General features: G+C 40.1%; 1 protein-coding gene across 3 annotated transcripts; it reads right to left on the bottom strand.

The window, feature by feature from the left end:
• Positions 1 to 11,424: 11,424 nt before the first annotated feature.
• On the bottom strand, positions 11,425 to 135,878 carry PLCH1 (phospholipase C eta 1). Of its 3 annotated transcripts, XM_063442572.1 has the most exons (23): positions 135,690 to 135,878; positions 123,135 to 123,281; positions 116,001 to 116,244; positions 108,627 to 108,756; positions 104,581 to 104,751; positions 95,853 to 95,946; positions 65,286 to 65,489; positions 62,965 to 63,085; positions 61,379 to 61,550; positions 58,828 to 58,935; positions 55,102 to 55,263; positions 49,284 to 49,349; positions 44,597 to 44,679; positions 39,283 to 39,380; positions 35,341 to 35,520; positions 34,642 to 34,749; positions 30,264 to 30,388; positions 24,062 to 24,146; positions 20,847 to 20,993; positions 20,620 to 20,699; positions 17,631 to 17,690; positions 16,870 to 17,227; positions 11,425 to 13,898 (listed from the first exon to the last, which is right to left on the bottom strand). In XM_063442572.1, the coding sequence occupies exons 1-23, from the start codon at positions 135,769 to 135,771 to the stop codon at positions 11,962 to 11,964; spliced, it is 4,962 nt and encodes a 1,653-aa protein (XP_063298642.1). In that variant the 5' UTR covers positions 135,772 to 135,878; the 3' UTR covers positions 11,425 to 11,961. The 3 variants fall into 3 exon arrangements, with proteins under 3 accessions (XP_063298642.1, XP_063298640.1, XP_063298641.1); XM_063442571.1 differs by lacking the exons at positions 116,001 to 116,244; positions 123,135 to 123,281; positions 135,690 to 135,878 and adding exons at positions 14,202 to 14,224; positions 40,032 to 40,112 and having other exon boundaries at positions 13,769 to 13,898; positions 108,627 to 108,750; XM_063442570.1 differs by lacking the exons at positions 17,631 to 17,690; positions 116,001 to 116,244; positions 123,135 to 123,281; positions 135,690 to 135,878 and adding an exon at positions 40,032 to 40,112 and having other exon boundaries at positions 108,627 to 108,750.
• Between the last annotated feature and the right edge of the window lie 134,556 nt (positions 135,879 to 270,434).

The raw sequence follows: 270,434 nt of genomic DNA on the forward strand, positions 1-270,434 counted from the left end.
AGACACCGATCTCAGATGTCCCACCTGGAATCTGTTGAAGCCACTCACCCAACTTGGAAGTCACAGCCCTGAGGGCTCCTATTACAACTAGGACTACTACTGCCTTCACTTTCCACATCCTTTCTAGCTCTTCTTTCAGTCCTTTGTATTTCTCCACCTTCTCATGTTCCTTCTTCCTGAAGTTATAGTCACAGGGTATTGCCGCTCCACCACGACTGCAGTCTTCCGTTCCTTGTCAACCACCACGATGTTGGGTTGGTTGGCCAGCACTTGCTTGTCTGTCTGGATCTTGAAGTCCCACAGGATCTTAGCCCTATCAGTCTCAACTACCCTTTATGGTATCTCCCATCTGGACTTAGAAAGGTCCAATCCATATTCTGTGCAGATGTTTCTGTACACAATCACAGCTCATTTAGTACTAATATACATTATAGGTATAGAGAACTCATTCAGGTGCGTGCATAGCCATGTGTGTGCATAGCACATTTTATTAGGTTGTTCATGCTGGAGTTATGTTATCTACATATTTATATGAGAAACATTTATTGAATATCTATTCATTAGGAAAATTTATTTTTCAACAAACTAAAATGTTATTCCACTTTTTTAGTTGAAGCTGATTTTAAGAAGCAAATGCAATAACTACTTTTTGGAAAAAAAGTTTCTGTAAGCAAACTTGAAGATTTTTTCACCTTTGCACATACGTACGGTAACTTTAAAAAAATGCAGGTAAGGATCTAAATGGGATAGAAAAATGTGTACCTGCAGAGGATGTACCTAGGTACACCTATAACACATGCCTGGTTTATAGTTGTACCCAGGTACATGGTTTCATTTGCAGGTAACAGGCCGATTTCAAGATCACAACCTGACTATGTCACTCACCTTTTTAACATCAGGCCTGTGGTGGATTGTATCTCTTCTAGTCAATGGCATTCCACACGTTAACTCTGTTTTCTTGGCCTCATAAAATAATATCTAAAACAGCGATAGATAAATCAGGTAATGCAATCCAAATATAAATCAGACTAATATTGATATTGCAGAGGTATAACTTTTGCATTATGAATAGGGTGAGCAAGGAAACAGGCAATAGATGCCTGGGGGGCCCCTGGTTTGGGTACATATTTTTATTTTTTTTAATTTTTTTTTATTTCTATTACATTCAAAACTGAATTCACTGAAAAAATATGTTTGGAAGTTAGTTTCAAATGATATTCTAACAAGATAGATTCATGGAATTTTATTATACCAAGCTCTTATTTGATTATCTGCCCAAAAAAACAAGTGTTTCACAGTTTTGTCATGCATAGATGCTTGGAATCCCATATAAAAAGGCTACAGAGAGCATTTGGTGTTCGCCGTCAATAAAAATCTGTAAATAACCCCATCCCCTGTGTTCCATTTTGAAGGAAACACAAAGGTTAGTTGAAAATATATAAGTTGTATTTTAGAATGGCGAAAGATTCTATCGAACAGTTTTAAAAACAGGCAATATAAAAGTTTCCCAGAAACCTTTATGTGATGCCACCACTTTAAGTTCACGCTGGATTTTTTTTAAATATTAAATATAATTTTGCCTACACATTTACTAGCAATACAGCTAGCACAATATAGAAATTGATTGTTCAATTCCCTTACGCATGATGGGTTCACTTGAAGGCTGTCAATCAAAATCTTTCCCATCAAATTAAGGAATCTGCAGTTAACAATAAAAAGTGGAAACTCTGTTTATTTCATTTTAGCACAATTTCAGTGTTAATGTTAGGGATACATTTTGATGCAGGTGCTTGGAAGGCCTGTTGTATTGGTACATACAAGTGAAAAAAAAAAAAAATCCATTTCTAAGGAGCTGAGGAATGAAAGCTGAGGAATGAAAATGAGATTAAGCAACACCGTTAAAAAAAAAAAAAAAAAAAGCAAGAAGAAAGGATGAACTCCCTCGAGCTACCTGTTTTTGGAATTTCAACTATGGTCTGATTTTGCTGGCAGGTTTAAATGGTCTTCAACAGTGATGCTTCCAAGGGAGATAGCTAAGCTGACAAGGCAATTTAAGGTGCATTGCAAATTATCTCCATGCTATGCCAATGTCACGTAACCTACTTTAAATCGAAGCCTTTACATTCAAATAATTATCGCACTTCAACCGAAGTCTACAAAATTCATTTACACTCCAAGTGACTATTATAAGCTGCATGTGACTTGGAAATTGATAAATTATGAACACCAGTCGATCTCTTGTAAATAGAAACAGATTGGATTTTGAAGGCTAGATGTTGGCTGACACAATGAAATCTCCGATGTTAATGGGAATACGTTCTATCAGTTCTTAGCTAAGCTTGCTTGAGACACAGATAATGATTCAGTGATGATTGAATCACTGCGTGAAGGTATTTTTCACGTAGTGGGTTTGATACTTTTAATAATAAATAGGCTTAAACATATGCATGGACATGGCAGGACAAATGTGATTTGGTATGACCTGTCCTCTTTTAGACCATATCGGTAATTCCTGTCTGTAAAGCTAGCGTACACACGTTCTTCAGATTAGGTTCCAGAATAAGATGATATAATTTAAAAACTAAATAAATTGTGTTTGATTTTTACATTTTAGACTAATAATAAATAAATGTGGTTATAATGCCATTCGGTAGTCTTCAAATAACTTTCAGAATCACATAATATGTTGTTGATACAGTTGATTAAATAAAGGATATACAGTACAGTCAATGGTACAGAATAATATTACATAAAGTGTACTTCTACATAATATAAAAAGGAAACTACAGGGTGGAAGCAACCCCATTTTAAGTATTCTATAGAAAGCAGAAATAAATACAAACACAATAAAATGTAAATGAAAAATACATTTATAAAATCATCTAATAGCTAACTAAACAGTGGTACAGGCAGGATTTTTGATATTGTATGCAAAAATCTTTGTTCTTCAGAAGAAGACATACATGATGTCACCTAGGGATAGACAGGAGGAAGGAACAAAAACATTATTCGAGGCTCTACAGCCTCAGTGCAGCCATTTCTATTCATCTGCCCCAATACCTCCACTTTTCACAAAATATCTTTCTGGTTGAAATACATATATCATAGTTCAGCCAATATTCCGCACCACAGTCAATCACTGTCCTCCTATTATCGCTATAGTATATCAAACTATACTAAGGGGAAGGGAGCAGGTAATAAGAGGATAGTAATAGCTACGGGCTGAATTCTGGTAGGATATTTGTATTTTTTTTTATTAATTTTGTATAGCAGCTTCCTATCAGCCTCAAAAATATTCAAAAATATTTCCATTTAAACACATAAGATAACATATGGATTGTAATAATCTATTGTATCTTTCCAGTTTTTCATCCCAAATACAGTGTGGGACAGCATTCAGGTACAGTTGCAATAAAAAGTATGTGAACCCTTTGGAATGATATGGATTTCTGCACAAATTGGTCATAAAATGTGATCTGATCATCATCTAAGTCACAACAATAGACAATCAGTCTGCTTAAACTAATAACACACAAAGAATGAAATGTTGCCATGTTTTTATTGAACACACCATGCAAACATTCACAGTACAGGTGGAAAAAGTATGTGAACCCTTGGATTTAATAACTGGTTGAACCTCCTTTGGCAGCAATAACTTCAACCAAATGTTTCCTGTAGTTGCAGATCAGACGTGCACAACAGTCAGGAGTAATTATTGACCATTCCTCTTTACAGAACTGTTTCAGTTCAGCTATATTCTTGGGATGTCTGGTGTGAATCGCTTTCTTGAGGTCAGGCCACAGCATCTCAATCGGGTTGAGGTCAGGACTCTGACTGGGCCACTTCAGAAGGCGTATTTTCTTCTGTTTAAGCCCTTCTGTTGTTGATTTACTTCTATGCTTTGAGTCATTGTCCTGTTGCCACACCCATCTTCTGTTGAGCTTCAGCTGGTAGACAGATGGCCTTAGGTTCTCCTGCAAAATGTCTTGATAAACTTGGGAATTCATTTTTCCTTCGATGATAGCAATCCGTCCAGGCCCTGACGCAGCAAAGCAGCCCCAAACCATGATGCCCCCACCACCATACTTCACAGTTGAGATGAGGTGTTGATGTTGGTGTGCTGTGCCTCTTTTTCGCCACACATAGTGTTGTGTGTTTCTTCCAAACAACTCAACTTTGGTTTCATCTGTCCACAGAATATTTTGCCAGTACTGCTGTGGAACATCCAGGTGCTCTTGTGCAAACTGTAAACGTGCAGCAATGTTTTGTTTGGACAGCAGTGGCTTCCTCTGTGGTATCCTCCCATGAAATCCATTCTTGTTTAGTGTTGTATGTATTGTAGATTCGCTAACAAGGATGTTAGCATTCGCCAGTGACTTTTGTAAGTCTTTAGCTGACACTCTAGGATTCTTCTTTACCTCATTGAGCAGTCTGCGCTGTGCTCTTGCAGTCATCTTTACAGGACGGCCACTCCTAGGGAGAGTAGCAGCAGTGCTGAACTTTCTCCATTTATAGACAATTTGTCTTACCGTGGACTGATGAACAGCAAGGCTTTTGGAGATACTTTTATAACCCTTTCCAGCTTTATGCAAGTCAACAATTTGTGCGAGGCATCATTCACAGCAGGCAATGCTTCTTGTGAAAAGCAAACCCAGAACTGGTGTGTGTTTTTTATAGGGCAGGGCAGCTGTAACCAACACCTCCAATCTCATCTCATTGATTGGACTCCAGTTGGCTGACATCTCACTCCAATTAGCTCTTGGAGATGTCATTAGTCTAGGGGTTCACATACTTTTTCCACCCGTACTGTAAATGTTTACATGGTGTGATCAATAAAAACATGGCAACATTTCATTCGTTGTGTGTTATTAGTTTAAGCAGACTGTGCGTGTCTATTGTTGTGACTTAGATGATGATCAGATCACGTTTTATGACCAATTTGTGCAGAAATCCAAATCATTCCAAAGGGTTCACATACTTTTTCTTGCAATTGTATATAACTTGTTTGTTAGTAGTTATATTTTTGTTGTTGTTGTTGTAGGCATGTATTATATTCTTGGAAGATTCATCATGGGTAATTTTACGAAGTAACAATGACTAAAAATAGTGGAAATATATTTTCCAAGTGGCAGGTCAAATAATTTGATGCAAAGAGCTTACAAGAAAATCCCAGATTAATTGGCCGCCACGTTCACCCCACTTTTCAGCTCCCTATTACTTCCTTTTGGGATATCTGAAGAAGCAGGTGCACATGAACAAACCACATACACTTGATCAGCTCAAGCAGAATATTAGAGTGCTAGAGCCTGAAACATTAACTAATGTAATGAACAATGCAATTTAACCCCTTAAGGACACATGACATATGTGACATGTCATGATTCCCTTTTATTCCAGAAGTTTGGTCCTTAAGGGGTTAAAAGAGCCTGACTTTTCGAGGCAGCAAATGGAGCTCATTTAAAAGATGTCATCGTCTGTACCTAGTCAAACAACTCTCCGTATGTTAAACATTCATTGTATATAATAAATTGAAATGTGTTCATTAACAAAAAATAAATCAAATATTGACTCTTCAAACCATACTCTGATACTGGCCCACCCTATACTTTTATATTTATTCATTTTACTGAATTAATAAAGTATCCACTTCCCATTCAATTGTCATCTTGACAGCCTCAAGAATATAAATGGTTAATGCTTTGGTATATTTATTTAGCTTCCTTAAATCTAGATGGAAAAGTGCTTTTTGAGGGGAAAGGAATATCTCTTCGTCAATAAATTCTGACATACATCTAAATGTGTTTTTCCAGCATGTATTCAAATTACCATAAAACCACCATCTTTTTAACATATATAATTCCTCTCTATCACATCTCCAGCAAATATTCTTATATTGGGTTTTTATTTTATTCATAGTCTGGGGTACGACGATACTTGAACAAAATGTAGCTGCATGGTCGAGTTGCCACAAAAAAGTCTGATTAAAATATGCCCGACAACACCCTGACTCACAGCTTCTGGCACACTGTAATTTGGAGTCACAAGACCAAAATAGAGTTTTATGGTCTCAACCATAAGCGCTTTGTTTGGAGATGGGTCAACAAGGCCTATTGTGAAAAGAATACCTTCCCCATTGTGAAGCATGGTGGTGGCTCAGTGATGTTTTGGCGAGGTGTGATCTCTGAAGGCAGAAAATTGATGGCAAGATGAATGCAGAATGTTATAAAAAAATACTGGCAAACAATTTGCATTCTTCTGCACAAAGGCTGTGCAATGGACGCTCTTGGACTTTCCAGCATGACAATGACCATAAGCACAAGGCCAAGTTGACTCTCAAGTGGTTAAAACAGAAAAAGGTGAAGATTATTGAGTGGCCATTACAGTCTCCTGATCTTAATATCATCGAGCCACTCTGGAGAGATCTGAAACGTGCAGTTCATGCAAGACGACCAAAGACTTTGCATGACCTGGAGGCATTTTGCCAAGACGAATGGACAGCTATACTACCTGCAAGAATTAGGGGCCTCATAGACAACTATTACAAAAGACTGCATGCGGTCATTGATGCTAAAGGGGGCAATACACAGTATTAAGAACTAAGGGTATGCAGACTTTTGAACAGGGGTCCTTTAATTATTTTCTTTGTTGCCATGTTTTGATTTATGATTGTGCCATTCTATTATCACCTACAGTTGAATGTAAATCCCCAAAAATATAAACAAAATGTGTTTGCCTGCTCACTCATGTTTTCCTTAAAAATGGCACATGTATTAACATTTTTCAAGAGTATGCAAACTTGAGTACAACTGTATATACAATTCTTTATTATCCTTTTATTATTTTTATGCAACATCTTTGTCTATACAGAGAGGGAGGAGAATTATTTTATTCATTGCCTTCCAAAACTGCTTTAAAACATAACGCTGGGGTTTTTCTTATATTTTTCGTTTCTTTTATCAGGGAATAATCAGATAGATATAGGTCTTGTCTTCTCTTTGAGGATATTTTATTTCTGTATATTTTTCCACTTTAATATATACATAAATGCCTTTTGTTTATTCATATAAACTTATCTTTATCCACAAACAGTCAAGGGGTAAATCCTCCAGCAGTGAAATCAACAAACAGGATCCAGTCAGCTGTTAAGACGCTTATCTTCTGTATTCCTCGCCGTTAACGTGGTATTATCCAAATCTAAATAATTTGCTTCTGTTTATTTCCTTTCTTTGGGTGTATCAAACTATCATCTGTATTTGTCATACAGTTCTAATATTTTTTTTTTAAACAGATTATAGTGTAGTCCAACTTAGTCTTTGAATCATAATATTTCACAGAGGAGGAAAGAAAATTCCCATTGATCTACCTAGACCTAGCGCCCAGTGTCCAATCCAATCTTCATTTTGTTTTTCATATTATAATAAAAAGTTATTAACAAGAGGTCATATTCATCTAATATTAACCCCCATAATGTGGTTACTGCGTACTTTGCCATCCTGCAAAAAGTCCTGAGTGTGTGCAATGCATTGTGGATTGCTGGGGACGTAGCGACGGTGAGCAGGCGGAGAATGGAGATGGAAATTGTGTGGAGATTGTAGGAGACAGCAGCGGTGAAATAAAATGGAAAAACAGAACCTCTCTCTCTCTCTCTCTCTCTCAAGGATAATCTCATATTTAAGAATTTAATTAGCCAAAAATAATAGAATGCATTTAAGAAGCCCAGGTCTTCACTACAGCATAAATTATCACGGAAGTCAAAGTGCATTTCATGTTTTGGGCCAAAATAGCAAAAATAGCCAGCGGTCTCGGAAATAGTTTTCAGGTTGCCTATTTTGTCCTAAACTATGAAATTCACATTGAATTACGGACAATTTACTGTACAAGTATACATCATTGCCTCTTCCCTTTCCTTTACAAATATCTGCACACTCTGCAATGCAAATCATTTTCTATCTTTAAAGAAGACAATTTTCTATACTAGCATTAGTATTGCTTTAAAAGTATATGGTCTAGCTGTTATTTTTCTGTGTGTAACTGTGCTATACCTTGGAATGTAAACCAATGGGAAACCAAGTAACAACCACGACTTTCCATTTAAAACCCTGACATTAAGTAGGGTAGTTATACAGAGTCTATTTTTTTTTTTTTTTTTTGTCTGCCATGTAATGATGAAAAGCAGACAGAAAGTAATTGAATTAAATATTTCCTTCTGCAGCCGGCAGTATCGGTAAGCAGGTCATTGCACTAATTTCTGCTAATAGTTCCACTCCCCTGTGCTGCTTGTTCTAGATATAAGCCTGCTATATCACATTCAAAATGTATTTCATCTTGCGCTTAATTGCTTGATTAGAAAGATATAAAATACATGACATAGAATGCATACAGTATAAACTGTTTTGAGCACAAAACACATATTGAATGCAAAAATATGATTTTCTCTTGTTCTTACTCTCTGAACTAGTTGAGCATTTTAAATTGGTATTGTATTGCAGGCTTGAAAGTTCATCGCTGTGCTTTGATGTGATTACGGAACTGCAACTGGAGCGCATTTAATCTGTGCGTAACTGCTGAAGCTTAATTTATTTCCGTTCATTGAAAATGGGCTAATGTTTGAAATCAAAATAAGCTTTACAAAATTATAAAAGCCAAATAATTTTATAGACTCAAATATTGTCCGGCATTTCATTTAACCAGCCACTCACATATAGTCTGTTCTGTATACAAACATAGTTTTGTTCATGCTTATCACACAGCTGCAGCGAGAGAACATTTTAGAATGTATTTAAAGCAAATCTGTAATTTAAGTTTTACATACACATCTTAAATGCATATTTTTTATTACTTTTTTTATTGCTAGTGAAAACTACTTTTTTACCGTTTCATTTGGAATGCCCTACTGAGTATTTTATTACTTGTCCCTCCCCCACTAATTAACCTAAAAATTAAGAGATAAAATTACCTGGAATTCAGCGATGGGCGAAACTCTAAGCACTTCCGTATATCGCTTCCTATCTGACGATCATGATCCAATTAAATGCTTCTCATAGAGCTAGCAAAGGGAGAATCTTATTACATCTGTTGCCAGTGCACTGTGCGCACTGATTGATGACAGAAGTGGATTTTGCCCAAAATTGACATTAGGCCTGGAACAGAGTTATGGACTGCCTAAGTCATGTGTACCGGGGATGCAACTAGATCCCACAAAATTTAAAATATCCTTGTATGTGCACCGGTGCAAACACAAATGTCACACATACAGACTCCTACCACCACAACCTCTTCTAAAAGCAGAAGTGCTCGTGGGGGTTGGAATAATCCTTTAACTAGTTTACCTTATAAGCATTCTTTCTGGAGAAAGTCTAAGGTTCACTTAGTATGTTAATTTACTTCAAGTGTTTATGTCCCCTATTGCTAGTTTAACTTAACCACACCACCCAACATTTCAACTGGACAAAGAGGGACACTTTTAGAGATGTTAGTGGGAGTGTGACCAGGGGAGGGCTATTCTGATAAATTGGAGATGACTTACTTATTATAATTTATGCAACTAAAATGGCAATTCTACTTTAATTTCAATGGTCCAATGTCAGAAAGAAACTATATGACATGGATTTAACATAGTAAATACAATTGTCTGTATAGAACATTTGGTGCCCATTAATCAGTCATGCTCACAATGTCCATTTTGCACTGTTTACCCATCTGAAATACAACTGATCATACACATGGCCACCAGAGTCAGTTCCCATGTTCCCCATCTTAAATTAGAGGAAATGTGACATTTATATCCTCTCCCCCACATTTCTTTGCTTAAATCAAGAGTTGCACCCATATCAGGCTCAGAAATGAGAAGGATCTGGCAAGTAGCCCAAAAAAACAAACAGTTTTTTAAAGTGTGAAAAAGGGTGTTTGGGGTGTTCCTTTGAAGTTGTTTGAAAAAGGAAGATTTGTTATTCACAAAATACAAAATCTTGGCAGGTATGAAATCAAATCCACTTGCTCAAAAGGTTAAGGTAGATTTAGGTGACCATTGTTTTCACGTACTCTGATGCTAATCATACCATTTGAATCACAGTTAATAGTTGAAAATAGGCTTGCAAGTTCAGATTTACTCAGAACCTCAATGAATCCAAATGCCATGAGCACATAAACTGATCAAATAATTAAAAGGGATGACTTTTAGTTTTTATCAGCTTGAGAGAGAAAATCTAGCTGTCAATTAATACAATTCAAGGCATACTCCAGAAGCATTTCAATGCTGAAGTACTTTGTGTGTGAAGAGTTTGTCATCTTTTTTTTTTTTCATTTTACAAAAAGTGCAGAATTCTAAACAAATAGAAAAAGCATGGTAGGGTTTGCAAAGAATGCATACATGCGATTTGTTGCTTTTCCAAGCTGTTTTTAGATATACTCCAAATAAATATTTTTTTAAGTGTAATTATATACATGCATGTTTAATTTTGTATATATTTACTAAACAGTGATTTATATTGGGGTTTTTTAGGGGGTGTGTGGCAGGGGGAGTAGAGTTTCCCTTTATCAATGTCAACTGCAGTGGCTAAGGCCAGTAAGGTATTATCATGCATGAAAAATGGCATTCAGTCGCGGAATGAGAATTTCATGTTGCCTCTTTATAAATCACTGGTAAGACCACATATTGAATATGCTGTGCAATTTTGGGCACCTGTTCTAAAGAAGGATATTGTGGCACTAGAAAAAGTGCAGAGGCGGGCTACAAAATGAATAAAAGGAATGGAACATATCAGCTATGAAGAAACAAATTAACAAATTTAAACCTATTTAGTTTAGAAAAACGTTACCTGAGAGGGGATATGATAACATTATACAAATATATTCGGGGCCAATACAAACCATTGTGTGGAAATCTATTCACAAACCGGACTTTACATAGGACAAGAGGTCATGCATTTAGACTGGAAGAAAGAAGATTTCGTCTAAGGCAAAGGAAAGGTTTTTTTTACTGTAAGAACAATAAGGATGTGGAATTCTCTGCCTGAAGAAGTGGTTTTATCAGAGTCCATACATATATTCAAACAGCTACTAGATGCATACTTGCAAAAACAGAATATTCAAGGATATACTCTTTCAATGTAGGGTAATAACTGCTTGATCCAAGGAAAAATCTGACTGCCATTCTGGGGTGAAGAAGGAATTTTTTTCCTAGTTTGTTGCAAAATTGGAGGTGCTTCAAACTGGGGGGGTTTTGCCTTCTTTTGGATCAACAGCAAAAAATAAATGTGAGGAAGGCTGAACTTAATGGACGCAAGTCTCTTTTTTTAGCTATGTAACTATGTAACACAAATATTGCAAGAAATCTTTTTATGTATAAGTGAACCTGATGATATTCTATTATTTTATTCAAACATGTTGTATACTTTATATTGTGACGCCACAATAGATAAATAATAAAAAGAAATAGAGACATATATTTTTTATTGCAATGATCTTTTTTTTTTTGCCGTCTGTGCAAATTTACTATATTGTTTTGTTATAATGTACATGCACATTACATTTAATAGACTATGAGCTTCCAGGATGACTGCATGCACATAGCTCCCTGCTTTTCCCCAAATAAAATTTATAATTAAAAATGATGCATTTATATTAAAAAGTACAAGAATATATTTACAAAGTTGTTAACATTAAGAGTAGCCCTGACCCTTTGAATGCCGGAGAGGGGTACAGCAGTTTACAATATAATAAATTGCACACCACGCTGGCACTCAAGGGGTGAAACCCAAGGAAGACTAACCTATTTAACTAAAAACTGTTAAAAACCATTTTTTTAAAAAACAAAATGTTGTTATTTCACCCTTTGAAATCCACGTGGAGGCCCCGGCACTCAATGGGTTAAAAAAGGCCAAATGAGTACTTTCTAATAATATATTTCAAATGAAATAAAACATCTTGTAAACAACATTAAATTGGAGACCCTATATATATTTACAATCTCAGTAGGAAATAAATTTCTGGTTCATCAATATTGCTTGGATCAGTCGGATAATTGAAACGATCTATACAAAAGGTATCATTATATCTATAGGTTTGAGAATTACATGCACCTTCTGGTATGCCTCTTCCTTCAAGCCTTTCATTATTAAGGTTGCTGTAGTAACTGGCTATATAAGATCCGGTTGAATGTCTGTTTACAGGCTGAGAAGAAGTAGGTGGTTTGTTTCGAAAAACAACTTCATTTAGATTAGAGGTGCTGTGTTTCATTTTATTGGCCTCCTGTCGTTCCTTGGCACGGTTAGCAATGTTCCTGACCCTGCTCTGACTTCTAGAAGACAGCTTCCGAGATAGAGGCTTAGGAATGTCCACTTCTTCATGTTCATGACACTGTGGCTTACTAAAGTCTTCTTGGTCAAAAGACATCAGTTTACGCAACTGTTCTGTCAATGCATCCGAGGATTGATGTCTACTCTTTGCCAGAGATGCATTTTCTTCTACAATGCCTGAAGACAGAAAACCTTTGTTAATTCTCTTGTATTTGCTCTCAAAATTACAGGAGATATCCTCTGAGGTCAGATCCCCAAGACTCTTTGACTTGCATGAATTAGATTGCTTGTTTCCGTGGAGTGCTAGAGATTTGGAATTGTTAAATGTGGAACTGGAACTGGAGTTCTGTACAATGACTTTTTGAGGGACATATTGCAGATGGTGTTTGTGGTATAGAGATTCTAGATTTTGATGTGACTTACAAAACTCTTGCCGTTTAACGGTCATATGAGGATTACTAATTGTGTTATCTGTAGGTCTGTGGGCATCAGTGTGTGACATATGATTTTGGAATAACTTCTTTGCATTTTTCTCTGTGTTCCATGTCTGGTTTAAACACAAATTAGTAGATTGCAGCCGTATGTCTTTTTCTTGAGTGATATGAGGATTTGTTGGAATATCTTGAGTTCCATTATGTATGGAACTATTCTTACTGGTGTTTACATGTGTTCCTGTAGGGATATTTTGAGTATAATTGCTATGAGTAAATGAATCCATGTTCACTAGCCCTTCAAAATGTGCTTGCTCAGTTTTTGTTGACTTTGGTTGTAATTCAGGATAGGTTGATACATATGGTGAGCTGCTGATATTAGGTTCTGATTGTCTAACTCGATTGGCAACATTTGCATCCATCAATTTGCAATTGGCATCAAGAGATAAGTCTTCTTCATGAATGATTGTATAGACTGAATATTCAGATGTCTCTGGGCTGGAGAATATCGTAGTGTCAGCTGTTGAGAATAAGGACTTTTCAACATTATTTAAACTTGAAACACACTTTTTAGGTGTGTACAGGCAAGCTGTGAAAATGTCAGAATATCCACTAAACTTAGTGTGGCTATTTGGCTCTTGTAAGCTTGAGACACAAGTCAAAGTAGTTTTGTCATCGGTGACTTCAAACTGCCTGATTAATTCAGACATTGAACTGCCAAGTTCACTCCGATCTACAGATGGTACTTCACTAATTATATTAGAAATATCATTTTCGGACATGGCTTCAGTTGAATGTAAATTATTGATGTCTGTGCACATGGTACTTGATAAATCATTAATAGAAACCGTTTCAAACTTTGTGTCATAATCTTTAACCATATTTTCTCTAGGAATGTCAAATGTGGAGCCGGTTTGTTTTAGGTGGTCATCGTTATCTTCTAATTCACTTGTAAAAGTATCATCAAACTCCCTGATATCATCACTTTGCAGCACACAGTCTAAATGTAAACTTTTCCATTTTTTATGTACAATGTGCTCATGTGGTGTGACTTTATTCTGGCATGGATTTTTAGAAGTACATGCAAAAAAAGGTGAAATTTGATTTCCAGGTATTGATATATCCACATCTTCAGTTAGCAGTTTCCCCGAGCCTCTAATGTCCATTCCTCCTATTATACCAAAACACAAAAAAAAACAAATCAAATACTCTGAATGTCTGGCAAATAAAAGACCATACTTTGTAATTTTGATTTCACACAGACAAATGAAAAATGGAAATTTTGCTTAAGTGGCAGAAAAACACCGTTATGATTTTGTGCACAGTGTAAACAACTTTCAATATGAAATGAATTTATGACCAACGGCGATCACATGATCGACATTTCCTTTAAATGTCTATTACATCCAACATGTGATGTAATAACTGCTGAAAGTATTGGTAATATGATACCATACTGAATACATTCCATTACCTTATGTAGTTTCCTAGTCAGATCTGTACTATAAAACATAACAAGATATCTCTGTTAAAATGAGAGAACATCTTAAGACAATACAGTTCTTTTGCATAAAAATAATATGTAATGCAATAAGAAAACATGACCAATACATAAGACCAGTATATATCACACACACATGGGGAAAACCAGAGGGCTTGCAGCAGCTAAAGAGACTTGATCAGCAGCTCTTAAAAACCAACATGTCATATACCCCTACAGAATACATACAAAGCAAAGTATGGGCATATTTTGGGTTATATCTACTAAATTATTTTTAATGGATCCCAAAAATAACCTGGTAGTTCATATAAATAATGGCATATACTTATATATGATTTATTTATATTAAATACACTACAATGTTCAGAAAAAGAAACCTTGTGATACCTAAAATTGTGAATAGGACTGTTCACTATCTCATTTTGAAGATCAACCAAATGTCACTTTTCATTTTATTTCCTATGCAATACTATAATTGAAACGGCAGTGGTACATTGTACATTCATCATAGTCAGAAACCCATTACGATAACAAATTTAATTTTTTTTTTACAAAATAACTATTTGTTAAACTTAAGTGCTTGATATTAAAGGGGCACTATAGTCCCCAAAACAACTTTAGCTTAAAAGGACACTATAGTCACCATAACAACTACAGTTTGACCCCTTAAGGACACATGACGGATATATTTCGTCATGATTCCCTTTTATTCCAGAAGTTGTGGGTTAATGTAGTGTTTCTGGTGAGTATAGTCAGACTCTGCAGGCTTTTTACTGTAAGCACTGCCTTTTCAGAGAAAAGGAGGTGTTTACATTAGTGCCTAGGAACACCTCTCGTGGTAACTCTTCAGCAATGATGATGCTTAACTTTCGCCATAGAGATGCATTGATTCAATACATCTCTATGAGGAGATGCTAAATGGCCATGCTGGTGTTTGGCTCTGCCTCCTTGACAATCTCTGCCAATCCAATGCTTTTCCTATGGCATAATTTGCGTCCCCACGCAACCATGGAAAAAAGGTTATTTTCTTACCTTTTAAGGGGGACAATGGAGGGGCAAGCCACCTAAATGGAGGTTTTAACACTATAAGGTCAGAAATACATTGATCCTGGCCCTATAGTGTTCCTTTATTTAACCCCTTAAGGACCAGACTTCTGGAATAAAAGGGAATCATGACGTGTCAGGCACGTCATGTGTCCTTAAGGGGTTAAGCAGATTTGGTGTATAGATCTTGCCCTTGCAGCCTCTCTCTGACATTTAAGAGTTAAAGCGGCACTGTCACAGTTTGTGGGCTTTGCATAATTTGCAAAGAACCCAGATAGTGACTTCAAAGCTGGTGGTCCACTGGTCAGGTGGGCAGGGAAATGTAAGATTTACTTACCTGAACTTGTTCCTCAGGGGAAACACCATCTTCTCACAGCCTCTCCTCTTCCACTCCTGGAGCTTGAGCCCAAAGAGCCAACGTCACTGCTGTACTCTCAGGCATGCACAAGAGTGCAGCATTGAGGTCTATGGAGCATCCTGCGAGACCGTGGGATCCTTCAAAGACACAGCTAATATCTCTGTAGCGGTCACTCGTAATGGCTCTCAGTTGTCCCTACTTTGTCTCAGTATATGGTTTAACTGGGTTGTAATTTAATAGATAAAATAAATAATAATGTAATATTGAGTTTGTGGTGGAGGGAGGTGACAATGCCACTTTAAATCACTTTGTTTATAAAGCCCTAATCACACCTCCCTGCATGTGACTTGCTCAGCCTTCCTTAACACTTCATGAAGGAACCTAGATATTTTATGTTCCTTTATTACACAGTCTGTTTAATCTAGAACGTCTTATCTCTTACTCTTGTAATAGCCTTTTAGACCCCGCAGGAGCCTTATCTATGTGATTAAAGTTCAATTTACAGAGCAGGAGGTGAAAACGTATAAAATAGGTTAACATTTTATTGAAAATGAAACCATTTGGTTCACGTAGGCTGTGTCAGAAACAGCCAGGGGAGGGGTAGCTAGGAGTGCATGAACAGAAACAAAAGTGATTTAACTCCTAAATGGCAGTGAATTGAGCAGTGCTCTGTACACCCAAACTGCTTCATTAAGCTGAACCTGTTTTGATGCCTATAGTACCTCTTTAAGTTTCCATTACTCTTTAAAGCAATACACTTCCACTGGTATTTTTGTAGTCTGCAATTCTTAACCCTCAGGCTACCCAGTCATATCACATAGTGTCAGGAAAACCATGGGGTAAACATCTAAGAACAGAGCATTCATTAAAACAGTCAACTGGTTCTGTCTGGTATTACTCAGAACTTAGTCCCAAAATTAATGTTTTTTTCACAGCCCCGAATAAAACATGCATTACAGAATAATGTGTAATTAAAACAAATTTTCTGTGAAAACCTATGGCATAAGGGTTTCTTGGTGAAACAGGGTAAATTTGCATTGAAAAAAATTATAATGTCAAATTAGTTGAATTGGTAAATTTTTCCAACTCTTCTATTTTACATTTATCTAGTCACTCTTCAAGGCTTACAGTTTAACAGTTTACTGAAATATTACATATAGAACTTTTTTTTTTTTTTTATTAAACCTTCTACAATGTTCACACATAATATCATACAGGATGAATTGTAAGCATTATTACCTGAAGATATGTCATGTTGTTTGGTATCTTTGGAAGTGTCTGATGTGGAGGGTTCAAAAGGTCCAAGAAGAAGCTTGTCAACTGGCATCGACACAGGGCGAGCCTGTAGGCTCCTGGAGGTTCTCCTTATTACAGCCTCTTTTTCTTTAGTGCCAGATATCTCACAACAAATGTCTTTACTCTCTGTAGATTCTTGAAACACCATCTTGGTTTTCTTTCTGCCTTTTGCTGGCGCACTGGCAGTGCGTCGTAAGATGCGCTCACTGATTGATCGTTTACGTATATGACCATTGCTCTCGACTGAGCCGTGTTTCGAATTCTTATTGAAGAACCCTTTAAGCCCAATAAATTGCCTGTTCTGTAAAAAGCATAATAGAGAATTTTACAAGTCTGGTAGATAGTTTTATAAGCACAATATGTTTTATATTAATTATGGATGTAAGAAGGAAACACAAGAGCTACCTGGGCAAAGAATTGTGAATAAAACTTGACCTAATGACAAACTCATGCATATATGAAGAGCTTCAAGTCATTACGTCATGACCATTATAACTCTGGCTTCATGCATTTCCTAATTGGTGGTGACACTGATCTACACAATGCATGACAGTGACAGATTACAATGTGGAACTACAATAGTAAACATATGGGATGTATGTGTCCACGCAGAGCTCAGAAATCAAAGCTTGAGTGATGGGCAATGATATTTTGATGTCATGCTGTAGGTAATTGGCACTCAGATACAAAACCATGATGTCTACCTTTGTGGCTCCTAGAAAGTGCAATATAGTATAACTTGGATTGAGGATTAAAGGACTCCACTGAAATGGAAAGAAATGTTAATTTTTAGCATATTTATTCAACGTTGCGCCAACATACATCGTTATTAAACCAATATGTGCAAAAAGTACATAAATAGCGCAAAAAGAAAAAAAAAACTAAGTGTGTACAGAAACATAAAATAATATACAATTGTAATTCACCAGAAAAGAAGTGTGTTCCTCTACGAAAAAATACTAAGAATAACTTGAAATAAGTGGCAGTGCTTGTATGTGTGTTATCGTCTAAAAGGCAAAATAGTTGGTAATAAGAAAAAAAAAATTAAGAAAAACAATATGGAGCTCCTCCATATTTCTTTTTTCTTTGCCTTCAGTAATTTTCACTACACTATGGCGTATGGTTGCTATGGATCTGTATTTTCAGCTTGCGTCATTAGTCATGCTTACGTATGTCATCTCGCACGCTTACAGCATGACGTACTTATATTAACTGGATACTTTGATTCATGGGGGAGTCAATTTAGAAAGAAGTTATATCATTTATTTCATAATTACATATTTTATAATTGATATTTGTTATTTCGAATCCACACATTTGACACTGAGAGACATTCGGTGCAAACACTTATGTGTTCCAAATAAACTCAGTACATTAAATCACATCCGACACTGACAAATGTTTTATGATGAGAATGAGGCTCGGATTTGTATTCCATAGAAGGATCCATATGGCAATAAAGCAACACGTGATCAGAACAATGACGACAAGATCGGGACTGGAGGTCAGGTGACAAGGAAGGGAGCTAAAGGAAATCAAGCAGGCTCTGCAGAAAACACTAACCTCCTCACTTCTGTAACTAATTACCATAATGAAGCATGAATGTATTCATATGTGCCGATTTTATTGTGACACTGAGGAAGCCTCATTGTCAAGAGGTTAAACATTTATATGGCTTTGTTATTTTAAGAAAGTTTTGGAGCTTATGACCTGTGCCACACCCTTTGTATGCAGGAGGCTTTTTGACTTTGTGCCAACCATTTACAGCCATTAGGCACTTTCCGGCTGATCCCCTTGTCTAGCTCAGAATCAAGTGAGTTTGAGTCTCAGTCTTACCATATTTATTATATATAAAGGTTGCACTATTGTTGTTTTGTTTTTTGTTTTCTTTTTCTATGCTTAATATTGGAATACCCTGGTTGCCACTAATAGATTCTTTAGGTTGCTGCCTGACCCTATAATGTCCCACATGCGCATACACTGAGTGTCTAGTTTTACTGGCTCCTTACTTTTGAGTGTAAATAACTGATATTTTTCACACACTGAATTTAGTAATAGTGTTTTTTTAATAGCATACATAGTTATTAAGCAGATGGTTTAATGTCAATTTTCTTTCATAAATTTTAGTTCCTGCTGCATAACAGTTGTTCAAATGTTATTTTTCAGCAATACTTAATCTCATGGATAAATGCTATACATTTAATGTGTTTATATATAGAAACACACACACACAGTCTCCTGCTATCTTTACCTATAACAGCACTATTTGCAGATGTATACAATCAATATTTTCAGAATAACCTCATACTTTGGAAAATAAAAAATAACCAGTAAGTTCAATCAACATAGTGTTAATTACAGCAATGTAATGCCTTTGTATTAAACGCCATAGTGCCAGCCAGTAAGCTTGTCCCAGTTAATATTGGAGGATAAAATAAAGAAACACACAAACTATATATATATATATATATATATATATATATATATATATATATATATATACACACATGCACACACACACACACACACACACACACACACACATATATATATATATATATATATATACATACATACATACACACACACATTTACAAATATACATGAGATAACTTGAATTTGCATAATAAATCTGTGGCAACTAGAAGAAACACTTGTGGATTTAATATGACCAGCTGAAACTAGCCGTACTATATTATTTTTAGAAATATAGAAACATAGAATGTGACGGCAGATAAGAACCATTCGGCCCATCTAATCTGCCCAATTTGCTTAATACTTTCATTAGTCCCTGGCCTTATCTTATAGTTAGGTTAGCCTTATGCCTATCCCACGCATGCTTAAACTCCTTTACTGTGTTAACCTCTACCACTTCAGCTGGAAGGCTATTCCATGCATCCACTACCCTCTCAGTAAGGTACTACCCTCTCATCTATAAACCACTGAATGTAAATATTGTCAATGCCTATACTTGATACACACAGCTAGAAAAAGGATTAAAGGGACACTAAGTACCACAGCCACTACAATATTATTGTAATGGTTGTGGTGATATGATGAAATAAGTCCTTAGGGGCACCCTAAATAATTAACAAAAAAAAGTATTAAAATAAAATTTGAGCAGTTTGACAAAAAAAACTGACAAAAACAAAACAGAACATTGTGGTACTAAAAACAGTCTATTTGCTGCTACCCAGGGAAGCAATTTGCATTAGCCTTCCAAAGCGGTCCGTCCCTGGATGCTAATGATAACCAGCGACTAGTGGGCTGGGACACCCCAGTGCTCACAGCCGGTCACTGCTCTCCAAGGTTTTACAACTCTGCATGGATAATGTGGAAAACGTCTGCATTATCAAAGTGGCAGCAGAGAACCTGTACTTAATGCACTAGTGAAGCCAGACTCTCAAACTCCTTCAAAATGCTTTAACGAGAAACACGTGGATGACACCGACAGTCTTCTTGCAACATAACCACTACAATGAGCTCTGGTGCATAGTGCTTAGTGCATGCCCTTGAGGCGCCCACACATTCCTCTGCCCCGTAAGAAAAACAAACCACCTATAAATACAGGCTGGCACATATCTATCTATATTGTGATACATACTTGCATTGTTCGATTTGAAGCTGAATTGAGCATACATCATGCCTAACAATATGACTGTGAAACATTGCAAAACAGAAATGTTTACTTACTTTGCCATATATTTCATTTATTGTGATATGGACAAATATGGAAGCTTCAGTGAGACCTTCCAAGTAGACGTGGCGATACCCTATTAGAATGGAAGACAGGCTTTAGCAAGGCACATAAATGGCATTCAGCTGGCTATTCATGACTATGATGTTGAGTTAGACTAAGAGATACCCATACAACAATAAAATAAAGGCAATTCATTAAAACTGGTACAGAGGGTGCTTACCAGGCATAAGACTGCTAAAAGCCACAGTTCTTTGGCCTACAAAATCCCGTCCAATTGGATCATGGTCCCAAACCAAAAACCGCACCAACGCAATTTCTGGCATATGAACGGTAAAGGTGAGAGTTTCCTCCCACACAGGATTGAAACCTGAAAAAGGCCAGCAAATATATATTGAGAACAAAAGAACACTGTATATGAACATCTTTAAATGCATTTCTCATGACACTCTGAACATAGAAATTGCCCATCAATGCTCAATTAGCTGAAATAAACATGCTACTTGCCCATGGCTTGCAGAATACAGTATGCATAGGCTACAGAAATAACTGTGCAAGCTACAGTACACCGGTCATTCACCAGCCATTGCATACATTGACATAAATTATTTTTTGGTAATACTCAGAATGGTTTGAATATAAATTGTTCTTGCCAAGTGCTACACCAGACCAGAGTCTCATTTTTGTAACAGATTACCAAGAACTGTTTGGCGTTAAATATGAAAGCTTAATTTACTACTAGATCTTATTAATTTGCTTCATAGAAACGTTAATTTTTAATTTCCCTACCTATATGGCAATGGAGTGGCCTAATGTGAGAAGATGAAAATATGGCGATTAGGAGATAAGATTGACCAGGGAAATGTATGTTCTTGTTAATTAAGCTCACTGTCCACTTTCTAGTGTACCATTATCTGTGTAAAAATCCAGCTATTGGTATGACGGATCTGGTCTAATTCATTCCATTGCACCTGCTGTAATGAATAGCAAGACATGATTACTGCATGACTGCAGGTGGACAAGCTGTAATTTGGAAATCCAATATGGTATGGGCTGCTGTAATGAGCTCCGAAGTCGGGAATATATGGTTGAAAAAACATGCGGAGGAGTTAGAAGAAATGCTATTACAGATAAAAGTAATTTCTAATAATGCACTTCTTTTGTGTTTTATTAAAATGTTACATTTTGGAAACTTGTACATGCTTTCACTATATCTTGTTAGTAGATTAATAGAACAAAACATTGCTTAAATTAAAATGCCTGGATTTCAGGTCACATTAAACCTTTACAAAATTACTCTTTTGTTAAAACATAAATCTCCTTTTGCTGAAAATTACATATATTATCTTGTTCATTTTAATTAGTAGGAAGTCAGCATCCTGTGTCTAATGTTTTCATCCCCAAATTACACCTAGTACTGTTTTATTTGAATGTGGAAGAAAGTGAATTAGTAGATGATTGTTAAAGGGGCACTCCAAACACAGTGGTGCAGTGGTTATGTTTCTGATAGTCACCGGACCCTTTTCAAAAGAAAAAAGAAAACAGACTATCCCTGATCCCTAGAGACTGCCCCCTCCTCATCCGCATTTATAATCAATGACAATTTTATCCAACCAAGGACCGCTGTGATTGGCTGAAGGTGCTGGGGAGTGGGCCAGTTTGATTTAAAACCATAGTTTGATTTAAAACCATAGGATGCCACTCAGATACTGAAATGATTGTGTTGTCTTTAGACAACACAGCCATTTCAGTATCTGAGTGACATCCTTTTCCTCTCTTTATAGGACTCTAAAGGGTCCCATTTAAAACAAAACAAAAAAAAACACACACACAATAGTATGTATATGACATTTGTTCATTTGGCAAATATGTATAGTTGCAATCTTTCACATTTGGTTCAAGTATGCCATTTTTATAAAACACTATTTGGTCATATTGTGCTTGCACAGCATCTGAATTAAATGTGTTCTAGAACAGAGATGTTAAACAAGGTGAACATATTCAACCTGTTGGCTAGAGTTCAGTGAGAATTTGTGGAGACTTCGTTCCACGCTTCCCACTGCTGGGATGAAGGCTGGAGAACACTGCACTGCGTAGCAGTACTGACCGTCATAAGCTTCCGAAGGGAGAGGGAGTAAGGGAACCATGGACCAGTGCATCCTTGGTGCTTAGCGATGGAGTGACATAATGGAGCCTTTCCCCACTCATTTCTCACTGTATTTATGTTCCCTCCTGGTGTGCATTGTATGGCACTATGATATGAGTCATGTCATAAGGCAGAATTTCTTAAAATCCTCCCACAGATCGATATGTAGGAATAGAGAGTAAAAATCAAGTGAGCTAATGCTAATTACTCACTCATCTTCCACTAAACTACCAGGGGATGAAGGGATGAGCCACAACAAAAGGTAGAAAAGAGCCCCTTTCTTTGCTACCTTTTGTTGTGCCTCATCCCTTCATCCCCTGGTAGTTTAGTGGAAGAATAAACCATTTTGAACACAGAGAATTATAAAAATGGTTAGGTTAAAATAAAGACAGTGGCTAAAAGGTAAGGGGGTCAGGATAGGGGGGGACTAACAAAGTGATCTCAGACAAAAGACATGAAACAAAGGAGAATGCAGAGATATGAGGAGAAAGATGAAGTGACTGCAAAACAGAAGTAGGCAAACATAATATGAGATGGGTGAGAAAAAACAGGCAGACCAGTGAAACACCAAAGGGAGCCTGAGAGAGAGTGGTATAACAGTGAGTTTGAGATTACAACATAAAACACAGACTTTAGAGAGAGCTGAAAGAGATAAATGGGAAAGGGAGAAACAAAGATAAAGAGGTGGAAATGTTAAGTGATAAAGTACAAAAATTGACTAAGAGAGAGAAAGGGATAAAATATAGAACGATGCAGAGACAAATAGAAAACGATATAGGCAGACGGAGAGATACATGCAATGTTAAAAAGCTGGTAACAAAGAAAAGAAGATTAACATGGAAAACAATAAGAGAGACACTCAGAGATGAAATCGACCATAGCAGAGAAAGAATCAGAGATAGAATGTTTAAATTATATAAAATGATGTACTATTAAAAACACATATGTATAAATGATTTTGCTCTCCATTCACATGATGATCAAAGACTCAGCCTACCACATCACGTTAACACAGTTCTAGATTGTTTTTTCAATTCATTGTAACATGGTAAATAAAATCACTGGGCACACATGTAAATCTCTAGACATATAAACACTTTTTTAAAAAATTGTTAACTTTAACAGTTAACAACAAGCATTAAAAAAGTTAATTTGTAACAAAAGTCCCAAAAAGGTCATAGTAGAGATAACAAACTATGTATTAGTATTACCTAATAGAGCTGAAATTAACTAAACTTTGTAAAAATGTCATTATGTAGGCATTGTGTTGATTAACACAGGTAGCAACTAACCATTGTCATCAACAACTCGTGTTTGTTCCTTACAGCAATCCACAGGCAGTCCAATGATTTCCACTTCCACAAAAGGGTCAATAATCTGTCATTGAAGAAATGGCTTAAATTTATCAAAGCACTTAACTGAAACAAACTGGAATATCATGAAGGCAACGTATGGTGTATCACGGAAGACTGAGACATACATAATTTGGAATACATACTGATGAGAGAAAAACGAAAAAGCGATTTTTTTAACACTGTGAACAGGAATCAATTTTTCTCACTGTGCCATTTTTCAACATAACACGGTCCAACAAGTTTTAGTCTGTATTTATTTCTAATTGTTTTCTTTTATTGACTAAAATGAACTATGTTTACTCAATTCAAATTTTCTATTAATTAATCAGAGAACAAACGAATGGAATGTAACACAGTGTACAATTATTTACAAAGAAAGGTGACCTTGGTGGATAATACCGCCACAAAAAAAAAGAAAAGGAGAATCACTCAGTGGAGCACTGAATTCAGTATCTTACCCCTAATATTATTGGGGAGACCATAAATCACTTGTAGATATAGTAGGTCTATATAAAAAAGATCAAAACATATAATGGTGCAGTATGCCAATGCACTTATGAAAAAAAGAATAAAGGAGGGAGTGTATATTTAACTCACATATTAAAGAGCCTGGAGATAGGCTCAAATCACGACAGCCTGTGGTATATAGGGTTATACCAAACCTCCTCCAGATAGACAGCTCACAAATATAGGGATATATGTGGAAAAAACACAAAATATCCTAGTGCAGATATGTATGTACAGGCGAACACTCAAGAGAAGCAGTGCATGAAAGGTGCTCACCTGAATAGGAGCCTGTTGTACTAGGCTCTATGTATATGAACCTCTGTGCCTTTAAGGGAGGCACTAGCCCTCTTTTATCAGGATCCAGGAAGCAGTAGGAGATCCACACAGATGATATATATATAAAGTAACAATTTATTTAGATTTACAAAAAAAGATAATTAAAAACCATAATAGGGATATACCAGTATAAAAATCAATGTGCAGATCTTCCTTGGTAGGCCAAGACGCGTTTCGCCGGTCGGGCTTTCTCAATCGGATAAAATTGCTTCCTGGATGGGCGGCACTTAAATTACTGGATCGTCCGCTTGATTGGTGTATGCTTACGTTCGGCGGCCAATCATGCCGCGTGTCGTACAGAGGTGTGTCTCTCACAGCTGTTCACTTATCAGTCCTGATTGAGAAAGCCTGACTGGCGAAACGCGTCTCGGACTACCAAGGAAGATCTGCACATTGATTTTTATACTGGTATATCCCTATTATGGTTTTTAATGATCTTTTTTTGTAAATCTAAATAAATTGTTACTTTATATATATACCATCTGTGTGGATCTCCTACTGCTTCCTGGATCCTGATACAAGAGGGCTAGTGCCTCCCTTAAAGGCACAGAGGTTCATATACATAGAGCCTAGTACAACAGGCTCCTATTCAGGTGAGCACCTTTCATGCACTACTGCTCTTGAGTGTTCACCTGTACATACATATCTGCACTAGGATATTTTGTGTTTTTTCCACATATATCCCTATATTTGTGAGCTGTCTATCTGGAGGAGGTTTGGTATAACTATATATACCACAGGCTGTCGTGATTTGAGCCTATCTCCATATGTGAGTTGAATATACACTCCCTCCTTTATTCTTTTTTTCATAAGTGCATTGGCATACTGCACCATTATATGTTTTGATCTTTTTTATATAGACATACTATATCTACAAGTGATTTATGGTCTCCCCAATAATATTAGGGTTAAGATACTGAATTCAGCGCTCCACTGAGTGATTCTCCTTTTCTTTTTTGTGGCGGTATTATCCACCAAGGTCACCTTTCTTTGTATCTACTTGTGTAGGATTGGGATATCTGCACGTGTGTTGAGCTGCTTTTTGTTATATATTACTGTTAAAGCGCCTTTCTTAAACACAGTTTCTTTGTTTTTTTCTCTACAATTATTTACATTTTAGCTATTTGTTGCTTCTTTCATAGGCAAAGTAAAGACGAAGTAAAAAGAAAAGTGTCCCTGGATAAATGAACATGTATGGTTTAAGATATGCTTTGTTGTATAGGGAGAGGTATTAGCAGTAGAAAGAGGGAATTACTCATGCCATTGTACAGAACACTGGTGAGACCTCACTTGGAGTATTGTACACAGTACTGGAGACCATATCTCCAGAAGGATATTGATACTTTGGAAAGCATTCAGAGAAGGGCTACTAAACTGGTTCATGGATTGCAGGATAAAACTTACCAGAAAAGATTAAAGGAACTTAACATGTATAGCTTGGAGGAAAGACGAGACGGGGGGATATGATAGAAACATTAAAATACATAAAGGGAATCAACACAGTAAAGAACTTTATTTAAAAGAAGAAAAATTACCACAACAAAAGGACATAGTCTTAAATTAAAGGGCAAATTTTTTTAAATAATTTACTGAAGTATTATTTGACAGGGAGAGTAGTAGACACATGGAATAGCCTTCCAGCTGAAGTGGTAGAGGTTAACACAGCGAGGGGGTTTAAGCATGCGTGGGATAGACATAAGGCTATCGTAACTATAAGATAAGGCCAGGGACTAATGAAAGTATTTAGAAAATTGGGCAGACTAGATGGGCCGAATGGTTCTTATCTGCTGTCACATTCTATGTTTCTATGTTTCTATATAATTGCTTGCTTTTCTGAGCAGCTCCACGCAAGCTGTCCAGGTCTATGACAGTCACTGACTGCAACCTACTGTGAGTTACTAGTTTTTATTTGGAATATAAAAGGGGACCCCTCACAGTTTAGAATAGAGTTTTGCACATATGATCAATGTAATGGTTAAACCAGCCACTACATAGTATATACCTATAAACAACTCATAGTGCATCATGCACAAATTTATTCCTCAAGTATTTTGTTAAGTGACATTTCTAATATTCGATTCATTGTACATTGATCAATATTGCATTTCTTATTGTATATATTTTAATATATTTTTATCATAGTCAATTACATTTGTTGCACTTAATATCTAATTATCACATAGCAATAGAGCTTTGAAGGTTGTTGTTGTTTTTAACTTATTTTGTTTTCTGGATCGTTCTTATACTGAATGTTGCAGAGGTTTAGCTATGCATTGGATACATACAGGGCCGGACTGGCCCACCGGGATACCGGGAAATTTCCCGGTGGGCCGCGGCACCTGGGGGGCTGGAGATGGAGAGGGAGCCCTGCTCCCTATATTTTAATAAAATCGCGGCCGCCGGCCGCATGTCGGTGCTGCCGGGTGGCCGGTCCGGCGGCACACTCAGAGGTGATTACTCACCTTGCGGCCGGCGGCACCATCTCCTGTGCTGACAGCTGTCAGTATCAGTGAGTGTGCCGGGCGGCCGGCTAACCAGTCCGGCGGCACACTCACTGATACTGACAGCAGCATAGCTGTCAGCACAGGAGGACTGAGGGAGGGGGCGGAGCTAACTACCAAGCTCCCTCGCGGTTCCCAGAATTCCCAGCTCAGCCACATCATAGAGTAATCACTACTCTATGATGTGTCCATGCTGGGAATTATGGGAACCGCGAGGGAGCTTGGTAGTTAGCTCCGCCCCCTCCCTCAGTCCTCCTGTAACAAGGTCAGCAGTCACACAGAAGGGGAAGGGAGGGAGACAAATAGAGGGGAAGGAGGGGGGCAAATAGAGGGGAAGGAGGGGGGCAAATAGAGGGGAAGGGGGGCAAATAGAGGGGAAGGAGGGGGGGCAAATAGAGGGGAAGGAAGGGGGCAAATAGAGGGGAAGGGGGGCAAATAGAGGGGAAGGGGGGCAAATAGAGGGGAAGGAGGGGGGCAAATAGAGGGGAAGGAGGGGGACAAATAGAGGGGAAGGAGGGGGACAAATAGAGGGGAAGGAGGGGGACAAATAGAGGGGAAGGAGGGGGGCAAATAGAGGGGAAGGAGGGGGGCAAATAGAGGGGAAGGAGGGGGGCAAATAGAGGGGAAGGAGGGGGGCAAATAGAGGGGAAGGAGGGGGAGACAAATAGAGGGGAAGGGGGGGAGACAAATAGAGGGGAAGGAGGGGGACAAATAGAGGGGGAGGGGGGAGACAAATAGAGGGGAAGGGGGAGACAAATAGAGGGGAAGGAGGGTCAAATAGAGGGGAAGGGGGGAGACAAATAGAGGGGAAGGGTGGGACAAATAGAGGGGAAGGAGGGGGGCAAATAGAGGGGAAGGAGGGGGAGACAAATAGAGGGGAAGGAGGGGGAGACAAATAGAGGGGAAGGAGGGGGAGACAAATAGAGGGGAAGGAGGGGAACAAATAGAGGGGAAGGGGGAGACAAATAAAGGGGATGGGGGGAGACAAATAGAGGGGAAGGGGGAGACAAATAGAGGGGAAGGAGGGTCAAATAGAGGGGAAGGGGGAGACAAATAGAGGGGAAGGGGGGAGACAAATAGAGGGGAAAGGGGGAGGCAAATAGAGGGGAAAGGGGGGCAAATAGAGGGGAAGGGGGAAGACAAATAGAGGGGGAGGGGGGAGACAAATAGAGGGGGAGGGGGGAGACAAATAGAGGGGGAGGGGAGACAAATAGAGGGGAAAGGGGAGACAAATAGAGGGGAAGGGGGAGACAAATAGAGGGGAAGGAGGGTCAAATAGAGGGGAAGGGGGAGACAAATAGAGGGAATGGGGGGAGACAAATAGAGGGGAAGGGGGAAACAAATAGAGGGGAAGGGGGGAGACAAATAGAGGGGTAATAGAAACACAGGGGAGGGGGTGACACACAGACTGAGGGGTAATAGAGAGACATAGGGCAAGGGGGGACACATAGACAGATTGGGTAATATAGAGACAGGGGATTGGGGGGACAAAGAGAGGGGTAATAGAGAGACACCAGGGAAGGGGGGACAAAGAGAGGGGTAATAGAGAGACACCAGGGAAGGGGGGACAAAGAGAGGGGTAATAGAGAGACACAGGAGAAGGGGGGACACATAGACAGATGGGGTAATAGAGAGACACAGGGGATGGGGGTACAAAGAGACAGAGGGGTAAGAGAGAGACACAGGGAGGAGATGGGGAAGAGAGACACACAGAAGGTTTTTTGGGGGGACAAAGAGACATACAGTAGGGAAGGGGAACAAAGTGACACAAGATTTGTGGGAGGCAACGCTGGGCTGGGGAAAAAGAGAGAGAGTGGCTGGGAGAAGAGAAAGAGGCACACAGAGTCTGGAGTTAGAAAGAGACACACAGATGAGATTTGGAAGGGGAGAAAGAGACAAAGTGGCTGGGGCTAAGAACAACACAAAAGGAGCTGGGGGAAAGAGAAATACAGAGGCTGGAGAACAGTAAAAAGAAACACCCAGGGACTGGGATGAAGTAAAAGATGGGTCGCTGTAAGAGGAAAAAAAGGAGACAATTGGAGACAAGATACATTAAACGAGGTAAAGGTAATAGTCGTAAATGTATCTGATCCCGACAGTAATACACACACACACATATATATATATATATATGCATGTATATTGATGTGTGTATTAGTAACATATAATTATGCCTATAATATTTACACATATAGTAATATACATTTATATATGCATAATACACACATAAATGTCATATATATATATATATATATATATATATATATATATATATATATATATATATATATAAATAAATGTAATGAGCACGTATTGGCCCTGTCTTGTTGCTAGTTGCATACTCATGCACAATAACATATTCAAAGTGAAGAGCGCACCCATAGAACTTCAAAATTAACCAGATCACTTCATCTTTTTAGTTGTGCAACTGCAGACATTCAGCATTTCAGTACCATTACTAAAATGTCCTTAATAGGCCAAAGTAGTTGTACTGAAACATTGATTATATGCAAATGTACGTCTACTTAAAATAAAGGCGCTCTTTTGTTTATTTTGAAGCCCTATATGCGTTCCTTCGTTGGAGTAAGAGTTTTCAATTTCAAGTTATTTTTTCACCCTCTATATCAGCACACTATTCTGGCGCGACGCATTATTGGGCTGGCATAGAATTTTTTTCCAGGGCTGATTTTAGTTCCCAGTCCGGCCCTGGATACATATCTATTTTTTATTCTATAATCTGTAAAGAGTGTTTTTGTTTTTTTTGCAGAGAGCCTTTCATTCCACGCATTTATTACCTCTCCCCTGTCCCCAAGCATTGAATCTGGAGGTTTTGGGAGCTGCTGACCGCTGACTACTTTCAGTATGAGCTGCTTTTTAGGGCTGGCAGGAAGAGGGTCACCAGAAAATGGATTAAACACACCTATTATAAAATGAAAACAAGAAATTGTAATATGTTAGCAATCCAAAAAAAAAGATAATTAAGATTAATGAACAAACTGAATATTGTTTTGTAACAATATAATTCAAGCACCGTATTCATCCTTAATCAAGAACATTGCCAAACAAATTTCATATTAAGGAAGAATACATAATAATTAGACATGCATTAGACATCACATCCTGTCAAATAAAGATTGAAAAACAAATCACTTCAATACCACGTTGAACAATATATTTTATCAATCATATTTATCCTCTCAATGTCATTCTTTCAAGATATTTAGATTCTAATTTCCCAACAATTAGATTTCTGTTCAACTGTCATGATACAAATTATATTAAAAACACATTAATATAAGTAAGGTTTTGTCCTTGACTAAAAAATGGGCATATTGACTGATGTGTACATCTTGTTAGAGGACATTACACGGGACAGAGAGGTCACTTTCCAGATAAATATTGGTTTAGGAAAATGTCATATTACCAACTAATAGTGCTGTGCCCTCTAAAGCTATTTAATTAACTGTTGTAGTATGATTAGTGCAGAAATTAAAGCATATATATTTCTATGAGTTTCATTAAGCCACATAGTCAAATAAAAAATATAACCTAAAAATGTTTTGCTCTGCATCAAATGCTAATCACTAAAATCATTATTGAATGAAACCTGTAATACATTAACAGAGAAGTAAAATTCAACACATGCAATGGAAGTTTATATTCTCATCCTGGAATCATTTGATTCTGATCCAGGTAGAACTCTCAACCCTTCGTAACCGGCAGGGCAGGAGCAAGGATCCATTTTGCCGCCCCCTCATGTCATTTTGCCGCCCCCTCATGTCACTCACTCACTGACAGCCACATACTGGCAGACACACACACTCACTGACATACATACAGAAACTCACTAACAGACACACACACACGACACTGACAGACATACGCTCACTCACTGACACGCACACACAGAAACTCAAAGACAGACACTTACTGACAGACATACACTCACTCAGACAGACACACACACTCACACACAGACACGCATTGGCAGACAGACACACCACACATACATACACACACACAGACACTCACTGACAGACATACACTCACTCACTGACAGACACACACAGACACTCACTCACTGACAGACACACAGGCAGATACATACACTCACTCACTGACAGACACACACACACAGTCAAACACACACACACAGAGAAGCACACACACACAGAGAAGCACACACACACTCACTGACAGACACAGACACACACACACACACTCACTGATAGTCAAACACTCACCTTCCTGGGGTCCAGTGTGGGGCAGCTCCTCACTCCTCCTGCCCGCTGTTTAGTAAGCCGGGGCCGGAATGACGTCATATACCGGCTTCACAGAGGGCGTGCAAAGTAGGAGTGAGAAGCTGCAAGAACAGCCTCGCTCCCTGCCTGGCTTCTCCTTCCCAGTCTCCTCCGGATGGTCACTGGCATTTGTTGGCAGAGCAGGTACCTGCTCTGCCTTACCTAGCACAGCTACGGGGGTGCCCCCTCCTGTAACATGGCTCCTCTCAGTGCCCCCTCCTTTGGGGTTTGAGAGGTTTGCCTTGACAAGGCAGGTGGGCAAAACACTCTCATGGCCATTGGAGAAACTAAATAACCTCCATTTGTTTAAATATACATAAGGATGCAGGTAACTTTTTTCTTTGGTTTTTACTGTATGTATTGGGGCTGATGTGTACTATGGTCGTTGCTGCTGCCCAGGAGTGATGGGAGTGAGCGCAGAATTATTATTTTTTGTATTTGTATTCACTTTTGTATCACACAGCTAGGTTACAATGCTGCCGCCCATCCCATGTGCCCATGTGTTCCCTATTAGAAGTTAATAAGCATAAGTGTATATAAAAAAATACCCCCTTTCTGTCTCATTAGAGATATCTTTACTGGAAGTTCAAGGAAGCAAGGTGAAAGGTTAGTGTAGGACCCACCTGAGAGGTTTGCTTTCACGTTGCAGGTGGGCTTAAGTCTCTCATGGCCATTGGAGAAACTAAATAACCTCCATTTGTTTAAATATGCATGGGGATTAAGGAGATAGTGCAGGTAACTTTTTTATTTGGGTTTTACTGTATGTATTGGGGCTGATGTGTACTATGGAGATATGAGAATGGGTCTGTTTAATAATTAAGTCATATGTGCTTGTATAGTAGAATGAGATATTAAAGTATTTTATACATAGGCCTTACATTTCAAATCTCAAAATTATTCAAAACAGAAATGCATTTGTAAATAATGTAATGCGCCATGCTTTCAGTGTTTTAAGGGTGTTGGTGGTTTATTTCCCTATGACTGTTTGTTTATACTTTTTGGAAAATCTTTAGTTGGTAAAGATTGTCAAAAAACAATAACTCATTGGAGGTCATAGTTGAAACCTCTCAGAAGCTACAAACGCCACTACCTTAACTGCTTAGCCAGAGTAAAAAAAAAGAAAAAAAATGTTGATCATACCCACCAACAAAACGAGAATTTAGGTGTAAGGTGTAGTAAGAAAAATAAAGTACTATCTGGCTAATCTTGCAAAAATGCATGCAAATAACACCAACATGACATGCAGTCATTATCCTGTTAGAATGCAAATAAATAATTGGCAATCTACTGTTTATAAACTGGGGATATATCATATGCGCCAGTGTTAGGCCTTGCACACCCACTAGCCATGCCTGACATGCTCTTAGCTACAACTCTGAAACAAAACACAAATATCTAGAATAAAAACATTATCCATGTTCTGACCCCATGAAGATAGTGTGGAAAGTCACTGGTTGTTGGGGGGGGGTGGAATCTAGGGATCATTGTGTATATCTGACTTCCTATTCAGCTGCTACTGTACTGCAGATTCCAGTGAATACAGAAAATTGCTCCATCTCTGCAGCGAGCTGTGCAGCCTGCCGGCACCCGTTGCCATGGCGCCTTGTGCGACTGCACAGGTTGCACACCACAAAGGCCAGCCCTGCCTATTTTCCCAAAGAGATGCTGACTGATCAATGAGAAAACCACTCCTCCAAGAGAAGAAGCTAATTGGAGGGTGGCTGAGGATGATAGTGGCTTCAGTGATGTCAGAGGGCAGAGGAATAGTGTGCTGTAACTCCTGGCAGCAGACAGCACACTTCTTCCTGATGGGATGCAGCAGGGACATAACATGATGGTTGCGGTCACGAGTTACAGCACACTATAACTACTACACCACCAAGAAAAATGTGTGTGTTTCTAACAGTGTGTGTTTGTCTGTCAGCATGTATATGTGTGTGTGACAGATAGAGTGTGTATTACTGACAGTGTATGTATGTCTGTCAGCATGTGTATGTGCCTGGCAGTGTATTTTGGTGTCTGTGTGAGTGTGTATATATGTCTCTGACATTGTGTACCCGTGTCTGTCTTAGAACATGTGTCTATGTGGGACAGCAGTAGATATCTGTGTATTTTTCCCCCCAGCAATTGTATCAGTGAGTGTGTTTGGAATATCTGTGTATATACATGTGTGTGCGTGAACGTATGTATATGTCTGCATGTATCAGAGTGTGTATATAAGTTCATGATCAGTGTATACATGTGTGCATGTATCAGAATGTGTATGTCCAAAGAAGCAACATGGCTGCAATGAGAGTGATATGGTATGGGCAACGTCATGGCAATGTAACAACACATAATTATACAATACATATTTATTGTTTTACAACAATGGTTCCTTGTTACTTTTGGTAAATTGCATTTCTGTCCAACCAAAATTTTTGTTAATATTTCTATTTAATAATGTGCTACCTACGCATACTGAAACGAAAGATGCATTTAAACATTACTTCCCAGGACACCTAAATGACTCAAATTCTGCTTCGTAAGGAATGGGTTAATGTTGTATGTTCAGGAACATTTTTCTGGATCTAATTCATTAAGTGTTGTCTCTTAATATCAATCATGATCAATCCGTTTCAGAGCCATAAAAACTTCAACACCAACATCAATAAGCATATACGGGTCAGTAAATGTTTAGTATTAAGTAGAATACCTTGATATGCTATTGTAAACTTTGCTATGTAAAGAACATAGTATAAACAACAAGAACAAAACTGTCAACAACCTAGTATTGCATTAAATCAATACTTCACAGAACCAGAATATGACATTAACATTTTCATACATTTCTAACACAAATGTCACGCAAGTGTGTGAAGGCAAGAAATACCTTTGCACATCTGTTGAGGTTTAAGGACATATCCACAGTTTCCATTAACCTTGAATTTTGCACGATTTAGCTCCATCATGCGCCCCTCTGTCTGATAGTTTAATGCCACTGCAAATATAGAGGAAACAGAAAGAAACAAGTGTTATACCCGGAGGCCTTACAAACTCCACAATTACATTCAGGATATGTGGCTTAATATCTGTTCCATCCTTAGTGGGTTGGGAGAAACAGAGACGTTTTTAATTACTCACTAATTGTCTAACGTAGGCAGACAGATATAGGCAGGGGAGCTCCTGAAAAATATGTATATGCATGGGGTCTCACTAGCTAATTATACATCTAGATGCATCTGTATAGCAAGTGCATCATTATACATTTGTGTTATTATGCATTTCCCTAGCAGACTGAAGTCACAGAGGAAGAACAGATAATGGTCCCAAATAATGGTCAGCCCAGTTTGCCTCACTTCAACATCTATAAGTCTACATTAATTGTATCGGATTATAGAGGTCTATAGAGATCTACATTGCCTTAGTTTTAAAAAAACATATTATACACTTGTAGTACTTACCCAACTGGATACCCGCGTTCCAATAAGGCACAGGATTAAAATTACTGGAATCTATCCTGGAATTTCTGAGTTTACAATAACCTCTACTTAAAAAAAGGTCCATATTTTAATATATTTGTAATACTTACCCAACTGGATACCCGCGTTCCAATAGGGCACAGGATTAAAATTACTGGAATCTATCCTATATGCAGATGGATAAATCCTGGTGAGCTGTTTCTGGTTGTATAACATAAACTGTTCTGATTTCTGTTGAACCACCTGATGTGCTCTGGTTTCACTAAAGGATAACACGTTCCCTGTAGACCCTGAAAATAAGTATCAGAAAAAGGCATTCAAAAAAGAAGGGGCTACAGCTAAATTTGTTAACAAAAGAGTGTCTGAAGCTTCTACAGATGTTAATATAATGATGGCCAATTGCTGGCTCGCTGAACATCAGAGGGAAGTACTCTAGTACTCATAGAATGCCTCCCAGACACTAAACAAAATAGTCAGTGAGACAGGGCATACTGGTAACTTTAGTTTGCATTTGTTAGCATTTGCATAATAGTAACTTTTAGTTTGCATTTCTGATGTCATGTAGTACACCTAGTACCTTTTATTTTATTTATTTTTAAGGAGAGCTCATACATACTTCAAAGCTGCAAGAACAATATGTTGGAAAAAGTAGTACAGACGATAATAGGCATTTGTTATTCTCCATAAAATGACCTTTAAATGAAATGCACAGCATGTTAACCTATCCCGTATCCATATATAGATTGTGCACAACTAAGAAAGAATCCTTATTCACCCACAGTAACCTTTTCTTCAAAAGATAAGAGGTGAAGGAGAGGATTGGCATAAAAACCAAAAAAAGTAAGAATAATGAAAGGCACAAGATAGGCTCATAAAAAGTAGAAGTCCCGGAAATATATCCCAGCATGTATTCTACTTACTTTTCTCTGCAACATCATAGTTTTAACAGTAATTATAAAATAATTTGGCTTGCCTATGATTTAGGACAGTTAAGTCTAAAATGTTTAATGCCACCCATTTTGTTACAGCAGGATTTTACAGGTTTATTATTCCAGACTCATTTTAGAGTAGTGTCGGACTGATCTACAAGGAGCGCACAGGGTAAGACCCATTAGTTGGTTCTTATAATAATGGTCTGTGCTTTACTTTTCTTTTTCTTTAATATGTGGTCAGTGGTATTATTTTTAGAGCGTGTATATTTGACAATACTGATCAGAGTTGCCTAATTATTAGTTTTTCTAAAATAAACCAAAAACAAAATAAGAATGCACAAAAGCATATTAGTTGGCATGGGTAGTTCCTACTGAAGATACAAACAAGTGTTAGCTCACTCGTGCCATTACAGAGGGAACCTAGAAGTACCTTTGATTGACCCCATACAAAGGGGCCATCCAGTATATAAATACAAGATTCCATAGCAGAAGAGTTACAGGAACGTCATAGAACGTTAATAAAATAAAGAATTACATTGTAAAATATATACTCTGCTTACAAATGCTTTTATGTTTCTAGCCAAACTGGTGTAATATAATTGGATTAAAGTAAATCCTCATTTTTGTGTATTTATTATTTCTAGAAAATGGCAGGATTATTTAACACATGTTGACCTGATTACATGTGCATGCTATTATGTAATTCCCTAGTAATTTGATGTCAAAGAGGTACAGCAATTCTCCAGATAATAACCACACCAATCTGCTACACGCAAACATTTGATTTAGCGGATATCATTTTCTGTAATCGAGTGCGGATGTGTATATGTGTGTGTGTATTAATGGTACAACAGAGTAAAACACCCCAAGCAAGAATGTATGGTAAACGACAGAGAACATACCGTCTTGGGAGATGATCAACAGGATGTACAAATTGTTAGTACTACTAATAGTGTAGGATAATAGCAAATATTCCCATCGCCACTGAAAGGGGAACATAAGGGAGGGTGGGGATCAAGATGATGGTATTTTTGCAATGAAGAAGCAGCGTCAGTAGTTCCTACGCAACAAGTCTGTGTGGGTGCCTAAATATTTTACTACCTTCACTACTCTTGTTTTCGGAATCCATTCCAGCGTGCTAGAAAGACCTTGGGGTTTGGTACATTTATAAGGTGATCCGTGAGTGACTTTTTATACCTCTTGGTGGGGGAGGGCGTATCGTGTAAGAGACCGGAATGAAGAAGGGCAGTGATATTTTTATATGTCTGCCCAGACTGGACTTGAATAGTAGGCAATACCACCACTTAGAGAAGATCACCCTGATGTGGGGTTCTATATATTTATATATAAAAACTTTATTTGGCAACTATATTTTCCTAGATTAAAAGGAAAAAAAAATATCTCAAGCAGCTGTCCAGTTTCCACAATTGTACGATAGAAAGAGGACGTTTTGCATAGTATAATATTCAGAATTATTCAATAAATTATTTACTAAAGTGAGAATTCAAGGTGAACTGAAAGTGAATTTCCGATTTAAGGTTCTCAAGATATGTTTCCAGTTTGGCTACTTTGACCTTAAATTTGAAATTCACTTTGAATTCACCTTGAATTCTCATTTAGTGAATAACCTTGTACGCATCTTTTACATCCCCTCATCCTCCATATCTCCTCTACTTCTGCATCAGTGCTCGGCATATGTGCAGCCCCAGATGCAATGTCCTATTCACAACCATAAGTGTCATTAGTGAAGAATATTGTGCCATCAGTGATGCAAATTGTGGCACTGTCAAACCCCCATGCCAGTTGCACCTTCCTTCGCTGCTGGCATATTATTCCAATTATGCCACTGTTGGGAAATATATTGTTGATTAATAAAATGTAGAAGATATTTCGTTTTTATCTATCAACACATAATTTATCCCAGTAGGTTTTCCTTATTTCCTTGGTTATGGGAAATAAAGTGTTTATTTTTGATGATTTATTGTAGACACAATTTCTCTTTGCTGTCAATATCAGTATTTTCATTCTGTTGTTTATGTGTTCAAACAGATAAAATATATTGTGTCACAACAATGAACACTTGTAGATATTTACGAATATTCAGTATTATAATGTGTTTCACTGCTTCCAAGTACGGAACAGAAAAGACTAAGACAAATTGCTTTTGTGCAAGCCTTTTTTTAAGTACTATAATGACTGCCAACACAAAATAAAAAGACATTTGTGTTGCCTAAAAAGATAAGCTGCATTGTTTGGATCTATGACAGTAAAACATGCAATTATGCTAAAAGCTCAAAGCCGAGGCTGTAACAACAGCAAAGCTGCTTCTCTTGTTGTACAAAATACATTTTTAAGTATAAATCAGTCTAGATAAATGTAAATATAACATTGAAATAAAACAGCCAATCTCTGTGCGAACATGCAGGAGAATGTAAGCAGCAATAACCCTTCCAGATCCTCATTAAAGCAAAATCATTTTTCTAATCCAGGCGAGCAGAAGCTACATTGTATTTAACTTATTCTGTGATTTTTCTCATATCAACTAAGCAACATTTTACTAATGTTTGCTGGGCAATAATTTGTGTATCTCAAGGGGATATGCCCAACTATTTGTTTCCCTAAGATCTGAATGTCTGTCAGAGCAAATTTATTTAAATTTTGCCGGGTGGTACCTGTACCATCTCCCTATTTTAAAACCCCAAGTGTGACAAGATGTGAGGAAAATGAATTTTATTCCCATATCCTTTGTTAAGTTTTAATCTAATTAAAGCATGATGGCATATGTTAAATATAAGTGCTACCACCACCTTCTAAGAAGCAAGCCAGTGGTGCCCCCAACACTTTTAGTGTTTTTTTCCACGGGTACAATGACAGCAAAGTGCTCAGCTTGTAGCCATAATACCCTGCAATATGCCAATATGTGGGTATAAGTATTGTCTTTCAGTGCTATTTTCTGTAAAAAAAAAAAAAAACATTTTTAGACTTACCAAAGCCAACATCCAACCAAACTCACATGTACCCAAATTCTCCGGGCAATATTTACCTTTGCTTGGTTTGTATTGTAGGCATTTTTTTTAAAAAAAATTCTCTGATAGAAAGACCTTTGAGTTCAACTCTTACCATCATCCATAATGTCTTGAGCAGCCACAGAATTTGTGTAGACGACCAGATCAGACAACGCTCTGCATAATTTCATGGTTTTCCTTCTCCGGCCAAGTCTGTTGATGTAATGGTGATTCATATTTTAAAGACTTATGAACGACAATAAAAACAATGACTATTTCAAAATAGGTTAATGTCAATGCGGAGCAAAAACTAAAGAATTTGACAAAAATGTGCTTAACATCTAAGAGATTCATGAAAATTCACAAAAAGTGTTGTCTCTCAATCCTTTGGGATGTATAAAGAGGCGCAATACTTACAATTCTCAACTCTAATCTACTGGAAACTTGATAAGTATTTAGTGCATTAGCCTGATATTAGAATCTATAGAAATGTAATGGTTAAACGTGATATCCTGCATATACTTATCAACTAGAACACATAATCTTTAAACCAATCTCTTCAGCTGTCTGAGCATTATGGAATATATAGTTCACAAACATCTGCAGTTCCAAGGTAAGTCATTACTGCTACACACATTAGTAAAGACTAGATTGGAAAGGGTGGTTTTCTCTAATGAAGAAGTACGTATAGTACTGGTCTATCATATCCCAATGATAAGTTCAACATTGCACGGAACCATAATGTGCACCTTCACTAAGAATCCGTATTCTAAAAATGTAGACCATATATAAGGTGTAGCTTTATAGATATTATTTTTTCTGAATGTCTGGCATCTAAAAAAGAAAATCAAATTTCTTTCTTACCTGTAATGAGCATTTTCAAAATCTTCTTCTCCACCAATCCAAGCACAAGTAAGCAAGATGCCATATGTGGCTTGGCTCCACCTATAGGAAGCATGAGGCAATGTCTTCATTTACCCTGCCCACCCCCTTCATATCCAATATTTCTTAAAAAGTAAGGAAATTAGGTGTACAAGAATAGGAATAACAGTGCACAAACAAGGACTGATAGAAAATGAATTGTGAACAAAACCGTACCAAGCCCGGTTTCCAATAATTCCAATGCTTGTTAACTCTATATATAATTACATTAAAACTATTATTCATTTTCTAACAGCCAACAGAGACAATAGAGAGTGAGTAAGGAAGCAGCTGTCTGGAAGAAGGTAACGTTATATTAATTTTCAATATTAATAGATTTGTTTTTGTTGAAATGGATGGATTGTTTTGTTTTTTTAATGTATGGATGATAATGCAAATGATATAGTAACTGAAAGACTTCTTCAAATAGATAACTGAATAAAGACTGTAACATGACATCAAGGCATATTAACTGAAGGACGTCCTCAAATGGATAACTGAATGGTGACTGAAATGTGAAATCAGGGCATAGAACCTGACCACATGGATTTTAACTTAGATGAATTAAAGGGACACTATAGTCACCAGAACAATTACAGGCCTTTCCATGTAAACACTGCCTTTTCTGTATGCATTGTTCCATAGGGACACCTCCAGTGGCAGTCACTCAGACAGCCAAAAGAGGTGCTTCCTAGGTCAATGCTGAAAATGTGGAGCACAGACGTTCAGCATCTTCACGCTCTGCATGGAGGCACTGGACTTTCCCCATAGAGATGAATTAATTTGATGCATCTTTATGAGGAGATGCTGATTGACCAACGTGGCATTTGGCTCCCCCCACCCCATCTCCTTGGCTGAGATCATCAGAATTTACATTCTAAGCCAATTCAATGTTTTCCTATGGCGGCGGGGCCTGCACCGGCAAAACCGTGTGGTGCCGGAATAAAGGTAACATTTTACCCTATTTAAGGGGGGTAGTGCCTAAATAGTGTTTTTAACACTATAGGGTCAGGATAAGTATACCATTTGTATACCTGACCCTATAGTTTTCCTTTAATTATACAGCTTGGTTTAGATTCAGTCTTAATATTATGTAACTCCTGTGAAAATATATGTTTTCATTTATTTTTATCGGTTATTAGTACAGATAATGGGCCCTGGAATAAAACGACCTTCGAACACTGAACTATAATAATAAAAAAAGATCTAATATGAATACAATACTCCGTGTTTCCTCTACACTATAAACACTGCTTATATACTATCACAAATTCGGATAATCTTTTGCAATAGAAAAATGAAAATGACTGTCCATTGCTAAATTACTATGCTGCTAATACAGTTCTTGAGCAGGGTAGCAAGGTCTTCTCATAACTAGCAAAAAAACTAAACAATGAAGGTTAATAAATACTAGAAACGGAATTGTTACAGTGCAGATGCTGAAGCTCAGCATAATGCATCCGCTTTTATTTCCAGCACAGTTCAAAAGCTCGAACACTACAGAGAGGACTAAAATTAAATCTCGATTCCCATATTAATGCCTACTTTCTAATAAGATTTCGCTGCTTCACGGCTTTAGAGTTGATACCGATTAAGCCTTATCTATCTCAGTTTATGCTAAATTATTCTGTGGAAGCGAGATATGAGCACTTAGATTTCCCAAATTAGTGAGAAAAAAATTATGTGACGCAATGTTTTATTGTGCATAGTACTGTAACAAAGACTTCATGTCTCCTGTGTATGCTTGTGTAGCTGTTGGAATGATAAAGTTCAGATTCACAAAGGTTAATTCATAAGACCAAATATAGTATAGAATAGACAGAAAGAAGATGAGATATTGGACATGATCAAGAGGGTTTGTGCTCCGATCTTACTAGTAATCCATAATTACTTGAGGGGAAATGAAACCTTAAACATAAGCTACATATAATAACCTTTATAAAATATGCAAACTCCTGCCACAAGCTTTTTAGATATTCGCAACATTAAACCTTTAAATCAGTGTGAGGGGAAAATATCAACATTTGACAACTTGGGTCTGACCTAGGACACCAGTCTAAACACACAAAGGTGTCATTTGATATGATAACTTAATTTGAAAAGTATTGTTTAAATATAAACACGTAACTAATAAGTATGAATGTACCCTCAGTTAATTAATCTCTTTATGAAGTGTGCAAGAAAAGCAAAACCATGCCCTTGTTTAAGTAATAGTGATTAGCTATGCCAGAACTGGGCAAGGGTTCACAACAAAGAGAACAGTGGCAAAGAGGAATTGCACATTTAAAGGTCAAACATCACTTATGTTTATAGTTTAAATTACTATTACTGGAGCTCTTACTTGTGTCTGCATTGGTGGTGACGAAAAAATATTCAGTGTTAGAAAATTAGGGGATATGTCCATTATAAATATATAAATTAGAATGTATTCCTTGTTCCATTACATCTATATATTTAGTAAAATGTCATAGCACCTTTTTTTATAGCTAATTAGGAAACTGTAAAGGTTGTTAATAAATTCTTAACATTCTTCTGTTGTGGTTATTAGAATAGAAATTTGTAATTCTTTATGCCTCATTATGCTTTCTATGCAAATTAATCTCCTGACAAGTTACAAGTCAAAGCGGTTATAAAGGCAGCAGAAAAAAAGGATGTTTTGCATAAAACTTGCAAATTATGATGCATGGAAAAAATTATAACTTTTGACATCTAATAATGTAAAACAAAAAAAAAACTTTTAAGGTTCATATAGCTTTTAATATCTACCAAATATTACAATAATCTAAAAAAATACTGTAAGAAAAAACTCATTTTAGAGCAAAAGTGAAACAGCTATTGTTAATAGCTCGAATGTATTTAACTCGTTAAGGAACACACTGAAATATTTGCAGATGTCACACACTAGTACCCAAATACCAAAGTAAGACTTTCTGTTTTCAAATAGGATCTTGAAAAACCAAAATTAGTATGGTGACCAAGACCGTCAGTGTCCTCAATAAATTAATATTTGAAGAAAAAACTTTTAAGGTTCACCAAGCGTCATAAATACTACAATGACCTGCAGTGGTTATGGTGCTAAAGTGCCCTGGCACCCCACAATGTTAGTATTCATTTTAGAAAGGTTTGACTTCTTACCTGGGATGTACCGAGTGCTGCTACCTCCCTCTATTACAGCCTTCCAAAAGCTGGTAACTCTTTGAGTAAATCTCAGAGTGCAGGACTTTGCTTATTGGCAGAAAGCATGCCAGGATGACGCACAGGAGAGCTAACAGGAGCAGAAGGTTCCAGCTCTCTGAAGGCTGTAGTGGAGGCATGGAGTCGCACCTGGCAGACAGGAGATAAAAAGTCAAACCATACTAAAACTGTTTGGCTACTTACAAGGGGGGCGTCAGGGCATTCCTGTGACTGTAGCCACTACAGTGGACTTTAATGGTTAGTGTTTCTATTACTTTTAATCACTATACATTAATATACCTATGTAAAACTTTAAGTGTTTATATGATGAGTATCAAGACTGCATGCTCAGCAATAATATTGTTTTTAAGCCATGTAATATTACCATTCTGTTTGTGATATGGTATATGATGTGATTTGGAATATGATATCGTATATGATGTGATATGGTATGCAGTGTGATATGGTAATGATATGGTATATTATGTGATATGGGATAGGATTTGATATAATATGGGATATGATATATGATATAATACAAGTTGATAAGGCAAGGCTGAATATGGGTTTGATATATAAGCCAGGTTACATTAAAGTCAGAGATATAAAAAATGAGCTTTACAGAACAAGGACAATAATGTTTAATTCAGACAACTTTCTCCAAGAAGTGGGTAGTTTACACCCACGACTTAAACCTGCCTTACATGGTTACTTTATAACATCATCCATAGAAACATTATATCTGAGCTTAAAATATTATAACAGTGTTAATTTCCACCAATAAAATATAATACCCTTTCCTGGATTATACAACATGAATACGCAGTGCTAGAAAATATAATGGTGGAGATGGAGTGGTTTAGCAACAAATCTGCTCTTCTACAAATTACCTTAATGAATTGGCAATGAAAGTTACTTAACAAATTAATAATCTAAAGAACGGCAAAATATGATTCAGGTTTTAGAGGTGAGACTAAAGTCAGGAATCTTTTAAATATACCGTATTTTTCCATGTATAAGACTATGTTTTTTTCTAAATTTGTTTAGTCTAAAATTGGGGGTCATCTTATACACGGAATGTCATTGCAGGGGTAAAGAAAAAAACTTGTGCGCGGGCCTAAGCCAGGATGGCGACAGGGTGTGGGGGTGCATGCTTGGGGCAGGGTGTGTGGGGCAGGCTGTGGGGGTGCATGCTGTGGGCAGGCTGTGTGGAAGAAGGCTGTGGGGGGGCAGGGTGTGGAGGGCAGAGTGCGGTGGTGCATGCTTGGTGCAGACTTGAGGTGATGCCTAGCATATGTTAAAGCAAGACGTCAGCCTTCTTGTCTAGTTCTCACCTGTGCATCTGTCCCACTTCCCTTGGAGATAACTCTTCATCTTCATCCGTACTGCAAGATTTTGACCTGGATTTTGCAGTTTTCTGGGGGTTAAAAAGAAACATATACTCATTTAGTGATTTCAATCATTTATACCAAAAGATATATTAGTAAATATTATCTTTGTTGTTTTTTTGGGTGTTGAGGAAAGTTATGTGTAGATTTCTTTTTTAAGTCTCTAATCATAAATACATTATTTAATGACAAAAATATCTTCCTTGATCCTGACAGACAGTTAATACATTTTAATATTATTATTATTATTATAATTTATAAAGCGCCAACAAGTTCGGTAGCGCTGTACAATGGGTGAACGAACAGACACGTATTTTTAACCATATGAGTTGGACGCACAGGAACAGAGGGGTTGAGGGTCCTGCTCAATGAGCTTACATGCTAGAGGGAGTGGGGTATAGTGACACAAAAGGTGAGAGTAGGGTAGAAAAGTAGGTTGCTAGGATAGTATTCATTGAGGGCCTAGTGTTTTGTTTTTATGACAGTTGCAGGAGCGGAATCAGGGTGTGGGGAGGGAAAGCTGTTCACAGTTTAATTGATATGTTTTCCTAAAGTAAGTAAGTTTTCAAAGATTTTTTTTGAAGGAGTGGAGACTGGGTGAAAGTCTTAAAGTGGGGAAGGGCGTTCCATAGGAACGGTGCAGCCCTAGAGAAGTCTTTAAGGTGAGCACAGTGGCGGATCCAGTGGTTGTGGGGGGGGGGAGCGGGACAATTGCGCCCCCCCCCAACCCCACCCCCCATGCTCAGAGAGCTGATGCTCCAACCTGCAGGGCCGGGGCTATCCAAGCACCGGCCCTGCTGTGTGCCTTCACGGACTGGAGGGGAGATCAGAGATCTCCCTCAACAGTCTGCTGGCACGGGAGGGAGAGGACACCCAGGAGCTCAAGCTTGCAGCTCCGCCGGGTCTCCTCTCGCGAGCACGGAGCGTTGCAGGCTAGAGTTCACTCCCCACTAGAACCGCCAGGGATTCACCACGAGGACCACCGAAGCTTTAGAAACGATATCCCTCCTCCCTTGGCAAAGATAAGAAGGGGGGGGGGGGTACTATTTATAAGAGCAATTCCTGATTAAAACAAATAAGTGTTTTTTGTTTTTTTATTTAAAAAAAATATGCTTTATGTCCCTCCTCCTTGGGAAAAGTTAAGAAGGGAGGGGGAATATAAAGCATATTTTTTTAATTAAAAAAAACAAACACTTATTTTTAATCAGCTCTCTCCTCCAACTACTGACACACTGCCCCACCACACACACTACCCCCACTGCACCCCCATACAGACACTACCCCCCACTGTACCCCCATACACACACTTCTCAAACTGCACACACTTCTCCCCCATACACACACTGCCAACCCATACCACACTGCTCCCACTGTACCCCATACACACACTGTCTCGCTGTACACCCATGTACACAGTTTCCCACTTCTCCCCATACACACTGCCCAAACTGCACCCCTGTACACACACTTCTCCTCCCCACACACACACACACTGCACCCCCATACACACAGTGATCCCCCACACAAACACTGCACCCCCCATACACACACTGCCCCTACTTAACTCCCAATCACACATCCCCCACCTTCACCCCCATACAAATACTGCCCCCACTTCACCCCCATACACATACTGCCCCCAGTGCACTCCCATACACATACTGCCTCCACTGCACTCCCATACACATACAGCCCCCACTTCACCCTCATACACACAGTGTTCCCACTGTACTCCATATATACACTGCACTCCCATGCACACACTACACCCCCTCACACAAACACACACTGCCCCTCCTACACACAGTGCTACCACTGCACCCCCCTACACACACTATCCCACATACATACACACACACCTACCTGCCTAGAGACCCTATCCCAATACTACAGCCCTATCCTGGCAGACCCCAGGTAAATTGTCAAACTGTTCTTAAACGGTTTGACTATTTACTCTGGGAGGGCACCACAGAACTCCTGGCACCATAACCACTATATGGAGCTGTAGTGGTTACTGTGCCTGGATTGTTTCTTTAAATAATCTATGAGTGTCCCTCCCGAGATAAGGCTCTGGATCGGCCAGTGGGTGAGCATCAGAGGTAGGAGTATGAACAGAGGTTAGACGTAGGTCTCCAGCAGAGCGTAGGGGCCAAGATGGGACATATTTGTGTAATAGTGAGCATAAGTAGGTCGGAGCAGCATTGTGTAGAGATTTGTAAACAAGTATCAGGATCTTAAATTGAGTTCTGTATCTTACAGGAAGCCAATGCAGGGACTGACAAAGGGGGAGGTGTGGGATGTGCGGGCGAATAGGAAGATGAGCCTCGCCGCGGCATTCATTATACACTAACAGGGCAAGATAGGAACACGTAAGACCACTGAGAAGCGGATTACAGTAGTCAAGGCGAGAGAGGACAGCGGCATGGACAAGCACCTTTGTCCTATCAGGCGTTAAATAGGGTTGGATGCGAGCAATATTTTTGAGACGAAAGCGGCAGGATTTGGTGTTTGATTTGACATGAGGGGTGAAGGAGAGGTCGGAGTCAAAGAGAACACCCAGGCAGCGAGCCTTATAGGTAGAGCGAATAGTAGTGCCATTGACTTGGAGGGACACAGACAAGGGAGCAGTAACACTTGAGGGAGGAAAGACCAGAAGTTGTGTTTAGACAGATTCAGTTTAAGGAAATGAGCAGCCATCCAGTTAAATTGAAGTTACAGAATAATTGCATTAAAATACCAAAATATACAATGTATTTCTTTAATGGCAAGTTTGTAAGCTGGTGAAAAACAAATATTCATTGCAGGGTTTTGAATTCTGAATGCATGCCCATGTATACACATTGCTAGATTCATTACTGCAGCAGATCTTATGAAGGTTCCAGCAATATCAAATGAATATGAATGGAAATGAACAAAATTTAGCGATCCTGACTTATCATTTAAAGGAACAATTCAGGATGTACTATATAGCGAATGCCTTAAACATTTGCAAATAAAAGATTTAAAAAAAAATTATTTCAAAAGAATATTCACTTTTGAATTTCAAGTGTTTTGCCTTACCTGATGCATATCACATTTAAAGTCAGAGATTTTAAAGTCATGCACTTCAGAACATTGCAGCAATTCCATTCATTAGATAAGGAGAAGAATGGAATTGTTATTTAAAGGAATACTATAGTGTCAGGAATATACACATGTATCCCTGGCACTAAAGTACTAAATGCCCCAAGGCCTCCCCCCCCTTGCCTATTTCCAGTCCTGCGTGGGTCTTGATCCAGCTGGCCCCAGCCAGCTCCAGCTCCTTGACTGAGATTAAAAATAAAATGCACTCAATGAAACACACATTGAGAAGTGAGGATAGGGGGAAATCTAGAAAGTGAATGGGGATACTATCCCTAATGTTTAAACAGTATGCTCGCCAAGTAACTCTCTAGATACAGTTGTAAAACATAGGTTAGCTCTCCATGCTTGGCTTTAACAGTTGGTCTAACTGTGTACAATAAGCATCTTTTTGATGGATACACATGTTAAAAATTAGTATATATTAGCTTACACAGATCTACTGTTCAATATATAACCAACAGAAGAGGGTGGCAGGAATAAGGAAAAGCAGAGTAGCTGGAACTTAACAAATGTCACAAAAACCCAAAGAAAAAAAAAGAGGGCAGGGCTTTTGTGTTGTCACCATACACAAGCAAATAGATTTTTCCGTTTAGGAGAAATTTTGATTTTTTTGTTTTGATTTTTTTTTTTTTTATAGTGACAACGCATACTCTTACTATCAGCATATAAATAGCAAAGACCAAGGACATATGAAGTCCCAACAGGTGGACCAAGTGCAGGTGTCATAACAGGTACAAATACTTGAACTATCAAAAGTGTTTATGGAAGGATCAAGATGCATCCACCCAACATATTTGCAATGTATAAGGTCCATGAGGAAGACCAACAGGAAAAATCAACAGTTCCTCTAAGAGGGAAGGCATGAAGGATCTTCAGTGAATAGAGGTGAAAAATAGCTACTTTCAACAAACCGGAAAAAAATAATAATGAAGATGCCCAGTATACATTTCTTATGAAACAAACAATACATTTTAAATTTGAAATACTGTCAGAATCACCCCAAAGTAGCACAGTCAGCCTTTATTCACATATTGTTTGACATCAATATGTTATGAACAAAGAGAATGGAACAATGTACAGAGTTTGAAGACATTGTCAAACATTCTCAACCTCCGCATCAAAAGGACTGCTCACAATGGCTCGCTGAGCCAGTGAATCAATTTAAAATTCCTTCAGTCACAAATATGACCAGCTGAGTCCTGCATACATGAAGTTAATAACAGGTTGCACAGGACCGTTAGGCTTATTGCTGGTATCCATCCAAAGGACCGATTATTCAGAAAGGAAAATGTGTTAATGTAACATGGTCACTGTATTATAGAAAGAGCAAACACTTCTGTAAATGAGGCCATGCATATTATTATGAAAGATAATTAAAACAACAATTTAAAAATTTACATTTAATTCACTAGGGAAATTCACAACAAAGAAATCATAGACAATTTTGGAAAATTAACATTTAAAAATACTCTTCGTAAATGGGAAATGAGGACAATCCTACATATCTTACCTTGTGTTTAGTAATGTTACCCATCGATGATCTTTTGGATTTCCCTCGATCTTTTGTGTCTGAACTCTGTAGAAAAAAAGAAAATGCAATAATGATATAATAATAAAGATCTATATTATTATATAATAACAAAATACATTTATACAACTGAATTTTAAGTTTATGTAAACATATGTCAACTGGTAAAATTAAGCACAGCAAAACAGTAGCACAATACAATTAATACTTTAATTAAAAAAACAGCCAACATAAAAAAAAAAGAATGCCTTAATGTAATAGATACGGGGCAAATTATTGTCAAATTGCGTTCAAGTAGTCCGATATAAAACGTGGTTATCCTGGTGCCCTCCTCCTCACATGCCACTTAGCTAATATGCCCACAACACTATCACTGCCCCCCAATGCTGGACACACTGCTAGAAGTCCAACTCCAATGGAACAGAGTGCCCACAGAATCTACTACACTTAACTCCATGGAAGACTGAACATAGCGATATTGTAAATTACTACAATTAAATCTAAAACCTAGGAACAAAAATTGACATTTAAAGTAATTTCAGGTTAAAAAAAAAAAAGTACAGTCAAATGTCATAGACAAGTATTTCTCAAATAAAAACACACAGACTACAGAGAATGAGATAAATGGAATGTCGAATGACAAACAATTCATAAAAAAGAACATGTTTATCTATAATCACATAATTATGACTAAAGGTGAAATGCAAAACAGCAAATAACCTGGTTTTCGCATAACTATTTGTTGGTTTAAACAGCAACTAATTTGCCAATGGCACTAAAAGCCAAGCAAATAATGTACAGGCAGATGCTGTCTTTATCAAGCCATCTGAATTTTACTGCAACAAAGCCTCCCCCAGGACATTTAGTCAAAGGCAGACAGAATTTATTTACAATGCCAAAAAAGAAAGTCAGTTCATTTATATCTAGAAGAATCAGAGCAAATACAGTGAACCATTTCAGTACCAGACCATAACAAGAAAACAAAAAGAAAAAACTGAATTTTATAGCATTTTTGCTAAAATGCAAAATGGTCTGTGAGCTTACAATCTAAAGAAGGTAGACAAAACGTGGCATAAGAGAAATTGAAATTGAGAGTAGTGGAATGCGAGTGGTAAGAGTTTGTTTACTACACAGAAATGGAGGCGATTTAAGAAATGATTTCAGAGAGAATGAGATTCTCGGTAACGGGGGTAGGTCCACAACATCTGGAGTGACAATCAGCAGTGTACAGAAAGAGTGGGACGGAGACTCGGAGCTGCAGATAGTGTCACGTATTTGGTTTTCTGTTGAGGTGGCTAAACAAAACATGAAGAATGAAAGCAAATGTATTGAAAAGAGGTGTTATAATAGTATTAGTGTTAAATGGAATGAACATCAATTAAAAGGTTACGTTTCCTCAGCAAAATAGAATTTAACTTATACATTCCCCCCTCCCCCCCAAACATCAGATTTTGTCTTGTTTGGTCAATGAAAGTAATATACACTAAAAAAAAATGTACGTAACCAGTACAATAACATGACTTGCCATATGTTCTTTCTTTTGCTAAATAACCCTGAATAGCTAAACTATTTTACCTTCCCTTCACCTGATGGATGGACAACTACGCTTGTTATAGAATAAACGTTTACCAACCCATGAATGTCCTCTTGTTATTTATATAGCATTTCAGTGTTGTGCTAAGAGCAAAGGGTACAAATAATAAGAGGACAGTGATTGGCTATGGGGTGAGTGAGTGATGCCAGCAGATCAGCTCACGAGTACGAATTCAAAATTCATCTAAAACAGAAGCTGCACTTTAAATAGAAGGAACGTGGTAAAATGTATTTTTCAGCAAAAACTATTAGATTTGAATGTGAAGAAATATTTACAATTCATATCAGATGCAGATCTGCCAAATGCACGTGTGTAATGTTGGTGCCAGGAGTATGACTAAAGTGTCCTTTTAATATTTGTATGCACAAACATGGAGTATCACTCACACCTGGATTGATGATTTATTGCAGGTGGGACACATTAACATATAAAAATGTCTGAGAAAGACTAGTATCAAGTTACAGCTGGCCAGTGTATATTGCCATCACCTAGTTCCAGAAGCCAGTGCCCAGCGTATCCTGCATTCCAACTACTGCCATACAGGGTGACAAGCAACATCCATATATTTAAAGGGACGCTATAGGCACAAAATAACTTCGGCTTAATAAAGTCGTTTTGGTAGATCATGCTCCTGCAGTCTCATGGCTAAATTCTCTGCCATTTAGGAGTTAAATCACTTTGCTTAGGCAACCAAGTCATACCTCCCTGAATGTGACTTTCAAAGCCTTCGTAAACACTTCCTGAAAAGAGACGTATAATGTTTAAACTTCCTTTATTGCACATTCTGTTTAATTTAGAATTATTTATTTCCTGTTAATAGCCTGCTCTGTGAATAGCCTACTAGACCCTGCAGGAGCCATCTGTGTGTGATTAAACTTTAATTTACATAACAAATAGTAAAATAAATAAAGATTAAAAAATGAAACCATTTTTTTTCATGCAGGCTGTGTCAGTTACAGCCAGGGGATGAGTGGCTAGGGCTGCATAAACAGAAACAAAAGTGATTTAACTCCTAAATGGCAGAGAATTGAGTTGTGAGACAGCATAGTCTATACACTAACACATGCTAAAGTTGTTTTAATGCCTAAATATATACATTTCATATTATACAATTTGAAAAGATTGGAAATGTCAATACTTTTACTCAAAAATAATATTAAATTGGATATTGTGTTGAATATTTTCAAGAGTTTTAGGGAACATTTGCCATACATATATAGTAAACATTTGTGTGTTTTTTTGCAAATGTTAGATAGCATTTACCCATTCCCAAATCCAGGATCACTGGTATAATTACCAATTCCCATTACTCAAATGCAAAGAAGATAAGACAGAGATTAACAACTTTATAAATTACATGGCAGGCCTTTTGACTCAAATGAGTTTAGATCCTGCTATAAATCTGAGAGTCCCAGTTCAACAGCAAGTCTACTTGGGGGGTGCTTGCTCATGGAGACAAGATCATCTGCCACATGTTCAAAGGAGTTGAATAAATTGATAACTTGTCCTGGGAGCCATAATTACATGGTGTTTACCGAATTACAAATTAATGAGGAATCATAAGTGTAAACATATTATTACTGTAGTATGAGAATGGCAGGTTCTGGGGAATGATTTATTCCAAAACAGACTCTCACTGCAGTCTGTGAAATGTTTAACTAAAAAATACACATTGCCAAGGTCAAACCTCCCCATTTCTTAAGTAACCACTCATTTAAAAAGAAGAGACAGCCAGAGGGTCTTTGCAATTAACTACTTTGTGACTGTACGCCCCTTAATGCCATGGCTTGACGCGTAATCCCACTGTGCTCCACCAAGTTACCACATGATGCATTCACTGGATATTGGACTCCTTGCTAGTAAGGGTGATCAAATCTAGGCATCGCAACATATATATTTATATATTATTTTTTTTTAAATTAGGGATTCTTACGGACTGACTAAAGATAACTCTTGTTTGAAAGGACTTCCAATTGGAGAATAAACATTAAACTCCGCTGGACTAAAATTTCTCCAGATTTTATTCAGCAACCAAAAAAAAACATAAATTAAATAATTCTGGGAGACAGGAGGAAAAACACTAATAGTTTAATAACAGACCACAACGGACATATTTCCAGTGAGATGGTACTTTCTTAACATCTTCTTATGGAATGCAGACTATAATTACAAACTAGGTCAGTGCATTGCTATACTATAATCTTTTTCTTGTTTTACATTTTTTTTGCTCCATTATTTTACAAAAATGTTTCATAATGTGCGTACTGGTCTTATAACTTCCATCTCCCAGCTCCCACCTCCCCCCCTGTTCCCGCAAAAAAAAAAAAAAAAAAAAAGTACTTCATGAAAAAAACCATCATGCCAGACACTGAGACAGCTTGCTTAAAATCATTAGTAAGATATGATTGTTTTGCTTCCAAGAATATGTAATTAAAGGTAAACAGGAATATATCAGAAACAAAACATGTTATGTTACAACTGTATACACAAAACATCAAAACCTATAGAGTCCTTTAAGCATAACAAATATTTTATTCATTGACTGAGTAAAGTTTGGATAAGAACCAAGACATAACTAATGATATGACAAGGATGGCACTTGGGGCACAAGTTTAAATCTACTAAATCAGTGCAGGAAATGGAGATATATGTTACATATATATTGATTTACACTTTGCAAACATTACGTTATGGTAAACATAATTTGTCATATTATTATAAAGAAGACACTATTCATAGAAGAACTATAAAATAAATACAATGATTACAATTCTAATTAGTACATAGATAGGAAGAAGTTGCAAGGAAAGTTCCCATCTCTTTCTATGTATTCAAAACTTTGTTCTTAACAGTTTTTGCCCAGGAGACTGGAAATCCTCTGGATCCCAAGTGGTCATTGCATCCAGGTTTTAAAATGTTATGAAACCATATTCTGCTACAGTTCAACATTTGTATCAATGTATTTCACTTTAATGTGAGACATTTCAACAAGTTCATTAAAATGTTAAGTTACTACTTTTTATTTATGAGCTGGCTTCATCACAGACTGACGTACCTCTGGTGTGGGAATTATGACATATATAGCCAAACTGACCTTTCAAGGATGCTAAAGTTTGTGACGACCAGTTCTTGTCCAATATATGAAATTATTGATTGACATGTGTTATGACAAGTGGGGTTGTGTGCATGGATAATTGTGTGTTTACCTGCAAGAAGAAAATTCCATAATAATAGGTACACAGACAGCTGTATCTTTTGTATGATACATCAGGGGGTAACATACCTAAATCTTTGCTCTAGGTGTTTTATGTAGGTTTATAAATCTTCACTAATATGTTATGCTCTCTAATCAACACTCTGAAAACAGATGAAATGCAGGCAAAATCTAAGACACAGGCTCCTGGAAAATGGGCCATAGCCTTGGTATATGAGACGTTTAACATTACCTGTAATACACTCCTCCAGCATTACAATCAAGTGCATGTGATAGTTGTGGCAGCAATGGTCATATCCAGATAGCCAAAGGAATATCCAAACACACCATAGACTTTGCTAATGTTCTATACCAATCTTCAATAGTTTTGTGATGAAGTGGAGTGAGAATTATTGCTTTTATATGTTTTTTTTTAATGGAAATATATTAATTACCCTTCTGGCCACTAGATCATACACTGATCAGAGAGATCTGACTAGCCATCAGGCAAATTGGGCCAACACCCAGTCAAGTCTGACTGGAAGAATCAAAGGCTCTCCAAAACTATCCCATATAGGGGGCAGTGTTCTGCTCCTCAGGCAGTGGGGAGATCCAAAATCTCCCTCACCAGCCTGCCGAATCTATACAAGGAGATCTCAGTCTGCATCTCTAAGGTGCAGACACACAACTTGTTCACACACACATTTTACCATGGCAAAGCAGTCATACTTTCAGAACCAGCTGGAGAGAGTAATACAAGCAAGGAGCCTAGACCTGCAAGAGGTATGTATGTCTGATGATATAACAGAACATTTGCAATAAAAGTTGCATCTCCTAATTAAATTATTTTTTGCATTACGATCAGTTTCTTTAAGTTATTTGGTTAATCCTTTGACAGCTATATAAGTTCATCTCACACCTTGAACCACAACACAAAGCATTAAAAAAAACTATTCACAATTCCATAAAAGTTTGACCCAGAAAATGATATTAGTTAAAACTGCTTTGTCTACCTGTTTCAGATTCACATTCAAGCCTTCATGTGTTGCTTTCAACAATGCTCTAACGGTGAAGCTGTCAGGGTCCTCCTTGTCTCTGATCTGTGATTCCTTTAGTAAAGATTCCAATTTTTTCCTAATGAATGATTCCACCTGGTGTTCGGTTGTACCATTACTCTGTGAAGGAATAATATAGAGCTCATTAGCATGCTGATTCAGTGCTTCAGGCTTGTTTATGATATCCTATTTAGCTATGTCCAAACATTGTGTTCCACAGCAGATTCTGCTACAAATATATCAATGTAACAGACCACACAAAGACACGATTGCTCATACACACAACCAACAACATCTGGCATCGAATGGGCATATGTCCAGCACGATAAGCTAAAATAGACGCAAAAACAAGTGAATTATTCATTCCCTACATGTAGGTTTCAGAACTTTTGTCCTTTTGAAATTGTCATAAAAATTTAACTGTATATAAAGATAAACAAAATCATATTTAACACATTAGAGCCATGAATAATACTCATAAAATAAGTAAAATTGCACAGAAAAGCTTTTGCATCTATTACCGTGAGATTATATATATATATTTATTCATTATAGCCTGGTATATACAAAACATAATAATCAGTGCAATCCTTACCATAACATATCTTTAAACATCCAAACAGTATAAATAATAAAGCAAAAGCAGAGCAGAAATTGTAAAATAAAAATTAGAAAAACCAACAAATTAAAATGTTTTGGAATGAACTCCTGTGGGATATAATAAGTGACTGTTTTGTTTGTTTCTCAGTTTGCCCGGGGAAATTTAGCTCATAGTGAATGTTACTGTGCTTGTTACCTGGCACACATATCAACAAAAAATTCCTAGTAGTGATGTCACGAACATCAAATTTTCCGTTCGCAAACGGCGAACGCGAACTTCCGCAAATGTTTGCGAACGGGCAAACCGGGCGAACCGCCATAGACTTCAATAGGCAGGCGAATTTAAAACCCACAGGGACTCTTTCTGGTAAACAATAGTGATGGGAAAGTTGTTTCAAGGAGACTAACACCTGGACTGTAGCATGCAGGAGGGGGATCCATGGCAAAACTCCCATGGAAAATTACATAGTTGATGCAGAGTCTGGTTTTTATCCATAAAGGGCATAAATCACCTAACATTCCTAAATTGTTTGGAATGATGTGCTTTAAAACATCAGGTATGATGTTGTATTGATCAGGTAGTGTAAGGGTTACGCCCGCTTCACAGTGACAGACCAAACTCCCCGTTTAACGCACCGCAAACAACCGCAAACAGTCCATTTGCACAACCGCAAACTCCCCATTTGCACAAGGTTGGATACCAAGCTAGCCATGTCCCGTTCCTTGTCCTCACTGATGTCATTGAATGTTTCTTCCTCCACCCAGCCACGTACAACACCAAGGGTCCCCGAAAGGTGACAACAAGCCCCCTGGGACGCCTGCTGTGTTTGGTCTTCCACCTCCTCAAAGCCACCTTCCTCCTCTGACTCCTCTTCTTCAGACTCCTCTCTCTGCGTTGCCTCTCACAAAGGTTTGGAATGCCTCAGACTCCACCAGCTTGTTTGGTAAAAGCTGGCGGGCTAAGAGTTCAGACAAGCCAGCTGTCAGATGTCAAAAGGCCTCTGAGGCACACGCAGAGAGACGAGAGGCACCGGACCGGACCCGCGAGACGGACTGACCGGGCCCAGCAGCCGAAAATACCGGGGCCGACCCAGAGCCCTGTCGGACTACAAACCCCTCACAGGATGCTACAGCCCCTTCTGCAGGTACGAGACCGGACCGGCATCCTTACCAAGCACTGCAGTGCTGCTCCATGCGCCAGCCTCAGACCCAGGCCCCGAAACGGGCATAGGATGACTGGGCAGTACCATGACTTTGGAGGGCCAGCACCGGGCTTTATGGACTCTAGCCCACCAGGAGGCTACAGGACTCACCCACCGAATAGCATTGGCAACAATACCCGGCAATCTATGGCTCCTGAATAGCATTGGCAACAATACCCGGCAATCTATGGCTCCTGAATAGCACTGGCAACAATACCCGGCAATCTATGGCTCCTGAATAGCAGTCGCAGAGATACAGCACCCACGGACTGGTGATACTTAAGGTGCAGCTAAAGCCACTTAGTCTATAGACAGTCATAACAGTTGACCTTTCCACATCATATACATGTCGCAATGCATAGTCTCTGAGAGCGGTTGATCACGATTCATATTAGGATGTCTTCCATGTTTTAGTGCAAACTAGTCTAACTACTAATATAGTTGAAACATGCTACTTTTATTCATGCCAGACAACCTACTGTCCCCCCCGGCCCCCACCCCTGAGCGGCGGGTGGGGGGCCTAAATTAAAATTACCCCCCCCCATCAAAGGTGACTAGGGGTCCCCAAGCCCCTTGTCACCCACACCCCCACCCAAATAAAAAAGCCCCTACCTACCCCCCTCACCCTAAAAAATAGTGAGGGGGGAATAAAATTACTACCCTGTAAAGTAAAATTCAACTTACCATTCGACGTCTTCTTTTTTTTCTAAAATCTTCATTTTTCAGCCCCAAAAAAGGCCAAATAAAAAGCCATCATACCCGTCGAACTTAAAAATAAAATAAAAAACCCGAGCGCAAAAAAAAATTCCCGACGAAAAAGAAAAAACCCAACGCTCAAAAAATGAATCCATCTTCACCCATGGAGGGCTCCGCGCAGACTGAGCTCTGCAGGGCGGGGGAAGGCCAAAGGGACTTTCACCTACCCACACAAAGATGGCGGCGCCCTGAATATAGATCGGGGCAGAAAATACAGATTAATAAATAGGTAATCTGGGGGTGCTTAGGGGCATTTGGGGGTGACTAAGGAGTCAATTGGATGTAGTGGAGGCGGGAGGGGGGTTAAAAAAAAAAAACGGGACTCGGCATGACAGTGCCGCTTTAAATTCAAGGATGTTCTTAAATTATCTAAATGTAGATATATATACTCACGCACTGCTTAATATAACGTATTCACTATGACGTAAGCTTAAGCCTGTTTAAATTCAAAGATGTTCTTAAATTGTCTAAGCCTGTCTAAACACTACCAAGTTGTTGAATCTGACTGACAAACCTTATAATAATTTAACATATAAAATGTGCACGTATTAACATATACCCTATTGTTACAATTGTTACTTAAAAAGCATGAGGAATGCCGTTGCGGTACCACATGCTCATTTGTTATACCTCCATGCACTACAAAAATAAAGAATAAAAAAAATAAAAAAAATAAAAAAATTTAAAATGTCGGATGAATCTAAAATGTATGCTGTCCAGGAGATGGGAGGGTCTGGGAGGGAGGGTCTGCTGCTGATTGGCTGGAATGTGTCTGCTGACTGTGAGGTACAGGGTCAAAGTTTACTCAATGATGATGAATAGGGGGCGGACCGAACATCGCATATGTTCGCCATCCGTGGCGAACGCGAACACGCTATGTTCGCCAGGAACTATTCGCCAGCGAACCGTTCGGGACATCTCTAATTCCTAGTAGGAGACAAATACTTTTTGCAAATCTGTTATGGAAGCTATCTGTATATACACCTTGATTACTCTAGCAGGGAAAGTGTTAACATATAACCATTCGTTGATTTTCCGATCTGTTCTGAAGATATTCATTTCTAATTACGTGCCAGACATACAGAACACAATGCAAAATTCACTGTTTACAACTCCTTTAACTTACAAAGCAATGGCTTAGTTTACATTCCTCTTCTATTTCATCAGCACTGTCTTCATCTGAGACTTCTCCTTCATCGGCATCCTCCGCCAAGTCATATGGCAATTTCTTTCCCTAAAATATATTCAATAAAATGTAAAATGCCTATCTAGAAACAAAAAATTCATGGGGGTATTTTTGATTTATTTATTTTTTTAATATGTGAAATACTGAAAATCTATACATGCAGAATATTACTATTAAAGGCAAACAGCCTAACAGCAAACAGATGTGGATAATACGGTTTACGGAGTGATGGGGCTTTAAAATATTTTCCTATAAAGAATGGGATATTTGCATTTTTGTTGTGCATGCTAACCAATATAATTCACAGGGATTTTGTAATGTCATATGGGCACCCTCCATCACTAATACTTAGAGAGGTCATATCCTGGCCCTGTTCGTATTAGGACCAGAGAATTGGGAATCATCTAGCTCTTCCCTTTCATGGGTATCCTCTGACCCAGTATGATATTACCCTCCAACCAGTTGCACATGGGGAAGGGTCATGTGCCAGGCTCCTACTCGTGTTATGTCTTCCTGCACCTCACAACGCCAGGCTTCTCCAGAGGACCTGAATATATATTTTTTAAATATAACTATACGTGCATGAATGAGCTTATCACTTCTTTCGTAATACCTGCTGGCATCTCAAGGGTCTCATTATTTATCTATTTTACAGATTTGTATAGAGGAGAACAGAACATTGAACTGTGAGTCTGAAAATGTGAATTAGACTGAGATGAGTGTAAGTACCTTCCCTAGAACCTACCTAATCCACAAACAGATTCTGATAGTACACCTTCCACAAAAAGTCAACTTCCTATTCCTTAAAATCAGAGTTGAATTTACATTTTAGGTGCCTGTGGGTATAGCATTATAAGGAATCCTACCCTTTCGCCTTCCCCCTCCCACCCAAGTGGGGGAAACAGAGTAAATATATATATATATATATATATATATATATATATATATACACACATTTACAAATGCATATGTATATATTTATGTAGATATGTACATATTTCTGCCTCTAATGTATTGTTTTTTAATCTCTGAGTATCTGAGTGTATGCAGCTATGTAAAAGCACACAGGATTAAAAGCACGGTAGTGGTTAGGGCAAAGGGGTGTTTAAAGTGAGGGAGGGTTTAATGTCAGACTTCATGTGGTCCATGGTAAAAGAATGAATCATTTGGAGTCCAAATACAGAATCCATGGGTTATAGTCCAAGTGCTTAAGCAGTTTATCAACGTATTCATTATCACCTTGCTTATAATAAACAGCTAATAAGGACTGATTTGTAAACCATTGGCTTGAATTTTGAGGGATAATTTTCTTAATAGCATATATCCATAAGAGAAATGGTGTGTAAAGAAATATTAATTAACAGACATTTTTCAAGTCTGCTTAGAATGCTTGCATTGAGATTAAAGAAATAAAAAGTATGCTTCGTAACTAGGCCGTCATGGCATAGTCAAATTAGATTTAATTGGTCTGCAGTGTATCTCTCAGCCCGCTGGCCTTTACATCAAAATCAGAATTATTCATTTCAATAATTCTTTTCAAGTAACCAAGTCATGCACTCACATAAATCTATCGCCAAAAGCATGTGGTTTTCTTATTGCGTATAAAAATAGAAACAAAAAGAAAACATAAAAAGATGTATTTGTAGAAGCAGAATTCTCAAATAGTTTAAAGACACTTCAGGTAAACCCCATTTGTAGTAAATAGCACTTAAAAATATGCACAAACAATGTAACTAAAAATAAAGTGGCCTTAAATGTTTTGCATTTTCTGCAATTTCCCAGGTTTTGCAGTGCCTATAGCAAGTTACGTCCAAACTAGGATGTGGCTCAATCAGAATAGGATGGTCCCATTATTTTTAATCTGTCCTGAGAATATTTTATACTACTGCCCAACATCAGTCCCATTTCTAACATAAATCGAATCCAACTGCAGCCTAAGCTGAAAGCAGCTTAATGACATCTCCATTGTCAATGTTTGGCTCTAGCTGTAGATGTGGAGTCTAATAGGCCCATTTGAAGAGCTGTATTCCTTCCACAAATGCATGTATCTATATAAATGGTCACATTTCCACAATAAATGCACACATTCCAACATAAATACCTGTAAGGACACCCATGAGTACAGAGATTTTCCCCCGTACACTAATACATGCACACTCATTTCAACATATCAATGCTTGCCCACACACAAACTTACAACATGCGCACACACTCACTCTACATATGCTGCTCTTTAAACAAGCACACACGTCAATATTTGCTCAGTAAGCCAGGAAGTTCGGGTCCACCTGACTTATCAAGAATCCCCCGGATAGCTGTTTCTACCTTATACCAACTTCCCACCTGCAAATTGAATATAAGCCCAGGTGCTGGACAAACCACTGTGAAGAACCACAGGTCAACCATCTTGCATGTCCACCCTTGATGCTCGATTATTTTATTTGTTTATGCATGAGAAATGCACAGCTCTTGTTGGTGCCAGTTACATTACCTTCACAAGTATTTTTCCCTTCAGATTCTGGGGACTGGGAAGTTGCTTGGCTTCTCCTAGTGGAATTGAAGATAGATCTAGTTTATCTCCAAATATTTCTTTGAGATACTGCGCAATCTTTCTCTGTTGCTGAATGTTGCAGTGGTTTTCAATGGACAATATCACAGGAAATCTGCAGTAGAGAGAGAGATAATGAACATCAATGTATTTCTTCCTCTGTAAACATACAAATATGTATATTTCAGCAAAATACACTATTTCTATCAGGTAAAATTACACACAAAATATAATTGGGCAATATCTGCCTTTACTAATTGGGCATGTCTCATACCATCAACCTCTATAGTGCTGCTGGTACCATGAGTAAAATAAGAAAAATTAGGCATCCTGTAAAGCTACAACGTGTTTTTTAAGTTAAAGGGACACTGTAGGCACCCAGACCACTTCAGCTCACTGAAGTTTGGGTGCTGTGACCCTAATGCACTTAGTGCTGCAATTTGAAACATTGTAGTCCCAGAGAACTGCAATGTTTACATTGCAGGTCTAAGTCTGCCCTCAGTGGCTGTCCGCGATAGGATGGGCGCGAGGGACCTATTTACCCTATAGTGCCAGGAAAATGGGTTTGGTTTCCTGGCACTATAGGATCCCTTTAAAGCACTTTCAGTGAAACTACTGCATATTAGACATGACATAAATTGAGGTGGACTGTGATATGTTTTGCAAGTTTACTCATTCAATAAGTATGGAAAATGTCTTAATTTTTTTTCAACTTGGCTAAGCTGGGCTAAATATTGACGCTTGTTTTTCAATCCACAGCCATTCATTGGTTATAAAATAAAGATCTGATACATGCAAGTCAAAAAGAATTGCAAGCATATCATATAAACAACTTGATTTCCAGGTTATGACTTGAGATGTGTCCAGCGGTCTGGCTGATACAGGGTATTTTTGAGTGAGTATTATTATTATAGTGGTTATGGTGTAAAGAGTCATTGGGTGAAGCCAGGACCCTCCTAGAGAAAATTCATTGGCAACCAATTTTGTTCTTATAATAAAGGTAAGATAGTAAGTAATATGTTTTGTGTGTTTATATTTTTACACTACTCACAAAATCAGTCTTTTCTTACAAAATCGTGTTAAGGGCACTTATTTAACCTAATTATTGTTATATGAGTACAATGCATTTGTGTATGTTATATCGGAGTGCATCTTATGTCAGGGTTGAATGGTACAATTTAACAGGACAATCACAATACATATTTCAATCCTATTGCAAACTGCATTCTGTTTATACTTGCATGACATTTTAATTGATATCTAAAGTCCTTACGCTATAAACATATCTGTCCACCTGATTGCAAAGAATGTACAGCTGTTTTACCAAGCAGGAATTACAGCTTCCATTAAATCCCAAAAGAAGTAGCTAATGAACCGGGGACATGGAACGGACTACAGCATCTTTAGGCAATTCATTCATCCTATAATTACACAACATTTTTATCAAAGCACAGGATTTTTATTAGAGCCTATACTGGGAGTTTTGCTTGAGTTTCCCTTTAAAATGGCAAAACATTAGCATAACTTACTCATTTTTTACAAAGGCATGTTTGTTGATGGCTTCCACAACATCCTTAAAGGGAATCTTGGAGGTGAGCGTGTATCCATGGTGTACAACTGGCTCACCATCAGGCCCATCCCAGCAATCAACTATTAAAACAAATTTTAAAAAAAGTTATACATTGGGATACTTTGCTACATGATCTAAAATGCATAATAAGTATAATACTGGGCTATATATATATATATATGGCATATAGTTCTATATAAATCACCAGAAATCATTCGGTACTATAAAGAAAAGAAAAAAAGACAGTAAAATGATATTTAAGAAAATAAATAAACTGTAAAAAAGCATGTACCCATTGATATATCTGAACCGAATGCGAGATGTGTATCAAGGGTTTGACACTAACAAAGCTCAATTGAGGGATCTCAAAATAGCAGACGTCAATAAATAAAATGACAATCTGTAAGCAGATCAAAACATCAAAGGCTAGGAAGGCAAAGTTCCAAAAGTGGAGCCATGGAAGGATAATTCAACAGGTTTTCATACTGATTTCTTCAATTTTAGTATTTTGCTCCAGAATTGGCCTTGATAAATAGCCATCAACGTTTTAAAATGGAAGCAATTACCCTGGAAGCCAGGAGAATTTTTGTTCCGATTATTCCACTTTTAGAACCCTGACCTATAATGGCTCTTTACACATAGTTCCTGTTGTATTGTCACAAAGAGTGGCAGGCAAATATTTCATACAATGCTACAATACTGTCATAAAGCACAGGTCACCGGATGAGCATGACAGTATGTGGATACACAGACATTGCAGGAGAATGTCTTCAGTTACTGTTGAAATAAAGTATAATATGATCTGCTTCATTTGACATAAAAGCGTCCAATTTATTTTAGCACAATTACCCCCAAATTGCAAAATGAAACATTAGGAGGTGTGAAACAGCGGTTATTTGATGGTGCCTTGAATGATTGTCTCAGTTCATTGTACTAAATCATAATGCAATGTGTTCTCCTTAATTGCATTATTTATCACATCCCACTGTTACCACTAGAAGCCTTAATTGCTACTAAATTGAACCATTTTTGCCAATGAGATTCATTTCTGCACCTGAAAGCTTTATTATTTCCAGGCAGAGAAACAATAAGGCAAAGAATGGAAATAACAATAAGTTTAAATGCGAAGTCATTAGTAATATTAAAAAATGCAAGAGGCCTATAATAAGCCAACCCCATTAAATTTACAGAAACCAGTTGCAGTAACTCACAGTCAGACATTTCATTAGCTGCATAGGAACAATAGATGCTGTACATGTATTTTTTATAAGGATCTTTTTTTTGCCAACCTCTGTAGTCTCTACTCTATTTTCAATGGATATGGTCCTATTATGTGGGGTATTGAAGAAAAACTAACTAAAACATAATCTTGTTCAATTTTTTGTTTTGTTATGTTCCATATTTTATCTTACCCTTAAAGGATCACTATAGTGCCAGGAAAACAAACTATATCCCAGCAGACCCCAGGTAAGTTGTCAAACTGTTCTTAAATGGTTTGACTACTTACTCTGGGATGGGATCCTGGCACGACTGGCACCATAACTACCATACTGAGCTGTAGTGGTTATTGTGCCTGGATTATTTATTTAAATAATCTACAAGTGCCCCTCCCGAGATCAGGCTCTGGATCCACCACTGACCCCTTATGAATGAAACTTGGAGATTTGGTTCAGTGAAAACTGAAATTCCACAGAATCTCTACCGATTTGGTGTCCTTTTAAATCAATCGCTCTAATTCAGAATCAATCGAATTGGCTGATTTGTTTTGCAGTGGCTACTGCTAGAAGCTACTGCCTCTTAACACGAACATTGAATCATTCATTTACAGTTCAAGAGTTGCTCTTTTTAGTGAAAGGGACACTACAGGTACACTTCTTCCTTCATTTGAGGGTTACCACCGCAAATTTTCAGATTGATTCAAACATTTTCAAATCAAACACAAATTTCAAATTGAAACATAAGATGTTTGACCATGTTTTGTTTTTCTGAAACAAAACAGTTTGAAAATTCAAACAGTATCAGATCTGAAGAACTGAAAATGTTGTACAAGTGTCTATGAGGAAGTACCATTAAGCATAAAATGTGCAGGGTTACTAGCTGTCATGTGCTCACCCAGTTGATGTTTAAATTGGAATACTACAATACAACACAACTCAGTCTTATTGTTAACCTGGAAGTAACATTATGCCACATGACTCATCTATAATACTTATTTTGACCCCTGCCTATTGTTCTATTTTAAAATCATATTCCATACAAGCAAAAGGGTCATGAACATACCTTCAATGCATCGGCAGCCATCTTGCAACACCCAGGCATACATATCCACCTTAGACTGAGAAAGCAGCTGGTCCCCTGTTAAGTAGGTGTTATGAGACGAAGCAATGTAGTAGTTGCTGAGGGGTTGATCCATGTCCTGGTAGATCTCACAGTGCAAAGGGTTGAATATGTCACCTGCAGGACTTCTCATGAAACTGGTAAAACCTGTACATATGGAGATATAAAATAGCTGTCATGACAGTAATGTGTTTTTACACTACAATAAACATGTTTAGGAATCAGTCTGTGTAAATAAGATACATCGGTCTTGTTCTAAATTACATTTTAGTTGCAATAACCGTTATTAGTAAGTTACCTAAAATTTATCAGAACGTCCCTGCCCCATGGCCACCTCCCTACACACTCCTATAATGAAAGTGTCTCTCTCTGTCCTTTTGAAATGTTGGGAGGTATGTAAAATGGGCATTTGAAATGCACTTCTGTCTGTTTCCACTATGGTAAAATGAAATGTCAAAGTCAAGTATGAACGTTTAGCTGCAGCCAAAGGACAAACAGCAGACTAGAAAATAAGACAGAAAGTCAGCTCCAGACCATTCAATGTCTTTCAAAACAAGAAAGATGTGATTTATTGTCTAGTATTGTTAAATATATATATAAGCATCATGCTGCCCACTGTTTTAATCCCGGGACAAAAATAGTGCCACTAAGCCCGATGTATCACTATGAACGGTTTTACAGATTGTGAATCCTTGAGTGTAGGCATTTCAGCAACACACTTGCACCCCGATTTAGAACACGTAGCTATATAAAAAAAATGAAATTGTGACTTTGATTCTATCTGCCTACTTTACTTTTGTTTTGTTTTGATGTAAAATAGATATAATAGTTGCAAAACATGGATGCCCTACACCGATTTTTCTCAGTACCAAAAATATTGCAAAAGTATTGTAACTCCCAGAAACAATCTTTTGCAGGTAAGAGTTTTTGTAAAAAAAAATTGAGGTCTAAGACATAGCGGGCAGTATTACAAACAATTTCAGCCCGACGTTTGTGCCTTCTTTTTTGCTGCTTTTAAAGAAATAGAACATGTAGCTCAAGTTTATTCATATTTCAGGACTATATCGTATCTCTCCACTTGGAAAACCAGATAAACATATTTCATAGTGGGCACTGTAACAATGATTTGTCCTAAATTTTTGCATTCTGCATAAAAGTCATGGATATATGAGAATAATACTCCACAGATTTCTCAGGGGAAATTAATCGCAAAATACACTACTACATATTACAAACCTAAATTACATACATAAACTATTTTCAAGTCTGAATAGCATGTAAACTCTGTGCTACATCTGTGTGGTATTTAATAAAATAAAACACAAAATGCAAGTTACGCAAGCTCCTATGAAATAATTATTTGGTCATTTGAGTCTATTTTCATATACACAGAAATCCATATAATATACAAAGGGTCTTGTTTTGATTATCTAGATTCAGTTCAATTACAGAGGATCTGATATTTAGAGTAAAACCAGAGAACGGATTGGGGCCTGCAGATTTTGCTGAAACAAATTATGCTATATTATAAATATCTTTAGTAGAAGAAAAAAACAAAAGAAAGATAAAATACGTGTGCCACTCGTGTGAAATGCCAAAGTATCACTGTAGATGCAAGTCATTGTGCAATTCTTTTCTGATCCAACATTGATCTGGTTGGAGTAACTCCCTCACAACATTAGCCCATAACTGACAAGATGTAAGGTCAATCTGTTGAAGTGAGAAACTTCTCTCTCGCTGAAAGTACTAATTAGAGGTGACCTAGTTTACAATCAATGCAAGCGATGCATTGTAAAAATAAGGTACTTTCAGTACAGCAAGCAATTGGCGTTCTATTGACCAGAGAAGCAGGCATGATGCACTTTGAGATATGGCACAAATGCTTTACCATATACCACGTGTACTGGTAAGGCATCTTCAACTAGCACTCTTAAAAAAAGCAACCATAAAAAAAAAAAAAAAAAAGAAAAATTTGAATAGAGGGATAAAAATGACGTTTCTTCATTTGATTTTTCTTTTTTTTATATATATGAAAATGCTCCATGTACTATGGATACTGTGTTCAAATAAGGTTGTTAATTCTATGTTAAAAAAAAAAAAAAAAAGCCAACATATTGAGAACTCCTGGCAATCACATATTTAACACCTGTAATTCTGTATGATCAAATAGTGAAACACAAACCGTTATCAAGTTGGATTCATTAACACTAACTTTTTTGACATTAAATATAAAATAAATAAATAGAAAATTGTATATATCACCTTGCATTTGTGCATACATATCAAATATACAATTTAAAAAAAAAAAAAATCAGTCGTCCCGGTTTTTTACGCTGGAGCAAACTTAGATGTAGCATCTAAAATGTGACCTATTTTTATTCTCGTACTGATGGATACAAATTGGAATGTTAAATAAAGTTAGTTTCAAAATTAATGCACCATCTGTGACCTGGTTTTTACAACCTTAGGGCTTTTGTAACTACTGCAGCACTCAAAGAAAATAAGACAATCATTTCCAAATCATTAGCTAATATAAATAAAGTTTGAGAGTACAAAAAAAATATAAAAAAACTAAAGTTGCTAATAAGACATACAGGGATAAGCAAGCCTTGGTTGGTTCAGGCTCTGCAAAACTCCCACAATGCTCTGTTAGCAAGAAGTAAATAGCAGGAATGTCAACAATTGTCCTTCATGATAAAGACGGTAGATAACTGTTCCGGTGTTAAGAAACTATTTTTTTTTAAATAGAAAAAGCTTTATTTAATAAAATACACAGGCAAAGTACAAATCAAACTCTAAAACAACAATATATTACTGTTAGGATATAGTACAGATCTACATAGAGCCTCTGAGGCTATAATGACGTAAATATCAACAATAGTCACAGTGTAACCAATGTAGAAAAGTGACTTTTTGTTACTTTAATTATTATTACTGCATATTGTTTTATTTTTGCAGAATTGCAAATCACTTATTAATTTTTCTAGTTTATGAGTGAGCACCTGTCAGTGTGCAGTGCCTAAAGATGATAGAGCTGTCCTAAATATAAAAGTTTTTCCTATTTTTATGCAACTCTTCTTTTTTTTTTTTTTATTCCAAAGGTTTTTATTAAGCGTGCATGGACATTTTACAAACATGTTTAAATACTAAATACATATTTTAACTTATAGTGCCACGACAGCAACAACAAGCCTGGTAATACAAACAGTTGATTCTGTACATGGATTCTGCACATTTTAAAGTATTCAGTGAACAGGTTAAACAAACATATCTAGGTCAGATTGCTAATAAGAGATGGGTGTCTATTGTAGATTGACATGTGAAGATTGAACATACAGTTAATGATCAAGCTTTTTATGTTGTGAGGCAAGCTGGGTTATACAAAGTAGGTTTAGCTTTTGCATGGGAGTGAGTAATGGGTGGCTGTTGCATTTTTTACTCAATAAACATGTACAGGGTATTTAGGAAGAGTGGACAACATTGCGGGAGCATATTGCATACTCGCTACAGCGTAGGGAGTCGTACATGTGAAGTGCCCAGTTAAGGTTGCGAGCGTGTACCATTATACGTTGTATAATATTGAGTAAAAGGGGTGACACAAAGGACTAACTCGGTATGTTGGATTACAGCTGTATACATTGAGCTATTCATATGCGGGAGAGCGGGTACAGGGCTGAAGTAGCTCGTGTGATAGTTAATTTCTGTGAGCCAGATAGAGTAAAATAATAATAATAGTAAGAAAAAAAAAAAGAAAAAATAGAATAAATAAGAATGTGAGTAAATAAGGTAATAATGTTGGGGGGGAGGGGGGGGAATAATTAAATGAGGAAAACTAGCTGCTTAACCCCTTAAGGACCAAACTTCTGGAATAAAAGGGAATCATGACATGCCACACATGTCCTGTGTCCTTAAGGGGTTAAAAGTGTGTCTCGTGCCTCCCCTCATGCCTCTGTTCCCAGATAAGACTTAGAAGTAGCGTAGAGCCTCTATATGGCCATGCTCGGTGCAACAGTAACTAGCACCCGGGTGCGCCAACATATGCAGTGTCGCCCTAAGGTCTTAAGAGCAATGTCGATGTAGGCAGTGAACATAGTTATTTAACATTCGCGAAGCTCGGGTAATAGTTGCAGCATGTCTATGTGAGAGTTAAGTCTGATAAAGTTTGTAATTATTTCCGTATGTTGAGAGGCAGTCGTTCTGTGCATAGGGGCAGGAGTTTATAGTTAGCCCATGCAGAGGCTCTCTACTTCGGCGTAAGACCACCGTTTAGCTTTGCATGTGTGCGCTGGTGTATGGAGCTGCATTTGAAGCTGTGGTCGGATGTCTATCTGTCTGTGGAGCAAGCGGACAGTTTTGCACTCTGTCGTTTACTGCTAGCAGTCATCTGAATCTGTGGGCTGTTTGACCGGCCCTTAATTATGCGACTCGTTAATGTAGTAATATGCTAACAAGAAAAGCTTATGGTAGTAAATTAAAAACATGTTGTGAAGTCCTTGCTGCCTGGTCAGATCAAGCTATATTACCTTACATGTTTACGGCAAAAAAGAGCATATAAACAAACACATTACATTACGTGCGTTATTACCGCCTAGTCAATTATAATTCTGACTTGTGGTATTAGAGAATGCTTATGATTTGAGGGCTACTAACAGTAGTGTAGAAGCTTAACTGAACAACCCAGTGTTCCCTACATTCTTTAAGTACATGGATAATGATGCTAACTAACTATAGAGTAGATGCAAACGTAGAGATGAAAAATGTAAAATGTGAACTGTAAACTGCAGGGTGGCCATGTTAGTGTACATGGCCATCTGAGGGAAGTCTCTCATGGCGCTGCTACCACACTGGCCCCGGGTCGCCAGGCCTCCTTCTGTCTTCCCCATGCCGATCTCCGCTCACCGGTCGGGCCCCCCCGTGGCACCGTGGGCACTCAGGAGTACAAACTGCCCGCCAGACCCCACCACAAAGTCCACCGGTCGTCCGCTCCCTGCACCTCCCCAGCTCCACGTGAGTCCCTTGAAGTGTGCGTTCCAATGTCTCACCCAGTGCTGGCCACACATTTGGGGCCGGTGCCCATCCCCCACGACCACCGGTCCGTCGGGAGGATAGCGCAGTCCCACCCCACAGGGCTCACGGCTTCAGGGACAGATCTCTCCGGGGACCCCACAAACCCAGAGGCTCGGGCGCCCACTTCTCCAGCGGTCAGTGACACAGCACGGAGGAGCCATCCAGCGCTCGGCTTTACCAGGGCCCGTATGAGCCACCCATGTCAGACCCCTTTGGTGTTTCTCTGTCTGGAGTGATTCTTCGGGCGGGCTCCTTTCCGGTAGCCTGTGTCCGTTCAGGTGGTCGACTTGGACCCCGCGCAGTTTCCTTCCGCCCCGGTGTGTGCCACTACCATGTGGCTGGGGGGGGAGGGGGAGGGGAGCGCAGCCGGGCCGTCATCCGCAACGGTGTTGCCCCCATGTAGGCATTATAGCTGGTATACTATTATCTCTGGGCTGCTGGTCAGTTATCTGTGCATCTTCAGGGGCTGCCATCGTCCAGGCTTATGATGGTGAGTAGGCCGCTGCGTTATTTTCGGTGTTCCCGGCCCAAGACTGGCCTCAGTTTGGTATCCCCATGAAGCTTGGGTGTTTCTCGTTAATTATATGTCGATAATTTCTGCTTTGGGGTGGTCTGAGTGTGGATTTATCGGTCTCAGGCCAGGAGCCATGGTGTTCTGCTGCCTTCCAGCTCGGCGGCCCGGCCCCGCCCCCAAGAAACTATTTTAAATGGACATCAGCCAGGAAGACGGTAGGATAACCTAGAGTTTTGACTTCTTAAAGGACTGGAGGCTAGGGGAGAGTCTGATGGCACGTTCGTTCATTTAGCATTAACACAAATTAATTTGTCTCCCATGTTTCAATTAGTGTAGGACCTAGCGATATTGGGGTACTGTGGTGTAGTGGTGGGCTTAAAGGACTGGAGGCTAGGGGAGAGTCTGATGGCACGTTCGTTCATTTAGCATTAACACAAATTAATTTGTCTCCCATGTTTCAATGAGTGTAGGACCTAGCGATATTGGGGTACTGTGGTGTAGTGGTGGGCTTAAATGAAGTGGTCTGGGTGCCAGGTCCGGCTAGGATTAACCCTTTCTTCTATAAACATAGCAGTTTCAGAGAAACTGCTATGTTTATAATAGGGTTAATGCAGCCTCTAGTGGCTGTCTCATGACAGCCGCTACAGGCGCTTCCGCGCTGCTCACTGTGATTTACAGTGAGAAGATGCCAGCGTCCATAGGAAAGCATTGAGAATGCTTTCCTATGAGACTGGCTGAATGCGCGCACGGCTCTTGCCGCGCATGCGCATTCAGCCGATGACGGCGATATGGAGGAGGAGAGGAGAGTTCCCCACCGGGCGCTGGAGAAACAGGTACATTTAACCCCTTCCACCCCCTAGAGCCCGGCGGGAGGGGGGCCTTGAGGGTGGGGGCACCCTCAGGGCACTATAGTGCCAGGAAAACGAGTATGTTTTCCTGGTACTATAGTGGTCCTTTAACACGATATTGCCATATAGTGGAACTGAATCTTCATATGCGTTTGCTGTGATTTTAAGTAGACTTAGAATTAAAAAATGCATTATTGGGCGTGCACTGTTCCTTAATCTGTAATTGATAAAATTGGTCTGACCCAAAATTAACCTGAACTGGCCTTAAATATTTGGCAAGAACAGTTGTTGCAAATTCAGCCTACAATAAATTGTTTCTCATGCTCACATTTTAGGTGAGTCACAAAAAAATTATTATTATAGAGTAGAAGAGTGATTAGAAGCTTTTGCGATACTACCAAGCTCCACTAAATGAGACAATGTGAATCTGTTTTAAGTGATGTTGGACATTTACATTAAATGAAACCAGAAGCAAAATGTAAGATATATATATATATATATATATAACAAATTGTAACTGCATTAATCGAAGATCCCTCCAGATCATTGCAAATAGATGGATTGTATAAATACATTGTGCCAAACCAAACCCCTCAAGGGAGATTACAACCAAAAATGGCATATATAACACAGGCAAACACATTAGAAACCCTGGGATCCCTAATGTTTAAATGTCACAGTGATGTGAAACATTCTAGTCTCTTTTCCAAAAAGCTATATGACAACATGTACAAAAAATGTGTGAGTACACCAATTAATAAAAACAGGACATTCTATATGAAGTACCAACATGCCAAATAATATTAATATCTATATATTTTTGCGATTGCAGTCATGGTTAGCATCGAGTGCAGTGGTAGCTTTATTAGAACTCCAGAGCAAGATTCAGCTGGTATCGCTCAAAATAGTTGTTCGATTAGAAGCATTTTTTCCTATACGTGTTGTGCAATTGGTACTAAGGCATTCTAAAAGAAAACAAGAATACGTTGCTTACTTTTATCACCCTATTCGATCTAAATAATTTAGTCCTTAGAAATAGGACCCTTTGATCCTAAATTCATTATATTTTATTTTCCTTTGAAAAGTGGCACAGAACAGGCATTTTATAAATAAAGAATAATAATGTAGAATTTTTATTTCCTACTGCAGCCTTTAACAAAACTTATTCAGTTGCACCCAAAACAACTAACTCCAAAACAACTGAATGAGCAAATTGTACAAAGTGCGAGTGTACAATTTGTAATGTTCCTTACTCTATCAAGACGGTTTTAACTTACTACACTAAATTGTCATTGCATATATTCCCTAAAGGACACTGTTTTTCCTGTTTTATCCTACCCCCTATTGAACAAGATAGACTCAGTGTTTGGTGATTGAGCTGCCTTTGGACTAAATCAGTAACATACAAGCACAGAATTCTTTCTGTTTTTATTGATTGGTGCCGGGATTTGAACTTGCGATTCTACTGATGATACTGATGTGGGATTATTTAAAAAACCTTATTGCACTTGTATTCAATTATTGCACTAACTCCATTTTAACTTTATACTGTGACAATCCTCCATTTTGTCCTCCTAACCTGACTTCTTCAATCCTCCATTTTGTCCTCATAACCTAACTTGTTCATTTTAAAACTACCTTACATGACAGAATTTCCCAGCGCATCTAATACAATAGAACAAAGACTGTATTTTCTATAAAGACATGATTAACACAGGAATTGCTGACTTTTCCTTAGATTTGCAACATAGTATAGTTTGAAGGCCATGAGAACACAGTAGTAATGAAATGTTCTATTCATAAGAGACCTTGCACCTGGCCACGAGGCCTGAGATCACCGACCGTGTAAAATGACGCTCAAGACCCCTTGTCCCCCACCCGTGTCCAGAACAATCCCACCTCTTGGTGGGTGGACACGGGACTAACCACTTAGTTGTTTGGACCAATTAATAATATTGATAGGAGGACACTGATCACGACACTTAACAATTAATCCAATTAATGATGTTTATTTGCTGATATTCTAATAATTAATGATGACGTAAAATGTCTCTTAAAAGGACCTGCGCGTCCGCTTTTTAATCACTTGCCAATAAATTTTCTCGAAGTTATTTTTACCTGAACCTTGTGTGTCAGACTTAATTACTTCAGCGTATATACGCAATTTATTTTATTAATTTGGACAGGAACAGATAGACATTTAAACATTTTGGTTTACTGCTAAAAAGTACCATAACAACTTGGCGCCCAACGTGGGGCACCGGGCTATGTCTGGCCGGTGAGCCGTCCTAAGGAAGACGCTGTTGGACGGAGGAATCCAGGGGGAAGGAAAGGAGATTGATCACCTCCAGGTACACGGTAGAGACTTCTGCAGAGCCACCGGTATGTTCCGGCCCCTTTGATTGACCCGTCCACGTGTCTGTGACTGCTTCCCGGGAGGACATCAAAGACAGGTAATATCTTGCCCGGTGTCTCGTTACTCATTTGTTTACCTGCATTATAGTCTATCTGTTGCCTGGGTGTGTTTGAATTGTGTTTGAATTGTTTGCCTGTTTCCCCATTTTGAGATAAAGGGGGGGTGGACCTGCAGGGGATTTGCCTGGGGTTCTGTCTTGCTTGTTTTCCCCTTTTTGGGATAAAGGGGGGTGGACCTAAGGGGATTTGCCTGGGTCTTCTGTATATCTGTCTATCTGTTTGTATTTTGCCCCTTTTGGGATAAAGGGGGGTGGACCTGAGGGGATTTGCCTGGGTCTTCTGTTACCTGTTTTACTCCTTTTAGGAACCACGGTGCTGTGGTTGTAGGGAAAAAGGGGGGTTGACCTGTGGATGCATTCCTGGGGGTCTTCTTTGCCTGTTTACCTCTTTTAGGAGCCTCGTGGCTGTGGCTGTAAGGAAAAAGGGGATTGTTGGAACTGTGGATTTTGTGTAGACTCATAATTTCCTGTGATCCTTCTGGTGACACTCTGAGAGCTTAGCTAGCCTCAGTGTGCACGTGGTAACCCACAGTTTCGAGTACTGGGGCTAGTGGAATTCCAAGTTTGGTAACCACTGTCCCGAGTACCGAGGCGGGGGGGATTCCAGTTTTGGTAAACCTCAGCTTCGGCTGGGGGGATTCCAGTTTTTCTTTTGGTAACCACCGCCCTGAGCGCTGGGGCTGGTGGAATTCCAGTTCTTCTGTTTATTTGTGGTAGTGAGACTTATAAGTGGGTCTTATAGGGGCACTACGGGGTTGTTGATTTTATTTGAACTGTGATGCATACACTGTATTTCAACTGTATTGTTGTCTTGTTTGTTTAATGAGGAGTCTCATGTACTCCTGTGTCTGTCTCTAAGGATTTTTCCTTGCCTTTCATCTTTTCTACACTCTCTATATTATTATACTATCCACTCCCATTCCTCTTAAAAGAGAAGTGATTGGTCACACACTTCTCACCTCGCTCCAATCCGTGTCTACCACCCCGGGTAGGCGGATTCAGTGACTAGTCTACGTTTTGGGAAGACGCACCTGAGAAAGTTCCACGATTCTCGGGTGGCAGTCGAGCATTGTAGACGTTCCTGTTCAATTTTCCTTCTCTCTCTCTCTATATCTAGGACGCTGGTATAGGGGTAAAGGGACTATGGGACAGGATTTAGATAAGCCCAGCAAGGGCTGGTTAGCATGTGATTTGGTAGAGAACAGAGAGGGTGAAGAGATGGTTAAAGGTGTTGAAAAGATTGCAAAAGTATGTAAAATTGCTGTACCGACATGTGGGAGATTGCAACCAGAAAGTTGGCGCAAGTTACTAGCAGAAATGAAAGGCAAGCTTACAGATAATGGTTTATTAAAGACTGCTGAAGCATGGTACAGAGTAGCGAAGGCTATTCAGTTAGAAGGTTGGGTTGAGGAAGAAGTAAATCACAAAGGTGTGAAATTGTTTGTGTATCATAAGAATTGTGTTGCTGGGGTTTTCCCAAGCCCCAAGGTTCAGTCAGCCATAGGTGATAGCCCGCTGACTATGTTCCCCACTCCCGATCCTCCCGAATCCCATCCCATCACCTCCCCTGTCTGCCCGGTCCTGAATTCTGATGGATCTTTCTTTACCCCTTCCCTTTCCCTAACGGCCTCATCATCCTCAGCCATCCCCACGCTCCCTTCCATGCCTAATCCTAACATCTCATCTGCCGCCTCCTCCCTGCAATCCCTCTCTATGGTTAATCCCCTTCCATCAGCACCCGTCCAGCTAACTACCCCTCCCTCCCATGCTACGACTCCTCTTTCTGCATCCATCCCTACTAATCCTGTCCTGTCTCCTCCGATAACCAGCTCCGCCCCAGTCCAATATCCTACCTCCTTAACCGTACCTGCCCACCCTACTCTTTTGCCCTCCCCTGCCTGGCCCTACCCCTTCCCATATCCCATGGCCCTGCCCTACCCCGGTTACCCTCCCTTTCCCCAAGCCACTCCCCAGGTTCCGGTCATGCCCAGTCCGGCCCAATCTGCCCCGGAAGTGCCCATATCAAATATGGCCGCCGCTTCTTCCCTTAATCCTGAAGCAACTCCTTTCCCCGCCTCCAATATGGCGGCTCCCAGTTCAGCCCTGATGCCAGTAATTCCCGGCGACTACCTGTCCCCAGGTTACGACTCGCTAGCCACCCCTGCATCTGGGGCTCATTCCCAGCCACCGACCCTTTCACCTCACGCGGGACCTGCACCGCGTAGAAGAGTCAATATCATAGAGTTCGATGATGACGAGATGGACAGGGTGTCCCATGTCTCATCGGAACTTGCTGCGGGAGCCCCAACTCATCGTTCTATCGATGATCCCTTCGGCCACAAGGGTCGGGGAGAACAGGCCCCTCCTAAATATGTAGCTTTTAACCCCACTCAAGCTAGTGCTCTGATGAAATCACTCCCGGACCCAGAAAAGCAGCCTATGCCCTTCTACCGAGGGATAGTTCAAATTCAGAAGACTTATTCAGCCGCATGGCGTGATTTATTGAGCATTTGTGCTATTAAAGCAGGGGATGCATATTGGCCAAGTATGGCCCGACACCTCAGTACAGATCAGCTCAACAGTGATGTTGATTACCCCTCTGGAGTAACTTTTTGCACCCAATTGAAAGAATGGGCTAAGGACAAACTTGCAGATCAGGCTGCTGGCCTTACTGATGTTATTCAAGATAAAGGAGAATCAGTGGAAAGGTTTCATGCAAGACTGTATCAAATGTTTACAGATTTGGGGTTTGATCTTACTGACAAGATTCATTCACAAATGCTGTCAGGTGCGTTTGTCCAAGGTGTTAAGGACTCTATACGCAAGGGAATCATTGCTGCACGCCCTGAATATAAGGTTGTTCCCCTGGACACCCTACTTTTAGTTGCTAGAGGTTTGGAATCCGCCCAGACCCCAAGAAGATCCACTTCAGCGCCTCTCATGGTATCCCGCTCCACCCCAGTCCCAAAAGGTACTAGACCGGAGGAGGGGGGACATTGTTTTAATTGTGGAGCCAAGGGGCACTTTAGAAGTGACTGCCCAGAACCTAAAAAGGAGCCCAGAAAGCCCTCCAAACCTGCCCCAGCTCCCAAAGCCACCAAACAGGTTCCGATAATTGAGGAACCAGATGATTAGGAAATTGGCAAGCCTGTGTCTGCAACCCCTGTCATGGCAGTGTCTACAGGGGATAAGGGGGGGCCACTTGCCACAGTGACTTTGCCCATTGAAGGCCACCCTACCACATTTCTAGTTGACACAGGTGCAGCCCGTAGTGTTCTGCGAGAACAAGACCTGCCAGACCCATCCTTTCTGTCAAATATTGACGTCTCTTGTGTTGGAGTGGATGGCCAGCCAAGACATAGCCCTTTAACAACTCCATTACGAGTTGGCTCTAGCCTGCTTGCTCGCTTTGTGGTATCCTCCACATGCCCAATTAACCTATTAGGTGCTGATGTTCTCTCACGCCTGCAAGCATCCATCACCTTTACCCCGGATGGGCAGGTAGAAATGTCCACACCTCTATCTGAATCAGACACCTCAGCCTTGTGCTCCTTGCCTCTAATGCTGCATTTAGAAAAGCCCCGTGAGAAAGCAGCAGAATTAAGGTCCAATTTCCCAGAGGCGTTAAAGATACAGGTGCCCGCCAAGTTATGGTCCTCAGGCCCAGAGGACATAGGTCACCTAAATGTTCCCCCTGTGGTGGTAAAGCTCATTCCAGGAGCTAAATTACCAAGAAAACCACAATATCCATTAAAACCAGCACAGGCCGCTGCCATTTCTACCCACATCAAGGCACTCTTGGAGAAGGGTGCCCTGGTGAAATGTAAATCTGAATGCAACACCCCATTATTCCCTGTGAAAAAGAAAACTCCCAAAGGTGAGCCAGAGAAGTACAGGATGGTTCAGGATCTCCGTGCTGTTAATGAAGCTACCGTCCTGGACACCCCTCTTGTACCAAACCCCCATACTCTGCTCTCTGGAGTCCCACCATCTGCAAAATTTTTCACAGTCATTGACCTAGCAAATGCTTTCTTCAGTGTCCCACTGGACCCATCCTGCCAATACCTGTTTGCTTTCACCCATGAGATGCAACAGTATACCTGGACTGTCATGCCCCAAGGGGCACAAAATTCACCAAGTCAATTTGCAAAGGCCATGGCCACCATCCTTGACCCATGGCAAGCCGAGCACCCAGAAGTTGTTCTGCTTCAGTATGTGGATGATTTGCTGCTCTGTGGAGATGATATGCCCACTACTGAAAAGTGCTCAATTAGCCTGCTTTGTTATTTGGCAGAACAAGGATGCAAAGCTTCGCTCATCAAGCTACAGTTCTGCCAACCCTCAGTCATTTTCCTTGGACATTGCCTATCTCAAGGTTCCAGACATCTTACCCGGGACCGGGTGAGAGCCGTACTGGATATTCCAACTCCAAGGACTTCAAAATCCCTCCATGCCTTCCTAGGCCTCATTTCCTACTGCAGAGCATGGATCCCAGAAGCCTCCCTGCTCATGCAGCCTCTCTATGACGCACTTAAGTCTGACCCTTTTTGTTTGCCTAATGAAGCTCTGGACAATTTCAATGCTCTTAAACGTGCCATTGCTTCTGCTCCTGCCTTGGGCCTACCTGACTACTCAAAACCTTTCAAATTATTTGTCTCTGAAAGACAAGGCCACGCAACAGGAGTTCTCACCCAAACTAATGACTTAAGAGGCCGCCAAAGGCCTATTGGATATTTCTCATGTCAACTGGACATTGTGGCCAGAGGGACTCCTTCCTGTCTCAGGGCTGTCTTTGCTGCAAGAGAGCTCATAGAAAGAACCTCAGACCTGGTCCTTGGCCACCCTCTGGTTGTTTTGGCCCCTCATGACATCTCTGCCATCATCAACCAAGTCCAGCTTAAGCACGTGTCTCCAGCCAGACACCTACGCCTCCAGTGCCATCTTCTTCTACCTGACAATATTTCCATCCAAAGATGTCAAGTTCTTAATCCATCCACTCTTCTTCCACTCCCTGAGGGGGGTATCTATTATGGATTTATCACAGATGAAACCTACATTTACCTGCTTTGTGGATGTATCAAGAAAGTCATGCATCCACATTTGACATTTTATGAAGATGAGAAGCCTCTCTGTGAAGGCCCAGATTACGCCTTCTGCACCATGTGGTACAAACCAGACATTGCTCCCGAACCTTGCTATGAAGATGAGCTTTACCACTGGACTGATGTGAAGCTCACTGCTCAAGATTTCTATTGTGACTCTGAAGGCAATAGCATGGTCTTAATCCAACTACCTCAACAACTTAACTACCTCTACCGCCATTGGGATACTGCTATCCCACATATTCCTGTTACCAAATTGAAGACAAGGTCATGGAATGACCTTGGGCCCATGGCAAAGCTATGGGCCACCATGGATGAAGAACAGCTACAGGAAAATGGTATTGTCAAATACCCAACAACTGACCTTCTGGAAGCATGGCCACGCCACTTCCTAGAAAAGGAATTTCAAGATCTGGTCATAGTGAATGATTATGACCCCGAAACACCTCATGACTGTTTTGAACAGATGAAAATGGAGACAGTGCACCTACCAACTGTGCATGAGAATCCATTACAAGATCCAGATTTTACCCTGTTTGTGGACGGCTCAAGATATGCTGATGAAGAAGGAAGATATCATACAGGATATGCCGTAACCACAACAGACGAAGTTATCAAATCATCATCTTTACCGCCAGCAATGTCTGCGCAAGAAGCTGAATTACAGGCTCTGACTTCAGCATGCAAAATTTCCGAAGGAAAACGTGCCAACATCTATACAGATTCAAGATATGCTCTGGGTGTGGCACATGACTTCGGCCTAATTTGGAAGACAAGAGGATTTCTTACCACCGCCGGTACACCAGTCAAACATAGTACTGCAATTAAGGAGCTAATGGATGCCCTCCTACTCCCTGAAGAAGTGGCCGTTTTGAAGGTAAAGGCCCATGGGAAATTGGATACAGATGAAGCAAAGGGCAACCATTTGGCTGATCAGGCTGCTAAGCTAGCAGCCAGGGATCTGCAGGAAGTGGATGAAGAAGTGTCCGGACAAGAAGAAGAAGAAGAAGAAGAAGTCCCTATTTTTGCTCTGCAAACTCTTCCTACTGATTTGCGAATTTTGCGAGAACAGCAAGCTGCAGTCACTCCTGAAGAAACCCAAAAATGGAAAAATAAAGGAGCTGTCCAAAAGGACGGAGTATATTACAACAACTTCAAATTTTGCCTTCCAAAAAATTTATATCCAGCAGTTGTCCAATGGGCACATGGGCCTGCACACCTGTCAAAAGAATTGATGGCCGCCCTCATACAGAAGTATTATGAAGCACCCGGAATCACAACATTGATCAGCAGCTTCTGTAAGGCCTGTGTTATTTGTGCAAAATGCAATCCAGGAAGACCAATCAAGGTGCCTGCAAAACACCTGGCAAAGCCCATGTACCCCTTCCAGCGAATTCAAATTGACCACATCCAAATGCCCAAGAGTGGGCCCCATGAGTATGCACTAGTCATAGTGGACATGTTCTCAGGGTGGCCAGAGGCCTACCCAGTGGCCAATATCACTGCAAAGACAACCGCAAGACGCCTACTTACAGAGATAGTATGTAGATTTGGACTCCCAGAAGTCATTGAAAGTGATCAAGGCCCAGCCTTCACAGCAACAGTGACTAAAGAAATCTGGACTGCTCTAGGTGTGACCCTAGCCTTCCACACCCCTTACCACCCACAAAGTAGTGGTAAAGTAGAGCGCATGAATGGCACTCTAAAAGCCAGAATGTTAAAAATGTCGCAAGAAACAAAGATGCCCTGGCCAGAAAGCCTGTCAATAGCTTTATTTAGTGTTAGGCACACACCTAGAGGGAAGCATTCACTGTCCCCATATGAAATTCTATTCGGGACAGCACCCAGACTAGGTTGTTATTATCCGCAGCAGTTACAGCTCCAATCAGATGTTTTAGTAGATTATGTAACTGAACTTGCAAGTGCCTTGAACAAAATACATGCCCAAGTTTTCTCTTCAATTCCAGATCCCGATTTGGATACAGGTACCCATAACCTGCTTCCCGGAGATTGGGTTCTGGTCAAGAAGTTTGTGCGGAAAAATACCCTGGAACCAAGATTTGACGGTCCATTCCAAGTCCTCCTGATTACCGCAACCTCCGTCAAACTGGCCGGCAGGCCAAATTGGATCCACGCTTCCCACTGCAAGAAATCTCCAGCCCCTGAGGAAGCAGATACCGCACAAGCATGTACCTCTGGTACACCTTCTCCTTAATCAGCCTTATAAAGGCCCAACAAGTAGCCATCACCAAAGATATTAGTGGGTATACCTTCTGGTACAATTCATCATGCACCCATGTGGCTACTTACACCTTTGACTATTGTGACATTGTAGAATGCCCGTTCCCCACATCACAAATCCAGAGTATTTACAGAGATATCCCTCATTCAAAAGACCCATATGTTTGTGTAGTTGACAAACAATGGGGGCACAATTGTAATCATTGGGGGGCGGCGGGATGGAATGCCGGGCCTGCCTGGGGTTACAAACCAAAAAGTGCCTTATCTAAAGTAGATGAACAAGGTAGATCCCTTCTCCAGAGAATGACTTTGAGAAAGCCTGGGGGAGGTACACCAATGAAATTAATCCTTAACATTGAGCATCCAAGCCCAACGGATGCAGACCAGTATGTGATGGGAATGTATTGGAAAAAGGGTTCCTACCGTAAATTAGGGCATTTCTTCCTAAAAGATATGTGCAACTCTTCCGAGTGGCAAGGGGCCACCCATATGGTCCCTAACCCATTAAAACCTCATATCCAGACCTTTCAAGACATGATGGCCATTGCTAACCCCACCTTTGAAGATACCATGGCCGCTGAAACAGGTTTTAATGATGTAAATTTATGGTTAGAATGGATGAAATATAATGCTAATAAGCATAATAAGACTGCATGCTATGTGTGTGGTGGTGCCCGGCCTCACCTGGGTACCGTACCTCTAATCCTGCCAGTAGATATAGAGGAATGTGTTTTAAGCCTCTTTGCCTATCACTATGATTTTAACAGGTCCATATGTAGTGCATGGACAAAGGAGTATCCTCTCCTAACCAAGGATGTCAAACCCCCAGACGGTATTACCGTGTATAAAGGTAATTACACTTGTTATGCTAATTATGATGGAATTGGTAGATTCTTGGGTAACTTCTCTAAGGGGTATTGTGCTACCTACAGGAGTGTCTCTATGGACTTGTTGCAGTTTCACACCAGGTCATTAGGGGACATCTACTGGTTGTGTGGGGATTTACAGCTGAGATCCAGAATGGACAAGGAGTGGTGGGGGGAGTGTACTTTGGCTAAAGCTATTATGCCTATACATATTATCTCTGACACACACCTCGTCACCCATGAGTCCAGGCACACTAAGGTTAAGCGTGACGCCCCAGTGAAAGGAAGTTTTGATCCTCATGTTTATATTGATGCTATTGGGGTGCCTAGGGGGGTACCCAATGAATTTAAAGCAAGAGATGAAGTTGCTGCAGGATTTGAATCACTTTTTGCCATAGTTACCACAAACAAGAATTTAAATTGGATCAATTACATTTATTATAACCAACAGCGGTTTGTTAATTATACCAGAGACGCCCTCCAGGGGTTGGCCGAACAGTTGCAGGCCACATCCCAAATGGCTTTCCAGAATAGAATGGCCCTAGATATGATCTTAGCCGAAAAAGGAGGGGTTTGTAAAATTTTACCTGACACCTTGACCTGTTGTACCTATATCCCAGAAAACACAGGCCCTAATGGTAAAGTTACATTAGCCATAGAAAAATTAAATGACCTGTCTATAGAGTTAAAAAGGAATTCTGGGATACAAGATCCCTGGGACAGATGGTTTGGTTGGATGACAGGATGGCAAAAGGCTTTAATGCATATTGGTATGGCTATACTAATTTTTCTTTTTATCTTTGCTCTTCTCTTTTGTTGTATCCTCCCATGTCTGAGAAAATCCCTCCTGAAGACTGTTGACCAAGCGGCACCCACTTTCACCCATCTCGAAGTTGATGACCAAGAGCTCCAAGACATCAACTCACCCTGTCTGCCGCTGCAAACAATCCCTTTTGTTGATAAAGTGCAGGAATTCTAGGAAGGGACTAACTTAGGGACAGCATCTGTCAGTGAATGGTAAAGGCCCCGTGTTGGAGAAGTGGTGGGTTAGCTGCCATGGGATACCCATGGGTGTGAAGTGTTCGAGAGCCATACTGACGGATGAGTTAGCCTATCAGGGTCAGAACTAGGGACAGCCTTGCACTTTGCATTAACACCTAGCTAGTGGCCACGGGGTTTCTGTGCCTTTGGGTTAACATGTCTTCCTGGTACTAACTTAATAAAGTTTTATCTCTTAGAATCTAACATTTCATAGGGGGGACTGATGTGGGATTATTTAAAAAACCTTATTGCACTTGTATTCAATTATTGCACTAACTCCATTTTAACTTTATACTGTGACAATCCTCCATTTTGTCCTCCTAACCTGACTTCTTCAATCCTCCATTTTGTCCTCATAACCTAACTTGTTCATTTTAAAACTACCTTACATGACAGAATTTCCCAGCGCATCTAATACAATAGAACAAAGACTGTATTTTCTATAAAGACATGATTAACACAGGAATTGCTGACTTTTCCTTAGATTTGCAACATAGTATAGTTTGAAGGCCATGAGAACACAGTAGTAATGAAATGTTCTATTCATAAGAGACCTTGCACCTGGCCACGAGGCCTGAGATCACCGACCGTGTAAAATGACGCTCAAGACCCCTTGTCCCCCACCCGTGTCCAGAACAATCCCACCTCTTGGTGGGTGGACACGGGACTAACCACTTAGTTGTTTGGACCAATTAATAATATTGATAGGAGGACACTGATCACGACACTTAACAATTAATCCAATTAATGATGTTTATTTGCTGATATTCTAATAATTAATGATGACGTAAAATGTCTCTTAAAAGGACCTGCGCGTCCGCTTTTTAATCACTTGCCAATAAATTTTCTCGAAGTTATTTTAACCTGAACCTTGTGTGTCAGACTTAATTACTTCAGCGTATATACGCAATTTATTTTATTAATTTGGACAGGAACAGATAGACATTTAAACATTTTGGTTTACTGCTAAAAAGTACCATAACAATACATTAGCCCACTGAGCTATCTCAACAGCCTTTAAGATGTATTTCACTTCATAAGACGTTTGCAAGTCAAGTGTGATGACAAAAAATATATACTTTCCGTGTATATTACGGAAGAACCCATGGCAATAGATGTGCAAATGATTGCTACTAAAAACTTGCAGAATAATTGTAATTGGTTAACTCAAGACAAGGTGCTGCAGCAATTAAAGAAAGTTAATATAAATAAAGCTCCAGGGCCTGATGGTATCCATCCACGTGTACTTAACCCCTTAAGGACACATGACATGTGTGACATGTCATGATTCCCTTTTATTCCAGAAGTTTGGTCCTTAAGGGGTTAAGGAACTAAGTGTAGAAATAAGTGAACCTCTGTTTTTAATCTTTCAAGATTCTTTTCTTTCAGGAAGTGTTCCAAAGGAGTAGAGGAAGGCAGATGTAGTTCCTATTTTCAAAAAGGGTTCAAAATCCTTGCCTGGAAATTATAGACCTGTGAGCTTAACTTCTGTGGCTGGTAAAATATTTGAAAGGTTATTAAGGGATAATATTCAAGAATTCCTTGAGAAGAACATGGTTATCAGCAAAAATCAGCACGGTTTTATGAAGCACAGGTCATGTCAAACTAACTTGATTGCGTTCTACGAAGAAGTAAGTAGAAGTATAGATCAGGGTGTTGCAGTGGATGTGATCTATTTGGATTTTGCCAAGGCATTTGATACAGTTCCACACAATAGATTAGTGTTCAAACTCAAGGAAATCGATCTAGATGAAAATGCTTGTTCTTTGGTAGAACATAGGCTTAAAAACAGAGTACAAAGAGTTGTCATTAATGGTAATTTTCAAGCTGGACAGAGGTGGCAAGTGGTGTCCCTCGGGGGTCTGTTCTGGGACCCCTTCTATTTAACATGTTTATAAATGATCTTGAAGACAGCATTGAAAGTCATGTTTCAGTGTTTGCAGATGACACAAAACTTTGTAAAATAATACAATGTGAGCAAGATATTACTTTACTGCAGAAGGATTTAGATAGACTGGGGGACTGGGCACTCACATGGATTTTTCGAAATGTAATTTTGAAAAATGCAAAGTTATGCACTTCGGCGTAAAGAATACACAAGCAACGTATACCCTTAACCCCTTAAGGACAGAGCTTCAGAAGCTTGACTTACGCTTAATGACACAAGCAATTTTTGCATTTTCTTGCTGTTTGCGTTCAACTGCAATTTGCATCTCTCTCATTTATTGCACCGACACATATTATATACTGTTTTTTAAAGGACAGAAAGGGCTTTAATTTGATATAACATATAAATATATAAATGCTTACTTATTATAAAAAAAAATACAGAAAAATGCAAAAAAAATGAAAAATATTGTTTTTTTTACAGTTTTTGCAATCATAATGTGTGCATAATTAGTGCAGGTTAAGGAAAGTAATTAAAAATAAATTCATTTATTTGTTCTGATTTACAGAATATATAATGTGTCTGGGATTTTCAGTTTTTTTTGGTAGTTACAGGTCACAAAGCACAAGGAGTAAAATACAATTTTAATATGGAGCGATTTTAGAATTTGGTATGTTTGTCTTGTAAGCCTAATAGCCATAAAATAAAACAAAATTGCCACACAAAAGTATATATTTATATAAAGTAGACATCACAGGCTATTTACCTAAGGTTGTTTTGACACTTTCTTTGTAGCCATTTTACCGCCAACCCCTGCTAAATATTGGAGTAAAATTGTGTTTTGGGGGGGTTTTCGCACACAAACGTATAACAAAGAACTTCTCATGTGTATTTTGTAAAGTTGTTGTGTGCTATTCCTGTACAAAGTTTTATTATGTGTTCAGTTACTTCTGCTGAGTACAACGGTACCCCCATTGTATGTCTTTGGCACTATTTTGTGAAGCTACAGTGCCATATAGGAGACCTGTCCTTTTCAGTATTCACAGTAGAATTTTGAGAGACGGATATAATGAGCCTATGCTTCCATTTGGGGTATTATAACAGTTTGACTGTTCAAAAACCCCCACAAAGGCCTACCATTTGTAAAAGTAGACACTCCAGGGTATCTCATAAGGTGCATATTGTGCCTTAACATGCCCCCATTTTTTTACCATTACATGCCAAAGTATGTGGTAAAAAATAATTTTGTGCATTTTTTACATACGGATTGCATTTTTGCTGGGCATTTTGTATATTTCATATGTGCCACTAAGTTCAAACCCCCCAAATTATGCTCAGCTAAGTCTTCTGAGTAAAAGGACACCCCCATTGTATGTCTATGGCACTATTTCGTGAAGCTACAGTGCCATACAGGAGACCTGTCCTTTTCAGTATTCACAGTAGAATTTTGAGAGACGGATTTAATGAGCCTATGCTTCCATTTGGGGTATTATAACAGTTTGACTGTTCAAAAAAAACCCACAAAGGCCTACCATTTGTAAAAGTAGACACTCCAGGGTATCTCATAAGGTGCATATTGTGCCTTAGCATGCCCCCATTTTTTCACCAATATATGCCAAAGTATGTGGTAAAAAATAATTTTGTGCATTTTTTGACATATGGATTGCATTTTTGCTGGGCATTTTGTATATTTCATATGTGCCACTAAGTTCAAAACCTTCAAATTATGCTCAGCTAAGTCTTCTGAGTAAAAAGACATCCCCAATGAATGTCTTTGGCACTATTTTGTGAAGCTACAGTGGCATATTGGAGACCAAGCCATATCAGTTTTTACAGAACTTTGAATTTTGACGCTGGACCTATGTGCAATTTCCAAGCATCTTCGTAAGTTTTAAATTCAAACTACCCCACAAAGGCCTACCATTTCTTAAAGTAGACACCCCAGGGTATTTCAAAAGGCATATTTTGAACCTTAGCGTGTGATAATTTTTCCGCTAGCTTGTACCAGGTGTAGTGGTAATAAGCGTTTTTTCTGCCTTTTTGACACACAAAGTGAGTTTGCACAGTATATTTTGCAAACCTTATGTGTACCACCACTCTATAATACTTTATATGTTGCTCAGCTATGTCGGCTGAGTACAAAAATACCCCCGTATGTACCTTTGCCAGGTATATGTGGACATCGGAGGGGCACATTTGGGACACAGCCATTCCATTTATTTTCAAACTTTACATTTTTACGCTGTGCCCATGTCCCATTTTAGAGTATTTTACCAGGCTATATAATCCAAATACTCCATAAAGCCATACCATTTTTTTAAAGAAGACATCCCAGGGTACTTCAAAAGGCATATTTTGAAAATTAGTGTGGGATCATTTTTCCGCTAGCTTGTACCAGGTGTAGTGGTAATAAGCGTTTTTTCTGCCTTTTTGACACACAAAGTGAGTTTGCACAGTATATTTTGCAAACCTTATGTGTACCACCACTCTATAATACTTTATATGTTGCTCAGCTATGTCGGCTGAGTACAAAAATACCCCCGTATGTACCTTTGCCAGGTATATGTGGACATCGGAGGGGCACATTTGGGACACAGCCATTCCATTTTTTTTCAAACTTTAAATTTTTACGCTGTGCCCATGTCCCATTTTAGAGTATTTTACCAGGCTATATAATCCAAATACCCCATAAAGCCATACCATTTCTTAAAGAAGACATCCCAGGGTATTTCAAAAGGCATATTTTGAACCTTAGCGTGGGATCATTTTTCCGCTAGCTTGTACCAGGTGTAGTGGTAATGAGCGTTATTAAATGTATTTTTTTACTTTTTAAAACTTTTTTTACTTTTTAAAACTATTTTTTAAACTTTTGTTTTGCTTATTCATTTTTTTAAAGTTTCCTAAACTTTCGTAAAACTTTTTTTTACAGATTTAACATTTTTCTAAGCTTTTTCTTTTGCCGTTAACCCCTAACTAGCAGTAAGCAGCACTAACAGTAAATTCCCAATTTTCCCATAACTCCCACCCACCCCAGCTAGCAAAATATTTAATTATACAATATTTAAATTAGTTAATTAAATTAATTTAACCCCTGAGGGTTAAAAAATAAATAAAAGTTAATCGTCAGGGGTTAAAAAAAATTAGATCACAGTATAATACTGTGATCTGTATTTTGATCACTGTAGGCAGTGATAGACTGGCAGGCAAGGGGTTAATTTTATTTGGACTGGGTAAAGGGTTTATTTTTTTTTATTTTTTACTTAAACGTTATTAAAACTTTTTTTTTACTTAATTTTTTAACTTTTTAAAGCTTATTTTAAAACTTTTTTTAACGTTAACCCCTAGTTAGCGTAATACTAAATCCCCCAATTCCCCACTAACTTCCACCCTCCCCAGCTAGCTAAATTTATAATTTTAAAATATTAAAATTAATTAATAAAATAAATTTAACCCCTGAGGGTTAAAAAAAAAAAGAATTAACCCTCAGGGGTTAAAAAAAAAAATCAGATCATATTAAAATGTAATCCCTGCCAATTGATCACTGTAGTCAGTGATCAATTGGCAGGGAAGGGGTTAATTTTTTATTAATATGGGTAAAGGGGGGTGGGATTTTAATTTAACTTTTTTTTTTTTTAACACCAGGGGGCAGGATCACTGAAGATCTGTCTCCCTGCACTTCACACTGAACCCGGAAGTGCAGGGAGGCGGAGGTGAGTATACAGAGCACATGTGCCCGCTCTGACATGCTGTCAGAGCGGGCACATGAGCTGGGACAGCCCGATCCGGTGCTCCCGGTCTGCCTCTAATGCAGAGGCAGACCGGAGCACCATTAACCCTACGATCGCCGCGATTGCGGCGATCTGGGGTTAATTTTACCGCGTGACGGACGAGGTCCGTCACCCGTCGTTAAGGGCATCCCCAGGGTGACGGACCTCGTCCGTCACCCGTCGTGAAGGGGTTAATGGAAGCGAATTAGGGATAACAACACACGAAAAGGACTTGGGAATTGTTATAGACAACAAACTATGCAACAATGTGCAATGTCAATCAGCAGTGGCCAAGGCCAGTAAGGTATTGTCATGCATGAAAAAGGGCATTCATTCTCGGGACCAGAATATCATTTTGCCTCTTTATAAATCACTGGCAAGACCACACATTGAATATGCTGTGCAATTTTGGGCACCTGTTCTAAAGAAGGATATTATGGCACTAGAAAAAGTGCAGAGGCAGGCTACAAAATGAATAAAAGGAATGGAACATATGAGCTATGAAGAAAGGTTAACAAATTTAAACCTATTTAGTTTAGAAAAACGTTGCCTAAGAGGGGATATGATAACATTATACAAATATATTCGGGGCCAATACAAACCATTGTGTGGAAATCTATTCACAAACCGGACTCTACATAGGACACGAGGCCATGCGTTTAGACTGGAAGAAACAAGATTTCGTCTAAGCCAAAGGAAAGATTTTTTTACTGTAAGAACAATCAGGATGTGTAATCGTCTGCCTGAAGAAGTGGTTTTTATCAGAGTCCATACAGATGTTCAAACAGCTACTAGATGCATACTTGCAAAAACAGAATATTCAAGGATATAATCTTTCAATGTAGGGTAATAACTGCTTGATCCAAGGATAAATCTGACTGCCATTCTGGGGTCAAGAAGGATTTTTTTTTCCTAGCTTGTTGCAAAATTGTGCTTCAAACTGTTTTTTTGCCTTCTTCTGGAACAACAGCAAAAAACAAATGTGAGGAAGGCTGAACTTGATGGATGCAAGTCTCTTTTCAGCTATGTAACTATGTAACTATGTAACTTCCATTGACTTTTCAAACAAAGCCAACATTTCTAGATTTTATGAGGCCCCTATGTAATATGCTGAAATCCCATTGAGCCTTTCAAGGAGTAAAGTACTCTATATAAGTTGTTGTTAGCAGTGAAAGTTTAGCTGCTACTACGTTGCAATGCAAAAAGGAAGAGGACTCAATTCTTGCTTTATGTGAAGGGCTGTTTAATATGCAATGTTTTTTGAGCTCTGAGAGATGATGATGATGATGATGCATTCAGTAATTACAATAAATATATTTACTACATATACATTCCTCCCAGACAAAATATTTGAATAAAAAAAACAATTTTAAGGAGTACAATATCTTCTGAAGCCCTTTTTTGGTATTATATATTTGTGCAGTAAATTAAAATATATATACCAAAATACTACACACCTAAGGCTGTAATTTATTGGTATAATAATATTGAATAATTTTCTACCATACAGCTAGATATAACCAGTCAGAATCTAGATCTATCATATTATTACTGGAGGAAGTACAGAACATTAGACACATTAGATAAGTAGGTCAGAATGACATGTATTCCATGTGACATATTGTGTATACTTAATTTAAAACATTCAAGAAGAATGATTGACGGGTTCTACAGAATGTAGAGAATTGCCAAATTAATGGAAGATGATGCTCATCTTAGCGGATGATATGACATGAAATCCAATGTAGTAATGTAAACAAAGATTAAAACAAAGAAAATCATACTGATTCACCGTGATTCTCAGTAGTTGGAGAGTATGCTTATTTACAATTTTTCATTTAGATTTATCTCGGTATCAAAAAGACGGGATATGGGGCGGGGCCTGACCGGGGAGCTGAGCAGACACGCTTTCTGCGAGCTCCCGAGCCTGAGCCCGATTTTCGGCAACAAACTACAGAAACCTTACCCGAATCTGATCCTCCAACACAGAAACCGGCACTATGCAAGCTGGGGCACTGACTGACACCTTCCGAACCGGTAAATAAGCTAAGATTCGGGGCCGGGAACTTGGGGCCTACAAAGCATGGTGGACGGGAGAGACGGCCGCTCTACCGACCCGCCAAAACAAGTGGCACCCGCAGCATCGGGCCTCTCAACTCCCCCCCCCAGGACCAGAGGGGGTCATCCTGGTCCACACCAGCGTGTACCCGAAGCCTAAATTAAGCGCAAGGGGTAAGAACAGCAAAGAGCAAGCCTCGAGCACTCACAACTGGGAGCAGCAAGGAGAAGTCAGACGGAGCGTGTCCAAAATGGCCGCCCGCCATGAATCACAGAGGGGAACCACGAGCGAGGATGTGCAGCCCTCCTCTATAGAGGCCCTCGACAGACTCTGCTTGGCCTTCTTCAAACTACAGCGCAGCAGGGGCATGCCCAGCCTTCAAGCGGCACGGGCGGTAGCCCTGTGGATTCGACCGCTGACCCGCCGACGCTATTATGGCGCTCCACTGCAGGTACTCCAAGCGGGCGTTCGCCCACACAAGCACGGACAAGCGACTAGGACTGAGACAACCCACCCCAACTTGGGCACCCCAACTTCCTCACACGCCTGCGGTAGGGTGCAAGCCGTACCACCCGAAAGCCCCAAGCACACCCCCGACCAGATGACCAACAGGCGGCTACCTGGGACAGAAACGGCACAACAAGCGCCGCCGGCATCACCCACCCGCCACACGGCCATTATCGCTAAAACGGACCCACAGGGAAGAGGCGCTCAGTCACCAACCATGCAACTAACTGGCAACCACCTCATACCGCAGCAGGGACCGAAGATGCCACAGCGGACCAGCACCTCCCCAGCACAAAGCCACTCTCCCTGGCTATCCGGACACTACACGTCGGGCATAGGCTGAACTGTCTCCACAACCGGTCAGCCACATGGACTAGAGCCATATAAGCTCCCCAGTACCTTACCACCGGTGGCACTCTCTCATACTTTCCTTATATGATTGCCTTTTTTCCTCATGTTTCTTTTTTGAATTACATACTGCTTAATTTGACATACTACTGTTGCCTAGACTGCATTTAATCCTTAATCTCTGCTACTGTTAAATATAGCTTGTCTAGCTAGGCATATTTGGCCACTAATATGTGGAATACCATGGCACACATGTATAGTTTTTAGGTTTAGCCATAACAAAAGATTTACAGTTAGATGTATATACCTAGCCTGTTCGCCACTGTATCAATCTGTGTGTATTAACCTATAACATAAAAAAGCGCAAGTACTACCATCAACAGGTACACCTGTATTAGCTGAATGTTGCCACTAGCGTTGTACTACATTGCCTGTACTACCTATATTGTCTCTAATCTAATTCACGCATGAACCAAACCTGTTTGCATGATATACTCACATTACAACTGATGCTTTAACGTTAAACTCAGCCTGATAAAATATAAAAATTGTGCAAGCTAATCGTATACCCCGCATGTTAAGCGTGGGAATTTCCTGAGGATTGCTTTTGGGGCACCTCAAGCTTACCTGTCTTATTTAAGTGCACTACAAAAATAAAGAATTTCAAAAAAGACGGGATATAGTAAACTAAACTACACTGATTTGATTGAGAAAACTTTTATAAGTACAAGGAGCCCATTGTGAATGTGCTTTTCTTACCATATTAGCCTTTGAATTTATGCCAGAGGCATTTGGGTACACCGATTAAAATCATACACCACCTGCCACCAAATGATGAGCATGGCATTTATTTATTTAGCATTTGTAATGGAGTTACAATCCACAGATACTATAATGGCCAGTGTCTAGATGTCTTGCATTTAATTTGATGACCGACTTCCAGCTAAAAGGTTCTATGCAATATTTCCCTTGGGAACAGTACAAGAAATAAAATAAATAGTCATATATAATACAGAATAATTGTACAGGAGAATATAAGTGTACTGTTAATAACTTCACATTAAAATAATCAAGTGAAATGATTTTCATATTGGGTACAGTCTGTCACCTAAAACTTAACAGACGTTGGGTAATGCAACAATGACGAACTGGACTGCTGCAGGAAATGTTTAACTGAGTTCACCAATTAATTAATGCATGGGTTGACAGACGTTCTCCAGTTTAAACTGGGAATGTTTAAACAATGAATTAAAAGGACACTCGTGACCCCTTGCTGAAATGCTTTATAAGTGAAGAGTGTTCTTTTTTTATTTCACAAAAAGCGCAGATATCAATAGAAATTGGCACTTTTATAAAAATAAAAATAAATAACCTTATTACACTCCCTGCCTGTCCTTCAGACAACCAGTCCTGTTACTTCTTGGTTTCTTAACTCAGTGGAGCCAAACTGTAAAACATTTGTTCAGAGCATCTGCTTTACAAAGACTTCTAATTGAGCTGCCATGGGTTGTCTGTTATTGGACAGCAACAGAAAATCTGGGTCAGGTTAGGCAAGAGGAGGGCTTTAAAATGCTTCAGATAAAGGATCTGCAGCATTTGAAACCTGTTTTGAGATATACCATCAATTAAACATTTTTTTTTTGTATTTGGGTAGTGCAGCACCCTTTTTTTTTTTTTATTCTTTTTTTTTGTAGTGCATAAGCTGATAACAGGTTGTTGCGAGGTACCCCAAAGGCATTCCTCCAACGCTGGAAAGACATTTGAAACATATAGGTACATGTAAAATCAAGCACATTTTTATAATTAGAGAGTTTAAGTAGTTAGCAGTAGATGATCTAACAGCTGATTCTGTCTCATATCTGAAGTCAATATCACTGGTGCAGCACCCTTTTTAACTATTGAGAATAAAACAGTAATTAGCTTTGTTTTATTAGTTTTAGCAGACTATTTGTCAATCATTCTTACGGAGTAGAATATTAGATTATATTTTTATGAATAATTAACCATTTACCATACATGACAATTATTTAAAAAGCGAGAGGAATAACTAGTAAACAAACATAGGACAACCACATGCATAAATAAATTGATGTTCAGCGTAACTTAAAAATACAAATTACATAAATTGAAAGTGATACTAGAGTCACCAAAACAACTATAGCTTAATGAAGCAGTTTGGGTGTATAGATCACGCCCTTGAAGTCTCACTGCTCAATTTTCTGCCACAATTCTACACCAAAACGGCTTCATTAAGCGGACGTTGTTTTGGTCAATATAGTGTCCCTTTAAGTTTCACAAAATATTTAAAATGTTTGTAACAGGTTTTATACTTTTTAAGCAAATACACCATTCTAGTACTATAGCAGATTTAAAAAGCTGTAAAATCTAATTGTCCTAGCAGTGTTGGCACTATACGACAGAGAAGCAATGTTTTAAATTACCTATATAATTAATCTTCTGTTATTTTATGTTATTTTTACTTGCCTACAATTGTCTATAACTATGCATAGCGTTCAAATAGCATTTGCAGATCCAAACCACGGTGGCTACTTTTGCAGTCGATACCAACTGACAACGTCAGAAGACAGTAAAGAGTGACCCGCACACATGACCATAGCATGTCTTGGATAGCAGTTTAGACACACTGTTTAACTTAAGCGACCACCTAAACTAATCACGCTAGCATATTTAACTGACTAGCGATCTGTACCCACACTACATACACGATAGACTAGAGCAGCATAAGGATACTCGACCAACTGCCTAAGGCAGATATAGAACGCACTATGTCATCGAGATACAGCTTGATATACGCAGCTAACTGTTAAGCATCAATTACTCTTTTTTATTTCACTTTACGTCCGTTACCAGAGCCTGCATTACTATTATTCAAGTGTTATACTATTATCTATAATGAAGCCTGTTTCTTTCACTTAAAAAAGAAAAAAGTGCAACTGTCTCTCATGCCAGGACGCTGTTTACGAATTTTTGAACGCATTACGCTAGTAGATGCTGTTGTGGCGCTACCAGCCTGTATGTTATTTCTGTGTTGCACACTAAAATAAAGAATTTAAAAAAAAAAAAAAGCTGTAAAATACAGTAATAGAGGAAGGTTTTCACAATCCTTCTGAATGCGCTGATCTAAGTGCAGCTCTGGCAGGTAAATTAATATCTGAGAGGTGTGAAGTCCTAAGCTTCAGTAGAAATGAAGGAATGTGGTTGGAAGTTAATTTAGATTAATTAGTGCAAGACTAAATCTAGCCCATGTATAGACTTTTAAAAAAACAAGTTAACGTAGAATTCAGGTAATCCCAAAAGGTTACTAGGTTTTTTATTGCATCTGTGCACTTAATAGAAATTGCGTGGTTTATATATGCCTTATAAGCATCACATATGCAGATACATATCAATTAAATATGTTGTCTGTTAAACCACAAGTCAGCATTTTAGATGCATTTGCTTATTTTTCTAATTAAAAGTTTCCTAATCTCACTAAAGAAAGGAAGTACAGGTTCTTTTTCTTCAAAGTACAATTTGAGGAAAAAATATAATTCAATGGGAGAATCCACCCACTGGGCAACAACATATTGTCATATAATATAATAATAACAATATCAATAATGATAATAGAATTCTAATACTATAATAATAATATAATGATTTTACAAGTAAGTATACATTTCTTGCGGTGAAACATGAATGAAAAAAAGAAAAAAAAAAAGAAACATGCAAAAAAAAAAAAAGACAAACCACAGGGAAAATGAAAGGTACTTTCAAAGGTCCCTTACCTTCAATTCCCAGCACATTTTGCTCCTTGTTTTCCCCTGAAACTTCAAACTTCTGAATAATGTCAAGGCACTGCTCTGTTGTCACGTTAGTCATCTGTGTACAGAAAATGACAGCGTTGGTGTAAGTTCTCCTTGCTGCAGTGCAGGGAGTGTTAATGAAATTGAAAGTCTAGGCTCATGGCTATGACAGAACTCCCTTTGATATGGCTCTACGTGCAGTGAACTATAAAAATCTGTCAGCAAAACAGTTACAAGTATTGAATTTTTTCTATCTCTTCATAAAATGTAACTTTTCGTCGACAAAGTACACAGTCAATAGAGCATAAACCAAGTACCAGCATGAGTACTTGGGGACACGTTGGAAAGAAATAGAAAATTCACCACTGTGTTACCAGCTAAGACATCTATTTGCCAGATAAATCAGCCATAGATTGCTACACATTTGCACACAAAAATATAAGGTCAAAAGATGAAAAAAAAAAATGTGCTGTACTAACATTCAGAACTATAAAAGCGTCCAAAATATTTTGTGAAATTATTCTCCTGTTCTGAGGTAATACTAATCTACACTCCACTCCAAAAAGGACAACCAACACATCTTCCAAATGTATATTAACCCCTTAAGACCGCAGCCAAATGTACAAGTTGTGATCCAAAAAAACGTAAACAAAACCTGGCATTTGCGCTACATGTCTGTCCAACCATAATTCACCTCTTTCATATTAAATGCACCCCCCATTATTATATATCATTTTATTCAGGGGAAACGGGGCTTTCGTTTAACATCAAATATTTTGGTATGGAACATAATTTAATATGAAAAAACTATTTTAAAAATGGGAGAAAATAAGAATTTTTTAAATTTTTTTAGTTCTACGTGACATTCTAACTGTGAATGTCATAATACTGTTTGCTTTTACTGCAATACAATACACATATTTGTATTCAGCGATGTCTCGCGTGTAAAACAGTACCCCCTATGTACAGGTTTTATGGTGTTTTGGGAAGTTACAGGGTCAAATATAGCGTGTTACATATTTCAGTTTTTTTACATTGAAATTCGCCAGATTGGTTACGTTGCCTTTGAGACCATATGGTAGCCCAGAAATAAGAATTACCCCCATGATGGCATACCATTTGCAAAAGTAGACAACCTAAGGTATTGCAAATTGAGTATGTCCAGTCTTTTTTAGTAGCCACTTGGTCACAAACACTGGCCAAAGTTAGTGTTAATATTTGAAAATGCAAAAAACTAATTTGAACGCAAATTTTGGCCAGTGTTTGTGACTAAGTGGCTACTAAAAAAACTGAACATACCCTATTTTCAATACCCTGGGTTGTCTACTATTGCAAATGGTATGCCATCATGGGGATAATTTTCATTCCTGGGCTACCATACGGTCTCAAAGGCAACCTGGCGAATTTTAATGTGAAAAAACTGAAACGCAAACCTTATATTTGACTCTGTAACTTTTGAAAACACCATAAAACCTGTACATGAGGGGTACTGTTATACTCAGGAGACTTCGCTGAACACAAATATTAGTGTTTCAAAACAGTAAAACGTATCACAACAATTATATCGTCAGTGTAAGTGCCATTTGTGTGTGAAAAATTCAAAAAATGTCACTGTCACTGACGATATCGTCGTTGTAATATATTTTACTGTTTTGAAACACTAATGTTTGTGTTCAGCGAAGTCTTCCGAGTAAAACAGTACCCCCCATGTACAGGTTTCATGGTGTCTTGGAAAGTTACAGAGTTAAATATAGTGCTAGACAATGTAATTCCCTGAACTTTTGGCCTGGGTTGGCAGGCAGGTCCTGCAAATTGTAATTAATAAAATGACCTAATTATGTAAAATTATTACATAAATATATGCGTAGAATTATTATATATATATGTGTGTATATATATATGTGTGTATATATATGTATATAATTTTTTTTAATTATTTTTATTTATATATAGGTATATACATAGTGATATATACGTATATACTTATGTATATAGATATATATATTATTTCGTTCTACATGTATTTTGATATCAATATATATATATTAATTTTAAAATACAGTTAGAACGAAATTACGCATGTTTATATATTTTTTATCTATTTTTTTAAAATTATTTTTAAATTATTTTTTTATTTATTTTTTTAACGTATTTATATATTTATTTATTTTTTATTATATATAAATATATATATAATGCAAATTATATATATATTTAATCAATATCATTGTACGTGTATTTTGATATTAATATATATATATAATTATGTATATATTAATATTAAAATACACGTAGACAGTGTATGCATATTTATGTGTATGTGTGTATATGTGTGTGTATATATATACTTAGATCATATATATAATAAATATATATATGATCTAAGTATATATAATTTATTTTTACACTGTTTTAACATTTTTTATTTTTTTTTCAGACAGCAGGGGGAGTACCTGTCATTACAGGCACTCCCCCTGCTGGCAATGCCTTGGACGGCTATGCCGTCCATGTGATCGCGGGGTCCTCGCAAGGACCTCGCGATCACATGGCCCTGGGCGGCTGAAGAGGACGCAGGGGGACTCCCTGGGCTCCCAGGTAAGTCCCCCATACCGCGATCGCCGGCGTGGGATCGCCGGCGACCGGGTAAGTACATAAGATCGCAGGACGTACTATGCCGCCCTGCGGCTTTTAGAGCCGCCAAAATAAGGACGGCATAGTACGTCCTGCGGTCTTAAGGGGTTAAAGAGACACTGTTGGAAAGAATGTTGAGACTGCATGGTATTTCTCTGTTAGATATCAGAGTGTGCAGGCATCATGGGACGATGGGTCATCCTAATATGGAAGCGCAGTGGAGATTTTTCACTAACCTCCACTGCATTATTCACCTCAGTAGTAATTGACATTACAATCCAATGTGTAGCCCATGGAGCAGCACAGCTTAGTGGAATAGGGCCTTGACAGAGCTAGGAGGCAGGCATTCAGAATTATGGTGTTTGGATTGGCTAGTAATCTGGGAGGTGCAGGCTGATACATATAGGGCAGCCATCTTATAACTTTTACCATTCTAATGCTTTCTCGCAGACCTTGTTGTCAGCACTGCTGGTGTGGCTTCAGGCCTGGGAGAATTATTCTTCTCATGCAGATTCATCAAAAGGTCTGTGTTTACAGCCATACTGGAGGGAATCAAAAGAGCAACCCAGGAGAAGGGAGCTGACTGGGTTCAGGAGCAGCTGGAATCACTGACAGCAGGTCTGAGCAGGCCTAATGGGTCTAGGCAGAAAATCTGAGCAGGCCTAATGGGTCTTGGCAGCAAAAGAATCACAGCAAGGCCCCAGGAAATCAGGGGTGCTGTTCAGGACTACAGGATAATAGTGACAGGGAGATCCAGTGATCATCATGGCAAGGAGCTGGAACAGGAATCCTTTTGCAGCAGGCCTGTGGCTCAGAACCTGGGGGTGTAGAGGTGTCTGGGTATACCCTGCATTTGCTCATCCGAGCAGTTTGGTATGGTAGGTTTCGGGATGGTCTGTGGCTCAGAACCTGGGGGTGTAGTGGTATCTCGGTATACCCCTACATTGGTTCATTTGGACAAGTTGGTATGGTAGGTTTCGAGCTGGCCTGTGGTTTAGAACCTGGTGGTATCTCGGTATACCCATACATTGGATTATTCTGGCAAGTTGTTTGCACTTTATTATGTTTCATGATGTTATTTATTTGTTATATTGTTATGGTGTTATGTTGTTAATATTGGGGTCATTTATATACTGTGTTATAGGGTTTGTTTGACAATGACCTTTAAATAAAAATTGACATTATATTATAGTAAAAGCTGTGGACAGAATTTTACCCAACATATTGGTGTCCGTACATTATTGGGTATCTATGGGGGTTTGTTAATTCTTAATGCCCAAGGGTACAACTATGAGCCTGTCATGGTCCAGGCTCATCCAGGACACATATTTCATTGGAGGTCAGAGTATGAGACATTGTTTCTTTTTCTTCTGTTGCCTCTCTCTAAGCGTGCAGAGCTTATGACAAAGACTGACAGGGAGTCAAGATGGAAGCGTTCAGTTCTGGGATATTGGTATATACAGCAGAGGGAGTTATATCTATCTATTTATCTATCTGGATTAACATTGCATAAACAAGGTACACTCAGGGAGTTGTTTTTTTACAGATACGGGAAAATACCTGCTGAGAGAGTTGTCAAAATAGAATTTTGAGAGATCTATTTTGAATGCAAAAGTCTGTACGGGCTTCAGGACACCATTTATAGGCTTTGAAATGTTCATGATTTAATTTATTTACACCAGCTTCCCTTACTGCTCCAGCGTCCCCTTAATTAACAGTACTGTAATGTTTCATTTTCATTGTTCTCATTACTGGTTTTCCAATAACATACCAAGGTCATACATGGTTCCCATTGTACCTCCAGAAGAACTTTCCTGGGCTAAAATCAATTATTATTGTAACATTTATACAGTCCCAAATCATCCAGGAAATCCTTTCAAGGAAAACTGCAAGCACCATAACCACTACAATCTGCTGTAGTTATGGTGCCAGGAGTTCCTTGGTGCCATGCAATGGTAAAATGTCAAACTGTTTTAGTACAGTTTCACAGCTTACCTAGAATCTGCAGGTTGCCCACGCTGCATCCGTTCTTCTCCAGCAGAAGAAGCTAGATGGCACATAAGAGTATAGCGGAGGGCTGCCCAAAAGGTAGATCCTCAGATGCTGTTGAACTATAACTCCCATGATGCATCACAAAGCATCATGGAAGCTTTAGTTTTAAAACATCTTGGGATCTATCATCTGGGCACCGCCTGGCATAGCAGGACTGCGATTACTGGCTGAGAGTGCCAGCTGAGTGTTATCATGCCATGATTCCAGTCCTTCATCAGTCATTTTGTTCTTAAGTGACATTCAAATTGTCCTTCTGTGAACCAGATGCAGTGTTTGCAGTACAGGCATCTAGGGACCCATGCTAACGAAGTTTGTGATATTACCATGGGAAGGCAGTAGGGCACTCCTGTCACCATAACCCCTAACACAGGCTATAGTAGCTATGGTGCTTGGGGTGTTGCACAGTCACATAATCACACAGCTAATTTACAAAAGGACTAGAAAAATATACCGATCAATTACTGATGTTAGAAATGTATAACTTCAAAATGTAAAAATCTCAACTTAAACTGAGGTTGCTATATCCCCATGCTTTACTTGACACACATGTAGTCATGTTGATTGGCAGCACTTGAAAATGTTACCCTTTAGTAAGTAGTATTCATATGCTGTTGCATTTCATATTTATTTCTACCTTCATTTACTACTTGCAACGTTCGACGTCTAGATACCACAGGGCAGCACTATGTACATGTCCCCCATCAATAAGTATAAGTGCATGGTCCCCTAGAAAGAATGGTGGATATGTCTTCACTAATTAGATCACATCTCTCAATACTGCCAACACTGGAGCAACAAACAGAGTACATTTTCAAAAACACTTACTATTCCACTATGCAGATAAAACCACTACCTAGAAACCAAAAACAGGTAACAAAGCATTCTAGAGATACATTAAATCACTCCACACAGCAATATCTGACTATGGTACAGACAATACATAACGTCTTGAATGCAAAATGCTTGTTCCATTGATTAATTGTAAACCTATATTCTTACAAACCTTTAATAATTCATAACAATTTAGCCTCAAACATTGAACATATGGATAGTGTGATAGTGTAGCCAGATTGTGAGAAATTTTTATTTTGTTAAAAAAAAAAAAAAGTAAAAAAATTAAAGCAAGCTTTCAGTGGGCACATTTTGGTTTCAACTTAATGATAAACTGGCTAATGATGTTACCATAAAGCGGTGACTTTGCCCTACTTGTCTATCATTATCTGGCTAATAAGCTTGCACATTGCACAGGGTGTTAGCAGGCAAGGGTTTTTTTTTTTTTTTATTTTTTTTTTTTTTTTTTTTTTTTATTTTTTTTATTTTTATTTTTATCACCACTATAACTTAAAAAGTAGTCACACATCACAGTTTTGCTTCATCTCTTTTAATGTTTAAGCCAGAGAGTGCCAGAGGAAAATTTTATGCAATATGCAGGTCACCCCTTTAATGCTCAAACACATTCTAAAGCAGCGCTGTATAGCTTTCTGGTTCTTAAAGGATTGAAAAACTGGGTTATTTTCTAATGTGTGTGAATTTATTCTTAGAGCAAAACATTTTTTGTGGTATTCTGTGGGAATTGCAATTTGTCCCTGTAGCTGGTTTTAATGCAAAAGGAGGTAAATTCCAAAATTCCATGGCAACTAGATTTCAATGTATATCAATAAAACATTATAATGTTCATTTTAACTATTAGAGCAAGCGGACAATCTAGAATCTCACCATGATAAAGACATAGCCACATGATATCATGCATGGGGTCACTTAACTAGTGATTAAGTGTGCTGCATCATATGGCAAACAGGAGCACAGAAGCAGTGCAATGCTCTGATAATAACAGGTCAGTAACAGACATTTTAGCTACTTTAGTAGCCCTCTGTCATGCCCCACTTCTCTTATTCATAGCTTTTCTGTTTGCAAGTCTCTACTCTCCTTGATCCCCATATCCTTTTTTCATTGTTTCTCTACTCACGTCACCCACCTCGGTTCCTAGGACTTTTTACTTATCTCTCTAAACCTTCTCTTACAGTTTTTCTTAAAATTCTGGACTATGCCCTCATCCAGTCTCCCAACTTCTGTCTTCTGCTCGTTCCCCCATTCTGTGTCCTCAGTCATTATATATATATATGCCTCCTCAAACCCTCACTGTTTTTCTCTGCCTGTGCTCAAGGCACAAGGTAATTAAGGGTTAAATCAATATTGGTGGTTAGGGCAGACTCGCTTCATTCTTTCCTCTGGTTTCATGCAGCTGTACAAATCAAAGTAATGACCTGTTGTAATATCACATCCCAATAGTAAAGTAATTAGGATGTTCTGGGCCCTAACATGGGGATCAGGATCAGTGAGAGTTGTCTCCAAACCTGCTGCCAAGCAAATACTGCTTGCACATTAGCCGGACAGGCCGGACAGGGCTATACAGCCCTTAATGACACTGACCCTCTACACAAACACATATATAGAGCTATGGGAATCAGACCTTAACATTAATATTCCCATTCCAATTTGGTTACAAGCTATGCAAACGACAAGGAAAGCGTAAGATGTTCATGAGATGGTACTTAGTGCCGACCAGGTTAGCAACCATGTACCCGGGGGTCTCACAAATGTGTTGGGCATGCGAGCTCCAAAGAGGAAATATGCGACACATATTCTGGGATTGCCCACTGCTGAAAGGCTTCTGGCAGACAATGACAAAATCCATACGAATAATAACGAATCACAAGATACCATTCACACCAGAGTGTTATCTACTTCACCTATCACCTGAGCTGCTATCAGACAGTAATATCCATGTCATTATACACATCTTAACAGCAGCAAAAACCAGCATAGCTAGCCATTGGAAAAGCAAACATATCCCTTCTCCCTTACTGGTTTGGAACAGAGTCGAAACCATAGCGGACTATGAACAGATGGCATATAGAATGAAAGGACAAGTAGACATTTACACCAAGAAATGGGTAAGTTGGCAAACCCTTAGCATAGCAGTGAAAACATCTTAAGTGCACACTTTAGAGTCAGACATGGTACCTCGCACGAGATTACATGTGGGTAACCTGAAAACCGCTAAGGACGAGCAGTACAAGTACGCACACAACACTTCTCCCTTTCCGCTCAGCGAGTATCACGGGCAACAAGACTATACATTTATGCTTTTTCTAGTTCCCCAGTTTAACAACCCCCGGCCCCTCCCTCATCACATAAAATTGTTACAGCCCTCATGGACATGGCCCAGTACCTGCCCAACATCAACACAAGACTAAAGTCTTAGTAATGATAGTTCAATTTAACAGACAATACAATGCTACTAAACACAATGATAATATGACAATATGACAAGGTTATATTGGCTAACATTGTACGCTGCATAACTTGCTGTATGAATGATCTATATGTGATGAAGGTGCATGGTACTATGTTATGTTACGAGAATGTGTATACTTCCCCCCTCCCTGTTTTCCTTTTGTATCCCACTACGGTTATTTTCAATATAAACAAAAAACAACAATAAAGATCAAACATTGGAAAAAGAAGCTGGACAGGGTAGACTTTGGATCTCTTTCACAAATCTATGGAATCACGCAGGTTAGAAATTGCAGAGGAGAAAGAAACAAAATTGTAATTACGCACAACTGAATCCATACCCAATATTATGGAGCTTTTTTTAAATATTATTTTATATGTTTTATTTATATTTACATTTCAGACAACAAGACCTTTTTGGTTTTTATAGCCATCTAGTTAAAGACATGATAAAAGTCGAAATGCATGACACCGTATGACATCATACCCTTTGTGTAGCCTTGCTGATTAATGTCTTTTGACCACATATTACTTATTTCCCATAATTAAACCTGAGACTCAGATACTGAACCTGGAATCCAGTCCACAGATCTATCTCAGCAACAAATGTATATTCACATCTCTTCACATTTTTTGTTTAATTTGTTGTAGAGCTATATTGTAATGATTTATTAATCTGCCATCATAATGTACTAAAACGCAAAATATAACAACAATTTGTATATCAAACCTTTTGCTCCACTTTCAGGAACTGAGCAAGTTCATCCACTGTCAAGTGATCTTTCTTGTCGCTGTAGCTTAAAAGCAGTAAGTACAGATCTCTACGCAATGACATCATCTTATAAAACACTGAGAATTCTTCGAACGTTAGAGTTCCCTGGTTTTCATCAGTGTCTGCTTCCTGTAATACAATTGTTGCATAGTATTAACAATTTGAGAAAACTAATGCAAATAACTATCAAGAACACATCAAAGTATAATTGCTCTGAAATATAGTACACATTATTCATTAAACAATAACAAAACAGGCAGGAAACATACGTGCAAATATGTTATTAAAATATCTTTAACACCACTGTACCGATTTATTAAGACTATTATTAACAAGGCCTCAACATATTGTGAACTTATAATAAAGTGTTACCAAAACCTATAGGTAATTTGTTTTCAATAAAAATTTTATTGGATTTTCAACAACAACAAAAAATATGAGAGAAAAAAAAAAAGAAATGTACATGAGTACTATTTGTCAGGTAGCAGATTAGCACAATGTTGTACTAAACATAAGCAAATCACATGAACACAAGCCTGTGAAGTATACTGGCATGCATTTAAGTTTTGCAGGCCATGAAGACCCAGGAGTAACTGCAAACAAAAGGTACTAGTGGGAAAGTTAGCTAGAGAAGCATGAAGAAAAAGAGAGAAGAAAAGAAAGAGAAGAAGCATAAGGAAGACAAGATAAACATATAGGTAGTTTTAATGAAATCAAGTACAATGTGACATTGCCTCCAATGTATAAACAATTAATAAGTGGGTAACTTCACTTATGTGAGCAGGGAGTAAAAATCAAAGTAGGGACCTGGCAATCAGGCATTATCCCTGGTGGAATGGGATTGTAACAGATAGATATGGTATACAGCCCCTATGCCTTACAACATATAGCTAATGATCTTGTAGGGTTGCTCCAACCAGAAAACAGTATTTTCATAAAACACTGGTTTTGGTTAGAGAAACCCTTTCTGATATGGTCTGACACCCCCAAATTTTGTTTTAAAAATAAAGAAAACAAAAAAAAATCCTCACCTCCCTTCCATCGCTGAGTCCAAGTTCTCTCTGTAACCCAATCTTTGCCTGACAACACTACCCCTTGGTGGAAAAAGAGGATGGGCAGGGAGGATGAAGGGGCAGGGACATACCCCAGAAGGCTGTCTTGTGACAATTTTGCACAGAATTGACTGATGCCAGCCCTTTGTTCTGGGTTGGCTAATGATGCTGCAGTGTGTAGTTACGCCTCCGGCAGCTAAGACGTCAATCGCTGTATGTGCAGTGTTTCAGAGAGGAATGTCTCCAGGTTCAAATCGCAGAATAAAGAAAAGTAATAAAGACTGAACGCAATTTTCAGTTCAGAAACAGTCTGTCACAAACAATACACCCTATATTGTAAATAAATGGAAAATGTACAAAATAAAAGAAAAACGTGAGCAACAGCACAAAATTCTCTCTGATGTTGGTAAATGGCAACAGGGCTGGAAGGAGTTAGATATCAAATAAGCCTAAGGGAGATCAATGAGGTTTTATAGATTGGAACACTACGGTTTTATGCAAAAAAAAAAAAGGCCAACTGTGGAACTGAACATCCTTTCAGCAACGCATGGGTGCATAATGGCCAAATCTAGCAATGGGTTGGAAACAATGCATGTTATGTAATCTTGGAAGTAGGCCTGAAGGACAGCATTAGAAATAGATTCTGAGATTCCCCATATTCTTACATTGTTTCATCTCAAACAATCCTTGAGTTCAGCAATTTTCAGCTGTAAGTATGAGAAATTATCAGCTACCAATATGTGCCAATCTACAAATAAGTTAGACAAGTCCACAATTCCTCTTAGCCTGCATTTTGTTGGTGTGTTCACCGATCTCGTTGATTGCTTTGGCGAGAACCCATCATTTGGCTTTATCTGGCTGCAGAGGTTTACGCGAGTCTTACATGATCATTTTCACCTTATTGCCATGAAGACAACAGCATCCAAAAGCGCTCTCACAGATATCAGAGAGTCTAAAAACCTGACTACACATTGCTCATAATTCTGAGCTAGAATGGTTTGTCAATCAATAGCCTACATCTCCTTGGATCTATAAGTCATTGTTTGTGATAATAGAGCGAGCTCCATTTTAGTCTCCAATATGAAAAGTTACGAGATTCTGAAGACATTTTAGTTGTGCACCAAGATACAACTAAGCTGTCATCTTTGGGCATGCACCCATTGTAACAAAGGGGGTGTCCAAAGGGTTTAATTATTAAAGCAACTCTGTCACTTTGCAGGTAGTTCTCTTGAATTAATCCTTTTGTTTTGTTCCTCTATTTCTTTTTGGTTTTATATTTTTATGAAATTCACGTTAGTACTTTTTTAGATGTACATAAGAAGACATACGAACTACTTTTTCTCACGGTGGGCATGATCTTTGCAATTTTTGGCAAAAGCAAAGTCCCATTTCAGTTGCTAACCTAATTTACCCACAATCCATAAGTCAAAAGAATCCTAGAGCATGGCGAATTGCAGACATCATTGACCGAAGAGAACAAAATGGAGGTGCCCATATATTGAGATCCGGAAGAGTCAATAAATATAAATAAAGGCAAGTGGCAATGGGGAGAGTATAATCTATAAGATATGAAGAGAATAAGAAAAGGACAACTGAAAGAAAAAAATATGACAGGGCCGCTTTAAGTTCTACAGATGAAAGCACCAGTTTGTTTATTCACAGTGAGGCAAGGCAGATTTTTAGCCATATGATTTGGTGGTGGGCTTTGAATATTAATTTTTTTCCCAGGTGACATCATCTTCATATATGACAGTTTTTGTTTTTCTCTTCTCTTCTTTTTTTTTTTTTTTAAGCAGACGCATAAGAGAAGATGGTGTTCCCGAGCTTTTCCATTGATATGTGGCACTGTATTAAATGGTCCCAAAGTGCGAATATGAAAATTAATGTGCTCATTACTCTTCAAATTACTCAACAAAATAGCAACAATTCCTGTTTTGGTAAGCTGAATTTCTTTTGTTATGATGTTAATTTGTACACGGCTGATGATTTATTTATTAATTTGTTCTTTCTAATCACAAATCCTATGAGAGTTCTTAGTTTGAATTTCTACATAATTGCTTTATTTATTTATTTATTTTTTTACTGTGTACAACAAAAAAACTGTTTCAATAATTTAAATAGTGTGATGCAAAAGAACAAAAAAAAACGAGAGTGCAGTGTGTGAGATGTGTGGATAATTAGGTATGAGAAAAGGAATACAAGATTAAGAATAAAAAATGGACAAGGGAAGCTGGTTGAGGAACGCAACTGATGCAAACCACACGTGTTTTAAGGAAGAAACCATAATGGTCCTTGTAAATACATTTAGGTCTACTACTACTATGGCTAAGTACCACATTTTTTACAGGTAAGAAAAATCAAATACTGTTAGACAACGTCCAAAATGCCTAAAAATAGGAGGAGTATTTATCAGACAGACATCGCATAGAACTTATAAAGATGTCTTGTGGCTGTTTCAGTTTGTTTCTTGAGATAGTGATACTCAAGTAATCACTGTCTGTGCTTCAAGCAGCTGCCTAAGAGGATTTACATAGGATTTACCAAACAGAAGTTTTCTAATATATCATTCTTTTTATGTAGGTCTTGTCAACTGGCCCATTCACAAGACTGGCTTACAGTCCAAATATCTAGAGTATTATCACTAAAATACTTGGATGAGGCATTGTAGCAGTGATGGGAAGAGACAACGTTAAATAAGTTTAGCATGCCATTATTATACACAAAAGTGTTCAGATGAATAAATATGTATACACGTTTATGAAATGTGGGAAAAAGAAAACAGTCTAGATCAGCAGTGGTAATAAACCTTGACACCCCAGATTTGCTCAGCAGGTCCTTATGCTCAAGGTTAGCCATCACTGGTCCAATTTGAATATGTATTAAAAACTAAGCAGTTAAATAGAAGTGAAAATGTACAGTATAAAAAAAATATAATGGGGAAAATACACGAACCTGAAACATCTGTCTGACTTTCCTTCGAGGCAGGTTGACATTAAGCTTATGCATCAGCTGGTAGATTTCTTCTATATTCAGCAATCCATCCCCGTTCTTGTCAGCTTCTTCAAATGTCTGTTTCACCCATGTATAGATTCATTAAAGAAGCAATAAAAATGAAGGAACGTGCCAATAATTGGCAGGTAGCACAAAAAAAAAAAAGAAAATGCCATCCAATGAATAAAAATAGCGGTCTATATTTACAGCACATAGTGTGTTCAGAATCCAAAATAATTATCTTGTTAAAAAAATATAATTAAATAAAGCAAAGGGCATCAATTCAGGGCACAGATCAAATAACAGAGCCACCAACTAGGAAATTTTAATATTACTAACTTCTCAAATTATTTAAACAAATTAACTATTTTAATGCTATATTGATTTTTTTTTCATGTGATATATGTAGCAACGAAGTGATTATCACATTAGAAACCATTGAGCAATCCCCAAAGACATATGATACACGTTATGATCATTACTTAATACATTCTACAAAGAGAGCTTTTCTCTACATGGGTTACACCAGGGTTGCCAAAAATGTAGATCTCAGAATGTTTTAAAACTACAACTTATATAATGTTTTTTTCATTCTAAATGCAAACAAAGCATCATTGGAGTTGTAGTTCCTACCTTTTGGGTACCATGGGTTACACTATACTAAAGAGTGATGACAGACCAATTTAAAAAGTTTCTTAAAAGACACAAACCTTGAAGAAAATAATTAAGCTACAGTGTACACACAATTTTAAAGGGACACTTTAGTCACCAGAACCAAGACAGCTTGTAGTGGTTCTGGTGTCAATAGCCTGTCACAGTAGGCTTTTCAGAGAAAAGGTACTGTTTATATTGCTGCCTAGTAACAACTCTACTGTCAGTCACTCAGAAGACCACTAGAGGTACTTTCTATCTCAGTGCTGCACAGTGTACAGCACTTATATTCAGTGTCTCCACTGAACGTTTTCCATAGAGATGGATTTATTCAATGCAACTCTATGAGGAGATGCTGATTGGCGCAGCAGAGAGTATTGCCATGCATGCACAATAGCCTCCCAATGCTGTCCTATGGGAAGGCATTGGTTTGTCTAATATCATCAAGACTCATCAAAATTTATTATGAAACAGGCATTCTAGCATTCATCCACATCATATCGTTATAATTTTCATAAGAAGTAAATGATGATAAATAAATAAAAGACAGTGTTTATAGAAAACTAAATTAAGCAGCCAGTCAGTAAGAGATCAGATACACAGCACAGAACAATATCTTCTCAGTTTATGGGATATACACAGTTTTTGATGTTCTTTTAATAGATAGCGTTTTTAAGTTTATTTAGATTTATGTATTCTTTTAATTAAAAAAAAAACAGTCTTAATCCCTAGAGAGCGCAGGTAACTTTTTCTTTTCTTTGGTTTTTACTATATATTGGGGAGAGAGCGCAGGTAACTTTTTCTTTTTTTTGGTTTTTACTATATGTTGGGGAGAGAGCGCAGGTAACTTTCTTTTCTTTGGTTTTTACTATATATTGGGGAGAGAGCGCAGGTAACTTTCTTTTCTTTGGTTTTTACTATATATTGGGGAGAGAGCGCAGGTAACTTTCTTTTCTTTGGTTTTTACTATATATTGGGGAGAGAGTGCAGGTAACTTTCTTTTCTTTGGTTTTTTCTATATATTGGGGAGAGAGCGCAGGTAACTTTTTATTTTCTTTGGTTTTTACTATATATTGGGGAGAGAGCGCAGGTAACTTTTTCTTTTCTTTGGTTTTTACTATATATTGGGGAGAGAGCGCAGGTAACTTTTTCTTTTCTTTGGTTTTTACTATATATTGGGGAGAGAGCGCAGGTAACTTTTTATTTTCTTTGGTTGTTACTATATATTGGGGAGAGAGCGCAGGTAACTTTTTATTTTCTTTGGTTTTTACTATATATTGGGGCTGATGTGTACTGTAGTCATTGCTGCTGGTCCAGTAGTGATGGGAGTGAGCGCAGGACTTCTCTTTTTGTATTTGTATTTAACTTACCTTTAATCCAGAGGCGTGACAGTCTCCTCATTACAACAACTCCACTAAGCCTCCAGAATATGATCACAAGCGATGATCTATCAGTAAATTCAGTGCTTGTGATAGAGAAGCACTGGGAGGCAGATTGCATGCATGGGCAATACTTCGCCCAGAGCACTGAAACAAGTGCTTCTCTGAAAAGCTTCAGGAAGGATTCAAAACGTGCCAAAAAGAAAAGAGCCAGTGCGAACTAGGAACTTTATTTAAAAAGTGTCAATTTCCCTTAGAATTCACACTCTTATAAAAGAAAAACAGAGCGGACACTATTAATCCCTAAAGCACTCTAATAAGCTGAAGTGTTCCAGGGGTTTTGAGTGGTTCTTTTATTTAAACTTGCCCCCCTACTAAGAAGGGGTTTTAAATGCAGTCATTGCAGTTCTTAACCTAGAGTTAGCAGTCATCTCCACTGCTGCATAAAAAATGATAAGGTCTCAAGCAAAATCTCATAAATATTCAATTACTAAATCCTCTTCCACAGAATGAATTACACTTGTCTTCCGGGTGATTAAAAAATATCTGGAATGTAAATCCTAAACTCTTTGGCTCTTAATTTTTCTTCATGTTCTATTTTTTTTATTAATCCTAGTTCAAGGGTAACTGCCACGTCCCAAGCTTTTTAATATTCTGTTTGTGTCTCCTATATTTAGCAAATATAGTTATGTGAGGAATAAAATAAATAAAAGTTAAATGTAAAAATACACACATCACCTCCTTTTTGGCTCTCGGTCAATCATCATTATAAATGCTACCTTTTATCTACCACTGAATATTAATAGTGTAAGAGAAACCGAAGCAATGTTTCTGTTCTCCTCATTTGCATTGTGTGCCCTGGCTGTGCCTGAACGGAACTGTGAAGTCACTTGCTAAATCTTTAGTAGAGATGTACTTGATACCGCCAGTGGTGTATTCTGGTTTTGTGCTGCCCTAGGCATGACAAAACTCGGGCCCCTCCCCCAAATATCTCTTCCTGACAAACACACACCCTCACTGATACATGCACTGACATACACTCACTTACAGATACACAGTCATTGTCACACACACTATTTAACCAACACTTTCATTGAAATATACAAATTTACAGAATTACACACTCACTCATTCACAGTTACACACACACACTCACCGACAGACACATATATACACTTACTGACAGACACACATTCACCCACAGACACAGACACAGTCACTGACAGAAATGCATATACACTCAGTGTCAGACACACACACACACACTGGGACACACTAACTGACAGAGACACAATGACAAACACATATACAGCACTCACTGGCAGACATGTATGCACTCAGTGACCGACACACACTGACTGACAGACACACATATACTAGCTGACAGACACACACTGACAGACATACACATTCACTGACAGACACACACTCTCAGTGACAGGCACGCATACACACACTGACACACACTAAAAAAACATACATACACTGACAGACAAACTCAGTGACATATACACACACTGAGAGACACATATACACACTCACTGACAAACACTTATACACGCTCATTGACAGATACACTCTCACTAACAGACACAAACACTCACTAACATACTCTCACTAACACACTTACTAACAGGTGCACACACACATAATCTCACTAACAGACACACACACTAACACACTCACAATTAAAAAATAAATAAAAGTTCAATCCACCCAGCCTCCGTACCTTTAGGAGTGCTGGAGTGGATTCTTCCCTGTGGTCCAGCGGGGCTGGCTGCAGCTCGGAGGGCGGGCAGTCGGGCAGGCAGGCAGACGGCGAGGGAGCAATGATCTTCCCTGCTCAGCTCCCTCGCGCGCCTCTTAGCGTGCCAGAGTGACATCATATTTCGGCCTTACTGTGGAGCGCGGGTGGGAGCTGAGCAGGGAAGAGCTCAGAGGAGAGTGCTCCCTCGCCGCCCACCTCCCACATAAGGTAGATTACATACTCAGGGGGGCCCCTGTGGTGGCCAGTCGGCCATGTTTTGGGCCCCCAGGAAAGACGTTGGCAAGGCATTTGCCAGGGCGTTTGGGGGGCGGCTTTTTTTGCCGCCTCCCAGAAAGTGCCACCCAAGGCAAATGTCTTGTCAGAATTGCAGTAAATACACCGCGGGATACCGCACTTACCAAATAACCTAAGTTTCAACCCTACTGGGTCTTTATCAGTCTTGATAAAGATGCGGTAAGGTCAAAACGTTGCTGCTTTTGTCCTAGTAAAGCTGCTATTTTTCTCATCCCGGAGTGCCTGAATTGTTATTTATTCTGCATAACTTGCTAAATCTTTAACATATATTTTAAAACAAAGCAATTACATAAAAAGGTGTTTTTACACACATAATAAGGGATTATCAATGTTCTATTCAACAATGTATTATTTTAAAATAAATTATTTTAAATTTCACACAATTATTCACTATGCTGAAATTAGAAAAAAAAAACATTCACTACAACTCGCACAATCCTCAGCCATCAGGTGAGGGTAGCTATTATTAAGGGATCTGAGGTTATATAGATTCCCTATGCTTATCATGTACGTTCACTTGAGTACAGTGAAACGAAAACAGACTGCTAGTGCCCTTCAGTATAGGTTGTGCCAGTGATTTAGATCTAAAGGATGATGACAGTAACTATTCATAAGATTCTTCAGCTATCAGCCATTCCCCTGCTCATTCTGTGTCTGCTCTCCTGCACAAAATTCTACACAACAACAGCCGTCTTCCACCCCAGTCTCCCTGACACTATTCCTCTGTGGCTCTCGTCAAGAATCTTTGCCAGCTGGATGTGTGCTGGGCTCAGATCAGGCAGCAGGAATCCAGCTGCTCTTCCTATTCACAGAAAAACATAGGGGAGACTAGACTTTGGAGAATATGGGAATATTAATAAATATTCATTAATTTACAAGCATAATTTGGTCATGTACGTCACAAAATGTTATTGAAAATATTTTGAACATAGAAACTAAATCGGTCTATACTGATGATTGATCCCTCGCTTGCATAAAGAGATAACACAAAACATGGGAAGGAAACGAAAACAATTCAAACATTCTTTAACCGATATTGTGCATCAAGCAAAAGAATGATGGCATCTCACAGTTTGCTTTATAATGTTGGGCATGTAAAACATACATACATTTATAAAGCATTTTTCTCAATGGGACGCCATTGCTATGGCAGAGAGCATCAGGAGACGTTCCCAAACTAACACTGCCGCCCAGTGAAAGGCTTCTACATCGAAGCTGGGGCCCAGAGGATGAGCACCATCTGGAGAACTTTGGGGTCAAACTGTTCCTAGATGGTTTTACCACTTAAAGTGAGATAATAAATAATGTAATAAACAAAACAAAAATACTTTCCTTTAAAGGGGATCAGTCACTTGAAATTATATTTAATACTAGGTATTTAATTAGTCAACAAATATTTGTTCACTGTACATAAACAATAAAATGATACATAGAAATGCAATCCTTTGTATCCTGAAACTAAGCACCTACATCGTATCTCCCTGTTAATCATTGCTGTAAGCTCTGTACTTTGTAAACAATGAAAGTAAACATAAAAAGCATACAATGAAATGGAGGGGAAAAATCAAAAAACTTTTTAATACTCCAACTTATTGGAAATGTATACTCTGTGTCTGAAGGAGATATATGAAATTTACTAAATGTTTACCCAATTATGTAAATTCTAGAAAAGTGACGATTCCGCTACAATTCTAAAGCATCAGACAGACTGACTCCCACTTCACCGATCAGGAGCCTCTCAGTCTGATTTAAGTGGGCATCTTCTTATCCAATGAGCTCTAGTTTAGTAGAGGTTTATGACATGAGTAGTTCAGCCCCCAGCCATACCACCATTCATCACAGAGAATGTGTGAAACTGCTCTATAAGATAATAGTAGCCAAACCAAGGTTGCTATTAGTCTACACACAGTCGTGTTCACAGTTTCAGAACTGTAAAGCAATCTCCCAATTTGCCAGCTATGTACACATTAAACCACAATTCATCTCGCTCCAAGGAATAACTAACAGATGGATAGGAACACATCCTAGTTGAGATTGCTGCTCACACCACACATACAAGTTAGATGTATCTTAACAAGGCAAAGAAAGAACTAAAATTCCGTAATCCCATTTAAGTACATGTAGTATATATACTAAAAATTACGTGCATATATTTACATACATGCACACAATATTATGTATATAAAGCATGTTAAACTCGCGGCCCACAATGAATATATTTGCGGCCCAGCGAACCGCGAGTTTGACATGTCAAGGCTGAGTAGGCACCTGCTCTCCCCACATTGCAGGTGCCTACTCTGCTAAAATTTACCCAGCCGGGTGAATAGGAAGTAGGATGCAGCAAGGGAGCTCAGTGTTCCTGCTCCTCACTGCTCAATCGCGTGCACCCTCAGTTGTGATGCCGGGTGCCGGAATATGACGTCATTCCGGCATCACTAAACTGCGCGCGCGAGGAGCAGGAAGGGAGACCCCAGGGAGAGGCCCCACACCAGCTCCCAAAAGTAGGGAGCAACACACTGATTTGTGAGTGTGCAAGAATGTGTAAATATGTGTCTGTCAGTGTGTGTGTGTGTGTGTGACTGTCAGTGAGTGAGTGAGTGAGTGTGTGTCTGGCAGAGAGTGTGTGTGTGTGTGTGTCTGTTAGAGAGAGAGTGTTTGTGTGTGTGTGTCTGTCAGAGAGAATATGTGTGTGTCTGTCAGAGAGAATATGTGTGTGTCTGTCAGTGCATGAGTGTGTGTCCGTATGTCAGTGGAGGACCTGGAGGTGCACGGAGGCATGCAACACCACATCACATTCAGATGTGACGTCAACGTGCTCCACCTTCACAGGGTTTCAAGGAGTAGCTGGTGATCCACTTTGGCACAGGGTGCCGACAGCGCCATTACCAGAGGCTGGACTCCGGAGTCGCATACTGGCAGAGGCAATGTGAGTGGAGTCTGCATTTTTATTTTTATTTTAAACAGGGGCTGGGGTTTAGTAGAGGGGGGTGCTGGGATTTAGTATAGAGGGGGGACTGGGGTTTAGAAGAGGGGGATGCCATTTTTTTGGTGTTTTTTTTACTGTACTTTTCAAAATAAACCTACGTTTCTATGAAAACTTTAGGTTTTTTTTGCAGCCCATATAAACTTAAACCTTGTTTAATCGGCCTGTGCTGGCCTTTGAGTTTGACATGCTTGATGTATATTGTTATTTTTGTTAACATGTATGGCTATTTAAACAGGCAACACGATTTTAAAGGATATTGATCATGAGTCCTTTGCCTTTTGGCCAGTGAATCCTCATCGCTTATTCCAGCCATCAAATATTTCAACCCTGTAATCCAAGTTCGAGCCTCCTCAGGGTTCGAAGTTATCAAATCCAGAGATTCCATATGGTTTCCATGGTATATAGTAAAACAACAACTAGGGTCAAAGTTCCCGTCTACGTGTCGATGGAATATTTCTGATTGTCGTCCCTCGGTGACTTTGTAAATTGAATCAATTATAACTGGAAAAAAATAGACAAAAATCAATCTCTGAATACATTTTCTCTATTTTCATTAATATTACTACAAAATACATTAGGACAATATCCGACAATCTCCAAAAAATAAAGGAGAATGATAATGATGGAAATTAACTTTTATGGTCTATAATGAAACCTGATAGCTACATCATGCTTTTTTCAAACTTGCATTTTTTATTTATTTATTATGTATTATCACAAGGGTGAGTGAAGCTGGTTGATATAGGACCACATGACAGAGTCTATGCCTTCATGCAGTGCAGGGCATTACCGACCGTTGACGGAATAGACCACCATGCGTTAAAAGTACCAGCAGGTTTTAAAGGAACACTATAGTCACCTAAATTACTTTAGCTAAATAAAACAGTTTTAGTGTATGGTTCATCCCCCTGCAATTTCACTGCTCAATTCACTGTCATTTAGGAGTTAAATCACTGTGTTTCTTTTTATGCAGCCCTTGCCAGAGCCTGCATGAAAAAAAAAAACTGGTTTCACTTTCAAACAGATGTAATTTACCTTAAATAATTGTATCTCAATCTCTAAATTGAACTTTAATCACATACAGGAGGCTCTTGCAGGGTCTAGCAAGCTATTAACATAGCAGGGGATAAGAAAATCTTAATTACCGTATTTATCGGCGTATAACACGCACTTTTTTCCCCTAAAAATAGGGGGGAAATTGTGGGTGCGTGTTATACGCCGATATCCCATAATTACTTACCTGTCTTGAAGCGTGGGCCGGTGTTCAGCGCGCACCGCAGTACTGGAACTTCAATTTCAGGTTCCGGTTTCCGGCGGGACTGAAAGGAAGTGTGCACACTATTGTGTGCACACTTCCTTTCAGTCCCGCCGGTACTGGAACTTCAATTTCAGGTTCCGGTTTCCGGCGGGACTGAAAGTGTGCACACTTCCTTTCAGTCCCGCCGGAAACCGGAACCTGAAATTGAAATTGAAGTTCCTGTACTGCGGTGCGCGCTGTGAAGCCGGCCCACGCTTGAAGACAGGTAAGTAATTATGGGACAAGGGAAAGTACACTAGGGGACACTATGGGAGGGGAGGGGGGAGAATACTATGGGTGGGGAGGGGAGGGGGGGAGAATACTATGGGAGGGGAGGGGAGGGGGGGGAGAATACTAGGGGAGGGGAGGGGAGGGGGAGAATACTAGGGGAGGGGAGGGGAGGGGGAGAATACTATGGGAGGGGGGGAGAATACTATGGGAGGGGGGAGAATACTATGGGAGGGGAGGGGGGGAGAATACTATGGGAGGGGAGGGGGGGAGAATACTATGGGAGGGGAGGGGGGGGGAATACTGTGGGAGGGGAGGGGGGAGAATACTATGGGAGGGGAGGGGGGAGAATACTATGGGGGGAGGGGGAGAATACTATGGGAGGGGAGGGGGGGGGGGAGAATACTATGGGAGGGGAGGGGGGAGAATACTATGGGAGGGGAGGGGGAGAATACTATGGGAGGGGAGGGGGGAGAATACTATGGGAGGGGGGAGAATACTATGGGAGGGGGTGGAGAATACTATGGAAAGGGGGGGAGAATACTATGGAAAGGGGGGGAGAATACTATGGAAAGGGGGGGGGACACTATGGGATGAGGGGGGGGATACTATGGGAGGGGGGGAAATTTCCTGGAATTTCCTTCTAAAAATGAGGTGCGTGTTATACGTCGATAAATACGGTAAACAGAACTTGCAATAAAGAAAGCCTAAATAGGGCTCTCTTTACAGGAAGTGTTTATGGAAGGCTGTGCAAGTCACATGCAGGGAGGTGTGACTAGGGTTCATAAACAAAGGGATTAACCCCTAAATGGCAGAGGATTGAGCAGTGAGGCTGCAGGGGCATGTTCTATACACCAAAACTGCTTCATTAAGCTAAAGTGGTTCAGGTGACTATAGTGTCCCTTTAATCTCTCATAATGCCAAGGAGCCCCAGGTATTATTGGATATCTGAGAGTCCTCCCTGTCACAATCAGTGGCACCAGACTGACAGAAGGACTATATGAAGCTCTCAGAGTGACCACTGCACATCACCCTTTAACTCTTTTTAAATACTGTTCAAGGAACCCCCCATACTGACAGATTATCTATGTGCAGTGCACAAATGGCTCAAATGGCTCAAAAGTCCTTTAAAGTCTGAGTATGCCCCCATGATGAGGGAGACTACCAGGATCTATAAAGACCCAAGTGAGGTCTAACTGAATGCTTCTCTGCCAGTGATCGGCTGCATGGCATAGCTCACCGTGTGCAGGAGCTGCAGCATAATCACTTAAATCATACTCATGCTGCAATCACACAGTACGGCATGCTAACAGCCAATGGTTGCGGAATTAGATGGTAGATCCAGTGGGTAGTGTGTCCAAGTCATATCATTTATGATTCATTTGCTTTTGCCACGCCTTCCAACTGTTCCAGTTTTGTCGGGACAGTACTGATTTTTGGATCCTGCCCCATGATCTTGACTGAGTTCTCTGGTGTCCAGCTTTTGAGGAGACCAGGGATTGTCCCCAAAGCCATAGCACATGCATATCTTTAGACGCGCTAGGGCTATGTTCAGCGCACTAGGATCCTGCAGAAAGCAATGTAACAGTGAATTGGCTGACCTTAAAAGATAGGCCAGCCCATTCACAGCAGGCAGCATGACTTAGATTCACACCAGGCTGACCTGCCAGTAAAGTGGTGAACCTGCCCCCTTTCTGGGAAGAGCCAGTGTAACAATTGAGTCCTTTCAGTGTTAAACCAATTTTGAACAGTTGAAACTGAATGAGGATCCCTGGCTTCTCATGGTCCTGCCCCCACTAGAGGTGAGGCTAAGGCACTTCCTTATAGCCATAATGATTCATACCTCCACTGGGTATTGTGGTAGGCTGAATGCAGTCAGCTGACACTCTCAGCCACTCACAGGCATCCATTGATGCCCAGTCTTGTGTTTCCTCATAAGCCAAAGCAGCACAGAGAGAATGGACTGCTGGTGACTCTTGTTTAGCAACAAAACATAAAAAAACTGTTTAATATTGAAAGGAACAACAGTGCTAGGGAACTCCAGACACTATAGCCAGTTCAACGAGATGAAGCAGATATGGAGCCTACAGTGCTTCTTTAAACTGTTTACAATGTTTCAACTCTGAAGTAGAATCCTATCCCCTCTGTATTATTTGGGCTAATGCTTTGTGATTGGCTGAGAGAGTCAGTTGACTGTTTTCAGTCTATCACAGCCACCATTGCTGGTATGAGTTGTTATGGCTAGAAGGAAGCATTCAATCTTTGCTTTAGCCATACCTCCAGTAGGGGCCAGGTTGTGGGCAGTTTTTTTTTTTTAAATTCTTTATTTTTGGTCGTGACATGCAGTGAAATGGTTCTCAGACGTTGCAATGACACGGCTTTCGCAGAAGCCCACAGTAGCAGAGGAAAAGGAAACAGAAAACAGGCACTTAGGCAGTTTACACTGTGGCTTACGCAGAAGCCAGAACATTTACATGGTGGGACAGGCTCACACTGGTATATTCATAAGTGCATATTTGGTTCGCCCCCTGTGTTGAGGAGGAGACAGCTGTGCCGGTTACGACACCCACAGGCATCTCGGTCGGCCGCCCTGTGGGGGCCTGTGTAGAGGCCTCACTGCCTAATCGCGCTGTTGCTTATGGGTACAGTCATGACATCTGCCAAGAGCCTCCTTGCTTATAGTATTTCTGTGGCTATTTCAGTGGTCACTGCAACATGCTATATGGTCAACGTTAAAGTTTTAAAACATTAAATCTTTAAGTCTGCGAAACTATGTGGTGAAGTTGAAACACCTAGCAAGATTTGAGGATTTAAACTGCTTGAAAATGGTTTAACAATGGATGGAGGGACAGCACCAGGAGACTACAGGCCCTATAACCAAATCAATAAGATGAGATTAAACGATTACAGTGCCTTTAATAAAACTCCCTTTAAGGAGTAGAAACTGAGTTAGTAAAAGAAAAAAAAAAGTGTCAGAAACATCAGAATTTGATATTACTCCACATAAGAATTATTCTAGCGTTCAGTGCCGACTGTTTTAGCCTGGAGCAAAATTTCCCATAAATCAAGGATAGGAAATCTAACATGGAGTAATACAATTCATATATTATAGAGTTACTTCATCAAAGGTCCCATTTGTCTCTCTTTTTCTTTTCTTTTTATCATGGTCATAGTGAGTACAGTTGTAATGGAAATAAAGAGAGTATTTTTTTTTTTTTTATCCATAAATTACTAGCATGTAAAAGTTTAAAGCGTGGTAGCTGTTCCCTTTGGTTAAATTGTGTGGAATGTAATTACAGAGCACAACCAGAACATCAAAGCCAGTTTTATCATTCTTTATTTAAGAAAAGGTATCCTATTTTTAGTTGATGACATACTTTAGTGATATTTAATATAATAAAGCTGTAAATCATAAGTATTATATATACTATACTGATTATAATTATTAATTTTTTATCATGCTTTATTTTTGCATTGACAGACAGTACAGCTCGCAAACAGTATTGGGGCTTGTGCATTGGTACATTGGTACATTTTACATTATACATTGGTATTTCAGTGATACAGAAAAAAGATAATAGTTTTGTTAAACATACAGTCGCTGTTCGGGCGCTTCTTTTTGCATTGTTTTCTGAAGCCGCCGTCCATCAATGTTTTTCAAATTTTTGAAGACCTAATAAACTTCAAAACCTGGAAACACCCTAATTGGTGTTTTCCTTAAGATAACACAAAAGTTTTAAACTTGGTATCATAACCTGTTATTTCATTTGTCTGGTAGTTATTTTTATTTTCCTTCCCCTCCCCTCCCTCCAACCCCCCGTTTGTGATCCCCTGAGTGGAGCTTTGCTTTTCTTGCGTGGGCCGTGTGTGTGCTGACTATTCGTTGTTTAATCTTGTACCCTTTATACTATCCAATGTTGGGCCCTTGTGCCTTCTACCCTACCGCTCTCCTAACTTACATCTACCCATTTTCATGGCAATATGTCCTCCTTTTGTAGAGCGTGATGGAGTTCTATTGGACCTCCTGGTCCTAGATTGTCGTATGGCTCTAATAATTATTAATTTTTAACACAACCTTTTTTCGACCAAAATAGCTACCTATTTTATTTTTGTAACCTTCATCAGTAGCTTACAAATGACATATTTAATTGCAGCTACACTACAGAGACACATCCAAAAACCTAGCCAAATTAATGTGTTTTTATGTTTTAATGAACTGTCAGAGGGAAATCACAATTTTAATTCAGACAATTCTTTAAAAACATATTTTAAGGAAGTCATCCAACCAATTACAGCCCTAAAGTCAAAAGTTTCAAGGCACATCTTGAGGTGCACACTAGTTAAAAACCACTAGTTAAAACTAGTGCACACTAGTTAAAAACCACTGCTCTACTGTAAAATTTTAACAAAGTTTCAGATGTAGACTACCCATATACAGGAGTGGAAAATATACGAAGGATCTGTGTCCATGTGTACAAACTAACAGGACCAATAATAATACAATGAATGTTCATGTGCTGTCAGGATTACTGAATGATCCAGCACGTAGAACTGTATAGCACGGAAGACAAATAAGTAATGTATTACCGGTCCTTAGAATGGCCGGATTTAACGTACATAGAATAGTAAAAATACTAGCCGAGATCAGGGAACACAGAAAGGGATGCAGCGATGAGGAAAGCCAGGAGTCAGGATACCAGAATATAGAGAAGTCAATAAACAAAGCCAAAGTAAAAAAAACAGGTAGAAAACTATAAACAGGAACGCGCTCTCGGACAACCACAAGGGAAACCACGACAGGGCACTGAGCAGGATGAGAACTAAATAGCCCTCCTCTAGATCTGATGGGCTTTAACCGGCCTTTGACCCCAAAGTCAGTTACCAGGTTTCATTTGCATAATTGCTGCTCAATATTAACCCTTCTGTGGATTAGGTTGCTGCTCGGCACAACTTTTCCTGTGTGGACAGTAAATGTCATTAACCACATTTTTATAAGCGGATGAATATGTGACATGTGCATACTCCAGGTGTGATTTAATACAAATTTAATTATTCTGTATTGCTACATATGAAGTCAGTCACAAAAATATAGTTATAAATTGACGCAAGTGCAAAAGATGTTGCCCCTAAAAATGCCACATGGCCTCATAGCCTCTGAGCAAGCTGCAACCTATTGCTATTTGCTGAACATATTGGTTAACAAATAACATTTAGGGTATAGGTCTAATACAAAACAAACTTCTGTTCTGTAGTCTCTTTACTTTAGCTAAGCTATGCCTGGCGTACATACATCTTCCTTTATTTAAAAAAAACATTATTTGTCAATAAGAATAGATTATATATGAAAATTGGAAAAATTACCATAAATACAAAAAGGGGGCTGGGATGCTTATTTTAAATCGTATTTAAATGTAGCCGTTTATTTTACACCAAAAGTAAGCTTAATTTTGTAGTTAAGATGCAGTGGTTAACTTCTCTCTTTCACCACCAATTAAACTGTTTTTATTGGTTGTATGCTCTAAAAATTATTGTCATCTGGCATGTCAATGTAAGAGGATCAAGCAACTCTCATTTCTTATTAGCCTCCAACATATCTACAAGATGTTTTCTTTACTACTATAAACACTAAATATGAAGACCCAGCCATATTCTCTCCTTGTGTCACATCTCTATAGACTACAATTTATCAGATACAGATCCAAAATATTTTTCAGCAGGCCAGGCATAAGAAGAGCGAGATATGACAACCACTAGACGAATACTGTATATTCTGGTGCTTGATGAAATTAGCACTGGGTTTCAACCTATTGAAATGCATTTTCTCCATATGATCTCAATTAGAAATAATCCAAATTGTATTCCCTACTTTTGGCTTTCTCGCTTTTCCTGGAGGGTCTCCATCTAATGCATGTTCGATGCTCATCCAGGTAGAAGAGGCGGACCAAACCCTTTGTTCCACTCTTCAGTTTGATCATCTGAGTCCCAGACTGCATTACACTCATACATCTTTCAACTGCAGAAGAAACACAAATAAAGAAAAGGATTACTTAACACATAGTATGAGAGGTTAGATTAATAACGAATAACATGAATAACAATTGATCAGTTTACTCAGTGAGCGTTTTAGATATTGGTAAAAATGTCAGGTATACCGAAACTGAACGTTTCAACCTTTTATTGTAGCGCATTTGGAAATCTAAACCATAAACATATCCTGTTTTTAACACGTGACTCTAAAAGTTCTTAGTATGGAATACTTTTAATGAAACCAATGTAATATTCTTTGTGACTATTCTACAATTAGACATTTGCCCCTCAACTAGACTACTTTTCTCCAAGTAACATCTACATAGCTCTTACTCTTGGGAACACCATTCTCCCTTCATTTTTCACATATGTGATTTAATACCCCACTCATGATCATGAAAGTGTTAATGAGAATGTCAATGCACACTCTAAAACACTTATATAATATTATAAATTATCCATCAGGGTCATTTATGAGGCAAAACTGTGCTTTGCATAGAGATGTAATTATAATTCCATTGTTTGATAAATGTATCTGTATGTTGGCTTCGTTGATTAGCTGTATGTTCAAAATTTTAAAAGGATAGTGATAGAGAAAATTAAAAAGAGGAAAAAAAAACAACGCATTTTCAAATCCTTCCAACAATTTATAAATCCATCTAACAAGCTCAGATTCTCACCTTCCTAGTGCTCTCTGATACAATTCAAAGGTACCTACCATGCATTTAACCCAACCTTCAACAGCCACCCACAAGTTAGGAGTTACAAATATAGCAATTAGAACATCATTGTGTTAGCTCAAAATTATGGCTCATTGCTAGACCTTGAGAAGAGGGATTAATAGAATTGTGTACTCTGTTGATAATGTGCATTATCCATTTCCATGTGAAATGACCCCATGAATATGTGGAGCATCAAAAGTGTCAATTAAAAATGTCGCCCACATTGAAATGTTGCAGATTTTGTAGTATCGACGCAGTGTCATAGCCTACATCTTATATTACCTAACCAATTCCCAAAGTATGACTTATATGTCCTTCTTAACCGTCTCAGAAGGAACATCACAATAAGGATAGAGAGCAACATTTTAATACATAGTGACTAACTTTGCTTAGAGTTACATTTTCAGCCAGTTTTTAGAACACATGAATTATCGTTCATAAAACTGGAAATCCTGCACACCCTCTCCCACCCCAGAGGGCCAGCCTGAAACCTGAGATGAGCAGAAAAGTAAATATAATATCTTCCAAAATCTTAAAGAACTTTTAATCGATTTTGAGAACCAAACCAAATTTGTACTTAATTTCCAGTTACCTTACCAAAAGCACTCTTGGAACAGAAAGACTGGTACTTTGCTATTAAAGTAATGATTGGGGTTTCTGTTCATTTTTCCCTTTTTATTTTATCGGTTTGTTGATTTATGTAAATGTATTTGTAACATGTTTGTATATTTATATACAAAGTTCTGCCTGAGATAGTTCAGCAAAATTGTGTTTTGTGTAATTTTAAATCTGATTTGATATGCCTTGGTAGTGGCGCCAAGAGAAATTCTTTATTATTTTTCGTCTAGAGCAGACAAATAGTGATTTTAACCCTTTAATCCACTGATGCTAGTCACATGACTTTCCACTAGTGATGGTGTATTTTTCCAGAAAGACTGTCAATGCATACCAACCACTACAATTCATTAAAGGGTTATGTTGCCATCAATATATGGACACTATCAGCCAGTTTTCCATCAAACTGCTTTGGAGAGGTTTGACAAATTATGGACCTGTTCTCAGCACCCATAACCTGGCCCTTTTACTGCCCCACAATAATGCAGAAATTACAAATCCATCCAACATTAGCAGGGATTATAGGCCTAAACAGCAGGGTCTGGTTTGACAGAAAATAAAATAGAAACAGTAAAGGAATGCTCCAGCATGTCCATTTCAGCAGTTTGCTTCTTTTAAAGTGTTTTCAATGTAAAAAGTAGCAACATTTCAACCACAACTGTGGTATTTGTGGGTAGGTGCTGTCACCACATATTTTGACAGAAAAACCAGAAGATGGTGCCCCTAGGCTCACAGATTTATAACAACTATATGAAGCACCATAACTACTAATGAGCTGTAGTGGTTACTGTGCGGTGTTTGTGTTTAGCTGCAATTGTCCTCTTACTCATTTACTCTAACCACACATATTACATACAGTTTTTCTCGCCATTAAATGGTCTAAAGATACCATTGTTTTCATCATATCATAATTTACTATAAAACTAATTATAAAATAGGACGAAAAATATCCCCCTTTTTTTTTTTGCAGGTTATAGGGCTATAAGTACAAGTAGGACATTCCTGTTTCAAAATATATATTTTTTAAATTTATCAATAGTGACATTGTAACACTTTTATCAGTCATACATCTCTAAATCACACCTTATATGTACATTTTTTTTTTAAAGTAGACAACCAAGGGTATTCAATATGGTGTATGTCCAGTCTTTTTTAGAAGCCACTTAGTCACAAACATTGGCCAAAGTTAGCATTTATATTTGTTTGTGTGTTAAAAATGCAAAAAACAATTATGAATGCTGACTTTGGCCAGTGTTTGTGACTAAGTTGCTACTAAAAAAGACTAAACATACTCCGTTTGCAATGCATTGGGTTGTCTTCTTTTGCAAATGGTATGCCATCATGGAGGTAATTCTCATTCCTGGGCTACCATATGCTCTCAGAGGTAACATAACCAATCTTGCAAATTTAAATGTTAAAAAAAAATGGAAAATCAAGCCTTATATTTGACCCTGTAACTTTCAAAAACACTATAAAACCTGTACATGTGGGTTAATGTTGTACACGGGAGACTTCGCTAAACACAAATATTAGTGTTTCTAATATTAGTGTTTCAAAACAGTAAAACGTATCACAACAATTATATCATCAGTGAAAGTGATGTTTGTGTGTGAAAAATGCAAAAAACTGCACTTTCACTGAAAATATCATCGCTGTGAAATGTTTTTCTGTTTTGACACACTAATATTCGTGTTCAGCGAAGTCTCCCAAGTAAAACACAACCCCCATGTAAAGGTTTTAATGTGACATGGAAAGTTACAGGGTTAAATATAGTGCTCTGGACTGTCAGTCAAATACATATTTATATATTTGAAGTCTACGTGTATATTTATGAAATTATTTATGTAATCATGTATATATCTATATCTATATATATATAGATATCATATTCTTTTTATTTATTTATACATACATAGATAACATATAATTTCATTCTAAGTGTGTTTGATATAAATATATATATATATATATATATATATAAATATCAAAATACAGTTAGAAAAAAAAACACTTTTTTAAAATTATTTAAAAAATGTTTTAGTTATTTTTATTGACTTATTTATATTTTATAATATATATATATATATATATACACACACACACACAATTATATATAGTTATTATAGATATCCTTGTGTAATTTAATTAGAAGTGTATTTTTATATTAATATATGTATATATTAATGTAAAAATACACTTAGTATGACATCTATATATATATATATATATATATATATATATATATATATATATATATATATGGAAGATATACATATATTGTTTGTTTTTTTAATTTACTAAACATTACTAAACATTATTTTACAGTTACCTGTCAGTTTAGGCAGTCCCCCTGCTGGCAGCACTATGGACCCCTATTGCGGCCATGTGACCGCTCTTTCAGAGTGATCATATGTCCTGCGGGGGCCTAATTTGCTGAGCGGGGACTATCTGGGCTGTCAGGCAGTCCCCCGAGACTGGGAGCAACACCGATCGCCAGGGGAACGGCGGAGATCGGGTAAGTAATATATTTACCTTAAGGACCGTTTAAGGAGTTAAGAAACTGTAAAAAAATGTAATGTAAAATGTAAATGGATCCAAATGGATCACTACAACATAATTAGGATACAGAATATCGGAGAAACACTATTGATAGTAATTCTAATAGTAGATTTGAGGCCTCGTAAAAAAGTATATCTTTTTTTAAATTACATAGTAACCTTGATGATATGCATCCAATCTGAACTAAAATCTAGAGACTGTTGAAATGTAAACATATCAGAATAGGTCTTAAGTATTTCAATATATTACAGTCCACAGATTAAGACAAACTCAATGGTCATTTTAGGAAATGTCAAGCACGCCACACAAAAAAAAACAAAGTAATCTTAGTATGTTAGACATTAGATGTATTGGATCAGGGTGCCCAAAAGATATATCCCCAGGTGTTTTAAAACTATAGCTTCCGTGATAATTTGCCAGTCTAAAAACATGTAAGCACCAGGAGAGTTATTGTTCTACAACATCTGGGGATCTACCCTTTGGGCAGCCCTGTGTTCGATGTATTGCACTACATTCATGTGGATCTCTGTGCAGGCAGAACTTTGACCAAGATTCCAAACTTTTCAATGACATCTCCTTCAAGCTCTCATTAACCTCAAAATACTGTAAAATCAACATGTTCCTTTTCACATTTCCACCTGTAAGAGTGGTGAGAAGAGGGTCTTATTACATAATGGAGTAAACATGATATAGTACAACGTCAAAGATCTCAAATACAGGGATTTTTCTAGAAAGCTGTTGACAATGACAGACATTCACAAATCCAGGGAGTTTTGCTAATCCTTAATACAAAAGAAATGTAGCTCACATGAGAAAACAGGTCAACATTTCCTCAAATTACTAAATGCTTACGAGCAATATGGGATCATGCATCAGATCACATATACATTAAAACACCATATCTACTTAGGTAACTGACAAAGGATAAACTACAATCTAAAAAGCATTGTTAGTTCACAAGGCCATCAGAGCTTAGAAAAGCACTTTCGAAAGCTCCTAGACAGATTACGAAGGAACAGCACACATTACAGAATAGACTCCCTTTGAATGTAACTACAATAAGACACTATACAAGCACAATTGCATACAGAAGACTGCATGTCGCAAACTATAAAATACATGTGCATTTTAGACCCATCAATTGTGATGAGACCTCAAATATAAAAAGTAAATAACATAGATGTTGCAAAATGTGATCATCTACAATTTAGAGTAGCAGGCAACAACCTTTGGGTAAGTAGACCTTAAAGTAGGGGGCCCAAAAGGAACATCACAATATGGTTTTAAACTAGAACTTCCATGATCCTTTACCACGCTCAAGATCTAAACATCTGGGGATCTAACATTTGGGTATCTCTACACAAACTAATAAACAGGAAAAATAAATCATCTTTATCTCCATTGCATGCCTACTAGTCGGCACAAATTCAGCTAAACAGTCAGATTTTCGGGAACCGTCCCTCTGCCCCGACTTAGTTACCTGGTGTCTAGCCTTTTGGGGACACCAGGAACTTTCCCCAGATAGCAGCATGTGAGTGCATCATTACATGTGCTTGTGCCATGCTCAGTGCACTAGAACAGAGAACACAGAAACAGTGTTCCCTGAAGGGTCTGATCTCACAGGGCTGGCCTGTATTGATAGACAGACCGGCATCCATTCAGTGAAATTCCAACACAGCCAGAATTAGTATTTCATAAAGATTGGTGCTTAAAGTGTCCATTTAACTCAAAGTAGATTAATGTATTAGTCCTGATTGTTAAAATGAGAATTGAGTTCATTTTTAGAAGTTATATAATAAATATTGTAAGGATTGACCTATGGTTTCAAAGCTAAACCTTCGTAAAATCTGGTATGCAAGGACTATAACTTTACAGTCATTTTCACCAGTCCAAATCTGCTAAACAAATGAATGTTTGTAAAATGTGAACCCCAATTAAGAGCATTTTGACAAATCAAATGGTGATATTTAATATTTTGCGATTTTCCCATACATTGCTTTGACTTGTTGGGGTCTACCCACTTGACTCCACGGGATGTCATGCCCTGTCCAGCAGCATGTCCAGTCGTCAATAGGGAGAATGGAAACTGCAGATATAATCATGAGATACATTTGTTTTTCAAACACACATTTATCAATGGTCCTTACAATGCCAATGGCCTTTTTTTTACCAACAAAATCTACCCCTACAGACAAAACTCTACTGTATTTCACCGACTTCGTGACGTGCAGGTGTTGCAAAACTGATAGTACACCTAGGTTGCGGTGTGTTTTTGCCAGTTAACTGAGCAAGGGAGGATTTTACTGGAAACCCATAAGTGTGAAATAAAGGAGAACATGTTTTATTGAAACCAACCAATCTGAGTCAACACTGGGTGGATTACTCTCTCCATAAAGTTCCACTGTTAAGGTTTGAAGTATCGCCACTAGAAGAGAACTGGAAAATGCTTAACCTTGTATATAGGTGCCTTGAGGACTGGGTTGGGAATCACTGTTCTAGAACACCTAGTCCAGTACTTCCTATTCTCCAGACCAACCAAGATCCAAATTAAGTAAGCAGCAATGCAGTATCTGGTATCCATGGATTTATAACAGTATTTACAATGTTTTAATAATGACATCTGAAAGACAAAACCTAGTGTCCATTAGATCGCAAGCACTATGTATGATCATTTGTTTGCGTGTCATTATGTGCTTTTTGCTTTTTAATGTTGACCTAATTCTAAGCATTAGAAAAACAGCCAGAGAATAAAAACATGGAATGCATTTTAATTCACAGTTTTCACATATTAGCAATACTGTTTCTCTGGGTTCTTAAATGGTTTGAGATAATTTAACAATCAATTATTCATTACGAATGATAAATAGATGCGAATAAACTTGTGAATTTATAAAATTAGAGGAACATTTAATGTGTGTGATACCGTACTTAATTCTCCAGTGTCAGTCCAGTTATTGCAAAAGATATGTGGCTGCCAAAAGAAACAAGTGACCTGATCAAACCCATCAAATGTCTATAATACTAAGGATGAAAACACAAGACAAATGGTGCTTTGAGGTAAAAGAGATAAGAGGCCCCTTTGTCATACTATGGCTACACCGGTCAGTCCTTAACAGACTGTGGGCACATGGGCCACTGTGTGCTATATAGCCTGGTAGGGTGATCATATTTCCTATATAATCAAGATATAAATGTATTGTAGACGGTAGCAGTGATATTAATTTAGTCATCCAGTGTACAGTTGCAAGAAAAAGTATGTGAACCCTTTGGAATGATATGGATTTCTACACAAATTGGTCATAAAATGTGATCTGATCATCATCTAAGTCACAACAATAGACAATCACAGTCTGCTTAAACTAATAACACACAAAGAATGAAATGTTGCCATGTTTTTATTGAACACACCATGTAAACATTCACAGTGCAGGTGGAAAAAGTATGTGAACCCTTGGATTTAATAACTGGTTGAACCTCCTTTGGCAGCAATAACTTCAACCAAACATTTCCTGTAGTTGCAGATCAGACGTGCACAACGGTCAGGAGTAATTCTTGACCATTCCTCTTTACAGAACTGTTTCAGTTCAGCAATATTCTTGGGATGTCTGGTGTGAATCGTTTTCTTGAAGTCATGCCACAGCATCTCAATCGGGTTGAGGTCAGGACTCTGACTGGGCCACTTCAGAAGGTGTATTTTCTTCTGTTTAAGCCATTCTGTTGTTGATTTACTTCTATGCTTTGGGTCATTGTCCTGTTGCAACACCCATCTTCTGTTGAGCTTCAGCTGGTAGACAGATGGCATTAAGTTCTCCTGCAAAATGTCTTGATAAACTTGGGAATTAATTTTTCTTTCGATGATAGCAATCCGTCCAGGCCCTGACGCAGCAAAGCAGCCCCAAACCATGATGCCCCCACCACCATACTTCCCAGTTGGGATGAGGTTTTGAGGTTGGTGTGCTGTGCCTCTCTTTCACCACACATAGTGTTGTGTCTTTCTTCCAAACAACTCAACTTTGGTTTCATCTGTCCACAGCATATTTTGCCAGTACTGCTGTGGAACAGCCAGGTGCTCTTGTGCAAACTGTAAACGTGCAGCAATGTTTTGTTTGGACAGCAGTGGCTTCCTCTGTGGTATCCTCCCATGAAATCCATTCTTGTTTAGTGTTTTACGTATTGTAGATTCGCTTACAGGGATGTTAGCATTTGCCAGTGACTTTTGTAAGTCTTTAGCTGACACTCTAGGATTCTTCTTCATCTCATTGAGCAGTCTGCGCTGTGCTCTTGCAGTCATCTTTACAGGACGGCCACTCCTAGGGAGAGTAGCAGCAGTGCTGAACTTTCTCCATTTATAGACAAATTTTCTTACCGTGGACTGATGAACAGCAAGGCTTTTGGAGATACTTTTAGAAGCCTTTCCAGCTTTATGCAAGTCAACAATTCTTAATCGTAGGTCTTCTGAGAGCTCTTTTGTGCAAGGCATCATTCACATCAGGCAATGCTTCTTGTGAAAAGCAAACCCAGAACTGGTGTGTGTTTTTTATAGGGCAGGTCAGCTGTAACCAACACCTCCAATCTCATCTCATTGATTGGACTCCAGTTGGCCGACATCTCACTCCAATTAGCTCTTGGAGATGTCATTAGTCTAGGGGTTCACATAATTTTTCCACCAGCACTGTAAATGTTTACATGGTGTGTTCAATAAAAACATGGCAGCATTTCATTCTTTGTGTGTTATTAGTTTAAGCAGTCTTGCCTCAAGGGTTAAACCGTTCTCCAACAGTTTAACCCCAAGGTTGCCTCCAGTGGCGATGTGGCGTGATAAATAATGAATTAACATGGAGATATTTGTTCTTCCATGAGTTTAGTGTTTTGAGTGAACAACAGAGTATTTGGGAGTTAATTTGTTCAATTTAGACTTACGACTGAAAACAGCACAGAGTTGGGAATTCATTCCTTTCAACAGAGATTGACCAAGAAGGTCAAACTTACAGCTGGCAGTATATTTACCGGAGTTAAACGTCTCGGAAAAGCTCATAGTGTATTTCTTATGGAATGTGCATTGCTGCTTAAGACTAAGATTGTTTATTTATGAGTTGGACTTGATTGCCATTCAGTTTAATTCTTCCAATTGTTAATTCTTTAACATATGAATGAAGTTCCTATTTGACTAAATTAGGCACAATAAAGATCAAGCCAAATCAGGTACGATTTTCACATTACAGCAAATTAAGTACAAAAGAGGTTATATTTTTATTTTTTGACATGGGTGTTGCAATAATCTCTCTATCTAATCCTCAAAACACACGTTAAAACCAAAGTTTTTTTTTTAGTTAACAATTTATCATGAGGTGAGTTTTGGAAAGAACAGACAAATCATGCTTTAGAATGTTGTACTGCACAAACAGTGACTTCATTTGCTCAATGATTCCTTGTAATGAATGCAGAACACTGCACACTTCACCTCCATGCAGTTCATGGGCACTCATCACTGGCAGACCAGTGACATACATATAACAGGTCTGCCTGGGATTAGTGGGAGTTACGTTACCAAGCAGGCAGCTGCTGACATTTTAATTTGGCAAATTTCCGAACAGGGTCAACAGGTGAAATGGCTGCCGTCTGGAAGTGTAACGCTTACAAATCTCTGGCAATCCTGGGACATGAATGTGCTATTGCTGCCCAACAACAAACACCTTCTCTCCCAACACACGAGAAGGATTTGGGAATTGTTATAGACAATAAATTAGGTAGCAATATGCAATGTCAATCTGCCGTTGCTAAGGCCAGTAAGGTTTTGTCATGTATAAATAGGGGCATAAATTCTCGAGATGAAAATATAATTTTGCCTCTTTATAAATCGCTGGTAAGACCACATCTTGAATATGCTGTGCAATTTTGGGCACCTATTCTAAAGAAAGATATCATGGCACTAGAAAAAGTGCAGAGACGAGCTACAAAATTGATAAAAGGAATGGAGCATTTTAGTTATGAAGAAAGGTTAAAAAATGTAAATCTCTTTAGTTTGGAAAAACGGCGCCTGAGAGGGGATATGATAACATTATACAAATATATTCGGGGCCAGTACAAACCATTATCTGTAAATCTATTCATAAACAGGGCTATACATAGGACACGAGGTCACACATTTAGGCTTGAAGAAAGGAGATTTCATCTAAGGCAAAGAAAAGGTTTTTTTACAATAAGAGCAATAAGGATATGGAATTCCTTGCCTGAAGAGGTGGTTTTGTCAGAGTCTATACAGATGTTTAAACTGCAATTGGATAAATACTTGCAAAAACACAACATACAGGGATATCATTTCTAATTAGTGGGGTAATAGCTGCTTGATCCAAGGAGACATCTGACTGCTATTTTGGGGTCAAGAAGGAATTTTTTCCTAGTTTGTTGCAAAATTGGAAGCGCTTCAAACTGGGTTTTTTGCCTTCTTTTGGATCAACAGCAAAAGCATATGTGAGGAAGGCTGAACTTGATGGACGCAAGTCTCTTTTCAGCTATGTAACTATGTAACTATGTAACACTAATCTAAACAGCAGTCTTTACCGAAATACTCCTCTATTATTAAGCTTTAACCCCTAACCCTTACACCACCACTAACCCTTAATAAAATAGCCCTAAACGTATCCCCAGTCTAGAAATACAGTTACATAACAGAGAAGCATGTATTACGAGAAAATAGTAAATCTGTCAATCCATCAGATGTTTCTAGAATCACACACATGCACACATGCACAAACAAGTTTGGTGTTAAGAAAACTTTGTTAGCTGTTATATATATATATATATATATATATATTTGTATTTATTTGACTTGCGCGCAGCCAAACCATTTTTCCAAAATACAGAAAATATTTCTGGATGCCCAAATTTCAGCTGAATGTTGATTTGGCTTTGCAGAATTTTGATACAGAAAAACTGATTTTGGAACCAAATCAGACTAACAAAAAGGGCGCAAAAATAGGCCAGTCAGTGTATTACTAAATATGTACATTACATAATAGTATATATACATTTTGCAGTACACTAATAAGAATATTTTCCATTTGTTCACAGATCAAGTGAAAGAGTAACCGAAACAGGGAAAAACAGGAGAAGCAGTAAAAATTTCTTTATTTATATATTTCAATACTAGTATATGATATAAAAATACAGATTGTATTGCTCACTTCTGACTTGATTGGTGAATAAAATTAACATTAAGTCACTATCCTGTAGCCATCAATATTTTTTTTCCTATCAGTCATTTTATTTATTGGCACCAAGACTGGTATTCAGAATCACGAACTGTAAACTGACATGAGTAGCCATTGCGCGTTTCAGATGGTTCGTAAATTGTATATATATTGTTTCGTAGTTCAAGGATTCAACGCAAGACTAGTATATCTATGTACACACACATGTGCTTATGCACCATTTCAGTAATGTGCATATACTGGATTGATTTCATCAAGTAACAAATTCCCTGTATACTACTTCATATGACAATAGATTAAACAAAATATTAAATCTAATATCAGATAACAAAATACTAAAACTTGGAGTATCAGATGTTTTTTCTCAATCATCGGTCATATATTGCCTGCTGTCACTGAAAGGTTAATGAAGCAGTTGTGTATAACACGTGTTCTCTTATTCTTCTAACCAAATGGTTTGCTTGTACTCCCTTTGCTTACACACTAATTGATAACGAAAAAATAAAAATACAAAAAAGAATTTATATATCCCCACTGCAACGTCTTAAAATTGTTCGTGGATGTAGACACAGTGATATTTCATCTGTTAATTAATAAACTCAAATCAACAATTGTGAAATATATTGTGACAGCATGAACATTGAAAAGACATGCACACCCAGAAGAAAGCAATCATTAGCTAGCTAACCTAAAAGATGCAAACAGGTACTCTATTATCAAAAAAAATATATATATATATATATATATATGTTTCATAAAAGTCTTTCCTTTCCTTTCTGTCTTGAAGATTTGTTGGGTTTCCCCTCCTCCCTTTTTTTCTCTTTGGCAAGGTGATACCCCTCAAGGAATACCAATAGGATAGGGAATAAAAGAGCTTATAAAGTTTAAATAAGTAAGGAAATTTTAATTAATAAATAAAATAGAGGAGGTAGGGATGAGCCAGTAAATATTTATGATGACCAATATATCAAGCCATAAATGATGAAATATTCGAAATGATAAAAAGGCAGGTATGGTCTGAAATATAATATAAAAAAAAAATTACCACCTGCTAAACAACAGCAATAAACAAATAAGTTTAGAACTATGCTAAGAAACATAAATTACTGACACTAAAACATATGATCTACTGCTCATTTTGTTGATAAAACAAAAAAAAAAGTATAGTACTTAGTTTCTGAATACCCAAAACGTAACTCAATAAATATGACCAGGAACGTGCCATAGAAGGAATGATGAATCAGACACTAAAATGACCAAGGAATGGATGGTAAGTCAGGTACTTACCCATTTGTGCCAGTCGGAATGTTTGCGAAGTGGCTACACTCCCTACCACATGGTACATCTCAGATGCCAGCAGGGAAGCCATTGGAAATAAAGACAGGGTCCAGATGTTGCTTGAGAGCTTCTACGTTAAGGCAGATGATAGTTATTGCACCTGACAAGATCTGCTTCCCATTGCCGAATAAATCTAAACAGCTGAACTGCATACACTAAGCTGGAACTCTGAGCAAAATCTGTGTTGTCATCGTATGTTCAAAAAGCATTCTAATCCAGCAAACATCAGGAGACAGTGCTGCATGTAACCCAGTTCTCATATTTTCAAAAACAGAACTACAAAAAGTGCTAATGGTTAGTCCTACATAGCAGGCGCCCATCCAACATATTCCTCTGATAGCAACAAAACAAGGGGCAGTCTTCAGACTTTAGATATAGCAATACTGGAAGCATTAACATTATGTGAAAAGGGTATAGACGTGTCAAAATATTTTATGCATGCCAGAGATTAATTTGCTATTCTGATTGCTCTTTCAAACTAATACATTCATAGTAATGCATTTTATTAAAATGCATCACACAACTAGTAGACCTTTTTTTTTTATAAATGATAATTATATAAATGCTAAATAAAGATAGTTTGGCCCCCAAGTAATTTGTTCTATGGATAAGGAAAACACGCTTTCTTTGTGCAGAATAGCAATAAAAATCAGGCAAAAATAAATCGAAAATATATAAAATTGTGTATTTGAATAAAATCAAGTAGAATACGTTTGCAAAGGGAAACTATGATGCCCCTGAACATTTTTAACACATCAGGGAGATAACGCATAATTAAAAAAAATAAAAAAATAAACTAAATTAAACGATATGCTTAAAAACAGAGAAAATAATGGGCTATGGCTTGAAAAAGCAGAAAAGACATACACCAAAGTTATGGAGGGTGAGAAGTAGCTGGCGTCTGAAAGTCTTGAACCAATTACGAGCATCATCAAATTTAAGAAATAGATTTGATTTCAGTAAGAATGATATCACCGATTACCTTCCACCACCGTGCTGATAAAACCAGGATAACGCATGCCAAGGTATTTCTTAGTTTGATGTTCAAAATAAAATTTCAAATATTTTGATATTTATAGTTCTAAATTACTGCTTAGAATTGCAACAAACATAAAGCAAGCTGAAATAATGGGAAAATGTTCCGGGCCATGTTCCTCTAACTCTTTACATATATTTTACGTTTGGTCTAAGTTCTAATTTCAAAAAACAACTATTCTTCAATTTTTCAAAAAGCACTGTGAGGTGAAAAATCCTTTAAAGGAGTTATAATTATTGAGACAAACAAAATTATTTAATTTCCTTCATCATATTCCCTGCATGTTGAATTACAGCCTAAATTATGGTAATCAAGAGTCCTGCAGAGATAAGGAAAATAATTTGATTCATTGTCATGCAGTAAGAATAAAAAAACAAAAAAAAACAATGCCGCTTGCCCACATTAGGTAAAATTCAGTTGTAAAAAGGTTTTGTTCAAGTAAGAAGGATGATGTGATGTGCACCATATACATAATAGCTTTTAGTTGTTATGGTGCTAGGAAAATATAAACCCTATCCCTGTGGGTTCAAGCTCAGTTACACAAAATACAAAGTATTCCCTCAGCACTCAAACCAGACTCCCCTCATCTTGGTATGTCATATGAGGAAAACTTAGTCAAGTATAAAAATTGGTTATTTGATGAATGAAACCAATGCAAAGTATTAAACTACATATCCACAAACCTCCTAGGCAAGAGTTGATGGCATGTACTAAGCACTCAAAATGGAAACTGGTTAGCTAGGATTGGCTGATGGGTATCTGCTACTTCCTGCTCTGGGCAGAACTCAACCCTTGGGATCTGCAGCAAACCCGGCAACTTCAAAAGTAAGTATATCTTCATTTTTGTTTTTATTAATTTGTTTGGATATTTTTTATAAATCATTTTCCATAATGAATTAGATATGACAGTTCAGCCTCAGTTTACCCTTCAGCCAAGCCTTTAGTTTATTATCTGAATGTAAACATGTTTCAGATGTCCAATAAAATTAGTAGACATCGATCAACCTTTAAACTTCTCTTATAACCGAGTGTATGGTCATTAAAACCAGTTACTAACCAATGTCATTGAGATGCCCTTTTCCAAACTGCTGCTGTCCTTTTTACTTCATCTTCCTCCAATTATAATCTCCTTTGTTTTGTTTTTTTCAGTTAATTCACTTCTGAATGATATGTCTTAACCTACTTATTTATTTAATTTGCTTTTCTTAATACTTCCGTTTTAATCACATATCTGTTTTGGTTTTGGTCAAGCATTCTCAGCAACAATGGTAACAAGTAGCAATAGGATATTAGTGTAAAAAAGTAAATTGTTACTACACAGATATATTTACATACATACACACACAAAACTTTTACTGATAGTTTGCAATGCTTTCTATCAACAGTGTTTTGTTCAATCGATATGATACCTCACTGGCTCATTAGTCAAGACTCTTCACACACTCACTCTTTTTTGTCACTTTAATTGCCTGGAATAACTTTTTCTTGAGGCGTTATCATTTATTTAAGTCATATATGGACGTTACATGATATATACACAGTGCAGCTATACCAGTGAAATGTTTAATTAAGTTGATTCAAAAGATCTTTGGAAGTATTAACCATTAAAGGCTTACTTCAACCACATGACCACTTCTACTTTTTAAATGTTATGAAAAAGGGTACATATAAAGACTCCAAGCATCGTGACCACTTCACAACACTAAGATGGGTAATCCCACACATTTATCTAACTAAAATGTACACATTATTCTAATTTAACCTGCAGATGCTACGTAGCTGGAGGTCGTTGAGAGACCAGCCTCACATCTCATCCATACCGAGCCCAATGCTTCCAATCACGCACAACGAGGCAATAGGTGGGGGGCTGCCCCCTAGGGCCTGGTCCATCCCAAGCACAGGGGAGTACATCCCTATATGCAACGTTTTACGGGAGGGAAGGCTGCAGGACCTCGCTTCGGTACAGGAGGGTAGGCCACAGACCTCTCTCACTCTACTCAGATACTTGCAAATTAAACATTATTATAATGCCATACCGCAAAAGGAACGCCTGCACAGAGACCTCACATGGTTTGAAGATCTATGCGAACGAGGTACCCCATTAGAACACGCGATTTCAGCACTCTATCAGCACCTAGTAGTAGGCGACCTGACATCTGCTAACACCTTCCAAAAGACTATGGGAAGAACAACTGGGCAAGACTTTCACGACTCCGCAGTGTGATAAAGCACTACTATGGCAACATAAGAGCTCCATGAGCTCAAATTACCAGGAGATGAACTACAACTTGATCTCACTCTGGTACAGAACACCGACACTGTTACATCGAATCTACCCATCGATTCCCCCTACGTGCTGGAGATGCCAGGCAGAAAGGGGCACGCTACTGCACATATGGTGGGAATGCCGTGACATAGCCCCATATTGGGAGATGATCAAAGAAGAGGTGACACTTATGATGGGGGACATACCTGGTTGGTCAGCAGAATTTGCTTTGTTGCATATCTCGCCACAACCACTTCCACTGCTGCACTTGCTAAACGCAGCCAAGGCTAATATACCGGTATATTGGAAGAAAAGTGATGTGCCCACAAAAAAAGAGTGGATCCGCAGGGTAGAGAACATACAGGGGGCAGAAGTGCTCTATGCCTCCCTAAACGGAAGGGGAAACAAGCACACAGAGATGTGGCTACCCTGGTTCTTATACATGGCCCGATATACGCGGGAGGGGGGGCTCCTGGCTCTGGAGATGGGGCGATGGTGGGGGCAGGACCCACGTAGCACAGAACATACCGAGCACCCTTTCGCTATACTCTCCTACACTACTTCCCTTTCTCCTCTTACTCTTAATTACCCATTTCAGGACCCTTGGACCCAGGGAGCGGGGGACAAGAAAACAGGGGGGTTGACGCACAACCCAGGCAACACATTAACCCTTGGTTGGATAGGATACATCTGACATAGCGACACGCCCGGGGCGACCCCCGGCTCTCCTAAACTGGAACCCACATACTGTATAAATTTGCAGACCACGAGAGAATGATCAACTGACTACATGCACGTCGATATTGAACATTAAATCATCATTGGCTCAGAACACACACCGACACTATATACACGTCTAACAGATCAAATGGAATCAACACCCATAGTCTGTATCTTAAGAATAGGCAGCACAGAGGTTAGCGGTAGGGAGACTCCACATAACACAGACTCCGCCACCTTGACATACGTTGCCACATGCGACTAAGCAGGTGACCATGATGATTGCTGGGGAACTCCCTCTCTATGGAAGGAGGGGAGACGCCTGAAGGCTAATTTCAATGTAAATGTGTTGTGGATAGATATGCCTCCCACTTGGTAGACAAATGACAACCTGAGCGGTGTAAAAAGGTATACATTGTTTATACAGTGACACAGACCTGCGAGTCTCATTTGTGCTTGTATTTGATTCCTATTTTGTTCAACTTTCTCAATAAAAACAGATTTACAAAAAAAAAAAATTATTCCAATTTAAAAGAGCTATTGTGAGATGTTCTAGAGAGCATGGTTTCAAACATTCTGTTTTCTGGTTATCACACCACTGGTAAGAGACATTTTCTCGCTACAGTTCTTTGTTTTCCATAGATAACTGTAGATTTAATTTAGAAATACTAAAATAAACAATACAATTCCAATATAAGATTTAATACTGTAAACATTAATGTGTTTAAATTAAAGCCTAACTATTTGCCGAAAAAGCAATCTGTTTTTCTTTCGGTTTCTAGTTTTGCTATTCTAGAATTGATTGATGCCATGTTGCCTGCCTCATGCTGTCACCGGGACTCCCACAGCTCCGTACTGCTTAGAGAGGTTATAATTCTGGAAATAAGGAATTGGTTCAAAGCATTTCCTATCAAACACCAGAAATAGCATTGTTCATTTTACAGAGCAGAGGTTGAACAGAACAGTAACTTTTAGCATTCTACAGCTCTTAGTTAAATGGAAAAAATACTCAAATTATGGTTTCCAAAAATTGTACCTAATATGGTTTATTCTTCCTAGCAATAAACACTAGAATAAACCTTCTGCGGCCAAAATCAAATAGTAAGTTCTACAAAGAATTGTATCTAATATGAAATGCAAACATGATCTCTAATGGAATCAGGGGTGAGTAGAAACAAACAATCGATAATATAGACACAAAGCATGATTGTAATGGTAGATCCTTGGACTATGAAGTACAATCTACCTTGGACTATGAGGTACAATCTAGCATGTTTGATACGAAACAGAAAATACAAGAAAGATCTGATTTTGCATGATAATATAATTATTTATTAGACTTAACTTGATACTCCGTAACCAGTTTACAAAAACATTTCACTAGAATTTTACATGTTAAGTGTTAAAGAGCAGAACTTTTTTTTTTTTTTTTTTACAATTCGGAATCTCCCCAAAAATTAGGTCACTATTGTCACTATACTTGACACAAATTCTGCTTTAAAAAGTAGGTCAAAAACTGTGCTTACTGTAAGAAAGAAAGCAATGCTCCAGATAGTCCACTCTGACCACAAGCCATCTGGGCACTGTTTAACAATGCAATTACGGTAGTCCACTACACTATTTATTTTTCATTTAAATTAAAGATAAAAAATAAAAATAACAAAACACCGCAAGCCAGTGGTGTATCTTGGTTTTGTGCTGCCCTAGGCAGGACAAAACTCAGACACCCCCCGCGCGCGCGCCACCCCTTCCCCCCTGCCCGCCTTCTAAATACACACACATTCACTGACAGATACGCATACACTAGCTAACAGACACACACACTAACAAACACACACAGTCGGACACACACTAACAAACACACACAGTCGGACACACACTAACAAACACACACAGTCGGACACACACTAACAAACACACACAGTCGGACACACACTAACAGACACACACACTAACAGACACACTGTCGGACACACACAGTCAGACACACACACACTAACAAACACACACAGTCAGACACACACACTAACAAACACACACAGTCGGACACACACACTAACAAACACACACAGTCGGACACACACACTAACAAACACACAGTCGGACACACACACACTAACAGACACACACAGTGAGACACACACACTAACAAACACACACAGTCGGACACACACTAACAGACACACACACTAACAGACACACTGTCGGACACACACACACACACACAAACACACACAGTCACAGACACACTAACACACACACACACTAACAGACACACACACACTATCAGACACACACAGTCAGAGACACACACACACTCACATTAACACTTTTTTTTTTTTATTTACTCCCCCCCCTACCTTTGGGAATGCTGGGGGTGGGGGGGTTCTCCCATTCCCTGGTGGTCCAGTGGCTGCAGGACGGCACTGGCGGGCAGGCTGGGCGGCCGGCGAGGGAGCACTTCCCCTGAGCTCTCTGCTCAGCTCCCTCGCGCGCCGCCCGCAGAGTGAGGCTGGGAGGCGGAGCCGGAATATGACGTCATATTCCGGCTCCCAGTCTCACTCTGCGGGCGGCGCGCGAGGGAGCTGAGCAGAGAGCTCAGGGGAAGAGCTCCCTCGCCGGCCGCCCAGCAACCAGCCCAGCATGTCTGTTAGCCGCAAGGCTAACAAGACATTTGCCTCGGGCATTTGGGGGCGGCGTTTTTTGCCGCCCCCTGGAAAATGCCGCCCAAGGCAAATGCCTTGTTTGCCTCGCGGCTAATACGCCCCTGCCGCAAGCTGTGATATAAGCAAACATCAATATATGGTCTTTTTAAAAAAAAATAATAATTTTGAAAGTTGTTTTACTATTCCTCAATAGATTCTGTTCTGTTACCAAAAAATAATGTGTATCTGGCCAAAACAAAAGCTGTTGAAATAGGAACTAAGAAATATGACTGATGTACATATATAGAAGAATTCTAAATGTGAGAAAAATACTTTTTTATAATAATATTTCTTATTGTCATATTTTTTTATTGCCATATTCCTTTTTTTTTTACTATTTACATTTCTATATTTATTAATAGTCTTATTTTTATTTTTTTTCCCCATCATGTTTTATTTCTTCTAATCAGCCTATTGTAGTTTTGTATGTACATCTATGAGTCATATTGTATTTAACATTCTGCACATATTTATGACGATTTGTAGTGGTCATAAATAGTATGCAGCTGTTTGATATAGGGCAATTAAAAGGGGGGCTAATTACCTAAAAACACACACTAACACACACCATGACAGACACACATATTGACAGAGACGCACACACCCACACACACTTTTAGACATACGCTGACAGACAGACACACACTCCTAGACAAACACACACACTCACAAATTATTACTTTATCAGTTCTATTCCACCCAGCCTCCCTACCTGTGTGGAGTGGATTGGCTTTCCATATGGTTTAGTGGGCAGGTGTCTGGGGCAGAGTGGAGGTGGGCTGGGCGGCAATGCATACTGTAGGCCGGCGGCGAGAGAGCTGTGATCTCAATGTACTGCTCAATCGCGCACTGCTTAGTGATACCTGGACCAGAGTTATGTCATATTCCGGCCCCGGCCTTACTAAGTGGCACACGAGGGAGCAGAGTAGGAAGATCACAGCTCCCTCGCCACCGGTCTACAGAACACGCAGCCGGCCCCCAGCCTTGGAGGGAACGGGCTCACAAATCCCAGGTTTGTTGAGGCCTGCCTTTCTAAATGCAATTTGTATGTTTAATTTTTTTATGTTTCTATATATTACACACTATCTTGTATTTTTCCTTTCTTGAGTTATTCTTCATTCCAAGATGTAAGGATTTCATGCTCATTACCTGCAACCTGAGAGAGACACCCAAAGTTCAGCTAATTTTGTAAGAGCAATCTTAAGACCATATTAACTGGTATTGGTGCATTACCACCTATGCGCTTCTTGTATTTTTTGGATCTATAGATTTTCTTTAGTTTTTGTTGATATTGAAGATTGGGAGGGAATCTTGATTGAGACCTCTACAGATTATAGTGTATAGGAGGGTAATATGGCTTCTCACTTTTACCACTGGTGTTGGATATTTGCATTTATTGAGACACAAATACAACTTCTCTACATCAAATCCTAAAGTGTTCCTCCCAAAATAAATGTGTTATATACACACACGAATATATATATAGATGAAACTCAGTTGTGGTGTGCTAATACCGATGTACCTGTAGGCCTGTGAAATAAACAGGGCTCACCTACTAAGGTGTTCTGAAAAGGTGTTGCATAAAAAAAATGGGAGTGGAGGGAGGGATACATAAAGCTCTAACCACAAAGTGGTACCTGGAGAGGTACTACTGTGTGAAAAAAAGCAGTACAAGCCCCTCCCTCAACTCCAGGCTAAGCCTTCACATATATATTTTTATACAGTAAGAGCAATAAGGATATGGAATTCTCTGCCTGAAGAGGTGGTTTTGTCAGAGTCTATACAGATGTTTAAACAGCAATTGGATATACTTACAAAAACATAACATACAGGGATATAATTTCTATTTAGTGGGGTAATAGCTGCTTGATCCAAGGAGCGCTTCAGACTGGGTTTTTTGCCTTCTTTTGGATCAACAGCAACAACATATGTGAGGAAGGCTGAACTTGATGGACGCTCTTTTCAGCTCTTTTCAGCTCTTTTCAGCTATGTAACTATGTAACTATATTCACAAACATTCTAGAGATGTGGGCACTCACAAGGTCTTCATACAAATATTTTGTTCCATAATCGATGTAAAGCTGTTCGGACCCCTAACAGTGCATTCTCAAGCAAAACAGGGAGAAACGTCCCTTGGTTGAAGCAAATTCTTGGACTCTTAATGTTTTTCAAAAACCACCGATCTCTCAGCCAGTGCTATTGTTAACTTAGCTTTCAATAGGAAACTGTGTGCATACTACAGGCCACAAGTGGGCAAGCGCAATCATTTCTCATAGGAGTGAATTAAAGTGTATATGCCGGAGAGCCATACGGTGCTTGTGGGAAATTCACTTTAACTTTTATTTGGTTGTAGAAGTTTTAGTTTAATTGCAGAATGCATGCTTCTGACACCATACAACATATCTAGGATTCACTTTGCATGAAGCTCTTTTTACATGGACTCTTTGGTGCCTGTTGTGTCCTTTAAGTATGCTAATGCCGGTAAGGTGCCTAATATAACTCAGATTCTATGACAATGAAAGGGCTCCGCAGGTTACAGATGCCGAGCATTCTGACAGCTGATCTAGCTGCTATTACAGTAGCAGCATTTAATGCGACTGCAGAGAGTCTGAAAACTAGAAGACATAGTGAAACCAATGTCTTATCAGAGCAAGCAGATTTCCCATCGCATTTTCCGCTTGCTTACTGGAAACCCAAAAAGCAAATGTTGGAACATATGAAAGTAAAATAAAGATAGAGGAAGTGAAAAGTCACTGTGTAGACTTTCTGGTTGGCAGGCTTTGGAATATAAAAATGATTTGCAGCCGTTAGAAATGAAGAACTGTAGCTTACGGGTCAGGGTCCCAGTACCACAACATTCTGACAAAAATCTCTTGATCCATATGCCACAGGTGAACAAAGTCAGATTACTTTTCCAAATGGAATATAGTGTATATTTGCTCACATTCTGTACCTACAGGGAAATTATTTATTGCTAAGCATCCATTTCGCGTATCCCTCCGTACTCAAGGCAGAAATCCGAAAACTCTGGCGATTAAATTATTTACAACTATAACAGCAGCATTGACATTGATTTACCTGGAAAAATAATACTCATTATTATTGCGGATATAACAAGATGGATTTGAGCAATAGTCTGAAACTATGAATGTCATGAATTACATTAGGATTCTCACTGGCTGTATATGAATTAATAAAGCTGCTCGAAGAATAAATAACTGAATTTCTTTAATAACCGTCATTATTGCATTTTAATTTTAAACGTTATTTTTCCCTCAAGAATAGTGATGTCGCGAACATAAAATTTTCGGTTCGCGAACAGCGAACGTGAACTTCCACAAATGTTCGCGAACCGGGCGAACCGCCATAGACTTCAATGGGCAGGCGAATTTTAAAACCCACAGGGACACTTTCTGGCCACAATAGTGATGGAAAAGTTGTTTCAAGGGGACTAACACCTGGACTGTGGCATGCTGGAGGGGGATCCATGGCAAAACTCCCATGGAAAATTACACAGTTGAGGCAGAGTCTGGTTTTAATCCATAAAGGGCATAAATCACCTAACATTCCTAAATCACAATGGATATGGATTGACACCTGACATATGACATACTGACACCTTGACATATGGATTGACACCTGTCCTCAGAGACCCTGATACACACTGACACAGAGCAGAATAGGGACTGTTCCCCCTACATAGGGTCACTTGGCCGATATGTATTGACACCTGTCCTCAGAGACCCTGATAGACACTGACACAGAGCAGAATAGGGACTGTTCCCCCTACATAGGGTCACTTGGCAGATATGGATTGACAGCTGTCCTCAGTGACCCTGATACACACTGACACAGAGCAGAATAGGGACTGTTCCTCCTACATAGGGTCACTTGGCAGATATGGATTGACACCTGTCCTCAGAGACCCTTATTCACACTGACAGAGCAGAATAGGGAATATTCACTAAATGCCAAACATTGTTATACAGGGGAATATTCAGTAAATACGGATAAGGGGGTGGGGGGACACCTACTGTCCTCCCCCCCCCCCCCCCGGCCCCAACCCCTGCGCGGTGGGTGGGGGCCATAAATCACAATGGGGGGGACCTACTGTCCTCCCGCCCGCCCTCACCCGTGAGCGGTGGGTGGGGGCCATAAACATAATGAGGGGGGGACTTAATGTATGATGTTGTATCGATCAGGTAGTGTAAGGGTTACGCCCGCTTCACAGTGACAGACCAAACTCCCCATTTAACGCACCGCAAACAACTGCAAACAGTTCATTTGCACAACCACAAACTCCCCATTTGCACAAGATTGGATACCAAGCTAGCCATGTCCCGTTCCTTGTCCTCACTGATGTCATTGAAGGTCTCTTCCTCCACCCAGCCATGTACAACACCAAGGGTCCCCGAAAGGGGACAACAAGCCCCCTGGGACGCCTGCTGTGTTTGGTCTTCCACCTCCTCAAAGCCACCTTCCTTCTCTGACTCCTCTTCTTCAGACTCCTCTCTGCGTTATTATAAGGTGTGTTAAGTAGTACTATTCTTATCAGTTTAATCCCTGTTACGAGTAGAGGACTATTTCCTTGTTTCGCCAAACCCCTTCAAAGATGGAAAAAGCGGTATGAGTGGAAGAAACGAGGAAATGTGGTCAGGTGGTGGTGCCAGCCCCACCGAGGGCTTGTACCCAGGTATGCTAATAAACTGAAAAAAGAAAAAATCTCTCAAGAAGGACATCTAAAACTGGCATAGGAAAAGGTTAGACAACTATAATAAAGTGATACCTACAAATCCTAGTGAGCATAGGTGTATAATAGAGGGAGAAAGGGAAAGCAGAGTAATGCTTCCTAATACCGTGGCTGGTACCCTTTGTTAAAGTAAATTGAATATGGACAAAAGTCTTTATTGTATCATTTATAAATAACAAAGGGATAAAAAAAATTTGGGTTTTAAATGCATGCTATTGTGACACCAGATAAGAGTGGCAATGTGCACTGGCAGAGGTTGGCAGAGTAGACGCTGTAGGCCTGACACACCCGCTTGAAGACAACTAACTGCTATTCAATCTATAACAGTGAAAAAAGTTTTTTGGGTTTCTAAATGCACGCAATTGTGACACCAGATATGAGTGGCACTGTGCACTGGCAGAGGTTGGCAGAGTACACGCTGTAGGCCTGACACCCGCTTGCAGACAACTAACTGCTATTCAATCTATAACAGTGAAAAAAGTTTTTGGGTTTCTAAATGCACGCAATTGCGACACCAGATAAGAGTGGCACTGTGCACTGGCAGATGTTGGCAGAGTACACGCTGTAGGCCTGATACACAGACGCTTGCAGACAACTAACTGCTTTTCAATCTATTACAGTGAAAAAAAAAATTTGTTTTTAAATGCAAGCTATTGTGACACCAGATATGAGTGGTGGCACTGGGCAAGTGGGCACAGTATCCACTGTGAGCCTGACACAGAAGCTGGCAGGCAGGCAACTGCAATTAGATTACACAGGAAAAAATGCAGACTGCTGTTCTAGCCCATAAAAGGGCTTTTTGGGGTGCTGTCCTTACAGCAGAGATCAGATGAGTCCTTCAGGACTGTAGTGGACACTGAATACACTAGCCTAGCTATCAATTTCCCTATCAAATCAGCAGCAGCTACACTGTCCCTCCTCTCACTAAGAATGCAGCTTCACAATGAATGTAAAATGGATGCTGTACAGGAGGTTGGAGGGTCTGGAAGGGAGGGTCTGCTGCTGATTGGCTGGAATGTGTCTGATGACTGTGAGGCACAGGGTCAAAGTTTACTCAATGATGATGAATAGGGGGTGGATCGAACCGCGCATATGTTCGCCCGCCGTGGCGAACGCGAACACGCTATGTTCGCCAGGAACTATTCGCCAGCGAACCGTTCGGTACATCACTACTCAAGAATAATTAACCAAAAATCTCTCTTTAATCTATTGAGTTTCTTTCAAGCAGACACCTTAATGAAGGCTTTAGAGGCATGCTGCATAGGATGAACAGCTACCTCATTCGTGGAGGGACCGAAGACTGCCAGCAAATGCCTCTCAATTTGATCTGGTTTGAAGTATTTGGGCTGGGAGATTTTCTTTTGATACGTAGAATCAAATATGGCACACACTCAAGCCATTTTAATGGCTAATTGGCTTTTATGTTTTTAGTAATGCCCCATTAGACACAGACGACTATGTATTATTGAGTTAGCCAAACTATTATTTAGAAAGCACACCATTCACAACACTGGACAATGGATAATATAGTATACAAGAAAGTTAAACAGGACACAGTTTTACATGTGGAAATAAAAGTGAACTCGAAATTGGCAGTTGTTGGAAGTATGTTAAATATCATTTTTATAGCCATTGATGGCCACCAGAGTAAAACTTGACAGCCAATCCCTGAATGACATATTGATACCAAAGAGTTTCCATCCATGTGGAGTGGGGTGCCAAAAAAAAAATAGATCGTTATATGTTGTAGAGCAAAACACTCCTGAGATGCTGAGTAATTACAACAGCAAAGCATCATGGGAATTGCTGTCCAGGTTATCTACATTTTGGGTGCCTCCCTAGCCCTTGCAGTAATCAGGAAAGTTTTAATAGCGGATGTTATCAGCCTATTAATAACCGCGCATTGTGAGTAACATTAAGCATTATTACCTGCAATAGGTGGTTGGTGACAAGCTGGCAGTGTCAGCTGATGCTCTCAGCCTCTCACTAGCTGCCAAGGAAAATCTTCTTAATCAATATTACTGACCTATAGCTGCAATGAATAATGCAAATAACTGTAGTGATAATCAACTGTATGCAAGATGGCAAGGAAACGTACTTGCACAATATCCAATCAAATAAACACAGGTTGCTATGGTGCTTAGAGCCTTGGATTATCTCTCTTTAAATTGCATCTAATGCACTTACTATGAACATATAAATAAAAATGGAAAGAATCCCATGTAATATAGGGTTTGAATGGAAGTGCTGGCTCCCACCAATTGGATACAAGGCAACTCTACACTGACCAAACACCAACCATCAGTTAAAAGAGACTTTGAAGGAATTTCCTCTTAAGGAATTGCAACAAAGGATGAGATTCGTGGTAACATCCGAAAAGATATAATTACCGCAGACCACGTAGAACACATCATGTTTTATAGCGCTTCAGAATAGGCTGCATACGGAATAATAATAATATAAAGTGAGCGACAACTAGAAAAAAAAGATTCACAAACAAAACAATTAGCCTGTAGCGTTACTTACCTTGTCCGGGGGCCGGCCGAGGTCCTCTGTTCCCAGCGCGCTCAGAGCGCCGATGACGGCGGGCGCTGACCGCGGAATGCGGTCACGTGTCCCGCCTAGCTTTGAGAGCGCGCCGCGCGTCATGAGCACGCTCTTAAAGGGGAAGTATGAGCCGAAAATCAAAACGGTCTCCCATTGGCCCCTGTCACCCCACACTCCCCATACTCTCACATATTGGGGGCGTGGATATGACAGGGGCCAATCAAGAATAAGTTGAAGGTATTTAAACTTACCTCTCCCTTTACTCCCTGCCCTATCGTGGTTTCTGTTTCAGTTCCCTTTAACGCTTGTTGTGTTCACTTGTGTTCCTTCGTATTGATCTTGGCTTTGTTTCTGACTACGTTATCTTTTTATCCTTATCCTTATCTGTTCTGTTTGTCGGCTTGCTGTTTACTGTGTACCAGACCCCGGCTAGTCCTAGTTTGCGCTGTCTCTCTGTGCCCTTGACCTCGGATCGTTCCTGACTCTGTCTCCTCTCATATACGTCGAGTCCGGCCATTCTAAGGTCCGGTAGACGTATCTCTCCTCTGTGTTGTCTTTTGTCGAGTTGAATCCTGCGAGTTGGGGTATATTTTCGTTACATAGCCCCTATTTATGTTGTGTAGTATTGTTGATAATAAATTCTTTCATGATGAATAAAATGCTTATTTCCAGTCAGGGTGCCATGTGAAATAACAATAGTCAGAATTACACAAAATGCATCTTAATACACATCCATCCCTCAACGGGGTTTTATTTATTTACAGACATGAATGGATGAAAAGAGCACGAGAAACACTGTCTCAGTGGCATGCTGATTACAATACTTCACATCAGTGTACAGTTCAAAGAGAAAAGTGAAACAAAGGAGAAGGAATTGCTATTAACTTGCTCAAATGCAGCCTGTGCCTCAGCTTGGAATATTTAAATGATAGATGACCTGCATTTCCCACAAACCTCTGCTGCACTGGGGTTACATGACATACGCCAGTTTCTTTAAAAAAAAAAAACAGACGGGGAAAAAAAGGATTGAGCGAGAGATAAGAAAAAGATTGAAGAAGTATGTGACATCTAGTTGAAATCTTAAATGTTGTTAAGGCATGGCACTTGCAACAAACAATAGAGCGTTAAAAACATTAGTATTTTTTTTTTTTTTTTTAATATAATGCTTTAAAGAGGCCATCAGAAAATTCCCAGTGGTAAGATGCACTGAAATAGGAAATCCATATGAATAGTGTCACCGAAAGGTGTACTCATGTTGCCAGGAAATATTATAAACTAGGTTACCCTTAGACTTTCTACATATTAATATTAAAGAAATGGGGGAGAGGGGGGCAAAGAATAGCCTTAGCTTTATATGGATGCGTGTTTCATGAGCTCAGAGCCAATTTGATTAATTCAGCCTTTATCTGGCCGTATTGAGCCTATTCTTGAAATATTATTGATACTCAGCCTTGCCTTACCTATTATGGGTCGCAAGACAAAGAAATCCCAACTGGAGATTGGGACATGGCACATGGACTGCTCAGACTACTCGCATGAGTTACTTGAGGAAGCAGAGGATAGGCTGCCTCCTGCCCCACCAAAAACAAATAGTCTCCTGAAGACAGCGGATGCCTTGCCTGTAATGACAGCTTTTGTAAATTCCCTGCTCGCCAATTTGCAGAAAACCATATTGCCAAAAGTGCCAAAAGTACAGATGGACCTCACAGGACTTGTGGGGTGGCTCAAGGTAGTGGAGGATATTGCAACTAGTTACATTCCAAGACCCACAACTCTGGAGCAAACAGCCCAGGAGGTGCAGCATGCTCTCAGCATGCATGAGCATCGCTTTGCTGCATTCATAGATGCATACCATGGGAAAAACTTAGAGATCATGGGCATCACGGAGAAGGTGGTGGCTGCAGAATTACCGGACGCCTCTTTACAGTCTTACTACTGCTACGACAACCAAAACATTTATATCAGGAAGACTTTTTTCAGCTCCCTAAACCATTCAAAGCACCCTCTACAGCTACAATAGATCTGGTGGTTCAATCTGAGAATGGTCAAGATAGAGAGAAGTCACCCTTTCACTTTGAATCTATGCAACTCACCTTCTTTGCTGACTTTTCTAATGGTATGCTAGCTTGGAGAAGATCTCTTCGACCTTTTACTGACCTTCTGAGAATGCACACTAGTCACTATAGAGGGAGTCTTGCCCGTATTCTCCAGGTGTCCTGTGGGGTGTGCAACTGCCAGCTTGGGATATGAATGAAGTGTCGGTTATCTTAGGATTATCTAAAGCAGCAGCAGCTCTGGGGAAGTCCAACACTCATATGGATTGGAGTCAGTTGGACACCGAGCTGTTCTGGCAGACATTTCGCCGGCTTGAGACCCCCATCTTGTGCGGTTTGTTCCTCTACCTCACCCTCCTCTAACTTGTGTCCCTGCGAAGCAGACAACTCTACATCCCACCCCTCCACTTCCTACCCCTCCACCACAACCTCCGTCAGTCAGGATAGGGGACAAAGAGATAAGCTAGGCAGACCAGTTGTATTCTTGGGCAAGGCGCAGGTGTGCAACAACTTTAATGCAGGATGATTGTTGCACATTTGCTCCATCTGCTTCAGGGCACATACAAAACCCATGTGCCATTCTAAGCTTTTCCCTAAGAAACGACTGATGGAGATCAACATCGAAACGTTAGCCTACAACTTGTGCACCCATGCTTCCCACCACCTGGTGCAATTTTAGATTTTGTGATTTTCCAATGGGTTTCACACAGGGTTGGTAGCACTCCCTTCTGTCACACTAATATGCCCTAACTTACTCTCTACTACAAACGACCCATCTGCCCTTAACGAGTGGCTACAGAAAAAGACCACGTCAGATTTAGTGATTGGTCTTTTCCGCACCCTCCTTTTTCCACATGGCAAACAAACCCTATTGGAGTGGTTACCAACAGCAAATCTAATAAAAAAGTTTGATCATCAATTTGTCTGCACCCCATTCTTCTCACAACCCTAGTTTAAATTAATTAATACCGGCTTGAGAATTTTCTCTCCATTAAGCCACCGTGGATCATGCCATACAAACTATTCTACTGGCCGGTGAACAAGCATGGCTCAACATCTTTGCAGAGACTCTATGCTGGCTGCTTCTGAATACGGTTTAAATGCCCCACGGTCATACACTATTTGGACGATTTCTTACTGGTCAAGGCAGGTTCCCTCACACCACGTAGCATCCTTAGCACCACAGCACTGTTTTCAACACTGGTTGTTCCATTATCCCCTGACAAAACGATAGGCCCCACAACACAGTTGGTATTCCTGGGTATCTCACTAGACTCTGTGTCTATGCAGGCACGCCTCTCCAATGTGAAATTGATGCGCATTAGACAAAAACTTGGACCAGTTCCTCCTAAAATGTTCTGGTACACGGAGGGTTCTACAGTCTTTACTGGGATACCTCAATTTCTCGATGCGTATCATTCCACAGGGAAGATCCTTTATCTTCAGGTTACTCTGCGTCCTGCCCAGCGTGCCTGACAATGGCACCATAGTCCTCAATCCCCCAGCCATAGCCAATTTATGCATGTGGTGGCACTTCCTGTCAGAGTGGAACGGCATCTCCATTTTCATTCCCCCACTGACTGACCACTCTCCTGTAATTTGGACTGATGCAGCAGCCCACACGGGGTTCACTGCAATTTTTGGTAACCATTGGCTTATGGATGTTTGGCCTCTAGAAACACTTACCTTACCGCCCTTCAGGGAAACTCCAGCCCTTTTGAGATCTACCCCATTGTAGCAGCTGCCCATATTTGGGGTCACCTGTGCCAGTCAAGTGTTTCTCAGATAATTTGATGGCTTGCGATATCATCAATAAAGTGCACTCTTCCTCCTTGACCATAATGCGATTGGTATGGAAATTAACGTGGCTGGCCGCCAAACTACAATTTGTCTTGGTATGCGAACACATTTCGGGCATTCATAACCCGGCAGGTGACACTCTGTCCCGGTCTAATTTTCAGGCATTCTACAAGGCGCATCCCTTCGCCAACAAGCTCCCATCCAAAATAACGATATTTCCGAACCTAATCAGGGACTAATGACCCACGCCCGGTCACTTTTTACTTTAAATATTTTGAGTCCTGAGAGTGCTATCTTCACGCTATATATATATATATGTTACAGAAGCAGCAAACATATGGAACTTGAGGCAAGCAAGAAAGCACACATCTATTACAATACAACACTATGGTCACCCAGACCATTTAATCTCATTGAAGTGGTCTGGGTGCACTGCCCATGTCACCCTTAGTCCTGCAATGTAAATGATTACATTGTAGGACTAAGACTGCCTCTAGTGGCTGTCAATCAGATAGCTACTAGAGGCACTTCCTGGTGGTTGCTTGATGCTGGACGTCCTTATGTTCTGAATGAGGACATCCAATGTCAGTAAAACGCCCATAGGAAAGCATTGAAGAAATGTATTTGTTATCCTTACAGTATAGAATCCCTTTAAATTGAGCCATGAAATTATGATAATGTAGAATGTAACGGGCAGAGATTGCTAGAATGTGTGACAACAAAGTAAACAACACTGTGCTGTCAGATCTGATTGAAAATGGAAATATTATTTTTCATGTGGGCCGTCTGAGATACAGTCAGGGGAGGTGTGGCTAGGGCTGCATAAACAGAATTATTTCACTCCTCAATGGCAGAGAGTTGAGCATTATGTCTGCAGGGATATGATCTACACACCTTAGAGTGTCTGTTTATGTTGAAACACAATGATGACCCAAATGTCTGATATGGAATTAATCCACACCCCAATAAATCATGCACTAAACTCAATTCTGATTAATCTTGATTATACATGAGCTTATTCACTATCGCAATCCATTGTGAACAACTGAAATCTGTACTTGTATTTGGCCATCATGCACACATACATGTCTCCTGACACTGGTTTCCTTACAAATACCCATAGTTAATTTTAGTTACAAATTTTAGTCACAAATACGCTTTTAAACTGAGGGATATTATGGTTTTTTTTTTTTACCACTGTAAAAATAGTATAAATTGATTAAATCCACACTTCTGTATCTTGAAACTGGGCATCTCTATCATAGCTCCCTGTCATTCATTGCTATAAGTCCTTTTGCACCTGGCAGTCAACTCAGAGACAGCATTGTGCACTTGCTTTGCCTTGTCTGAATGGAATTATGATGTGATTTGTAAAATCTTTAATATAAATTTAAAAGAAGATGGAGCATCTTATAAAAATAAAAAAAAATAAAAAAAATTAATGTAACTTATAGGCGATTTTCAATGTTTCAATCAAAGATGTATTTCCAGAAATGCGACAATTCCCTTTGAAATGTGTGCAGTGCTAGTAGTATTATTGTTTTTTTTTTTTTTTTTTTTAACATTCTGGTTTTATTGGTATTTTTCATTTGCTAGGGGGTACAGAAGAGAAAGGGTAGGGTGTGGCACCAGCATAAAGCATCAGACCTTCTGCAATGTCGGTTATGACGTTCTGTGGTTGGGTACAATCTTAAATGATTATGACCGTGTACAGGTGTATAGTATTATTGTTTATGCACTTGTTGCAGATTATTTATGAGTACACCTATCCTGTCACTGCTGCATTGGCCTTTAGCCCTGTAGCTATCGTGGTATTTCTAATTCTAGTCTACTTAAACTGAAACACACTGATATTTTTATTTAGTAAACACGTATGGTTGCACTGCGACTCTGCGAGATTTCCACAATTACAACCATTACATGGAAATAAACTGCCCCCTGCAGTATCAGCAGTGAACACATTGTTTTGGCAGTATGCCACTTGCCGTGTACCAATGTGAAGTTATATTATGTTAATGAGCAGTAACAGGTGTGGGAATCTCTCACTCTTGCCATAGGTTTTGATCCACCGTAGTTTGTTTTTTTCTTGTTTCCGTATTAGAAAGCAACCTTCACGTCTAATACGTTATCCTGCATGCGAGAGAATAATCTATTCTGCACTGTGATTGTATATGCAAGCCTTTGTCACAATATATTCCTTGCAGTTGTTAAACCTCTTGACCTACATTCCATTAACTCTGTGAAATAATTGATTTTTAACGCTCAAGTAAACCAAATGTTAAGAGCAACTTATGATCTGATTCATGCACAACACCTTGCTCTTTAGATATTCTAAACTGACTTTAGATCTACACTTAGCAATCTTATAATAATATCCAACAGATGAAAGTGTCATTAACAAACAGCAGGAAACACATCAATACCGGAGCAATACGATTTTAACATTAAAGGGACAATCAGGATCTCCAGGTGTATTTATTAATAGTATGCACACCGCAGACAATCTTAATATATTCTAAGATTACCTTGTATGTTTTAAGTAATATTGTTTTCTCAAACTGACAGCCACTAGAGGCGCTTCCTTGAAAAAGAGAAAAATTCTGCTATTTTATCAGATGTGATGTCACTCCTTTCTGACGCCAGCAATGAAGCCACAATGGCGAAGTCACTGACGAGTTTTACCCTGCTTGGGACACATCCCCAAGCAGTGGAAAGAAGACTTCATAGGAGTGCAAGCAGAGTGGTAGGTATTACATGAAGGAGGTAGGTGTTACACGAAGAGAAAGCACTCTGTCATGGGCATTACTCTCCAGGCCGTCCTCCGCTTTGCCTCCAGTCCAACTGTGGTCTACTTTGATTTGTCCTGCTTGGGGACACATCCAGGACGCTGCCTTCATTGCAAGCATGCCGGCATCAGAACACAGTGATGTCACATCACTCTGTTCCTATGCTCCCTAGCTGTGCCAAAACAATTGGCTAGGGAGTTTCAATGGCAAACGCAGCCCTGGTCAGTTAAGGCCATGGCATTGACTGAGAGTGGGGAGCAAAACCAAGCCCAATGTATAGATCAGTGTTTCCCAACCCAGTCCTCAAGGCACACCTACCAGTCCAGGATTTAAGGATTACCCAGTTTTGTCTAAGGTGTTTTTAGAAAAAAAAGAAAAAACACCTTAGACAAAACTGGGTAATCCTTAAATCCTGGACTGGTAGGTGTGCCTTGAGGACTGGGTTGGGAAACACTGGTATAGATAAAATGTTATGCTCTTTCAAAAAGCATCAATAAAAATTGCATTACAGATATCCTTTATCAATGCAACCTTACATATTTACATCCAGCACTATTAAATATCCTCCAACAATAATATATATATAAAATATCTTCTATGTTACTAAAGCTTGGGGTGAAAATGTCCAGTGTGGATGACATTTAGTTTTTCAACCAGCCATGCTCATCATGGTTATATGTTCTGCCCACCAAACCTATATATACTGTATATAACCCTGATATGTCAATAAAATAACCTGCCTCAAGAAAAAATATAGGAAATTGGTCATATTTGGATATGTTGCTCTGTCAAAATATTTCAATATAGTCAAACCTAATAATTGCCATAGGTGATGAAAAATGACTGACAAATTATTGATTTATGGATTTATAGAATGTATAAACAAACACAACTATACCACTGTTCAAGCCTGCTCTAAAATGCTCTTATCCACTATAAGATTCTCAGATCACTTATTAAAGAGCACCTCCATGTAAATGGGTTGAGGGGCTTACCCAAAATACCTGCTTGGTGCTTAAATAATACAACAGAAAACAAAACTGCTCAAATTACTTTAATTTGTAATTGATTAAATAAATAAATAAATAAAAAAAGAGGGAGAGGAATTGTTTTGTGTATTATGACAATTTGCTCCTAATGACATTTTTCAATCAAAACCATATTTAAATCAAAACTATGATTTCACCTGATGACACGTGTCATACCCATTACGATCTCCTATGCTTTAAAACATGAAATGGACAAAAACTGTTAAATTAAAAACACACACAAAAAAATTAGACAATAAGCCATATATAACTATACATGAAATAACGTACGAGTCTTGAGTTCCTGAAATACTGTCTCTATTCTCACAGTGGTACAAGTCAAATGGAAACAGATAATTGGGATCTAAAATACACAAAGGATTGTGAAATGGTTTTAGGCATTTCAGTTTCCTATAGCAACTACAATTTAGTTTTTTGTTTTTCTACAACTAATCAACTTGAAACTCCACAGTCACAAATTAGCACCAATGAAGTGCTTAGGGCCTTATTTAGTTTCTGAGGTCAAACTAATTTACTAGAAGTCTAAGAGTGGGTACAAACCGATTATTTCGTTCGTCCATGCAAAGTTCTAATACAGCTTTTTTTGTCATTCTTTGTTTTATTGAGACATTGGGTAAAGCAGAACAGAAAAGAGAATAGAAAAGTAGAGCATATGATGAGTTGCCAAAAACACAGTAGGGACATATACTCCAGATGAAACAGTCTCTGCGTCTGGTTAAACAAAATGTGAAACATGCTAAGCCTATTAGACATATAGGCATGCAATATAAAGTGTGAAAAGTTACTAAGTTACATATGGATCGTAGGCTAGTCGTTCAGGAGTAGGTAGAATACACTATAGTAACATGCTTGGTTGACAGGTGAGTAAAGATGACAGGAAAAACCACCAGGGCTTTAAGGAAGCAATGCCTCACAAGTGTATATGCAATTTGAAATAAACGCGAGAGGGTGTGAAAATGGTGACATAAAAGACAATACAACCTCACGGTTAATGTGGTACTGGGCATTAGATTCTGCAAACAAAATATGAACTGGTAATGCAAGTAAAGCAAAACTGCAGAAGTGAGGCAGAAAAAAAGGTAAAAAAATAAAAATTAAAACCATGCTCAGCTGCAGTAAAAAAGCCCAGGTTCAGCCTATGCCAAAGTCCCGATCTAGCTGGGATTTGACTCTGCTGCCTAAGAATAGGGGCTGGATAGCTCCTTTGCTTCCTCCATGCCACACATACAGAAACCCCCCACAACTCGAAAGTCAGAACAGCGGCATGCCATCCCCTCCACTCGGCAAGCCCAGGCTGGTGTGTAAGCCAGCGCCATTACACCACCTAGTACTACATCTTCAGTGGCAGTACTATGGTGGAGCTGATTCCAGTACAGCTCCACAGGGTTGTGGATAGCCGGTGGGCATAGCGTTCATCTTGGCTCTCTGCCCAGAAGGCAAGCTGTGAGCTGCACCTCTGCCAGAGTTTCCAGGTAAGGTAAATGATTGCTGACATAATTCAATCTTGACCCAGAAGGTGATGCAGAGAGCGTCAAATGCCTTTCTAAACCCGGATTCCCATTGAGTTGATGTTGGCTTATGTGGCATGGAAGCCATTTTAGGTCTGCAGAAAGGTTTTGTAGATAAAAACTGTGTGAGCTTCTGTGCCCCCTGATAGGGAGAGGCTTGCTCTGGTGGGGACTGAGATACCCCCACCAAATGGGGGAGGGAACTGGGAATCAGCCATACACGTCGGTGAAGTTGTCGCAATCAGGCTGGGAGATTGGCCGTTTCTCCCCTCCACAGGCTACCCTCAGAGTCAAGGCCGAAGATTAGGTACAGGCCACTGGTGAGACAAGAGTGCTGCAGCTTACAGAAGAACTCTCTGAGATTTGCTTTAGAGGGGAAATGTAAAGCAGTAAAATGGGATTTTTCAGCTGCATAAGAGGTGCTTCCATTCACCATGCTGGCCAGGCCCCACCCAGTCATACAGCTTTTAGCTCATTTGTGCCAATACAGAGAAAGCCTATTCCAGTTACATATCAGACTGATTCTGTCCACAAGAACAATCTAGACCAGAGAAATATTACAATCCTACTGTGCCTTAGGCAGTTTACCAATTTGCTCTCTCCATTAGTCAGTGCAGAGACAGTGACTGTGGCCAAGTATCTTCACACCTGGGCCCCCGTTTAACCATTGTGCCCAGGGTGGGACACACACACACACCTTAGGTTGCCTTATGGTTAACAAAAATAGAAAGTGAAAAGGAATAGGTTTTTATGTGATGGTACTTATTAATTTGAGTGACTTAATGTGGAATCAGCAGCTGTAGCACTATGTGGGAACTCCCAAAGAAAAACCCACTATATAAACCAAAGATTCCGAAATATTTAGGTGATATACCCCAACGTTAAAACATCAAAGTGATAGTGCAGCACTTACAATGAACTTACCCCTGTAAATATACATGGGGTAGTATGTTCTCAAGTACTTATAAAAGAAAAAAAGAGAAAATACAATAGTACAAGTGTATGGTAGATATATGCTCACAATATGTAGAGCCTTTTGGACGATATGGCTCTGAACGTACATGTATTTGTGTCCTTCTGGCAGTAACTGTACCTCTTCTATGAATAAAAATCCTCCAGGCAAGTGCATAAAGGGAATGAAGACACAAAAAGGAGCACACAATAGTGAGAGTACCTCTGAAATAGTACTACAATAATATTCAGATATATTAGTGTTCCTTACCTTTACCTGAAGGCTGGAGCCCATAAAATACTGGCTCCAAGTTTGAAGACACATTTCCAGATAAGGAGTGTCAATTCCCCCTTTATCCAAACCCAAGGAGGTAAGTATCAGGCCGGTAAATTGTGGTTTTATAATAAAATAGGTAACTTTAATAGAAAATAAATATAAAATGAAAAATACATACAAGTTTCTAAAATCAGTCTTTAAGGCCTCTGAGACTGTCTCCTGTACACTTCGATGGCTCTCCACCTTCCCTACCTTCGAATAGAAGCCTCTTGGAGGTCCGTGTAAATGAGCGTCACTAGATGCAAGTATGTTTCGAGTAGCAGCCTTGCACCTGTTCAAGTTATAGTTTCACCCGGACAGCCAATAATCCCACTAAAAGGTATTTTGGCTGCCCCAGTCCCCTCAGAGCAGTCCCTTGAAAATAGAGCACTTTGCTAAATGTGGAGCAGGGGGTTGAGCCGGAGAAAGTGATTACACTCTTTTGGAGGAAGTTCCACTTTGAGCCCTGTACCTGAGATTTTTCAATGAGAATCCTACTCTGACTATTTAAACTGTTGGGGATAAAGCGGCAGTCTTGCTGGTATTTATTTTATCATCCTTGAAAGGAGTTAAACATGACCAGAAATCAAACATGCAGTATCAACATGTACCAGAACCACTTAACACTCTCAAAGGCTGAAACATAAAGGTTTTAAAACATTCCTTTGAGAAAATGAGAAGACTAGGAAAAGGATTTTAGAGAAAGTATGACAGACCCAGGAGAACAATGCAGGCCGCCCAATTGTATGGAGGAAAGATGTGAAATAACTAATACTGACACTTTGTATTTAGGGATAGGCCTAGGAATAACACTAATCATGTCGTTTATCAATACTGTATTGATAAAAAAAAAAGAATAGCACAAATGATGAAACATTTTGGGTTACCCCTTCGTCAATACATAATTTGTCCATTATGCAGGACCATTATGCATGGAGAAAGACGTTTGCTTAATTTTCTATTGTGTCCTTCAATAAGCCATTGTAGCACTGTCTTTGAACAATGTTTCATAATTTTTGGATTTGCATTGCCTTGCTTAAGCTACAGTGGGAGGAGCATGCAACATAGAAGCAAAGTGTTTTCTTTTTCTATTTATTACAGATCTTATGGGTACCACTGTAACATTTACCTCTCTCTCTTTTTTGTGATAAATAGTCAGCAACATCTAAAGGGTAGTGGTTGGTATCGGATATTCAACTGCTAGAAGGTTCTAAGCTTTAGAGAGACAAACTCTTTCACACAATGATATTTAATTAAAGTAGGAGTCCAGCTGTGTTATCTTTCTTTTATTATTGTATTCACTGACAGATATTTATATATATATGTAACATTTTCAAATTTTTAAGTAGTTTTAATATAAACACACAAACACTCTTATGTTTTCTGACAGGAAGTTTTAGAAAGAATACAAATCCGTTTTCCTGGCACTGGAGGTTCCCTCTCCCTCCCACCCCCCAATCCCCGGTTACTGAAGGGGTGAAAACCCCTTCAGTCACTTACCTGAGGCAGCGACGATGTCCCTCGTCGCTGTCTCCTCCTCCGCACCGCTCCTCCTTCTTACTCCGTCGGCCGGTGGGCGAGACTGATCCCGCCCACCGACCGAGGAGACCTAATGCGCATGCAAAGGAGTAGCACTAGATGCAAGTATATTCCGGGAAACCGCCTCATACCTGTCCAACTTGTAGTTTCATGCAGAAAGCAAATAATTTAGCTGAAGGTATTTTGGGTGCCCCAGCCCCGCAGAGCAATCCCACACTGCTCGTGATTAAACCACAGAGGTTTCTCAATAAGAATCCTAGCCTGACTCGTTCACCTGCTGGGGATAATGGGGGGCGGGCTTGCTGGTGCTCATTTAATCATCCTTCAAAGCAGTTAAACCTGGCCAGAAATCAAACATGGAGTATCAAAATCCATTGTGGGATACAGCTATGAGATTGTTGTGTTGCATAACACAAACAAAAATCATTTTCTGAAGCTGTAATTAGACTTTAATTTCACAAATTCAAATGTAGTTGCAGTAATTTCCTGACTAAGCAGACAGTATTAAAATCAAACATTTAGTTTTGTAATTGACTTAACCTATCTTTGAAGAATTCAAATTAAATCAGATAGCTTGCTTCAATAAATTTTCACAGCTTTGTCTCAAAAGGAAGAGGTCTTAAAGGGGAACTGTCACTTCTCTAGGTTTTTTTACCATTGACTAAAACATTGACAAATACTTATACTTTGTGTTAACTTATTTATAATTTCTGTTAAAATAAAAAAATGTCTCTTCTGTTTTCTTTTACATTTATATTAAAGATTTAGCAAATTTTATCATCATCCAGTTCAGATAAAACCAGGGCAAACATTGAAAATTAAAAAGAAAAATCAATACCGGTGGTGGCTGGTGAAGTTTTAAAATGGTGTGCTACAAGACTTCACCCATAGTATTAGACTCCACACCCTCTCTCTGGAAATCCCACTTCCTGATATAGAAGACTCTTGAAATATTAAAATGGCTGCCCAAAAAAAAAAAACACCCCAAAAATATTAGTTTAACCCTTCGATTGCAAGAGATATGGCCAGCACATTGCAAATAAATTATGTATTGCTTAGTGTGCAGGTATCCCTTTTTAAAGTTGTACAGAAACTCAGTAAATACATCTTACAAGAATTAACTGGATGAACGTTACGCAGCATTATTTCTAAAACTTCCTGTCAGAAAACGTGTGTTTGTGTGTTTATTTATTTATATTAAAAATTGCTTGAAATTTGAAAACGTCATATTCACTCATTCAGTGAATACGGTAATACAAAAAAAAAAAAAAGGATAACATAGCTTGACTCCTACTTTAAATGTCATTGTGTAAAAGGGTTTGTAAAGCCTAGGACCTTCTAGCAGTTGAATATCTAATACCAACCACTAGCCTTGCTGGCTATTTATTATCACAAAAACGAGATGGAGGTAAAGTTTACTGTAACAGAGTTTTTTTCAAAAACTGCAATGATTTACATTGTGGGGCTAATTGGGACAGGGACACTGCATCCAGAACACTTCAATGAGCTGAGTCTGGGTGCCTATTGTGTCCATTTAAAAGGGTTTCTGGTTAGGTTAACTTAAAAGTTATGACATGCAATCTTGAGAGCTAAGGAAAAGAAATGTCTGTACAATTAATCATCTACGTACCTCTAAAAACAGCTGATGTCCCTTACCCAAAGCATCAGCTTAATCCTACCATTGGCCACTCAAAAAATAAAAAAAGATTGGTGAGTGCTCTTCATAGGCCAATAAGTCAGGTCCACTCGAGATTAAAGAGACACTAAAATCACCCAGACCACTTTGCGTCCATAAAAACATTGCAGTTTTTAGAAACTACAATGTTTACATTGCAGGGTTAAATCCACGTCTAGTCGCCACTAGAGGCACTTCCGCTGCACTGACCAAGTAAAACTCTGTCACGTGATGCAGAAGTGAATAGGAAAACATTAAATACATTGCTTTCCTTTGGGGAAGATCTAATAAGTGTGCTTGTTGCTCACTACGGACCTTGGGAGCTGCCAGAATATTTTAAATTAAATGGACACCACTGAAGTGTTTTAGGGGCCTGCAGAGTGTGATTTTTTTTTTTTTTTTTTTATAATTTTATTGAAAGTAGATATTTCAATAGAAATCGGTATTTTTTATAGATTAATCTTGTCACAAACGCCTAACTTTAAATAAGTCAACCGGGGGGCAGACGAATTCAGGCCTACTAAATGCCACTCAAGATGGCGACGACTGCTCTGAAGATGATAGCACACCACAAAACAGGCCCGAAACCGGAGAAGCCTTGACAAAAAGCTACTTAGCTCAAGCTTTAGAAAATCTCTCCCAAAAGCTAATTGGATCATGGCAGAGTACTGTGGAGGCCCTACGCAAGGATGTTCAAGACATAGGCAATAGAACCTCACACATGGAATCCAAAATGGACGAAGTCGCAACGGCACATAACGACTTAGCATCCCATGTTGAAAGCCTGGAAGAAAAACTGCTACTTACCGAAGCCAAGCTAGCAGACATGGAGGATAGGTCGCGGCAAAATAATTTACGTCTGCGAGGTGTGCCGGAATCGGTGCTCCCAGATGATCTACAGGGATACGTGCGAGGTATGCTGCACGCTTACACTCCAGAAATCCCGACTGATATGCTGCTGCTAGATAGGGTGCATCGAGTGCCTCGCCCGCGCCATCTTCCAGACTCCACACCCAGAGACATCCTGCTACGTGCCCATTACTTTCATGTTACAGAACACATACTACGCGCCAGCAGGAACAAGCCTCAACCGCCAGAAGATTATGCCAAGGTACGGATCTTACCCGATATATCGGCGGCAACTCTTCGGAAAAGAAAAGAATTTACGCCAATTACAACCGCGCTCCGCAACAACGGAATACGATATAGATGGGGGTATCCAACAAAATTATTGGTGGTGAAAGATGGAGCGCTGAAACCAATCTTTACCCCAGAAGATGGAGTCACAAAACTGAAAACGTGGGGTATTAACCCCCAACTAGAATCCACTCAAGCTTCATCACGGCATAGGAAGCGGCTGGAATGGCAAGCAGCCCCAAGCAACAATTAAACAGCATCAGCAGATACATGAGGGAAACCGCAAGTATTGTTATGGGCAAATGCAAATATTACAAGTTTTAGAATGAAATGTTGTATTTCTTAAACTGTGTACTTTGTCTTTAAGAGATATTGCAACTTGGCAAGGTGTTAGAAATGGAACATATTGTTTTTCATAGATGTTTCTTTAAGCAATAACCTCAGTGCATAATATGTTTGCGCCATTTTGTCCCAGACTAATAAAGTCTGTATAATAAAATACACAGTTTAAGAAATACAACATTTCATTCTACAACTTGCGGAGATCCCATTCAGTGACTAATTAAATACAACCATAATGTATAGGGACCTAACATAGCAATATCGACACCTTAGAATATTATTAGCCAAGATCAACAATGGTACCTATTGAGTCTATGTATGATCACCAGACTATGGGTGGTGGAAGGGGAGGGGGGAGGGAGACCATTGGGGTACACACCTGTAACGAGAGAATAATCGAACAAACATCGGGTGGGGAGGAAAACCCCAAAGCATAACTCAGCCCTTTCTAGTGCCGAATAAGACCGCAGAGGTCTAACACTAACTAGCAGCAATCTTGCAAACCATTTCAGGATAACACCAAAAAATAGGCCCTCATGTAGAAATGCCAATAAAACCAATCCTACACCTGCTGCTGGGTTTAGCCATATCCTCCTCTTCCTAAAGAAAAAAAAAAAAAAACACAAATAAAGGTTCTGTTCAAACTCATAAGGGAGCAACTTAGCCCATACGCCACACCACGGGAGACGAATGTTTCCAAACCCCACGGTGCTCAACTGTTGCACCAGTTCCCCGCGACAGGGAACATGTATATACTCAGTTTTTACCCCAACCCCATCACCACTTCCAAGTTATGCACATCCCGGGTGGAGGCATACTCAACTATACACCACATAATAATTAACACTTTTTCAGCAACCACACAGTTAAAACAACCTGAAGATACAAACCATTAACGCGTGTGGTTTAAACACACCGCACAAACTACGTGTTCTCACGGACACAGCTAGAAAAGAGAGAATAGACATACTTTGTGTTCAAGAAACACATTTGTGTTCAAGAAACACACGCACACTAAAATACCCACATTTGCGCTAAGGGAATACCCCATGCAATATCACTCCACATATTCCACTAAATCAAGGGGAGCCTCAATACTGATACATAAATCACTATCATATGAATTACTCCAAGTTAAAAAGGACACCCAAGGCAAATACATCATACTCCATTGTATTATAAATGACATAAAATACACGATAGCCTCTGTATATAGTCCAAACACCAATCAGAGAAACTTTTTACACAAAGTTAACTAAAATTCCGAGCCCACAATTACAAAATCTAATTCTATGTGGAGATCTAAACCATACTGTGGACCCACGCCTGGATTCGACAGTACTGAGAGACACCAGGAGACATGCTGCCCTGAAGCCACAATGTAAAGCTCTAACAAAACTACTTATGGAATTTAATCTCTATGACACATGGCGCACAATACACCCAAACAATCGTGAATACACACACCACTCGAGAGTCCACAAGACTAGCTCACGTATTGACTTCATTCTAGTAACGGCACATCTCCTCACCACAGTCACAGAATGTAAAATTGGAGACATAACATGGTCAGACCATGCACCACATCATTAACACTACAAGACAAATTCCAATTCCGGGGAACCTCACCCTGGAAATTGAATGGCACTATTTTATATAACCAATCTTTTAAAGATTCCCTAGAAAATGAAATAAATCTCTATTTTACAACAAATTGTACACCCTAAACACAACCCCAAAATACATGGGTGGCACATAAAGCAGTAATAAGGGGATTAATCATCAGTCGAGCGGCATATCTGAAAAAAACAGCACAACATGATTATACCTCGTTACTTAAACTACTCAGAGATCAAACACGTGCCCAGCTTATCTCCCCAACTCAGGAAGGGCAGACCAAAATATACCAAACTACAAAAGCAATAAATTACTTATTGTTTCAGAAAACTTCACACATACTAAGTAAACTGAAAATTACACAAAATTCACAGGGCAATAAAGCGGGGAAAGCTTTAGCAACCTTACTACGGCAAACTCAAGCCCAGTCTAAAATAATGTAACTGCTTGAAATAAATGTATGACAAACACTTGGCCGGTATAAAACTATGTATGTTCAAGACAGTCACAATACGATGTAAATAACAAAATTCTGTACGCTGTATCTCTGTACTACCCTAAAAATTGCTAATAAAAAAAAAAAAAAATAAGTCAACCAGTCCTGTTACTTCCTGGTTTATTTAACTCAGTGGAGCAATTGTCCAGAGTACCCGCCTTGCAAATACTATTCATTGAGCTGCATTGGAAAGTCTGTGATTGGACAACCACAGAAAGTCTGGGATCAAAAAGAAGGGGAGGGCCTGCAAAGGCTTCAGACAAATGATCAGCTTTTGCTGACATTGATATATACCTAGATATACCCACAATGAAAAAAATGCATAATTGATTAGGGGCTAATTGATTATTGAAATAACATTGTCTGTGTGGTGGTAATAATGCCAAAACTATGCTTCTACATGTAGGTACAAATCCCAAATAAATTTTACAGACTTTCTCGTGCTTTTTCAGCTTTTTAATAATTTATTTATTTATTTATTTTTTTAAACGTGGTTATTTTTTATTTAGTTATATTTTACTAGTTGGAAAAAGCATATGCACTCTTTTTTTAAATGTACCCTCAAAACACAATAGGACTTAGTCTGGTGAGAACGTTAGACAGGCTTGTTATAGCAAACACAATGTTCACTTCCAAGTACAAGTGTAACTCAATATAAAAAACATTGTATCTGTACTTCTAAAACGCTGCCTTTAAGACGGCACTGTTAAAAAGTGATGCTCTTATTATAACCTTTTCTTAAAGAGCTTTTTAAACCATGTTATAAAATGGTATTATTCTTGGTATGAGAGAGGAATTCTTTTCATGGAATGAATAAAAAAAGGGGAAAAAAAAGTGTTTTTCAGGCACATTGTAAGATCTTTACAGACATAGCTCAAAAAGAAAAGACACCAAGTCCTTTCATCCATATTCTTTTATCCGTACAGGAGATGCAGCAATATGAACACACCACGTAAAAATCAGGACACATGGTTATCGATCAAAATCATGGAGGCCAGACAGCTTAATGAGGTAGCGAACAATAAGCAAAAAATAAACACACAGACAAAACAAATCCAGTACTCAAAGATAAGGCAAATCATGACGTTAGCAAGTTCTAAAAATTCAAGTTCTGTTCCCTTATCTACGTCTATGATGGTACTTTTTTTAAGGTGGATATAAATGTCTATTTGATGTGTATAACCACTATGATTTATTATACAACATTTTGGGATTTTGATGGTAATTAACAAATTGTTTTGATCTTTGCTGTTAAAATCAGTCCATGAGCCTATTTTTTTTAATTTTTTTTGAAGAACCATTTTTCATTGATCTTTTTTTATTTCCCTTCTTCATATTTGTGTTTCTTCTCCCTTCCCCTTACATTTCTGTTTCACCTTTTATATCTATGTCCCACCCTTTTTATAGAAAGCACATGATCTGCCTTCCCTCAAGTCCCCTTTTGACTATGTCTTTTGTATTCTCATGTCTCCCATTTTGAAACATTCCCTTTCCATAAAGGGAGATTTTTCCGTACCTGTCAGTCACTTGATTTTATGCAGTTAAATTGCAAATCAATTGCAAATGAATATGAGCTCGAGTTGTGACAGGTTATTCGATGATTGTGTCATAGTGTATCAGGTGTCCTAGCAAACATCATTTAATTAGGATTCCAATGGCTACTTTGTAGGCAGACATGAAACAACACATTAGAAATCTATGCTAGTCATTTGACCTGTAAGGCAAGTACATATTTGTGTCCTTTTTAGTGCACAAAACTTGCAGATCTCTACTTAGATGGCCCTACCCACGCGGAGCGAAATATGGATTTGACAGTGGCAGGCTTCTGGAGTCGCAAGTTATAATAGCATACCGTTATATCCATTGCAACCTCCATCAGTAAGGCCTGTATATCACATCTAAGAGCCTCATGCATTTGCCGTCCTGCCAGCCCTTCCATGCAGTGGTCGATCCCATGCAATAATGTTGCACCACTGATTTTAGTTATCCAGTGTTATTGTATTTTATATGTACTTTGTTCTATTCTGAAACTGTAAAAGTATGTTTCTCTTACTACATTAGCGCTCGCTTTCTCTTTCTGATAGTGTTGTAACATTAAAAGTGTACTTAAATTATTTATATACCAATACATATTCCACTTGTAATGAGGTCATAGATTTTGTTGTAGTTTTTTTTAATTCCTAGACCATGGCTCAGAGCAGGGTACCAGCGGATGGTTAGTGATGGAATCTTGCAGTTCTGGGAGTCTCAGAGAGAAGGACTGTCACTGTGTGATACAGGAAAACAATGCCATATTGGGTCTTGCCAATTACATCAGAAAGCAATATTAGTACCCAGGGAATATGATTGTTTTCATTGCCGGCTATATTGAAAGAACATTCTATGTAACTATATTCCAATTAGCAACCAAGAGTCATTTATTCTTAAAGACAAAAACCTGAAATTAGAAGAGGAAAAATGAAATATATATATATATATATATATATATATATATATATATATATATATATAGTATTCCATTATTCAGTGTGAAGAAAAAAAATGCAATGGTGTATTATGCCACATTACAATTAAAACTATACTTTGTTTACACATTGTGTCACCATTTATTTGCATTAATTTGGATTCTATGAGCATTTCTTTCACTTGGCTCTCCAGTATGGGTCAGAAAAAAAAATCTGATTCTTTTAGCAAAACATTTATCTATTGAAATAGTACAATAATCGCGTATCTCACTTGGTATATCAGTAAATACCTGATCATCTGCAATTGTTATTCTACCAGTGGAGTCTGCATTATCACATTATAATTAGAGTAATACGAATATTAGGAATTATGTATGCATCAACAATAATATACACATAGCTTAAAATACTAACCAAAAGGGTATTAACTAATGAAAGTAATAAAAAGGTTTGGTTCATAAGCTTACAATGCAGAAACTTTGAAATTCTGTGTTATTGCTGCTAATGGATGATACATTGGGGGGGGGGGGGGATGAAAAGCAGATACAAAATGAATAGGAAGGTCTACTGTGATTGCGTTTTTGCACTTGTGTGTCGGAGGTTAGTTACACCCCTGGCACACATGGCTTTGGCAGGCCTGAACTCCGTTTCGAGCTACCTAATGTCAATTCTGTGCATATTTTACTTCTGTCACCAGTGGGCACTGCATGCTGGCAACAGACATAATCTGAGCCTGCATGCATGCGCTCTGAGCTAGCTTAACATGATTGGGTTGCGCAACAGTAGGTTGTGACATCAGGAGGGGATGTGCTGGGCAACTCCAGCAGATTCACCAGGCACTTGATTTTAGTAAAATTTTCCTTTTCTGTAGTGTTTAGGGGGGACCTAAAGAGTAATGCCCTAAAGAGTAATGCCCAAAAAGAGTAATGCCCAAAAATACATTATTGTTTTTTTGTTTTTTTTTTGAGGGGAGGGTTTAAACAAATGTGTTACAGTTCAATGCTATATCTACATCCTGTATTTTTTTTACCAAAATTACAGTAAGAATTTTTTTGAAAATCACTATAAACTAACCTTTACTAGAACACAAGGAACGATTCAGTATGCAGCCATTCATCCTTCTGTGAATTAATCCTTAGTTTCTCGTAGAGAACTGCCGTGCTAAGTCAATCTGATGCTTCATAAAGGAACACTCCAGACCCCTTATCACTTTACATTTTCATTTTACGAAAAGTGCAGATTTCAGCAGAAATTGGTGCTTTTATAAATTAACCTTGCTACACCCTCTGCTTGTCAATCAGACAACAGGTCCTGTTACTTGCTGGTTTGGTTAGCTCAGTGGAGCTAAACTTAAGAGGCAGCAATAGCTCAGAGCAACTGCCTTGCAAAAACCTCTCATTGAGTTGCATTGGGAAGTCTGTGATTGGACAGTCACAGCAAGTCTGGGCGGGGTTAGAAGGAGAGAGCATGCAAATGCCGCAGACAGGTTGTTTTAGACATATCCCCAATGATTAAATGCATGCCAGTTTTCATTTGGGGTATATCTACTAAACAGTGATTTTTTTTGGGGGGGAGGAGTGGATTGTCCTTTCAAAAAAAGCAATGAATCCAATATTTCTCTTTGAGACGCATTAATCACATTCAGCGCCATGCTGCTGAATATGAAGGTGTTTAAAAAAATCAAAGGTCTTCAATGAGAAACTGACACTATGGGGTGTCTGTGTATGGGACAGTCTCTAGAGGACTTGTGTTTTTAAGAAATCCCAATGTTTTACATTGTCAGGTTATGATGACATGGTTTTGATCCTTAGTGTCAATTTATATACTGCTACATTCAGTAATACGGGAGCTGACAAATGAGCAGAGCATGCAGCCTCTAGAAGAAAGCGGTTTCTAGACACTGCTTCATTCAAACTACACATTTGCTGGTGATTTGGTTAGAACAGTTTATTAATGCATTTTTATTGGGGTTTTTATTCCCATTACAAAATAATTTTTTACAGTTAATGTAGCAAGGTAGTACTGCTAGAAGATTTAAATAAAAAAAAAAAAAACACAGAGAACATGACATGGAAAATCAATACAGATTGCAGAGTTTATATCTGCATCGAGATTAAAAAAGACATGATGGGGTGAATGAACACCTAAGATAGTAGAGATGGCCAGGAAAATGGGACAAGAGGGCTTTCAATTGGAAAACATTGCCACCAGACATGGAGATGGGAGCCAGGGTGCTACACATAAGTGTTGAGTGAACAAAAGCCTGATATATTGTGCTATACATGATTTACAGATTCAGATTCCATCTCGTAATAGTTTATAGGCATTTTCTTTAATGAAAGTGCATTATGTATGTCACAGACTTTTACAGTTTGCAAGAAGAGGACATTCATATATAAAAAGTATAATTTTTTTTTACCTGCCAATATCTAAACAACTTCACTTTTAGAATTCCACAGCTAGCTTGAATGGATAAAAGGAGCATCTCCAACTCTGCCTCCCAGATGTGGAAATAAAACAACAAACAAAAACCTCCCATGATTCTCTGGCCATCCAGGTTAAATAATTGCCAAAGAATTTAAAGAATTCTGGGAGTTGTAAGCCATCAACATCTGTCGGGGGAGCAGGGTTTGAGATTCCTTTTCTAGAGTAAGTCAATGGGTTACTGAGGATTGTAACAACTACTAAACTGCAAAGTCAGGTAATAAGCAAGTAGGAAAAAAAATATTTTAATATGAACCTGATGTTTATTTAATAGAAATATAGATTTATTTATTTTAATGTTTTATTAATTTTCAGTTCTTGGTAGTTCACAAATTAGTGATAGGTTTAACCAACACAATCATCCATGAGAACACCTTATAGTTTACTGTACACCTGAAATGCCAACCATAATTTAGTGTCACTTAAGAGTTATCTTTTCATGCATATTGCTACCATGGTTTGTTTTTTTTCTATTTATTGGCTACATTACAAATATTTAAAGTAAACGAAAAAGAATAAAGTGAAATGGTAGTTCCACTACAGATGGAAAAGTTGGACATCCATTCCACAGAGTGATATCTCTAAAAAGTAAAAATAATTGTACGGTATAACCTTTATTGAGCCGCTTACGGACAAGACAAAAATAAAGTGTAATAAAGGTGAAACACTCATGAAAATATAAGTGAATTAAAAACTGGGTAGATGCAATATGGATATTCTACACAAATGATTTGGTCTTGGTTGGGTCATTTGGGATTGTAAGGTAGGTATGCTATTTTTTTGTTTTTGTTTTTTTCTTAGATGGACACTCCAGGCACCCAAACCACTTCTGCCCATTGGAGTGGTCTGGGTGCCAACTCCCACTACCCTTAACCCTGCAAGTGTAATTATTGCAGGTTTTTTATAAACAATAATTACCTTGCATGGTTAACTCCACCTCAAGTGGCTCTGTAGACAGCCACTAGAGGGCACTTCCTGGATCATAGCACAGAAAACCTGTGCTAGAGCGTCGCTGGACATCCTCACGCTGTGTGAGGACCTCCAGCGTCGCTCATTTCCCCATAGGAAAGCATTGAAATGCATTTTCAATGCTTTCCTATGGGGAGCGCTAATGCGCATACGCGGCATTGCCGCGCATGCGCATTAGGTCTCCCCGGCCGGTGGGCGGGATCAGTCTCGCCCACCGGCCGACGCAATCACTAGGAGGAGCGGCGGCGGAGGAAGAAGCAGCGACGTGGGACATGTCGCTGCTTCTGGTAAGTAACTGAAGAGGTTTACACCCCTTCAGCAACCGGGGATTGGGGGGTGGAAAGGAAGAGGGGACATGTAGTGCCAGGAAAACAGATTGTTTTCCTGGCACTGGAGTTTCCCTTTAAGTGATGCATTTTTGTTAAATTTTAATCCATCAATCTCATAAACATGATTCATAGGTATTTTTTTCCTAGGGATGAAAATTTGAAAAATATATTTAATAAAATATATATTAATGTTAATTCCAACTTGCTTTTCTTAAATCACATTGCATGGTACAGGTATTTTTTCTACTTGTAGGTTAAAAAAAAAAACTCAGCCCACATTTATGAACCAATATCCATCAATACTGTTTGTACATGTGTCATGAAATAAAAAATACATTAAAAAATGTGTCAATATAAAAAGTTATCTTATCTAATCATCCACCCAAAGCACATGTGTATGAATCCCATTAGGAATAGCAGAATTTTCTGATATACATGTAAACATTTTATTCATCTAAAACCATTACACAAACAAAACAAAAAAAGAATTGCACACATGTATTTCTGCAGAATAACAGTTCTATGTTTACATGTGTGTCACAGAATTATGTCCTTCCCACTGAAAGGTTTTTCTATAACCTCACAGCATCCAAGGGCAGCTGGAAGTCAGAGTTATGCTATTAATTACTGTTGTAGTTTGAAAGTGAACTATCATTATCTTATTCCTCAGAGACCATGGCTGCTCAACACTAGATAAATACTAGCAAGACCGGAGAATAAACATATGCTAATCTGGAACCTGGCCATTCCCACTTTAAACACCTAATTAAATAGCCACGCATTCGTTTATAAAGACAAAGTATTTAACCATTTGTTATGCCATGGCATTCCAGCACCACTTAAAGAGTTAAATTGCCAGAGTCACTGGGAGAATGTTTTATTTTTTTTTTTGCAAGTGAAATACACTAATTAAAACCAGATGCACATTTATTTGTCACCAGTATTTTCGAATCGATTGAATACAACATATCAACTAAACACGAATGGCTGATGCACAAAGCTATATAAATGCTTTTCCCAAGCTTAGAGCAGAACTATCCATTTCAGCACAAAGGACAGATCATTATTGTGTTTTTTTTTTTCCAAGCTGCTTTCCCATTTATTGTCAGTTATTTGATCTCTCACCAATTCAATAACAAAATACTGATGGATATCGGTGATATACGCTGTAATAGATCACAGGACACGGACACGTTTGCCATTATTCTTTTCGTTCAAATTGTTCGTCATAATGTATTGTCCAACTTTTTTTGCAGACTGATCCTAAATCATACAAGTATCTAATGCTTTACAACATAGTCACAAAACAGCATTCACGTGGTTAAAAGAAGACTAGATTATCTATAGTATAGACCTTTAGTTACATTATAGATATTGGTGCTGTCACCTTGTCTTAACACTAAGCACAGCATCCAGAACGTAACCCTCCACTATAAATATGCCCTAATCTTAAATGATCAAATCAATATTTTCAATCAAGCACCTGGAAGCAAATATAAAACTAACTGATTTATTGAAAAAAAGACCTTGTGCTATAATGACAGTTCTTTATAATCACAATCCACTGTAATTAGCATCAAGGCTCTTCATCAACTGTAGAACACAGAACCAAAATAGATGAAAAAAAATATTTGCCTTACCTTTTTCGGGGCTTAAATTTTTGTATACTTCAAGGTCTGCCATTAAATGTGTTACTATCATACATTATTAAAACACACAATGCAGTTACTCCCTTGATCCAAGCGTCTTCAATTCTCATATTTCCAAAACTACATTTGAAAATAAAGATTCCCTAGGACGCGCTGGAGCTTCGCTTGACGATGCTTTAAGAATCCACATTCCAAAGTTAGAGCATCAGAATCCAACAGGAAATCCGAACTTTCTGTAAAATGGAAATATCCTATAGATAGGAATCCAGAAACCGACTGCTGGTGTGAGCTGCTATTGTGGCAATGCACTGCCTGTGACTACTTTTTGTATGAGACATGCATGCATAGTGAAAACGTTTACAGTCCTTGAGGCATTAAATGAGCAAATTCCCTGTGAAGTGCAGGTCTCAAACGCAAAGAAGATCCTTCTCACCTAGGGAGGTCATTCACAAATTGATTAACATATTTGTTCTGAAAAATGCTGTGACGCAGGGTAAATACTGGGGGGGGGGGGGTGCTATGTGAAACCTGTATTTTTCTCTCAATCTGTGAAAGCAATTGTTATTCTTATCAAATTCTCATTCAGAACTCAGAACCGCAGAAGGGTTTGATTACATTTTATATTATTGTTCCAGGTCTGTAGGGAGCACTCCAAATTACTAGATCTCTCTTTTCTGTGGCAAGCCTATTTAGAAAGTAAATATTGTATTTCACTAAATACTCAGCGAGAAAGACAATTACAACAAACGATAAAAGATCGGTGGAGGATATGGATGGCAATTATGGAAAGTAAATGAAAGGTTTAGCAGAGAAAATCATTCATGGTTTTTGAGCTTTTCATAAGGAAATGAGCAAGTTACGGGCTATCTAAATAAATAGCCATCCTCGGTCACATCTCCTAAAAAGGTGGAACCTAGCTTCAGCTATGCATCTCCAACAATTGGCAGTCAGACTAAATCATTTGTTCTTTGTAAGAAAAAGTATGTAGGATACATGACAGTTGACAGCAGATAGGAACATGTGTGCAAACACATGTCGTATGTAGATGAGTGTGCATTTGAGTGGTTGCTAATGCTTAATGAAAACTCCATATGTCAAAACAGCTACTACTTTAACTGCAATCCTCTATTTATAAACTTAAAAAAAAAAATTGTTTTGTTTGAGTGCTGCAAAGTATTATGAGTATTATATTAAGTAGGATAACATGTAGTCAAGCATTCCATCCTTTTTATCAATAAGATTGCGGATTTTACTGATCTTATTGTATTGCTCAATACCATGGGCAAAGAATGGTGAGAGTCGTGTTGCTCTATCAGCATCTCAGGGTATATAGGAGGGTCCAATGTGACAAAACCTGTTAATATAATGACAACTGGGAAGCAAACTGGTGAAAAAATGTAATATTGTGAGTACCCAACAATGACACCTGCTTTAACTGGCCAGCAATCCAGAAATGTGCACATGTAGTGCAGGTGAATTCAGAACCTAATAAAGGGCACTTTCTACTTTTCTACAGATCAGGACAAAGGTTAAGAAGCCATAGGATAGAAACATATCATGGCGAATGTCATTTGAATATGGATATATTTAAAGTCTTAATTCAACCATGTAGATTTGTACGTGCATAGTTGTTTTTTTTTTGGGGGGGGGGGAGGGGGGAGGTTATTTATATGGATGAATGCATGCATGTTTGTATTTGACAGCATGTGCATCGTCTGTTTCATGCATGTACTTATATGTTTATACAGTGGCAACATGAGTAATCAGGGTATTTATGTAGTTTTGGTGTACATGAATGTAAAAGAATACTTGAATGATGTACCATAATGGTCAGTCTGCCTCTTGATACAAGGAAAAACAAACACGACAAGCACAAATTTACAAAGCATAATCACCTAATACTTACCTAATAACTAATGCAATTACCGACAAAGATAAACTGGGACAGTTTTTTTTAGCCATATTACACAGTTTTGATATATAATACATGTAAAAAGAAAACAGAATACACTATAGTGTAACAAACTGTGCTCTCAGCCGATCATTGACAACAAGATGGACAGGAATACACAGGGGATGGACGGAGAGACACTGATTTTGTCAAAATGCTCCCAAACTAAAATTCTCCAAAACAGCTTGACAAAAAAAAATAGGAGACATTATTCAGACTTACAGCACCACAATCACGTCAATGAAAACTAATGAAAGTAGGGATTAGTATCTCCTTTTAATAACTTTATTGAAAATTAATTTTGTGGAAACATTAATAATAAGGTGTTGTATAGCTGAAGCATAGTTGCAAAAGAAGATGGAGTAGAATTATGTAGAATAGAGTAAAATAAAGTAGAATTATGTCTAAACTATAAACATATTGACAGCAGGACAGGGCCACTGGGAAATTTACCAATGGGCCGCAAGACTTGGAGCCGCGGAGAGAGCCCCTATACCTATAACTAATATCATTTGGTAATTTTCCCCTCAGACTGTGAGAGTCCAATGGAATTATGGAGGGAGGAGCTTGGGGCCCGTGCGTCCGCATTGTGGATGCGGCGGCCGGAGGGAGCACTGCAGGGAGAAAGCTTTCTGGCACTCAAGCTTTTCTGTGTATGTCAGTGAGCTTTTCTGTAGTGGGCTTCGGTGTGTGTGTGTGTCAGTGAGCTTGTCTGCAGTGAGCTTGGGTGTGTGTGTGTTAGTGAGCTTGTCTGCAGTGAGTATGGGTGTGTCAGTGAGCTTGTCTGTAGAGAGCTTGTCTGTAGTGATGCGTGTGTCAGTGAGCTTGTCTGTAATAAGCTTATGTGTCAATGAGCTTGTCTGTAGTAAGCTTGTGTGTCAATGAGCTTGTCTGTAGTAAGCTTGTGTGTCAATGAGCTTGTCTGTAGTAAGCATCTTTGTATATACCAGTTAGTTTGTCTGTAGTAAGCTTGTGTGTCAAAGAGTTTGTCTGTACCAAGTTTGTGTTTGCTGTAAGCTTGTCTGGGTTTGTCAGTGAGCTTGTATGTCAGTGCCTGTGAGCCTGTGTACCAGTGAACTTGTGTCAGTGAGATTGTCTTTGCCTGCATGTGAGTATGCTTACTGTATCATTAATTTTTTTACCCTTACACATATATACACACACTACCGTGGCACAATAATTTATAGAGCTGGCATACATTTGTTTCCAGGGCTGCTTTGCATTCCTAGTCCGGCCCTGATTGACAGCACTATTTATATTTTTAAATATTCAAGAGGTCTTCCCATTACTGCCCTGTCATATTTTATTGCACATTATGTTTTTGTTTTCATAAATAAGTTAATACTGGAGGGAAATCATCATAAATAATAATATGATAAAACAATGTTTTACATACATTTGTGTGGGTATTGGGTGCTGCTCTGAAGGTGGATCCACTTACAAATCAAGTTTTGCTGGAAATTCAAAGTGAGTCACCTCCCCACCTCCAGTATTTTCTTACTTGTAAAAGCCAAAATAAATGAATTCATTTTTATAAAGAAACTACAGGGTACAAATTAACCCATATTTTAATGTATTATAAAGATAATGCATTGAAAAAAGTGCAAAAAAGGTTTTTTTAAAATGAATTTTTTTTACTACCTTCACAATTCAGAAGGTCTACCTGCTACTGCAGCAGGCCCATGCCATGCCAGTAAAAAAATATTTCCCTTAAACCCTGCACAAAATTATTTTACGTTACAAGTATTTTATCCTGAAGAGGAATTCCACTTAACACTTTTGATGAATGGAACTGCTTTGAACAGATAGAGGACATAACACAGCGACCATCAAATTAGGAAGCAGCCTGGTTCACTGTGCATTCAATAAAACTAATATTAGGCCTTGGATAAAACTAATAATGAAATTCTGGAAAGAAAGTTCAGAGTTGTCCGACATATTTTGGCGAAAGAATTATGCGGCATAATTCTGTAAAAAAAATGCCAATGATCTTGGATCTGGCAGGCTTTTAAAACATAACACAGCAGAGAGTACTTGCACGATAACCATATAAGCAAGCTGAAGTGGTTATAGTACTTTAGTATAGATGCTTACCGGTACAAAGTAACATAACTATGAAATGGGTTTATTTCTAAAAATTCTAAAATCTATGCAATTTAAATTGAAACAATAGAACTATTCTGCTAAATGTTCCACTTGCTATAGGATTCCCAGTTAAAATAACATTATCCACTGTACCATGTACCCAAAGTAGTTTTCCCCCTGCTTCAATATTATAGCCCCCACCTGCAGACCATGGAAACCCATTTATTGGGTTTGCCTGACATTGAATGTGGACATAATTTGTTAAAACTATTGGACAAAATCAGTCAATAATATTTGACTGGGTTTTGCAAAGAATATAGAATCCAGGCCAAGGTTGGAAACCTACAGGGTTAGCTTCAAAAAGCTACTGTGTTAAGAGTGAGCGCTTACAGCGGTTATTTAACGACAATCTTGTAAACAAACTCTTGGATTGCAAATGCAATAAAACAATCCGATAACTTTGGTTAGTTCCTCAAACTAGGAATTTTCAATCCATAAATCAACACAATAATTCTTTAACACCAAAAAAAAAAAAGAGATACAATTGGAAAAGGTGTGACAGAAAATTTAAAAAGTTTGAAAAATTGTCCACTTCAGTTCTGAAATATAGTCAAGTGGAAAATATGCCTTTTCCAAACCAGAGTTGGGATGGTGATCACACTTATTTTATTTTACCCTACAAAAAACCCTGAAAGAGATGCCAAGTATCTCATACTGACTGTGGGTGTTGAGACTAGTGTAACCCTGTGAAGTTACACAGGCTGCATTATCTGAAATGCCCAGTAGATGGCACATGGCCTCAGTATGCTGTTAATAAAACATTGAGCATTGATCACATGACTTGCTGAATTGCGTGGGAGGACTTCCTGCACAGCTCTGAGGAAGGAGGCCTAAAAAAAGAAAGATTCTAGACGTACCACATGCTGATAAGAAAAAAAGGACATGTGAGAGACTGTAGCACAGAGATGGAACCTGGCGGAGAGAACTTGTTTCAACCAAGATCACACCAGCTGAGAGAGGGACCTGCTGGCAAAGACAAGCATTGAGTCCAGATGTTTGGTGAATCCAGTGAGAGGAGACTGCTACTGACTGGCCTGGTTAATTGTGTTGTGAGGGTAAGCCAAGCCTCTCCCTGTATCCCCACAGGGCACCTGTCTCCTCGCTCACAGTAAAGACTCTGAGGTCCCGTGATGGACATTACACATCTAAGGCTGCTTCAGTGACCCTGTGGAGCAGGACTTATTAGGGCCCCAACTCTCCTATGTGCACCAACAGCCGCTAGGGCGAAGATAAGGGGGTGGGACGCAGGTGTGCTGGTGGGTGAGTGAGGAAAATCCACATTGCATTGTTATCTGGTTACGCCATTGTATTTTCCTATGTATGTTGATTCAATTGCTATTTACCATATAAAGTTAGTTCCAGTTAGGCTGTGTCAGTCTCATTGCACCAAGTATGTTCCCAGTGGGACCCCACATCCCTACTCCGGATGCTCCACTGGGTGGAGGCGCTGCCGCAGACATGTACTCCAGCTCCCATATAGCGGAGGCTCAGGATCCGCCTGTCAGGCATAGTGAGTTAACTAGGTTTAAGACCCCAAAGACACTAGGGGGCACCCGCAAAACCCTGTTACATATGGAGGCGCTGCTGAGATGAATTGGGGTACAACCAGTGAGAATAGGTTAAGTCCTCAGGCCACTCCCTCCTTTGCAAAAGAGTGGGCCCAGCAAAGAAATGTACCATTACAGCAAGCTGTGATGTTATGCAAAGTCCCATCCTGCTGTGAGATGAATCACGTCATCTTGTGTATAGAAATTCGACTGGGAATAGAAATGGCGACCGTCAGGGATATCCTGCAGGATTCTGAAGGCCAAACTTACATGTTAATATATTGTCATACGGACTTGGGAGACCATGAGATGCCTACCAACATTCATTTATATGGAGCCCCGGATGAAGGATGCTCCTTAGTGTACGCCTTCCTTGATAAGAAAGAAAGGGTCTCACTGCAACAACCCTTTAAATTAGAACGGAAAGATTATGTCACAGAAAATTATTCTAAGCTCCTGACCCCCATCTCCGGAACAGCCAGAGCCATCCCTAAACAAGCTGCCCATCCTCCTAGAGGACAGGGGATGATTACTCCTAAAGCAGAATCTCATCCATCTACAGCATTACTGAAACCAGACAACCCTGAAGTACGCACCCTGCCTACAGGAGGTAGTGATGTATCGGACATACTACAGAAACTCTCAGAAGCCATAGTTACCGCAAACTAAAGGTGTTTTCTGGGAATCAGCCTGTTCCTGCAGGATAAGAGCCTTTTGAGGTCTGGAAGGATAATGCTATGCAGTTGTTGGAGGAATGGTCTTGTACGGATACCATAAAGAAACAGCGGTTGGTGGAGAGTCTTCGTTTTCCCGCTACAGACATGATAAGACTGTACAAGGGAGTAAATGGGCAAGCTACTGTGCACGACTATCTACAAGTTTTTTACTGAAGAAGTTGGAGCAGACTTTTACTGCTCCTCCCTTGTGAGTTTTATTCTCTTTTCTTGCTGTTTTATACCAGTCTTATACAATATTATGCTATGTGATTTTATATTTTTCCCTTTTATGTACCACATCTCCAAATTGGAATAACCGAATATTATTTATTGTAAGTTATCATTTTTTATTTTGTGTTCCCTTTTCACTTGCAATTTTGCACAATTGTTATATAGAGTGTGATTACATTGGACATACACTCCCTATTTGCACTATATTGATGCACTTATTTGCACTTTAAATTTTTAAAGGTACAGCGCACCTTTCTATTTTTACTATTTGTATTCTTTGTACGGTGTTCTTTGAGCTTGCACACTTTTAGGTGCTGCTCTACCTTTATTTGTAAATTTTGCACTAATATTTTACACTTTAGCGCCTATATTGCTTGTTTGTTTGGTTTTTTTTTTGTTTTTTTTTATTCTAAAGTTTTACAGGATGCTTATGGGAAATCAGAAGATTTGGATGATCTGTTGGTTAAGTTCCTAGCCACTAAGCAGAAGGAGCATGAAAAAGCCACTGACTATATCAACCGGTTACAGCTATCGCTTGGAAAGTTATTCCATAAAGGAGCAGTCACTGCCCCTGAGTTGGATGCTCGGCTATCTAAGCAAATTCAGAGAGGTGGTTTGACCAATAATCCAGTTATGATTCTGCTGAGAGCCAAATTGGATGATAAAGTTCTGCCTTATTCCACATTAATAAATACAGCCAGGAGATTGGAAGACCAGACGTGTCCACCCCTACAGAAGGAGAAAGAGGATACAGAACTGTCAGCTCTTAGGAAGAAGGTGGCTGAATTGGAGCTCTTATGCAAATCACCACCAGAGAGAGCAGATCTTCCCCCTGGAAGTGGGGGGCAACACAGGAAGACTCAGAAAAAACTGTTTCCTGAGGATTCACCCCGCCGAGGGGACTGCATTAAATGTGGAAAGTCAGGGCATTTTCAGCGGGAGTGCCCTGCGAATTCCATGGAGGTGGATGTGGAGGTGCTGGCAACCGAGCTCGAGGAGACTCAAATGACCAGGTCTTACAAGCGAAGGAAGACCCGGCCTACATATAGTCTATCGGTAGGGGCCAAGATTGGGCCTAAATCTTTGATACACGTACAAGTGGAAGGAATTCATGCTTCAGCATTGCTAGATACAGGTTCTCAAGTCACCATTATCTACAGACTTCTATGAACGTCATTTGAAACACATTCCTATGGAACCTGCAGGAGAGTTTCAGCTATGGGGCGTTGGGTCTCAAGCTCAACCTGTGGAGGGATGCATAAAAGTGACCATAACTATTCCCCAGTTAAATACCGGGATGATATGTCCTATGGAGCTGGAAGCTTTGATATGCCCTGCAGCCAAGAAAGTGTGTGCCCCAATAATATTGGGTACTAATGCAAAGATGGTACAGGATGTATTCAGGGCCTATCTGATAGAAGTGGGAGATGTCTCCTTAGACCGACTGATAGAGGTCAGCCCTGTCCTAGGAAAAGAGTGTCGACGACTAGCCCTTGAAACAAAACCAGGGTTGTGCCACTATTCAGGAATAGAACCTGCATTTGTGAAGCCTGGTGAGACCAAAACCTTACGAGCCATAGCCTCAATGCACCATGAAATGTTGGGGGGAACTGGACAATACCTTATTGAGTCTCTGCCTGAAGAGGATCAGAAGAAGGGGTGGACTCTCATACCTGAGATAAAAGATTGGCGAAAAAGGTGGTGTCGGAGCTTTCCTGTGATGGTACAGAATTTAACCCCCACGGAAATCCGGATTGATCGTCATCAGAAGATTGGTGTACTACACCTTTTAGATCAAGTTTCATCCATCATGTCTGTGAGTGCAGAACAGAAGGATCATGTGAAAGCACCTTTAGATTTTGATCTAGAAGATTCTCCCCTACCACAGCCGTGGAAAGACAGCCTTCGTTCAAAACTGGCCACCCGAGAGGGAGTGTTCTCCAGAGCAGAGATGGACGTGGGGTGTTCTAAGAGTGCCACCCATGCTATAAGACTTGCTGATCCTACTCCCTTCAGAGAAAGGTCAAGAAGAATACCCCCTCGAGATGTGGAAGATGTCCGGGACATACTCCAGCAGATGGAAGGAGCAGGCATCATCACAGAGCCCCGGAGCCCCTATGCCTCACCTATTGTGGTAGTGAGGAAAAAGAATAATTCAGTTCGGCTATGTGTGGACTACCGTACTCTGAACAAGAGGACTGTGCCAGATCAGTACACTTTGCCCCGGATAGAGGATCTTCTGAACGCCTTATCTGGCAGCCAGTGGTTCAGTGTGCTTGACTTGAGGTCTGGATATTATCAGGTACCCATGAAGAAGGAGGATCAGGAAAAGACAGCTTTCATCTGCCCTTTGGGGTTCTTCCAGTTTACCAGAATGCCAAAGGGAATCACAGGAGCTCCTGCTACTTTTCAGAGGCTGATGGAGAAAACTGTGGGGGATATGAATCCCAAAGAGTGTCTAGTGTATCTAGATGACCTAATTGTTTTCGGGAAGACACCAGAGGAGCATGAACAAAGATTGCTAAAGGTGTTGGATCGACTGCAAGCTGAAGGCCTGAAGCTATCAGTGGACAAATGCCGATTTGCCCAGAACTCTGTCACTTATGTGGGGCACATAGTCTCCGCTGAAGGAGTAGCCACAGATCCTGCTAAAATTGAAGCAGTGTTGAATTGGCCAAGACAAAATAACATCAGTGAGTTGCGGTCCTTTCTCGGATTCTGTGGTTACTACCGAAGGTTCGTGAAAGACTACTCAAAGATTGCTCGAGAGTTACATGACCTGCTGAAGATTACCTCTGACGTAAAGGGTGTTAAGGCACCATATCCTAAAGACCCCTTTGGAGAGAAATGGACTTCAGGATGTGAAGATGCCTTTCTGACACTGAAGAAGAGACTTACAGAAGCTCCTGTCTTAGCCTATGCAGACCCTGAGAAACCATATATCCTCCATGTGGATGCCAGCATGGAAGGCCTAGGGGGTGTACTGCACCAAAGTTATCCAGAAGGATTGAGGCCGGTGGCTTACATAAGTAGAAGTCTTACAGGTGCTGAGAAGAACTATCCAGTCCATAAATTGGAATTTCTGGCACTCAAGTGGGCCATCGTGGATAAGCTGCATGACTATTTGTATGGAGCAACATTCGAAGTAAGGACTGACAACAATCCACTTACCTACATCCAGACTACAGCTAAGCTGGATGCCACAGGACATAGGTGGTTGGCTGCCTTGTCAAGCTACAGTTTCAGCCTGAAGTACAAGCCTTGGGCCCAAGAATGTCAGCGCAGATGCCCTGTCCCGCAGACCTAGACTCCCTCCTCACCAAGAAGAAGAGGAAGAGATCCCTGGGCCGGGAGTAGGAGCCTTTTGTCAGATGTATGTGGTGGCCGAGAGTCAAGAAGAATTTGCCGAGCTAAGAGGGATAGACTCCATTAGCCACTCTCCAGAAGCTGTGCCTGAGGTGTTCCATGCCCCAGTCATGCTTCAACAGTGGTCCAGTATAAGCACAGAAGACAAGAGGAAGGCTCAAGCGCAGGACTGGTATATTGGGATAGTTATCAGAGCAATGAAGACTGAGAATCATAAATTGCTGACTTCCCTACCTGTGAGTCAAAGAGAATTATACCGAAGAGAATGGAGCCGACTACATCTCGAAGATGGGGTACTCTATAGGGTCGTGAAGTATCATGATCACCCTGATAGAAAACAATTGGTACTACCGCACAGATACCGTGGCATGGTCCTGAGAGCTCTCCACGATCAACATGGGCATCTCGGGGTGGACAAAACCTATGTATCCAGAGGAAGACCCTGCCGGTGAGAGCTGCCCCTATGGGTCATCTGAAAAGTGCGGGACCCATGGATCTTGTGTGCATGGACTACCTCTGCATTGAGAACGATACAGCGGGAATTGGAAATGTGCTGGTGGTAACGGACCATTTCACCAGATATGCTCAAGCCTTCCCCACTAAAGATCAAACGGCTGTGACTGTAGCCAAAGTCCTTTGGTAGAAGTATTTTATTCACTATGGATTACCCAATCGGATACACTCTGATCAAGGTAGAGACTTTGAGAGTAAATTGATCAGGGAGCTGTTGGGCATGTTGCAGGTGCAGAAGTCCAGAACCACACCTTATCATCCGGAGGGTGATGCACAGCCAGAACGGTTCAATAGGACCCTCCTAGATATGCTAGGGACTCTCAAGCAAGTCGAGAAGCGGTCTTGGAGTAAACATGTGGAAGCCATGGTCCACGCATACAACTGTACAAGGCATGAATCTACAGGGTTTTCACCCTATTTCCTAATGTTCGGAAGAGAAGCTCGATTGCCGATAGATGTCCATTTGGGAGTGTCTCCTGATGGAACAGATTCAACTTCACACTTTCAATATGTGAGGAACCTCAAACAAAACCTTCAGCGGGCCTATGAGTTGGCCACCCAAGCTGCAGCAAAAATGGAAGAACGGAACAAAAGAAGATATGATGCTAAGGTGAGATATCGGGAGATTCAAGCAGGGGATAAAGTTCTTCTTCGGAATCTAGGTGTGCTTGGAAAACACAAACTGGCTGACAGATGGAAAGATACCCTGTTTGAGGTTGTGTCCAAACTGGAAGGACTGCCAGTGTACAACATTAGGGTCACGGAGGGCCGAATAAAGGCTTGGCATAGAAACCATCTGCTTCCAGTTGTGTATGCTGATGAAGAGGAAGAGAGTAATGAAGAACTGGAGGAAAACCCAGCAGGGAGTCCTAGAAATGGGGCAGAGGAGACCCTGGGAACTCCCAGTGCAGAGGATCAGTGGTGGTCATCACCCGCTGAAGAAACACAGCAATTGCCTCCTTTAACTCCTGTGGTTTCACAAAGTCCCGGAACCTCTCCTGGGTCACAAAGTTCTCCAAGGTTGAATCCAGAAAGTCCATGTTTTGTGCCTGGAACTTCCCTTAGAGACTCTACTTCGAGGGCAGGAGTCGGAGTTCCACAGTTGATGTCCCAAGATCCTCTCCCCCAGCGAGAACTGAGACACAGCACCAGAGTGCGGCAACCCCCTAGGGCCCTAGTTTATGATAATATAGGAGAGCCCAGATATGCTCCGTTGACACAAGCCGCATCTAAAATGGCCACTTTCCTACATGCACTAGCTGAAGTGGTAAATGTTAGTGACTCTTTACCCTAAATAACTAGCTAGCTAGGATGTTACTGTGCTAACTGTACTGTAGGTATGCTAAACCTTTCTCTGTTGAATTTTTGTTAAGCTCCCTGGCTAGGACTTGCCAGTGGAAGGCAAGTATTTTCAAGGGGGAGCATGTAACCCTGTGAAGTTACACAGGCTGCATTATCTGAAATGCCCAGTAGATGGCACATGGCCTCAGTATGCTGTTAATAAAACATTGAGCATTGATCACATGACTTGCTGAATTGAGTGGGAGGACTTCCTGCACAGCTCTGAGGAAGGAGGCCTAAAAAAAGAAAGATTCTAGAAGTACCACATGCTGATAAGAAAAAAAGGACATGTGAGAGACTGTAGCACAGAGATGGAACCTGGCGGAGAGAACTTGTTTCACCCAAGATCACACCAGCTGAGAGAGGGACCTGCTGGCAAAGACAAGCATTGAGTCCAGACGTTTGGTGAATCCAGTGAGAGGAGACTGCTACTGACTGGCCTGGTTAATTGTGTTGTGAGGGTAAGCCAAGCCTCTCCCTGTATCACCACAGGGCACCTGTCTCCTCGCTCACAGTAAAGACTCTGAGGTCCCGTGATGGACATTACACATCTAAGGCTGCTTCAGTGACCCTGCGGAGCAGGACTTATTAGGGCCCCAACTCTCCTATGTGCACCAACGGCCGCTAGGGCGAAGATAAGGGGGTGGGACGCAGGTGTGCTGGTGGGTGAGTGAGGAAAATCCACATTGAATTGTTATCTGGTTACGCCATTGTATTTTCCTATGTATGTTGATTCAATTGCTATTTACCATATAAAGTTAGTTCCAGTTAGGCTGTGTCAGTCTCATTGCACCAAGTATGTTCCCAGTGGGACCCCACATCCCTACTCCGGATGCTCCACTGGGTGGAGGCGCTGCCGCAGACATGTACCCCAGCTCCCAGATAGCGGAGGCTCAGGATCCGCCTGTCAGGCATAGTGAGTTAACTAGGTATAAGGACCCCAAAGACACTAGGGGGCACCCCCAAAACCCCGTTACACTAGGTTGACAAGACAATTGCAAATTTTAAGCAGTGGAAAACTACAGTGGTGATGGATGTGGAAATATCCAGTGACTAGACCATCCGGAATAAGGAACATGAGAAGATGGACAAATACCAAGGACTGTAAGGAATGCTAGAAAGGATGTGGAAAGTGAAGGCAGTAGTAGTCCCAGTTGTGATAGAAGCACTCGGAGCCGTGACTCCCAAATTTCCAGCTCCATAATTTTGAAATTTAGTCTAAAATCTGCTGTTCAACTCTATAATTACCAGTCTTGTGAATAAATCTTACATACATATACGATTAAAACTCTTTATAACTTTCTGTATAATTATTGATTTTGTACAATATTATGCGTTGATGCTCCCACTAAAACGTTTTAATTCTGTAATATGTATTAACCAATGAACAGACAAAGCAGAATGTAATATACTGTAATGTCTGCAAATGCTATGCCTTATTTCTTGCAGGAGATCTGCATCAAAAAGTGAATATAATAAAACATGAAAAATCAAAATTTGTATCCAATCTAAAATTCCTGATGTACCTTAAAAATAAATAAAACAGGACAGCAAACACATGTAAACTCCGATATTTATTTTCTGACTAGATGTGATAGAATCGGATGTGTTACATGCAAACAGTCATTATCCGATATTCTGTTAACCCATTGAAATTACCCATCCTAAAAACATCTTTATAGTACATTAAACATTCCGGCCAACCTCATTAGGCCTTTAACATATCTTAGACCTTATTTGTTGCAATGTTATGTTTACTGTCTGTTGACCGTTTCTATTTGAAATTATATTTAATAAGTGTCTTGCACATCATTTGCAATTTTCGTCTTAAACAGGGTCCTGTTCACCTAGCTGGAAAAGAGGAGGAGGGGTGAGAGCAGGGAATTTACTTATAAATTTGACAGCCTGAAAATAATTTACATACGTGTCAGGCCAAATTTAAAACAGCCATCAGCCCAGTTTAAACCAAAGATACCAAGTTGTTTGAATAGCTGATATCGTCATTGTAAGAGCTTGAGATGTTACCATGGTAACTGAGGAGTGCCATACTAATTCAGAATTAAACCCCCATGAGCTGTCATTCAGATGTGGAAGTAAATCCACAAGACAAACTAGTAACTGTCTGGATATTATTTTCTATGTTTAATGTACTAACTACAATATATATAGAGGGGATGGGGAACCTTAATATCAAAGGTCCTCTATGACTAGTCAATGAAGAAGAGAGACAGGAATAGTGTGTGTACACATCTATCTATCTCTATATTTATATATATATATATTTATATATATATATATATATATATATATATATATATATATATATCTCACAAGTGAGACCACTGGAGAAAGACCATCATGAACATTCCCAGGAACCATATTGCCAAAGTTTTCCCAGAGTCCTCTGGATATGCAAATAAATACAGTCAGGCGTCATATTTCATGTTCTTCCCCTACATTTCTTCAGTCACCGTAAGCAATAGACATTACATAGTTACATAGCTGAAAAGAGACTTGCGGCCATCAAATTCAGCCTTCCTCACATATGTTTTTGCTGTTGATCCAAAAGAAGGCAAAACACCTAGTCTGAAGTGCTTCCAATTTTGCAACAAACTAGGAAAAAAATCCTTCTTGACCCCAAAATAGCAGTCAGATGTCTCCTTGGATCAAGCAGCTATTACCCCACTAATTAGAAATTATATCCCTGTATGTTATGTTTTTGCAAGTATTTATCCAATTGCCGTTTAAACATCTGTATGGACTCTGATAAAACTACCTCTTCAGGCAGAGAATTCCACATCCTTATTGCTCTTACTGTAATAAAACATTTTCTTTGCCTTAGATGAAATCCTTTCTTCCAGCCTAAATGTGTGACCTCGTATCCTATGTATAGCCCTGTTTATGAATAGATTTCCAGATAATGGTTTGTACTGGCCCCGAATATATTTGTATAATGTTAACATATCCCATCTGAGGCGCCTTTTTCAAAACTAAAGAGATTCAAATTTTGTAAACCTTTCTTCGTGACTAAAATGGTGCCATGAAATCCTTTTATATATATATATATATATATATATATATATATATACACACACACACACATACACATACAAGCACAGGGTTTGGTCATGTGATGCACAATTTAGCACAATCTTCACATTCAACTGACAATGTGGTCCTTTCAGACAAGGTCAGGAGAAATGGGCCGATGTGCGGTTCAAGTGCATGTTTAAAATTACCGTAATTTGTGCTGCTATTGTCATCAAATACAGGTCATTTAAGCCCATAAGTGAGCACTTTAGAGTGATCTTCACAAGGACATCCCCCTTTTACATGCAGGCATAACCCATGTGTAGCAGGTACTACTCTAATAACCTATAAGAGTGTATTCTTATGAGATTAACCTAGATACACAATATATCTACAGCTTTCTTAAGATTATATAAAACAAGATATTTTTGTAAGAGTAAAAAAAAACAACAACTTTGTTTCATTTATTTTTAACATAATGCAGATTCAACAATTACTGAATAGTCATCTGTCTGTATCATCATAAAACCACTTATCACACTAGTAATTCTTCGGGATAGAACTTGGGCTGAAGGATAACAAAGTTTTACTCATCACTAGGATTTTGTAGAATAGTTTGTGCGGAATTGATTTTCCTTACAGAAAAAGCTTTTAGATGAAATATGATTCAGTTTAATGCCCAGGTAGTGTAACTTCACAACAGGTGGTAGATCTGAGACATTTGTATGCCACTGTGACGAGACGTAGACAGGCTTCTCGACAGTACGGCACAGAAATACTAAGCTGAAATAAGGACGTGGAAAAATATGTGATCAGAGTCACAGAAAACGCTTAAAAATATACTTTTTCTTCTCCCTGCATATTTTTCTTATAACATAGAAATGTCACAATTTGTAGGAATACTTGGACCTGGGGAAATATAGACTTACTTTCATAGATAACTGAAAAACATATTTGTCCAATTTGTGGGGGAGGGAATAAAGACCTACTTTTAACTATTCAAAATGGCAGCACACAGTGTATATTCAGTCACAAAATTGCACAAAGTCATATACATTCAGGGGTGTGCGGCCGCACAGGGCGCCATAGACCAGGGAGTGCCCTGCGGCCGACACAGCTCACATATGGCCGACCGAAATTAAAAAAAATATAATAAAAAAAAAAATGTGGTGGGGACGGAGCTAAAAGCACCGGATAACTGCTGCAGGGGAAGCAGGAAGGAGTCCCTGTTCCTCACCAAACAGTCTCCAGAAGCTGCACTGCCTCCACAATGAACTCCACAGGTAACGGTGTTATTGTCAGTGTGAGTGTGACTGTCTGCCAGTGTGTCTGTGTGTGTGACTGTCTGTGTGTCTGCCTGTCTGCCTGTGTGTGTGTCTGTGTCTGTGTGTATGACTTTCTGCCTGTGTGTGTGTGTGTGTCTGTGTGTATGACTGTCTGCGTGTGTGTGTGTGTATATGACTGTCTGCCTGTGTGTGTGTGTGGGTGTGTGTGTATGACTGCCTGTGTGTGTGTGTGTGTCTGTGTATGACTTTCTGCCTGTGTGTGTGTCTTTGGGCGTGTCTGACTGCCTGTGTGTGTGTGTCTGTGTGTATGACTGTGTGTATGTCTGCCTGTGTCTGTGTGTTTGACTGTCTGCCTATGTGTGTGTGTGTATATGACTGTCTTCCTGTGTGTGTGTGTGTGTGTATGACTGTCTGCCTGTGTGTGTGCGTGTCTCTGTGTGTGTGTGTGTATGACTGCCTGTGTGTGTGTGTCTGTGTGTATGACTGTGTGTATGTCTGCCTGTGTCTGTGTGTTTGACTGTCTGCCTATGTGTGTGTGTGTATATGACTGTCTTCCTGTGTGTGTGTGTGTGTGTGTGTGTGTGTATGACTGTCTGCCTGTGTGTGTGCGTGTCTCTGTGTGTGTGTGTGTATGACTGCCTGTGTGTGTTTGTCTGTGTGTATGACTGTCTGCATGTGTGTTTGTGAGTGTGTCTGACTGCCTGTCTGTGTGTATGCCTGTCTGCCTGTGTGTGTGTGTGTATGACTGTCTGCCTGTGTGTGTGTGTGTGTGTGCATGACTGTCTGCCTGTTTGTATGTGTGTGACTGTCTGCCTGTGTGTATGTGACTGCCTGTGTGTGTGCGCATGACTGCCTGTGTGTGTCTGTGTGAATAACTGTCTGCCTGTGTGTGTGTGCCTGTCTGCCTGTAATTGTGTGTGAGTGTGTTTATCTACCTGTAACTGTGTATGTGTGTTACTGCCTAATCCTGTGTATGTGACTATCGGCCTGCGACTGTGTGCATGTGGTGGATTTGACAGTGTATATGCATAACTGTGTGCATCTGACTGTGTTCACGTAACTCTGCAAACATATACACCTGCATTTACACACAGGCCCAAATGCATGTTTTTATCTGAATTAAATAACCATCACACACAGACAATAAACCCAGCACAAATATCACATACAACCAATACACACATATCACACACTGTTAATACGCCCATTACATTTATCACACGCAGACAACACATAGCATACATATCACACACTGTCATCACACCTACTATCCAGGGCCGGACTGGCCCACCAGGATACCGGGAAATTTCCCGGTGGGCCGCGGCACCTGGGGCTGGGCTGACAGCCCCCTTCAGTGATTAGGCTCCTGTGATCCTGGCCGGCTATGTGTGAGCTGTTTGACCACACAGGGTGCCATGGGAGCAGGGGGAGCCAGGCGGCCGGCACAGCTCTCAAATTGCGGCGGGAGCGGAGCTAGCGTGCGGCGGGGGCGGAGCTTGCTATGCGGCGGGGGCCTGGTTAATGCAGCATGGGAAGCAGGAAGGAGTCCCTGCTTCCCCAACACCCAGCCTCCAGGAGCTCCAAGCAGGAGGTAAGAAGCAGGTCAGTGTGTCAGTGTGTGACTGTGTGTGTGTGTGTGACTGTCTGCCTGTGTGTGTGTGACTGTGTCTGCGTGTGTGTGTGACTGTGTCTGCGTGTGTGTGTGACTGTCTGCGTGTGTGTGTGTGTGTGTGTGTGTGTGTGACTGCCTGTGTGTGTGTGACTGTCTGTGTGTGACTGTCTGCCTGTCTCTGTATGTGTGGATGTTTACCTCGGTGTCAGTGACTGTCTGCCTAATAATGGAAAATGTCTGCCTATAATGGAAAATACCTGATGGCACAATAGTAAGAATATTAAACGGAAGTACTATGCTAAATTAAAATGTAGAAAATAATGTGAAACATCAAGCAGAATGTACCCAAATGCTTACAAACAGAACCGCCCCTCAATCCTCAGTAATAGAAAGTACTGTATCTAATCAACTTAATTAAAGTTATATTGGTACCTAGAGTGTCATACTAAGTGCTGACTGTGGATGCCAAAGGTTAATCCAATATAAAATATTGTATACTATAAATAAATGTTCATCATAAAATTCTGCTTCAGCTAAAGAAGTAAAAGCAAACAAAACACATTGATTTCATTCAATTCCACAATTAAATAATTGAACCACAAAGTACTTTAAATATTTTGTCACCCAAACCTTTATATACTACAGAAATAAGTGGGCTCTGGGCAAAGTCAGTTTTTCTGTTGGCTATCAATTAACAATACATTCTAAACAAGTCCCCAATATATTTTGTAACATTCAGGCTAGGAATGCTACACCAGCCGGTGTGACCGCACCAGGGCTCCAGTCGATTAGGGGGAACACCAACCCCCATTGCGATCACAGCCGGCATGGGTCCCTTCGCGGCCATGCTGACACCACAGGAGGTTCGTGCTCCAAAAAAAGGCAGTTCTGCAGCAAGACTTAAAAAGTCTCCTGGCGGAGACATTTAGAAGGCTCACAGCAGAAGGCTGAATTGGCTCACTGATTGCACACCAATAATCTCTGCTTGGCACAATAGTAAATGAACTTGTGATTCATATGTGATGGATGGTCTGAGTTTGCAACCCAGCCATCACATTAAAATGTTATTTTTTTTAAAAGGCCTATGGATGTCAGTATGATCCCCCATATTAGCAAAAAGGAGGTATAAAATCTGCCTTGTGCAGCTACCCACAGCTATACAACAACAACAAAAAATTGGGGTGCCATTTTGAAGTCCCTCCCCCCCCCTCCCCCGCCTCCACACATGAGCAATGGGTGGGGCCTCTTAAATTCAAGTGGGAGAAAGCCCTAAAAACAATCTAGCACCAGCAATAGGTAGCATGTGAGCGTGACTTCTATAATAATTGGGGGGGGGGAGGAATAAGACTGTTCCACCTACAGATCAGGTAAGTTAGAGATTGGGGAATCCACCTACATATCAGGTAAGTGAGGGATGGGCGGGGAGACAGCCTATAGTTCAGGTAAGTGAGATATGGGGGGCAGCCTATAGTTTAGGTAAGTGAGGGATGGGGGGCAGCCTATAGATCAGGTAAGTGAGGGATGGGGGGCAGCCTATAGATCAGGTAAGTGAGGGATGGGGGGCGGCCTATAGATCAGGGAAGTGAGGCATAGGGGGGCAGCCCATAGATCAGGTAAGTGAGGGATGGGGGGCGGCCTATAGATCAGGGAAGTGAGGCATAGGGGGGGCAGCCTACAGGAAGGGTCAGCAAAGAGCAGGAAGGTAAAGTAAGAGAAAGAACAGAAAGGAGAAGGAACAGAAATGAGCAGGAAGGGACATCAAGGAGCAGAAAGGGACATCAAGGAGCAGAAAGGGACATCAAGGAGCAGAAAGGGGCACAAAAGGTAAAGTAGGAGAAGGAACACAAAGGAACAGAAATGAGTAGGAAACGGAAGCAAGGCATAGGAAGGGTCTGCAAGGAGCACAACGGGTCTGCAAGGAGCACAAAAAGTCAGCAAGGAGCACAAAGGGTAAGCAAGGAGAAGGAAGGGACAGAAGGAGCACAAAGGTGAACTAGGAGAAGGAACAGAAATAAGCAGGAAGGGGAATTAAGGAGCAGAAAGAGTCAGCAATGAGCTGGAAGGGGCAGAAGGAGCACAAATGTAAAGTAGGAGAAGGAGCAGAAAGGAGAAGGAACCGAAATGAGCAGAAAGGGACATCAAGGAGCAGAAAGGGACATCAAGGAGCAGAAAGGGACATCAAGGAGCAGAAAGGGACATCAAGGAGCAGAAAGGGGCAGCAAGGAGCATAAAAGGTAAAGTAGGAGAAAGAGCACAAAGGAACAGAAATTAGCAGGAAGGGTCAGCAAGGAGAAGGAAGGGTCTGCAAGGAGAAGGAAGGGACAGCAAGAAGCACAAAGGTAAAGGAGCAGAAAGAATCAGAAGGAGCACAAAGGTTAAGTAGGAGAAGGAGCAGAAAGGGTCTACAAGGAGCAGAAAGGGATCAGAAAGAGAAAGGAGCAGAAGGGAGGGAGCAAAATAAGCAGAAAGGAGGAGAGAAGACAGTATCAAAAGAAAGAGAAGACTGTGTACAATGAAGGAGAAGGAGAAGAAAAGGAGATTGGAGCAGGAAGGACAAGTGAAGTGAACCCTCCACTTTATTCTGGACACCACATCATAAGGTTTTGGTACCTGGGCCAGGCAGGGAAACTTTGTACCTTCTCATCTCCCCAGGTAAAAAAAAATATCAGTGTTAATGTGTTAATGAGTCAGGAAGCACAGAGTGCCGCTGGGTAGGAGTATCGCTGATTGCCTAGAGCAGTTAGCTGGCACTCTAAGCCAATCAGTAGCTCCCCATTCATAAAGGAGTAAACATTTTATGAACCGGGAACTAGCGATTGGCTTAGAGTGTCAACTGACCACTCTAGCCAATCTGTAGCACCCATGCCTGACGTTAATCTGCACTTCCTGAACTCCGTTTCAGAAGCGGAATACCACTGAGCGACCTGGAGATTTGGAGCTGGAGAAAGCCTTTGGGGGGTTGAGAGCGGTTTAACCCCTTAAAGGAAAGAGAGCACCCAGGGGCTTCCTGGCATCATAGCATTTTCATTTAGATGAAGTTGTTATGGTGACCAGAATGTTCCTTTAATTTGCTTAACCCCTTAAGGACCAAACGTCTGGAATAAAAGGGAATCATGACATGTCACACACGTCATGTGTCCTTAAGGGGTTAAAGGAACACTATAGTGTCAGGAATACAAACATAATGACTATGCCCCTTCCCTTTCATGACACTGTCAAAAATGGACCAAGCATGGATGTCATTACAATTATGCCCCTCTTCCCCCTTGGAAAAATTCCTGCGGACGCCCATGGGGTCAGCGTGTGTATCTTTATGAGTCAGTGTGTGTGTATATGTATCAGTCTGTGTATGGGTAAGCATGTGTCTGCATGGGTCAGTGTGTGTATGTATGGGTCTGTATGTGTGTATAGGCAGTGGTGTATCCTGGTTTTGTGCTGCCCTAGGCAGGACAAAACTCAGGCGCCCGTCTCCCCCCCCCCGCGCCACCCCACCCAACCCTTCCCCCCTGTCCCGCCTTCTAAATACACACACACATTCACTGACAGATACGCATACACTAGCTAACAGACACACACACTCACAGGCAAACACACTCACACTAACAGACACACACACAGTCAGACACATACACACTGACTAGCAGACACACACACACACACTCACTAGCAGACACACACACACTCACCAACAGACTGACACACACACACACACATTCACTGACAGATACGCATACACTAGCTAACCTACCCCCCAGCCTCCTTACCTTTGGGAATGCTGGGGGGGTGGTCTCTTTCTCCCTGGTGGTCCAGTGGCTGCGGGACGGGCGTGCAGGCTGCTGTGCGCTGGCGGGTAGGTGGCTGGCGAGGGAGCTCTTCCTCTGAGCGCTCTGTTCAGCTCCCTCGCGCGCCGCAGAGTGAGGCTGGGAGCCAGAAGATGATGTCATATTCCGGCTCCCAGCCTCACTCTGCGGCGCGCGAGGGAGCTGAGCAGAGCGCTCAGAGGAAGAGCTCCCTCGCCAGCCGCCCGCCCAGCCCATCAGCCCAGCCCATCAGCCCGACCGGCAGCCCAGTTAGCCGCAAGGTGTCAGGATCGGGACAGGGATCCAACGCGCAGAGTAAAAACAGTAGCCAGATACGTATACCGGACCTTAGAATGGCCGGACTAACGTAAGTAGTACAGTATAGAATGGTCAAAGACAAGCCGAGGTCGAGGGTAACAGAAGACAGGTAAGCGAGAGACAAGCCGAATCAAGGGTAACAGAGATAAGCAGAGTAAGGTAAACAAGCCGGGTCAAAACCAAAAGGGATAATAGAATACACAAGCACTGAGTGACTAGAACAAGCTAGAACCACGACAGGGCAATGAGCTAATGAAAGAAGCTCTGTTAAATACCCTGTTCAGAGCAGTAACCACGCCTCCGAGGCGTCCTGATTGGTCCTGCAGCAATTGACTGACAGGTCGTTCCGGGGGAGTGTCCTGATGACTACTTCCTGCCTAGATGCTGTAAAAGGCAGTCACTCCCTCGCGGCCGGCCTAGTATGACCGGATAGACCGCGGGGAAGGGGGCCATCAGGCCGTCTGGATGGAGGAACAGCTAAGTCTCTACCTCTTTCGGAGGTAGAGACCACAGGTACCCTGACACAAGGCTAACAAGGCATTTGCCCTGGGCATTTGGAGGCGGCGTTTTTTGCCGCCCCCTGGAAAATGCCGCCCAAGGCAAATGCCTTGTTTGCCTTGCAGCTAAAACGCTACTGTGTACGGGTCTCTGTGTGTATAGGTCAGCGTGTCTGCATGGGTCAGCATGTGTGTGGAAGGGGGTCAGTGTGAGCATATGTGTAAGTGTGCGGGGCAGTGTGTGTGTCTGTATGGGTCAGTGTATGAAAGTCTGCATGAGTGGGTGGAACGAATGGGGCAGCAGAACATTTTTGCTTAGGGTGGCAAAAATCCTTGCACCAGCCCTGCAGGAAAGTAAAGTATTATTTTATGCACCTTATGAGAGATCAACGGCCTGAGATGCATTGGTAGTTCCAGTCTCTTGGGTCATGTCGGACTAAATGGCGTAAAATACGTCATTGCATTTAATTCCATGACCTCTCCAGCCCAGTGCAAGTGTGACGCATTGCCAATACTTAGATAGTCTGATCACGAAAATAAATCCTAGCGCAGAAATTACAAGGAATCAAGTACAAATGAATTAATCTTTTGCAGTGTGCCTGAGTGATTTTTTTTTATATATTTTTGTGCCACAGAGAAGACAGCTGAATAATATGTAAATGCTAAAAATCTTTGTAGCTGCAATAAAATAAAACTGAAATAATTTTACAGGAACTGGTGATTAGCAAAATGAAATTGCTCATGAGGAGTCAAATCATAGGTTTATTATTATTTCATGAAAAGGAAAGAAAATGACACAGTCTAACTCAGTGTGTAAACTGAGTTAATGATGGAGGCATGCAGATTACTCAGAGACTAATTAAGATATATAATGTCTGAATGTGTGAATTGTGGACATCACATATGTATTCTGTCAAAACATCGTATCATGATCCGCAACAAGAGCAAAGTGCTCAATTAGCATATAGATAATAACAGAGAATCTTATTTTTTTTTTACGACATACACTCAGTGACCACTTGTTAGGTAAATACAATAATCAAGCTTTGAATAATGTGATCCTTGAACAAACATTAGAATGCTGGGTACATATGTAACCTTATCAAATTTGAAAGTAATATGATCTAGATGTAGGGGTTCCTATATCTTAAAAACAGCAGTCATCCAAAAGGAGACTCACGGGAGTTGTATTTCAGCAAAATCTGAGAGAAGGGCAGAGCTAACGGCTCTAGATGTTAGTTTACAAAGAACGTTCGAATAAACAAAAAGCAAAGAGGAAATGGAGTTCAAGGAACAAAAACAACGAAGATCAGGAGACAGTGGCCCCATATACTCTGATGGCCAATGTAAGAAACCACATGGCTCCCAACATTTGAAATGGACAGAGAGGGAAACTTTAGTTTTAGTGGTGTGCGTGGGGGTGTGGCCAGGGGCCAGGGGCGGGGCTGTTCTGAGAAATATTACGTGACTTACTAATAATTGATGCAACTAAAATGTGATGTAGAACAAGTACAATGTATCTTATTTACACAGACGGATTTCTGAACACATTTTTGTAGTTTAAATACACATTACAGTGATCATTATTGCTGTGGAGCTCGTTTATACACTGAGACACGCCAACAGCATGGAGCCCCTAGAAAAGAGGGACAGAGGGATTTTGGCCCAACATAGGGACAGTGTGAAGGTATGAAACGGTGCTGAGCAAATATACATCTGTGCAGAGTGCACACAACATTGACCCTTGAAGTTAGAGAAGCAGAGGAGCACACCTGTCTCATTACTCTCTTTAAAGGACCACTATAGGCACCCAGACCACTTCAGCTTAATGAAGTGGTCTGGGTGCCTGGTCCAGCTAGGTTTAACCCTTTTTTCTATAAACATAGCAGTTTCAGAGAAACTGCTATGTTTATATAAGGGTTAATCCAGCCTCTAGTGGCTGTCTCATTGACAGCCGCTAAAGGCGCTTGCATGCTTCTCACTGTGAAAATCACAGTGAGAAGACACCAGCGTCCATAGGAAAGCATTGTGAATGCTTTCCTATGAGAATGGCTGAATGCGCGCGTGGCTCTTGCCGAGGAGGAGAGGAGGCGGAGAGGAAGAGGAGAGCTCCCTGCCCGGCGCTGGAGAAAGAGGTAAGTTTAACCCCTTCCACCCCCTAGAGCCCGCGGGAGGGGTACCCTGAGGGTGGGGGCACACTCAGGGCACTACAGTGCCAGGAAAACAAGTATGTTTTCCTGGCACTATAGTGGTCCTTTAAGAATAAGATGATGAGGCTACAGTTGGCATTTGATCATCAAACTGGATGATCAGAAAATTTGTGGTCAGACATTAAAGAGCACAAATCTTGCATTGTGTCAATGGTACATGCAGCATGGTAATAGAATGAAGACTGGTCTCCTGGCACACTTAAGGTTCCTTAAAAAACAAACAAACGAGAGTTAGTTGAATACCACACTTTACAAAGCTTTGCAGCATATCATGTGTATCCGTTTAGTGCCACAGGCTGCCCTATTTTCATATGAAGGCTACCAGCAGGATCATATTCTAAGTCACTAGACACACATATGTCCAGCAGTTTCCCTGAACAGGACAGTAAATTCAGTTTACACCTTCTTAGTACATTAGAGCATCTTTGGAACTAAGAGGAACAGGAGGTTCGCAACATGAATGTGTGCCCATAAAATGACTGCATAATGCGGTCAAATCCTGTTTCTTTAAATTAAAATATGCAAAAGTATTAAATAAAAGATTTCAGCACCTTGCTAAATATAGGCAAACGGGTTCCTAGGTATGTATAAAAAAAGAAGTATCTATTCAGTGCATAAACGCACAGGTTAACAGATAACATTTGGCTGGTTGAAGTACGGTGCTATTCTCCCCATTCACACTGTCACATTGTTCATGCCGAATTAATTACCGCGGTCAACAGCACAAAAGAAGAAGAAACATCCAAGTATTGCCATGTGGTAAGAAAACCGACAACGGTTTTAGAAAAAAATCAACCATGTTATCGGTGACATACCGCTGTGTGAGGTTATTTTTGTGTTGAAAAAAAAAGTCATTGATGAAAGGTTTACGTCCATCAATACATAAAAATACACAGGTTAGCGACGACCAGTAATTGGAAGATGTATGCAGCATTCCTTGACTTCAGCTGTAAGGGGTTAAACAGACTGCAGATATTTGACTATTATATTTCATTGGTAAGGCAGTGGGGGAAAAAAAAGTGTGAATTCAGAAAATAATACTGAATGATGACCTCTGTCATACACCAAATGCCAGCAGTTGTTACAATCTATATCACTCTATAAATTGGCTGAGATGGTGTGTGGGATCATTGCTGTTTTCAGAAAACTGAACTCACAGCTAAACTGCTTGTATATGTAATGCTCAATATTCCAAGCTAAGAACCATTACCTACTTAGATATAACCAAAACAGAACATTTGGAGTTTTTTTTTTTTTTAAATACTGAATTGGAACTAATTTTTATACCTTTGCTACCTATATACAATTACCTAGAAAAACAAGCACAAAAAAATTAAAGGATTTTGAATTTCAAGCCATTTACATGTAGTGTTACTGTTAAATGTATACTTGGTATGCTAGGCGTTATTGCTGATAGCATTTTAATTTATCAAAATATTTGCACTTAAATGGGAATATGAAGGTTTAGAGACAGGCATTATAGCAAGTGGTTTCAGGAGATAGACACCATCAATAATAACAATGAGCAGATCTTGACACTGGGCTAAACCCCTGAGAGTGTTGTGCGTCATTATGCATTGCATTCAGCAGGCATCCCTTGTGTTCTGCATAACTCATTCATAAAAAGAACCCTTAACCTGTTTTTTTGTGTGTGTTTTTTTTTCATACCAGTCAATTAATCAGAAATCTGCTTCGTAATGAAGGCTGGAAGAAAAGCAAATGAATGCTTCTTTTTAAGTAATCATATTGGGACTATACAAAGTATTGGAACGTGACATCGGGGAGGAGGCGATATCAGTGTCTTCTGTATGACAGTTGGAAACTTAGAGATCAGATACTGTGACTGACACCTGCGGACAGGCTCTCTCAATATTTTATATTCACGAGTTTGTTTGCTAGCAGCTTAAACAAATGCTGCACAGCGATTCAGACAAAGCATTAAATCTAAATAGAAGAGATCGGTAAAATTGCAACTGTCCATCATTGGGACCAAAATCTCATTAGCCTTATTTTCATCCCCATTGCCCCACTTTTCCAGATGTTTGCTGTGTCACGGCACCACAATCATTTTCATAGTAATACACGTTTAAAGGGACAGTGCCATGATAAGCAGACAAATACCTAGATACAAGAGTATGCTGGAGATACTCTTAAATCCAGATATCTGTCTGCAGTTCAAAGGAAGCAATAGTTAATGACTATTGAAACTGAATGAATAAATAAATAAAAATCTTGCCTTTAACCCCTTAAGGACTGGACTGTTTTTGCGATGTTGTACATTTGCAACCAGGCATCTTTTTACACTTTTGTGGTGTTTGTGTTTAGCTGTAATTTTCCGCTCTCTCATTTACTGTTCCTATACAAATTATATATTGGTTTTTTTTCAAGACAAAAAAGGCTTTCTTTACATACCATTATTTATATAATCTCATGTAATTTAATTTTTAAAAAAATATGATGAAAAATGTAAAAAAATACATTTTTTTTACTTTTACTTGAAAAATCTTTTACTCATCTACAAAAGCGAATAAAAAAAACTGCTAAATAGATTCAAAATTTTGTCCTGAGTTTTAAAATACCCAGCGTTTACGTGCTTTTTTTTGCAAGTTATAGGGCTATAGGTACAAGTAGGATATTGCGGTTTCAAAACATAATTTTTTTTCAAATTTATCAATAGTGAAATTGTAACACTATTATCTGTCAAAATTCTCTGAATAACACCCCACATGTACATATTTTTTTAAAAGTAGACAACCCAGGGTATTCAATATAGGGTATGTCCAGTCTTTTTTAGTAGTCACCTAGTCGCAAACACTGGCCAAAGTTAGCGTTCATATTTGTTTGTGTGTGAAAAAAGTAAAAAACTAAATTGAACGCTAATTTTGGCCAGTGTTTGTGACTAAGTGGCTACTAAAAAAGACTGGACATACCCCATTTGTAATACCTTGGGTTGTTTTCTTTTGGAAATGGTATGCCATCATGGGGGTAATTCTCATTCCTGGGCTACCATACGCTCTCAAAGGCAACGTAACTAACCTGGCCATTTTCAATGTAAACATATTTGACCCATATATTTGACCCTGTAACTTTCAAAACCACTATAAAATCTGTACATGGGGGGTACTGTTATACTCGGGAGACTTTGCTGAATACAAATATTAGCGTTTCAAAACAGGAAAACGTATCACAACAATTATATCATCAGTAAAAGTGCTGTTTGTGTGTGAAAAATGTGAAAATAAAGTAACTTTCACTGACAATATCATCGCTGTGATAGGTTTTACTGTTTTGAATCACTAATATTTGTGTTCAGTGAAATCTCCCGAGTAAAACGGTACCCCCCCATGTACAGGTTTTAGGGTGTCATAGAAAGTTACAGGGTAAAATACAGTGCTAGCAAATTAAATTCTCTGGAATTTCAGGTTCCTGGGTTGGCAGGCAGGTCCCTCAAATTTCAATGTGTATATTTGTATAATTATTTAAGTAATTTTGCATATTTCGTATTATTTTTATTTATATATACATAGATATATATACAATTTCATTCTAAGTGTATTTTGATATAAATATATATATTTTAATATCAAAATACAGTTAGAATTAAATTTAATATAGATATGTAATTTTTTTTACATTTGTATTATTTTTATTTATTTTAATTTAATTTACTTATTATTTGTATTTTATAATAATATATATATACACAATATAGTTATATATATATATATATACACACCCACACACGTGTGTAATTTAATTATAAGTGTATTTTATATTAAAATATGTACATATTAATCTAAAAATACACTTAGCATGACATTGTATATATGATATGTAGACATATATTACATATATTATATAGCTATAATATATGTCTATATATATATATATATATATATATACACACACACATATACATATATATACACACACATATACACATATATATATATATATATATATACACACACACACACACACACACACATATACATATACATATACATATACATATATACACACACACACACACACACACACACATACATATACCCACACATATATAATTAATTATTATTTTTTTATTAACTTTAACTTAATTATTTTTTAATGATTTTACACTTGCAGGGAGACTCCCTGTCAGCACAGACAGTCCCCCTGCAGGCACACACATGGACACCTAGTGTGACCATGTGGTCGCTCTGTTGAGCGATCACATGGCCCCAGGGGTCCTAATACGCTGCGGGGAGACTGTCTGGGCTGCAGGCAGTCTCCCCACACCGGGAGCACCGCCGATTGCCGCCGGGGGAACGATGGCGATCGGGTAAGTACATAAGACCGTTAGGACGGTTCAGGACCGGTTCAGGTCGGCAACGCTAAAATGCTGATGACGGTCCGGAACCGTCCTCCGTCGCTAAGGGGTTAAATCGACTGTGTATACACTGATCAGCCACAACATTAAAACAACCTGCCTTACATCACGTAGATCCTCCTCGTGCTAATGTGTTGAGGCATGGACTCCACAAGACCTCTGCAAAAGCCAAACCAGGAACTGCACTCTTCCATATACACAGACTTAGGTGCAACCGAACCAGGGTCCAGCACCAAGCCCCTAAATATAGTTTGTATTCAAAGAAGAAAGGCAAAGGCACTCCAAGAATTTAAATAGGCAAATTTATTGGACCCAAAATGCCCACCTGCTGCCCACCTTGGAGTGCCTGGACCTTTCTTCTTAACCACAAGACCTCTGAACAAGTCCTGTGTTATCTGGCACCAAGACATTAGCAACAGGTCCTTTTAGTGCTGCAAGTTGCGAGGTGGGGCCTCTATGGATCGGATTTGTAGTTCTAGCACAATCAGATTGAGATCTGGGGAATTTGGAGGTCAAGGCAATATCTTGAACTCTGTCATGTTCCTCAAACCATTCCCGAACAAGTTTTGTTGTGTGGCAGGGTGCTTTTTTCTGCTAAAAGATGTCACGGTTATCGGTGAATATCATTGACTTGATGTTGACTTGGGTATGTTGGCTGCAACAATCTCTAGGTAGGTTGTACATGTCAAAGTAACATCCACATGAATGCCAAGACCCAAAGTTTCCAAGCATAACAATGTCCAGAGCAAACACTTCCTCAGTCAGCCTGTCTTCTCCCCACAGTGCATCCTGCTGCAATCACTTCCCCAGGTAAACACAACCAGCCATTCACCTGATCTAAACGAAAACATTAATTAATAAACCCGGAAACCTTCCTCCATTGTTTCATGCCCCAGTTCTAATACTCACGTCCCCAGTGAAGGCACTTTCTTAAGTGGACAAGGGTCATCATAGGCACTCTCACTGGTCTGCAGCTACGCAGCTCCATACACAGCAAATTGGGATGCACTGTATGTTCTGACACCTTTCTGTTATGGCCAGAATTTGTCATGACATGAAGGGGTGCTGCCCTGCAACAGCACTGTCCCTTTAAGTGTGGGAACCAACTTAGCAGAGAAATAATTCTAGGACACGATAAATGGAGTAATAAAGAAAATGTATTAAGGCAAACCAAAAGGATATAGATATATATATATATATATATATATAATATATACAAAACAAAATATGACAATGCCACAAATATATAAATATATACAATAACCCAATATATACAATAGAGCAGGCAGAGTCCACGATAGTCCTAGGCAAAGGTAAAGGCTTAGTCAGGTTAGTGCAGCCACCAAGTACAAAATGAACATCAAGGGGCAAAGTCCTAAGCAGGTCACACAGAAATAATGCAGCAAGGTCAGAATCACTGGAGAAGGAGTCTAGGCAGGAACACTGCAGGCGAACACTGGAACAGGAGGCACAGGACCATAAGGACATCGGAACACCAAATCAGGAAACACAAGATACTCAGGATACTCAGGAAACAAGACACAGGAGACAGGAGCCAGAATCACGGGAGCCAGGAAACAGCAGGTACAGGGTCAAGGATAGAGGATAATGATCTGACAGGGAGTGAGGGGAGAAACCAGAATATATAGGTGCTAAACAAGGGCCAGGTGTAGTGCCTAACGAAAGGAAATGAGAACAGTGCCAAACAGAAAGAGTGGTGAGTGCGAGTACTGCACGAGGGCATGTCGACTAAGGAGTGTCGTGACAGTACCCCCCCCTTAAGGAGCGACTCCCGGCAGAAGGAAAATCAGGGCCACCCAACCAGTAGAGGAAAACAAGGAGGAGGCTTAGGAGGAATGAGAGGCGGACAATCCCATGGGAGAAACCAACGAGGCAGAATAGAAACATACAAAAGCAAGGACTGTAGAGTAACATTTAGCAATAGAAGGGCAGACACAGAAACATAAGGTAAAGGCACATAAGATAAGAAACACTCCATACCAGTGACCGACAAATGTGTTAACCCACTAGATCTGGGACTATTGCTAGTAACAGGTTCATCACTCAGAAGTCCTGGGTCTGACTTGGTTTCTGGCTTGTGGGATCCTCGGAACAAAGACTGCGATGCAACTTCAGTCGAAGGGAGAACAGTCTCTGCGTAATCTTGGGTAGGTACCACTGGAACCAAACAAGGAGAATCCCCTAAATTAATAGGTACAGGATCAAGAACATTCTGCGAGCCTTCCTCCACAGACCGCAGATATGCATCAAGGAATGGTTCCCCAAATTTCTCCGAGCACGGGGCTAACCGAAGCAGAGACGACTCTCTCTCAAATTGACATTTTTCTGTAGCGGCTAGAGATACCTGGTTAATGAAATCATTCTCTTCTTCCCTTGTGAACTCAGCTTGAGGTAGTTCTTTATTTGTCGTAGATAGACTTTCAACTGAAGGCAAGTCTTCATTTAATACTTGCTGGAGTTTAGGTGGAGTGATAGACATCATGGTAACTGAAATGTCATAGAAGGAGCTTCCTTCATCATGGGAACAGGTACCTCCTTGTTCGGTTTCACTCCCTTCCTTTGGCGTTTGGTTAAGCGGCTGATTAGAATAATCTTCGGCGCTTGGTTCAGGTACAAGCTTGGTAGTTGGGGTTTCCTCTTGCAGCAGAGAAATTGTTCTACCAGAGCATATAACTTGAAGAACTGTAGAGTCTTCTTCAGGCTGTGGGTTTAGAACAAGCCTGGTCTCATTTCGATTCTTCTCTTGGGCTTGATCCATCATGGGTTTGTCACGTTGCACCCAGTCTGAGTCTTTGTCTTCTATTTGAAGATAACAGTCTTTTTTAGTTGGCGACAACTCATTTTTCACAGTTGCGGTTGTGAGAGGGGTGCCAATCTTCAAACCCCCAGAGGTAGAAGGGTTAAAATTGGAATCATCAAGCCTCCCCACATCAAAATCATGAGCTGCCTTTGGCACAATAGCCTCTTCTTCCACTGGTTGTTCTGAAGTTTTCACCTTAGGTTCTTCAGCCTTCTCAGCCAGTGTCTTGAAAGAAGTAGGTCGTTTACCACGTCTCCTACGTGGTGACTTTTTGACAGGAGATTCACCTTCAACGAGATTGGTCCCCAATTTCAATGGTCCAACCTTGTCGTCACTTGCATCACCCGGAGCACATTTTATAGGTGACTCTTCTAGTTCGGATGCATTGTCCTTTGTGGGACAGGCCTTCAGATCAGATCCCGTTACCTGGTTAAGGTCACTGGTGGTCTCCTCAATTGGCACGGTGAGGTAGGAATTCGTATCTCTAGTTGCAGACTCAGGGGAGTCTGTTTCTGCTTCGTGGTTGGGCAGAGTTTGCTTGAGACTTTCTCTGACCAGACTTGTACCCTCTTGAACGGTGTTGAGATCGTTCATCTTGGTAGCCGGTAGCTTCACCTTGGGAATAGGCGAGTGGATCTTGCAGAAAAGAGACGGTAATATATGGGTACTATGGGTCTCTGGTACTGAGACAACATTAGGAAACTGCGTACTGGTACTACCTTCCCATTCAGACTGCTCGTCCTCTAAAGCTGCTATGCAACGAGCACCCAGTTCATCAAAGACTTGGTCCATGAGGGGATCGCCAGTGCTGTATAACCCCTCAACATCTTCGTCTTTTGTTTGGGCAGGAAGGCATTCAGCTTTAATTTCCAGAGGGACTTCGGTTTTGCAGTCGGGAGGACCAACAAGCCATTTTCCCAAGTCAGAGTCAGGAGGATTAGTTATGCTATGTACATCAGAAAAAGGAATACCATCATTATTATCAGGCATAAAGACAGTCATTCTTTCTTGTACAAGATCAATAATAAATTGCACTTCAGGTAACAAGGCAACAAGATTATTGTGCATTACTCTCACTTGTCTCTGCAAATATGATAAAGATTTTTTATGTGATATCTCTTTAAGAGACATACGGATAAGTGTATACACCCTACTTATCACAGGAGGCTCTCTCAACCATATATCGCAATTAGGTAACTGAAAAAGCAATGAATCACATATGTTTTTGTGAAAAGTTTGAAGTTCATAGATAAATCCACATAATACAGATTTCTGGATTTGACAGGAGACATCTATAATAGATAAGCATAAATTAGAGGCCTTTCCAATCTGCCGCTGAATTTTTCCTAACTGATTACAACAAGTCTCAATGAGAGCACACTCTTGCTGTGAATCAGCGTGAATACCAACAAGGTTCTTCATTGTGATCCTAGACATTATACTCTGCCGGTTCCAAGTGGTCAGATCATTCTGTCATGACATGAAGGGGTGCTGCCCTGCAACAGCACTGTCCCTTTAAGTGTGGGAACCAACTTAGCAGAGAAATAATTCTAGGACACGATAAATGGAGTAATAAAGAAAATGTATTAAGGCAAACCAAAAAGGATATAGATATATATATAATATATACAAAACAAAATATGACAATGCCACAAATATATAAATATATACAATAACCCAATATATACAATAGAGCAGGCAGAGTCCACGATAGTCCTAGGCAAAGGTAAAGGCTTAGTCAGGTTAGTGCAGCCACCAAGTACAAAATGAACATCAAGGGGCAAAGTCCTAAGCAGGTCACACAGAAATAATGCAGCAAGGTCAGAATCACTGGAGAAGGAGTCTAGGCAGGAACACTGCAGGCGAACACTGGAACAGGAGGCACAGGACACAGGACCATAAGGACATCGGAACACCAGATCAGGAAACACAAGATACTCAGGAAACAAGACACAGGAGACAGGAGACAGGAGCCAGAATCACGGGAGCCAGGAAACAGCAGGTACAGGGTCAAGGATAGAGGATAATGATCTGACAGGGAGTGAGGGGAGAAACCAGAATATATAGGTGCTAAACAAGGGCCAGGTGTAGTGCCTAACGAAAGGAAATGAGAACAGTGCCAAACAGAAAGAGTGGTGAGTGCGAGTACTGCACGAGGGCATGTCGACTAAGGAGTGTCGTGACAGAATTAAGTTCAGATACAGTAGCTCTTATATGTAATCAGACCAGACGGACTAGCCTTTGCTCACTGCGTTTATCAATGAGACTTGGATCCCCGTGACACAGGTTCCCCAGTAGTCCTTGATTGCACCACTTTTGATAGGTATTCACCACTGTATACTGTGAACACCCCACAAGACTTGCCATTTTGGAGATGCTCTGACCCAGTCGTCTAACCATCACTATTTGGCCCTTGTCAAAGTTACTCATATCTTGTTGCTTGCCCATTTTTCCTGCTTCCAACACATGAAATTGCTGCCTAATATATCATATGTGGAAGGCTGGGCCTGTAGTTATGGGAGGGGCTTGATTTCCCTTCTTAAGGATGCCAGACTGCTCCCCACTTTCGTTCAGTTTGGCGATTTGCATACCATGACTTCCGGTCTGTGCAATCGCCATTTTATTTACCTTCAACTCGTGGGAACACTTTATCCTGCAGCCCCTAGTTGTCTGTTTCGCTGTCGTCCAACTCTCCAGAACCTCGACAGGTCTCCCATACCTGCTACAGTCACTTCGTTGACTGAATCGTAAAAATAGTGAGTCGAGCCGCCTGTCGCACCTCAGTCGCGATCATCAAAATGGCAGATTTTTAGCAAATCCAATGCTTTCCCTGGATTGGCTAAAATCTGCACAGGGGCGGGGCCAAATGCCGTTTTGGCCAATCAGGACCTCCTCCTAGAGATGCATTGAATCAATGCATCTTTATAAGGAAAATTCAGTGTCTCCATGCAGAACATGGGGGCGCTGAATGGCAGGGCTGCCTACTGTGCAGCCCTGAGCCAGGAAGCCCCTCCAGTGGCCATCTAAGGAGTGGCTACTTGGAGGTGTCCCTAGGGGCAATGTAAACACTGCCTTTTATCTGAAAAGGCAGTGTTTACATGAAAATGCCTGAAGGGAGCTATTATACTCACTAGAACAAATACATTAAGCTGTAGTTGTTCTGGTGTCTATAGTGTCCCTTTAAGTTAAATACTGTAGGTTTTAAATGTCGGCCTCTAGTGGTCAGTTTTTATATTGCACAGGAGTTAAAATGAAGTCAGGTAATTACTGCATGTTTAATGTCGACCTCTGGTGGTCAATTTTGATATTGCATGGGCTATATTTGAAGTGATTAATTCAGGTCAAACAAGCGCTTGCTTGTTAATTATTTTTCACGCCTTATCAGTATATTCTGACACTGTTTCCTGTGCCCGGCAGGACTGAAAGGAAGTGCTCACTGAGAGACTGAATCTCCTGTACAGCGGGAGACAAGACAGGGGGAAGTTACACTTTGGGAGAAGGGTAGAAGAGGGGAGGAAAAAAACGCTATGGGACAGGGGAGGGAGGGAGGAAAACGCTGTGGGACAGGGGGATAGGGGAGGGAGGGAAACGCTATGGGACAGGGTGGACTCTATGGGACAGGGGAGGGGGGGAGGAAAGAACACTATGGTATAGGGGAGTCGATCCCTAATATACACACACACACATATATATACACACATACACCATTTAATCACTGTTATACACTTCACTTGTCAGTGGATTTAATGTTGTGGCTGATCAGTTTAGACCACTGACAGCTGGCAAAATGCATTTCAAAATAGTTGGAGAAAAAAAAATTATAAAGTTATACTTTTCCTTTTTTTTTTTTTTTTTTTAAAGATTCTTTATTTTTGAGAATGCAGTTACAGAAAATAAATAGTTACGCTACAGCAAATAGTACTCATATTCCACACATATGATAGGCATGATAATAACACGATTTGAGAAGTATCTCAACTACTCATTTTGGGCAGAAGTGATAGTGGAGCATATTGGAAAGCACATGGTAAAATATTACAGAGAAACATAAACAGCACCAACTGCAATTAAAGATCATTGGATTGGGCAGACTAGATGGGCTGAATGGTTCTTATCTGCCGTCACATTCTATGTTTCTATGGATCCCAGAAAAGGGCATACTCGACATACTGTTGAGGGGGCATTCTCCAAAATAGCTGTACTGCATACTCAAGACGCGTTTGTTCCTTTTCCAGAGCACCTGATCATCTCACCCTCCCGGGAGGTTTGTCACAGTCCCGCACTGCCTTGGGGTTCTCCAACTCAAAAGCTGGTAAGCTCTCCGACCACGTTTAAACCACCATTCACAACTGCGTATAGTTGCCATCAGGGGTCCTGCTCTAAACCTTCATATTGTAGCAGTCGCTTCAGTGCTGGGTATAAAACAGTCGTCTCACACTCTGAGGCGGAGTATTTACTTTAGAGTGATGCAGAGCTGGTGGAGGTCTCCTAGGTTTCCGGATAGCAGAGTCTGAGCCATAACTTCAGATGCTCTGAGAGTCCTTTGGGCCACTGCGGCCACTTTTGTCAAGCCTAAGTCTCTGCCAGACAAGAACTGCGATCGTAAATTAGCAGCCTGCCAGCAGAGTATGGGGGGGGGGGGGGAAAGGGGGGAAGGGGCTGCATTTTGCTGCCCAACTTCATCCAGAAGGTTTCAAATAGTTTGTTGAGCTTTCTCATATAGTAGGATTTGTAAATTGGAGACAGGGAGTTTGTCTCGGTCGTTTCTCCCACACCCGGAGGGTCACAAGTAGGCTGCAAACACACTTCAGCAACAAAACATAGCAATCAGCCCCCCTCCCTTGAGTTACTTCTAAACCCCTCTACAAGCCAGTATTTTAGTGAATAAACCACTTAATGTTTTGTGCTTTATGTGATCTCGACTGATCTTTTGACTAAATTAGCACTTCTTGCATGTAGGGAAATAAAATATTTATCTTGGGGTTTGTTTGTTTCTAAAAACATTACATATATTAAATTAGAGCCCACTGAAGCTAAAATAACACCAAGGAAATATTCAACACATCACAGTTTTTCTGTACATGCAGGTTAATCCACTTACTGTGGACAAGACTGTGGACAATATGAATTCTCTCGAAAAAGAAAAAATATTATTTCTGGTATGCAGCCATGGTGAAAAGAAAGCACACTCCCTTTGAATTCTGTGGTTTACATATTAGAACATAATCATCTGTTCATTTACAAATCTTAAAAATAGGTAAATTCAGCCTCAGATGAACAACAGCATATGACATATTACATAGTGTCATGATTTATTTACCAAAAATAAAGCCAAAATGGACAAGCCATGTGAAACGGTGGTTATCTAATGTGTGGCTGAGCATGGAGGTGGTACAGTAGAGCATTTATGTGCTAAGAAAAACAGCAAAAAAGAAAACACCCAAAGACTCTTCAGTAGGGCTTCATAACTCCAGATCTTAAAAATGTATATATGTTTTGGAACTGGGAAACTTTGGTACCAATCCCAATTGGACCACCTTACCAGTAAGAATCCTAAAACAAATTATACAAGCTTGCTTGAGCAGGGTTTTCTTCACCTCTAAGCATTCCCTTTCTATAATTGTAAAGCACTGTGTAATATCTTCCACAAAGAAATAGATTTTAATAAATATATATAATTATACTACTTGAAAACTCTTAGGGATCACATACACATGAAAGATATATAGAGAGAGATTAGATAAATACATAGATAGATACTATTTTTGTGTAATATAAATATATATATATTTATATTCATAAAAGCATGACTATAAGCTGTATGTTTTCATGTGCATATGTTTGCTGCCACCTAGTGGCAATAATCATAAACTTTATAGTCAATACACAAACTATTTTTTTTACGCGCTAACCAACAGCTTTTGCATAGTTTCATATTGTACTTATTTAAGGTGCACCTGCAACGGCTCCTTCACCGCAGTCATGTATATGAGAACGTTTTATACAAATAAACAATCATCCTAATTTTCTGCACAATTCCTAGTGCATCATTTTGCAAAAACTGTAAAAGTCGTAACCCCAGTGCACTGCCCTTATTATTATTATTTATATAGCGCCATCAGATTTCCGTAGCGCTGTACAATCGGTCCCACAATAGGAGCAGATCTTGCTAAGTGGATAAATACAAGGTATATGCAATGTAAATCTGGAGAACAATTCAAGTCTTCATTACTGTCAGGATCGGGACAGGGATCCAACACGCAGAGTACAAACAGTAGCCAGATACGTATACCGGACCTTAGAATGGCCGGACTAACGTAAGTAGTACAGTATAGAATGGTCAAAGACAAGCCGAGGTCGAGGGTAACAGAAGACAGGTAAGCGAGAGACAAGCCAAATCAAGGGTAACAGAGATAAGCAGAGTAAGGTAAACAAGCCAGGTCAAAACCAAAAGGGATAATAGAATACACAAGCACTGAGTGACTAGAACAAGCTAGAACCACGACAGGGCAATGAGCTAATGAAAGAAGCTCTGTTAAATACCCTGTTCAGAGCAGTAACCACGCCTCCAAGGCGTCCTGATTGGTCCTGCAGCCATTGACTGACAGGTTGTTCCGGGGGAGTGTCCTGATGACTACTTCCTGCCTAGATGCTGTAAAAGGCAGTCACTCCTTCGCGGCCGGCCTAGCATGACCGGATAGACCGCGGGGAAGGGAGCCATCAGACCGTCTGGATGGAGGAACAGCTAAGTCTCTACCTCTTTCGGAGGTAGAGACCACAGGTACCCTGACAGTACCCCCCCTCTCAGATACGCCCACCGGGCGGAATGAACCGGGACGAGATGGGAAGCGAGAGTGATACGCCCTGCGGAGACGGGGAGCATGAACATCCTCCTGAGGTACCCAACTCCTCTCCTCAGGACCATATCCCTTCCAATCAACCAGATATTGTACTCTCCCCCGGGAGATTCGAGAATCAATAATAGAGTTAACCTCATACTCCTCCTGACCCTCCACCTGAACGGGGCGAGGAGGGGCTATTGTGGAGGAAAATCTGTTACATATGAGTGGTTTCAGCAATGAAACGTGAAACGAGTTCGGGATGCGTAAGGTATTAGGAAGAGCTAAACGATACGCAACTGGATTGATACGGGTCAGCACCCTGTAGGGTCCAATATAACGAGGAGCGAACTTCATGGAGGGCACTTTTAAACGGATGTTCCTCGTGCTCAGCCATACCCTATCACCTGGAACAAAGACCGGAGCCGCCCTTCTACGTTTATCAGCGTGTTTCCTGACCAACATAGAGTTGTGCACAAGGATTTGTCGAGTTTGATCCCACAACTTCCTCAAATTGGCAACATGAACATCAACCGACGGCACCCCCTGGGAAGGGGAATCCGAAGGAAGAATAGATGGATGAAAACCATAATTCATGAAGAAGGGGCTTGAATGAGTAGAATCGCAAACGAGATTGTTGTGTGCAAACTCCGCCCAAGGAATCAAACCGACCCAATCATCCTGGTGTTCAGAAACAAAGCATCGTAAATATTGTTCAATTTTCTGGTTGGTACGTTCAGCAGCTCCGTTAGACTGAGGATGATAGGCAGAAGAAAAGTTTAATTTAATACCAAGTTGAGAGCAGAAGGACCTCCAAAAGCGGGAAACAAATTGGGAGCCTCTGTCCGATACAATTTGAGAGGGTATCCCATGTAGGCGAAAAATCTCCTTAGCGAATATCTCTGCCAATTCGGGAGAAGACGGGAGTTTAGGCAGGGGAATGAAGTGTGCCATCTTAGTAAACCTGTCAACCACGGTGAGGATAACAGTCTGTCTTTTAGAGATGGGTAGATCGACAATAAAGTCCATGGCCAAACAGGACCATGGTTTTTCTGGAACCTCCAAGGGTTGCAGGAATCCACATGGAAGCGTATGGGGTTGTTTGGTTTTAGTACAAACTTCACATGCAGCGATGAACTCCTCAGTATCCCTCCGTAAAGCAGGCCACCAGAAGTCCTTAGAGATCAACGCGTAAGTTTTGCGAATACCAGGATGTCCCGCCATCTTGCTATTATGTAAACACTGTAAAAGTTCCAGTTGAAGAGCAGGAGGAACGAAATGACGGCCCGCAGGAGTCCGTTTAGGTGCTAGATGTTGCAACTTAATGATCTCGGCCAGTAATGGAGAATGAATCCTGAGATTCGTATTAGCAATGATATTGCATTTCGGAACTATAGAAGAAAGAACTGGTTCAGGTACAGTAGAAGGTTCATATTGGCGAGATAATGCATCGGCTTTAGAGTTTTTAGAACCAGGTCTGTAAGTCAGTACATAATTGAAGTGAGTCAGGAATAAGGACCAACGAGCTTGTCTAGAGGATAAGCGCTTAGCCTCCCCAATATAGGACAAGTTTTTGTGGTCCGTCAAAATCGTAATAGGGTGTAGGGTCCCCTCCAACAAATGTCTCCACTCCTTTAAGGCTTTAATGACTGCTAACAGTTCCCTTTCCCCGATGTCATATCTGCTCTCAGGCCCAGAAAATTTCTTAGAGAAGAAACCACAAGGGTGTAACGGTTTATCCACCCCTAACCTTTGAGACAGAACAGCCCCAACTGCTGTCTCAGAGGCATCGACCTCGAGCAAGAAAGGCAGAGTCGTATCAGGATGAACTAGAATGGGAGCCGAGGCAAAAAGTTCCTTGAGAGTCTTGAAAGCACCCAGAGCTTCCTTAGACCAGAACTTAGTATCAGCCCCTTGTTTGGTCATATTGGTAATAGGCGCAATGATAGAGGAGTATCCTTTAATGAAGCGCCTATAGTAGTTGGAAAAACCAATAAACCTTTGGATAGCCTTGAGTCCTTTGGGCAAGGGCCAGTCTAAAATAGATTGAAGTTTTACAGGATCCATTTTAAAACCCTCCCCAGAAATCACGTATCCAAGAAAGTCTACCTGAGACTGATCAAAACTGCACTTCTCCAATTTGCAATATAGACCATGTTGCAGCAGCTTGTGTAATACCTTTCTGACCTGTCTATGGTGAGTCTCAATCTCCTTAGAGTGTATTAGTATGTCGTCCAGGTAAACAATAACACAATCATGCTGAAACTCCCTAAGTACCTCATTAATCAAATCTTGAAATACTGCAGGAGCATTGCATAGTCCAAATGGCATAACAGTGTATTCGTAATGGCCATACCGGGTATTGAATGCCGTCATCCACTCGTGACCTTGCTGGATTCTCACCAAATTGTAAGCCCCTCTGAGATCTAACTTGGTGAAGATTTTGGAGCCCTTAAGACGATCAAATAACTCGGTAATCAGTGGGATAGGATAGGCATTTCTGACAGTTATTTTATTCAAGCCTCGGTAATCGATACAAGGTCTCAGCGTGCCATCCTTCTTCTTAATGAAAAAGAACCCAGCCCCGGCCGGAGAAGAAGACCTCCTGATGAATCCCTTTTCTAAATTCTCCCGAATATACTCCTCTAGAACCGAGTTTTCCTGAACAGACAAAGGATATACATGGCCCCTCGGAGGCATAGTGCCGGGTAGAAGCTTAATCTTACAGTCAAATGACCTGTGTGGAGGCAAAGAATCTGCATTCTTCTTGTCAAACACTGCCCTTAAGTCTAGGTAAAGGTCTGGTATTTGTCTTTCTGTGGACTGAGTAGGATTCTCCGGTATGTTAATATTAGCTAATGGAGAAACCTTGCACAAACACCGATCCTGGCAGCCCTGGCCCCACGAGAGTATCTCTCCTAACTCCCAATCGATAATAGGGTTATGTTTTTTCAACCATGGGTACCCCAGAACTATGGGAACGGAAGGAGACGAAATGAGCAGAAGAGATAAATTCTCCACGTGTAGGATACCCACATTTAGATTAATGGGTATGGTCTCACGAAAGATAACAGGGTCTAGTAGTGGTCTACCATCTATGGCCTCAACGGCCAAAGGTGTCTCCCTTAGCTGGGATGGGAAATTGTTCTTACTAGCAAAGGCTTGGTCGATAAAATTCTCAGCAGCACCGGAATCTATCAATGCCATAGCCCTTACTACTTCCTTCCCCCAAGTTAAGGAAACTGGTAGCAGAAGCCTGTGATCTTTATAATCAGGAGTAGAGGACAAAATAGAAACACCCAAGGCCTGTCCTCTAGAGAGACTTAGGTGCGAGCGTTTCCCGGGCGGTTAGAACAGTTCGAGAGTAAATGACCCTTGGCTCCACAATACATACACAAACCCTCTCTTCTCCTGTGCTGTCTTTCCTCCTCAGAGAGGCGGGTATACCCTATCTGCATAGGTTCAGTAAGCAAAGATATCGTGGAGTCAGGACTTGGAACAGCGGGAGCAAACCTAAAAGAAGGTCTCTGGTTCCTCTCTCGAGTGTTCTGTCTCTCTCTTAGACGTTCATCTATACGAGAGATGAACGAAATTAAATCCTCTAAATTCTCAGGGAGTTCTCTGGTAGCAACCTCATCAAGGATTACATCAGATAGGCCATTCAAAAATACATCCATATACGCCTGCTCATTCCACTTGATTTCTGCCGCCAGAGACCTGAACTCTAGTGCATAATCCACCAGTGTTTGGTTCTCCTGTCTCAGGCGCAACAGTAATCTGGCTGCATTAACCTTTCTACCTGGAGGGTCAAATGTTCTTCTAAAAGCAGCTACAAATGCGTTATAGTTATAAACTAATGGATTATCGTTCTCCCATAGTGGGTTGGCCCATCTCAGTGCTTTCTCAATGAGTAGGGTGATAATAAATCCTACTTTTGCCCTATCTGTAGGATAAGAGCGAGGTTGCAATTCAAAGTGGATACTAATTTGGTTTAAAAAACCACGACACTTCTCAGGAGCCCCACCATAGCGTACTGGGGGGGTAATGTGAGAAGAAGCACCCACTGTGGCTACCTCTAGACCTGAACCGACAGGAGAAACAGGGGTATTCCGTATCTCCTCTGGTGGGTTATTGGCACAAGCTAATAGAGCCTGTAGCGCAAGCGCCATCTGATCCATTCTGTGATCCATGGCTTCAAACCTAGGATCAGGAGCAGCCAGCTGACTGTTTGTACTTGCAGGATCCATTGGCCCTGTCGTAATGTCAGGATCGGGACAGGGATCCAACACGCAGAGTACAAACAGTAGCCAGATACGTATACCGGACCTTAGAATGGCCGGACTAACGTAAGTAGTACAGTATAGAATGGTCAAAGACAAGCCGAGGTCGAGGGTAACAGAAGACAGGTAAGCGAGAGACAAGCCAAATCAAGGGTAACAGAGATAAGCAGAGTAAGGTAAACAAGCCAGGTCAAAACCAAAAGGGATAATAGAATACACAAGCACTGAGTGACTAGAACAAGCTAGAACCACGACAGGGCAATGAGCTAATGAAAGAAGCTCTGTTAAATACCCTGTTCAGAGCAGTAACCACGCCTCCAAGGCGTCCTGATTGGTCCTGCAGCCATTGACTGACAGGTTGTTCCGGGGGAGTGTCCTGATGACTACTTCCTGCCTAGATGCTGTAAAAGGCAGTCACTCCTTCGCGGCCGGCCTAGCATGACCGGATAGACCGCGGGGAAGGGAGCCATCAGACCGTCTGGATGGAGGAACAGCTAAGTCTCTACCTCTTTCGGAGGTAGAGACCACAGGTACCCTGACAATTACAGCATGAGACGTGAAGGAGGAGTGCTGATCATTACTAGCAGAGGGACAGTTCTCTGCACCTTGAGATTCACAAACACCAGTTGATGAGGACTCCACATATTGCAAAAGTATGCAAGAACACATGAAATGCTCCATCATTTACTTCGTAGATGTCTGCAAAATATATGATTTTGCTAATATGCAATTAACTTTATTTTTTTTATATACATTTTCTCTCTCATATAGTAATAAAAGGACACTTTAAGCAACATCCCGCTATATCGTATTGAAATTGTTATGGTGTAAAGACCCTTTGTCCTTTCATCCTTCCTTGTAAAAATGTTGCATTTCAAAGATAAATACACTTTCTCTTCATGTAAGATGTAGGCCCAAATAAGCTGTCAATCAGGAACTTGGAATGCTCTCTTCCTGACTGAAATCTCAGTTTTGTGCAAGCTTTGCATCTGATGTCAGCAAACACATCATGCTAACCCATGGCTAGATTATTTACACACAGTGTAAAAGCTTCTGTTGGGCATTTGCTTTTAGGCAATTTAACACTATAATACCCTGATATGAAAACATAAGGGGCAGGGCCTAACAGAAAGATCGCACTTCGTTTGAGCTTTGTTTGCAATGCAAAACTTTCTACTTATTTGTGGCTTCTACTTGCACGGTAACACTTGGAGTCACCATGCAATCTTGTAGACTAGAGGTGCAAACATTCTGGAGGCAAATTCAGGCACGTTTGGCGGAACCAATATTGCGGCCTACCTAGTAAAGCGAGTGCTGGAGATTCCACATGCTCTATTTAGATACCATCAACTCTTTCCCCACCACCCTCCACCTGCCCTTTTAGAGGCTTTTGATATTCCATGCAACACTTTTTGGGCAATGTTGGACTCTTGACAGAGCTCTGAGTGTCCAGAGATCCATAGCATATCAATATTCAGCAGTCTTCTGTGCCAACACCGAAGGCAGAGCCGGAACCTGTGGTCGGAAAACAGGGCCTGATGTCCCAGTCACTGACTTTCTCTAGGAGAGCATTAGTCGGCTTTGCTCCCTTACACCACCTTCAATACCAGATTCCTACAACTGAATTTTCTGGTCTGAAAGATATGGTGTATATGATTGTTGAAGGTAATCCTGGTACTTCTGCACCGAATATCATTTTTTTTTTTTTTTTTTAAACTGCAGTAACAACCTTTATGGGTTAACTCCTCCTCTAGTGGTTGTTGACCAGACAGTCACCAGAGTGACTACCGGATCGTTAGGCGACTTTTGGTCGCCTTAATGAACCCTGGACTTTCTCACGCTATGCAGGAGGACTTCCAGCATCACTGGAATACCCATAGGAAAGCACTGAATAATGCTTTAATGGAGAAATCCTAAGGCGAGTGCGGCCATTGCATACGCACATTATTTCTCACCTTGCCGGCTGATGTCGGTGGGGGAAGAGCAGAGGCGAACCCGAGCTAGCGCTGAGCAACATCAGCCGCTGGACCAAGGTAAGAGAAAGGTAAGATGGGCACTATAGGGAGCTATAGTGCCTACAGTGCCCGGAACACCACTTTGTTTTCCTGGCACTATAGTTTCCCTTTAAACTACTAGTTATTGTTATTATTAATTTTGAGTTCTCTCTACTAATCATCTGAACATCCTGATGTCCTTTAGCGGACATAAATCTCATCGTAACATGTTATAACATTGTTTTTCATCATTCATTGTATGGTCTAACTTGTGTGATAAGGGATTGCCTCAATAAATGATTGACAACAGGAAAAAAAGGAAAAAAAAAAACCTGAAAGGGACACTATAGTCACCTGAACTATTACAGCTTAATGTGGTCGTTTTTTTAATTAATGCGTTTACATTGCTGACTAGTAGCACTTCTAGTGGCAGTCACTGCTTCCTAGTCCAATGCTGCACAGTGGCTTTCAGCTTCTCCACACTCTGCATGGAGGCACTGAACGTTCCCCATAAAAATGCACGGATTCAATGCATCACAATGAAGTGATGCTGATTGGCACAGTGTGGCATGTTGCCGCACATGCACACTAGCCTCCCAATGCTCTCCTATGGGAAAGCATTGGATTGGCTGAGACCATCCAATTTGATGATCTCAGCCATGGAGTTGGAGCTGGCCGCGGCAAAATAACTACGGTATGAGAAAAAAAGTGAGTTACCTTTTCACTCCACCCTGAGAGACATAAACAGCCACTCAAGAACTACAGTGTTACAGCCTAGGGCAGCACAAATCCAGGATACACCACTGGCCCTAGGCATGACAAAATTTAGGCACCCTCCCCCCCCCTTATACATTTTTCTTCCTGACAGACACACGCCCTCACTGATGTATGCACTGACATACACTCACAGATAAACAGTCCTTTTCACACATATTGTTTAACTAACACACTCTTTCACTGAAACATACACATTCACAGACCTACACACTCACTCACAGTTACACACACACACTCACATTCACCGACAGACACACATATACAATAACTGACAGATACGCATTCACCGACAGACACATACACACTCACTGGCAAACACACATACACTCTCAATGACACACACTGACTAACACATAAACACTAACATTAACAGACACACACTCTCACTAACAGACACACTAAAACTCACAAACAGACACACACTCACAATGTAAAAAAAAAAAAAAGTTTAAATCCACCCAGCCTCCCACCTTTGGGAGTGCGCAAGAGGATTTTTCCCTGTGGTCCACTGGGGCGCTGCAGCTTGGTGGTCAGGTGGGCAGTTGGGAGGTCTGGCAGACAGGCGGCGAGGGAGCTCTGATCTCCCTGCTCAGCTCCCTTGTGCGCCTCTTAGTGATGCCGAGGCCGGAGTGACATAATATTCCGGCTCCAGCATCACTGCGGTGCGCGCGAGGGAGCTGAACAGGGAAGAGCTTGGGGAGAGTGTTCCCGCCCACCTGAAACGTCAGCTCTAGCCAGCCTCAGGGGGGGCCCATAAGGTGGCCAGCTGGCCAGCTCCTGGGCCCCCAAGGACAAGAGGCTGGAAAGACATTTGCCAGGGCGATTAGGGGTGGCTTTTTTTGCCGCTCACCTGAAAGTGCTGCCCAAGGCAAATGCCTTGTCAGCCTCGCGGTAAATACACCGCTGACTATAGGGTTCCTTTAACCTTTAGGGTTCAAGGAAATATTTGTGCTCAATTTAGTAAAAATATATATACAAAAAAATATTAATACAAAATGCAAAAGCAAATGTATAAGAGTCTGAAATAACTGTCATTTATAATACATACAGGTGGAAGTGTCCTCTTCAGGTAGTCTATACATATTATTTATATGGGAAGATTGAGATGTTTGTGCTTGTAAATGTATAGGCTAAATTGTGTAATTTTTGTCTCCCCTTTATCATTTTTGTCTGCCTACACCAAATTGACACAATTGGCATTCTTACAGTGTAAACTGTGTGACGTTTTTGTTGGCGGTTGGTGTTATCAATGTGCCAAGGATATTGAAAAAAGCTAAAACAGCATTTAGAAAATCATCTTTGTCTTTAAACATACGTTGCGGTTTTATTGCTGTGACATTCACTGATCTATTACACATCATGTAATCCAAGCACCTACAAGAGGGGAAAGCATGGGGAAAATAGAGGCATTCCAGACTTCAAGAGAAATATCACATTTGAGGAATGATAATAGCGTAACACAAATCCTACTGGGAAACGTCCCAAAGCGATCGTTTTTGCATATGCAAACAACATGAAAACTAATTAACAGTCTAGTAGATATTTGTCTTACCATGAAATGTCCCATTGTCTGCTAGGAAGTGCCTGCAGTACTGCAATGGCCGTCTTTTCTCCATGTTCCATGAACTCATTATTCACGAATGCTTTGCTTACCGTTCAGATACCTGACCTGAGGAATAAGAGAAACATTTTGAAATGTAACAATAATCTCTAACACAGCATTGGTATTCACCATTAAAAGAAATGCATGTTGGTGTGTGGAACTAAACGACCCAGACAGGATATCAATTCATGATGCAAATGTTTGAAGCGAATGTTGGGAGGTATCTGTAAGGAGCTTTGGAAAAGTGTCACTGCATGTGTATACAGTGTATTTAATAAGAACAAACAGTCTCAATGTTATTCAATAAAGTATGTATTGTCAGGATTTCACATTGGATTTCTAGTTTGTAGGCCACGATAGCTCACCTAGAAAAAATGTCCAAGTCAGACATGCTATAAAGGTAAAAATCTCTAATGAGACAGCGAGGGGTATTTTTCTTAACTCTACACACTTATTAACCCTTAACAGGCAACATGTGGGGTGCCACCCATTAAGGGTTAATAAGCATGTAGGGGTTTAGAAAAATACCCGTTCTGTCTCGTTAGAGCTAAAGACCGCAAGATGAATTGTTAGTGTAGGACTAACCTTACAGGTTTTGCCTTGATGTGACAGGTAAGCGTACACTTAAATGGCCATTGGAGTAATACTAAAAGCTTCCAGTTATTCAAATATGCATAGAGATTTGGGATAGTGCGCAAGTAACCCTTTTCTTTGCTTTGTTTTTTTATTGTATGTATAGGCAGGGACGTGTGTATCGCGAGGCAAACAAGGCATCTGCCTTGGGCGGAACTTTGCAGGAGGCAGCAAAAAAGCTGCCCCCAAACACCCAGGCAGATCCCTTGCTTGCCTCACGTCCTGGGGGGCTCAAGAGCTGGCCGGCTGGCCAGTTTTGAGCCCCCAACCCTGAGGCAGGCAGCGGGCAGTGAGGGAGCATACCGACCTGAGCACTTCCTGCTCAGCTCCCTCCGCGCTGCTCAATGAAGCCGGAAACCAGAATATGACATCAGACCGGCTTCCGGCATCACTCAACGTCACCTACTCAGCCTGTGAGCCCCCTGTCTGCCCACCCAGCAGCCACACTGGACTGCAGGTAAGCAATCCACTCCAGCTTTCCCAGGGAGGCTGGGTGGATTTAAAATAAAATTAAAAAAATATTAGTTTGTGAGTGTTGGTGGAAATGTCTGTGTGTGTGTGTCTGTGAGTGAATGTGTGTATGTGTCTGTGAGTGAATTTGTGTGTATGTGTGTGTATGTGTCGGTCAGTGAGAGAGTGCGTGCGTCTGTCAGTGAGTGCGTGCGTCTGTCAGTGAGTGTCCAAGTAATAATGTGTGTGTATATATATGTCATTGTTTGTCAGTGTATATGAGAGTGTGCATCTGTTAGTGAGTGAGCGTCTGTCAGTCAAAGTGCTGCCTTGACAGGAAGGGGTGGGGGAAATGTAAATTAGGGGGAACGGGGGTGCTTAAACACCGTCCTGCCTAGGGCAGCACAAATCCTAAATACACCACTGTGTATAGGATGATGTGTACTATGGTAGTTGCTGCTACCCAAGGGCAGTGGGAGTTTAACCCCTTAAGGACACATGACATGTCTGACACGTCATGATTCCCTTTTATTCCAGAAGTTTAGTCCTTAAGGGGTTAAGCGCAGGGTTACTTTTGTATGTTTTAAATGTGCCTATTGTGGCCTAAAAGTTACTTTGCATTCCAGGCAATACACACTTTAGTGAAAAACACAATCTGAATCTAAAGTTTGATTACTACAAATCAAATGATCATCTATTATGGAATGAATGTCCAGGAAAGCTAAGGGCACTGCCCCAAATCAAAAATAGGAAAAACTATTCATTTAAAGGGCCTCACCAACTTTGTGGTTTATTCACTAAACACCAAATTGTATTGAACTGAAAAAAAGAGATTTGCTCGAATCTAGTAATTTGAGCTTTAATTCCATACAATTCAAAGTTTACTGTACTCTTGTGTAGCGGAGAGCCGATCTTGCACAGCTATTCTCCACTAGAGATTCCAGTGAGGCTCAGGAACAAGGTGATGTTAAGTCCATAGGCAAGGTTTCCAGCAGGTAAAGTAATACAGCAGTATCCCCATCGCAATCCCAATAACTTGACGACACACAGTTTCAGGAGTAGACTGACAAGCTTTATTCCACAGTTCCTTATAAAGCCCTCTCCCATGCAAGGGAGGAGGTTCTAACACTTAAGACATTATCCAATCTCTAAGTAGTAACCTCCCACAGATCTCCTCCCCTCCTCTAGCATCATAATCCCCTTATTGTGTACACAGTTTTCCCCGAGTTTTGGATGTACCCTAAATACTTGGGGTACATCCACAAATCCAACATCCCCAGATAGCTCTATTCTGGGGGACCAACATACTTAAAAATTAGCCCATTCGGATGAATGGTTCGTGAGATATGGGGTTCCAAAGATTTGACCGACCGCATGGGTAAAGTATCCGAAAACAGTTCCATGCATTTTGGCCCTGCGGTCGGTCACAAACAAGGGAATGAAAACAGGCGAATTGCCTGTGTTATAGAGCCTGGAGAGGGTTTGAATGAATTCCCTTGTTTGAGGGGTTCTTTCTACCGAACGTCGGGTCATTCGGTAGTTTCCATACGAATTTCTGGAAGTATGGAGGTCTCAGCGGTGTTTGCCTAGTCAAGTGTCCGATTTTAGTTCCAGACACTCGACGGCAAAACACCGCTGTTCGGTAGTTTAAGGTGGCCGCCGCCACGTGTTTGTTTCCCGAATGGCGGCCACCCAGAGGACAAAGACCACACTGCACTGATTGCCAATTACCTGTTTGCAACATTGTTGCAAACGGTAATTGGAGGCACACTCATTCCTGGGTGGTCTGGTTGTTCGGTAGTTTCATTCCCTTGTTTTATTTGAATGATTCTACCGAACAACTAGAGGAATACAATTCTTTACATACATTTAACTGTCATTATACCCGGATACCATGCTTTCTATACATGTACATACACATTAAACCAGCCATATGACCAAATACACTTATTCTCATACATGTCGTGGGACAGCCCGGTACCAATCCGCTACACTGCTCCCCCTTGCCCACAAGCCGGCATACACAGTCTGATCCAACACGGATCGGCTTGGGGATGTCCGGGGGCTCACGGATCATTTCTCTAAGTCAGTTTGTCTTGACAACCCGTCAGCATTTCCATTCTGCTTACCCGGCCGGTACTGGATATTAAAGTCAAAAGGCTGTAGCGCCAAACTCCAGCGCAGCAGCCTGGCGTTGTCTCCAGCCACCCGGTTCAGCCAGACTAACGGGTTGTGATCCGTGAGCAAGGAAAAGGGCTGTCCATATAAATAGGGTTGTAGCTTCTTTAGGGCCCACACCACAGCCAGGCATTCCTTTTCGATGGCGGCGTAGCTTACTTCTCGAGGTAACAGTTTGCGACTGATGTAAGCCACTGGATGTTCCCCGCCATCGGCCCCGACTTGACTCAGTACTGCCCCCAATCCAAACATAGAAGCGTCTGTGTGAACAAGAAAACGTTTAGTTGGATTGGGAGCTGCCAAGACAGGGGCATTTATCAGTGCATTTTTCAATTGTTGGAATGCCTGCTCACACTCCGGGGTCCAGTTTACTTGGCGGGGAAGGTTCTTACGGGTCAGGTCAGTGAGGGGTTTGGCCAGGGCGCTATAATTGGGAACAAACTTCCGGTAATACCCTGCTGTCCCTAGAAACGCTAAAACCTGGGTCTTAGTCCTAGGGGTGGGCCACTGGGCTACAGCCTCTACTTTGGCGGGTTCGGGTTTTTGTTTACCGCACCCTACTCTATGTCCCAGGTATTGTACCTCAGCCATGCCGATACTACACTTGGCCGGCTTCAAGGTCAGACCTGCTTCCCTTATCCTATCTAGTACAGCTCCGATGTGAGCTAAGTGTTCCTGCCACGTATTGCTAAAAATAGCAATATCGTCCAGGTAGGCACATGTATAGTCCTGGAATCCATCTAGGAGTCGATCCACCATCCTTTGGAAGGTGGCTGGGGCGTTTTTCATCCCAAATGGCATGACCTTAAACTGGTACAAGCCAAATGGGGTGACAAAGGCCGACTTCGGGATGGCGTCTGGGGCCAGGGGGATTTGCCAATACCCTTTACACAAGTCAATAGTGGTGAGGTATTGGCCCCTGGCCATTCTGTCCAGTAACTCGTCTATCCGGGGCATCGGATAGGCGTCAGATACAGTCTTTTCGTTCAATCTCCTATAGTCCACGCAGAAGCGGGTCGTACCGTCTCGCTTTGGTACGAGGACTACAGGAGATGCCCAAGGACTGTCTGAGGGTTCAATCACCCCCAGTTGGAGCATTTCGTCGATCTCCTTACGCATGTTTGCCCGTACCGCTTCTGGAATGCGGTATGGCGTCTGGCGCATGGGTAGTTGCCCTGGGGTCTCGACCCGGTGAGTTGCCAGAGGCGTGTATCCAGGTACATTAGAGAACGTGTCGCGTTTCTCTTCCAATAGTTGCTGTACCTCGATCCGCTCCTGTGGGCTCAGCCGATCTCCCAGCGTAACCTCCCCTAAATCTCCGGACAGCTGCCCATCCCCCAGCAAATCGGGGAGGGGTAAGCTGTCAAACTCTTCCGTGTTAGGGGCACAGATGGCGGTTACCTCCTCAGTACGCTCGTGGTAGGGCTTCAGCATGTTCACATGGAGCATGCGTCGCCCCCCAGTCCCTGTGCAGGGGCCGATAATATAGGTGGTATCGCATCTTTGCTCCACCACCTTATATGGGCCCTGCCAGGCGGCCTGTAACTTATCATGTCGGACAGGTTTTAAAATTAGTACCTTCTGCCCGACCTGAAAGCTACGGTCCCTGGCTCCCCGATCATACCATGTACGCTGGCGGGTCTGGGCCTCCTGAAGGTTTTCCCGTACCGTCTTGGTCAACGCTTCTAGGCGGTCCCGAAAGGCCAACACATATGGTAGGATGGGAGTGCCATCTGTGCTCCGGTCTCCCTCCCAATGCTCTCTAATAAGATCCAATGGGCCTCGGACCCTCCTTCCAAACAATAATTCAAACGGGGAGAACCCTGTGGATTCCTGCGGCACCTCCCGGTATGCAAATAGGAGGTGCGGCAGGAATCGTTCCCAGTCCTTGTGGGTCTCTGCGAAGGTTCGGAGCATCTGCTTCAAGGTACCATTGAATCGTTCGCAGAGGCCGTTCGTCTGGGGGTGGTAAGGGGCGCTGATAATAGGCTTAATGCCACAGATCCTCCAGAGGTGTTGGGTGAATTCTGCGGTAAACTGGGTACCCTGATCCGAGATAATCTCCCTGGGTAATCCCATCCGGGAGAATATCCGCATGAGGGCATCCGCGACCGTCTCAGCGTGGATGTTGGTCAGAGCCACTGCTTCTGGATACCTGGTGGCATAATCTACGACCGTTAAAATATACCGTTTTCCTGACGGGCTAACTTTATTGAGGGGGCCTATCAGATCCACCGCTATTCGGCTAAAAGGTTCCTCTATTATGGGTAAGGGGTGAAGTTTAGCCTTCCTGCGATCCCCCCTTTTTCCCACTCTCTGGCAGGTATCGCAAGTCGTGCAATATCTGCGTACTTCCTGGCTAATCCCTGGCCAGAAGAAACTCTGGGTTAGTCTGTACCTGGTGCGACTAACCCCTAGATGTCCGGATAGCGGAATATCATGCGCTATCCGGAGTAATTCAGCCCGGTACCGCTGTGGTACCACTAATTGTCTCCTCGCTATCGGGTCTAACCCCGTAATCTGTTGGGTTGTTTCCCTGTATAAAAGTTGTTTATCCCAGATAAACTTCTCTCCCTCCGCCCCGGGGGAACCCGTGCCAACCTTGTCCCTATACACCTGAAGCGTGGGGTCTGTTGCGACTTCAGCTACAAATTCATTAGGTGGAGCCCAGGGGACACATTCTAGAGGGGGGGTAGGGTTGCTTACCTGGACCTCCGGCAGTGTGTTGTGGTCCTGGGTGCGGGCCTGTTGTCGGGTGACTACAGGGTTGACCTCTCCTGTGGTGGGTGACTGGGGCTCAAAAGCAGAAGTGAGCCTCCCCAGATCATTCCCCAATAAAACCTCCGCCGGTAAATGTGGCATCAACCCCACCTCCACTTCCCCTGCCCCCGCTCCCCAATGTAAATGTACCCTTGCTGTAGGTAGCCGGTACACTGCTCCCCCAGCTACCCGGACGGCAACAGTTTTGTTCAGTTTTGCCTGATCTGAAATCAGGTGGCTCTGTACCAAAGTGATGGTGGCTCCCGAATCTCGTAATCCCCGGACTGCTGTACCATTCAGATATACCGTCTGTCGATGGTGCCGTAGATTATCCACATTGGCCTGGACCGGATCTGCCTCGTGCAGTACCTCCCATTGTTCCACAGTAGTAATGGGGACTGCGGAACCATATGGGGTGGTGACTAGGTCCTGGTAGTGGTGGGCTGCGGCCGCCCTGGGTGGAGGTGGGCCTGGACGAATCCAGGTGGAACGGTCCCGTAGCTGTGGGCATTCCCTTTTATAATGTCCCCACTTCTGGCAGTGATGACAGGGGCCAGCGGTGGGTTGTCGGAACCGGGGCTGTGCAGCGGGTGGTGGAGGTGGTGGTAGCGGTCTCGGTGGAGCTGGGGTGTAGTTGTTTCCCCCGAATGTTTTAAAGGTTGCTTTTGGAGCTGCAGGTTTTTGTGACCTGCGTGCATCCAGGTAGTCATCCGCTTTCCTAGCCGCCTCGGTAAGGGAAGTAGGGTTTCTGTCCCTTACCCATTCCTGGACCTCATTGGTTACTCCCTCATAGAACTGCTCCATCAGCAACATTTGTATTACATCCTCCATAGAACGTGCCTTGCTAGCTTGCACCCACCCGAGCGCTGCCCCCTGTAATCGGCATGCCCACTCTGCGTGCGAGTCCTTCTCTGTTTTCTTTAGATCCCGGAACCTCCGCCGGTATGCCTCGGGTGTTATAGCATACCTGGCGAGTATAATTTCTTTCACTTTACTGTAATTCCTTATTTCGTCATTAGGTACAGTCCGATATGCCTCTGCTGCCCTCCCGGTTAACCTTCCGGCCAAAATAGGTACCCAGTCCTCTGCGTTAATTTTATGCAGTGCACACAGTCTTTCAAAGTCTTGCAGGAAAGCGTCTATATCTTCCTCTGCCTCCACATATGTTTTAAAAGCCTGGTATGGTATTTTAGGCTTACCTTCCTGTGGCACATTAATTGTTCTGGTGCCTGTGTCCTTAGGATGAATTCTTGTACCTCGGCCATTGTCCTGGTAACAATTTCTGTTGGGGGGTTTTCCCCATAAAAGGATAGCCTGAACTGAACCTGCCTCTGGAATTCCGATCCTTGTGGTGTTCCTCCCGGCTCCCTCTGTGCCGGAACTGAATCGCCCTCCATTCTGTACTCTGCCATGAGTTCTGTAACAAGTACTGCTTTCTTCTTATTGCTGGCTTGTATACCCCTTGCCTCTAGGAGGTCCTTTAGCGTGGAGCGTTTTAGCGCAGAAAAATCAATCTCCATCCGTACTCCATTTACGCTTGTTCCTCTGTGAGTTTGGATCCCAGCGCTGCCAACCAATGTAGCGGAGAGCCGATCTTGCACAGCTATTCTCCACTAGAGATTCCAGTGAGGCTCAGGAACAAGGTGATGTTAAGTCCATAGGCAAGGTTTCCAGCAGGTAAAGTAATACAGCAGTATCCCCATCGCAATCCCAATAACTGGACGACACACAGTTTCAGGAGTAGACTGACAAGCTTTATTCCACAGTTCCTTATAAAGCCCTCTCCCATGCAAGGGAGGAGGTTCTAACACTTAAGACATTATCCAATCTCTAAGTAGTAACCTCCCACAGATCTCCTCCCCTCCTCTAGCATCATAATCCCCTTATTGTGTACACAGTTTTCCCCGAGTTTTGGATGTACCCTAAATACTTGGGGTACATCCACAAATCCAACATCCCCAGATAGCTCTATTCTGGGGGACCAACATACTTAAAAATTAGCCCATTCGGATGAATGGTTCGTGAGATATGGGGTTCCAAAGATTTGACCGACCGCATGGGTAAAGTATCCGAAAACAGTTCCATGCATTTTGGCCCTGCGGTCGGTCACAAACAAGGGAATGAAAACAGGCGAATTGCCTGTGTTATAGAGCCTGGAGAGGGTTTGAATGAATTCCCTTGTTTGAGGGGTTCTTTCTACCGAACGTCGGGTCATTCGGTAGTTTCCATACGAATTTCTGGAAGTATGGAGGTCTCAGCGGTGTTTGCCTAGTCAAGTGTCCGATTTTAGTTCCAGACACTCGACGGCAAAACACCGCTGTTCGGTAGTTTAAGATGGCCGCCGCCACATGTTTGTTTCCCGAATGGCGGCCACCCAGAGGACAAAGACCACACTGCACTGATTGCCAATTACCTGTTTGCAACATTGTTGCAAACGGTAATTGGAGGCACACTCATTCCTGGGTGGTCTGGTTGTTCGGTAGTTTCATTCCCTTGTTTTATTTGAATGATTCTACCGAACAACTAGAGGAATACAATTCTTTACATACATTTAACTGTCATTATACCCGGATACCATGCTTTCTATACATGTACATACACATTAAACCAGCCATATGACCAAATACACTTATTCTCATACATGTCGTGGGACAGCCCGGTACCAATCCGCTACATCTTGTCTCGGTAAACAAAGGAGGTATTTGTTTTCTATTTTGTCAAATTTATTATCACACCCCATGGAGAAAGTGTCCAGTACTCCCATTGGTTGGAAGCAGATTCTGGCTTTCCTATCAATGTACGACGCAAGGTTATGCACTCAAACAGAAATTGTTAAAAATGGACAAGGGAATTTAAATTCCAAGGCCAAAATATTAGAGAAGGGAAAAAAATCCTAAAATGGTAAGCTCTCAGTTTATGACAATTTCTTGTTTAACGAATAATACATACAAGGCTCGTCACTAAAATATAAATTGTTAGGATCTGCCAAGTATAAGTGATGTGATGAAGGTCAGTGTATTTACTAAACTGGTCATTGTAAGGAATGAAAAAGGATATTGGAAATCTAAAGCCAAAATAGTAGAGGTGGAAAATTTGGAAATTGTTTAGTATTCAACTATTTTCACAGAAACAATTAATTTCCTGTCATTTTCTGGTGATTCCCAGTTTATATCTCCAGAACTCAACGCAATAAATGCTTTAGTAGCGTTTACTGGGAAAGTGTCAGGAAAACGGTTACATCCGTGACAATTTCTCTTGAACTCTAGAAAGGTCATCTACTGAGGAGACCTCTTCCATCCCATAAACGTCTGCAAAATGTGCAATACGAAGAGGTAATTAGCTTTCCAAATGTTGCTGGTTTGTTTTATCACGTTTGTTGTTGAGCAGTATTTGGTTTTCAGGAACATTTCTTTGAATTGGTTTGATTTACAAGACTCAGTCTCCAGAGTTCGGGTACGTTATTTTACTACATATTGACCAAAACCTACTCTCCGCCCACCATACTGGACTGAGTCTAATTTACCTTATGGCTTGTATAACATAATATAAGGCCAGTAGGAATCTCTGAGCAATAACATCAGGTTTCCCATCTCAGTAAGGCTACAAAAAAAAAGAGTCTATTCCATCTTAAAAAATAGAAATAAAAACACCCTGCAGCCCCATGTCCCCCTTCCCACACCCTGCAGCCCCATGTCCCTCTTGCCACACGCTGCAGTCCCATGTCCCCTTTCCCACGTCCCACTTCCCACACCCTGCAGCCCCATGTCCCCCTTCCCACACCCTGCAGCCCCATGTCCCTCTTGCCACACGCTGCAGTCCCATGTCCTCTTTCCCACGTCCCACTTCCCACACCCTGCAGCCCCATGTCCCCCTTCCCACACCCTGCAGCCCCATGTCCCTCTTGCCACACGCTGCAGTCCCATGTCCCCTTTCCCACGTCCCACTTCCCACACCCTGCAGCCCCATGTCCCACTTCCCACAACCTGCAGCCCCATGTCCCACTTCCCACACCCTGCAGCCAAATGTCCCACTTCCCACACCCTGCAGCCCCATGTCCCACTTCCCACACCCTGCAGCCCCATGTCCCACTTCCCACACCCTGCAGCCCCATGTCCCACGTCCCACACCCTGCAGCCCCATGTCCCACTTCCCACACCCTGCAGCCCCATGTCCCACTTCCCACAGCCTGCAGCCCCATGTCCCACTTCCCACAGCCTGCAGCCCTATGTCCCACTTCCCACAGCCTGCAGCCCCATGTCCCCCTCCCTACACCCTGCAGCCCCATGTCCCACTTCCCACACCCTGCAGCCCCATGTCTCACTTCCCACACCCTGCAGCCCCATGTCCCACTTCCCACACCCTGCAGCCCCATGTCCCACTTCCCACACCCCCATGTCCCCCTTCCCACACCCTGCAGCCCCATGTCCCACTTCCCACACCATGCAGCCCCATGTCCCACTTCCCACACCATGCAGCCCCATTTCCCTCTTGCCACACACTGCAGTCCCATGTCCCACTTCCCACACCCTGCAGCCCCATGTCCCACACCCTTCAGCCCCATGTCCCCCTTCCCACACCCTGCAGTCCCATGTCCCCGTTCCCACACCCTGCAGCCCTATGCCCCCTTCTCACACCCTGCAGCCCCATGTCCTCCTTCCACACTCTAGATCTCTTATTCTGCCCTCACACGGCATCCCCTATTGTCTCCCTCCCCCCCCCCCCCCCCCCCCACACACACACACGGCCTATCACCCCACGCTACAAGCGGACTTCCCTGAGTGGTATTAAACAAATATGCCCACTTTGGAGAGGCACAAATGTCTTTGGTGATGACATAATATGAACCCTCTGGGGCCACGCCCCTCCTAGGGCTTCTCTACCATTAAATGCCCAGGCTGAATTTTTGTCCCAATCCGGCCCTGACTGTGTTGATTCCCTTTATGTATTTAAATGTTTCTATCATATCCCCCCTGTCTCGTCCTTCCTCCAAGCTATACATGTTAAGATCCTTTAACCTTTCCTGGTAAGTTTTATCCTGCAATCCATGAACCAGTTTAGTAGCCCTTTTCTGAACTTTCTCTAAAGTATCAGTATCCTTCTGGAGATACGGTCTCCAGTACTGTGTACAATACTCCAAGTGAGGTCTCACCAGTGTTCTGTACAATGGCATGAGCACTTCCCTCTTTCTACTGCTAATACCTCTCCCTATACAACCAAGTAATTGATTTTGGCCTCATATCCAGTCTGTGGCCCAGTCCTGGCAATTCCACCTTAAAATCCATAACCCATCATCCCCCTTTCTTACCCAAGATGCCAATAATGAGCTTGTTCATGCTCTTGTGATTTTTCATTGATCAAAGTAATTATTTACCCATTGATCTCTCCAGAAACCATACTGCATTCCTGCAGTCCATAATGAATGTTGCTGTAAGGCTTACTTTATTCTCACCACTCATAGGTTACCTCTCTGTCAATCATTACATTGGCTTCCTGTATCCATGGACACAGCAAATGGGGGGGAGGGGGGGGAGATGAAGGGGAAAATCACCAAATTTTTCTGCACCCATGCCTGAACCATATAAAATTCAAATTCAGAATATTAGCCAGTCTGGAAATTACTGTGAAATTGGTGAAAACATTTCCAAAACCACTTTAATAGTGATATAAATATTCCTATAGTGTGAAGCTGATATAGAGTAAAGTCACCTACTAAGAATGTATCTAAAGAAAAAACATTGTTGCAACCAACTCCAGCATTGGTGAAACCATTTTACAAAAAAAAAAAAAAAAATCAATGAAGCGGATGCTATTTAGCAGATGTCTACTTACATCTTTAGACGGGTTAAAAAATTCCTCAGTGATAGCGCTTCAAGGAGACAGAAATCTCAAAATGGACAGATCAGCGCTTTCACATATACTTATAGATATACTGAATGCTACAATCATTCGAGAGAGAAAATGTGAGTTCCCAAAGAAATATCAATATTATCTTAATCTAAAAATGTCCTATTGTGCCTTTAAGGGGACCTATTCACTAAACAAGTCCTATAAGATAGGTATTAAAAAAAAAAAACACATAGCGCCAGTGCTTCTAATAATGCCATGTTATGATTGTTGGGGACTGTCCCACCAAAATCGGTGGGTAGGCTACCTTTGGTGTATCCACTGGAAGGTTGTTTGTGTGGATCCTGTTGGTGCGGCTGTGTAGAGAGGATGTTGCTTGTAGGGTCGCACATGGGTAGATGGGGCTATCTGCAGTGTAGGTGTGTGAAGAGGGCTGTTTGTGGTGCGAGTTTGTATAGAAGTGGTAGGCCACCTTTGGCACTCCAGATTTTGGGGACTACATCTTCCCTGATGCTTTGCCAATATTTTGGCTTTAAGAGCATTATGGGAGATGTAGTCCACAACTTTTGGAGTGCTGAAGGTTGCCTACTGCTGGAGTACATTAGAAGGGCCGAATTGTGAGGTTGCAGGGAGAGAGAGAAAGAGAGAGAGAGAAAGAGAGAGAGAGAGAAAGAGAGAGAGAGAGAGAGAAAGAGAGAGAGAGAAAGAGAGAAAGAGAGAGAAAGAAAGAGAGAGAGAAAGAGGAAAAAGAAAAAAGTGTGTGTGTATATATATATATATATATATATATATATATATATATATATATATATATATATATATATATATATATATATATATATATATATATATATATATATATATATAAAAAAATTCGAAAGGTGCTGCACTCACTGTTTGCTCCAATAGAATGCCCGGTGCTTGATCGGCAAAAATTATAGAAAGTAGAATTGACAGCACTCCAAGGACTTCTTCTTAAAAAGTAACTTTTATTATTCCAAATAAAATATCAACGTTTCAGTCTAGCGATTCTAGACTTTCATCAGGACATATTCCACATTCACATAACTCTCTCTTATATACCCACTCTAAACAATCAATACACTCACCCCTCCTGTGTCTGGACCTCCCCTCCAAGCTTCTCGGTTCATTTTCGCGCCGAAAATGCCGGTCGCTTCCTGATGACGTCATCGTGCGTCATTACGCATGCGTCATGACGTCCGCGTTACTGCGCGTGTGTCATAGCTGGGGCCCTTCGTTTACACTTGGTTACCATGGGGACCAATCGCCAAAACGGCTGGAACTATACTTTCCAGCCCAAATTCCAAATACTGCTTTACTTTTAACACACCATATTTACAGTACTGAAAACATGCATATTAAAAACAACATTACTACATTGCACTCATGACCGGAGGTTAAACAGTCCAAGACTACTGAGCTGATAACGGATTTACTTAAAGGGACAGTGGCAACCTATGTCTATTCACCAGAATCTATTAACCAGCATATATTGAACAGCATTTGACCGTAGCATAAGCAAACAGCACATATGAACAGAGCTGTCATAGTCAGTTGATCCAGGCCAACCTGCTCCTTTGTAGGGTCCACCAAAACAACCTATGTTGCAAGTCCTGTTCCCCTTTCCAGCCAAAGTATCACATATATTTACATATTTACAGGTCTATAGATTTCCATGTGTCACACCCAGTATTACCACCAATTACCCAGCTAGTGTTGCTTCTTATATTAATCTACAAGGATCTCCCTTCCGTATCCTGAACATCAATGCTCGTGGATATGTCAGACGGAGCCTAAAGATCAGCCTTCATGAGGCTACTCATTTGGTAAGGATCCGAACCCCAGAGTAATACTCCATAGATAAAATCTGCTTAGAATCGTCCTATGACCAGAAACCATAGGCCCAACACGCCTTTCTGTCTAGACGGGGATTCCTAGAACCTCTCGCTCTAACCCAGTATCAATCCTTGTGTTCCAAATTCAATTTCTTTACACGGACAAATACCTACTACATGTCATATCCCCGTGGGGGAAACTATTCATATTTGAGAGTACATACTTCTGTGGGTCCCCTGTGTGTCATTCTCAGATCCCCCAACCAGACCATCAACCTTTACCATGCATGGTCAATGGGTCCTTCATCGATAGCAAGTGGGACACTCCACATTAATTACCCGGCAAATGTTTTACTCATCCATCATTAGGGTATTCAGTCCGTCGGCCTGTCCCCAAGGGTGGGCCTACGGATGTGATAACCCCCTATCAGGAGTCAATGCAAAACCATCAAACACCGGAGGCGTATGGATACCGCTAAGGTAGTTAGAGAAAGACCGCTCATTAGCGGTCTTTCTCTAACTACCTTAGCGGTATCCATACGCCTCCGGTGTTTGATGGTTTTGCATTGACTCCTGATAGGGGGTTATCACATCCGTAGGCCCACCCTTGGGGACAGGCCGACGGACTGAATACCCTAATGATGGATGAGTAAAACATTTGCCGGGTAATTAATGTGGAGTGTCCCACTTGCTATCGATGAAGGACCCATTGACCATGCATGGTAAAGGTTGATGGTCTGGTTGGGGGATCTGAGAATGACACACAGGGGACCCACAGAAGTATGTACTCTCAAATATGAATAGTTTCCCCCACGGGGATATGACATGTAGTAGGTATTTGTCCGTGTAAAGAAATTGAATTTGGAACACAAGGATTGATACTGGGTTAGAGCGAGAGGTTCTAGGAATCCCCGTCTAGACAGAAAGGCGTGTTGGGCCTATGGTTTCTGGTCATAGGACGATTCTAAGCAGATTTTATCTATGGAGTATTACTCTGGGGTTCGGATCCTTACCAAATGAGTAGCCTCATGAAGGCTGATCTTTAGGCTCCGTCTGACATATCCACGAGCATTGATGTTCAGGATACGGAAGGGAGATCCTTGTAGATTAATATAAGAAGCAACACTAGCTGGGTAATTGGTGGTAATACTGGGTGTGACACATGGAAATCTATAGACCTGTAAATATGTAAATATATGTGATACTTTGGCTGGAAAGGGGAACAGGACTTGCAACATAGGTTGTTTTGGTGGACCCTACAAAGGAGCAGGTTGGCCTGGATCAACTGACTATGACAGCTCTGTTCATATGTGCTGTTTGCTTATGCTACGGTCAAATGCTGTTCAATATATGCTGGTTAATAGATTCTGGTGAATAGACATAGGTTGCCACTGTCCCTTTAAGTAAATCCGTTATCAGCTCAGTAGTCTTGGACTGTTTAACCTCCGGTCATGAGTGCAATGTAGTAATGTTGTTTTTAATATGCATGTTTTCAGTACTGTAAATATGGTGTGTTAAAAGTAAAGCAGTATTTGGAATTTGGGCTGGAAAGTATAGTTCCAGCCGTTTTGGCGATTGGTCCCCATGGTAACCAAGTGTAAACGAAGGGCCCCAGCTATGACACACGCGCAGTAACGCGGACGTCATGACGCATGCGTAATGACGCACGATGACGTCATCAGGAAGCGACCGGCATTTTCGGCGCGAAAATGAACCGAGAAGCTTGGAGGGGAGGTCCAGACACAGGAGGGGTGAGTGTATTGATTGTTTAGAGTGGGTATATAAGAGAGAGTTATGTGAATGTGGAATATGTCCTGATGAAAGTCTAGAATCGCTAGACTGAAACGTTGATATTTTATTTGGAATAATAAAAGTTACTTTTTAAGAAGAAGTCCTTGGAGTGCTGTCAATTCTACTTTATATATATATATATATATATATATATATATAGCTATCGTGATTGTTTGTGGTGGAATTGAGGCTGTAATGATTGCATACCGCAAACTCCCTGGGCAAGCAGAGGAAATCTCAGATCTCCTCCACCCTCTGCAGAGCACCTTCTTTGGACTGGTGCTTCAATAGTTTTAACATAATCTCCATTATCGCCTCGGGCTCATGGCTATTGCAGCCCACTGAGCAATTGCTCGGTATACCCGATGGCCAGTCCGGACCTTGATGTAACTTGGGCTGCAGAGATAAAATGGGGAAACTCCTAAAGGTGGAGAATGAAGCAGTGACACTGCAAAAACAGTCTATACTAAAAAAAAACCTAAGCTGAAGTAAGTTTTGGTAGTTAGGCTGACCCTTTCATTGTGATATTGTTGAATATTCCACTTATAAGAGAACTGATACCGACAACACTAATAGCATGAGAATATGCAATTCAATAGGAGGCAATATTTACACAACATAAATCAGTAGCTATCTGTCAGATTGCGTAGCTATCAACTAGTCCTGTGCAGAAAAGGATGGTTAGTAAACACTAGTGATGTCCCGAACGGTTCGCTGGCGAATAGTTCCTGGCGAACATAGCGTGTTCGTGTTCGCCACGGATGGCGAACATATGCGATGTTCGGTCCGCCCCCTATTCGTCATCATTGAGTAAACTTTGACCCTGTACCTCTTAGTCAGCAGACACATTCCAGCCAATCAGCAGCAGACCCTCCCTCCCAGACCCTCCCACCTCCTAGACAGCATACAATTTAGATTAATTCTGAAGCTGCATTCTTTTATTTTTATTTTTTATTTTTTTGTGTTTGTGTTTATTATACATTATCCTCCATAGCCAGTAACCTGTGTTTATTATACATTATCCTCCCATAGCCAGTAACCTGTGTTCATTATACATTATCCTCCCATAGCCAGTAACCTGTGTTTACTATACATTATCCTCCCATAGCCAGTAACCTGTGTTCATTATACATTATCTTCCCATAGCCAGTAACCTGTGTTTATTATACATTATCCCCCCATAGCCAGTAACCTGTGTTTATTATACATTATCCCCCATAGTCATTTATCGTTGGACCTAGGCAGCATGATGTCTTAGGCCGGCCCAGAGAGTGAGTGAATAATATAATATATATGTTCAGAAACATATTAGTAATATATGTAAATCGGGTTCATGCAAAGAGGGTGAAAAGGTATTAAAGAAAAACACACTTATTGCATCAAATTTACAAAGCCAAACTTTTAAAAGCTTTCCTCATTTCTTTCTCGGGATGAGGAATATATCGGTTGTAGACTGAGGATTTCCATTTGCCCAATCTTTTAATAATATGCACTGGAGTATCAGTGTTGAAGGAGACCGAAGCTGCCCCTATTCTAAATGAAAGACCCGAGACATGGATACAACCCAATCTTAGGAGTAGTGTTCTGATGTAGAAGATGAATTTAGCCGTAGTCAGAGGGATTCAGTGAGAGTAGTGGTGAAATGTGTGTGGCATGACTGAGTGTGGTTAAGTAAGAGTCAAGTATTTTAACTGGGCACTAGTTCTAGGTGGGATAAAGTGGTATAGCGGATGGATGAGTAGTTTGGTTCGTTTTAGAGGTTTGTAGAGAAAGTATATAGTGATCATGATTTTTAGCGATATCCAATATTTTTAAGGTGGTCTCAAACAAACATAAAATGCTATATAAAATTTGTGGGAATATCGAATAGTCGTGTACAGTAAATCAGAGAGGGCTCAGAATATCGAACCATCGATCGGTAACCTGGATGAAGTAGGAGGTCTATCTGTTTTATTAAATACGCGGTAATATGCTTTTAATGGGATAGGACGTTAGGAAAGGTGCGTGATTGGGATAAGTGGTTGTGGCTGTATTTACCTTATCCTGGGACCGACCTGGCTCCTAAGCTTGAGCCGCGCGTGGCTGGATCACTCCTGCCTCCACACGAGCCGCATGCGGCTTGATCTCCTCTTCTGACTTAGCCGCGTGCACTGACCGCAGTGATCAGTCACGTGGCCCGTCTGGCACTAGGAGCACGGCTTGAGTAACAAGCTCGCTCTTAAAGGGGCAGTGGGAGCCAAAAGTTGATTCAGGCTCCCATTGGCCCACGTCATTCCAGCACCCCCACACACAAACGTTTTGGGGGCGTAGGCATGACGTGGGCCAATCAAATGTTAAAGGATATTTAAACTTCCCTAGCCCTATCCACTTTTTCCTATCGTGGTTTCTGTGTCAGTACCCTTTAGTGCGTTCCTTGATCTATTTTGTTTATTTTGGTATTGACCATGGCTTTGTTCTTGACTCTGAATTTATCTTTAACCCTTTCCTGTCTTGTTTGCCCGTGTGACTGATTACCATCTACCTGACTCTGGCTTGTTCTCGTTTTCGTAGTCTCTCTGTTAGCATGACCTCGTCTCGTTTCTGATTACGCGTTATCTCTGTCTGACGTTTAGTCTGGCCATTATAAGTCCAGGTAATAAGTTATATCCTAGTCTTGTCCCTTGCTATCCTAAACTCTGCGTGTTGGGGTATTACTTTATGACATTATGATAGGCCCTGCAGGTTTAGGACAGCAAATGGCCTCCTATGAGGCAATATTTTAAGAACAGGATCACTGTATGGACCAGATTGCCCAGGCCCATCAGACACTTTTGTCCAGAAATGCTTATTTGGCCCCTGAGACACTGGTATGCGTACCATCTCAACCCGTACCTCCCATTCCAGAGGCATCTATCCTGACTAGAGATGTCCCGAATAGTTCGCTGGTGAATAGTTCCTGGCGAACATAGCTTGTTCGCATTCGCCACGGATGGCGAACATATGCGATGTTCGGTCTGCCCCCTATTCGTCATCATGGAGTAAACTTTAACCCTGTACCTCACAGTCAGCAGACACATTCCCGCCAATCAGCAGCAGACCCTCCCTCCCAGACCCTCCCAACTCCTGGACAGCATCCATTTTAGATTCATTCGGAAGCCGCATTCTTCTTTTTTTTGTATTATTTTTGTATTTTTTATTTTTTAGACAGAAGTGTGTTATTTTTCAGCATGCTAGGCTGAACGTGCGTATATCATAGCTAGTTGCACTGAGGGTATGAGTATATAGCAGTACGTTGTTGTGAAAGATGGCTGTCATGTTTAGGGTGTAGCTTGCATGTTATCAAATGTGTATTTATATCAGCAGCTCTACCACTAATTATAAATCAAGTGTGAGTCGCCCCATGAGATGAGACTAGTGAATAACATAATACATGAACGGTTAAGGTAAAGGCATGTAAGGAACTACGACAAACTCTTTAGGAGGTGAAATAATGACATGTTTAAACGCTTGCTACTTTACGATTAGTTAATGTGCAGAGAGCAGTTCATGTGATCAAAGGCATGGTGTGGAGGATCGGCTATAGTGGGACATGCTTGGCAGGCTGCCGTTTACTGCTTGTGCTCATCCGATCCCTTCTGGGCACCAGGTGCAGACCCTGGGAGTCCCTGATACCTGGAACAACAAAGGCAAGTCTCTGGCTGAGTGCCGGGTTCGCGGCTTGAGGTGCTGGAAGCTTGTTTTGTCGGATCTGTCCCGGTGGTGCTTCACGTCCGGTGCGGGATCGTGGTGGCGAGTACTTGACGTGGGGCATTTCTGTTTGTGCCTCCGGTCCCGTCTTCGACGCCTTTTGTGTTGGTGGATTTTAATGGGGACTGCTTCGCTTAGCTGTGGTGGAGCTTGTTGGGGCTGTGGTGGAGCTTGTTGGGGCTTCCTGCTTGTTATTTGCTTCCAAAATTTATTAAAGAGTCTGTCCAGCTTAGACTCAATACCCTGCCATGCTTTGCTGGTACCAGGAGGACACGTGGCTGCCGCAATATTGGGAGAGTCGCAGATGAGTATGTCAGCCTGGGCGGCTGTGCTCTGTGCGTCCATTAGCTCCAGACAGCCTTTCAGGGATGGACTGGGATAACCCCCACCGGTCTGAGAAGGGGGAGGGGGTAACGGAGCTCCTGCCGGGAAGTAGCTGCTCCTGGGCATCCCAGGATCGGGAGATTGGCCGCCTCTCCCGCCCGGTGAGCACCAGGCCACACTTGCCACGCGGAGGTAAGTAAGACTATGTCGAGTTGCTGACTGCTATTAAGCATGTCGGGTCGGTCAGGTAGGAGCAACATTGCTGGGTCATCCCCTTCTGTGGTGAAATTCGCTTGTTGATAGCTGCTTAAAGTGAGATATTGAGGGAGCTCACACGAAGTGCGTCTTTCCTCCATGAAAGCTAGGCCCCGCCCCTGGAAGCTGCATTCTTAGTGAGAGGAGGGACAGTGTAGCTGCTGCTGATTTACTAGGGAAATCGATAGCTAGGCTAGTGTATTCAGTGTCCACTACAGTCCTGAAGGACTCATCTAATCTCTGCTGTAAGGACAGCACCCCAAAAAGCCCTTAGAACATCAGTCTGCTTTTTTTTTTTCCTGTCTAATCTAATTGCAGTTGCCTGCCTGTCTGCCTGCCAGCGTGTGTGTGCCCACTTGCCCAGTGCCACCACTCATATCTGGTGTCACAATAGCTTGCATTTAAAAAAAAAAACTTTTGTGACTGTAATATAATAGCAGTCAGTTTCCTTCACACATGTGCGTTTCAGGGCCTGCCAGGGCACAGTGTTACACCAGTGCAACTCATATCTGGTGTAACAGTAGTGTACATTAAAAAAAAAAAATATAGAAATTTGACTGTGAAATAATAGCAGTCAGTTTCCTTCACAAGTGTGCGTTTCGGCTCCTGCCAGGGCACAGTGTCACACCAGTGCAACTCATATCTGGTGTAACAGTAGTGTACATTTAAAAAAAATACAGGGGGCTTGTTGTCACCTTTCGGGGACCCTTGGTGTTGTACGTGGCTGGGTGGAGGAAGAGACCTTCAATGACATCAGTGAGGACAAGGAACGGGACATGGCTAGCTTGGTATCCAACCTCGTGCAAATGGGGAGTTTGCGGTTGTGCAAATGGACTGTTTGCGGTTGTTTGCACTGCGTAAAACGGGGAGTTTGGTCTGTCACTGTGAAGGGGGCGTAACCCTTACACTACCTGATCTATACAACATCATACCTGATGTTTTAAAGCACGTTATTCCAAACAATTTAGGAATGTTAGGTGATTTATGCCCTTTATGGATTAAAACCAGACTCTGCATCAACTATGTAATTTTCCATGGGAGTTTTGCCATGGATCCCCCTCCGGCATGCCACAGTCCAGGTGTTAGTCCCCTTGAAACAACTTTTCCATCACTATTGTGGCCATAAAGAGTCGCTGTGGGTTTTAAAATTCGCCTGCCTATTTAAGTCTATGGCGGTTCGCCCGGTTCGTGAACATTTGCGGAAGTTCGCCATTCGCGAACGGAAAATGTTATGTTCGCGACATCGCTAGTAAACACACTAAACAAATTAAACACCATGTGAACAGAATTCATAATAATAGCTTGGTTTGTACAGGAGCAATTTAAATATCCTTCTGGTAAACAGAATCCCAAGAATTTTGCGACTAGCCATCACCTGTAATTGAGATACCTTAATCAAATTAATACGATTGCCATTAGAAAAGAACAACCTATGCTTTTGTGTCTGGAAGAAACAGGCATTGTCTAACCAGATTCCCTCAAATAATCACCTCTTCACAGAAACCGTACCTGACTTGTAACTAATGAAGAGGAAAATCCAGGTCAGTCTGTAACCCTGTGCTGCAGGTAGTTAATGCACAGGTGTGCTAAATCTGCTTAGTAACTCCCATGGCACCGTCACTCTATTTATGGCTGTCACAGAGTCCCCAGTCCTAGTGTAAAACCACTACCGTGTTATTAAAAAACACGTTCATTGCTATAGGATGTCTGCACACTGATCAGTAAACACTGGTACCTAGTGGAAACATAAGGGCTTAGCCGGCAGTGGTGTATTTTGGATTTATGCTGTCCTAGGCACGACTAAATTCGGGTACCCCCAAAATCTAAATTTGCCCCCCCGATTCATGTCAAGGCCCCTTTTTTGACTGACAGACACACCCTCATTGATACATGAACTGATATACACTCACTGACAGATACACTGTCATTGGCACACACTGTTTAACCAACACACACTTTCACTTACAGACACACACTGACAGCCACACACTCTCAGATACACATAAAATGACAGGCACACCCATTCTCACTAAAAGACACACACTTTCACTCACTCACTCACAGACACACACTGACAGCTACACTCACTCACTCACAGTAAGGTTAACAGTCCCAGAACATGAAGCAAACAAGGTATTTGGCTGGGAGCTTAGCGTTTTGTGGCACCCCCCATGAAAGTGCCGCCCTAGTCATACGTATATACAAATACCCCCAAGTATTTATACATAGATACAGGGCCGCCATCAGGGGGTGACAACCATGACGGTTGTCACGGGCCCGGACTGCTCTGGCAGTCCTGGGCCCCACTTTCCCTCCCTGCACACATAGATAGCGAATATCTCTATCTATGTGTGCAGCCGCGGGCCCCCCGGCTTCCCTGTTACCGCAGAGGGGGCCCAGGCAGCACACAGACTCTTCTCCTCTCGTTTCTGCCAATAACTCTCGCGAGACCCGGTTGCCATGGCAACGCTCCGCGGGTCTCGCGAGAGTTATTGGAGGAGAGAGAAGAGGAGAAGCTTTGTGCTGCCTGGGCCCCCTCTGCGGTAACAGGGAAGCCGGGGGGCCCCACCATGCCACCGGACCACCGGGGATGGAAACTCCCCCCTCCCTAGACACAGGTAAGCAGGGAGGGGGGAGAAACAATTTAAATAAATGTAATTTTTTTTTTAATTATGTTAAAATGCCCCTCCTCCCCCTCACCCCAGATTGCAAATTTACACACATACACTGACACAACACACACACAAACACACACACACTATATACACAACACACACACACACTACATACACTAACACAACACACACACACTACATACACTAACACAACACACACACACTACATACACTGACACAACACACACTACATACACTGAAAAAAAACACACACTGCACACACTGACACAACACACACACACACACTACATACACTGACAACACACACACTGCATACACTGACAACACACACACTGACACAACACACACACTGCATATACTGACACAACACACACACACACTATATACACTAACACAACACACACACACTACATACACTGACACAACACAAACACTACATACACACTACATACACTGACACAACACACTGCCACAACACACACACTACACACTCTGCATACACTGACACAACACACACTCTGCATACACTAACACAACACACACTCTGCATACACTAATACAACACACACTGCATACACTAACACACACACTGCATACACTAACACACACACTGCATACACTAACACAACATACATACTGCATACACTAACACAACACACACACACACTGCATACACTAACACACACAGTGCATACACTAATACACTAATATAATACACACACTGTATTCACTAATACAACATGCACTCTGCATACACTACACACTAACCCACTCACTGCATCCACTATACTGACACACACTCTGCATTCGCTACATATTAACACACTCTGCATTCACTACACTAGCAAACACTCTGCATCCGCTACACACTAACACACTCTCTGCATTCACTACACATTAACACACTCTCTGCATTCACTACACATTAACACTCTGCATTCACTACACTAACACACACACTGCATCCGCTACACACTAACACACACTCTGCATTCGCTACACATTAACACACACTCTGCATTCACTACACATTATACACACACTCTGCATTCACTGCACTAACACACACACACTACATTCATTACACTGACACACTCTGCATTCACTACACACTAACACACACTCTGCATTCACTACACACTAACACACACTCTGCATTCACTACACACTAACACACACTCTGCATTCACTACACACTAACACACACTCTGCATTCACTAAACTATGCACACACTCTGGATTCATAATACTGACACACACTCTGCATTAACTGTACACACAGCATCCACTACACAAACATCCTGTATTCACAGTACACACACTACATCCACCACAAATTGAAACACTCTGCATTCACTATACACAGACACTGCGTCTAATACACCCACTGCATCCACTACAGACACTGCATCCACTAAACACATTTCATCTAGTACATACAAACACACACTACATCACTGTACACACACTACATCCACTACTCAAACACACTTTGCGTTCACTATACACACTGCATCCGCTAAACAAACACACCCTCTGCATTCACTACACATTAACACACTGCATCCGCTACACACTAACACACACTCTGCATCCGCTACACACTAACACACACTCTGCATCCGCTACACACTAACACACTCTCTGCATTCACTACACATTAACACACACACTCTGCATTCATTACACACTAACACACACTCTGCATTCATTACACACTAACACACACTCTGCATTCACTAAACTATGCACACACTCTGGATTCAATATACTGACACACACTCTGCATTAACTGTACACACAGCATCCACTACACAAACATCCTGTATTCACAGTACACACACTACATCCGCCACAAATTGAAACACACTGCATTCACTATACACAGACACTGCGTCTAATACACACACTGCATCCACTAAACACATTTCATCTAGTACATACAAACACTACATCCACTACACAAACACACACTACATCACTGTACACACACTACATCCACTACTCAAACAAACTCTGCGTTCACTATACACACTGCATCCGCTACACAAACACACACTCTGCATTCACTGCACAAACAGTATCTAATACACACAAACACTACATCCATTACACACATTCTAATTCACTTCCACTATACACACCACATTCAGTCCCGCATCATTGTCAGCGGACTAGGTAGGGCGTGGGCGGGCCCGGGAGGGAGGGGGCGGGGGGGGCCCAGACCTTGTGCTTTGTCAGGGGCCCCAAAATTTCTGATGGCAGCCCTGCATAGATATACTATATGTACTTCATTAGCAGCTTCAGGAGAAAAAGGGATGACTGGAGACAGAGATTTACTATATAATATATATATATATATATATATATATATTTTTTTTTTTATAAGAACAGGGCAAAAACAAATTTTTCAAATGCAAAGACCAAGGGCACACAGCAAGTAAATGTCCATGGAAGGATTGTACCAGGACAAAGAGACCATTGAGCTAAAACACTGCTAGGAGGACCCTGGCGCAAAAATATATTTATTTACCGAGATATAGCATAAGTATTGAACACCCTACTTTTTCCTAAATTATTTGTAATATTATAAAGATGAACCAATCTTCATCTTTTTTCCTGTGTAATCTGAAACATTCTTTAAAATTTGCGATCCCTGGCTCGTACATACACGCATTAATTAACTCACATTACAGTGTTATCACTGGATACATACGGGGATTTTTCTTTAAAAAAAATAAATAAAATAAACTCCCTCAATTTCTTAATCTTCATCCCTTTATCCTGGTTTTATGAGTTTCCTCTCCCACTTCCTTTTCCTAATCCTCCTATTGCACCATGACAGTGGCTCTGAATTTACTACGTATTTAACTTGATAGTTTATTATGGCTTTGTATTCTTTACTCTTAAATAATTATAGGCTCAAAATTGGTACCTATTACACAGTTACATTCATTTAGGATCAAGGGCTAGACAAAATTCTGTGTGATCAGAAATAGAATTGGCACCGTCTATGTTAGTTTTCTATAATTTGTACTTGTTTGATGTTTTTTGTTTGTTTTTAAATTGCAATATAAAATGAAACCAATAATAACCATAACAAAAACTTTTTGTTTTTAATCCTGTTCCCAATGTCAACTCAAACCCTTATTCATACCTATAGATTATACACCAGCCGGTTAATTCTACCTAATCTGCACTTCCGCTGTTTAAACTGTAAGACCATTTGCTTTGGAACAGTAGTGAGTTCACCTATAATTTTCAGGTCAGTACAGAGCAAACTGTAAAAGGCTGAAGATAAATTACCATTTAGGGAACTACTTAGCACAATATTGAATGATGGGTTATGTTAGAAAATTAAACTTCTTTAAAGTTACACTCTCTAAATTACTGAATGGAAATACCGGGCTCTATATATTGCAATCTGATTTGAAAAGAATTTCATCCGATATGTTGTAGCATTAAATTTAGATTCTCTGGGTCAGAATCGGATGGCAGTAATACCAATTAAAGTACAGGCGAAGGACTTTATATTTAATCCTTGATTACAGCTGCCTAATGAGCCTAAATCCATCACATATGGTGATGTCTGGGATTGCAATCGTGAACTTGCTGAAAAGGTAACTAGTCTTCTGACTATCAGACTCCACAATCCCATCAATTCACATAGTATCCAACAATGTGACACTAAAAAATAGAAGCTATGAACACAATAGGTTCATAATCCTGGGATAATAAATATTGGTCTGATAAGAATGAAAAGGAATTATTCATGAAAAGGGTTTAGGCATTCAATCGTAAGGACGATGAGGCTCCCAATACTCAAGTTTTAAGTAAACAATATGGACAGTAAGTGTAATAATAATAAATAATAAAAAGTAATAATAAACAGCATTTACAAAACGAAAAGAAAAGATACAAAATATTGTCAAAGATTAAAAAATATATCTGATTTTGGCTAAGGCAGCTTTAAATAAGTACAAGCATATATGTGATAAAATAATATCTTAAAATGTGCTGCACCCAGTATTTCGCTTCTCCGATGCTTCCTCACTGAAGCCTTGGACATCAACAGAAACCAGGGGGCAGAGTGGACGGGCGAAGTCTTCACAAGTAATGTCCCGAACGGTTCGTTGGCGAATAGTTCCTGGCGAACATAGCGTGTTCGCAACAGATGGTGAACATATGCGATGTTCGGTCCGCCCCCTATTCATCATCATTGAGTAAACTTTGACCCTGTACCTCACAGTCAGCAGACACATTCCAGCCAATCAGCAGCAGACCCTCCCTCCCAGACCCTCCCACCTCCTAGACAGCATACAATTTAGATTAATTCAGAAGCTGCATTCATTTTTTTTTTATTAATTTTTTTTGTGTGTGTGTTTATTATACATTATCCTCCATAGCCAGTAATCTGTGTTTATTATACAATATCCCCCATAGCCAGTAACCTGTGTTTATTATACATTATCCCCCCCACAGCCAGTAACCTGTGTTTATTATACATTATCCCCCCCACAGCCAGTAACCTGTGTTTATTATACATTATCCTCCCATAGCCAGTAACCTGTGTTTATTATACAGTATCCCTCCCATAGCCAGTAACCTGTGTTTATAATACATTATCCCCCCCATAGCCAGTAACCTGTGTTTATTATACATTATCCCCCCATAGCCAGTAACCTGTGTTTATAATACATTATCCCCCCCATAGCCAGTAACCTGTGTTTATTATACATTATCCCTCCCATAGCCAGTAACCTGTGCTTATTATACATTATCTCCCCCATAGCCAGTAACCTGTTTTATTATACATTATCCTCCCATATCCAGTAACCTGTGTTTATTATACATTATCCTCCCATAGCCAGTAACCTGTGTTTATTATACATTATCCTCCCATAGCCAGTAACCTGTGTTTATTATACATTATCCCCCATAGTCATTTATCGTTGGACCTAGGCAGCATGATGTCTTAGGCCAGCCCAGAGAGTGAGTGAGTGAGTGAATAATATAATATATATGTTCAGAAACATATTAGTAATATCAAATTTACAAAGCCAAACTTTTAAAAGCTTTCCTCATTTCTTTCTCGGGATGAGGAATATATCGGTTGTAGACTGAGGATTTCCATCTGCCCAATCTTTTAATAATATGCACTGGAGTGTCAGTGTTGAAGGAGACCGAAGCTGCCCCTATTCTAAATGAAAGACCCGAGACATGGATACAACCCAATCTTAGGAGTAGTGTTCTGATGTAGAAGATGAATTTAGCCGTAGTCAGAGGGATTCAGTGAGAGTAGTGGTGAAATGTGGTGAAATGTGTGTGGCATTACTGAGTGTGGGTAAGTAATAGTCAAGTATTTTAACTGGGCACTAGTTCTAGGTGGGATAAAATGGTATAGCAGATGGATGAGTAGTTTGGTTCGTTTTAGAGGTTTGTAGAGAAAGTATATAGTGATCATGATTTTTAGCGATATCCAATATTTTTAAGGTGGTCCCAGTGCAACCACTCATATCTGGTGTCACAATAGCTTGCATTAAAAAAAAACAAAAAAAAAACAAAAAAAAAACAAAAAAAAAAACAAAAAAAAAAACAAAAAAAAACCCCCAAAAAAACACATTTTTTTGACTGTAATCTAATAGCAGTCAGTTTCCTTCACACGTGTGCGTTTCAGGGCCTGCCAGGGCACAGTGTCACACCAGTGCAACTCATATCTGGTGTAACAGTAGTGTACATTTAAAAAAAAATACAGGGGGCTTGTTGTCACCTTTCGGGGACCCTTGGTGTTGTACGTGGCTGGGTGGAGGAAGAGACCTTCAATAACATCAGTGAGGACAAGGAACGGGACATGGCTAGCTTGGTATCCAACCTTGTGCAAATGGGGAGTTTGCGGTTGTGCAAATGGGGAGTTTGCGGTTGTGCAAATGGACTGTTTGCGGTGCGTAAAACGGGGAGTTTGGTCTGTCACTGTGAAGCGGGCGTAACCCTTACACTACCTGATCGATACAACACCATACCTGATATTTTAAAGCACGTTATTCCAAACAATTTAGGAATGTTAGGTGATTTATGCCCTTTATGGATTAAAACCAGACTCTGCATCAACTATGTAATTTTCCATGGGAGTTTTGCCATGGATCCCCCTCCAGCATGCCACAGTCCAGGTGTTAGTCCCCTTGAAACAACTTTTCCATCACTATTGTGGCCAGAAAGAGTCCCTGTGGGTTTTAAAATTCGCCTGCCTATTGAAGTCTATGGCGGTTCGCCCGTTCGCGAACATTTGTGGAAGTTCACGTTCGCCGTTTGCGAACGGAAAATTTCATGTTCTCAACATCACTAGTCTTCACAGCTCTGGGGTGAAACTGTTCGTGAATGGTTTAACCCTATAAGGAAAGATAGCAACCAGGACCTCAAGGCACCATTTAGATGAAGTTGTCCAGTGTGTTCCTTTTTTTAACCTCCTTCAAAACAACCTAACCCAAACTTATGCAAAAGAAGCTATAAAGAACAGTAGACAGACAGGGCAATGTAAAACTGTGATCTTTGACCTGGCTAGACTTTTTGATATTGTACACCTCTGGCTCTCTAGATCATGGCTATTTACTGAGTACACTTTCATATCTGGTAATTCCCAGAAGTCTATATTAACCCAACCATACTTATGCACATTAGTCAGCATTATCATCCTATTCAGTTTCGATTTTGATATGTATCCTGTATTAGAGTCATGTATATACGGAGACAACATATAGTTTATATGTTAAGTAGGTTCTTTTTCTTGCATCTAGAAACAGCTTACACCTGAATAGTGGAGTGGTCTACAACGGAGATGGGTTGGCAAGAGGGAGGATGGGGGTGAGTCTGAAGAAATTCCACAAGATGAGAGGCGTGCTAAATAATGCAACCTGACCAAGTTTAGAGTAAGTTTTTAAACATTTATTACATACTTTTCAAAGTTTTTCCTTGCTTTATTTTTGGTTTGTATACTTGTTTAAAAGTGTTTGCTTGCTGGTTTAAAAAAATAAAATAAATAATAATCGTCAAGTGATGCATGTCCCTTTAGCTGGTTGGAATTGCAGAACATGGTTTTAAAGCTTGGACTTACAAGGAGACTGTGAGTGCCGAGGGCCTAACTTGCATGTATAAGTTATCATTTCTATTTATTTTGGAGCCACAATCTTTACCTTTTGTTGCACTACTCTCAAGCAAAAGCAAGTGAGTATATTTTTGAAACGGATACTTTTTCCTGATGAGAGAGGAGTGGTTTGTTCAAATATTAAATAAGTTGATTAAACTACTGAAAATCAAGTTACATTTGGTGAATAAATTCATAAAATTTTAGACAAACTGGAGATTGTTTGTTTTTCCCAAAGGTCTATATTATAAAATAGATTTTCCGATTTGATCAGTGAATAAATTACAATGTGCATATAGGTTCCAATAAATATCATACAATTCAGAAATCGGATTAGGAGTATCGGCATCCAACAGCAACTTAATGAAACTGATCGTTTTAACATATAATTAATTTGTTTGCCACTAAGAGTGTGTACCTTAAACATAAAGAGGCACACCACCCTCATCCCCCCACGAAAACATTGTATTTCATAAAGATAGGATCATTATGAAATACACATGTAGATTGTTTTGGAATTTCACTGAAATTCAAACCCAGTCAAGAGGTATACTGGGACAAAATAGGGATTACTTTGTCTTTGTATATTTCCTATGCCCGACACTTCTAGACACTGGGCAGAGCTACCACAGTCTAAAAGCGTTAATTCCCCCCATCCGTCACCAGTGACGACTGCCGGGAATTGGTTTTATCTATGGAGGATCCCAAGTCTTGTGGGATCATCCATACCACTCAATCTGTACTCTTGAATATGAAAGGACCCACAATGAGAAGAACTCACCTTTGGCTGCCTGCCCCTTAGTCACAAGACCCCAGCAGCAATGTCACAATTGGGGTATTTGCAAATTCTGCAAAGTCCCCAAGCAGTGACAGTGCGGCTTTAAAAATAATAATAACAAAAAAACTGAAAGCACAATAAATGTTATTATACTTTATTAACCAAGGTAGTGCTCAGAAGACTAACGCAAAACAATGCACAATTTATTGCGGCCGGTGAAAACATCCGATCTGAGTCATACTCTAGTTAATATGTAACAAAAAATGTTCATACTACTTCCTTAACGTCTGCATCTAGAATTAAACATATAAATGACTCACAACACTTACAACATAATAAAGTTGTAATTAAGGAATATGTACAACTTTTACATATGCCCAATTAAATGCAATCAAAGACAGGCTTTGTGGCAGTTATATTTAGCAGAACACCATATTGTCTCTGTGTACCAAAGCACACATACCTTCACTTTAAAAGGTGTTTGTAATCACAACATGGGAGAGATGTGAAATCTGCACACAATGACTCAAACTTGACACCTTAAATGAATTATTCCCCTATACAATGCCCTATTTAATTTTAAAATCAAGTATTCAAAATCTTAAAGGGGAACTGTTATTTCTCCATAATTTGCACCATTGAATAAAACATTGACACTTTCCTACAACGTTTGTTACCTTTTCTTTTTTGTCATGTGATGCTCTATTTTAAATTAATATTAGAGGAACACTATAGTGGTTCCTTGGTGCTGATTGGTCTGCGAGTCCTGTGATGCAAGAAACCTAATGTGCATGAATGGCGAGTCCCATGCACACATTAGGTCTTCCCTATAGGAGAACATTGACTCATTGCTATCCTATGGGATTTTGCAAGATGCTGTGAGGAAGTTAAGTGTCATTTCACGCAGTGAAAGTGCCTCTAGTGGCTGTGTGGCAGACAGACACTAAATGCAATTTTAATGCTGCAATGTAAGCATTGCAGTTTCTCAAAAACTGCTAAGTTTTCACTAAGAGGGTTAATGAAAACAGGGACACTGCACACACACCACTTCAATGAGATAAAGTGGTCTGTGTGCCTATAATGTCCCTTTAAGGATTTATAAAGTGGCATCAGTCAGTTCAGTATAGGCACTGCCAGGGCACATAATGCAAATTTGTAGGAAAACAGAAGCATTGTTCTGTTTCTCCTCTTTCACTCATTTTGCTCAACTGCAGAATAAAAGCAACTACAATGACGACAAAAAAAAAACAAAAAACAAGATGGAGTCATTCCCAGTTACAAACACAGCAGTCTGGATTTTTACATTTAATTTCATTCTTCAGATCTCACAAACATTAAACTTCAAACAACATTTATAGTAAAAATAAAAAAAATGTGTTTGAAATTGCAGATATATTTAGCTTTGTTAATTTAATATGTTGGAGCATTTTATATTTGTGTTTTTTCTAACTGTAGCTACACCTTTTAAAGTTTAGTCTGTCGGATTCTAAAAATGCACAACACTAAATGACCTTGTTACTTATTACAAAAGTCCATCCCCCTCTATTAGTTGCTTTAATGAGGAGTCAGTATCCCCCTGGGAACTGTTGCTAGCTCCCCCACCTCCTTATTCTGTCCTGTATTGCTTCGCTATCCCTACCCCCCACGCCAATGTTTCCTATTTTAGTGCAATGGTTCATTGCTTGTTGTATAGTACAAAAAAATGCTAATATTCTATAAGTTATTGTTTTTTGTTCGTGAAAAACTGCTGTAAAACTTTTTGTAATAAAGGGAAAAATGTGCCGGGTTTTAAAGTCAAATCTTTTCTTAAAGCCTACTTTGTTGATTTAGTACAAGATACATTAGAGAGAACTGACAAGGCAGACCAAATTATTAACCAAAACAGCATTAGTGGAAAAAGCCTCAGTTTGCTATTCTAGCCTACAATATGCAATTTTTTTTTATCAATTTATAATATTGTAAAGCGCTACGGAATCTGTTGGCGCTTTATAAACGGCAATAATAATAATAATAAGAGGAATCACAAGTCCTGGTTTAGTGAATACAATCTGTACAGCTTGAATGAATAGTGTTTAGTACTAGTAACAGTTTCAGTACACAAGTTGAGCAGACTGGAGTATGTCCGGTGGCTCTGTTCCATGCTGGGAGTACACAAAGCGTGTATTCTAAGCAACAAGACAAGGTCAGGGATATAGGTAAACAATGTATGAGGTTAGGGTCTCCAATCCCAGCACCTAATCAGATGCAGTAATAAATGTAGACACAAGGAACTAGGATAACAAGAATTACCAAGTTAAAAGCAAAAGGGTTTCTTGGTTTAAATAATGTTATAAAGTCAATGCATGAAATTAAATATAACCACTGATCGTGCACAAAAAACAGACCAGCAAACAATTGTACTCGACAATATTGTAATGACAAAGCATCATGTTTAATCTGAGTGCAGGGAATAAAACAGTAAATTCTGATTGGTTAACATAACCTTATATTTGATATTGAACTTTGAATTCCCAGCAATTCACACTTTAGTGAATAACACCAATGTGTGACTTTTATAGACACTTGGGTTTTCAAGTAAACAGCTAGCTTCACTCAAACACAGTAACTGCCAATTTGACACTAAACATTGCAAGGACAAAGTGTTTAAGAAGGCCATGGAGAGCTGCCGCCATGCTGATTTTGGCAAATCCCCCCAGTTGAATACAAACTCCAATTTAAGACTTATGCGGACACTACAGTCACCAGACCCCTTCATCTAAATGAAGCCGTCTGGGTGCAGTGGCCGTGTCCTTTTAACCCTGCAATGTAAAACACTGCATCTTGTTTTAGAAAGGGCAAAGTTTACATTGCAGGGTTCGATCCACTTCTGTTGGCTGTCATACTGACAGTTGCTAGAGGCGCCTCCACTGCATTGATTATGAGGAAGGTTGAATGCCCATGTGGTACTTGATGCTGCATAGCTTGATGAAGTCCAGTGTCATTTAGACGATCAAAAGTAGTCTAAGCACCCGGAAGTCGCTCTAGTGGCTGTCTGGTAGACAGCCACTAGAGGAGGAGTTTACCCTGCAAGGTAATTCATAATTACCACTGTAGGGTTGAGGGACATTGGACCCAGACCACTTCAACGAGCTTCAAGATCTACAATGTAAGACTCGTCAGAAGCAACACCATCAGCTTTTGGTTTTCCCAAGGTAGGTCCTCTTTGTCTAAAACAGGAGCCCAGTTCCAGGGCTCAATAGAGGTGGACTCAACCAGTCTGTTACACTGGGATGAGGGCTAGTGATTAACCCCTTAAGGACCAAACTTCTGGAATAAAAGGGAATCATGACATGTCACACATGTCATGTGTCCTTAAGGGGTTAAACAAGCACTAACAAACATCACAACTGTTGTATTATTCACCAAAATAAATGTAACATCGTCACATTTAATATCAGTGATGTTAATTTTACCAACAAAAAGAGGCGTAAGAAATAATCCGACCAATAAAGGACTCTGTGGATTATTCGGGTCACTTATCGTTGTACTGAGGACAGAGAGAGAGAGAGAGATGCAGAGTGCCTGTCCTTCCTTATTGAAGTCATTGTGATCTCCAGCAAAGCTGGATAATGTTATTAAAAATTAAGAGAACTTGACAGGCTGTCAGGGACTATAAAGAATCTCAAACTTGGCAACATAAATTGTCAATTAAGTAAAGAAGCTGCAATCAAAACATTTAAAGGATGCAAAATGTATTTAGAACTAAAACGTATTCCCTTACACATCTACTCGCTAAGAACCAGTTCTTAATGTACACCCTAATAAGTAAAAATAACATTAAAAAGAAGCCATTGTTGTGAATATGAAGTGTGCAATGTGAATATCAAGGCAGAGACTTTAGCAATGTGTTTTCGGGTGAGTGCTTTTCCCAAATCACATAACCTTTTGTTCCTCCCTTAAAAAATACACTTGTAGTGAATCTCTCCAGCATTAAAATGTTCAGCTTCGTTTACTCTCCTCCCAAACCCTTTTAACTACTGCATTTTATTATGCAACAGTGCCTATAAAAAAAATCAAGTGACATGTTATTAGGGTTTATATTTGAGGTCATTAAGGAGGTGGATATAACAAATAATGTCAGGAAGCTTGAAAAAAGTTTTTAGAAATGTAAATAAATAAATAAATAAATCTGTGTGTGTGTGATTGTTCAAAAAGCCCATCAGTGTAAATAAAACAGAGGCTTGTTAACTGGAATTACTGACCCTCCTGGGCAGTTTAATAATGCATGATGTTGCAATGTAGATCATGCCTGTTTGTTTCCCACAAGGGAAAGGCACAGCTTCAGTAATTTGACTCCCTTGAAGGTTCATTCAAACACAGTGTGCATCAACTGACATGAATTCAAAAAGAAACATGGGAAAAGGACTCGTCTGAAAAAGTGTAAATAAACTAGGAAACAAGACATGTTGATACATCAGTCTGGCTCTCTTACCAATTAACTATTTACATATCACAAGATAAAAACCAAGATGCCCAAATCGATATGGGCTGCAAAACAAATATTACATATAAAATCATAAACACAAGGCATAATTAATCGATATAATTGGATAAGAGATATTTCAGACTGCCAGCTGCTCACAGGACAGTGAAGCATCTGGTCTGTCTGTAATTATAAAGAGATGACGCCTATCACACTTAGCAAAGTACAGCAGGCTGGCAGTAATGTTGCATTAGATAGCACAGAGCACAGACTTAGTAAAAGCCAAAACGCTCTGCATGTTAACAGGTTCACACGAGTATCCAGAATGCAGCCGTTCTGTAGACTCCGAAGAAAGACACAATGTAGCAACATTAGCCACTGCCAGATCCCAGAATTCCACATTCCAGGAGCAGACCATGTACCTGTGTGCCGGTCCCCCTGGTAAAGTTCCATGCGCCACTTTGCTGTCCATCCCCCGGTTACTCCACTGACTGTTAGCACAAAGTGCCGCCACCAGCAGCCCTAGGTTTCAAACAGGCTGCCTGTGGGGATGGGACACAAAACCCGGAACTGGATTAGACACAAACTGGAACGGGAGCCGCAGGACAGAACACCTTGCTGAACAGGTGGAGAAGCCACATCAAACCCACGTGGGGGCCAGCCCAGGGTTGGACATCAGCATGACACATAGCATGTACACTTTAGAGTGTGCTGTAACAATTTGTTGGTAATTTTATATACAAATGTGTATGGTTTGCTTTGGAGATATATATTTTTTTATAATGTAATAATAATATTAACTAAAATACCAATATGTTTTCAGAAAATATGGTGCAAGCAAACTAAAAAATACATTGTCTACAAAAATAGCTATTTTTTTCCGCAACTGATACAGAAAACAAACATAAATAGAAAATATAGAAACTATAGTGCATGCAAATAAAAAGCTACAGTGCATTGTTCCACATAGGAATCTCTAAAGATATACATGGCTGTTGGAGAACTACATCTCCTGCTGTTATCCTTTGTCAGACATGAAAAGGACAGTGTGAGCACCAAAATCACTTTATCTTAATGAAGTAATTTTGGAGAGGAGATGCTGCCCCATGCATCCTTATAATAATACCAGTGCCACTTCTGTGAAACTGCACTATTTATATTTAAAGGAACACTATAGTCACCCAGACCACTTCAGCTCAATGAATTGGTCTGGGTGCCAGGTCCCCCAGGTTTTAACCATGCAGCTGTACCTAAGTACCTAAGTATTATATAGTGTCAGGAAAACGAGTTTGTTTTCCTGACACTAGAGTGGTCCTTTAATCTTTAAAAAAAAAAAATTGGTACCCCTATTATTGATGGTTTTGGTATTTTTTGTATTTTATTTTTGTTAGATATAAGAGTTTCTTCGAAAAAGTATGAACTGTAGCAAACTGAAATCAGAATGGCAACATGTAGGCTAAAATAGTCAAACGAAGGCTATAGCCAAAATGGAAAAAAAATTCAAATCAGCTATTTTAGCCTAAATAAATTTTGCATTAAAATTTTAATTGACTACAATTCCACTTAAAATATATATGTTTAGGTTATATTAGACTACTAGATTATATGAGCACAATATATATACCCTTCATGTATTATGAGTAAACAGTGCATTTATAGTTGAAAACACATGATACAGGTGTTCTCCTGTTCATTTCCTTCTACTGTATTTACATTTTTCTTCAAAGGGTGTGATTGTGCCCTTGGTATTTTACACAGACTCCTAATATCCTGTTAATGTTCAACAGACTCTTATGTTTAAAAAAAAAAAAGAAAAAAACGTTGTAATTTAATACTCCACTCTACAGAGATACCAATGTGTACTGGCCGGCTTTTTACTTTCAGTCATAATCATACTTGGCCCAGATTTAGATACAGCCATCACGGAGCCTCTCACTGGCACCCAGTCCTTTCTCCTTTAATACTTACTATCACCTTATTACACAGGCAGGTATAGCAGGTGTTTTAGGCTGTGAGATCCCAAACTGTAGAAAGGTGACCGTATAGGTCTTCAGTATAGGGCTTCACCAGATCATAGGTGGCTGCCTACTTCACTGACTTATTACTTGGCACTGAATATGCCTGTGTGTGTTGTGGGACCATTACACACCGCCTCAGATAACTTCCCCCTTTTAGATTTTCGAAGCCAGGGCTTGAAAATTTTGCTTTGAATCTAGGAGCCAGCTAAAAAAGTTATGAGTTAGTTTTTTTTTTTTTTTTTAAACTGAAAAACTTTATTTTCAACGACAAAAATACAATTTGTAAAGAGACACTATTGTGACAAGAACCAGTACAGCTTAATGTTGTGGTTATGGTGTCTAAAGCCTGTACCTGCAGTTTTTTTTCACATAAACATTGCCTTTTACATTGCTGCCTAGTAACACCTTTAGCGGCAGTGTTTCCCCAATTGAAAATATTTAAAGGAACACTGTAGTGCTAGTAACACAAAACGTATTCCTAATGCTAGTGTTTTTAACCACCTATGTTAGTGTGAGTTTGACAGGTGAGTGTGACAGGTGATATCTACTTACCATTTGGTCCTCGCAGCCCCGGTCTCCGATCTGCCACTCTACCTCTTTGGCTCTTTTGGAGATCATAGGAAAACATTTGGAGGCTAGTGCACATGAACGGTAAAATGCCACGCTAACAGGAAAACAGACACTAGAGGCTTGTCAACCCTGCAATGTATACATTGCCGTATCTACAGAATGGCAATGTTTTCAGTTGCAGGGTTAAACAGACAGGAATATGGCATCCAGACCACTTAATTGAGACAAAGTGATGTGGGTGCCTACAAAGTCCCATTAACAACAATTACACTAGACATATCTTCTGAACTCAGTAATTACCTTACTTTTTGATAATTAGTTGTGATTTTTCATTTGACCAGCTAGCTTTGTTAGTCGAATTATTGCTCATCAAATTATCAGTTGTGCATTAAAGGATCACTAAAGTCAACCAGACCACTTCATCTTAAAGGGACACTCCACAGGCCAAATACAAAATAAATAAAAATCACTGTTTAATAGATAAACCCCAAATGAAAACATCCATGCATTTAATTGTGTAATTTTTTCATTGGAGTTATATCTAAAAACAGATAGCAAAAGCTGCAGATCTCTTCTTTGCTGTCTTTGCAAGGCCCCACCCAGACCTTCTGTGGCTGACCAATCACAGACTTGCGAATGCAGCTCAATGAGAAGTCTTTGCATGGCAAGTGCTCGGGCAATTGATGCCTCTTGAGTTTAAGTCCACTGAGCTAGCCAAACCAGGAAGTACCAGGACCTGTTGACTGCTTGAAAAACCAGTGGGGTGAAACCAGTATAATTTATAAAAGTGTTAATTTGTATTGAATTCTGCACTTTTAGTAAATGAAAAAGCAGAACACACTCTTCACACATAAAGCTTTTCAGCAAGCTACAGTGCTTTAGGGGTCTGGAGTGTCCATTTAATGATTTGGTCTGGGTCTGGGTGCAGTGGTCCTGTAGTTTTAACCCTTTGATTTAAAACACTGTTTACATTGAAGGGTTAACTAATACCTCTATTTACTATTTTCCTACAACAGTACTGAGTCAAACACATTATAGTATCCCCTATGGGCTTTTATTGCTGCTTAGCTATTTTGACCTACAATTTTAAGTCCCTTGGTTTATTTTCAACAATTCATGGTTTAGTGAATAACCTTTTCACATTAGATGCAGGCTAAGCGTCGGTAAGAGAGCCTGTACATGCAAGCTGTGCCGGTGTATGGACTTGAAATGCTAAAGCTTAGGGAAAAAATGCTGAAATCATAGAAAACATATTCCTAAGTGCAAGTTGCAACAAGGCAATATTTAATGTGTAATACATCGGAAGGAAAGCAGCTCTGATAAACGTCATCTAAACATACCTGGGAAGCATATGTCATTTTAGCTTTCCCAGGTGAAAGAGGATGGATTTCACAGCCAGGTATAGCAGGTGTTGTAGGCTGCAAGATCCCAAACTGTAGAAAGATGACAGTAACAAATACCTGAGTGATAAAGGTGACAGGTGGCATTTTTGGTGACGGGTTGCATTTTTTCCAAATCCCATGTGGAACTGCGCTTTGTGTTGGAAGACATCATAACTATTTAATGAATTATTTATTTTCGGGTGGTCATTCAGAATTCTAATGTTGCTCATTTGCAGTTGCCGAGAACTGTTTATGGTACATAAAGCCACATCCAAGCATTGATTTTGTTATAATGTATTTTTTAAATATCACAACTTAACAGGGTTGCTGCACTTGATAGTGTATCAATCAATGACTTGGTGGTGGTAGATGGAGACTTGCATAGCAGGGTAAATGTTGCTGAAGAACAGGAATCTCGATCTGTTCAAGCTTTTGATGTATAAATCAACTGTAGTTGTGAAGGGATGTCATTATATTGCAAAGCAAAAAATATTGAGCCATCCATCTACTTTTATCTACTAAAGATAAAATTTGACCTGTATTTTAGCTGATCTTAAAGGGACGCCATAGGCACCCAGACCAATTAATCTCATTTAAATCTGGGTGCTCTGCCCCTTGCCTCTTAGTCCTGCAATGTAAAACATCATAGTTTTAGAAAAACTGCAATGTTTACATCGCAGGGTTAAGACTGCCTCTAGTGGCTTCCTGGAATTTCACATTGGAGTTTGACTCGGTGAAACAACGCTGGACATCCTCAGGCTCTGAAAGAGGACGTCCAGCATCAAAGAAAACCCCATAGGAAACAATAAGGCAATGTTTTCCTATGGGGGAAATGTGTGCACAGCACTCGCCATGCATGCACATTAGGTCCCTCATCGGATGATGTCAGTAGAGGCATTGCTGGGGGCAGGGGATGGAGGCTGAGAAACACATTAGTGTTAGGAATACAGCTTTTTATTCCTAACAAATCAATCAATGTGATCAAATTACACATGAGCTATTCTCCGAAATCAAAGAACATTGCAATTATATTTTGTTTGTAAACAGTTTATTTTGGCTGCTTAAAAACCGGTCTCCTTGAAGAGATGTCCAGACTGATCTCAAAACACGTGCATTACAGGTGTCGATGTTTTTTAGTTATTGTTTTTTAATATTTTATATATTTCTGTATATCTATATATATCTGTATATAAGTACATTGCATTTTTAGTTTGATAATGCCGTCTTGGAAACATAGGCCTTGATTTAATAAGCTTTCCAAATGTTTCAATATTGCTTACAAAAAAAATTATAATCTAATTATTTATCTACAAAAATTCCCATAGACTTTAATAGTGACTTCTGTAGATAAATTCTCTGGAAAGTCTTTTCTAAAGGTTTTCACTAATCTAGAAACATTATTAAAGTGAGGCTGAACTTTTGAGAGGGATGAGCTAAATTTCTAAATAGTCCCTCAACATACAACGCACTATAATTGATGGCCCTCCAGATATTCTGGATTTGAGTCGCATTTCATCGCAAAGTCACCAAAATCAAAACAGTGAAAGAACGAAATCAGACTACATCTGATAAAATACAAATCTGCTGATCTACCGTGCTGTAAATCACAAGAACAATAATGCTCCCTTCTAACATTGTCATTAGACCTATGCTCTACAACAGAGGAACTGCATTTAATCTACTCACAGTACAATGCAATATTGAATATAGAATGCATTCTTCATTGTATCAGTATGTAAATGTGGTATCCCATGATCTAGTTGTACTCCATTTCCTTTACCAAAACACAAGAAACCGCAAAACTGGGCAGAACTTAGGGGACACTGCAGGCACCATAACAACATCATCACAATCCGTTGTTATGGCCTGAGGTGGCCCAAGGCACTGGATTACCTCCAGGGGTTGAACTGTTAACAAAGTCTTCAGTCCTTAAACACTCTCAGCCTCGGGTAGCTTCCCACTCACAAAACCCAGTGACAAACATATATATTTTTCTTATTTGTTTTTGTGAATAGGGAGCTACTGATAGGTTGAGAGCATTAGTTGACATTCTCAGCCTATCAGCAGCACAAAGTCTGAGGCTTGCTGTTTAAGTTAATGGGCAACGGTGTGAACAATTTGGGGTTAAACCATTTCAGTTAATGGCTTAACCACTTGAAGTAAGTCCACGCCCATGATCTCCTTACACCATAACAACTTAATTCCAATGAAGTTGTTAAGGTACCTAGTGTGTCCCTTTAAAATTGATGATGTAAAAGCATGGGGCTTTGCACTAAAAGAAGACAATATAAATGTATAATTGTATTTGTATATCTTAATGTATTGCCATATTTTATTGAATATCTTATACAGTGCAGCAACAAAATTAGGAATCTGGAATACCCTTTTAAAAAGAATTCATTTCTGCTTCACATGAATTTAGGAAATTTAATTCTGACTCCAAGCACTGTCAAACATTGGATTAATACTTGTCACATTGAAAAAAACAAAAAAAACGTAAGCTGGTCTAATACTTTGTGTAGGAAATTCCTCCAGTAGTGATGGAAAAGGAAATTGGCAATTTAAAATTACAAAGAAAACAGATGATTTCTGTAATTATATTTCTGTTTTAGATAAGACAGTTGATAAACATCAGGGATGTTTTCAGAATACTAGTGAAAAACACTCCGCTCCTTTGCTTTTTTTATATGGTTTATTTGATCTTGCTTCTGTTTTCTGCCTGCAGCAAGCAAGCAATGAATTTTTACCCTGATTATACCTGTCTACATCTACTTTCGTGTAAGAGAGGAGTTCCACATGAAAGTTCTGTCTTGGTTTCTACTCTTTTGGAGAAGAATGATAACGTTGGGCATAAGGTTTGAAGTTAATTACAGGGGGGAAAAACATGACGTTTTTTAGATCAAAATTGTGAAATGCTAAATATTTATAAACTGTCGACATACTCTACAGCTCCGTGCAATAAGAAAACTGACAATTCATAAAGATTAAAGGAACACTCTAGGAGTCCCTGGTGCGTGCTCATCTTAAAGGGTTTAACCATTCTCAACCGATTTAACTCCAAAGTTTGTTCCAGGTAATTTTTCAACTTATGAAACAAAACCTAGAATTTGCGCTAGGTGTTTATTCCACTGTAATTTAAGTGCACCCATACATACTATATATTGTTTTTTAAATGGCAGAAAAGGCTTTCTGTTCATATCCTATATGCATACGTTTGCATAAAATGTTATAAATAAGAAAAACTCAATATAGCCTCATGTATCAGTCCTGATTGTTAAATGTCTCATGTCTAGGAGAGGGGTAAGGACTAGGATCTATATTAATTTTGGTAGTTAATACTAACCCTATATGAAATCCTCACTGACGCTATACCAACCCTACCCCTATTCTTAACTCTACACTATCTCTGTAGAATATTGCATATTCTATGTTTCTATTAATTATGTATGGCTGTCTGGATTGACATAAGTAACAGATGGAATCAATAAGTCACAAGGCTTTTTTTGTCTGAGAATTCTGGAATGTGGATTATATAAGTAGTGTTTTATTCTGATGTCATTATGGTCATATCTATATAGTAACTGAACAAAGGGATATGAGGGCTCTCTCTCTCTTGGCTCTCTTTCCTGTACAGCTATGTAACAATGTAACTCTCCCTTCAGGAGTCCTGCAATTACCATCTGCTGTTGAACATCCATGATCACGTAACATCCTTTGTTGTCTTATTATGTATCAGTAACTAAGAATAAACCTGAAGAAACCGTAAGTCAGATTGAGTATTAGTACTTTTGATTAATATACGTACATTAATGTGTCAAGCCTTTGGGGGCACTGTAGGAACCTATAGCGCCAGGAAAACGGCTTTGTTTTCCTGGCACTATAGAATCCCTTTAAGGAGTTGAATACTTTTTTGATAGAACAGTTTTCTTAATCCTTGCCATGCCACACATTTCATTGAGTTAAGCACTATTTGACACATTCTAGTGTCTATAATTCTTACTCTCGTATTGACAGACTTCTCATTCGTCTTCCCTACGCATGATGTAGTCTATTATCATGGTCTGACCGTGCCCCTGTGTTATTGTTACAGATAGAATATTTTCCATTTAAAGTTGATGGGTCGTTAAAGCTCAATGAGCACTTCTGAATTTGGAGGTGGTTTCTAATGTTATCTAAAAAACCCCATAATTACTTTACCAAGAATGATGTGGAAAGTAACAGTGCTGAATCAGTTAGACTGGTACACAACACTAACATCAGAAGCATATTTTCAAAACATGCCAGCTACCTTAATAATGCAATAGTGAGAATGTGATTGTGAAATGTCCTTTTCTAAGGGCAAGTGGATTAAGTTGCTCAACGAGTTGTGAGGAGTGACAAGGTGTTGTAACCATATAGAGAACCATCACAAGTTCTTCTACCAATGGCATCTTACCCCTGACAGACTGCATAAAATATACCCCTTGGCCAATCCCAATTGCTTAAGGTGTCTTACTGATGCACTGCTTACATATTCGATGGGATTGTGGAGCTCTGTGTCCCTTCTGGAAAAAAAGTCAGAAGTCATGCACTTTAATAAATACCTCGACTGAAGGAAACCTAAGTATGACTCCCGCAACATTTTTTTTTGCTTGGCCTTTCCAGCTTTATTCTCATTTCACTAACATGCCTTTGCAACCCATGTCATTCTAGCAGAGTAGCAGGTACTTATTAAGAGCTTCTTAAAACTTTAACATGAATTATACTTATGAATATATCTTTCTTGACTCCCACAAAAAAAGGTGAAAATGAATCAAATACTGTACCCTTAGACACAGTTCTATGACACTACTTAGCGATGTTTGTTCAACGCTCTTTTCCCAGGGGAATCTGAGATCCAATGGTGTTAGGACGTTGAATGTAGTTGGGGTTTGTTATTATATATGAACAATTGTGTTGGATCCTTTCCCGTACTATAGTGGGGCTAACTACCCCTTTATTCCCTTTTTGTACTTTTACTTTCTTTGTATAGGAGTTGCACAACTTCATGTATATGTAATATATATATATATTTTTTTTGCCTACCATACTATAAAATTCAATAAATGACGACAGACAAAAATAAAAAAAATGTTGTCACAATACCAGATAAATTAAAAGCGCATAGACTACATTGAATGGGACAAAAGGAATATGTTTTCTAGATTAGTGGCTCTGTAGTTTTAAAATAATCTTTTGCTATATACGGTAGTGCTTAGCAGTGCAAACGGTACTTGTATCTATATTTGGATGTTACACTTGCATTTTTCTGTGTCACACTCTTGTAAAATAGCAGCTATAACAGAGCATTAATATCCACTGGACTTACAATAAAACAAATGGAGATAAATCCACAGCCAGATCTTCTGTTTCTCTTCTCATTACACACACCAGTAAGCCAGCCCACATTAATTGTCTGTACAAAGTCTGCTGGGAACACTAATCTTAAGATTTACCTCCTACTACAATCACTCTGCCAATAGCAGGGCTGGCTTCTAACATTAGCACAACAATGGGCTTTGAATGACAGTGCTCAGCTACAGAGGGAACATGTCCTGTTAATGTACAACCATGAAAACCAGAATAATTGGAGTGACAGAATGTGTAATATTGTCATTGCACTCAAAGTTATACTTTAAGTGATACTTTTTCCTACTTTATCAGAGTTGTTCTTTAAAGTGTGAATTGTCAGAAATTCAAAGTGAATAGTCCTGGGTATTCACTTTGAATTTCTGACAATTATACTTGAAAACGAGAGAAATCTCAATGTATCTTTCCTGGTAAAATATTTTATAAATAAATAATTAAAATTACATTTTTAATTTTAGGTAAAAATGGCTTAATTGGAAAAAAAACAGTTGTGATTGGAATTTGGTTATATTGCCCTAAATCAGAATTTTCGACAATTCATCTTTTAGTGAATTATTTATTTATACAATATTTTACCAGGAAGGATACATTGAGATTTCTCTCGTTTTCAAGTATGTCCTGGGTAATAGTTGTAATTATAGTCCAGTAGTAGTTGTAATTATTACACATTCTAAGCTAGAGTCCAGCACAATGGTTTTCAACAATCGAATGGTTAAATAATTAATAGAATTTGTATTTCCTGGGAGCGAGCAACACATTACATTGGGATTAAAAAACTAAACAGTGAATTGATGGACAGCAAAATGTAGAGTAAAACAGCTAAATTGGAAAATTAACTGTGTTGGAAATTTTTGGCTTCGGTTTTCAAGCTAAACCATCACTATTTACTGTTTAGCGATTAAACCCCTGCGCTGTAGTAAACACACTTTCACCCAGTATAAACCAACATATAATAGACTTGACTAAGAAGATTTTGCATAGCTCAAGAAAAAGTCCTACCACAGTAGAGAAACGTAAACCTGATCTTGCTGAAACCCTAGCACTTAGCATCTTGTTTCTCTGTTTGATCACAATCTTCCAAGCCTGGCTGATGCTATAGAAACAACAGTGCATTGTCCACAGTCTCAGCAGGGGCAATTTGGCCTTCCAGCCAAGTGGATATTTGAGGAGAAACTTTATCTGAAAGCAATTGTTTAGGACAGGCTTTGCAACTGTGAGCATCACTATTGAAGGAAGGGTGCAAACTTATACCTGCTTCTTATGAACAGATTCAAATCAATTAATGTTAAGTAAATCTGTGCAAATTAGCACCACAGTTACAAATAGTGTTTACATTGTGCATTACTCCGGTAAACTGAAAATAGCAAAAAGTGTATCTATTATAGGCAAATCATGACATGTATTTACCATTCTTATCATTAAATTATTAAAAAAAAATTATAAACCACCAACAGATTCTGCAGTGTTGTACAATAGATGAACTAACGGACAATTATTTGCAACAAGACAAGTTGAACGCACAGGAACAGAGGGTGTTGAGGGCCCTGCTCGAATGAGCTTACATTCTAAATGGAAGGTGGTTATTTAATAAGGATATTATATAGAAATAAATTAATTGTTGAACTTTAGGCATATTCACCAGATGTTGAATAATATTGTATCTTTTTGAAAGCTGAATGTATAGAGAAATTCACAACATATGTTTTTACCATATTCCCTAGACCCTTTTTTGAAGCCATCATGCATAGCTGACAAAGGGAACATCTGTCAATGTCCCTTTGTTAAGGGGTGAAATAGATCAGTCAATGTTATCTGTGTACTGACGTTAATTTTAAAAACAAATGTATTTAAGATCACCATCATAAACATAAGCACTGTGAAATGGGTAAGTAGAAATATAAATGTTTGGGGAAAACTATTTTTTCTAAATTATTTTGAGCAATGGATTGATTTTATACATCTCTGGGAGGATAAATACAAGAAATGAGATGAAGCAGTAAATAACTGGACAGAAATATTAGGGGTTAACCCATAGAATAAACTAGTAAACCAAAAACAAAAAAACTGAACTGTCCAGTGACCACACACAGTATGATAAAAATTAACTTTTAATCAAGGCAAAATATAAAAAGAGCAGGAAAGATACCTAGCTCTGGACAAACACCATGAAAAAGAAATAAATGAGGGAGAAAAAAGTAGACCATAATAAGTCACAATGTACTTAAAGGTGTCTCTACCTGACTGTTATAAATCACCTTCCCTGGGTACAAATAAGCCCAATGTTACTAAACAATAAGGTGGTGCTAGATAACAGTGTATCTGTAACCATGGGAGAGTGTATATATCAGTACAATGTATCCAAAATAATGGTACATAGACAGACTATTAGCCACGAAAATACTTGGTCTGATGATAACTAGTATCAAAATACTGAGTAACAGATAGCTAAATAGAATGTGGCAAAATCTCAGCTGTATGCCTGAGGTACAGAAAGAGTAGAGACAGCAGAAATGAGATGAAATAAATAAGTAGCTCAAAACAAATGTGTGTGATAGAGAGAAAGTATATATCACTAAAGTCAATTAGCTGAACTGGTGGTATAAATAACTGAAAAATAGACAGCTAAATAGTGAATAAATATAACTCTCTAAGCCCTGTAAGGACAATAGGCTGAACTGGCCGAAACAAGGTATAACTAGCTTGGCTGAAAATCCCTGTTACAGCCTAAAAATAGGTACAATAATAGCAAGTGTGCTCAGCTAGAACGTGCCCAAAGAAATGATATTAGAGGTCCTCAAGATTCTAAACTTGCTAGATAATCGCGTCTATCTGTCTAAGAACGCTGGTCTGTAGCTAAAGTTCCGAATCCCGGACCTATGAGAAGCATAAACTAAAGAACCTGAATCAATTCTGAAGTTCTATCTAATGCTCAAATGTCTACGTCTAGCTAAATCAAAATGGCAAAGCTAGCAACGAGGAGCTACACGAGAGAAAGCCCCGATGCGCGTTTCGCCTGTAAGCCCCTTGAAAAGCCGCTTACAGGCGAAACGCGCGTCGGGGCTTTCTCTCGTGTAGCTCCTTGTTGCTAGCTTTGCCATTTTGATTTAGCTGTTTGTTTAGGCCCAGTTTGATTGGTTGCTGTTCCAAACCTTTGTGTGTTTACTAATGAGTTTACTTGTATACAAAAACCTGGGTGTGTCTAATAAAAGTTAGTTCCTGTTCTACCCTTAACCTGTGTGTGTCTGCTGTTTTAATCATGGGTCAATGCTGATAACGGCCGTGGAGTTACACCTACGGCAACAGAGGAGTTAAAGTGGACCTGTCACCCTCCCCCAACACACAATCATCTCATCTTCCTTAGAACAAGCATGACATTTCATCTATACATTGTGCTAGCAGTTAGGCAAATGTAGATTGGCAGAAAAACCTATTTAAAATTCTTTCAAAGACTCTTTGCCGACAATTTGATTGACAGTGGAGAGCAGAAAAGGCCACCTACAGACAGTCCTTCTGCTCTCTGAAGAATAGCAACCACAGCATCTATGTTGCGGTTCCTATGAAAACACTGCTGCTAGAGCTGGCTCGAGAGTATAAGAAAAAAGTGACTGATGTAGCTCCATTCAGACACCAGCATGCTGGCAACAAAGACAGCGTGTCAGAGTACTTGAGATTTGCCCTGCTTGAGGAAATGTTCATAAGCAGGGCAAATTAATGAAGACCGCATGAGTGTTCAAGGATGGACCAGAGGAGGGTGTTTAATGAAGAGAAACACGTGCTCTGAAAATGGCGGCACTGGAACGGAGGTGAGTATTTGTGATATATAATGTATTCAATGTATGTGGGGGTAATTTATGGTAAGTAAACTTTTCCATAACAGGTTCACTTGAAACTCCAGGCACAATGTCCAATTCAAATCACTTAGTGACAATAGTGCTTGGAGTAACCCTTTAAAGTAGACTGTGGTGCGGAAGATAATAGTAAGCAGAAGGGTTGGAAAGGTGCAAATGTGAGTTCAGGGAAGACACAAACTTCTAAAAGAAGTCTCCAAACCATCACTACTACATGT

This window comes from Pelobates fuscus, chromosome 2, assembly GCF_036172605.1.
Source record: "Pelobates fuscus isolate aPelFus1 chromosome 2, aPelFus1.pri, whole genome shotgun sequence".
Lineage (NCBI taxonomy): Eukaryota > Metazoa > Chordata > Amphibia > Anura > Pelobatidae > Pelobates > Pelobates fuscus.

What these genes read in the sequence shown, in the direction of transcription:
- PLCH1 (XM_063442572.1), bottom strand. Translation starts at nt 135,771, where the DNA reads ATGGCTTCCCTGCTGGCATCTGAGATGTACCATGTGGTAGGGAGTGTA. An exon ending in ATTCCGACTGGCACAAATGG is followed by an intron (nt 123,282 to 135,689) that starts GTAAGTACCTGA and finishes TTTCTTCTGCAG; the next exon opens with TTGAAAGATGTATGAGTGTA. An exon ending in GTAAACTAAGCCATTGCTTT is followed by an intron (nt 55,264 to 58,827) that starts GTAAGTTAAAGG and finishes ATTCCTTCACAG; the next exon opens with AGTAATGGTACAACCGAACA.